Source organism: Diuraphis noxia, unplaced genomic scaffold (assembly GCF_037042655.1).
Source record: "Diuraphis noxia isolate RWA-SAM2 unplaced genomic scaffold, SU_Dnox_SAM2 contig0005, whole genome shotgun sequence".
NCBI classification, from domain to species: domain Eukaryota; kingdom Metazoa; phylum Arthropoda; class Insecta; order Hemiptera; family Aphididae; genus Diuraphis; species Diuraphis noxia.
This window is the reverse complement of record NW_028301715.1, coordinates 24177960-24466317: the sequence shown is the minus strand read 5'-3', so window position 1 is coordinate 24466317 and position 288358 is coordinate 24177960. Positions and strand designations below refer to the sequence as shown.

Genomic DNA, 288358 nt, shown 5'->3' with positions numbered 1-288358 from the left:
CGCATCGCATAGATATCGCTTGCATCACACGGTACACCTGTATTGTAACCTGTAGATTAGAGGTTACCAAACTGTGGTTCGTGATCCAAAAGTGATTCACATTTTTGATGGGTCGCAGTGGCGCCAAAGTCCAAAATTTTACCTATGACATCAGACACCTTCACATAATTTTTGACACCCACCTATTTCTTATAATTACCTTACCTTATAGTTTTTATGAAATATTATCAACTTTTAGTTTACAATTGACAGTAATATCTAATACATGCAATTATCCATATCGTAATATATTTAAAATGACAAACGTAACCCTCCTACCTACTAAAATCATCTATGACAGCTGTCATAGGTAAATATATATTTTGGCGCCACTGATGGGTCGCATTGAGTTTTGGAATATTTATATATTTCGAAAATGTTAAATATTTAATATTAGATTATTTGAGAAAGACGTTATGTACTATAATAATATGGATAAATTAAAATAAATGTAATGCAGTATTTTGCATGTAACTCAATCTTATAGAATATGTACATCGATGTTTGAATTTGGTTTTATCATATTTATCATTATCCATGACGATTACTTATGTACCAGTACCAGAGACATATGTCACCATTACGCTGGTGGACTAAATCTCATCACAATAGACAATAGTTAGGGATGATCAATAAAAAAAAAAAATGCCATTAGGTCTATCAGGAGGTTGTGGGTCGTCAAAATTTGAACATTTCCCAAAATGGTTCGTATACCTTGAAAAGTGTGGGAACCTATAGTGTAGAGTGTTGGTGAACAAGTAGTCGTCTTTAACGGCTCTTAAGCAAACGTCCACCGAAAACACAGAAAACAAATAATAAATACGATCCCCTTAGGTCCGCCATACCGAGGTTAACGCTTTTTTTCACGAGTTCTCCGAGATTCTCAGACGATTCGAAAGGGAGTCCTGCAGGAGTCATGAGACTGTGCAGAGAGTTGACTTTCGCACACTTTGCGGATTTGACCCAATGACGCTGTACCTACGTGCATAGTAATTCGAGTTCGGCGTGGCTCGGGTGGGTGGGTGTTTGTCGTTGGTGTCGCAAGACCTGCTGTTTTATAGGTACGTACGTCTCGGGGGAACAACGCACTTTCTAAACGACCGATAAGAGCCTACGCACCCGACCGTATGTCTACAAACAGTGTGTATACGTATACGCTTATATTTATATTGTAATGTACTTGCACCGTACTTGGGTAAAACTGTGTTTCGAGGTAATATTATTTATTTCGGCGGAAAGAAAAAAATTACAATAATCGTAAATCCGTCTCGGGTCCGGTCGGCGTCCGTACACCCACGTAATCGCGTTTGCGTGTATACGCATATATATATTTATAATATAGGTATGTATATAAAGGCGTAATACACGTCGCTGCGTTATTCCCTACGTACACATACATATACCCACACTCACCCACCACCCACCCTTATGTACATTACCACCGCCAACCCGCCGCAATGTCCATCCGCGTACCGCGAAAATGCAGCTGGTGCCCCCCTACCACCGTCGAATCCCTATCACGTCTCTCCTACCTATATAATATGTGTACTATGTGGATGCTGCGGCAGCTGTGGAACCGATGGTTGCCATGGCAAGAACGGCGTTCGGCCGGATGACGTCACGAGCTTGCGCCTAACCCGAAATCCAATCGAAATCTACGGTCGCCGAGTCCTTCGCCGCCCCGCAAATGTATAAGGGCACATATTAAAAATTCAGCACACACACACACACACACACACACACACACACACACACACACACACACACACACACACACACACACACACACACACACACACACACACACACACACACACACACACACACACACACACACACACACACACACACACACACACACACACACACACACACACACACACACACACACACACACACACACACACACACACACACACACACACACACACACACACACACACACACACACACACACACACACACACACACACACACACACACACACACACACACACACACACACACACACACACACACACACACACACACACACGCGCGCGCGCGCGCACACACACACACACACACACACACACACACACACACACACACACACACACACACACACACACACACACACACACACACACACACACACACACACACACACACACACACACACACACACCAGTGCACTGGCGTTTATTCGTATTTATAGCAACACCTCCCCCCTTCCAAACGGCGCTAAAAAAAATATAGTTACTGTAATATCATTATTATTATTATTATGTCGTCGTTTAATGGCGTAGTGTTGCATAATATATACGTTGATTTTAGACCGTGATCCAGACTGGTCATAGGTCATCCGAAGTCCACCGCGGCTCCCTCGACCGTGGACTTTGACTGCAACAACGCCGGGAGGGGGGCTTAGGTAGATTATGGACGCTTATCGTCCCGGTTTCATTAGCTTGCAGCTACTATATACACGTAATACTTCGTAATAAACGGCATTGGTTATACGAGTCAATGGCGTGCACTTCGAGACAGAATTGTATTACAGGGATTAGGAAATCCGTTTGGGCAGGACCCGTTTGGACCAATTTTCCTAACACACAACTCGTTTGGAACAATTTTGAAGACCCGTTTGGACTAAAAAATATTAGTTTTATACAACTCGTTTGGACCAGCATTTTCCTTCCCATTTTATAGTGGACTATATGTACTAACCAAAATACTAATACTAACCTAGTAAGGTTAAGGTATAGGAACTGGGCTTCGATGTCACCACTGCGCATACGTAGAATATAGTGTTGCCGATAGGGCCGTGTCGTAACAGATATAATTTATATTATATTAATTGTATAAACGTATAATGTAACTGTGGGTTTTTGGTCAGCCATCAATATTATAAATAATTTTGTTCTCTACACAATCTACAAATTAGTTTACACAGTTTAACGGAACATCTAAGCGGGCTTTTTAGTAATTATTTAGAAGTAAAATATACGAATAAAAAATTGGTCCAAACGGGTTCACAAAATCCTGGTCCAAACGAGTTGCATTTTTATTAGTGTCCCTAACGTCCCTGGTCCAAACGTGCCTCGACCATCCGTTTTCGGTCCCCGCGGATACCCCTCCCCGTCACAACCGGAGGTTTAGTGATAGGTATTATATATTGTTTCACAAACTGCAATAGATTGTTAAAGTGCAGTCCATAAGTGCTTGACCGGCTTAATAAAATAAAAATAAAATTGTATTTTTATTCTTGAACCGTACCTACAATAATATATATTATTATCATAAGGGAAATTTCCAGTTGTTATTTTACTCACGCAGTAAATTTGACTTTTTTAGTGTATGTTATTCTACGAACCTATTATTTTTTTTTGCATTTATTAATCATATATTTTATTATATATTTGTTAGTTTCGATTGAAAGTCTTAATAGAGACGTATTAAATATTAATTTGAATGTGTTAACTACATTATAAATTTACTTAGTTAATATTTTAATAATAAAAAATCCAACTTATATTGAAGTAGAAACAAACAGTGGACACTCGGTAGTTAGATCTGAAAGTAAACAATTTATCATAGCGTGATAAGTAAGAAATGACTTTATTTGTAGCATAATCTATTAAAATACATAATATACGTACCTATATTCATATTTTTGAAAATTTTTCGTAGAATTTATCAACAAACCCGAAATCAAATAGCTATAAAAATGGAATAGAATGCATTTCAAGGATTCCCAGAAGCATAATTTTTCGATTATTGTACTGACCAACAAAAATAATTTTCAATTCAAATTTGTTCACGCTAATGAGGGGAAAACAATACTACCTACCTCTATAAAAACCTGAAATATCGTAAAAAAATAAAATACCTAACATAGATCTAACTGTAAATATAAGTTGTATAATGCAAATTTTGAGAGTATAAGTATTCACCGAAAACATTTAGTTGGATGTATCGCACTGTAATATTATTATTAAATAATTAGATAGAAATCAGGAAAATACACGCAAGATTGTATAGTTAAACCGGCTATCCAGGAAGCTGTGTGATCATAATTGTATAGTTGCAGTGCATAAAAAAATTATTACGTGGATAAGTTTTCGGATTAATGTTACTAACGGCTCCATCTAAAAAGAAAAATTTGTATCAAAAACTGGGTGAGCCCTTAAGTCAGTTTTTATAGGATTAAGTGCTTTAGAGACTAACTTTTTAGCCTTCTATCAAAATCCAGAATGTCGTCCTAAAAAACTTATATATATATATATATATATATCAGTTATAAATAGTGTCTCACTGATAAATGATAATATACGAGTAAACTTATTAAATTAAGTAGAAATCTAACCTGAGCAGTCTATTCAGCTAACATTCTGTCACTTGATTGTGCATAATCTTCAAAAAACATAAAATATGGTAAATATTAGATTTAATAAACAGTTATATTATAGTTTCACATGCAATAGATATTTTTTATTTACATTTATTATATATAAATAATATGGTCTAATTATTTCAATTAAATAAATAAAAACATTAATAAAAATTATTTTTAAATCATAAAATAATATTCACAAATTAAAATAAATTTCATAATTTTTGTTTATATTCACTGATTGTAAATTCACTTACAAAAGAAAATAAACTAAACAAGCCGTACATAGTTGGGTATAAAATTATTTTTTAATTTATTAATTAGTAGTAATTTTTAAATTTAGCAAAAACGTTTTTAAAAAGAAAAAATTCTATTTGAAAATGTATTTGTTTGCTCGTTTTATCGCAGACTATCAATACAATATCATTACACGCATAATGTAATATAATATTTTAATATCGTCGTTTCGCGCTTTGCCGTATATTATTACCATACGAAACAATAATAACAGTTTTGTGCATGTGTGTGTATGGATCATTGAAAATACGATCATTATTATAGTATTATTATACCGCAGAACGTCCGCCGGGAACCATATATAATATGTACAAATGTATAATATATAGGTATATATTGTCCAAATGCGCACAGGCTCGTTATATTTTAATTGGGTATCGCGCGCTAACTCTGGGAATGCACTATACATATATTATATACAATACATAATATAATATATGTTAGGTATACACGATATACGCACAGGACGGTACAGGATGATATTATATTGAATGCAGGACGATTGTCTTATCGTTGAACACTCGATGCTCTTAACTTGAAGTAATCGCATAACCTAAGCCAACAATGACCTGAACTTACGCAGCGTCCCTCTGTAGCCAGCCGAAAAATAAACGAATAACGAATCGTTCATCATTGCAGCGGTGCTCGTCACTGTCATATTTTTTTTGTCCATGAGCGGCAATATTAATTTGTATTAAGCATCGCGAAAATGTTGTCCATATATCCAGGTACCTGTTTGTACTGCAGCGTTGTACTTAAGTTCAAAATGTCTGGTCATAATTATTTGCATAAAAATTATCAGATAATACCACCAATGCATGGCACCTGTGTTAAACGTCTCAATCGAATATCGAATAATCGGTATTATATTTTTAGGTATGAACGAACACTTGGAATTGTAGACATTATATACATAGACTACTATAACTCTGCTCAGCATGAACGAAAACTTTGTTCGGTCACGATCGGACCTGAACACTGAGCTATGTACTTCTGCTTGTAGGTATTGTCATAATGTTCGTCATCAGTACACAAATTTAGATATCACATGATTATACAGTCGTACGTAGAAATTTGGTATGGGATGAGACAGAAATGAATAATGGGCCAAAACTCTATGAAAGTCTTAAAACTTTAAAAAATGAATAATTGATTGATTCGTGGATTGAGTTATTAGTCTTGCCTTATCCCCGTGGTGGGTTATCATATTTGTACTATTCATTCTGTACAGCTTTATCACAATAAACAGTCTCAGGATAAATAAAATTCGTGTAAATATCCACGAGCCATACAGGGCTGATCCTGGCACTCCTGCAGCAGGTACACCCTGTGCGTACGTCCAAGTGCAGAAGAAAGTAGAAACACTGGTTTTGCTTTATGATTAAATTATTGTTCAGATAGGAATGTTAGCGCCGGACCCAGGACATGCTTTTTTTGGCGGGGGGGGGGGGAGGGAGCTTAATCATTCATACTTAAATCCATAAGAAAATGGGAAATAATTTAAAACATATATATATATATATATATATACTCATGATATTTATTTTTTAATGTATTATGTATTTAATATATTTATGTAAATTATCACAATTTTAATTCTAAGCTCACCCGTCAACATTATTACTATGATATGAACCCATTACGTATTACTAAAAAAATATCTCACCTGAGATTTCTGGGGGGGGGGAGCTTAAGTTTATAATATAATGTACGTGTAAATATGAATAGAATAGTTAGTGTGATGGATGTGTAAAAAGATTTCAATCTAAAAGATTGCGACGTCGAGTTTTTTGTGACGTGTTTTATTGTAATATTATAGCAAATACGCGTGGACGTTTGAATGTTTGGATTGTTTGAATATAGCAATATAATAATATACAATTTTATGAATACATCGCACGAGACGATACATGCGATGTTAGTGGCATTACTGGCATTAAGTATTTATGTAAAGTACCTACGATAATATAATACATATCATTTTGCACGATGCGCTCAAGACGTAGGGGTTTAGTGTGTTTTGCGTGTTTTGCGTGTTCCAGACGTAAACAAAATGTTAACTGCACGCCCTGCAGACGATGACAGCTAGACGAAGACTAATATACTATATATGTATTACTGTACACCATTCATAGGTGTATAGTGATTGGGGGTTAGTAGGAAAATCCCACCTAAAATATTCTTTAGCCGCTTCAAAAAAATTATCAAAAACTTTACTTACTTTACGTAAATGTAAATACTAAGCATAAGAAAGATATATTTCATTGGATTTCATTAAAATAATATTCCTTCCCATTTAAATTTTAGAGACACTAGCTGCAGTTATTTATGCTTATGAGTTATGAACCTGTAACAATCAGAACACATAAGCACACACGTAGGTATAAAAGTATGGAGTGACTTGTCAATAAATTTTTTTTTTGTGGGGGAAAGGTCTACTTCGCTAAGTCGTAAATAGGAAGTTTTTGAAGCTCAAACCTGATTAGTATATTATTTACTGTTATTATACTATAAAAACTTATATAATCATCACATCCCATAGCTTTATACAAATTATGAAATATGTTACAACTAATATAATCTACACCTTATTAAAATCATCATACTCGTACATCGTTAATCTTTTTTTTTTACGATATTGTTATATTTTAAGCTCCGGGAACGTAATTTTTAATACAGGACTAAATGTATATATTTTTTTTTATAAATTTTCAATGTAATATACTATTATAGTTATAAAATAAAGTAAAAATACCTATAAAAAAAAAAAAAATCTTTATAAAATAGATAAACGGCATATTTGATTTCCTCTAACCATATGACACCTCCTAATACCTGTATGGCTGTATATGATAAATATTTGATAATAATAGTTCGATTATTTCGTGTGGTTACTAGAAAATAAATCCGCGTGTGTGTGTGTTTGTGTGTTCAAGCAAGCTCGTATGGAGTAAAACATATTTCATAGTTTTTAGTGATATCTCTTTTGAAAATGAACAATTTTGCAGCAAGGATGACTAATATGAATTGATAGGATTTTAGTTTTAAGTTCTTAATAAAAAAAAAAAAAATTAAATTGTTTGGTTCTATTAATTTTTTTAATTTTTTTTCACTTCATTACAGATTAATTGTTGACATTATTTTTTCAATAATTTCATGTTAAACCAAAATACTATTTGAACTACTTGTATTTAATGTATTACCTGTAAGCGTATTAAAAATTCAATAACATGATATATTATTATTATAACTCACTGCAATTGTATCGATATTTATAATAATTATTAATAATATACACAATATTATCATATAATTATTATAATTTTAATTAACTTATAGTATTTTTATGTATTAAAACGACGTTCCATATCTTTATTCCACCCTAATTATTACTATACATGTATGAATATATAAAAGTAATAATAATAGGATTTATATGATTTATATTTTATGTATTTTTCAGCGTTGTACCTACCCTTTGTGAAAAAGTTTCACTTAAGCTCTAATAAGTCCAATATAATGTACATTCATTATTATAAAACGTAGAAATACGTACTCACTAGAAAAGCGTATGTAGTTGGAATTTCGTCGGTACGAAATAACACGTTGAAAAGTGAAACAACCGCTGTACTCATAAACACTCGCTAATTAAATATAATGTATCAAAGGTATTAGCAACACGATATATGCATGCTCGTATGTCTCCCTTACATAGCTGCAAAAATATAATGTTATACCGTAGGTATAATTTCGAGTGCGCGTAGCTTTTCTGGCGTATTATTTGCCAGCGGAAAATTCGACGTCGTGATGAAATTGTTTCTTAATTTCTACTACTCGAAAAGCGATGAAATCGAACTTCGAAAGTCGTCTGTAAATGTTTGCACTACGAGTACCTATACACTGCATTGAGGCTTATTTAACTGTTTTATTGGCCGGGGGCTACGTATGTTTGTATTTATTTTTTATTTCCTATCACATTATGTTACTGTAGAAAACTCTTTCCGTTGTAATTCGTTTACTCTAGAAACCACATAGTTCCCTAGCAACCCTTATAAGCTTCTAGCAACGTCATCGCGAAAAATAATGCCGAGCCTTGGTTACCTACCTTTTTACGAATTATTAATATTTTATTATTCAATGACATTATAATAATGTGAGACAGCATAATTTTCCTTGAAGGATATAAGCATTTTTAATTAAAATTAATAATGAAAACTTTGGTTATACTTCGGATGGTTATATTATTACTTGTTATAATGAAATAAGATTTTTGTGGCGTTAAGATTTTAAAACGTTAAAGTTTGTCAATAATTGTATAAATAGTGTAAAGTATAAATTCAAATATTCAATCAAATTATTGTTACTATATATACATTACAATGAACCAATTATCTTTACACAAAAGGCAATAATAATAATTTAGCAATTTACTTCTTCGTGCATAGTGTTGTCCTTTTTTGATAGAATTATTTCTCAATCAAATATTTATAGTTTTTTATACTGTTAAGTGTAAAGAATATCGCCGAGTTTTAGACGTTCATCATATTTTGATATCATTAATATCGAGTAGTCCGTCAAAGGCCGTCAGACACGTTATCAAATAATTAATAATTTACGTATATTTATAATAGACGGGTCTGTATGGAATTCACGATTAATTTATGTGTTATAAATACCTAAAACTTTGCTCTAAATCTAATAATGTAATATTTGACTATATTATTTAACAAATGCTCATGATCTATAATCATTCGTACGTACATGTTTATGTATAACATAACGAATAATATGATGCTTTTTATAAACGATCAACGTCAAAGTATTTTAGATTCTGAACGAAGTGATGAATGTATTGATTTTACAATGATGTGTGTGTGTTTTTTTTTTTTTTTTGTGTCTGTGTGCAGCATAACTAGTCGAAATAATACTTCGATTTCAAACTTTAGGGGTGGTTTCCGATGTAAAGTGAATATCCTTGGTGCATTATGGAGGTCAAAAATAAACATTTTCCAACAGTTTTCAAAAAAATCAAGAAAAACAAAAAAAAATTACACAAAAATGGGAATTTTTACGCAAAACCATTTTACGACCAAATCGATTTTTTTATCTGGTTGTAATCCAAAAACTAATCACTTTAAATACTTGAAATTTTCACCAATTGTTTATGTTAGTGTTATCTATATAAAGTTTAATTTTCAAAAATTTTTGAGTTATTTATATACCACTGAAATTTTCAATTTTTTTCAGAATTTTTTTTTGAAGTGACGGTAAAAAAATTGTTGGACGACCAAAAATACTTGAAAATTTAATACAAGGTTCCTTATGAGTTGTTCTTATTGTAGCTAAAAAAAATTAAAAATGGTAAGTCACAATTTTTTTTATAATCGTTTATAGTTCAAATTTTTACGAAATCTGTCAAAAAAAAAGTTGAAAAATCATAAAATTTTTGTGTTTATAACTAAGGATTAAAAATACAACACTAAGTTTTCTATTAGTTTTCCTTCAAGTAGCTATAGAGAAAACTCGAAACATCATTATAGGAAAAATTTTAAGTGCGTTTGAATTTTAAATTTTTACGAAATAGCGTAACAATAACGATTTATCCTCAAACGATTTTAAATATTTGTAATTATTTAAAAAGTATAAGTCGTAGATACTTGAAAATTTCACAAGTTATTTAGATTGGCATTTTATTTATATGATTTAATTTCCAAAATATTTTGACTTTTTTTGAAATATTTATAGACAACTGAATTTTCAATTTTTCTGAAAATTTTTCTTTGAAGTGTGAATTTTTTTGGCCCTATCAAAATACTTGAAAATTTAATACGAAGTTTCTCATAAGTTCTTCTTATAGTGATTAAAAAATAATAAGAATACGTAGGCACAATTTTTTTTATTAGCATTTTAAGTTCAAATATTGACTTAATACGTAACAATTACGGCAAATTTCAAATTATCTTAGATAGAAATTCATAAAAGTTTTTCTTTTTAAATCTAAAATTTTAATATTTAATACTAGGTTCCTAAAATATTTTTACAATAGCAGTTGAAAAATAAAAGAAATGCATAGTCACATTTTTTTTTACAAGCATTTAAATTTTAATTTTGACAACATACGTAAAAATCACAAAAATTCGCAAGTTATTTTAAGCTAGAAATTCATAAAAAATTTACTTTTTAAATCTAAGATTTGAAAATTTTTGATAATCTATAATATGTATATACTATAGACAGATAAACCGTCTCCGTTCAGAATCGTTTTTCGTATACAATGATACCTATCATTGCATTCAAATTTAACCTACCCTAGTCAGAGTTCCGCCCCACCCCCAATGTACAGCAGAGCGATACCCACTTACCCGCTTTTTTAAAATTAAACATCAGACTACTATATATCATGGTATAACTAATTCCATTTTATATTTCCTTGAATAATTTGGTTTCATATTTCTTTTTGAACTTCATCATTCATTTCATGCTTGAAAGCATATTATTATAAGTTATAATAAACATTATTCACGGAACAAAAAAAAATACGTCATTTAACGCAAGACATGATTATATTTAATACTATGTTTCAATATTATGCTAATATTAATGGTACGAATGAACATGATAATTTGATTTAAATCTTTATTATTCTTTAAAAGTACACAATAAAGAAGCATTGTGTTTTCAAAAATAATGTATTAAACTATCTAGGAAAAAAGGTTTTATAAAATTTAAAACTATTAACCCAAAAAACTGATTGTTTGAATATTACGATTAAATAAAACTATAACTTTTATTTGCATTTCTTCTCGGAAATTATAATTTAAATATCAATATAAATATGGTAAAGTTTTACATAACGCTTAACAGATTCATAATTTGTTAGTTGTTGTATTGTATTTATTTATTTGTAATTATAAATTTTTAAGTGTGATAGTTAGATATAGTTGTTTATACATATTATATTATATATATAATTGATACGAAAACTAATTATTTGTGACTAACAACAAATCTTGGAAGTGTGTGACGATCGCGTATTGGTGCGGGTGTCGGGCAGCGTGGGAAGAAGTGTTGACAACAATTTACACGTTATTAAAATAATATTACACATTCGTACAATTCACGCTGTACTACACATACGACAGACATACCATATTATTATCTGTTGTCATCTCAATTTTAGATTTCGTCTCTTCCCGGTAGTGTTCATCCCATTCACGGTTCACTATCGTTGTTTCGGAATGATGAAGTATGCGTGTTCACGCCACGCGGGGTCGTGTTGTTCCCCAGGTAATATTATCAAATATAGTTTCTTTTATTAAATATATGTATGTTATTTGTACGGGGCCGTTGGGGCCAAAATACGATTGCATAATAGCATGAGATTCGGAATACAGTCGGTCGGCACTCTGACTGTCGATCGTCGCGAATAAACGCTGCAACGGCGGGCACGTTTGACGTCGGGAGGCGTACATGAGCTACCAACCTCCCGCCGACTGTACCGGCCGGACCTATATGTATTATGTAGAGCACGGGTCAGACTGGTCCACAGAGCACCGGTCGCAATAAGGTACACGATAGCTACAAACTTGCCCAATCGAACTATTCTTGGTGACCCGTGTGTATTCTGCGAAGAGTATTTATGTACAATGTCATAAATGCTCATTCCACTGGTAACAGTATGAGGGCTCACGGTGAGCAAAGACGAAGCGTTCGGCAACCCGCGCGCTCTAAAGGAGCCCGGGTCTGCACGCCGGCTACGGTGCCACAACATGCAAAACGGCCGGTCCCGTGTTCTGTAACGGAACGGACGCGCCAGCGCGCCTTAGCGAATCACAGGCCGGCGTTTGCATATCTTCAAGCGCTTTAACGAATCACAAGATCACGGTAGGCGTGGCTACGACAGCAACAACCAGCCACAGACCACCATTTAGGCAACTACAGCAACAACACCGTTATACACACAACGGCATTATAATCGGACTGCTGTGGGCGTGGTTTCGAAGGTGGCAACAACCAATGCATTGGCTAGCGCCGTCACGTGACCGTGCGCAATAACCAACCACAGACAATCATGGGCGGTTCATGTTAGTACACAGCGCCGCAGCAGGCGAGACCAAGATTATAAAAGGGAGTGCGGAGCACAAAATCAGTCAGTAGTCAGTCCTACCTCACCGTAGCAAGACCTACCCAGGCAGACTTGCGCGGTTCGGGACCTTCTGACCCGACACATCTACGCCGTAGCAAGACCCACCACGGGCAGACTTGCGTGGTATAGAACACTCACGACACATCTACGCCGTAGCAAGACCCACCACGGGCAGACTTGCGCGGTATAAAACACTCTCACGGTACAGATACTCCGTAACAATCCTCTAAACAACTGAACCAGCATCAATACAGTCCACTCAAACAATTCCTGTACGGAACAATGCGAGTATGCCTACCCACGCGTCTGGACACTGAACAAACATAATGTTACACGGCGTTAAAGTTTCAATTTTAGACACGTCGAAGAAAACACGGTGGTGATAATAATGATGGCGATACCGATCAATGCGTTTGTAATCCTCGAAACGATTTTCACCGTGTTACCTATACACCGAATATCAAAGACTTAAATTGATGGCCCACCCTACTTTTAGGTATATAATATAAGATATTATATATGACAGTAATTACTATAATACAGATGACAATATAATTATGATAATAATAGAGTATGACGTGACGTCGATATTTCGTCAACTGATACACATAATTATTATGCGAAATACATAATGCATAATATATATTACACCTACCGAGATTTCAGTATAAATTTACATAACATTATTTTAGCAATTGCCAACATTTAACCATTAATTTACAAGCGTTTGAATCCGGACATGTACCATAAGCGCAACTAGGCTAAGCCCCCCCCCCCAAAAAAAAAAAAATTAATCAATTGATTGTTAAAATATTAATAAACTTTTAAAAATTCAGCTGTATTTATTTATTTATTTTTTTTTTTTGGAAAGTTTTTAAAGTTTAAAATTATTTTATATTGCCCACCTTTCTATAAATAGTGGCTAATATACCAGAGTCCTATACTCGACATATTTCATCTTTCTATGATACAAGTTTTTATTGTTCGTATTATGTACGTACCTACTGGTTAATTGGCGATTATCACTGAAAATCTGTTACGACTTACGGGTACACTGTATATAGCGAATAAATACGTACTTAAGATCTACAATGGAGCAAGATAGATTTTGTAATTTATCGATATTAAATATTGAAAAAGATATAGAAATTGATTCCGAGGTCATTTTGGAACAATTCACAGCCATCAACAAAAGAAAAATGAATCTTATATAATATGTCAAATGTCAATAATTATTTCACGATGAATATAAAATATATAATTAAAAGTAAATGTTGGTATTAATGGTGTTTAAATTTTAAGATGGTGTTGGGGGGTGTGGGGGGCATTGCCCCACACGGCTTACTTTTGGTATAATATTGAGGCGGGGCTATAGCCCCCCCCCCCCCCCCCCCTAAGATTTTGTGCTAGTTGCGCCACTGACATGTACAATATTATTTTTTAAATATTTTTTGGATATTTTGCAATTATATATTAATAATACAATATAACACCTGTACGAGTTGTAACAGAATCATCATCTTACAAATGAAATATAAAAGTATGATATGTTATTTATCATTTCTTTTTGTTACACCTTTAAAATATATAATCATACATTAATCGGCGGTGTTTTGAGCTAGGACTCAAATTTCGCACAAGGATAAATATAATTTTATAACTTTATAAGTAGGCTATACTTAAGGCCAACCAAAACTCCTTAATTGAAATTGTTTTCGTTTACAATTGAAATTTGAATACCAAAAAGGTATAGATTTTATTTTTATTTTAAACAGAATAAAATGTGCTTACTGCTGAATATATTATAGAATTTTACAATATCTTAAATTATTCAACAATAATCTAATAATATAAGAATTATAAATAAAAATAGGTACTTAAGTAATACATATAATTAGTTACAACGGTTGTATAACAGATAAGTTTAAAAAAAGGAATTATTTTAACAAGGCGTACAAATTAATGAACTATTTTCTATTTGTTTCCAATAATTTAATTTTTTATTTACCTTTATTAAAATTACACGATATTGTATTTTTAGCAGGTGAACATAAAACAATTTGATATGGGCAGATGCCAACCATTTCGTACGCTAGGACCGTCACTACATGCATGTCAATGTATTTATTGTGTCTCCGTCGTATGCCAAACTGCAGCAATGCTCCGAGTGTACGTATCGGTTGGTGTTGCTAGCTTCCGGATGGGTGACCAACCGGATTTTAGCAACAAATCCTTTCCACACACATCACTTGTTTCAAACCAACTGTTTCTCCTATAAACAGCCAATGGCCATAGTTGCCGGACTTACGATCAATAAAAAATGCATACATCTGCATTTATTGTGTGTATTTAAATTTATTATACCTAAGTTTATTGTTTTTCTTATTCCTGTCAACTTACCCCAATATAAATATAAATTTAATCATAGGTTTAGCAATTTGACGTATTTTAAATTTAATGATAAGCTCTCCGATTCACTCTCGATAGAACTCAACCAGAACCCCAACTCAATTGTCGCCTCAATTTAATTTAATTTAAGTGTACTTCTTGTTTTATAACGATTTGTATATTTCAATAATTTTCACGCAATGACCGATGTTTCCGCATGCTTAATCAATTAAATAAATTTAATGTATTTTTAAAAGTGTAAACACTCTTAGAATTAAAATTAAAGTTTAGTATTAATTATTATACATTATCGTTACATGTGTACAAATATATTTTGAGCAAAGTTTCTGTTATAGTATTCATAAACAGTATTTAAAAAATAGCTAACTTTAAGTGTGTCAAATTTTCTTCTCTAACTTTATAATAAAAATTGAAAATTACAAATAAGGAGAAAACGTACATCAATTGAGATGGTGTACAAACATACATATATATATATATTTATATTTTTGAAAAAGTCGCCTTTATGGGATTAAGAAATAGTAGTAAATAAAACAAAAAGACATTTTCCTCTAATCCTATTCTCTGGCATATTATTGCGTCGTATTAGAGGGATTTCTGTATAGTTTTTAACAATTTTCTTAAAAACTGCTATGGCTTTTAAAGTACCTACTATCTACGTCAAATATCCGACGTGTATGGAAGCAAGTTATATAAGAAACTTTTGGAGCATTCATTCTTTTCGGAACAGAAACACAGAAACGCACACATACATATACCTATGTACTAACTACTAATACAAAAAAAGAAATATACGTCATTGTTAAAACGTATATATATATATGTATAGCTTCCGCAGGTTTCGCTCAGAGGACATTCGCGCTATATTATGGCCAGATGAATTAAGTGCTTCTCGTATTGATTGGCACAAAAGCTACCAGAAAATCCAAAAAAAATATACGCATTACATAAGTACCTAGAAAAACATTTTACTTCTATAGATTAAGGGATATTTTTTTTCTTCAGAGTTTAATTTCATAAACGGGCACCTAAATATTTATATATATTGATATACATGTATTTCTAAGAAAAAAAAAATTATCGACAGATATATTTTTTGCATTCTTTCTATATCATTACGACATTACGTCATTAATCACTTCCGGTGTCCTTTTCGCCGCTAAAGTTACTACTCTCCGCGGCCCGGTTGACAATAAAGCCGAGCTTTTACGGCTATATAGTATAAAATTGAATCAGTACTATACGTATAACTAGTCCAAGTACCGTAAGCAAGGTGATAAAAGATGATATATTACCGTCCGGGTGATCGTGTTTCCTAGAAAATGACTGATATGATATACCTAAATATATGTACGCGGATGGGGGTGAAAGGAAGGACCAGTCAATATTGATATTAATAATAATACTTTTCAGTGACGGTGTAGCCTAAATCGTGTGTGGGGGGGGGGCGTGTGTATGATATGGTGGGGAGTTGAGTGGCGAATGGGATGGTTGAGAGTACGAATTGCACGTATATTATATTTTATTAATACGTACATATTCGACTGTATAATATAATATGATCCATCGAACGGTCACATGCGGTACGGGCGGTATAATATTATTGCCGTCTTAGGCTCGGTATAAATTGTACGCGCTTGTCAAACGAAAGAATATTATAATATATCATGTGAAATGTGCAACTCAAAACGCCGACAGCCGTGGCAAAAAGGATGACGATAATTAATAGCAGCACGCGTTCGTGAATCTAAATATTGATTTTACGTCTGGAAAGGCTTGGGTAACATGGTGTATTTGAAGTGGTAAATATATAAGGTTTAATGGAGTTTGCCCAACCACTTCTGAAAAGTATACACACACATATATATATAATGGACATGGGTACCCACTATAGAATTTAACCACGCGGCCCTCGGCAGAATTGAGTTTTATCATTTTTAACGACCTGCTGCTGCAAGAAGATTGTGGTGTCTATGATACGTTTCGTATTAATTAATATTAAGTTTTTATATTATGTCGAGTTTGTATTTTTAAGTTATTATTATTTTTTGTTTGTGAATTCAGAGTAAGACTTTAAGCTCTAATTAATTATTTCAAAATGTATTTAAAAGTGTTGTGTTTTTTACACGGTTCATAACGGAACAAAATGAATCATTATAATATGTATACTCGTAAAAATTATGTTATCTAAATGAATACGTGTTTCATTAATTAATTCTCTAAAAGCAGAAATACATATAAATAAATCATATTCGTTGAGATTTCGTACGAACCAAACACATATTATAGTCGTAAACAATTTACTGTTGTGTTAGTGAACTAAAGTATTATTGTAGAACGCGTTTTCGAAAATATTTCAATTTGTTGTAACGTTTTAAACATTTTGATATTCAAGGAATTCTTAAATTAATCCTTTTCCTTTGCGCGTTTATATATTGTGTACGCTAATAACTATTTAAATTTACTCGAAAAGTTTAGTACGCCATAGCATAATATTTCCAAGAAACATTTGAACCATCTTGGCGTCTTGGCCAATATTTTAATATCTCATTTCATTTGACTGCATCATTATTTGATATTTATGCGACTAAAAAAGTTTTTTTCTGAATTAATTGTACAATGTATGCTGTAGGTATATGCATAGCCAACAGCGTAGCTGGCACACATATAAGTGTATATAATATAATATGTGTGTGTTGTACATATTAAGGCCATTGGCACAGCAGTGCTATTCGTGAACAAAACGAATTTTATATAGTCATGAATATATAACATGCGCTTAGAGACATCGACGCTCACCGTTGTGCCCTACTTTAACAATTATCTATATAATATGAGAACGGTCAACAGCGACCAATGTTTATACTGCAGTCATAATGTCCGATATAGTGTATAATCAGGTGTAAAAAACAAATAAATAAGGCAATTATAGTTGTAACGTGGTATAAGCGGTATACGCGGTAACTACGGTAACGTTGACCGTTTCTGCGCCGGTATTCTGTAAAAAAATATGAACAATTAGATACAAGGCTACAAGCTTGTATCTGTAGTCAATAATAGTATTTAAAAGCATTCTGTAATAATGGGATACAGACTGGTTACTATTTTGTATTCTTGTATCATTTACTGGGAGTTTATAGATATAATGTATCTTTTACTAGGAGTTTATAGAATTAATTGTGGTTGATAAGAACAATTTTTGAATATTGATAAGTGATAAGCTGCTATTTAAAAACTTTTCTGTTTTTTGAGATTCTAAATAATTTTGTAAAATCGTATTCACGCAAATCAAACGGATTGTATGTGTCTCTAAGTCTTCGAGGTTGGACTTTTAATGCATAAATGGCTTGATGTTGTTCTAATTCATTTAAAACCAATATATGTGCCACAAAAGCCATCATAAGATAAAAATAATATAACAAAAGAAGTCACAACACGAACAATAGCACTTCTAAAAATGACTTAATTAATACAAAAATCATCAATTTTAATAAAAATCTTTATCTGTATCCAAAAAACAATGATACAAAATATTTGTAACCATACCATTGAGTAAGCTACAAATAAAGATACACTGTTTTAGCCTTTGTATCTTAAAAATAGTTACAGAATACCCATCGGTTACAACGAGGGTTACAAGTATTTTGTAATTGTATCCAAAATAGTAGATACAACTTTGGCTACAAAAGTTACAGAATACCGGCGCTGGTAGGGTGTGTCTACTGCAGTGACGGATTAATATACGAGAGGATTTTGATTTTATAGGTATTACACACAAGACGTTTACCGAGCTCAGTATTTAACGTAGGTATATTGAAATAAAATATTATTATAATATTATATTTACCGATGCCCTGCAGGAAGCAATACATTTACGGAGCAAGCGATGGAACGAGACTGGTAGGCGCCTGCATATTATAATATGCCGAAGGTTAATTATTGTAATTAATGTTTTCAAGTAATAATCAATTGAATATTTATACTCATGTGGCTGAACTCCGTCAGTGTTATACCGACCAATAAAATATCCTATTTTTCTTCTATTAATATCCATCCACCCATGTATTATAAGCCGTTGCCCGAGCAACAATTGGATTCGATGTCACATGTCACTTGACTGAGTAATAATGCAGAATGAATGTATGAGACACCACGCTCATCTGGGAAATACGACGATGTAAATTATAAATTATAAAATATAAATACCATAAATGTGTGAAACACCATATTACATAGAAGTGGATGAAAACGTAACTTCCATCACTCCATCAACCATAGTATAATATATTATATTATTATGTTATGGAAAAAATGTAATAATTACAGGATGGATTTTTTTATAGCGTGGTAAATATCCCATTATGATTGCAGACGATAAATTATTATTTGACGAACAATAAAAATTAATTTTATGACGCGCAACTCGGGTAGTACAATGGTGCAATATTACAAGTGTACAACATAATATACTAAATATATTATTATATTATATAATAGCCGTAAATAAGCCGTAGCCCGCATATTGATACGAATACGGAATAACCACAATAATAATATTATTATTAGGTATGCATTTATCAGTTTTATCGCAGTCTAAAAATATCTTGTCATTTTTATATTATTGCGTCGTCGTCGTCTCATGTCATATACAATAATATTGTATACGCCATATTATACATTTATACGGTATACTGTATAGTACTATAGTGTATACCTACGTGCTAATAACATGGTGGTGCGACTGGACGGTGTTATTGGATTTAAAGATAATTTAAGATTTTTGCCCGATTTCGATTTTTGACCAACGATAGTCAATAAATAATCCCACAATACCTACATAATGTTCAATCAAACTATGAAGTATTCAGTATTGAATTATCAGACTATATAGACTAATAGAGTCCATGAATCATGAGTCAATATTTTGGCCACATACTTTAATATTTTATCCATAACTATCCATACGCTAACGTAAGTGTTATAATAATAATATAATAATGCAATACCTTATACCTACCTAGGTTACAGGTAAACAGGTAATATGTTGTAACTGGTAACTGCTTAACGCTTAAGTAGTTAAGTGCCTAGTACCTACTTAAATACTTTATACTTAGTATAGTAAAAGAATTAACTATCTTGGTTCAATATTTTTACTTACCTACCCAAGACCCACACAACCCACCCACCCACCCACCCACCCATAATTTTAGGTGGTTCAAATGCACCACCTTAAGTGCGTACTCGGCGCCACTGATTATATATAACACTTTTAATATTGTGCCATTATACTTTCCGAATATATATATATAGGTTTAGGTTATATTATAGGTTTATATACCTATATATATATATATATTTATAGGGAATAAGGAAAATGATCGTTTTATACAACTGCATTTCGATAATCGACTGGTGGCTAAGATTGTAATACTGCGTGCGCGTGCTATATATAGTGGAGACGTAAAGTATATATTATATGGAGGGATATTGTTTTTCCTTTTTATTTTTTGTGCTTTTTACAACAACGTAGTATGTTATTACTTTTTTTTTGTGATTAAATTTTAAAAGTTCTCAACAAAAACGTAACGTAACAACATTGTAGAACAATTTTTTAAACAATGTAATCGTAAAAAATTCTAACGATTTTGCAAGCTTATATTCCATAAAAGTAATCATTTAAAAATAATCTATAATAATTTTACAAATAATCAATAAATAACAATTAAGGAATGGCGTATACTGGTTAATTGTGTTCTCGGCTGGAATAAAATAGAATTTTGATAATAGTTTTAAAATATTCTGGCTATGGATGCCGGATTCTTGAGATGAATAAAAAGAAGTTCTATATTTTTATACTACTATTATAATATTTGCAGGTTTTACTTTATAAACATTATTTCAGTTTGCGGATATCATGTATGATTATCATTAAGTAATAAGTTTTTGGCGCTAATAATGAGTGGCTCAATAATAATGAAAAAATTGTTAACATGGCGCTGAGTATAAATAATATCATATTATACATACGTATATTAATTAATTGTTTTGAATTTATGATGATAATAAAACAAATTTCCTCAACACAGGTGAGCTGTGGCATATTCAAGGTAAAAAAAAGCACTATATCATAATATATTAGCTAGAGTTTTTAATCTAATCGGGATCGGACTAATGTATATATAATAGCGACCCCAAGTGTTTAAACGACGTAATGATATGGTAATATAGTATATGTGTAATCCGCCCGATAAAACGGCAATATAACCAATATATATCGTCCTGCAACACCAGTGACCGCATAGTGAATTATTACCAAAACTTTGCCGACCCGATACGTGTATATATATATGTGTGTATTATATACATGCACCGATTCCCAAACTATCGAAACGAAAATACACACATACATATATATAGATATATATATATATTTGGGCGTGTGTGTATCATTATATATATATATATATATATATATATATATATATATGTGCGTGCGAATTGAAAATACAATGCTCGGCATTAATACAAATGGCGTTTCTCCGTTATATATATATTGTCTCCTCTCGGGGTGGAATTCTATACTCATCCGAGATGCAGGTATATAAGGATACGATTTTCAAACGTCACCAACGAGATACGAGTACGATATATTATATTATTTGTATCGAAATACTTTAAAAACGTCCGTGTACGATGCGATGTATATATAAACTATATTCTATATATAAATAGAACGATAAAAATTGATCGTATTTTGTGTGTGTATAAAATTAAATAAATTTAAATGGTAATGTTCACGTTACGTACATGTTCGGGTTCCATTGTTATTATTACTTTTTGCATTATATGTTGCATCGAGTTTCCAATCGAACGGTTTCTTTACATTATTTTAGTTGGCATGTTCTAATTTGATCAAACTATGGTCTACTATGTCTACTCGTTAGACTGTTTCCTGTTATTTGTATAAATATAGATGTACCTATACTAATTATATAATATATATTTATAACCAATTTGTTCATAATATATTAATATAGAATATAGAAGATAGAACGCTTGTATAATCTTTGTTCTTTCAATCAACAGAATTTTTTCTTTTACAAAGCACATACCTTCCTTTTGTTTCGAATGGATGTGTTTTATAACTCGTCGAAAACCTAACGCGAAATGATATCGAAATTTTCGAGATGAGCCACGAGTATGATCGGTAGGAATTAAAACGTCTCATATAATATAGGTAAGCATTTCCTCTTTTAACACCTCAGTATGTTTTGTTTGTGTGTCAGATTACGCGTGCTTTTGAATAGAGCCCTTAAGGTGAAAAGTTTTTGGATACACTAGAATAGTATTTCTATGAACACTGCAATAGATATATGTATACCTGAACAGGCTAAATGTTTCTCAGTTATTACACGAAATTGTTTAAAAGCAGATTAAGCCACAAAAGCCATGGAAAGAGAACCATCGACGATGAACACGAAAAAATGAGTCCAAAACTTTTCCTCTAAAATTATTTAGTCGGTTATGATAAACATCTGTTATGGTTATCTCATGGTTATGTATTCGTAACGACACTAAAAAAATAAAAATAAAATGGAATGTCGAGGATTACAATATATTATATATAAGTACGTGCGTTTATTCGGGAAAATTGAATGTTTACATAAAATGTGAAATGGGCAGGTTTTGTATAGTGCCCGTTTAGAATAATAATATATTCAGTAGGTACCTACATCTCCGGAATACGGCTAAGGTCGTTTACAATAACTCATTGCATACGGTCTTGATCAATATTTTTCAATGCGGTCTTGTGCACAAAGAAAATATATGTAGATCCTCTTAATGGTTCGCGTTTTTATGTATTTCATTTTTTACGCTCGATTTGTTTTCTCGTAGACGTACACATACATGACTGCGAATCGAAGAATACTACGATGCAAGACACCGGCCGAAACGACGCATCCACGGTCAGAGCTGCGAGAGGTGTTGTCATAGTTTCAAGGTATACCTGAAAATATCGCAAGAGATTTAAAACATTTTTATTTTTATTTTTTAAATTATGTACAATGCATTAAGACGTATAATTATTTGGAAGATTGTGCGTATCGTATGATTTATTTATGATGACGTGTGCCACAGCGTGTGCGTAAAACACTCAACAGACCTGAGAATGGGTGATCACATATTTTGATTAAATCAAGAAAGTCGCACTCGGTGGTAGTTTATCATGCAATAAGTAGGTACATACAATTAACATTATGAGGCGTATGACTTTTGAGAGGAGAGAAAGATAAATGGAAACCCTGCCTGTAAATATAACAAAGACGTCTTAATAGTTAATAATAATATTATTTCGCTGAAAACAAAATAATTATTATTGACGCTTGTGAAGAGAACAAAGTGATAACTCGAGAAAACGTTTAATGTTTATAACGAATTAATATTAGCTTTTTTATGATACTATATAATTGTGTAACAACGGTAATATTATAGCATCTTATAATTTATATTGTATCATATTATAATATTTATTTATTTATAAAATTCTATGGGTAGGTATGTATATATATGTACCTAAATATATTATTATCACAAATGTTTACGATTTAAACTTATATTTTTAAAGTAAGTAAATTTATTTACAAGAATAAGAGTATGTTGTCTAAATTGTTATGTAGTTTATTATGACTGACAAGTGTTAATTTAATTTTTTTATTTGACTTTAACCTTTTGAATTCTATTCCAATAAGAGACATGCTTCAAAAAATGTTAGCGAAATTGCGAATAAATATATATCGTATAATTTAATAACAAATTTATACATTGATGGCAATACAAATACCATTTTCAAATTAAACTTCACAAACAATAAATGTAGGTCCAAAAGAGTATATTTGAACAGATGAAAGAGCTTTTGAAAAAATCAAAAGCATTATAATCAAATAAATGAATTACGTTTTAACGATATTCTGTCGTATAATATTTGTTGGTATGCTTTGTTTTCAAAAATATCAACTATAAATCTAAGTATTTTTTTTCGCTTGATTTAAAAATTGATTGTCACTGATAAATTATGCTTCATAGTTATTTCGTTTTTATTATAATTTTGAATATTTAATTTTTAGTTCACATTTACTACTACTACTACTACTACTACTAAAGAATCTATGTGAAAACTATACAATGTTTGTGCCTCAAGAAGTCAATTTTAAACCATTATGAATAATAAATACTGAGTCTATTACACAGTATGTGATCACTTACAAAGTTAGAAAACAAATAATAATTTTGAAATGATAACTAGGTTCTAAAGGAAACGTGTTGTGTGAAGTGCTAGATAGGTAATGTATAATGACTATCATGTATATATGATATAATGCTGTGATATTAAATGTTGCTCTTAAAGACAAAAAAATAAGTAAAAATGTAAATTGTAAAATAAAGAAAAAACATTGAACATTAGGTTACTCGGTTTATGCTCATATGCATTTAAATTGTGTTATTATTTAGTACGAGCGTAGATAAAATAATATGAAAGTGGAAGTATGAAATTAAAACCATATTCGTAATCTGGATGGATTATTATGATTTCGATAATAAGCGTAGAGCTGAGAATTGAGGTCGTAAAAAATTATGTGTCACATGTATTACTTTTTACATTATATTATGATTGAAAAATCAAGAAAAAAATATTTTTTTACAACTTAGTCCAGAGGCTTGGGCAATAGACCATCTATTATTTTCAAAAAAAAAACGTAGCCCACGCTTGTAATAAAAACAACTATATTATGATTATTAAAAATATATACGATTATTGTACATGCTATACATAAGAAATGTGTTAACATAAAATAAAGAATCTTTAAATAAAGACAAAGCGGTTTTTAAGACTTCTGCTGTGCAGTGGAACTGCAAAAGAAAACTGAGATTAATGATGATACAATTGTATTTATTGTGCATATGTATACATGTATAGCAGAGTTGCCGAAAGATAATATAATTAATAAACTCAAAATGATTTTATGGGAAATTAGATGGCCGTTTCGGGAAAACGATAACACGTACGTTTCATATTGTCATTTTCACAACTGTGGATTATAGATTAACCGATGACGGTTCATTGTGATATTATTACCTGCACTGACAGTAACAACATTTAAAAAAAAAAAACGTGTTGAATTTTATTATGTTTATCGTATTGTTTTTCTCATGTGAATAACTACTATATTCATTGATATAAATTTCACATGTTTCATCTGAACGTTGTTTGTTGAAAAATATACATTTTTTTCGGAATTAAAACAACGTTATTTAGGATATTATATGATACAAATAATTTTGTTCATGTTTTTAGTTTTTTGGATAAAATGGTAAAAGTATTTTTTTCAATCGAATATTTATTATAATATTAATTTGTTGATTTATATAGCTTAGACGTTCAAATTAATATTTAAGAGCATTGCGTTATATTTCATCTTTATAAACTAAATACTAATTAAGATCTATTTTTAATCAATATACTTTGTTTTTAATTTTCAAAGTTTTGGGCAATCTGCTGTTAAATTCCATTTTGTTTAATATTAATTTATATTTAATACTAATGAATCGTATAAATATAATTATTTTTTATATGTCTCGATGGTTTTATAAAAATATTGGATACATTTATATTTTGTAAGAAGAGTTTGAGCAGGTCATCAAACGATTGATTTTAATTTTTTGTTTGATAATTGAAATCAGAATAATTTTTTAACCAAATACGCATAATAAGAGCACGTCATTTATCCAATAAAAAAATAAATAGATTTATAATATTTGAAACCAAATTAGTAGCTGAATGTTTTTATTAAATTACGTGCGAAGTACCATCATGATTAATTCCATTCGTTTGCCACCGATTACAATCTAGTAACTAATAATAATTATATCGTTAGTTTAATTAATAATTCTAATAATAAAAACAAAAAATAATGAAAATCTGTTTTTTTTTTTGTTTGAAAAGTGTGGTTGATTAAAAACAACAATAACGCTTCGCCCTGCAGAGACCGTGCCTTTTAGCGCAGAAATTGCATGTTAGAAGAAATAAAAACCATTCGAGTGACAACTCGGTTTTATTTCAATGGCCGTCCACGGGACAGCATTAAACTTTTAATCATTGTACACATTTTCGTTCAAAACGAAACTTAACAACAATTTTTTTTCAGTTTTGTATTTAAATGAGTGCCGAATAAGTGCGGTATGGTAGATATGTTATGAGTTTTAATCAAAATAATACAGTAACGTATAATAATAATAACAATTAATACCTAGGTATTTATACTATCATAATTGTGTCCAGTAGATATGTCGCACCTTATAGTTATATAGTTAGATAGTTTATGTTTCATACGCACGAAGGTACTGAAATTGCATATTCAAGACGCCGTGTCGCGCTGCAACAATTATTATTATTTTACGGTCACGAGTTTTTTACAACATAAAACACAGCTACACACACCTCAATTCCTCGTCTTACATGGTTCTCAGTGTGTGTTATATTACAACAATACTTTCTCGTGCAAAACACACACACACACACTCTGCAAATGCCACAGAATGAGAATTATTACGATGTATTATTATAGTTTAAACAAACTCGTCGTATATTAATATACCCAAACACGTTTATATTTATTCTGAAACGCGAGCGTGATTTATACCGCGTACGCGAACGTTTTATGTAAATATCACGTAAACAATGTTATTTATTATTATAACGGAGAGAAACGAAAGAACTAAAACATACAAAAAGAAAAAAATCATAACCAACTTAGGTCGACCGTATTTATTTTTGCTGCTGTTGCTAAACGCCGCTGGGGTATGAATGTATATGGTGTTCGACTTCGCGGCACGTCCAATGACGGCTGTTTGGTACGAAAAAATAAAAACCCTGTAATATCTCTGATACATAATAATAATAATAATAATAATTTAACGTCCGTTTTAATAATGATTTATATGCAATGACGGCGAGTCCCGTTCGCCTTCTAGTGCGTAATCAACTGAGACATTCACATCCGCACATGACGTCACCGATACAAAATTATATACGTTGTGATTCTTTTAACAGCAAACACTCAAAAGTATTTAGAATTATTAAAAAATATTTTTTATATATTGCGTAAAAACTTATGAAAAAAATACATTGTATTTAAGAGGTTTTTTTTTTAAACGTTATCGTTTCTTTTAAAAATCTTTTTATTTCTTTTGAACGAAAAAATACATTTCAATACATTATATTTTATATTCTAAAGCATTATGTATTATTATTATTATTATTATTATTATTATTATTCTAATACATTATGTGTAACATAAGGTTTTTTTTCAAAAAATCAAAAAATTAAATAAATTGTAAATGTTTTTTTTCATTAAAATATGTTATGATATACATATATAAATTTATTTATTTTATTATTATTTATTTATTTACCTACGGGTAATAACCCAATTACATAAAGATTGTAATTTAGTACATATAGGTATGGTAAAACATTTGATAAATAACATTTGGAAAAATAAATTAATGAATAACTAAGATAGTATTACTTAATATTCTAATAATACAAAAAACACAATATAGTAAAAATAACAATTGGAGGAAATACTCAAAATACGAAAAACTCAATACAGTAGTGAAATTAATAACAAAAATAAATCTAATAAATTTTTTTTTCTTACAAAACTATTGAAAAAATCGATTGAATTTTGACTGAAATTTAAAAAATCAATTTGTTCATCTTTAGCGATAGCTATCATTCTATTTATAGGAGCGGATAACGCATAATTAGTTTTGTGATTATTTATATAGAAATTAGTTATGATTGATGATCTAGTTCTGACTTGAGGAACAGAAAAATTTAAAAAGCTTAATAGCTCCGGATAGAAAAAAAAAACCGTTTAGTAGTTTGAACAAAAATATTAGATCATTTACCTTTATTCTGTTTGCTAAGCTCTGGATGTTAAATGTGTTCAACAAAGGTTGATAAGACGAGTGAGGTACACGTAAAATATTACATTTATAGGACATAAAACGGAGAAAGCGATTTTGGACATTCTCAATGCATTGAATTTGCGTGTTTAAATAAGGAGCCCAAACTGTTAAATTATATTCAATCTTAGATCTAACTAAGGACATAAATAGAATTTTTAATGTGTTATGGTTACTGAAGTCTTTATAGTTTCTCTTAATAAAGCCTAATATCGAAGATGATTTATTGATAATATGTTGAATGTGGTGATTGAAGGTTAAATCAGACTCGAATATGACACCAAGATCACAAAATTCATTTACACGATGTAAATGGTGATTACGTAAACTATAAGTGTGAAGAATTGGGTTACGAGATCGCGTGAAAGACGTAACTTTGCAAGTTTAAAGGTAATTTATTAATATCACACCAATTAGCTAAAAAACTTAAATCATCTTGTAATAAAAATGTATCATTACTGTTTTTTATGAGACGGAACAATTTCATATCGTCGGCGAATAGTAATTTTCTAGAATAAAACAATTTTTTTTTTTTTATTATTTATTTTACACAATATATATACAATCTGTACAATTTTGCACAATTAGCATATTTGATAAGGGTTAAAAATATAATACATGAGTACTTGAGTAAGAAAACAATTTTAAATCATTTATAAATAACAGAAATAGAATTGGTGCAAGGTGAGAACCTTGAGGAACACCAGATGATACAGTAGTAAAAGGAGTCTATTTAAAGTTTTTACAGTTGACTATTTGTTTTCTATCGGAAATATAAGAATAAATGCAAGAAAAAAAGGGGTCATTAATACCAATAGTACGGAGTTTAGAGATAAGAATTTGATGATCGAATTTTTGAAAGGCTTTAGAGAAATCGGTAAAAATAACATAAACTTGAAAACCTTGAGAAAAGGCATCAAGTATAAATTTCTGAAAAATTAACTGATTAGTGGCTGTTGATCTATCTTTAATAAAACCATGTTGATCCAAACTTATTAAAGGTAAGAGAAGTGGTGTATTCTTTTTTGAAATCATTGACTCAAAAATCTTAGGTATAATTGAAATTAATGAGATAGACCTATAATTTATTATAGTAGTAACATCATTGCCTTTGAAAATAAGTGTAATAAAACTTGATTTCCAAGCGGATGGAAAACAACCCGTTGATAATGACAAGTTATATAGGTATAATAAAGGGACACTTAATACAAATCTACAATTTAAAAATAAAATACTCGGAATCATGTAAATGCCAGGATTTGTTTTTGAACTCAACGTATCTAACTCCTGGAGAACATCTGTAAGATTTAAGACACGCGCAAATAAATTAAGATTGGAGTAATTGGTGATAGAATCAGATGATGAGTGATTGATTAACGGTGGTGTAATTGAGTTGACATAAACACTAGAAAAACAGTCAACTATTTCATCACCTCCATTAATAGACTGATTAAAATAAAACATTGAGGTAGGAAAAGACTGAGAGGAGCGTTTAGATTTAATAAAACGCCAAAAGTTTTTGGGACAAGATAATAAAGAATTTTCAGTTTCTGGAATGTATTTATTATAATCAATTTTAGATTGGGACCTACATTTATATCTAAGTGCAGAGAATATATTATAATTTAATTGTGTTGGAAATGTTTTGTATAATTTATGTGCTATTTTTTTTTTTTTTTTTAAACCAAGTCCCTCAGTACAGAACTAAACCAAGTGGGATGTTTAGAAGTGAAAAGTTTTTTTTAAAGACAATTTTCATCAATTAATTTAAAAATAATTTTATAGAAAATATCAACTGCATTGTATATGTACAAATGATCAAAATCTTGAGATCAATCTATAATCGCTAATGATGAACGTATAATATTATAATTACAGTTGAAAAAATCGTATACAATTTCATTATAACTTAATGATTCTAGATTTACGTTGGTTGGGAATGTGACAGTTAATGCAAGGTGATACATATAATTAATCGGTAACAAAGAAAATGGCTCATTAACAACAGCTAAATTATAAGCGTTAGATAAAACTAAGTCGAGAATTGAATCTGATTGATTTTCAACAAGATTGAACTGATTAAGATTAAGGTAAGAGAAATTAGCCAGGTTATTGGAAATTAAATTATTAAACTGAGAAACATTAGGGACAATTTTATTGTTTAATAACGACCAGTGAATACCCAGTAGATTATAGTCACCCAATAAAATAACATTTGAGTAATGTGAAAGATTTAACAAATTGCTAACAGTATCAGTATAGTCATTATAAATATCAACACTTGAATTAGGAGGAATATATACCGATGCAATTAATAGAGTGAAAGAATCCATAGAAAGTTTGATAAATAATTGCTCGATGTTGTTGTTTTGAAGTGGAATACGATTACATATTAAATATTATAAATATAATATATATATACATATTTAAAATACATCAAAGTTCAAGCTATAAAATATTTTAAAAATTGTAAATAATTTTTCAGATAATAAGTTGGAACTGGATTGGGGAACCTATTATATTTAAATAATTCAGTGAGAGTTTTCAAAGCCTTTCGAATTATATTTTAACCAGAATTCGAGAACTTCAGGAAAGATAGACCAGATATTAGATTTTATAGTTGATTTGTTTTATGATTACACAATAAATTACAAGAATCTTAGTTACATATTAAATCTGATATGACGATATACTTACAAATAGTATGGTCATCCGGATTTCTTTAGTAGTAGATAGAAGTTCAATGTTTAAAAGCTATCAATGTATTGGTATTGAACAATGTTCAATATTATATAATAGTTATGAAGCATATTATATAGTTAAAACAAACATTATTCTAGATTTACAAAAAACCATTTTTTTTGATGAGAACATTAATATTTTTAACTACATTAAATTTAATGATGTATGTTTGTTCTCATTAATTCTTTTTTATGAATTGTTTTCTAATTTCATACATTTAAGAAACAAACACAACAATGTTAGTCACAGCTTTTCCAATCAAGCTTTTTAGGAGAAAAGATTTCCGTTGTTGTAATTTATACCTATTTGGTCGTACAAAAAAATAGTTTCATATCAAAAAATAGTTTGACAACTGAATCCCGAAGATTGAAACTCACAAACAACGGTTATTTCAAATAAATGTCTAACACATTTCCGTTGTTTATTCACCACTAAGTTGTATCGATGTTCTCGTGGAATTTAAACTAACCAACAATTATTCTGCCAATCCTAAAATTGAAAAACCTAATTTACACGCGTTTTCCAAACAACAAATATGATTTATATATTACGATAATTGATTATTGGCCGCCAGAATCAGAAAATCTACCATGACACATCAGTATAATATTCATTCTAGTGGCAAATGAGTATAATAAGTAATGATTGTGATGCGGTATTAATATTATATATATATATATATATATTACTTTCACCCAAAGCATATCTCCCGACCGCGTCGTTTTGGTGGGGTGGTCGAAAAAATATGAAACGAATATTAGAAACCGATGATGTACAGACGGGGCTCCGCGCGTACAATCAACCGCAAATACGTGATATAATTAACGTCCCAAGGTAGGTTGTATCCCGTAAACGTTCGCGATCTGGCGACCGTACACACGAATGTTTATTTGGAATAATCACAATGATATATTACCACCGTCCAAACATATACATAAACCACCCGAATTGGATCTATACGATTTCCACGCGAACATAAATACATTATTATTTCGATGAGTGTCCTATATATTTTGTATAAAACGCATTTCCGATCGAGTTATACTCCACACTGCACTGACGAAATATAAATATAAGTATTATTGCTATTACGGTCGGGCCCCTACATCATATTTTTGGCCCTGGTACAGAACTAAATCCGGGCCCCAAACATTTTTATTAATATATATTAAAGTAATTTTGAAATAATTATTTACATGTCCCTCGAAAGTCCAGGCTGCAGTATCATGAGTCTTTCTGACCCCCCCCCCCCCCACCCTCAAGGGGACTTGATTACGGTGTTTTGTTTTAGTCATCACCATAACTCGTAGTTTCATATTATTTTTAAATAAACGAATGTATAATAATATCGCATTTTTACATATTATAAATAACTAGCTGATCACTGTGCACTTCATTGCCCGTTAAAAATACCGACTGGTTCAAAATGTTTGGTTAATTCGTCGTTTATATCCGGCTAATCATGATCAAAACTTCCCGTGACAAATTCTTCTGGATTTACCCTAACTTAATCTTCATAAAATATTTTTAACACAGTTATTTAAAATACAGGAATAAAGGTATATTCAATCCTAATATTTTATCGCATTTTTAGTTTTGTAAAGGTGAAAAGATTTTTAATATTGGTACCTGATAAAAAATTGCTAATTTCTTATTCTTCCATACTAAATCGTATAATCAATAGTAACCATATAATACACAAAAAAATATTTAATATTATTATTATTTCTATAAAAAATTTCAAATTTGCAATAAAAAATAAGGAAACTTATCAAAATAAAATATAACTTATAGATTCGGAATGTGTAGCTTTATTAATTTTAAAATCAGTTAAATAATTCCAGAGATTAAACCAATCAAACGAACAATATTGTTCTTCTTTATATTTTAGAACCCTTTTAACCCCTGTAGAGGTTGAATTTTGAAAAATCCTGTCTCAGGGGGTTTTCGCATTATAAAATGAACTTACTGATACAATTCCATACTAGTATTTTCAGTGGTTCTGGATAGGTAATTTTTTTCATTTTAAATCCTTTAAGCCCGGCAGGGGTTGAATTTTGAAAAATCCTTTCTTAGTTGGGGTCTATTATTTACTATTACAAGTCTCAACTACTATAAGGGTATTGGTGCTTCAAAATATATATTACAATTAAAGTTTTATATAAGTACATATATATATATACATACTGTACCGCTGTGGCCGGGTGATATCTACACTCGGTTGCTTACACGCTCTGAGTGGATTGGTGACCATCTGTGATTTTAGCAACAAAATCTTTACCGCACATACAATACGTGTTGAAAATCAACCATTCCCCCCTACAAACAACCGATGACCCTAGTTGCCGAGCTTAGGATCAATAATAATAGGAAAAAAATAAAATTTTATACAAAGTGTTTGAATTATATTACATTTGAGTTTTTTTTTTATTGTTATTATTTGTGACAATTTATTTTACAATTTTTTATGTTACTATTTTAATATCATATTTTAGTTTACCTACTGTGTAAAATTTAGATACTTTTGTACTATATACGCAGTGGTCGGACGCTTGTTAATATAATATCGCACAGTGAAACAGAATTTATTCGATGTATACTATTGTTATTTCCACAATAGGAATGAATTCGTTCTGGAAATTTTAAGATATGTATAATGTATTATAACAATACTTTCAATTGTCTTGCATAATAATAATACTATCCTCGTATACAATTCGGGTGCACTTAAAAGCGATAAACTATTATTTGGAGACTTCCGTGCACAAAAACAGAGGAATTCATTCAGATTTATTTTCACAAGTCCCATTAAATGTCTGAGAAACTCTTGAAATACAACGGGGTTGCCGACTAACCGATTTATGCAGTATAAGCTCTTTCCACTGAAGTTTGAGGGACGGGGCTATTATAATATTAGTTTTTTCCCTTCAAACGACTTTTACATAAAAACGGTTACACGAAAATAAGGTCGTGTCGGCGGCGAATTGTTTTTCTCGTCTGATTGCTGGCACACTTAAACAGTATTTCATATATAGGACGGCTCATTTAACGTGTTACATTTATTATACCGGTAAATTTATGTGATTTTCCGAAAAAAGTGTATTATTTTGCACTTTATATTTATAAGTATGGTAAACGTACACAATATTATTACAATACTTATGTTTTTTATCGTAGCAATTTTAAATGATTTTTAGTTTGTTTTTAAATATTACATACCAAACTTTACATAACCAAAATTATTTGAGGTACGAAACGTCGAAACAGTTGGTTTAATATTAAATTACGAAAATATTTATTTAATAATTTAATGTTTTCTGAATAACATACGAAATTAAAAACTGTCATTATAGTAAATCTAAAAAAGTGAGTGTTTTTTGCACTTTGTAATTTAAATATAAAAACATTATTTTAAAATCACAAAAAAATTGTTAAAAGCGTAAGCTCTTTTAAATACGCGCAGGCATGCAAGACGATATTTACCTAAGACCTATAGATTTACATATGATATACTTATATACTTTACATAAATAAACGAAAAAACATTAAAACAACTGTTATTTGTTCAGTAATAAAACATTTTTTGAAACGCATGAAATGAAAATATAATCAAGTGTAAAAAAAAAAAAACGTTTACACACATGATATACTTTTTTCCGAATGATGCGCGTCCGGGAAACCCTTGCCCTCGTTACTACACTACTACCATCATCATCATCATCATCATCATCATCATCGTCGTCATGGTCATCAACGAATACCAAAACCCTTCTCGTTGTCCGTCGACGCGTATATCATTTAAACTACCTCGCGTTTATTTACGGCGACGGTTTCTTCGTCGTTTGATCGACACCGGAGGCTGCGTCCACGAATGGCTGTCGGGTTTAACATCGAGTTCCGAACGCAATATATATTTCAGCTCGAGATAACTGCTGATGTATCGTCGTCGACGTCTCGACCACCGTTAGACAAAGGGAAAAAAACGCGTTCCAAAAACTCTCGTTAAACTGTATATACATATATATATAGTTATTATACACGCTCACCGCCATCCCATCGCATTGTCCGTATTTTATTTGTTTCCTATTTTTCCGACCCAAAAGGACAATAATATATATATAATTTTATTACATACCCATCACGAAGTCGATCGAGTTTCCACACAACATACTACTATTATTATTTCTCGTCCATCGGTTCTCTTGTTTCGCGTCCGATATGATATCAATATATATTATATTTTACTCGGATATGACCGATGTTATATACAGGGTGTTTCACCATATTATTATGTTTGTCTTTCGGCTTACCTGCGTTATCCCTGCAATACCCGCCGTCTACTGATTGAATCTCAAAACGCAAGTACACAACTATATTTGATTACTTGATGAAAATCAAAAAATTGATTTTTAAAACACTTTACAATCGTATGAAATTAATTCAAATATAAATCCGTATTGGCTTTCTCGAACTGTCGAGAAACACGGACGATTTTTTAAATATCGACGCGCGTTGGTCTTCATCCTGTACAATAAAAACATAATTTTTCACAATCATAAAAATACACATATTTATTGCAAAAATATCAAATGAAAAAAAAAAATAGTTATTGACAGTTGGACGACTTTCCTAACACCCTGTGTTCAAGTCACTGTTGTCGCAAAGCTCGAGCGTTTGTGTGCGTTTTGATCACTGAAATCGTGTCCGATAGCGGCAACACACCCGCTCCCGCAACCCGTATACTCGTATAATATTGTTGAGTGATTTCACGGTTATATTGAATGTGTGTTACGGCCGAGTAGAGACGAAATGGATCAGTTACATAATAATAATTGTACACCATATTAAAGCTCCACGAAAAAATATCTTCTAATACGACAGAATTTTCCAAATCCTGCACATCGCAGTGTACACACAATATAATCAACTATATATTGTACAGCAGCGTAATTGTTTTTGGTCGATGCTACTGATGCTAGCATATTATTATACAATAATATGGGTTTATATTTAATACCAAGCATTTATCCTATTATCAAAGGTTCGTTCAACACTCGTTTAGTCTCTCTCTCTCTCTCTCTCCTCCCGCCATGCCCTTTCTGACTCACTCTTCCTCTTTTTCACTCTATGGCATGCGGTTTTTCTTCTGATGGTTATGGATGGTTGATTTTACAGGCGGTTTTGACTACCTCATGATCTACAGCAAACATGCTTAAGTATCCTCAAGTTTTTCTTTAATAAAGAAGCATTTTTTCGAATTCCGATTTTTCGAACTTTTGTCTTTTATAACATAATATATCAAACGACCAAATTTTTGATTTTTTTTTTGTTCTATTAAAAAAGTATCTTGTAAGATGTAACTAAACTCACTTCTTTTTTTTTTTCGAGAATCAAAACTTTTTACTCTAAATTGTTAAGCCAGTTGCGGGCTATGAAAATGCTCCCGTAATTTTGCCAATTGTCATTATTATTATTAGATCATAAAGTTAAATATGTAACTCAAAAGCACTTATTTTGGATTAAATGCATCATCATTAAAATATATATATATCTGGTTAATAGCTATTACACAAAGCAATCAAAATAATTTGCAAGAAAAGTAGTTGGGTTAATTTTTAATTCTAAATATAAGTAGTATTATATTATATAAATCTAAGAGTTTGTAAATATGATCTTAAAATTCCAAATATCAGATCGTTAATTGAAAAATTGGGGTGTATATTGTTGTAGGCATATTGTTAACCACACTAGACACATGTCCTTGTTTTAAACTAACATAATATTGGCCTTAACGCCTTTAAATATAACGAATTGTGTTCGAGTATTCGATAAATATTCTCTACATGATTTGAGGTGCATGGCCAATATTTTTTTGTATCCATGAGCTACTGAAGTACTGATTACAGTCAGTTGGTTATTTTCACAGGACGATATAGTGTAGCATGAACGCTACAAGTTGGGACTTGGCATCTGGAGACCTTGGTACTAATAAACCTTCTTAATAACGGTTCCTAGTAAGTACGTATCGAAATATGAAAAAAATAGATGAAATTATATTACCTATGTAATTATTGTGGTCAATCACTTACCCTAGAAAGGTTACAAATTTGTTTTTAATATATTTTAACATATAATCTTATTGACTTTAATCTTATGCAAAAATCAAACATAATATTGTATATATATTTTATTTAAAAAAAAAAATCTTTGTTGAAAATTATAAAACGAGTCCTGTTAGTAAAATTGTTTTTGAGCGCATTTTTGATTCAAGGCATTTAATGTAATAAGCAAGAAACATTAGAATATTTAATACTGTCCAACAGTATAATATTATTTATGATGATTTTGTTGTCTACAATTATTATGTGCATTAACGTGCAGACGTTCGGTATATTATAATATATTATTACTTATTACTATAATTAAACATTTGATGATTTATCACATTTGAGCTCACTATTTGTGAACATTTATGTTGTGCGTTTTATTTAAGTTATTATCCCGTAGTAAAAAAATAAACGTTTTTATGACGTAATATATTATTATTAGCCAATTAGCATATTTCAACCTTTAAGAGGTGTTCTTGAAATATTGTTCGTTCCTTTTTGACAGTTTACGCTAAATTACGGAACTGTTTTTAGCGTATCTATTATGATGAAAATGTCCAGTAACATAAAAGACTCATATCATATACTTTTGATTCATATTACAATTTTTTAGCACAAATAAATTACTAAAATAGTAAATAAAAAATAATTTATCCACTAGATTCATCATCAATATACATACCATTTAACATAAATATACAATAATAATTTTGCACAATTAATGTAAACAAAACTATGTGAACTCAAAAATGTATTTTAAAAGCGAATTTATTCATTGTTTTTCATATAGTAATATTCTATCAATTTTGTGATTTTATCCAAGTATAAACTTCATTATATTCATATCAGATGATAACTTTAAAAAGTTTAGTTTCTTATGATATCACAATTATGAATCGGAGCTCATATTTATCGTTTAAAAGTATGAAAATACGCTGACGACGATAAATAATTCTTATCGTGAAGATTTTAAATTACTGGAATTAACTATTATTGTTTGATAATTTTCCATTTTAATATACTTTCATCCATTATAAATTATACCTTACTTTATTACCTAATTATCTAAAATTAGCATCTTCGAAATTTAAGATTTTTATATTTTTTAAGCAAAACATAAATACAAAAAATTGTGTGGTATGTCATCAATTGTGACAATTTATAGTGTTTATATATATACCATATAAAAATAAAATTAAGAATTATTTTATGTATAGTATTTTTTTAACATATAGGTACATCTATAATTTTGGGCTAGATACAACTTATTTTCGCTTATCTCGTGTTATATTACCATAGAAATTCATATCAATAAAAAATATATAAAGTTATGTTAAAAAATCAATGCATAATATTATTAATTTTTTAAATTCTTAGTGAAATTTAGCATAATGCTAATAGATATTTTTCCACTACATCATACCCAAAAACATATTATTATAGATATTATCTATAATCCTCAATTTTTTTTTTTGCAGAGGAGAAATATTTTGTAGAAATGTAGCATATCATTTATTAATGGTACCTATATACTCGTATAATAGACATAACAAAAAAAAAAAAAATCAGGAACCCGGACCAATAAAATATATAAATACAACATAAATAATTTTTTGTCACTGAAAATAATGTTTCTTTAAAATCAAACCTTAACGTTAAATGGACTGTAAATGTTTACATTATCTATTTTTAACGACTTTTGTGATACCAAAAATGATTTATTTCATTTCAGTTATTCGACTTTTAGGGTGGTTTCTAATATAGTAAATTGTAACTAGTTGGTACTAGGTACTAATGGGTCAAAAATAAAACACCTAATGTATCCATCTACTTTTCACATTATAGTTTTTTGGTGTAAATAAAAAACAAATAACTAAATACATTTGAGATGTTTACCAAATGTTTTTAAAGATTTTCTATATTTATGATACTATATTGACTCTTTTTGAACTATATGAGGATAGACATTTGAAATCGTGGATTTATATTATAAATGCTAAAAAAATGTCCATAGTGTAGTATCCTTCAAGTTTCGTGAAACTTATAATGTTCGTTATATTGAAAAGTAAGACACTCTTCCCTTTACTCTTAGGTAACTTAGTTTTTTCTTTTTAGATTCTACTCAAAGCAAAGATTAAAAAATGATGTTTGCTTCTTTTTACAAAATTCTTCGAAATAATCTAAAAGCTGAAAAAGTTAGATACATCACTTGCCACCACTTGTATATATATTTTTTTTAATTGAATATATTTCATACTTGAAATGCTATTTATTGAATTTATCAGTATAGTTTTCGAGGAAATCATGTAAGATAACAACAAAATTATTTTTATGAATAGGTACAATTAATTACAATAACCGATTAATTTATTATTCTACCAAGTATTAGGTCACTCGTCTAAGTACTTAAACTTATACTTGTATCCAATGTTTTTTCATTGTTTAATACTCACTTATTATTAATTAATTTAAAATACATTTTTTGTGAAGAATTTTTAAATCTTACGTTATTAATTACATACAAAAATTGATGACAATTTCGAATTTATGCTTTGACACAAAAATTATAAAATTACGTTTTCATAGATTAGTGTAATAATATTCGTTAGTTTCTCATTTATTTTAATTTAGAAATTAAAAATAACGTTAAAAAATATTTTAGTTTTAAATGTATATGTGTCATCAAAATGTTGAACAATTTTAAAAAATTTTATCATATAATACATAATGTTCAACCTTGAAATTGTTCTAAAACTGTAATCGGGCAATAATGCGCTAGCTGTAAAATACTTACATATTAAATAAAGTATTGAGATTTGTATATAATGACAAATATACCAAATTTCTAACAACCCGGTTATTTCTAAATTTAATTAAGTGTAATAATTTATCATTTTCAAAATGGTACGACAATTATTAAATCAAAACTTCAATTTATCTTTACAAAACTGAACTTGTGCCATCGATTTGTGCATGAATCATGGTTATAAAGCTCATTAGACTGTTCCAAAAACGATTATTCACAGTATCGGCGTCTGTAAGGGAATTGGATTCCGGTATAATATTAATGACTTTTATAACTTTCTTTTATCACTACAAGGCAATTTAGTTGTATATAATATATATTGTAGATACTTACGTAAATTTAAATTTATTTCGTCACGCTAACGTTATAAATTAGTTTTGATAAAAAGGGTTAAGTTTTAAACACATGCTCTATATATGTATATTGTATATATATGTGCATGAGCATAATAAGACAAATAAGTAATATCTGACAATAAAGAGTATTAACCAAAAGAAATCACCAAAAATGCATCATCTTATGTGACTAATTTAGTATACACCAACTAGAGTAAAATATATTTTAAATCCCAGTGGCATAGCAATAACTTCGAAATAGATTATATTGGAAGAAGCAAAGAAAAAATTTCTCATTAGGATATACACCTAGATACATTGGAGCTGCGAGTAATGAAACAGCGTCAGAATAAGTGGAGAAATTATTCATGCTTTCATCATTCCTAGAATATTCATTAATTAATTATAAGTCATAAAGGTAATTCCAAGTATTTAATATTATAATGCGTAATAATTATAATATTCAATGTCAATGGTTTCTAATACTTATTATAATTACTACTGTGTTAACGGATACGTATGAGACGACGGGTAGGTAAATTTTCTAAAGCATCAAAATTCGTAAACTTTATAATAGGTATTAGGTAGGCGTTTCAAAGATGATGGATGTACCACGGTCGGTAAAGTATTTCCCATTCAATGTCATGACGTTTCAGAATTCAATGAATGATTAAATAATAGTAATAATAATAATAATAATAATAATATGTGATAGGCACCGAATGCTGAGTGAAACAAAGTAACAAAGATGCAAGTACCTACTCTCAAAAGTCAAGACGCATCATATAATTAATGAATGGCGCATAACGTAATAATATTATTGGTGGACATAGGTCAGTGGTAGACTATAATAGGCGCTGCAAGAATTTAAGGTCCGCAAATATTCTAAAACTATAACCATTGCTGTTGGCTTCAGTGAAACGAAATGTTATGAGTAGATAGGTACCTATAATCGAGTGATACGTTGTAATAGTTTTAATTACGCATTAGGCACGTGTACGAAAATCATAAATGGCGGCGGACACGCACGATTTGTCGTTTTCGAGCGGATTTTGCCACCGCCGTGAGAAATGTAAATTTTTAATTTAGTCCGTTTCGAAATGAATAATAATATGTAAATCGCGTCGTTAATTTCGAATCGTTTTTGAGCGTTTTGAGCGTCGCCGTGCTTTCGCGACGCATAAAATCCCAATTTAAACATCGTTTTTAGTACCACGTATTATACCCGGAAAATGACGTTACACTCAGTGCGTTTTTAGTTCTATAAAAGTGCACCTTCTATATCCATAGAATTTTAATTATTATAATATACAGAGAAATTTTTGCACTGCACGCAGCACAATATACATATACGATAACAATAATGATTATGTCCCTGTGAAATTGAATCTGCCACGTGAAACACTCCAACGACACCGTTATAATTGTAATGATGATATATACTTATTCATGATCTCGTCATGGTTTTTGTGGCGCCGTTTAAACCAAAAGCTCTGAGTCAATTGTCAAACGAACATAACCAGTGTTAATATTATACCATAGGCCGTTTGTTTTTGCATTTTACTCGATCGTATTATCACATTATGTCGTCAAAGTTGTTAGATATTGGTGAAAATATAACACTGCGATAACCTACTTTGAGCTCTATCGAAAACGCATTTTACGTTGAATCCGTTTTGAACATTTTTTGCTCGGAAAAGTATTAATCGTTAACTGCTTGGTAACTTACATAACATTATGCAATTCACAAAAAATATTCTCTTCGTAATAATTACCTTATACATACTTAATATATAAGTTGTTTAAATGATGCAAAGCAAGCTGGACCAGTTAAATATATTTATGTTGAACAATAATTTAACTCGTTGTAATTAATATATTATAAGTTTTTTTTTATAAAAAAAAAATTAATTTACAAAATTATATTACAATCTATAATATGTATATATCTTCTCATTATTTTTTATAATCTTTCAAATAATTTTTTTTTACATGCACACCGTGTGGTTTAATGGTAATACTTTTTAATATTTTATGAATTTTTCGATTAAAACCTGCATTATTAAATTCTTAATCTAAAGTTAAATTTTTTTTGGAATACTTCGATGTAGGAAATTTAAATTTTGGTCGATTAAGTAGTTAATGATTTATAAAGATTTTAAGTTTTATTGGGTGGAGCGGAATGGTAAAGAATTATTCTGTAAAATGTTGGTCGACTACTAACTTCATCTAAACTTTTTTTTATTAACTACTTGTCCAAAAATTAATTTTTAGGAGTCAAAATATATTAGTGGAAACAAATTTTAAAAATTATAATAAAAAATCTAGTTATTTCCACATATATTATTTTTGGTGACGACTTAAACCTTAAATATAGAACGATTAATGATTAATCTTTATTTTTTAAGGTATTGGAGCAAACTCTGCGATTGTCCGATTATATCATGTAGTATTATATATACTGTTGGTATTACTTTATTTCGACAGAATTCGTACATAAACAAACTATCTCAGCAGAGAAGTAGTATTTTATTATCACTCAGAGCCTCTACTGATGTAGGTTATACAAGAATAATAATAAAAAAAAAATACATTACCCTATATAGATAATGGAAATGGGAAAGGTATTCAATGAAATAATATGATTATATTATATACAGTTTTTCGCTAATAATATTGCTGTTTACGTCTTTAAACTTTCATGAATTATGAATAAAATAATATATTATTTCCATTTTTGACTACCGATATTTTAAATAATAATATTACTTTAGATATTTTTGTAGAATTTAAGTAAGTACCAACCTATAATGATCTCGAAAGTATAAAATTATAAGAATATTGGTATCATGTTTAAAAAAAATTATTTTTTAACATTGCCGTGATACAACAAGAAAAAAATCGGTGAATAAAAAAATAAGATTAATTTCATAAATATATTTGAATTTTAAGGAATATTATAACACTGACTTAGAAAATGAGTTAGGCTATTTATCAACAATTTGAACAGACTATATTTGTTCCGAGTCGTTGATCATAATCTTCATCTTCCCTTTCAATCACTGACCATTAACACACTGCCAACAATCGCTAGGTCAACGAGAGAACATTTTCCGAGTCAAAGGAATTCGTCAAAGGAAAACGGTACAAAAGGGCTAATATGGCGGATGGCAGTTATGGTAATATATTGCTGTGCAATTACATTCGATTACGTAGTTTAATAGTGAATAAATAGTATTACAAATTTACAGCATATTAATAGTAAACACCATCTACATCGTATAATAGACTTCCTTACCTCAGCGTGAACCTTGGCGACTTAAATCAGTTTCATCGCGAAGGACTTTTGACGGCCAAATTAAATGTCGTTTCGAATGTTTCCCGTAAAAATAATACAGTGGTTGAATAATATGATGATAGGTAGTATTGAAATAGGTAGCCATATTAAATAAAAATTATACTCTAAAATGCTTTAAAACTACGCTTTAAAATATTAAAATTATTTTATAGATGATAATATATGTTCAAATATCGAAGCGTTTAATTTTAAGACATTTTCATACCTATAACTTAAAAATTAACAAAATATTTAAAAATAATAAATCACTGTTTTCATTATTTTGAAATAATTTTTTTTGACAAACAATACAATAATACAAATGAAAACATTTATTTAAACCGAAAATTGTTTAAAAAAATGAACGTCGACTGTTCAGATACGTAATGAAAATCGAGTGAAAAATGAAAACATGCAAAAGAATACATAAATATTAATATACAAACTCAACCAAACAGTAGTAAAATACGAAAAAAAATTGCAGTTATATTAGCATCGTCAAGTATGGGATGTTCGTAGAGCAAAACAAAAAAATACAAAAGTCATAATTAACATTTCTATCCTATACACAGCTTATAATCGTTACACGCCCAGTAATCTCGGTCACTTGTTTTGTGAAGACTTGTTGTTCAAAAATTATATAATATAATATTTCTCTGCGAGTGTTTCTTCTAACAGCCGACGGGTCATTGGAGCGTATAATATTACGAAATAGTGGAAAATCACGAACAGCGTATAACATAATAGAGCCTCCCCCAGAATTAAAGTAATAAATATTTATACAAATTTGGAAAACCCACTTTAATGATTAATATTTGATAATTAATCTGTGTATATACTGTGTATATATTATTACAATGCAGGAGTTACGAATTTACCGAATTGTTTTAGCCACATTATAGTTGAGAACATCGATACTACACACGTGGATTATAAACTTTTTTTTAAACACACTAACAAATTTGGGTTTTAGCCTTCAATTTTTTTGAACTTCTTTTTACTCTAGCCAACTTCACAAGACGTATAAATTACGTGACTGTTGGAAGAACGAATCTTGTTGAGTTCGAGCTGTTGGTCTGTATAAAGTACGTCGATGGAATCATGACGGGAAAACATTATCATGCTTGAATATACGTAATAATTCAAACAATATATTTGTTTAGACTTATCTTCGGCTGCAGGTATTATATACACGAATAATATTGCATACATTGTAATAAAATGTTTATCGTTATATTTTATCAATTATTGAGATAATTTAAATTAGTTAAATATTAGTCTGAGACCAAGATTTCCGTATTATTTCAGATCTCCATTTCGCCCATCATCTATTTCCCGTTTACATATTTTAATCTAAACATAATATTATACAATTATATTTATATACGGTGATGTATTAAACATAAGTTACTCTTTATTTAAAACAGAACATTACTCGGAGTATTAAGATCTAAAAAAATAAAATTTCAGACTAGTATAATTAATCAGCTACATATATAAGTATTTCAAGTTTAGATGAGATGAATAGTGGACGAATATTTTAGGGGGTACTTCTGTACCACACTATCATCTCATCTAAACTTTACATAGGTTCTTAAAAGGTTATAAATCATAAACTACTCATCCAGAATTCGATTTTAATGTACACCAAAAAATATAGGAATTAAGAATGCATGCTATCGTTCGAAAAATTAAAAAATAGTAAATATATATATATATTGGTTTTAACGACTTAAAATTATGCGAAAAATAATGATGGTCTTAGAAACAATGAGTATTGTATGTTAAATGGATCACTCGGTGATTTGTAGACACTGAGGTTTTTTAATATCCCATAGTCCTATCATTCGTCGTATAATTTGTACCTAAATGGACTACTATTATATTGTATACTACTTACATTACATTTGTTTCAAAGATACATAATATTAAGTATGTATATAGACTATAGGTATGTAACTGACTTTTGTAATAGGCAGTAAGCTGACTGTTCGTGGAGTCCATTTTGTCAGTCAGTGAACTCTTTTCTTCAAAACATGTGCAACAAATCGCTGCTTGTGCGAAAATAAAAAATAAAATATTTTGTTTCGAAATCATGCTAGTTTTCCAGCCAAAACAAATGATAAAGTAGTTCAGTTATTTATTCTAAAAATTAACACGTTTTCTATTAATTATTTAAATGGGTACTTATTTCCAGTTTTCCCTTGTTAAAATTGGTTTTAATTTGTTTACAATATAAAAATTATAACTTTTGAACATTGATTTTCACAAGATAACTATAGTGCTATTTTTTAACATTTTATATTTTCAGGCACAACTAGTTCTAACTTAGAGAAAAATAAGTTAAGTCTAGTCCCAACATTAAGAGTCCTGGTTAGTGTTTTAACCAGCCAAGATCAGTTTGGATGTTTAGTGATTGTTCATGTATAAACGAAAAATATTTACAAGGCGTTTTTTTCTAATCTGTGATTTATGTGATCATAATACTTATTCTAAGTGAAAAAGTGTATATAGATACAAAGATCTCCTGTTCATAATGAGGTCAGTACCAGGAGGCGAAGTTATGCGCAGTGGTGTGTCTTCGTTTTGAAGTTTTCGCCTGGTGATCGACTTGGTGGGGGAGAATCTGGTTGACGTAATCTGATCGTCGTCAATGGAAACTCGTCACTGTCCTTTATTGATTTAAATTTGAATATTACAGACGATGCTGATTCACATGAGATTTTTAAGTTCAAACTTTGGACACTGCATGCCTGCACATAATTTGTGATTTATAAGACAGGAAGGCGACCGCACTTGACTTTCTTTGGCTTAGAAATCCTGTCGGGAATAAATAACTGTGGCAAACAATAATTGGAAAATACAAAGTTCAATATATTATCTCTACACCAATAATGATTTTAGTTTTCGAATCATGTTGAGAATACACGCCACAATTAATACACATACGTCTATATTATTATAATGTTATTTTAATACTGTCGAGTGAAATTAAATTCAAAACTGTTGTTATAACGGTCAAGCACGAGATGTCCTTCATGAAATGTTTAAGTAGGTCTAATTTGTAGAGTTTAATCAATATATTTAGCGGATGAGCTTGGTGGAATATATATGATACATTAATAAGGGTATGAAAATACTGTCAGCTCGATGTCATCCACCAAAAAACTTTTTAGATAAATACAGTGTACATAATACATTAAATATACCATATTGGTACTCATAATTAACAATTATTATGTACTTGTGTACATAATTGTAAAATAAAACATTAAATTAAGTACAATTTTTATTTTTGATACTGAATTAATGTTTGGTGATATATGTACAACCAAACAAATTACCTTATTTATTGTAACTACATTGTTGTATATCATGCATGTACGAACGTGTTGATTCGCTGCAATTACCCTGCACCGCAACACTGTTTTTTTTCATGAATTGGTTCTTCTTTTAGTAGTTTTATCTAACACTTTTCACTCTTCATAATTATCACATTTAAAAAGAATTGTTGCCTGATAATTTATAAACATTTTTTTAAATATTAACTGTCATTACAAATTATTCAACTCGATATGTTATTACGCGATATCCATCATCATATTATATATGATGATATATTTATATGCACAGGCGACAGGTGTTGTATCTCAATAATTAGTGCCGCTATATTTTTATTTTTTTTATGTCACATTAAGTTTAGTCAAAAATGTTATTTCAAATAATTTTGATGAATCGTGTAATCAAATATTTATTTTTGTCTTTTTGAAATGTGTTTATGAATCATTCATAAAAGTGATGTTATAAGTATATCAAAATTGTAATACCAAGTTAATGAACTATGACTGTATGTGATCTCTCTACAGTTAATGTTTTTAAAAAATATAGATTAGAGTTTGTACATTATTAGTTTTGCCAGAGAGATAGATTTACTTTTTTGGAATATTTTTCTTACAATATTATATTCAAAACAACCATACTATAGATTTTTTGCTAAAAAAAAAAAAATTGTTTCCTTTAATGGACAGTTTTATGCACAATAAAAGACGGTTTAATTATTTGTTTCTTTTATTTTGTAAACAATATATTTTATGTACAATGGACCATTGTTAACAAATAAATATATGCATGACGTATACATGAATTGTGTTTGTTTAAGTATAACATACTAAATGTTGTATTACGTAAGAATGTTGATTCGGACCTTTGCATTGTTTATAATTTATTTGTATGCTATGCCTTGTTATAAAAGTTGTATATATATATATATTATACATTAAGGTTGAAAAAATTCGTTTATTTACCACTATATTGTATGTAAAGTTTCGACGATTTGAATATATTGTAAGTTGTACAACTTTGAATCTGCTCTTCGGTGTACTTTGGGAACTCTACAGTTTCGTTTTTAAACTAATCGATATATCGGACAATAAATCAATATGCATATAAATGTTCAACCATTTGTTGTTGAAAGTTATGAAAAAAAAAATCGGTTTCAGTAAATCAGTATGGCTTGTGGTCCACAAATATAAATATGGGGTTGGTATTGGGCGGGGTCGCACCATTTATTCCCTATATAGGAAAAAAAATAACACAAAGCAACAAGAATAATAGCTAGTGTATCAACTTATAATTTATGTTTAACACAAAACGCACGCACTAATACTTACGAATATAAATAATTTAAACCCTAAAAAATATTTCTATCTACGTCCTTATAATATCATATAAAAATACTTTAAATCTCAATGAATGATTTATTGTTATATATTTGGGAAAAAATGGTTTATCTCATCATCCCTTCGTACGCTTGCCAATTTATGTATAATAACAATAGTGTAGGTATATCTGCATTATTTATAAGACAATTGGTGGATACCGCCTACTCATTTTTTCATCAGCATAATGTTTGGATATCCATTTATTCAAACGTGGAAATATAAATCACGTGTGATATTGTATCAGATTCTGACAAAATTTATAGTAGGTATGCGCCAAAAATTTGAAAGATACAAAGCGTGGCTACAATAAGCGTCAAAGATATAAAAAAAATATTTAAAATTTGCGGGATTTTGTAGCCAGAGGGTAAAAAATATATAATTTGTAAAATTTTAATATTTTATATTCATCAAAATAATGAAAATTTTAAATAATCTAGTATACACATTATAATATCACAAAAATCCATGTTTAAGTTCATTAAACAAAATACATAAAACTTCTTTAAATACGCAATTTAATTTGAATTAAGAAATAATTTCAAATAACATAAGACCACTACTATAAATATTAGTACCTATACACAAAATGTGCGAAACGATTTGCAATTTTTTTTTTGTAAAATCAACGGTCATCGTGGTGTTGATCACTAAGTAACTACTAACAATATTTTGTCATGTAAAACAAAAATTCTGACATTCTATAGTAATCAGACAATATCAATTACTCGTAATTGTCAATTATGATGTGTTTGGCGTTTTTGAACGATGTATCGGTACTTAGATCTAAATTTAATACTTGGAACGGAGCTCACTTACTGCGAGGTACCTGGGACCTTTTTCATTAGTTTATAGCGCTTGTGTTTTCCACTGCGAAACGCGTAATCCAGTCGATTGCGGTTGAGTTGAAACACTGAAGCACTGAATCCATGATGAGTACAATAATAACTATTAAAAATAAAATTCATATATTAACAATTTAATGCGATATAGTAGGTATAATTTATATTTATATTGAAATAGTATAGAACGAGGAGTGAATTAAATTTGGGCAATCAATGTGAGAGCAATTTGATGGAGTGAATGTATAAGTAAAAAAAGCAGAAAAAAAAGATTCGAAAAGAAAAAACTCTCTGTGCTTTGCTTACTTGCGTTCCAGATTGTAGTGTGTGTTGAAATTATAATTTTTACCTGTAAGGCTGTAAAACAATGTTTTATTACATTTATATATTATATATTATATTTGTACGTATTATGTATATTCTAGTTTCTGTCATAATTTATAAAAATCATTATTTCGACCATATTATTATGATATATCGATGCTTCTACCACAACAATTAGCGTTTTTGTCTCAAACCTCTTACCACATATGCATCAGCCGATGACTATGCTGACATTTTCACCTTGATTTTTTTAAGTATGAGTGCTAAATTTTTAGTTACATGTTACATCCATTCGCTTCCGCTGCCATCTTAGATGTATCATATGACAACAAATGGATATTATCTTGTAGAATAAACAAAATTCTTTCTGAGTGAAAAACTTTATATTGTTAAGCATCGATAACTATGTATTGTCAAAATTAAAATTAAAAATTTGTATTGTCAAATTTAAAATTAAAATTTCTTTGAGTGTAGCTGGTTATAATAATACAATTATATGACAATATGACGTATATCCCTGTGTAACGGGGATCGCGTGCACCGACGACCTCCATTATCGAAAAATAAAAGTCGTTTCGCCTCTAATACCTCTCTCTATACATATTAATATATTAATGCATAACAACAATATTATAATCACGTGCATTCTGCCACTGCATATTATGTGCAGCTCAGCCATCGCGATGCATTATTAAATTAATTTTTTTTTTACTGCTATACATATTATTATACCCCGTGGCCCTAACACACGTTATACATAAAATATGTACATAAATATATTACATATTATTATGCACGTCATCATCGTTTTCGTAGTATTATATTATTATTATTATTATTAGCATCGCGTATAACAAAAAAACGATGCGAAATACGCCCACCGCGATGGCATTGACTGGGTGGCTGCGGATAGTCGCTTTTTTCCCTCTCTTTTCTTTAAATTGTATTATTTTATTTTTATATTTTTTGTCTCGGATACAGTGCAGATGATGTGTCCTGCGAGGATATAAAAGAATGGTCTCGGGGTCGTACGTATACGGAGTGCTCAAAGTTTTACGGTCTACTCAATCGCTGCAGAGTTCCCACTGGGACGTCATTAGCGATCCGTCTGGAAGGCCCGCGAGACTCGACGACAATGCGTTAGAGTTGACATGTCATACAGTCCTGCAGGTATGACCGCACATATACATGTATACATATAATGTCATCGTGATATTATGCGTTTGTTTGTGTACGTGGCAATTGACGTATTTTGTGTACTATCATCCTACACCTCTCACCGGCTGAAATAAGTTCACACGACATAGGTTATACGATTACAAACGTACAACGTGTATTGGACGATTAATCCACTGATTTCGGCTTTTGTATCTCATCAATCAGATCCTTTTGCCGATCGTAAATTTTAAAAAATGTACCCGGGTCGGCCGCTTTCCTAAAAAAAAAAAAAACGATTTGTGTTATCCGCGAGCGACGTGTGTATATAATAATAATAATAATCTACACACTTCAAAACCAGACGTCCTCTTCTCATACCCTCCACACCAGTAGCTCGAAATAACGACACCATTTCCAAAAAGTCGTAGTTATATATAAGCATATACCTACCGTCGCCGTCGAGCACTTAATTTATTTTCTTTAATTACGCCCACGAACCGTCGGATAATAGAGGCATAGACCGAATACCATACCTGCAATGTATACTAATACAATCTATATAAGTAAATAACACAATACAACGGAAAGCGGTCTTTGTTTTTAATCGATCGCTCTAAATAACAGTATGGTTATTATATGTATAATATAATAAACCTGGTGATAAATCGGAATTCTCGACAAGTGGATACCAACATTATATAATGTTCCAAGTCAAATTTACTCTCTTGAAAAACAAACAATTAATTTATACGGCTTGATGTATTTATAACTTATACTGACTTTCCATGAAAAACTACAAATATTTATTACCGATTTTTATAGTCGTATTCTAATTTCTAGCAGCACCGTAACCATTTAAATAATACATATTTTAATGGACCGTCATCACGATTGTTGCGGAGTGCCTATCTGGCCAAATTTATGTGCCCGTCTTAACAATAAGTCAATAGAATATGCTTATATATTTTATATATATTAAATTTATTTGTTAACATATCGGCCAAAATATATGAAATAAAATGTATGATACGAATTAGGTCGTTATTGAATAACTGAAAAATAAACAGTAGGTGAATGATTTAAAACATCGATGATTTTCTTTATCCCGTTATAAAATATTACATAATATTATGGACTTGAACGGTGTATTTATCAACAAAAAAAAAAAAACACATTTGAAATCGACTGAGAAAATAATAATTGTGATTAGTAATAAAAAATATGGATCACTCAATAATATAATTATTATACTGCGTATAACATACCTTGTTGGATATCTGGGCGTTAAAAAATGTTGTGTATGTGTGTGTAAATTGTCTAGTCATGCACCAGAGTATTAATAATAGGTACACGCGAACACATGATTTTTTTATATATATAATCGTATGTGGGTATGTATACGATATACGTCTGGAGCTAGCATGAAATATAGTTTTCGATTTGAATTATCGGTTCACCACCGCGTTTTTATTTAATTCGTTTTATTCTAGATGCGACTTTTTGTTCATCGCTTTATACACATTAATATGTATAATTCAATTCCCAATAACAGTTTATTACAGTATTCTGTATTATGAATACGTCTGTTGCAGTATGGTGGTTGTGTGTATATATTGTCATAATATTATGTCAATTTGCTTCTACGCGGCGTTATTGGCTGCTGAAAGACTTTTATGCGGTATACATATATTATATATATATATATACACAGAGTGTCCCGCGAGAATTTACCCATTGCGATATCTCACGAAATAATAGAAATATCAAAATTCTAGTTTTATAATTAGATTCACAGGGATAAGAACTAAAATTATTTCATACCTTCATTTATTTTAATGACTGGTAAAAATGTATTTTTTATTTATTTATTTCAAAAAAAAAAAAAAAATTAAAGAAGGCCATTTTGTATAGTTTATTTTTCTCAAAATATTGACGTTACAAAATGTTATTTTCATTAATTTCCTGGTTTTTAATATTTTCTCTAGTTTTGAAAAAATAAAATAAAATATGATTATAATTATAACTATTATATTATAAGAACACGGAAAGTAATCGGCCAGCCATATGGGAATGCAGTCACATGCTTGATAACATTACGGTGTTAAATAATTCGCATTTTTCTCGAAACTAAAAAAAAAAATTAAAAATCAGAAAATTAATGAAAATAAAATTTTGAAACGTCAATATTTTCAGAAAAATAAACTATACAAAATTGCTATGATCAATGTTTTTGGAAATAATTAAATAAAAAAATATATTTTTAACATTTTTACCAGTCATTAAAATAAATGAAGATATGAAATAATTTAAGTTCTTATCCCTGCGAGTCTTATTACAAAACTAGAATTTCGATATCACAATTATTTCGGAAGATATCGCAATGGGTAAATCCTCACGGGACACTCTGTATATAATATACGTATTATTGTATATTATATTTGTACAAAGAGTGATTTACAAATCATACTCACTCCCGTTTTTTCCTTTAACAATGAAATCATTCAAATTCTGATTTTTGGAATTTTCAAATGATATACCTACTTTAAAGACCACATTTTAAATGAATGCATTTTGTTTTTTTAGTACTCCAGTAGCTACGCTAACTGTATTGTACTCGAATAGATCATTTTTCTAAATATTTTAATATATTTAAAGTACATAGTAGTTTTTGAGTTATTTGATTTTGTGAATCTATTAAAGATATATGATAATATTATAAAAAATGTTACTAATTTATCAACATTAATAATTTGTAAAAAAATGGTCCAGTTATAATAAATACTAGACTCAATACTGCATCTGTTTTGTATTTTTGAAATACCACTTTTAAAGAATATTATCATTAGAATAAACATTTTAATAACTGAGAAACTACTCGTCTGAATTTTGAATTGTGTACATCAAAATTTTCATAAAAATATCCACTAATATTAATAATATTCTTGTCACTGGTTTTAGTTAGAAAAACTGAAGTTTGTATCACCACAGTACACTCCTCCTTAGTAAATATTAATAAAAATCAACAATTTAAAAAAAAGGTCTTTGTGTTTATTTAAATATTATTATGAAAATCAAAATTTCATTATGAAAGAAAAAAATTAGGACGATCATGCTTGGTGAATCACCCTGTATATAATTTTCAGCTGCAAATTTTTTTCATAAAATATTTCCTTATATGAAATATTTGAATAAAATTATAAATGATTCAACAATTGTCTCCAAAATCATACAAATCCATTGGTCTTGGATTTTAATGAGCATTTTATAACATTTCTGGTAGTCTCTTTATCATCAATTCGACTGGTGTGAAGACCTTTTGAGTCAGTTTAACTTATAAAATGAATAACTGTGTAAACCAACTTTAAAACTTTAATCCCGTTAACCGACGGTTACTCTCCGCTTGTGCACGTATACCATGTAAATTAATTAATCGCATATTATACTTATTAGAATTTACAATTTATGGTTAGGAAATGGTTTCAAAAAATTCAAACAATGTTTTGTTTTCGCATATCACATTAGCACAGTACAGTAAATAAGTTATGTATATAAAAATATAATATAGAATTCTAAACGGTCTTCAAGTTGATTTTTTATTATTTAACTAAACCAATAACAGCTTTTTGTTTTTGTTTACAATGAAAATGCGATTTCAGGAGTTTTATTTTATCATATTTTTTTTCCTGGTAATGTGTGTTATTTACAAAGATTTTGTGGTCTAATCTCCATTGTTTGAAAATCCGTTTTAAAACGAACGCAATACACTGAGAAAAACATACAATTAAAAAGGGGATTGTTGTTGTTTAACGAAATACAAGTTTTGAAAACCGAATTCATTAATCTATTGATTTCGGCAATGGCACGATGAGCGTGTTACAGCCGCACTCGAGGGTAAACCCGTGAACTCGCAATCGACTGATTATTCCGATACAGTTAATAAAATTCTCTGCGATGCAGGTAGCTACATGCGTTTAATATATAATATTATACGTGCGCGTGAAGAGGGGTGGGAACGGCTGATCTACGTTGCGATTGCATACTCTGGTCATCATAAATCGAAAAAGAGACTCAACATGAATAGTATACAAATACCGTGTACACGACTCGACTGACGGAAGTAACGTAAACCCTACACCGCGGAGAGGCAATCGATCCGACGATAGGACATCGTGAATTGTTAATCGTCGGGGGAAAAAAAAGTAGGAATCAAAAGGAGAAACGTGAGCAACATGACGGTATAGGTATACAATGTATACTATATGAGGTTATAAATAACGTACGGGTTTCAGTAGTAGTTATGTATACATACGTAGCTGTAGTTTGTAGACTCGGTGGCGGTGCGAACTTTTTTTCCAACGATACGGGAACATTTTAGTCAAACCATCATCCACATATTTTATTCGCTCAGTACCACGGGGAGTTTGCCGCCTACTCAACGTAATAAAATGATTTCATGGAAAATTAATGCTACTACAAATTCTTAGTAGACTTCAATGAGCATAACTAATAATAATTACTGTAAATGCAAAATACTTACTTTATCAAGACAAAGTAAGATGTTGATCGACAATACTGCCTAGATAGTGAGTGCTCTGCGTTGTTCGCAAGATTTGTTCATTTAAAATAATAGGTGGGCATATTCCCTTCCTAAGAATGAAAGTACAGTGTATAGATTTAGATTCATTTATTTTCACATCCCAATTCTCATACAATTTTTCGAGGAAGGATAGATGTTGTTGGATGTGCGAGGAAACAGTGGTTAGATCATGACTATTGACTATAATAGTTTTGTCATCAGCAAAATTAGCGATGAGGCTAATGGGTAGTGTAAGTTGATCAGTATGAAAATATTAAATAGCAGAGGAACCGTGACTGCGCTCTGGGGGATTCCTGCATTTATGGGCTTTGGTGAAGAGGTAAATGAACCTTAACGTACCGAGAAGAAACGATATTCTAAGTAGGACCTAAGTATAAGATAATAACTAGATAGTAGGATGAGTTTCAACTTGAATAGAAGCCCTGCGTGCCATATTCGATCAAACGCTTGTAAAACGTCTAAGAAGGCCCTAGTGCAATGTTATTTTACTTCTAGATAAAATTATATTTTATCTACTATACGGTGAATTTGATGTATCGCGTAATGCTTGCTGCGAAACCCAAACTGGGAGTCAGGTAGAATTTTTGATTCGGTGACAATGTTTAAGATTCCTTTTAATAATATTTTTTCAAACACTTTTGACAGTCTTGGGAGTAGGCTAATAGGTCTATATGATTATGGACAGTCGGGTGGTGTTTTTGATTTAAGAATGATTATAACAGTGGAAAACTTCCATAACATAGGAAAGTAAGATAATTGTAACATTGAGTTAAATATATTAGTGAGATACTACGATGACTTTTTTTTGGAAGCTGGTTGAGTATTTCTGAAGTTATTAGATCATGTTATGTAAAAATTACAGTTAATGAAACAAGTTTGTTAATCTCAGTAATAATTTAAAAAAATCTTTTTATGTTTTTTTAGATTTTGCACTGAGTAAATAATGCATTGATTTTACGATAATGCACTCGTGTGTTTTGTTTTAATTACTTTCTGGTGTTATTTTTTTTTTTTTATAACTTATGTCCCCTACTGTCGAGTTATATTTAATATTTTTAAAAAAATACCATAATTTTAAATATTAAAGTATTAAAATTTAATTATTTATTATTTATCAAAGTTATTTACGAGAAAGGATATCTTTTAAAATACGTTATAGAAGAGAGGAGGCTTGATCTTCAATAGTTCACCTATTGTGTTCATATCTCAATAATGTCTTCATCCACAGAGTGTACAAAATGTATGCATAATCTGGATTTTGCAACTACCAATTGCGAAAATTCTACCGTTTAATTTTAAGCCAGAGAATCGTTATTGGGAATATTTTCCACTGCTCAATGACATATTTTAAATTCCAGCACTTGCAGTGATTATAATTATTGTCGTCATGTTATTTCACCGAGTTAGTTAAAATATATTTCCGAAGGCGATCATATTCGCTTTCTCGTGAAATACCGATGGTCCTGAATATTATATTATATGTTTCACCCGTAATAATTGCAATCATAGATGTAATTTTACTTTTATAATAGATGCCGCCGCAATATCGTTGAGATCTAAATTATTTATCGTACTACGAGTAGTAGGTATTGTCAGAATAAAACTGACAGATAGGTATTTTAATGAAATGTTTCATTTTAAGTCTAGAGCACAATAAATTTGATTAAAACCAATCGCTCTAAAAAATGAGGACCACACCGCGTCGAACGATAAAACTGATACTGTACAAATTAAAGTTAAAATAAATTAACAATCGAATGAAAAATGATTATATATTAAGGATTTATAAGCACAAACAAAATTGTTTTTGTTTCCACGTATCTCGATTTTTCCATACGATATTTTTATACTTTGATTTTAACAAAGTTATTTCCGGAACAAAAATAGCTATCATACAATATTCATGTATAGATACGTTCTACATAATCGTTTGGACCAAAAAAATTCTTCTATATACCTATATGATAAGATTGCATGATTTTTCAGTAAAATGTTTATTTTAAAATATCTAATAACTGGCTCCACGGAACAATCCACATAAAATAAATATTTTATTTTATAAGTATCAAAAAAAAAGCATTTTATTTTATTTTTATATGCTAAAATACTATATCTATTTTATGAACATTATTTATTTGAGTGGAATGGTTAAATTTAGTTTCTATATTTTCTATATTATTATATGATTAGATGTTTACTGCTCGTTCAGCACTAAAATGTTCAAAGTACTCATTTCCAAATGTTATAGTCGCTAAAAATATATTTTATTAATATTAATATTTTATAGAAGGAGAATCTTCTATCGTTGGTTTTGTAAAATATTTTTATTTTTGTTTGAACAATAACTTTATGAATTTTGATAAAATGAAATACTACCACATGTTTCTAATTTATCTTATAATATATTTTAAGATATTAATTATTAATTATTATTCTATACAACCATACTTATTCGTAAATTTACAGTTGACAGTATTATTTTATAGCTTAATAAATATTTAACACTTTCAAGACATTTCCCAATGAATAGCAATTTTCTAGCCAATTCCAGAAATTTTAAACTGTGATTGTGAACTATATTTTTAGGAGATCATGAGTTTCAAGAATTGTTGTGTTTAATAAAGGGACTATAGGTATTTAAGTTGAAACAATGTTCCAAAAACTAAATTTTTCAGTGTTCACGTTACACCTTTTAAACTACCTATGCAATTTTGTCTAATGCAATTCATCAGTGCTCGATATTTTATTGTAATTCAGCAAATAATTATAATAAAAATGAATAATCTAATTAATGTAACAATAGAGTTTGATCTAATAAAATTAAATCAATAAACACTAAAATGATAATAATTTTCAAAATTCATGTACCACTAAATATCAGTAACAGCTAAAATATATAAGTTTCAACCCATATTAACTTTAAATTTTACTACAGTGTGCATTTTATATTACAAACAATTATAAAACACCATATCTTAGACCAGGTTGAGATAATCAGGACAACTAGTGGTTTCAGTTCCATGTTAGGGTTTATCTTTTAACAAAATATGTAGTAAGACGGCGTCTTGTATAGGCAATATAGCTACATTGTTGTTTTTATAATTGGTTTTGTATACACTTTATCGCTACTAAACTGACGGACAAACGAATAATAATAATTATTAATTTTAAGAACCCCATCAAACTTGTCTCAGTCATAATGTCGTATATAAATATTAAATATAATATATAAATGGATAGAATGAGTGAAGTTGTGATATTATATCTTAACTCTTCACAAGAGTATCTATGTATTAATATACTCGTAATATCTAGTAGGTCATCGTGAAGTACAACCGGAATAATATTATCTCTCGCACAAAAATATAATATATAATATACATTTATGTATATTTTATTTTCTGAAATATAATATACTGTATTTTAGAGATATTAGCTGCGATATTTACTAACTATATATTTATGAATTGTATCGCATCGGGCTTATATAGCTCTCGAGTATTGACTTATTATGTACGTGCATAACTACACAATCGTAAGCCACAGCAAAGATCACCATCTGGTCACGCGTATGCATTGAGAAATGATTCTAAATATTGCGAAATTCTATTTGGTAAAACTCTTGTCCGAATATGTGTATACGAATTAAGTCAAAAAATTAAAAATTAAATTTATAGACCCAAACTTCAAGGCGCTACGCGTGTTGCCGTAGATTATTAATTCATAATCAGTAACCAAAATTAAAAATGTCGGACACTAACCTGATCGATCGCATGAAAAACAATCCCCGAGTACGCATTTGCAGTAATATCATTATAAACTAATAAATAATAGCTGTTTGCAAGTCGTTGAAATATGACAATCAATATTATTATAAAATACAAGTATACAATGGTATGGGACGACGGGCCACCCCACATAATATTATCTTATCACGATACGATACGAGAATATATTTGATGGAAAAAAAAAGATTCAACACGTCCGACGTATATAATCTAACTACCCATATAAATTGTTAACTGTTAAGGACTTACTCTTTGTGTGTATGTGTTTTTTTTCCCTAAGGAATATGTCGTCCAAAGTCTGTGGGTATAATATATTACAGTTTTATAAGCTACCAACTGTAAGTGGACCACAGAGCATAAAAAAAGCCAAATCGTCCGAGTCATTCAATAGGTCCAATCCACTTGCCGGAAATCCGTGATCTAGGTAATCCCCAGACTGCTGGCTGACTGCGAACTGCGTGTTATTTGCGCTCAACCACCGTATCGCAGGAATTTATTGCATTTTTCTTCTTTGTCTTACACCGCATGCGACTTCCATTCCATTTGATATCACGAATTATTATTGTAAGTGCCGAAAAGTGTATTTTTCTGGACTACACACGTAAGTTTCTACCACAATATATATATGATACAAAATAATACAACACTTAAATACACTTTTTTATGGTCATTAGATATCAAAAAAAAAAAAAATGTACATTCGTAAAAATATATAATATTGTGTGGTTTAGAGTCTAAACCTAATCTTTACACGTTCAACAATTTTAATTGAAACCATCGATTAATGTACTAAACCTCGATGGGTTAGTGTGGTAGGTAAAGTAATGAACCAAAATAAACGGTTTGAGCACCAAACATGTTTGTAAAAAAAATCATTGTAATTTATTTATAATGATAGTCATCTGTAAGTAAATTGTGCAATATGTTTAAAATTGCATTATACATCTATTCATAAAGGTTATATAATTCAAGAAGCATTCGTGATATTTTTATTCCGTCAAAATTTTTATTTTTTTTTTAATCTTAACACAAGTATATATTATATTACTAATGTTCAAGTATTTAAACTTTTTTATATGATTGTAATATTATGTATAATTTAAAATTCTATATTTTTATTTAAATATTATAATATTGTGAATTTTTTATTTAATGTCTAAAAGATTAAAAATAATTTTCAATAATTTCATATTTGTTTCAAATTCAATATTATAAGTTAAAATATTAAATTGCTTTAAAATGTTTAAAATATATAAATGTATAAGTAATGTAATTACATTTCATCATATATATAATATATATATATAAATACCTACTATAAAACAAACTTCGTTGTTATGTAGTGCTTTTTTTCTCCATTATTAATGATTTATGTCCTTTATTGGAGATGTCAGAATGATTTTTACAATATTACCTATATTATTGCTATAATTAAGAAAAAAAATTATGTAGTTAGTATATGGCCGAAATCAAAAAATTGGAACAATTTTATTTCAATAAAATTAACAAAATTACTATAATTTTAATTTTAAATACAACTTTTGGAAAGAGAAAATTGTTTGATTGTTTATTTTTAAAGTACGAAGAAATATATTTACTGCTTAAGTAAATCGAAAATTTCACTTAGGTCGGTAAATATGAAGTGAATCCTTGAAAACTGTATTCTTATAATTTCTACTCGTAAAAATGTATGTTAATAACCAAAAACAAATTTTACTAAATAATTAGAAGAAAAGGTATTTACTACTAACGGAAATATTTTATTTTACAAATTATTTGAATTAGAATTTCTGAGAAAAATATTTTTTAATGGTAGTAAATTCTTTTTAATCCTAATATATCATTTTATTTTTTTGTACCTTTTCGGGGTCTTTTGGTAGTCTTTAACTTAAATTAAATAATACAATTTCTTTATTATTATTATTTGGAAATATGATGAACATTTTTTCAAAGATTTATTTTGTCACAAAATCCTTGTCTTATACTACAAAAATTCAGATATTTTGGTTAATAATATTACCTTTATAATTTATCTCTTTAATCAAAAAAATAATAATAATAATAATAATAACACGTATACAACAGATAAAATATATTCTGTCTGTATTGAAAGTGTGAATTTTTGAAAGCGCTTTATGCAACGCTTGCAAACTTTTTCAATAATTTACGTATATAATATATACTCCACAAACTATATAAGTCACTATTGATGTATAACTTTCAATACCTTGGGCAACAAAACAACTGCGAAGAATGGTGAACATGATATAACGATGTATACTTTTTTCGATTTTATGTTACTCTGAGCCCTTGGTCGTTTATAAACAAATATAATGTGATCCAATATGTAACTACAAAGATATAAACAAAGATACACGAAATTTTCAGAAAATCCTAAAAAACTTCTAGCCGATAAATTTGAACTAAAAAATAAATGATGACGATCAGACTTCTACGATCGTATCGACGAGACCGCGATTTCACCAAGGTAGTAGATTTTATTTTTTTCTCGAGGTTAAAACTCAAGTTGGCTATCATCGAAGGAAAAAAAACTTCCAAGAAAACAATCATTAAATCCTGAAAAAAACTGCCTATACACTCTCGCAGCCACATCGGTAATCTATCTCGCGGTGTTGTCTACTACTATCTGCATATTACTTATTCTCTACCGGTACCTATAATATCAAATATTATATTATGTATCTACCGTGTACTACAATGGAATTTATAATCGCTACGAGTGGTTGTAAGCCACGAAACCCTCGCAAACGTATTACACGAATTATACATATATTACTTATATGTGCCTATATGCACGTATTACGTATGCAACGAAATATAATAATGATAATAATAATAGTATATTCTTACAAAAACAACATGTGATACATTATATAAACGCTTAAATAAATTAGTTGCATCATCCCCTATAAGCAAAAACGTGTGCTGGGACAGCAGTTATTCTTATCAATTAAAAATATTACATACAATAAAATATTATATCAGTAGTAGCAGCTGAATTTAAAAGTAGCAAGCATAGTTATACAATATTATAAAAATAGAATAAAAGATAAAATTATGAATAAAAAATAAAGTATATTATATACTTAAAATATATTATTTAAGTTAAATAACTAATTATATAACAGATAATTCAAGACTCTTAATATAACTTTTGAAAGATTTCAAACTGAAAAAATGATGCATATTAATATTTAAAGTTTGACATTACTTAAACCGTCATATAAAATACTTATTATCAGTACACTAAAAATATCACTCCAAGTGTATTGTTCCTCGGTTCTCCGATTTTTATCAACGGCACTGAGTTTTTATAATAATTTATAATATATACGTATATTATATTATACGTATTCTATGCAATAGAAATAGGTGTGTGTGTGTGTGTGTGTGTGTGTGTGTGTGTGTGTGTGTGTGTGTGTGTGTGTGTGTGTGTGTGTGTGTGTGTGTGTGTGTGTGTGTGTGTGTGTGTGTGTGTGTGTGTGTGTGTGTGTGTGTGTGTGTGTGTGTGTGTGTGTGTGTGTGTGTGTGTGTGTGTGTGTGTGTGTGTGTGTGTGTGTGTGTGTGTGTGTGTGTGTGTGTGTGTGTGTGTGTGTGTGTGTGTGTGTGTGTGTGTGTACGTGCGACTTCTGCCATCGTCTACGCGTATATAATATTATAATTTAGTCTCGCGTAAATCATTAGTCACTATAATATTCGTGTAGGCGCAAATCATATACATATCATAATACCATTATTGTTATCGCACTTAAACAACGACTGACGGGTCTAATACTGCAGATACTGTCTTGCACGCGCAAATGTCTAAGTCGCACGGCCGATGAAATAATAATTTAAATCTCATGATATATATCTATATATATATACCCACTACAGACGACGATATTATTATAAACGTAATATTGTGACGACAATACGTGCGTTCGATGAGTTATGCGAAAACAACACTATCGGTGCAGGTGATTATTAATGACTGCAGTCGTGTACAGTCCAAATTATACAACGGACACTGCTTCTTGTTGTTTAATGAGGTTCCGTTATCCTAGAGAGAAAAAATAAAATGTTTGATTCGTTGGCCCGATTTCGGTTTAATCTTCTCGCAATGATTGTAGTGTAGGTATAAAATGCGGCAAGTTTTATGTGGCGTGAGTAAAATTCGTTCACTTGTTCAATTTTTGTGATTTTGCAAATGGTTTTGGTATGCAGATATGATTGTTTTTTTAAGTATGAATTTTCAAATAATCAATACTATCGTGAGTGTTTTTAAGTTGCTACTAGTTTTACTGTTTTAATTGACGACCCTTATTTTAAATTCGTTATTCCCTGGCAATATATTTCGACATAAATATAAATAAATAATTGAGTTTTACAATAGATTCGATGATCAATATTATTAAATATTCTGATGTAGAAAATTATGAAATAGAAAATAAAAGTAGCAATTAAAAGAAAAAATAACAATAAACACAAACGATGGAAATACTGACGTAAAAAAAATAATGCTCTGAATATTTGATGTATTTATTTCGTGTTACCATTATACATTGTTGGAGTATACATGATGATTTACCAATCATGCTCACTACCATTTTTTGCTCTGTATAATATATCTATTCAAATTTTGATTTTTGGAATTTTTAAATATGCTTAGAGATCACACATTCATATTCTTGATATTTCTTGTACTACATAATAAGTCTCCCGCAGTATTACAAATTTATGTTTTTAAAATAACACTCACCTCAATCTGTCTTGATGTAAATAATTCGGTGAATAATTTCTTTGAAAATGGTGATGAACCTAGCTTAATATTCGTAGAAATATTTTATCAATTGTTAAAATGTTTCTTTTTAGGAGAATATCCCTTGAAAATGGTTCTAACACAAAATATGTTATCTAATCAAACATATAGGATCTCTACTTTATAATAGTATAATCTATAGTTGTAATGAACTTTGATCATTTTAACAAATCTAAAATGTTGGTAGGTATTAATGTCACTAAAAATCTTCAAATTTCCTAAGTTCCTACGCCTTTCAAACCCATATTATCTTGGACATATTAATATATTATCCCTAATACAATATAATAAATATAATACAAATTTAAAAACCACTCGTACGGCAAACAGGAATTTTTATTCGCATCTACAGGACACTCCATAAATAGTACGAAAATTCTCAATGATTTGAAAATGTGATCTTCAAATATGTTTAAAAATTCCAAGAATCAGATTTTGAACGAATGCATTATTGAAGAAAAAAATGAGGTGAGTGTGCCTTGAGAATCGCCTTCTGTATTGCCTGGTTAAAATATGATTAGGTACATGGATATTTATGTAACTGGAAAATAAACCTTCCGTTTCACAAAAAAAAAAAATTATATTTTATATTAAACCTAAGATTATAATATTGTTGTGATATAAGTATTTGCGGGTTGTCTTTCCAATACGAGCTGGCTACATCTTCTGTATACATACGACGATATAATAACATTATACTCGAGATTTGTGTTTTAATCGAAAACCACGGGTACCGGCAGCATAACATATTATATTATTCATTATATACACGATGAGATGCACATGTGGCGAGGAAACTGAAACCGTTTAATTCGTCTCACACACGTGCATTACGTAACACATTATAATATACCTCTATGTGTAATAAATAATAATATAAACATATGCATCGGTTCCTCCACATATGTACCTACGCATATATATATACAAATGTGGGTAAGGGTGATTTAAGGATCCTGAGGAAATTCCTGCCGGGAAAACGTATTTACTCGGTGGTGTTTCAAGGGTGCAGTTTGATCGCAAATTACCGTCGACGAACGTGCGAATTCCGATGACAAAAAGCGTTCCCGGTTTAATGTCCCGGAATTGGATCGAATCGATATTATTCGTCGCGGTACGCGGCCGTTCATATAATATATAAGGATAGTATTATATCATTAAATATAGATATGCAAAATATATACATATTATAATAAAATATTAAAATACCTACGGGTCCATTGTTCTTTATCCCAGTCTACATACACACATTCCCACAAACGACAGTACTATTATAAATTCGAATTTATTATTACTTTTGTATCGAATAGGTAAATATTCTCATGGGCTTATACATGCGTCTAAACTGTGCGACATAATAGGCGTAACTAAAGACATTTTGTGGGGGGAGGGACTAAAATTGTATTAGCAGCACAAACCATGATGGTTAATATTTTAAATTAAAATATGATTAAAAAGCTGTGTGGAGGGGAGTAGGCAACTGGTTAGACTAAGCCTATCCCCCACTTTGCTGAGCTTATGTATACCTACACTTTCAATGGTTCACGGAGACGTAGTTATCTATATTATTATGTTATTGAAACGACAGCCATTTATGTCTGTACAGTGTCCTCATATCGTATCTATCTATATACATATTACTGTACTTCAAGACGACGACGGATTTCGGTGTTGAGATGCGGAAATCTGTATACGAGGTAATCGCTGAGTGATGTGTCACGTCAGCATAAATATACATAATATATGACATGATATTATAGGTACTTATTAAAATATAATTTACGGGCACAAAATATGATATGATATAATTAACGAATCGTACGGTATATTATGTTATTAAATACCTAACACATTGCGTGTTTGTCCGTTGAACCATTGCGACATATAATGTATGACACAAAATCATCATCGTTTGCAACAGCTGTCTGCATATTAATGGCCTATAGTTATAATATTCGCACGTTCAACATTAGCACAACGAACATTCAAATAAACGGATTATTATTATCGACATTAATAATTATGTATAGTATAAAGTCATATACGCGACATATAAGTACGCAACTTTAGCGTAGTTCAGCGTGTAAAACGACTAACAAGTTAGGTAAACATTATCAATAATGAATGCAGGTTACGTCGTATTGATATATTATTACTGTTATGTATAATATACATAATATATACATTGTATATACTATATAACATAAATATATATGATGTATATACATGTTACTATTATTACTATACACTGTTTAATACAAATTAAAAAACGTGACTATTCAAACGCACATAAAAAATAACGATAGTAATGATTAATGAATAATACGCATAATATTATGTAGTATCGACCGCAATGTTCAGTTTAATGAAACTAATAAATATAGTGGTACATAATACACACAATTTTCAATTCGCCATCTTGTCCGTCATATCCATGCAAATATTGATACCAACACAATAAGCTTATAGAGTATTTATTCAATATTTTCGGTAGGTAATGGAATCGTCAAATAATATATAGGTAACGTATATTACTTATAAATAACGTTGAGTTGTTATCGTTACTTAGATTCCTATACCTAATAGTCGCTATGTTTATATATGTCACCTCATATCCTCATCATTCCATATTCTTGTAAATCCCAAAACATAATATCTGTTAATACTGTAACGAATGATGATTTGTCTCCGTCACAGGAATGAATGCATTCGATTTCTTCTCTTTGTAATTATTTCACACAAACACTCAAATTTAATTTTCAACGTTTCGTGAAATAAATCAACACATTAGTGAAGAATAAATGTGTGATTTAAAAAAAAATATATAAATAAAAATGAAACGCACTCATCACTCATACAATAGGCATACTTGGACGGTTTAGATCTTGAAGTTTCATAAACATTCAGATGGAGGATCAATACAATATTTTTTATCCATGTCGATGAAAATCTATTATGCATGCAAAACACGTGCAAAATGACGGCGGTGGTTGTTCAATAATATGATATGATCTGTTGTAGTAATAATAATTTTAAGATAAGTTTTAAAATGTAGAATAATAAAATAACGTGACAACCACATTATTATATTACAAATGAAGCGGCCGATAAATGTTATGAATTTATGATATTTTGTTCGATCACGGACCAGGGTTCGATCAACGAGTGCGATTACCGATTTTATACTGTCACGGACGAGAAAGTCGATTTATCAAATTATATATATATATATACTTGAACAGTGCTATTAATTTATAGAAACGAAAAAACGCCAAAAAACAAACAAATTACATTATAATATAATTTAATTGCGTAACATTAACTGACGCCTTCTGGCCGCGCTATCGCTCGGGCCCAACGACGTTTCCCTCGAGTGATAAATCATCGAATCGGGTGAGCGAGAACTCTACATAAACACCCTTAATTACTATCCACTCACTTGTATATACTTTTTTCCTCACTTCACCACTGCGCTGTACAAACATTATACAAACTCGAATAAATTTATGTAAAACAAAACAACGGAATTGCCACACAAACGCACTAATCATCATCATCATCTTTCACAGATCAGGTCGTTTATCCACCGCGACATACTCGCTATTCAGTTGGGTAAACCTTACACTGGTTTCATTGAGATTTATTAGCAAGTAAATGGTGAAATAATCATCACGTTGTTATACATAAAAAATTGTTAAATACCTTGGTACTTACAATGATCTCTTCTCGTACGGCTGACCTTAGTATATATCATACAATAATCGCTAAAGCCATGACATATCAACAAACAACAACAATAACAAAAGTTAGGCAAGCGGAGATTGCTCTTCTGTAGGTACGCCAGTACAGTAGGCGTCGAGTAGATCACTGTAATGGATTAGTTAAATTTTAATTCAATAATAAATCGTTGCATGTAAGGAAAACAATTCTGTCAGCTAGTATTACTATATTTTATCATATTGTTGTAAATAAAGTAATTTATTTTATTATTAGTACCTAATACAGAAGGTAGATTGAATAATTTTTGCTGAAAACATTGTATTTGAAAATGTAATTGTGTCAATGAAAAATAATAATATTCTTAAAAGTTTCAAGTACCTACAAATAATATTTTTAAGTTACAATAAAATAACTGAATTGTTATGCTTTATTTAAATATCTACTATCGTCCAATTTAAATTTAAATTATCTATAAAAAAAAACTGTGTTCATAAATATTTTTTTGTTTTTTTGGTCATATACAACTTTTAAGATAGGTACCTTGTTTTAAACTATTACAGGCCTTAGCTATAAAAATTTAATATTTCATATATTTTTACTACATAATAACTTGCTAAATATCATTGAATTGATATAATAACAATTTATAAAGATTAAAGAACCCTGCATTGTTTTTTCAACGATTGAGCAAAAACTTTTTAATTGTTATTTAAAGAAAAAAATAAAATTTCAAACTTAAAATGTATATGAATAATTCAGAAACAGTCAAAATATTTTCAAAATATTATCATGCACTATAGATATTTTTCCTCTAAAAGGGAAACTGAGGAATACAAGATAAGTTTTCACGTATAGCGAAGTCACAAATAATATTTATTCCAAAGAATTAAGAAATTTGACAATCAATCAATAAAATACAAATGTCTAAAATGAATACGTTCAGTGGGTATATACATATTAATATAAAATATAACCCAATATAATGCACCTATATTTATATTATGATAAATAGGAGTACCTACCCAACACATTATTTGATAGTAATATGCTGGTTTGAAGAAAATTTCGTACGAAACGTATATAAAATTCAAAGTCGAATACCGCTAAACACATATTATGTATTTTATATTATAAGCATGTGCACAGTCGATCGATACATATACAAATATACTCTGTGTGCGGAAAACTTATTATTTTGTTTGAGTTTTGTAGTTGCTTCCGTTCGTAAAAATAAAAAAGCGATATCGCAAAAGTAATATTAAATAGATCAAAGACAAATAATTACAGTATTGGAATACCATCATGATATCCCCAAAAATGTAAATATTATACATTATAAACTATTCTACGAACGTATGAAATTATGGCAATGATTAAACGCCCATACGATGCGATATGTAAAATATATAAACATTTGTCTAATACCTTTATATAAAAATGTATATACATGGTAGGTAGGTCTTATTGCGTATAAATTGGAATGTGGTTATTTAAGTATAATACACGTCAATACGTATAAATATTATATGGTAAATATTATTATTTATGTTAATATAATATATATTATTATTTATTCCTACACATTGCAATATTTGTAATTTAAACGAATAAATCGATTTTTTTAGCGTACCGAAGATAATTTAAATAATAATAATGATAATACAGAAAATAAATACGTTTTTCAATATAGACTACGCGGCAACACAATTTTTATATGTATTTATTATTAAATTACTATACGACTTGCAGCGTTTTTCAAGCAACTACTATATCTTCGCCGATGGTCATTAGTCTCCATTCACATCATTGATTTATTTCGTGTTGTTTTTTTTATCTCTTTTTTACTTTTTTTGTTCGTCGTCTTCGGCATCGTTGTCGTTTTTGACCTTTTAAAAGTGGTTAGTAGTTACTATATATTATTGACTTTCATCTAGTTTATCATCTTTACGGAGATGATGACGCCACACGCTACGACGCGCGTGCCGGTGACGACGATGATGAAATAGCCTTTTTCGAACATCTATTGTATATTACTCGTACTTTAATAATACGAACTATAAACTATTGCATGGTGACCAAATAAAATATGTTTTTTTTTGTTCAGTAATTAAAGACGATAAAATACATACGAAAGTAATAGACCAATAGAACCGATCATGATGATTGCCAGTGGTCGAAGTTGAGTTTAACATAACTTACATTTCTATAAAAAAATTTACTGTAGATTATAGTTTTACTTCGGTGATATATTTTATTGTTTCCGTAATCGGTTTGTTGGTAACAATGATTCGATCGACTCATGTTTTCCTCTTTTCAATGAAAATATACTGTAGATATAGACTGTATATATTATAGAGAGGTATTTTTTCAATTTTTTTAATTTTTTCACTTTTCATGTAAGGAAAACCCTGTGAAAAATTACAAATTAACACTTCAATTTACGACACGTTCATTTTTCATGAAACCATTTTGTTTTGCTTAAAAAATGTTAAAGCTAGTGAATTCAAACTCCCGCCTATTATTTATAAATTTATAATACCGATGTCAAATTATAGGGTTACATTTTGATTGAGCGTTTTTGAGTGTTTTACGTGTATTTTACATAATTTAATAACGAAATATTTATTCCATTATTATTTTATGAAAATTATAATAATATACTTAATACTTAATATTATAGACCTAATAGGTTTAGAAAATACATATAAAAATATAGTGTTGTTGTCGGTTACCGTAGAGGTGCCAGTTTTAGTAGATATATATTAAAATATAATTTTTAAAAAAGGGTCCTATTCCTATCACTGGATAGCTTCCCTTATCGCGTTTTATTGATGTTTTTGTTTATGCTGTTTTGCAAATTTGCAAATTTGCTTATTGTACTAGTTTGCACAGATTTTAAATGTTATATTTTTCTAAATAAAAAAAATAAAGTAGATATTATAGTATATTAAATATGTCTTATATAGTTATATTCCCCACTTTGAACTTTTCTGGTTCCGTGAAAAGTTTATTTGTTTCTTGATTTTCCGGGAATACTGGCAGCTGGTCTCTGATTATATAAAGTAGCGTAACTAATCAATTATTATTTTTCTTTAAAATCACTTCAGTGAGTTTGTTTTGACATATTTTTTAATTGCATAAAATATAATTATATATATTTTTAGCGCCCAACACTACAGGCAAATTGATTAATAATATTCACTTAATTACGATGCTCATAAATTATTAAACTTATGTAACTAAAATATAGACTAAAGCTAGAAATATTATCACACTTATGTATAAATGTACAATATTATATTATAAATATGCTAAAAAAATACCGTGTTACTTACTGACGGGGTTTTGTGTTCGACAGTGATTAATAAAATTTATTCAAGCGAGCATGAAATAAGTGTTTGATTATACTCTCATCTTTTCTGATAATTTATATATTTATTTTATTTTATTTATAGTTGCTCGTCAAGACCCATTAGGAAAGCATTCGGCCACTGAAAATAACAGCTGTTATTTAATTTTTTTTAATGAACAAATAAAGTTAAAATGTAATGTTATTTCGGGCAACTTTCATAAACTATAACGACATTCATAACACTTTTTCGGGGAAATTCAATTAAACCAATATTTTTTTTTTTTTAAATTAACTTTTTTTGCGCACGATTCCCGAATATTTTAAATGTTTTTTACATGTATAAACAATTTAATTTTGAATTTCAAAAAGCGGCCATCGTATTCATTTCATATTGAAGTAAAATATATTTTCCAATAACATATTTAAGAGGCAATGATGAACATAAAATATGTAATACTGGAAAATAGGTTTATCGATTACAATCATATTAAACTTTGCAGATATCTCAATCGTAGCTTGGACGAGCAGAAGTTTCTTATCTCAATTTGGCATTAAACTCACTGTACTTTTATATAATATACAAACTTTGAAATATTTATAGATTTTAAACCACTCGTTCGATATAAGGTTTTTAATGTACATATATATTTTCCATTTGAACGTGATAGCACGAAATATCTGATAACTGATAAGTATATGAAAACCATGAAAGCGACAAGTAATAAATTAAGAAATATAAACTAATAAACTAAAACAATATGCACAAACACTCAACAGATTAATGCTATTAACATTAAACACGAAATGATATTTTATGGGTATCATCAAAATTTAAAACTCAAACGCTCAAAACATTTTTCCTATAATGACACTTCAAATTTTCTCTATAGCTATTTGAAGCAAAACTTATGGAAAACTTGGTGTTAAATTTTATAACCTTAGATATAAATACTAACAATATTATGAATTTTGAACTACAAAATAATTTGAAAAAAATTCATGGTTTTGACGAATTTTTGTCAATATTTGAAATTCAAATGCTAATAAAAATTTAATTTAAATTTCCGGTGGACAATTTTTTTGTGATAAAGATTGACAAACTTGTAAGGAATCTTGTATTAAATTTTCAATTCTTAGATTTAAAAAGAAAATTTTTTATGAATTTCTAGCTTAAAATAATTTTTGAATTTTCGTGATTTTTGCACAATATGTTGTCAAAACTCAAACTTTGAATGCTTAAAAAAAAATTGTGACTATGTATTCCTTTTATTTTTCAATCGCTATTGTAAAAATATATTATGAGCCTTGTATTAAATTTTCAAATCTTAGATATAAAAGGAACATTTTTTATGAATTTCTAGCATAAAATAATTTACGAATTTTCGTGATTTTTACATAATATGTTGTCAAAATTCAAACTTTGAAAGCTTATAAAAAAAAATTGTGACTATGTATTTCTTTTATTTTTCAACTGCAATTGTAAAAATATGTTAGAAGCTTTGTATTAAATTTTCAAATCTTAGAATTAAAAAGAAAAACTTATATGAATTTCTATCTAAGATAATTTGAACATTATTGCCGTAATTTTTACGTACTTAGTCAAAATTAGAACTTTAAATGCTTATAAAAAAAAATCGTACATACGTATTTTTAAAAATGTTTAACTGCTATTGTTACAATGTGTTAGAAACCTTGTATTAAATTTTCAAGCTTTTCTACCGAACAAATAATTTTTTATCGATATTTATAGAAAAAAAAACTAAAAAAGTTGAACAATTAAAATGTCAGTAAACAGCTCAAAACAAATCAAATATATAAAATGGCTATATAAATATTCAGTCAAAATTTCAAGTATCTGCGGTCATTTTTTCAGAGTTACACCAAAATAAGGAAATCGCTAAAAGTGAAAATCCAATGTTGTAAAAATTAAAATTTCAAATGCTCATAAAAATTTTATTTGAATTTCCGGTGGAATTTTTATTTGTGATAAAGATTTAAAAACTTGTAAGGAATCTTGTATTAAATTTTTAAATCTTAGATTTAAAAAGAAAATTTTTTATGAATTTCTAGCTTAAAATAATTTGTGAATTTTCATGATTTTTACGTATTTTGTCAAAATTCAAAATTCAAACTTTGAATGCTTATAAAAAAATTGTGACTATGAATTTATTTTATTTTTCAACTGCTATTGTAACAATATGTTAAGAGCCTTGTATTAAATTTTCAAGCTTTTCTGCCTAACAAATAAATTTTTATCGATATTAACTAAAAAAAAAAACTAATAATGATCGAAAATTTCAAATGCCTTTGAATAGTTCAACTTAAGTCGAAATTTCTTGAAAATTGCATGGTTGATAGAATATATTTATATAAACATTCGGTGAAAATTTCATGTATCTATGGTCATTCGTTTTAAGGTTACATCAAATACCAAAATCGATGAGTGTGCTTAAATTTTCCCGTTTTTCCCTTAATTTTTAGTTTGTTTTTCTCGATTATTTAGAAAAGTTTTAAGAATTTTTTACTTTTAACCACCCAAAGTACCAACTAGATTCACTTTCTGATCGAACGAGGTACTGAAGTCAAAAATCGAAGCATTTTTACTGTCCCAAAACGTGATGACAGAAACAAAAAAAAATAAAAATAAAAACACACATCATGGTAAAATCGCTCAGCTCAGAATCTAAAAATGCCATATTTTAAAATCACATTTTTAAAAAAAAAGTCATTAAATTAATTATACACCCTAGTACAGTAGTTCTCAAACTGACGTACAGTTACCTAAGTAACCTACCTGATAAATTTATCTATTTAAAAACCAATTTGATTACTTTCCGATCATGTCTAGTGAAATTAAAAAAAGAAAAAGATTTTATACCCGGCACACGTGCCATCTTTATATATAACATGTTAGGAATTTCTGAACGACCATATATATATATATATATGGTCGTATATATAATATATGCGGCTATATATTTGTATATGAACTTATCGATGTTATCTCGTAATTTCGTAATTTCCGAACGGATCCAATGTTTCGTAAGAATTAAATTTCTTTTTGGAATACATTTACGATCGTAATATTGTTATATTCATTACATTGGAATGGATTCATAGAAGTTGGTTTAGAGTTTTAACAGTGAACGAACACAAATCGAATCATAAAATACAATACTCGAGCGCAAAACTCGATTCCTTTGTATACCCGTGTGCATTGCAGTGTGTTCCATTCTGTTATATAACGACAATAATCATATTAAATGCGCTATGCGAACGGACCTATATGTGTGTATAGTTCACAAATAAAGTGAATGTTATGTTTTTGATTAATTGTGTTTAAAGACGGTTGAAATATCGAAATAAAAATAGCAATAAGCGCCTTATTTAAAATTTCAATAGCATTTGGTTCAGACTGTGAGATGAAATGTTTTTTTTTTTCAAAAACATAATGAATGGAGATAAATGCGCTTAGGTATATAATTAATTATATACGACTGAATTATAATTAATTGTATTCTACATAATAAACATAGTTAAATTATTAATATAACATAATAAACATAGTTAAATTATTAATATAACATAATAAATAATGTACCGTAAAAGATGGTTTTAATAGATATTGTGAATTTCAATCATTGCAGCAGCCGAGCGCAATATGACGCACATAACCTTACCTACCTTTTGACTCGCCATCGAATGTATATAATATATATATATATATATATAATTATGTATTTAATTTCTTTGAGATTTTTCTTTCTCATTGGTAAATGCGAATACACGCTCCGAAAATAGTAAATAATAATAATATCCATGTTGATGTTTACAACTGTTTATTTTCATTTTTTCGGACGGATTGTCTAAATAACAATAATATACATCTTTGATATTATTATTATATTATTTTAAATAAATTTCACTATGCAAACAAAAACTAAACCATATAATAGCCGCGTAAGTGAAATAAATTTATTGTACGATAGACATCGTCAAATCGATAATAACATAAATTTATCGCAACTATAAGTTATAATGATTGTATGCTACTTAGTCTGAAGTTTCATTTACTTTGGATTTGTCTAGCGTTGAAATAAGGAACATTAATAATCCAATTAATTTAAATAAGAGATCTCTTAGTTCCTTTAAAAGATGTGGTTTTTGTATTTCACAGATATTTGGTGGGTTTCCAAATATTGTTGGGTTCGATAGCTTCATAGGTAAAAAAAGTTCACACTTCCACTGATCATGATACTCGTTTTAAATTTAGGATCTATAAATTTACATAACTTGGTTATAACTATTATAAGATTATAACACCAAATAACAATACGTAATAACAATTTTTTTTTTTTTACTATAATAACCAGTGTAGGAACCTATGCTCTAAGGTTTATTGACACTCACCAAAGTGTTTGTTATATTAAAGTGACAAGACTAAATACCGAACTAAAATTTTAGCCATTTTTGAGCTATATTTTTTATTTTTTTTAGATTCTGAGCGGAACGAGGAATTTATCATGATGTGTGTTTTTTTAAAATTTTTTTTTTGTGTCTGTCATCACGTTTTTGGACAGTAAAAGTGCTTCGATTTTTGACTTCAGTACCTCGTAGTATCTAACAAATATTTTTCTTAATAATTGGGATAAACAAACTAAAAATTAAGGAAAAAACGGGAATTTTTACGTACAATCAATTTTTGACAATATCGATTTTTGTTTTTGATGTTTCATTAAAACAAATGACCATAGAGACATGCAATTTTCACCGAATGTTTTTATAAGTATATTCTATCTACCACGCAATTTTCAAACAATTTCGAATTAAGTTGAACTATTTATAGGCATTTGAAATTTTCGATCATTATTAGTTTTTTTAAAATTAATATCGATAAAACTTTATTTGTTGGTATAAAAACTTGAAAATGTAATACAAGGCACCTAAAATATTGTTACAATAGCAGTTGAAAACTAAAAGAAATACATTTTCACAATTTTTTTTATAAGCATTCAAAGTTCAAATTTTTACTAAATACGTGAAAATTACGGCTATAAGTTCAAATAGTCATAGATAGAAATTCATAAAAAGTTTTATTTTTAAATCTAAGATTTGAAAATTTAATTCAAGATTCTTTATAAGTTTGTCTACCTTTATTAAAAAAAATAAAAAAATGTCCACCAGAAAGTCAAATATTTTAATAAGTATTAATAATAAGTAATAATAATCTATAATATATCCTAGACAGATAAACCGTCTCCGCTCAGAATCGTTTTTTGTATACAATGGTACAATATCATTGGATTCAAATTTAATTCTTTCCATTACAGTAACCTAGCTACTTGACTATTGTACAACAGAGCGATATCCACTTTTCCGCTTTATTTTTATTTTTTATTCTATTCAAAGTAAATTCATGTTATGCAATATATTTTATATAATTATGAAAAATCAAAATATATAAGAATGAGTGTATTACCATAGATTCATACTAGTCAATATTAAAATTTGTAGGGTACAAAAATAAAAGGTGTTAAATTATGTCTGGAATTTTAGTTTATTGCGTTGTATAATATTAAAATATAGGAATGTCTTAGAAATCGGGAATTTACCATACTTTCCAAGTGAGCTTTCTATTCGTACGTGAATTATTCGAATGTATCACGAAAATAGTATTTTGTGCATCATCCTTAAAAAAAAAACCTTTCGTTTATAGTTATTTTGTAAAAATTCGTACGACGAAATTTTTCGTAAATACAACTGATTGTAATATAATTGCAACGTATTACGTATGGTAGTGGTAGGATTTGTGAAAGCCAGTGTTCACGCCACACGGGGTCGTGTTGTTCTCCAGGTAATATTATCAAATATAGTTTCTTTTATTAAATATATGTATGTTATTTGTACGGGGCCGTTGGGGCCAAAATACGATTGCATAATAGCATGAGATTCGGAATACAGTCGGTCGGCACTCTGACTGTCGATCGTCGCGAATAAACGCTGCAACGTTTGACGTCGGGAGGCGTACATGAGCTACCAACCTCCCGCCGACTGTACCGGCCGGACCTATGTATTATGTAGAGCACGGGTCAGACTGGTCCACAGAGCACCGGTCGCAATAAGGTACACGATAGCTACAAACTTGCCCAATCGAACTATTCTTGGTGACCCGTGTGTATTCTGCGAAGAGTATTTATGTATAATGTCATAAATGCTCATTCCACTGGTAACAGTATGAGGGCTCACGGTGAGCAAAGACGAAGCGTTCGGCAACCCGCGCGCTCTAAAGGAGCCCGGGTCTGCACGCCGGCTACGGTGCCACAACATGCAAAACGGCCGGTGTTCTGTAACGGAACGGACGCGCCAGCGCGCCTTAGCGAATCACAGGCCGGCGTTTGCATATCTTCAAGCGCTTTAACGAATCACAAGATCACGGTAGGCGTGGCTACGACAGCAACAACCAGCCACAGACCACCATTTAGGCAACTACAGCAACTACACCGTTATACACACAACGGCATTATAATCGGACTGCTGTGGGCGTGGTTTCGAAGGTGGCAACAACCAATGCATTGGCCAACGCCGTCACGTAACCGTACGCAATAACCAACCACAGACAATCATGGGCGGTTCATGTTAGTACACAGCGCCGCAGCAGGCCAGACCAAGATTATAAAAGGGAGTGCGGAGCACAAAATCAGTCAGTAGTCAGTCCTACCTCACCGTAGCAAGACCTACCCAGGCAGACTTGCGCGGTTCGGGACCTTCTGACACGACACATCTACGCCGTAGCAAGACCCACCACGGGCAGACTTGCGCGGTATAGAACACTCACGACACATCTACGCCGTAGCAAGACCCACCACGGGCAGACTTGCGCGGTATAAAATACTCACCCGGTACAGATACTCCGTAACAATCCTCTAAACAACTGAACCAGCATCAATACAGTCCACTCAAACAATTCCTGTACGGAACAGCCAGTTTCCGTATATACTACAACAAAATAAATACTTTTATCTCAAATCCATTTATAGCTGAGTAATCATTCATATGTATATACGTTCAAAAATGGATGATTTTGACTACCTAGTTTGAAAATCTTGGACTAAGAAGCATTAAAAATAAATAAATTAAAAATATGGTACCGATGCCCAAACCAATAGAAAATAATATTCTGATAGAAATTCTGAAGATAATTTTTAAAATACATAATTTATTTTTAAGTATCACAAATATTTTATTTTAAATCGTAGGTATGGAAAATGCAAGCTTCATTAAAAAATTTAAAAACCAAAAAGAATTTTCGAAAATACGTTTTCTTTGACGTATCAAAACATTTAATGAAACAGGTGGTTATTGGTTAGGTAATATCTAATTTTGTTTAAATTTAATTTGACTATCAGGTAATTTTGTTTTTGTATAAGAAGACAAACGTATGAGCTACTTTGTATTAAATTTTGAAATCTTTGATACAAAAAGAAACATTTTTATACATTTTTAACTCAAAATAACTTGCAAATCTTAATGATATTCGTGAATTTCGTTAAAATTATTACTGCATATGCTCGTAAAATGTATTGTAAATTAACGCTCAACTTTTTATTTATTTTAGTTACCATAGGAACAAAATTAATATCATATCTTAATATTGATCTTAATTAATAAAATAATAATAGTTAAAAAAAGTTATGATAGTAACAATAATAATAAAAAATAATAAAATAATGATGATAATAATAATAATATAATAATTTAATAATATAATATAATTAAATTTAAATTTAAAAATGTACTATAGACAATATTGTAACTAATGGCCTTCGCTGCCGATGTTAATAAGATCAATTAAAAAAAAAAAAAAAATTTAATAATAATAGACAAACATTTAAATTGCCAAGTTGTTTTTGGCCCTATTAAGTTTAAGTTAATCAGAAAATAAATTTAAATTAAATTCAAAAAGCTTAAAAACTACCTAGTTTATGATCATACTCGTTCATACTATATAATATGTAGGTATACACTACACGTCTACACACACACCTGCACTTGTTGTATACGTATATGATAAAATACTAATTAACGTTTTCACACGTGTAAAGTATTATTATATTTTAACTCATTACGCACAGATACATATAAAAATAATTTACATATTTTTACTTTAGTCACAATATATCACCTATTTTGGAATCCAGATGTCGACAGCAAGAGATATTCTTGTTCAATTTTTTTCAATACAAAATAGTCAAACTTTGCTCTTCTGCTCGTATAACAGGTATAACATCCATACAACTAGCAGCAATACCAGCTTACGTATCATAAACATCAAATTATTAAAAACAATTATAAATGGACATCGATCGAAGTATCATTGATGAAAACGAAATGTGACTGGGGAATGTTCCTCTCGCAGCCTCGTGCCATCTTTTGTGAGCGTAATGATAATATATAACAATAATGTCATAAATAAATAAATTCGAATTCACTCAAATTCTTTTAGTTTAAATTAGGTTATTTAAAATAGGTAGCATAAGCCTTATGAAATATACACTACAGTTCGAGATATAAATGTAAAATAATGTTCAGTACAGATGCCGTATATAATACAATATATAGAATCGTGTTTATAAAATAACACATGAAACAGGCAAACCGGAAAGGCCAAAAGTCCATTTTTTTTTCGCGGAAATTACTCTTTAAACAGATGGGTATTATGTTATAATATTGTTATTTCTCTTGATGTATAAACCTATTGCAGCGCGCTCTGTATAAGAACTGCAGGGAGAAGGCATATTTCAGACATTTAAATAATATATATTTTATTAACGATTACTTTAAATTGCTACGAGTCCTGTAGTAGAAGCAGCCACACAATTTTTATTTTTTATTTAGTTTTTATCATTTTTGTTCAGAGTTGTAGAGCGCAATCTTCACCTGAAAAATTATAATGCAATGAGAGACACTTTTAAGTGTGCGTTTAATTTAAAACTCTGCTTAAATACGTATAATAGAATATCATATAAATTACGTGATATTACGTTATTTGTGTGAGTTTTTACTCGATCTCTATGTTTATCTTTATTGCTTAATACATACAATATCCTGCATCCATTTCATGACTTGACGAATGAAATACCAAAGTACTGAATGCATATTTTATCATTTTACCTCAAATTTGGTTATCAACACAAATAATAATAATATGCATGCACGCATGCATGATAAAAAATTCTTCATAAATAAAAAATAAAGATTTGGGATTTTAAACTTGTGGCCGCAGCATAATTATTTCATTGCTTACAATATTAACGCTAGTATCCATTTTTCTGTACTATACACAAATTTGTAGATGTGAAAAGTGGCTGCGAACTATGATTTTAATATTTCGAATAGATAAGTGGTTTAAAATGTATCTCATTACCATGAACTTACTGTGTTAGAACGGATGCAAATTTAACACTATAAAATTATTAATAATATTTTTATTTTTTTTTTTAAGCACATGGTTATTTTAAATTTTCAAAAAGCAACGTGCACATGTTTTATATTAAGTTAATTTTTAGAACATCAAAGTTCGGTTCATAATCATGAAAAAATTCCTATTGATAATTGAAATTATATACAATTAATACAAGTAAATAATCACTTGTTAACACATCGCCCTCGTGATATCGGACAGGTACCTATAAATAAATAATAATAATTAATATTTGACGTAAAGTGCGAAGTAGATGTACATTATATTATTTTTCGAGCTGCACACTTTGAAACTATTGAGACGGGATGCTGTTTTTCTTCATAACTATTGACTTTCCACCGAATACAAATCTTAAATGGGACGACCCTTGGTTCATTTCATCGTTGGCTTTGAGGTATCTACTACAGATACACTCCACACATGACATATTATAAAACAATGTATGATATTATTTTTATTATTAAATAATACCTGCGTCAGCATAGAGGTCATCGTTATTCTAGTTATATTGCATAAATTTGTCTTAAATTTTGGTATTACATAGTTGTTTACTGTATTATATATCTGTGTGCTTATTTTGTTTCGAATAAAATATGTGAAGTTGGCAAAAGCTGTCGTGCGATCGGAACATATGCTGTTGGTATATAAACGAAAATAATAAAAAACAAAACTTCATAGTAACATTCGAAATCGAAACGCAGCACGGCAAATATATCACATATTTTACCAACAAAATTTAAAATTAAATATCCAGACGGCCAAAAACAACCAATATTTAAGAGCCTTTTTAAAACATTTTAAAGTTTAACGGTAAAAGTAATAATATATTATTCTAAACTTTGTATTGACGATTAGTTTCAATAATTAAAATATCGGTTTACACACGATTAAAGGATTAAAGGTAATTTTGAATACATGCAATACATTCAAAAATAAAATAAAATTATTGAACTGTTTATTACGGTTAAAAAAGTGATATTATGTGGAATATAATATTTTTTAGGGACATGCGAATATATTTTAGATACCAATTGTTGGGAGGATTTAAAATTTAAATAGGGACAATAGGTGGGCGAGTCATGGTAGAAATTTGGGTCAAGTACTAATTATAGAGTGTTAATTTTATTTAATATTATATAGAAAAACGTTGGTAATTGAGTATCACTATCAGTATCATTATTTAATATTATGCCATCTAGTTAAAAAAATGTCTTATTAATTGGATATATTATGAGGCAGTCACGCTATTCACACCCCTCCGTACAACTTTACAAAAGACCACTAAAACAATTTAACCATGGATATACCTAACTATATTAGCTTGACAATATTCTCATAATAAATATTAACTCAGAGAATAATCTTGTGTAAATATTTGTTTATGAAATAAAAATAAATAAATAATAATTTGCGATGGGTAATTTTTTATTTAAATTGATTATAGGCTTGTGATGTTGACAGCTTGCGTTTTACCGAACTAACTGGTATTTGATAACTAACTAGCCTGTTAACTATGTATTAAATATGTATATAGTACTCAACGTATGACCATAACCTTGTAACAGTGCAGCATATTTTGTAAATATTCTCGCTATTGAATGTTTATTATGTATTTATAAATTGTTATTATTAGTTCATTACTTATGATATGTTAAAATGTCGTAACGATAAACAATAATGTCTATTGAAATGAAAAAAAAAAAAATAAATAAATAATATCCAATTCGAAGAATATTTTACCAAATATATATTTTTAAATTTTACTTCATTAAAACATAAACCCATATTATTATATAATAGATATACGGGGTAATTCGCTTCTCACATGTAGCGACATTTTCAAGAATCGCGAATCAAAAACTTGATATTATTTTTGATGATTCAAATGACGTTTGAAAGCCCCAGTAGGTACATGACATATTGGCATATTATTATATGAAACTCAGTACCTACGTCACGCATGTTGAAAGTTTGGCCAAAAGTATATCATATTGAGCAAAATATATTTTTTAAGGTTTGGAGTAAGGACGTGCGCTCGTCGAAAACTGTAATGCGTTTATTATATTTAAATTATAGCAATATTATATTATACAGTGGTGTTCTTGGATGACTTGAAGCTAACAATGTGTGTATTAATAATTATGTATTTCATCGAAAAAAATTCTACATCATCGTACAGTAGGTGTGGACGATTTTATAGAAAATTTACGTATACCGTGTGTTAATATTATTAGGTCCGCGGTGTACAAGGAAAAATCGATTTATAAGTCGTTTGCTAATCAGAAAGATGACGTCCAGAAATATTCATCGTTACTCGTTAATATATTGCTAAGTACGAGTATAAAACAAATAATGCGCAAAAATAACAATTTATTAAACACAATAAGCAACTTTGATGTGTCATACCCGAAACGACAACAGCAATAATATTATTAACAACAGTAATATAACAAAACCAAGCGATCGAGTGGAGGTGTATAGTCGGTCACGTAGTGAGGGCGTGAGCACAGGTCGTCGTGGACAGAAGGTCTCCGTTGCGAATTTCGCATTTGACCGGATTTCCGGTCACCCGTCATGAACCGAATAGTACATTTCATAGAAGTATACCTAATAATATTATGGACGAAGACGGAATAATACTCGTTTTCGTGTTCGGCATGTCTAATATATAATCGGACGGGCGAAATACTGCGTAGGCGCACTACAAAATGAGAAACGTACCTATAGCCATTAACCCTCTCGCGTCGACCCTGTTCAATGTCATGAGTGGCCGAGGGGTGGTGGGTGAACGTGCGACTATAGAGGGTGTAGGTGTATGTGGGTGAACGGGTTGAAGGATGGTGTAACTCAGCCGTTAAAGAGGTTTTATTTTTCAGCCACGAGTGCAGCTGTATATACGACGTGTATACATAGTTAATGTTTCCTTTTTACTCACTGACTTTTATTCCTCATGGTTCAAAGAAGATGGCGAGCGAGTTTGTGGAAGAAAAAATGTATACTAATAGCGGGGAAACTTAATATACGCACTCTTTTTGTCTCGTCGATGTTGGCGGTGTAGAACAAAAAACCCAAAAAGGCTGACGACAGACTGAGACAGAATATTATTATTATATATATATATGATTATAATATTACCATATATTAAAATCTAAAGTGTTATATTATAATGCGTACGTTGAATTTATGAACGTGACTTACTCGTCGTTTTTGAATTTAATAATTTTTTAGCCCTAACTTTTTTTTTAAGCAAATATAATACATATATTTTGTCTACTGAAATGTTATCACGTTATAATTTAATACTTTTATCCATAAGCTCATATTATATTAAAAATTAAACGAACTAATAGAAAACATTTATTAAAAAAAAGCTAAATAGCTTCAAAATTAAAACCTGCATAATAATTATTCTTGAAAAAGTTGTAAGTGGATTTTAAAAAACAATAATTTGTGTTAAATGTTTAAAAAGGGATTTGTTTTTAATTAGATGACAATGCTAAATAAGATATGTTAATTTAAAAAATATTTATTATACCTACACAAATTTATTTCTGATTTTTATTATAATATTTTCATTTTATAAGATAATGAATACTTACCAAATTATTTTGTTCTTCACCGCGATAGTCATAATGGCACTTATGGTTATGTATGGATAAATCTTATGGTAAAACATTTTTTTTTTTTAACTGAACATCTTTTTTTTACAAAAGACATGGAAAAATATTCACGTGGCTGATATAAATTTAAAAGCCGAATAATCCATTTGAGCGCGCTATTCAAAAAATAACAAAATTAATCTAAATACAGCTGATCGACAAAACTTTATATAGTGTTTAAACTTTAATTATTATTATAAGTATAAGGTTGCCAAAAATACTTTATTAATCTTTATATATGCTCGCGGCCAAGACTACGATCATAATTCAGTGAAACTTCCATAATATTACGAAAGCAAAAAATCGTATTATATGCTAGAGAAATAAATACAATCTCTCGCCGAACGACGTGGTGGAAAGTGTGTGTTATACTCAACAGCTCAACTAATATATATATAATATATACTATATAGGTAATATATCGTATATATATATTATATACATTTATTTATACATACCTATGTTTAATATACTACGGCGAACACACACGCTCTCATATTCAGGACTTAAACGTGTAGTTTTTGGCTCGTTCGCGTCCTTTGAACAATTACCGCTTTAATGTGTCGCCGACGTTAATTTGTTTGGCAGGTGAATAAGCGTCGACTGCCGACACGAATAGTGTACGCGCCGGCTTAACGTAAATGAGTTTTCCGTACGACCGAGTGTGAAAAATGGCGAACGATAGTTTTTGCTGTAACGCGAGAAAATAAACTGTCGCCGGGAGCGTGCGCCGATGATGTATTATATTATCATAGCGTCTCGGTATCACGACTATACCACTAAACAATAACGCTACATAACTAGTTTGTAAATGTATACTTACTGCAGATAAAACAATTATTAATATTGTAATAAAATATATAACTGGGATAAGACAGTACAATTTTTTGCCACGCTTGCACCGAAAGTTTAGTTTACGACGACTATTAAAATGTTGAAGAGCGACTCTTTTCTTTCTAACGGGCGGTAAAGTGAGAATCACAAAATTGCCTGGTGGTAAAGTGACAAAGGTCGTAAACTCAAAGGTGGTAGCGTATCACTGGTATCACGCCTGCAGCACAACCACGCACTGAAGACTAAAATCTATACTATTTATTAACAAAACACAAACTTTTGCAGGTATCTTAAATTCATATTATAACCTCCTTGCATGACGCGTAATTATTGAAAAGTATTTAATTTTTACTGTTCTTATACAATAAGACATTGAACGTTAGTACGTTACCAATAAGTTTATAAATCTGATTATAACTTAAGGTTATTATACCAAAATAGAACAACATTTCTTCCAAGAAATTGTTTTCGTAGAATTTTCAGGTTGTTGCACAGTCTCGTAGACATCTACATTATCTTTCTGTCAATTTACGCGATCGATGAACGCAGAGTCGGCATGACAAAAAATAGTATGTGAAGCTCATGCTGGATTATTATGAATTTTCGTGTAAGTATAATTAGGTATAAGTATCATAATAAATTATACTCGAATGTTTACTTAAATTCCCTGTTATATTGTATCTACGAGTATATTAGCAGGGGCATATCTATAGGTAGTGTCTTGAGACGGCACGGTCACAACGGACCGGCGTCAGAAATAATAACACCTGAGTTTTCGATATTTACGTATTGTTCTGTATTTTCATATTATACAATTTAGGGGCAGCGAGGATCACGGGTGCGACGACGGTCGGTCTATGAAGACGGTCCGTGGCGGTGAGAGCTCGGCACGGCCCGCAGTCGCCAGGCCCTAGTTACAAAATATGTGGAACGTTTATCGGGAAAACGTGGACGGTTACGGCCGCCGTGTGGACGAGGTCAGTAGGTATACCGCGGCGCGTGACTCGCAAGAAGCGGTTACTGCGGTATACGAGACCCGGGTTTCGACACAACTTGATTAAGTGGCCGTGGGGGGACGAGGGGTATCGTGTCAGTCTCCGAATGATGGAGTTGGCGGCGGCTGTGGAAACCAGCGTCTTGATTGTCCGACGGAGCGCGGCGACTGCTTGGCCTAGGGTGCTTCGTGCGGCCGGTGCTCGTAGTCGGGATGACGTGTACGCGGCCGATTCCCCGTGCACAACGCCGGGAGCTGCTTCTTTCGGTTCTGCGCTGGTTGATGGCTTCGTGGGAAGCGCGGATCGTCAAATCTTCTATAGTATTCGTTCCTTCAAGTATTTATGTTGTTGAAGGTTTGTTGAAAGAAGACTGATTATCGGTGCGGTGAAAATGTCCGGAATATAATAGCTAGGTCCCGTACCGACTGGTTAACGCTTGTGTTGCCGCCGTCGCTGTTGTGTTTACGTTTTGTACGGGAAGTAGTGTTGTCCGCACAGTTTTGGGGCTATAGGTATGGGGATGGTATTGTTCGACGCGTCTCGGTTACCCCTTTGTAGCCCTTGTTGTTCAGAGTGTAAAATAACTTTGGGGCTCTGTAATGAGGGCGCAAAGTTATTCTACCTGGTCGTGTTGTTATGCTGAGCTGTGATTGGTGATGCTGAAAAGGACCGTTTATGTGTTCGACGATGTACTGTTACAGGCTATGGGCTCCGGTGCCAGGGATGGCACACGCATTTTAAAAAATTTATAGCAATAGAAAATTTTTATTTTGTAAGTTACACCTTGCATAATATATTTCCAGCAAATAGATACGCCTCTTTTTCTTTTTCGTCATTAGAAAAACAGCTAGAAATATTTTTTATAACATCTCTTAAACCTACATTAAGATAGGTTTTAATAAATGATAATAACAAAAGGAGAGGAAACATTACAAAAAATGTGTTACTCTTATTCAGAAATGTCTAACTACGCCACTGAGTATTGCTCAATCTTGTATGTAGATTCTATATTTGCTGTAGTGTATCGCGATAGAGGTCTTGGAATAAAAACTTATAATAATATGCTAGTCCCCTCCCACCATCGCAATCAATATCACTATATATTACACGCGTAGGTACCCGACATCTATAAAATATTTATGATGTTGGATCTCAGATATATTCTGTTTTTGATGAATTAACTTGTCCGATGCATTAATTATTAATGACTTAGAAAGAGTTTTAATTTTGAGAGGCTGAAATATTGAAACTTTTGATAACATATTATAATTCAACAACGCTCTATTTTCCTTGCAACCGTTTACCCAATATTTATAATAATAATTATTAAAGCAGTATTTACTTGAACAGCGAGTGTAAGCTTTCCTGCAACTCCAGTCAGCCATTGCGAAAGATACCAGTATTATTATTATAATTTATAATAACCCCAAGTGTAATATCACTAATCACATTTGTCGTTTATAATATGGTCACCGCCACTGCCGTATATTAAAATGAAATTTGTTCAAAATATACATTTTTTTTCCACAAAAAGTAAGAAAAATTATATTTTCCACCCTTTGTTTTAAAACTGAACGGCATTGTAAGGACTCCAACGGGCTTTCAATGTAGTAATAATTTAAGATTACAAAAAACTTTTCCAACATTTCATCGCCGCATCCCCTTCTCTGTAGGTCGTGGTTTCATTAAAAGAAAAAAAATTACCAAGGCGGTTTTACGTGACCAAAATATTATTAAGATTAGGGATAAAACTCCCCCCCCCCCCCCCATTGTCGTGCGATCGAAGCGATAACTTTTTTCGAAGAACCGCTACAAACAAACAACTGAAATGCGAGATTTAATTATTATAATAACATCCCCGAGTAGTTTTTTTTTGTTTTATTCAATTACCACTAACCTCGCTTAATTATTTCGTTGGAACAAAACTACAACCGTATAGTCACTCCATTGTATTAATGAATATATTTTGTTTCGGTAGATTCCTAATATATTGTTCCGAAATCGAAACTCAAATCTTAAAGAATCATACGAATTAAAACCACAGCTACTAAGTTAGTAGCACACAGTAGTGTGTTATCGTAAACGATGTACGATTAGAATCAAATATGGGCTTATAAAATGTTAAATAATATTTTAAAGCTCAATATAATATTACGCGCACGCCGACCCTCTAGGTAGGCTCGAAGGATTTACATGAAATATTGTAAATACTTACATGATGTACATATAACTACCACCATACTATATTGTTATGTGATGTCATAATATAGGGTATCACATTTCACATATCCCATATCACATATAGGGTATTAACGGTTTCGTTATTAAAGTGCATCGTGCTTATAAGAGGACGCCACCACCCGTGTGTGTTGCCTCCGTCTCACAAACGTATAATATATGGTAAAAACTGTTTAGTGCGTGAAAAAACCGAAAAGGCTACAGTATAACAACTGAGTAACGAAATGTTCACACGATATAAAGAGTAGAGAACATTTTTTTTTTTTTTATTGTATTAAATAAAAGATTACTTGTACAGTATAAATACCTATACATCAATACAATATATCTTAAATATTTATACCTACCTTCTTTAAGCGTAGCTTGTGATGAAGTTAGGGAGTTAATATTACTTATCAATAATATACAGGTTGCTTATGACTGTGTGAATTCGTTTTTTATTATTCGATATCACAAATCCTGTCGAAAAAAAACGATGTTGCGCAGTTAATGTTTTTTCGACCTCTTTATAGAGTATTAAAATGTCGTTTCTTAGTTATGAGTGTAGCCTTTTCGATTTTTTACCTCTCAAAACAATTTTTGAACGTTTTTAAGACAGAGACAACACATACAAGAATGGTGGCTTCCTCTTAACGATAATAATTATACGCGTAGAATCAATGTTTATATAATATCGACGAGATACGTGTACTCATATTATGATGGGATCTGGGTTGACTTGACCACTACAGGAAAAAAAATACAAACTGAAATATTTCGTACACAATAATATTACACATATAATATTATAATATGTTTATTATTTGGCACAACTAGGGACAATTTTCTAGGGAGGGTGCTAGGATTATATCAGCAGCACAACCCCTTATAATTTTTATTCTAAATTTAAATTAAAATATGATTGAAAAAACTAGGTGAATTATATCTCCCTCCTCATTGCAGTAATGTTTATATTATATATTATATATTATATTATATAATAATATATTTGTGCACCAATTATTATGAACGAAGAACAGATACCAATGTGATAGCTCGTTTAAAATGTAACTGAACTTAAGTCGTATACGTTTTTTAAATTTTGTTTTTTATTTTATCTTTTGTTTTTAATTATTATTAATAATAAATTAAACATTAATTTTACATAGCATGGTTTAATATCGACGTATTATATAGTATATTATTATAATATTATATATTAATTATATGATGATAATTTAATAACGAATATAGTCAGTATACCTTATATGTGTATAATATATAATATTTTAGAGCAACTATATATTATAATATTATAATAATTAATAATATATAAATGTAATGAAATTTACAACATCATATTATATCATTTTGTAACACGATGAATATGTTTAATGTATAATACCTATATAAATTTCTACCATTTTCTAGAAAAAAAAAACAATACAAATATATATTATATTATAATTGTATAACCACGAAACCAATTTATAATGCGGCACAAAATAAGGATATAATCAAATTGGTCCTAAAATATAATAGTAATATTACGAGTTATATTATTTAAAAGGTATTACATACGATTAATAAAATTAGGCCAAAATTTAAAATTTGATTTTATAAAATTATGGTATTTTAATGATAAGTTTTTTAAGGGGTCGGGGAGAGGGTTAGGTTTATAAATTATTATATGATAATTATATATATTTTAATATTTATATATATATTATATTATTATATATTATTCGAACGTAATATTCCTATGTCTAGACCCTAGTAATATTTTCATAATCATAACATTAAAAATAATAATGATATATTATAAATGGTATAATCACTAATAATCATTATAATTTATATATATATTATAATATATAAACGTTACGTATATTAATAATAATTAAAGGAATGAAAAAAAAATTTTAGAAACGTAAACGAAAAACGAAAATAGAATAATAATAATAATTTTATCTACAAAATAGTATTACGATAATAATAATAATAATATGTTTGGTCTGAGATGTCATAAATTATGAATGATATGACGACAGGCGCTTGTTACCCTCGTCATCTCGTTTCGTGTCGGTGCAGACGGAGTAGGTGGTCGAAATTCATGATTCTCTGACGAACACAAACTCGTTGTAATGATTCCAGCGGCTTTCTTCTGAGTCCACGCCCGGTTTGAGCTCGGCGGCAGACGTGCCACCGGCCGTGCCCGATCCACAACTTCCGGCCATGTAGAACCCTTGTTCCTGGAGCATGTCGAATGCCTGTTCGATAGACGTATGTTTCAGAAAGAACCTGCGCAACAACATTATTGTCAATGTTTAATATTATTTTAATTATTGTTGTTGTTGTTTGTGAGATAACAAAAAATAAAATATTTTACAAATCTTTATTCGAGGATCGTTTTGACCGTAAACGGCGTAAACAATATTTCTATTTTTACGTGCCATTATTATAGGAAAGTATGATAATAATATAATACCATTATGATCGATTATTATGATGATTTTACTGTGAGCTTTTATTATAAGTCAACACACTGCAGCTACATGATAATAATAATAACATATAGGTATCAGGTTGATTGGGTACACAAAATAGAGATATAATAAATCTTAATGAGTTGTTACTTATTAGTGTATTACTTATTAACAGTTAATAATTTACTATTATTAATGAGAATATGAGACATAAGTTAAAGATTAGTAATAAAATGATAAAATCGGTAATGTTATGTATTGTTATGAAGGTACGTGTAAATATGTGATATAAGATGTATTGTTTATGTAGTTAATTTTTGACTCTTTTTCCCATCTACAATAAGTGAAGTTCGACCTAAGTAAATCCAAACAATTCACTTTAGGCTATGAAATCCCGATACGAGCCCACAGGATCTCATCGCTGTTATACAGATAAAGCGAATGTGATTTTTTTTTTGTATTTTTAAATAGCACTATAAGTTGCTTTTAATTAACAATTAAAAGTCAATACTTAAAGGCAGCCAATTTGTAGGATTTATATCTTCATATATTTTAAAAGTCAAACTACCTTGTTAAATTATGCTATTTCCATTTCACTAATTCACCCCCCTATTATTAAGCTAAATTTTAAAATATTATAATAAAGAATAATAACATATTTTAGGCTTATCATTCGATGTTTGTATACGTTTTGTCGACTTCGGCAAGAAAATATTCTATCACGGAATATCCGAATATGAAATTAAAAATTACATTTTTACAAATTATACAATATTTGTAAATATCTACATAGTGTTACTATCACGTCGATCAAAACAAATTTAATAAGTAGGTACGGAGCTAACCGCAACAAAATATATATCAAGTAACTACTTTAATATTTTGTGCTTAAAAAAAACCACCCCGAAATACATTATGGATGCTTATAAAATTATCCTTGCGACTTGTGTTCTATTGCGTGTCCGGAATTCTCTAGTGATGCAATACTGTTCAACGTATAACAATAAAAAAAAAAATATAGTTTAATAGCCGAACAACTTGTATAAAAAGAGGTCGCCGCCAAACAACTGTTAACAATGTCAAGAGTATAGTATAAATATAATATAATCGTCGCCTAACTCCAAGAAGAGCTCGAGAAACACTATCACGTACCTATGCTATATATGATGAACACAGTACGTACACTAGAACGCTACATTCCGCCGTGTATAAGTATAAGGGATATACCTATACTGAATGTTTTATACCACGTTTCGGCAAAAAATAAATGTTGATCTCGCAATAAAAAAAACACATAATTATTAGTTATTACCGATATATTATTATTATTGTCTCTGATCGCGGTCAAGACATATTCCAAATCCATACACGCGCGAGCCCGATAATTATTATTGCAGTATATTCGAACCCCCGTCTCAGCTATTATTTGAAGTAGGTGCTCAAGTTAGATTAGATCAGACTTCAATATTGGATCTAGATATACCATGATATGCCTAATGTTATTTTATTCGATCCGTGCGGTCAATGGACGTGCGCCCTCTTATCGTGCGATTGTAAATCATAGTCGTTTCACGATCGTTTTCGCTGAGTGTATGACGTGTTTTTTTCTCTATAGATTATCTATTTATAAACAAAATTTTTCTGAACACATGTGAGTTTTTCACCAATCACGTAAGTGCGTCACACGATGACATACGACCGATTGGTAATAACTATAATAATCATCGTGGATTTTGGATAAAATAATCATATTTCATTGTAATAAGATAAAACTCATAATTTCGTGATTTTGTAGTAGCGGGAAGGAGGGCGCTTTCAAAAACATAATATGGTGGTCAGGTCAAAGTCACCCAAAGGACAGATCTATCTATTCGGCTACTCGTTTAAATCAGGTCTTTGGACTATAATACTGATGCGAAAATATATTTTATGATTATATCTGTTTATTTAAATTATGATAATGATGGGTATAAGATAGAGCATAAGATGAGTATAATACAGTAAAATTATTGAACATTATAACAATTAATATCACTATTTTTGTGTTTCACATTCGGTGTTAACATTTTATTGTGGTTTTTTCCTACAGTTAGTAAGAACATTTTTAAAAAGTGTAGCAAAAAAGTAGCGCGCTACATTTATACAACAGTTTTAGAAGTAGTGCATTACATTTTTTTTTTTTAAGTAGCGATAGCGGTAGCGAGCTATTTTTTAGAGAGAATTATCTGTAGCGTTAGCGTGTTACAAAAAACCTGTAACGTCCCGTCCACTGATTATATCTAATGTTGTAACATCGTATGCAGTATGCAATGTAGTTGATGTCAGTATGTCACTCACCTACAACTGCTTCAAATGTACTTGTAGGTAAACGACGTGTGATACACTATAATTAATACACACCGCCTGCTGTTAAGAGAGTAATAGCTGTGTTAACGGAAACCCATTATAAAAGCAAATCATATTATTGATACCTACGGGTAATATAAACTTCCAAAATCGCTGTATGTTGCAGGGTGTTCAAAATGTCGTGTGACTAGAGTGGTGGAAATTATGTTAGTCCTTCAGCGATACCCTGTGATATGAATATTAAGCTTGAAATAATATATTTTTTCAATATTTAGGTACCTCGGAAAATGTAAGTATAGAATAGGACCTCATGGTCATCATGCAATCACCGCTCTACAAATAATTATAATACTGACCTGATTTTATAATGAGGCCACGGAAGAAGAATCGAACTCGAGGGAACCATATATATATATACCGCCATAATAATAATATATCGAGCCGAAATTGTTTAGCATGCAACAATGACGACGGTGGCGGCAACGGTGGCGATGCCGAAGACAGTCTGGTAAAGGCTTATAGTACAATTAGCGTACACAACCCTTCCTCGTTGTTTGGATAGACAATCGCTCGAACGACAACAATGGTGGATATTTGGGAACAAAGGGAACACTTTACAGACATTTTTAGGCTCATTAAGGACGCGCGTATCCGCAGAGGGAACTTTTACAGAGTCGAAAATAACAGAATAATGGGGAAACAAAACATTCGGACGAAAACAAACTTTTTAAAAATAACAATTGCCATTCGTTTTCTAGATAATTTCATCGTACATTTTCGAACAGAATAATATTATACAACAAAGTCGCAGTGAAAACAATTGGTAAAACTAATTATACATTTTTTTTTTTTGAACTACTTTATGCATATTTGATTCAATTTATTTTAAATTTGACGAATTCAAATATTTTTCATTAAACATTAACTTTACTTCGATTAAATAGTCAACCGAAAGAATAGAATTACCTATATACCCCTAAGGCCATGAATACGTTTTCACTTTTTATATTTATTTATTTTAAACTATTCTCGTATTTTATACTAGAAAACTTATTCATGATTTAATTATGCAACACTTCTCTTTATTATTCATGTTTGCCCTTCCATAACATAGTTGCTTCTATATTGATGATGAATAATATTTTGTTTAGTTTAGTTTTGCATTACATTGGGTATCGGTATTTAGTTGGTCTAGTAAATCCGTGAATTAAATCGATTTAGACGTACATATAAAGAATATAATAATGAAATATTTAAGCCATAATATATTACTATAAATAGTTATTATGATAATATGCACAATGCACATGGGATATTAATTTTGGATAATTTAATTCAAATATATATATATTATTATACAGGCATTGGCTTATTATTCGCTTACGCTGTATTATATACTAAATATATATGTACATGATAATCGATTTATGGTTTAGGGAAACCTATATTGAATATTAATGTATTATACGGCTAAATGGATCAAATATAATATAATATTGCAGATTTTCTGAATTAATGTTGAAAATAAATATTTTCTCATATGATTTATATTTTATAATATGTATTATTTTTAAGTGAAAGATGAAAAATAAACCACACGGAGTTATGGCTAGATATGTATGATATGTGTAATACATTTTCTGTAGCTTGTAAGTGTATAATAATCTATTATATATATATATTTATGTTTCCTATATACTTCCGGTTATTATAACACGTGTTCAACGTCACTGCTCTCCTATTTGGGCACCGAGGCAGGTTATTAATAGATGAATTCGAACATAAACGTTTCGGAAAGTACGTAGGACTCGTAGGAGTAAATATATAAAAACAAATTGACGACTAAATATACAGGTACCTATATACAATACACAGGTACATAAGGTATACATATATAATATTATTATATATGTGAAACACAGACATGCGTAATAATAATGAGCAATCATAGATTTAAAAATGACCAGAATAATGTTTTAATGTATTCTCATTTCATATAGAGGGTGAGGAGGGGTTAAATATATTACAAATAACTTCGTGTAATTTCGTAATTATTTTACGCCTTCGTCGTCGGGTGTACGCATCAGGCAGAGAAGAACGGAATTCTATTTCAAATTTCAGGGATATTCGGTAGATAAAACGGTCGCAGAGTTCTACTACGACGGTGTGGGGAGGTGTTGTAGTACAAGAATTTATGGCGTCATACCTACGTCATATATATTATATTACATGTATACGTCACAAAGCGTGTTCGCAACATGTACATTTCAGTCCGGAATACTTGAGCCGCGTTCACATATCATGACATGTTGCAAAGAAGTTATGAACGGTCCATTCCCGACGTGCACGTCCGTATTATATTAATTATAAATTTATAATGTATACTATGTAGTATGTTATGTACATTTTAATATATAATATGTATGTTAATGATCGTATAATAATAACTAATTAGGAAATCATCCAAGAACGAAATTGAATATCATTCAATGATTGAATTTCAATCGAATATTTGAATATTGTCAGACTTTTCTCGATAAAACAAATACAATTCCATAATAATAAGCTAAATTGAATATTGTTGAAACATTATTTTATTTTTATTTAAAGAAATAAACAGTCCGCGGCAACTGTGGCCATTAGACGTAATATTACATTTATATTATTATATATATACATTATATACATTACATTAACAGTTAAGTAATTGTAAATAAACAAACGAACAAAAAACAGAGACAAGGTTGAGCATACTGATTAAATTAGCTTGTCTAATTTGGTTTACTGGAGGAATGATATTATATTGGGAACTGGCAGGTTTGATCCAAGGCTCTCAAATATATCTTCAGATAGTTGGTTGCGGTCCCTTCGTAGTAAGATTATTACTTAGTATATTTTAACCCTTATCGATCTATTTATATAAAAGTATACTTCTAGAAAAATCACAGGAAACGAATTTAACACACAGTTTGAGACATAAAAGAAGTAAGATTTTTAACGGGCTACGAAGTGCACGTTAATTCAGTTGGTATTGAAATACACGTGACTGTGCAGCCTATACGTACACTGACTCATCGAATCTACAGCGTAGAAAAATTCAGAAAACGAAATAGCCATAAAGGTAAGCAAGAAGATATTGGTATCCTGCAGAGCCAAGTTGAGTCATTTGTAGACACTTGAGGATTTTTTGGTCCAATCCTTATTGAAGTAATCTAAAAAATTTTGCAACGAAAAATATTATTCGTACGACTGCAGTCCTCTCGGTCTCAAGTCATAAGTATATTATTGTAAATCCCCGACGGTATCCTACTTCTACGTTGATATAGGTAGGTATATACACGGATAGCTATCGTCCAAATACCACTCGCTTTATATAATGGAAAATCTACAAACATCCGTTTTTCAGTTCTCGTTTTACGAAGTATGTGTGTACGAAAGTTTTCATATTAAACAGAAATGTATTGTTATTAAAGGTCAAACGAACGACTTACGTCCGTAAACTTCTAAGACACTAAAAATTGAAAAGCAGACTTCACGTTGTTTTACTAATAATTTACAAAACGTACTTACTTATATACTTATCAATAAAAATAATAGCTATTACAATAACATTTCTACTGTTAACAATAATTTTATATAAAAAATACGGTCATTTGAGACATATGTTTTCGAAATCAAGTAGCATTTATCATCCATGACGAGACTTGGCAAATGGCAAATGGCTCGTGACCGGAACGGAATCTTAAACAGCGCGAAACCAGACCGGAATACTTTTAATGCTCTGTGGCAACTCGATGTTAGTGGTGACGGTTGGCGAGGATAAAGATAAAATGATGACCATAACTTTGGGCTAAATTACTATACACCACAATAATATAATAAAACTTGCTATCTATTACCTATGTCTTATATAGTATGCGAAAATGCGATTCTGATGCTATTATGATGTGATGTGCTATATTGACAACAGAGACTATACATTTTTTTCTGCAATGAGTGGTTGATATGTGTAAACATTTTTTATGGGTGAATGTTGTTATAAAAATGTAACTCAAAAGATTCCAATACAACTTTCCTACATCATTCTCCTGAAAGTAATTTTATTATCATAATTTATACAAACACAGATTATAACTGAATAAATATATGCCGCAGTTTCATATGGGAATTAAACAAATATATTCAGAAAAAATATTCTACTCTAAAGTATGAAACTTAAAAGGGTTTTCGTTTTAAAAAAATATAAAAAATATATATATATATTTACATAATATACATTTAACGGAAAACGTATCAAGTTTTTAACCTTTTTTGTACTGGAAAAAAAATGCAAATTAACGTTTGCAAATAAAATATATATTATAATAGAAGTAAATAATACATGAGACAGTCAAAAAATGAAAATCACTCAGTATAATGGTCGCTTTTGAAAAAATGTAGTATTCTGCAGTTATTGTAAAAATTTGTGGATTCGATCGAATAAATTATACATCACACTTTCTTTTAGAAGTTATGAGACACGAGAGTTCATAATTTATTATTGACCATTAAGTAACTGCGATTTGACACAAGTGCCAACCAAAACAAACTAGGCCAAGTATCACAAAAACAGCAACCTATAAAATAAACAACTATAAGTAAATATAATTTTTCTACAAACTGATGCCAATAAAAACTAATTAAAATGTTATTTTAGTGGTACGGTATTTCTGGTAAGTCATGATACTATACAAACGCAGAAGATAATATTTGACTCAATCAATGTAATATTTTACCACAAATGTGTGCCTGTCACCTAAATATTATAATTATTATGTGCTTACTGTATATAAAATAAATATCAAATATAAATTATTGTACCTAGTTCCTATATATTTATGTAGAGTACTATATAGTTGGAATTTTTTTTCAGGGCCCACCTGAAACAATTATGTAATTTGCATGTACGTTTATGAGTATTGTTACCTATATTATATATTTAATCGAATAAGTCATCGAGAATGTTGGATTTGTATTTACACACGTATTTGAGTTTGCATTTTCGGCATGCGTAATATTGGCAGTACGTATTAGTGTATTACTAAGGTAAGGGAGGTAGGTATTAGATAGTTAATATTTCGATAGAAGACAAAACTTAAACTTTACCCAAACGGTCAATTTTATATTGAAATTCAAAACGTTTTCGTTCTGTTGTTTTTCAAAAAATACAGAATAGAAAACAATGTAAAACAATGTAATATTATTCGATTATACGTAAAAACGAACGCGGTATTGTATCAATTTATTAATGGTAACTAACATAAAATGTATATATATTATCGCGTGTAGACCCTGTAGTATACGCGTCAATTGACTTTTATTATATTATACCATATAATATTATCATAATTTTACTTTTCTGAAAAATGATTATATTATGTACATATTTGGTGAAAAAAAAACTGTATACCTACCAAATATGATTTTGTACAACTTTCTAAAAGGTATTTTATCAAACCCTCTGAAAAAATGCTATTTCAGTGTTTTTGATGTTCATACTTACATACATGTATTAATATAATATGTTATAATCTGTTTCGTGTGTTAGATGCGGAGACTATATAAGAATGAGGGATTGAGAATAATGACCGTGGCCTATTGTGTTAAATTTAACAAAAGTTTGCTTGACGTATTAACGCAATAACATCCGTTTTCTTTTAAATCTAATATTTACTTTTGGGACTTGTATGGAAACTATACAAGAATTTCGCATCTATGATATCTTCAAATGATCAATAGCCGATGGGCTATCATAAACGAAATGTCCGAAATATATTTTTTTAAATGGTTATGGCTATGTAATTTTTACATACGTGGTTTATTCGCTATATGTGTATAACGATCATTGAAATACTTAACTAATACGGAACAAACCGACAATAATCGTCAAATGATAGTAATCTTACTGAAAGCTAAATTGTGGGGTTTTAGAATTTTTCATAAATCAATTCTCAATCCTAGTTTTAAAAAATCAAAATAATACATTTAGTTATACACACAGTTATAATACACTTTAAGTAATAATATTAATGGACATTTTTTATAATAACAAATATGTAAAATAAACTTGCTGCAAAAATAAACAGATATCAATAATATGTTAAAGATACTTGGTTTATAAAATGTAAATATCATGTGTAAAACAAATCAGAGTTTGTTAATTCATAACAGTACCTATCTGCAGACAACACGATCTGAAAGATTATTATAACCATATTATTAGAGAGATTTACCGATTTTCTTTTTTTAATTTTAATCAATAAACTGTATTTTACAAGTGTACAAATAAATGTCAATATGTTTAACTGCAATAATGGCACGAATATACCAATTATTATAGTCAGGAATATTTACATCTTACTTAAAAATGTTTTTCAAATGTTCTAATGGAATTATTTTCGTGCTGCTATTTAAAGTTAATAGACGAGGAGTAACGTAGTTTCATATGTACTATGTTGATTAATCAAGTTTTTTATGTTTCAATTCGTTTTTATATCGTATTATTTAAAAAAAAACATTCCACAGCGACTTTAATTATTGTTAAACATAGTTATTTGACAGATTCCATAGCGTCTATCGTTTTCCACCGTTTACGAAATTACATTTCATGTAATTTCATTAGTGGCCGGCGGCCGTTATAGTTATATGTATAGCTTCGTTCGTTCGTTCGTTCGTTCGTCCGTTTATATATAATATATAAATATATCGTAATTAGAGTGTTGCGTTTTGTTCATAATAGAGTTTATAATGTTTATTGCGTATATATACATTGGTAGGTACCAATATTAATAATTGTCGTTAACAAAAATCGATTTCACATATTTCACGCCGTCGTTATTGTTATAGAACTACGTTACCTACATTTAGGATAGGTATAAGTGTGTAAAAGCAAATTATAACGGAGCGTAAAATAAATAACACATTAACAAAATAATAACGAAAAATAAAAATAATACACCCAGGAAGTTTTATGAAAGGATCTTTTTTTATTTTTTTATGGTTAATGTCTGCCCGCGAGTCCTTAAACAAAAAAACAAAACAAAACAATGCTTTTTCGACCATTTTTATTTATCAATGTGTATATATTTATAATGATTAGTATATATACGAATGAAACATGTCAAACACGTGTTGCTTTGGAACTATTAAAATATTCATTTCACTCGCGTTCTCGTACAAAAGCGTCGTTCTTATAAGTTATAGGTGGTCAATTATTATAATAAAATAATAATATTATAATGTAATACTTATATCAGCATACAGCCGGTATTGTGACCGACTTCGTATCTAATTGATGTTATATTATTGTATACCCAGGTATACTGGAAATAATAACGTACGGTTACCAGCAGCTACATCCTATGTATAAATATATGTGTGTGTGTGTATTATGTATTAATATAAACTCTCTCTCTCTCACACACACACACACACTCACACACAAACACACACACACGTCGAACACCTGTATGAGATGGACTAAACGGGTACACAGATAAACTCGACCGCGGTTACTGGTATATAGAGTTAGGGTACGGCGGCGTTACCTTGTATTTACATAACCACAACGTGAAAATATATGTAACTGTCGGCATAGAATTATGTTGCAGGAAACAGAATAATAAAGTCGGTTACCTGATAACATCACAGTTAATGTTTCTATAAAAATAGGACAGTATAATATTTCTACAGCCTGCAGGAATTTTTTGTGATTTAATTTTCTCAGCGATACTGCTGGGGTAACGCGCTTAGTTTTAACAATTATATTATATTATTTACAATCGCGCGTTGTAATAATGATGATATGACAGTGATATTGCGGTAATGACGATGATGATAAATGACAATAGGTGACGCATAATGATAATAATATCGTAAGTATATAATATAGTGTGAGTATCGTCTAGACGATTCCAGCGTAATAAAAACATGAAGAACACCCACCTGGCGGTGTACCGGTCCGTGTCGCCGTGGTCCGGGTCCCTGCTCTCGTTGAGCGAGTCGCCAAACACGTCACGGCACAAGGCCACGCGGCCGCATATCAGTATCCGAGGAATCTTGCGGAAGTTGACGTCGGACAGCCCGTCCCGGCCGAACGCGAACGTGCCACGGTAGCCGACCGTTATGTAGCCGGGCCTCTGTTCGCGGAGCCGCTCGGTAAGGCCGTCCAACCGATAGTAGGCCGCCTCCAGCCGGAGCCGTTCCTTCTCCCGGAAGCTCTCGGGCAGCGACAACTTGCCGTCCCGTAGGAAGTCCAACACGTACCGGAACAGCACGCCGTCTCGGTCGATGAAGTACCGGCCCTTGCTGTCCTTGGGCAGCGGGTCCAACCGGCCGCTGAACCGGTCGGCCAGCAGAGACGGTTGTGTCTGCACCAGCGTGGACGCGGCCGTCGTGTAGAACACGCCGCCGACGTTCAGGTCGACCACCTGGTCCATCGCCGTGCAAGATCTGTAATAGGTCTCGGTGGTGACGACAACGACGACTTTCTAGCCGCAGATACGAGTGATGTCTACTCTGCTTTCGAGACACACTCACCAACACGCCCCGCGCAAATATTATTAATAATACAGCGATGTGGTATAATATTACAATGACGTGCAGTGATGGCGAAGACTGTCGCTATGGCGCAGTGCTGTTATTAATAATTAGCACGTCGTGCAATCTATAAGATTATATTGGCATGTAAACACAATATACGACACGGCGGTGATATTATAGAATGATAATAATATACGCACGTTCACGACGACGACACACCGACTGCAACCACCGCCGCCGCCGAAGCCGCCGCTACCACCGGTGGTATACGATGACTGACCGGAACGCAGAGTGCACGCCGCCGCTGCCGTCTCACTCTCGTGCCGCGGTGATATAAGTCTAACCGCCTCGCTCTCCTCGCCGACTCGTTCGGAAGCGCGCGCGGGTGGCAGCGCTCGTTGCGCGTAATCAATATACACCACCGCCGCCGCCGCCGCCGCCCCATCACATGTCGTCCCGTCACCGCCCCGCGATCACGACGCTTGCGCCACGGTAGCGCGCGTCGCATCCGTTGCTGTTGCCGCCGCCGCTACAGTCGACCGACGTAATCGCGCGAGCAACCCATCTTCACCCATCCTCCCCGCCGGAACGCGCGTCCGACGCAGCCGTCGCGTGCGACATATTTCGATTTAATTAAAAAGAATCACCGCGGGACGCGAATATAACCGCCTGTACATCCACATTCCACACTGCGGCGGTACAATAATATTGCATGATAACGCGGTTAGGCGCGGTTAGGCCCACATATACGCCACACCGCCACTGAATCGTTTCGAAAGAAGAGGAAAACAGATATTTTGACAATAGCGGTCATTATTGTTATAACTGTCAACCGTCGTGGTCTCGTGCGTCCCCAGACGATGTGCTGCAAGGTCGATGTGGTCCCGTGCAGAGCATATTATTATTATATTATACCGCGGTCGGAACTGTTGATGCAGCGGTATAATATGTTACGCCGTCGTCCGAGCGTGGTCAGATAATAATAATAGTGTGTGACCAGAATTACCGATCAGACGTTATACCGTACAAAATAATAATCCGAACAAAAACACGTCTTCCCGCCTTTTCAACACCCCTCCTCTGCCCAACACTCCCGACGTCGTATGATTCTGTTGATTGCACCCACAACGATATCGCATGTTTATGTGTACGTATAGTATAGTGACCAACAATATTCTAAAAACAAAACATTGTTGTCAAAATGCAGTATTTCCCATCTCATGTGAAACGCGACCTTCGTCAATCGATCCAACACATCATATACCTATACCTAAACAATGCGAATCCAACAATCCATATTATCCATCGTGTAAAATTGGACCATTAATATTATCAACATAACGTCATTATAATACATTATTATCGTATATTTGAACAGTGCAGTATACCTAAACGTCTTACAGCTAACAGACTTTGATGTTATAATTATATTATTATGTGTTTAATCACTTTGTAACAAAAATCATCCGAAATTGAATAATTAGCTATACATACCTACCTATTTTAATAATCTCATTTACTTTTAAATCAAATTATAATATTTCGGTAGGCAACATCAGCAACTATACCTATATAATAAACTTATCGCTGCAACTTTGAAACTTCCATTTCGGGCTAATTGATTAATCGATTCAAGCCACATTGAATATCTACATTAACTGATTTATACTTATTGTATTATATTTCAGCTTGTAAATATTCTCAAACATAAAAAGTAGCGGTGATGAACAGAAACAAAAAGAATAGAGCCTGCAGTATATAATAAATGATATAATACAGGCTTAGTGCAGCTCTTAATTTAATACAATGCTGAGGTGTCGTATTCGGTACCCGCGAGGAAGATAACTTTTCGAGTACCTACCCATTGATGGGGTAAGAAAATGTTCTTTTAAGTCAACATAGTGGGGCACCGAGAGCTACATGAGGGCTGTGGCATATATAATACGTTATATTTTTATTATTTTTTTTTTTTAAGATAAAGACTTCAACATCATGAGGTTATTAGCTTAAAATTGTAATAAATAAGAATAAAATATTTACGTTACGTAATACGAATTATATGAGAGTTTTATACAGTGATTTGATGCGATAATCAAACTGTTGAAGTCCGGCATGTCATCGCATCACAACACACATTATATATTATAACGAGTCCGTCGCTGATCATAATATAATATGGCTAGAGATAGTCTACACAGGGGTGGTTTCTGGGGAGGGGGAGGAGGACCTTCTCAAGCACTTCTTTTTCAAACGGTATTTCTATAAACAATTGCATATTGTGAAAAACAGCATAACAAAAAAAAATTTTTTCAATAGGTATCGAGAGTCTGGAAATGATGACTTAACCCGCCCACCACAAACTATGTCTCTGAAGCAACACCTGATACTATTATACAAGTCCTAGTGGTCGGGTGATAATTACTTTTATGCCATTACATATTCTAATCGTCCGAGTGGAGAAGCGGTAGTGAAACCCGTTCACGGCAGATCGACATCGTTATTATATATATTATTGCTACGATCCAGGTTTATACGTACCGATTTCTGGTCTGTACCACGACAAGCCTAGTCATTTAATTTCTACCCGACATGAGCTGTATATGCGTCTCGTGACTAACGACGATGCAGACCATTGAATTTTTTATATTAAACGACCTTTTCACCGTCATCGTGGACTTAAAAAGCTATACCGCGCACATTATACACATACACAACACGAAGACCTATATTTATAGCTATATATATATTTATTGTATATACTTATTAGTACTTACTCTCATTTGCCTGCAGTATATACATATATATATATATATATATATATATATATATATATTATATATATGTTCATATGACACATATAAACACATATATATAATATTTTTAATACCTAGGTACCTATATCGTAGCTGCGGTATTGCATAAATAAAATACGAACATGGACACGTACACTGTGCACCTTTCTGGCGGTGGCTTCTCTCGTTATACGTTTCCTCAAATCCGCACACGTGAACGCGAACGGGAAAATTTAATATTGTACGCCGTGAGCAGTCATTCAAAATGTAACTTCGGTGTTCCTATATACGCTCAGACCCTTCAAAGACGTCTCTTTCGCAGTAACTATTTCTCGCGTCGTACACACGTCATAATAATAATATACGTAATATGTACGTGTGCTTTGTATATGTGTATGTGTGTGTGAGCCTGCAAGCGTGACGTCTCGGTAAATAATTAGTCAAGACACGTTCATATCGTTTGAAACATTTTTTTTTAACATTTCAGCTTATATTCGTTCTCGGAATTAGAGGAAAACAAATTTCGAAAATGTCTTATATTTTTTTGAAATATTTCCTGCCAATTCGCGATAAAATTATGCTCTCCCTTTATAATGCTCTCTTATTTCTTTTCCAATTCACTCATTTTCCATAGATCCTCTAAAAAAAACAAAATTATTTTGACATGCGTTGAAGTTGAAATCGATCTTATTTGTATTTTTGGAATATACACGATATGTCGATATAACGTAATAATATACATATAATATAATTCTAACAGTACACGATATTATAGTATGAATACATTTATGTGTTAATATTATACAATAAAAATGTATTCGTCATATCAGTCTATTGCAGGCAGCAGGCATGTCCGACTCAAAGTATCAATTGATCCAAATATATTGAAAAGCTATTAATATGCGGGCTGAACATAAAAGTTTAACGAAAAAAAATATTTAAAAAATATCTTATTCGATTACAGTTTGTCAGAAGATAATTACATAGTATCATATTGTATACCACATAAACCCTTCTCTAAGAACCTAAGACACTTGTAAAACATCACTAATATTTTATGCTTTTTTTTTATTATTATTTAATGTTTTTGTTCATTAATATAGTAGGTAGTCACGGGCCACAAAAAATTGAGTCGCGGGCCTCGTGTTCGAGATGCCTGGTCTATTGCAATAAAACAAAATATCACAAATCTGGTTAAAATTCATACTTTTAGATTCTACACATGTTTTAAATATTATAGTTTTGAAAAGATTTAAAGCATTTTTAATGCGATTGGCCTTCTCAATTTATATATTCCATTTCCATAATATAAATATTTGTAGAAATAGTCTGATTCTAATATGTAAACCCACTATATACATAATAACAAATTTAACAGCCATTTCATATTTTATGGAAAATAAGTTATCAAAGAATATAATATTATCCTTAAGACATAAAAAAAAAAATTATTCTCTCAAATTTCAATTTAGATACATCGATATTTTCAGAAAAATCATCTGATAAACAATATACGTAATATGTGATAAATATAATAAGAAGGTTTGTTAAAGTAATAGTTTGTGTCACCGCGGAATACCCGCAGCTTACAATGTATGGAGACATACGAAACCCAAGTATAGGTACCGATTTGAAAATATTCCGGAAATCAGAATTTAAATTTAAAAGGATAAAATGGGGAGGAGAGCGAATATGAATATGCTCACCGCGTCCATAATAATATAACATAATCAAATATGATATTATATATCATACGTACGTTCTAAAGTAGGTCGCAGCTTACGGACAATACGCTTACAAACTCGTGCGATTTCTCACCACTCCGACCCCGAACAATCACGATCACACGCCACTGGAATTTTGCTGAAAAACATAATATTTATCAACGCATATATAGTTTATTTCCGATCGCTCTCTTATGCAGCAGTATAATATACGCGCAAATAACACGGGCGAGTCCTTTTATCCCATTTATTTCCGTTTGAATTTCGTTTCGGATCGCTCATTGACGTCGGCGAATCCGCTTCTCACGCCGCACACGTTTCAAACGGAATAATATACAGTGTCCCGCGAGGATTTTCCCATTACGATATCTACCAAAATAATGGAGATTTAAAAATTCTGGTTTTGTAATACTCACAGGGATACGAACTACAAATATTTCATATTTTAATGTTCTGGTAAAAAAGTTAAATCTGTATTTTTTTAATTTAATTATTTCCAAAAAAATTGACCATAGCTATATTCTAGTTTTTTTTTATGAAAATAATGACGTTTCAAAATGGCCATCTTAAATTTTTTGGAAATAATTAAATAAAAAATTTATTTTTTTATTTTTTTATTAATGTTATTGGTTTATTACAAAACCAAAATTTTGATATCTCCATTATTTAGTTATATATTTCAATGGGTAAATCCTCGTGGGACACCCTGTATATTATTGAAAATGATCTCCCCCTTTTCTCTCTCTCTCACGCACACTTTCTCGATACATAAATAATTAAGCTTTGCGAGCTATGCGTATAAGACTTTTTCACTTCCACGGAATTACGGAAACGATTTGCCCCGAAAACGTTCAAAGGCAGCTAGATGACGTTAATTACACGCCGATTTAAATAACATTTATTTCGAATTCTTTTCGAACTCATTCCCGTGTTTTACGACATGCAATAACCACTTGTTTGTTTTTGGGATCCCAAGACCATTCGATACGTGTTAAAGTTTTTATATAAATGTAATACGCTGTGTATGTGTGTGTGTATAATGTATAAACTACAATGATATGTACCTATTATAATATTCAATATACATATACTCGGTAGTGGTGAAATTTTCACAAAATGGTTACAATTAATAGTGGATTGTGCAATTCGTGTTTTTATCTTCTGTTTTTGTCGTTTTTGAACAAATGTATGTTTTTGCATTCTGTTATTTTTTTATTCAATTTCAATTTGGTAGCTAAGATAACATGAAAGAACGCGAAGAGAAAAACCTCTTAAAGTGTAGAATGACTTGGGGAACTATAGTGTTTTTATACTATCAAGACATACAGGGTGTCCCGTGAGGATTTACCCATTGCGATATCTCCCGAAATAATGGTGATACAGAAATTCTGGTTTTGTAACAGACTCACAGTGATAAGAACTACAATTATTTCATATTTTAGTTTATTTTAATGTTTTAGTAAAAAAGTTAAAAAATAATTTTTTTATTTTATTATTTCCAAAAAAATGACCATTGCAATTTTGTAGTGTTTATTTTTCTGAAAATATTGAAGTTTTAAAATTTTATTGTCATTAATTTCTTGATTTTAATTTTTGTTTTTATTTCAAGAAAGAATTGCAAATTATTTAACTCCGGTCCAGAGTGTTATCAAACATATTATGTGACCCACCGTGCCGCGTGCGTGCTCGTATACGGCCGGCCGAACGCTTTCAGTGCTATGTGCCTAGTTAGAATCATATTTTATTTCTTCAAAACTAGAAAAATTTTTAAAAATCAGGAAATTATCAACGTCAATATTTTCAGAAAAATAAACTCTACAAAATAGCTATCTTTAATTTTTTTGGAAATAATTAAATAAAAATGTTTTTTTAATTTTTTTATTAATGTTATTACAAAACCAGAATTTTTATACCTCCATTATTTCGTGGGATATCGAAATGAGTAAATCCTCGCGGGACACCCTGTATATTACTAGATCACGAATGTGTTCTGACTGCCAACACATTTTTCCGGATGGGTGACCTCCCGGGGTTTTAGTGGAAAATCTTTGCCACACGTACACGTGTTTAAACCAACCTTGTCAACTGCATCAATGGTTAACCATACTAATCATACCAACCATAACCACTACAATATAGCTAATGGCTATAGTTGCTAGGCTCTATAAATAGTATAAATCAATAAAAAAAAAAATCATTTACGCATTTACAATGCAAATTTCACTTTTAGAAATAAACTCAAAATTCAATTACATGTATCATACTATCGTTATAATATTATTAAATTGACTTATATTTCATCATTTACACCTATCTAACAATATTAACACATTGTTAAAATATGTAAAACACAAGTCATATTATTTCTATATATTATATCTATCTATTTTAAATTACAATACACTCAGAAACACGAAATAAGGGATAACAATATATAATTAGCAATAATAAAATACAATTTAAATCTTATACATTATTGTTTTAATAATATCATCGCATGTTTGATGTCAAATTAAAAACCAATTTGAAATAATTAATATTATACCTACATCAAGTGGAATTCCATGTAACTCTGAATGATATGCATATTTTGTGAGTAGAATATATTATATAAATTATAAATACTATACACTATTGTACTATAAACTTAAGTAATAATCAAACAACGAATATTATAAAAACGTAAACATTAATAATTATCGCCCTTGACAAAAACAAACGATTATTTATGTAACGAGGTTATAGGAAACGATCGAAATCTATACTGAAGTTTACTCGACACTGTCATGATGATACTCATGATAGTATAACAGTACTATATATATTATATCATGCATATTATATTCTAGTCAACTGTTGCTATGTATACATTCTTATAAGTTTATATCCTTGATACAACTAACATTTAAGTTATTGCGTTTAAGTTCGGGAATATAGTTCCATTTTCACGAATGTCCGGAGCCAACGATAACAATACATTTAAGAGTAACATAACATAATATAATAATAGCATAAAAAAGTTTATAATTGAAAAAACTTATCAATCATTTAGAAAATTGGACTTTTTACGCTTTTATCGTTATGCGCGGTAACCTGCATGGGATATAATTTTGAAAGTTTTGTTATTTTGTCGTTATTGTTATGACAGATGTATAGATAATTAGCGATATTAATAAAAACATTTTAAATTTGTTTTCCTTTTTTATTCGTATCAAAGAAAATTATTATTTTAATAATTGTAGTTTGGGTTTCAAACATGTCTATTCTAAATATATTTCGGGAGTACCACCATCGTAATAATATTATCTCAGTTCGTTATTATTTTGTTGACCCACACTTCGAGTTTTAATTCCCTCTTTTAAATAAAAAGTATATGAACTTTTTTGAATTTTCTAGAAATAATATTTTCAATTATACAAATCATTTAGGTACCACCAGTCAAGTTAGAGAAAGTGTTATCAATGAGTGGCTTCTTTCTACAAAACCTCATGACCTATTAACTTGTATCACATATTCTTATTGTGTCTAGTATAATTGATACAGATTATTGATCACTTGTAAAAATTAAAAATTAACCACCCATGTTAACTATTGGGCAATATAAAGCACTGTCCAAATGAAATCGGCGACGGCAATATATACTGATTCTTAATCCCAAAAAAAAATAATAACAATAAAGCAAAAGAAATTAATAATTAGTTTTTCTGATGTGACTTAAGGTTCGATGGAAAAATTATATATATACATTTATTTGATTAAAATAACATATGAAAAAAAAATGGAAAAACTCCGCATCAGGGCTAATTAATCTACATCTTTTGAAAATATCATTGTCTAATCATTTTGATATTTATAATTTTGATAATGCGTGATAATAAAAAATATCAACAAAGATTTATTATTTGAACTATATTTCCAAAGTTCCGTGACTACAATCGTAGAGTTAAAATAAAATGCGAATTGCCTAATGATCCTCTCTTATTTCTCCCTAAGATTACCTGTACTTATATTCAGCCATTTCTAATGTGAAACGCCTACTCAATTTGCTTTATTTTCATAACCTAATTTAGTATTCCACTCTTTTATTGATCGTATTCACATAATAGGTATAGATTGTACATTTTCATTTAATAAATAAATTTAAAAAAAAATTTTAATTCGAATGGTTCAGAAAATACCCTCTGAATTCTAGCTATACCTACATTACAGGTACCTAACGCCTAACGTCTATGACGAATCCGTTTCATTTAATATGATTTTATATTATATGATGTACACACTGTCAAAAAAAAATCATTTACCGATACATCACTGTCATTGACGCGATTGTGCACGAAAATATATAATAATACCTTACTATGCATACTTTGGGGTAAAGCGAAAGCGTTAAGGATTTTTATTGATTTTCTAGAATATAATATTATTATTATAACGAGAAAATAATAATAATAGGTTGATATGATACTATTCGTCTCGTTTCCCGCAAATATATTAATATATTATATTATAAACCTACCTACTAAAAGCGCGAGCCACAATAATAATGTTACATAATAATATTATTCTCGTTATTATTTTTATTACTATATATAAAGTGGAAAGCAATGATCAATCATCGAATTCGAAAAACGAATCTGAGAGCAGCTCGATTTGCTGTGTACATTGCGTACCTATATCAGTATTGTGTATTACAGTGCATAGGATATTTTTCAAAATTTAAGGGCTCGTAAAATAAATGTATGAATACAAATTCTCAAAATGTATTGAGTAATTTACAAACTTGTAATACCATAAGAGTAGATATTTTCATTAAAAAATAATAGACATGTACATGTTAAATTATAATAGGTACCTATAGACTAAATACAGCCTTAAAATAATAAAAACTAGAGTACACCTACACAGGTAATAAATATATGAAATAGGCAGTAGATATATTTTAATATTAAACATGAGAATGAGAATTTATTCGGGAAAAATAATACATTAAACAAAAATTACTATCAAATTAATTTGATTGAAATTTAAATAAAGTGAACAAGTTTTACAATTCAATAATACCTAGCTAATAATTTTGTATTGTGTGTACATTGCACGTGTCCTATATATATATAGGTATATACAGCTAGTAAATATAAACGAATAAGTACAGCATAATATTATTATAAATGATAGAAATATTATTTTATTCAAAATTTTGCGTTTTATGATGAATAATATATTCATCAAAATATTTGTTCGTTGTTGTTTTTATATGGAAAGAAAAAAATATAACCTGCGATTTATTTATACATTTTTTTATTAAAAAATATTCAGCAGAAAATTGATTTCGAAACTTTAATATAAAGTTATTTTGTATGTAATAATTTATTTTAACCGTGGCTAGAACTAGTCAACTTTAATAATTCATTTAAATATTAAATACACAATTTTTAATTTTTACACTTTTACACTTTCACGTTCATTAAATTTATTATCCGCGTAGTGTACATGTATACATTATTATTCTACCATACACACCATGTTAACTTTGCGTAGGTATAGTTGATAAAATCATAATATATAATGAAAGTTTGTTAGTCAGTGTTATTAATTGGAAATTTCACACTTCGCGGAGACGGAGCATGTTGAAACAACTTGAATGGCTTACTACGTATACGCATATAACTCTCAGAATATAATAAAAACTAAAATAATGTTAACCACTTAATTATAATTATTTTTTTTACACGAATCGTGACTCTTATGTCACAAATATGTATGATGTATACATTATTCATATACAAATAATCATGCCGTTAAAAAAGTAATTACATTTATATTTCTATACATGTTATAATATTATAATATGAACGTCACGAGAAATAAACGAGCCAACTTAAATTGCCTATAAAATAAACCTTAATTTATAATTTATGGCTCAAAGTTGGAAATGTGTCGCGTAAGTATAATAAATTTAACTAAATGTATAAATACGTATTTTGTTCGTCTTCATAACGGAGCAGACATCTGATGTGTTTATAAATACAATAGAAAATAAACTTTGAATATATATTTATTATAGGCGTGAAGAAGAATATATTTACACGGCGCTCATATATATATATATATATATATAATTATAAGTTATAACATTATTTATTCAATATAGCTCTTCAGTTATATTTAAAGGAGTTTAACAATTGCGCTCAGTCTTTTTTGGGTCGATAGACCGATTTCGCTCAGTAAAATAAAAAATATTCAATTAACGTAAATATTAACGATATTTGTAGATTATACATCTAAACCTATAATACACATACGTGTATATATTTAAAATGTAATAAATGCATATTATAATTAAGTTGTAAAACACTTTGTCTCGTAGAAGAAATTAAAACCGCGGATAGTTTATACTATTTCAGATAGTAATACAATATAATATGGCGGAAGGTTTGTAGCATTTCAGATAGAAAAAAATCTATTCTCTTTTGGTTCATAGTGTTTTTTAGAGTGTATAAAGTTATGTTCTACTGATCCAAAGTGTCACAAAACTGCACATACTGATTGCGATCATGATTCATGATCTAAAGTTTTGAGCAAATTGATTTGATCTTGTAAAATGTATTTCCCGATTTATTCATATTACCGTATACAAATAGTGTCCACGATAGATTTTTATAAATTTAATATCGCCGTACAAAGTGTCCGTGATCGATTTTCACCAATTTATTTTCACCATATACAAAGTGTCCACGGTATGCAACTCAAACAATAGACAAAACAAAGTGTCCGTTTACCATTATAATATTATTCTACATTATACCTAGTATATATTTTTATAAAAATTCGTATTAATAAAAAAAAAATGACCCAAAATTTAAGCAGCGCAATCGGTATAACACCAACCTATAATATAAGCACCGCAATTGATATAATGATCTAAAATTAATTAAGAAGCGCAATTGGTATTTTTACGTGAATAACGTAGTATGATTATAAAGGTGCATGTGTTTTGTACCTACTTGAAATAACATTTATTGTATATAGTGATAATTGGTAACATGTTATAATAAATGGACGATATATGTGAATATTGTAATTTATGACATATTGACAATTGACATGGTATTGTATCAAAATATTATATAGGTACATAAATGATGCAATTTACATTAATCAATTTGTTATTTATAGGTACCTACTACCTAATATTAAAGTTCCGATGCAGTGCGATAGAACTCTGTCGGTTTATGAATATTTGAAAATGCGCAAGAGATAATACATTGTACTGTTATCTCACATATTCATGGGAACGGCGTGTTTAATATTCACAGGAATAATTAAAAATTATAGAGAAAATGTAATTTTTTTATTATATCAAGGGACAAGGAGGCTTCAAGACCTGTTGCTGGCCATAGTCATGTATTTTATGTTTTTTTGATTTTTCGGGGTTAAATGTCATCGAGCGAATTTCAAAACTCGGTTTAAAAAATTACGAGCAAAACGCGTGATAAGTTAGATATTCACATAAAAAGATTTTGCAAATGTTATTTCACTGAATAATAAATAAAAATACATATTTTTGGCACCCTCCGTATGAATTTTAAATCTTGAATTGCATATATTCATGCGTACAATATCACAAAAAATAATTTCAATAATTATAATTTTTAATTGTCGATGTCAACCCGATTCAAATCCTTAGCCACGACGATAAAAAAAAAAATGAATACATTTATTTCAGTTTAAAGTACATACCAGTGTTTAAGTGAATTTATAATATTATATGTATACCCATTACCAACGTTTAAGTTTAAACCGTGGTTATTTAGGAACGCGCGGATTACAAAGGTAAGACTATATAAACTCGCACGTATAGGTATAGGATAATTAGAACCAGTAAAAATGACTTGATACTGTTATAATTTATGCAATTTGGGGGACGAGGTGGCCGAGCGGTCTAACGCGTCAGCTGTAGCTCAGCCGGACCGGGTTCGATCCTCGACCATCGGGCGACATTTTTCTCCGGGCAAGTCACGGTGTCCGGAGAACAAGTGCCGCCATCCCCCACTCTGGGGCATGGCAGAAACCTACGGGTGCCCCAATAAAAATTCTGCCAAAACTCAACCACGTGTAACACACCTTACCGTTCCATAAACCTACAGTACCACCCCCTTCCCAATGGCCTAAGTTGCCGCGGGATAATTGTTTAAAAAAAAAAAAATTATGCAATTAGAATAATTAATTGAATATTTATATTATTGTAGTTGAGCTATAAAAACATGGGTTTATTTTTTTATATATTATATAACAACATAATTTATTGTACGACTTATGAACCACTTGACACTTGTGCATCTGAACATTACGCATACACCCAAATACAAATTTACAATTAAATCACATTTTTTTGTTCCGATTTCATGATGTAATATAGGTACATAATATTATGGTATTCGTAATATTATTAACTTTATAATAAAGAATATATGAAATCAATAAAATTCATCCAGTGTAACTGTACAGAGAGATGAAGGTCGAAAATACTTGAACATAATCCATTTTTAGTATTTAGGTAAGTACTAAGTACCACTTTTTTTTTTTTTAATAATACATATTTTTTTGGAAAAAAAAAACATAGACAGTAGGTACGGTTTTATTTTTTTCCTGAAATATTAAAATTCAATACTTATTAATGCTATTTAATTTCGCATGTACCTATACACACATTCTTACACATTTATTTACTCATATTAAATAAAATAAGTTTATTAAACTGGATGTTTATTTTTTATCCCAGGAAAATTGAAAAAAGTTAGATACGACCTTTTTTTATGAGTGCATATTATTCTGATTTATTAATTATTTTGATGTAATACAATGGTTAAGATAAAACGCATAAGTCATTATACCGATGAATGGACAGTTTGAACTAAAGTATTCTTGCTCTTATCGTGAATTTGAATAAATTGTTAAGATGGCGTGTGATGAACAAATAATGATAATAGAAAAGAGAGCCTTTTCTGCCGTTATTTTCCGAGTAACTAACTGTGAATATATTATATACTACAGTCTATACTCTATATTGTATGACAATTGACAGCAGGTATTTAAAGAATAGAAGTCCGACGGAATGCAAATCAGAATAAATAATAATAAAAAGAAGCGATGAACAAGAAGAAAATATACAAAAGACTGAAATAGTTATTTACACTGTTGGAAAAAAAACTGAAGAATAACTGAAAGACTATATCAAAACGTCGTTGCTGAATATTGAACTTTTAGCAGTATAATATATACACTCCTCTACACAAAAGGCCAAACAATATTAATATAACGTATGCAAAGCTTTTCGTATACTATTGTCGGGTAAATATTAGAAATGGAATGATATTACTCACACACACATTTTGATATATATTTTTTTTGTTGATCAAATAAAAATTGTCAGCAATGGCCATTAGTTACAATTTAAGTATGGTAGGTATTTACAGTTTTAATAAATATTTTGTTTTCTTTTTTAGAATACAAAATTAAAGATAAAAAAACGGTACATTGTATGTAAAGATAATTAATATATTTTTAAATTAAATTGTAGAGGCCTGTTGCTTTTAAAAATTGCATCATCTTCCGATTCTCCACGGTGTTGAATCTCAGTGCAACGTCTATGCTACTATATATTTAGTCCGATGATTTGTCGATATTGTTCGTGTTTGAGACATTCAGTTATTATGTGTTTTATAGTTAGTTGGACACCTCAGACATTAAAAATATGTGCAACATTTCAAATTGAATTTAAAATTAATACAATATGATATTATAATTTGATATTTGGACTATATAGATGCACATTATACATGATATGAAGTACAGAAACAAAGCGGATAGAATAAATCTGATGATTATGCTGTTTGACGAAAACAATATAATATATATATATATATATATATAATAACATATTATGTCACAGTGTATACGCGTACGGAGCCCTGACTACTCGAAAATTGGGTCAAGTATATATGTATATTATTATAATATTTTCTACGATGGATAATACAAATGGCGTATCACAGCTGTGCGGCGAGAGAGCAAATGCGTATATTGCTGAATGTTGTACCATCCGTTACATTTAATAATATTTATAATCTGCAACAAGGTAAACACATCAAAAGCTAAAGGGCTTATAAATTTCAAAACTGTAGGTAGGGTACCATGAAATCAAGTAACGGCCAAGAGAATTAAGAATCATTTCAATATTTAATTAAAAACCTGAAAATGTGACATTAGTTAAATAATTAAGCATTGTTATTTATACTATAGTATACTACCGACTTGGTCTCTCTATATATTTCTTATTATTTACATAATATAAAATGGTTATTCATCACACAGTGCTTATAATATAACTAATGAGTTGTTTATATAATATATACAGGGTAGTTCTTTTTATAGAAGTACACTAATTATTTTAGACTATTTAAAGAGATTACAAAACTTAAGTTGACCGTCACAGTTATTTTTGGAAAAAAAAGGAATTATTTTAACTTTTAACCTTATAAGTGATACATTCCAAATTTTCAAAGGGCCCAAGTCGACGGACTTCGTGTCCGTGATGCGTGCGTGAGCATATACTGTTTTGAGTTTTGAGTCTTAAACCCACTTACCCTGCAGGTATTATGTACCTGTTATATAAATCATTATCGTGATTATGCTGCTTGCAAGACGATGAAGAAACGACTACGACGATGACGACGACGAGAAGGGACAGTGGAGTGATGGGGGTGACTGGGGTGAGCTAGTGTGGTTATTTCATATCGCGAAAACACCCGTTGTAACATTTTACGGTCTGCGAACCGAAATAACTATCAAAGTCTGCATTTGTGATCGTCATCCCGCATAAATTTACACCGAATATATCGTGTACGAATTCTGTCGTGCAGTGTACAGTATATTATTATATACGCTGTTGCATTGGATTATTGGATGATAATAACAATAAATATACATGAAATAATATGAGATATAACACGAGTGCATAACATGATTTCAATAATATACATCTATATAAATATGTGCAAAACACCAACCTTTTATATTTATAAATACATATATACAGCGTGATCCATTTAACGTGTATAGACTCCCGAATAGGTTCAAAAACTATTACATTTTTTGAAAATATTTTATTTTTTTGCATTATCTTAAAACCCTAATACGGAACGATTAGCTTATATGTGTCTTTACTTTTAAGTATATAGGTATTTAAGGTTTCGACGAGTGAAGTAGTGTAATAGAAATCCTTCTTAATGTAAGTCCACATACATCAAAAACTTTTAACTAATAAGTTAACTGTCTGAAATTTGATTTCTATAAATCAAAATAGGTACTTGGAATATAGAATCAAAAATTGCATACATGTTCAAACTGTTCAAAGTACCTATCTATATCTTTTACATAATTGTAGAACGTTACAAAAAAATATTTTCGACATTTTTTTATATTTTTTATCGTTCTAATGTTCTTACATTTTTACTCTTTTAAATAATAATAAACAATTTTAAAAAATTTCGAAAATGTTGCTTTTTAACATCTTAAAATAAATAGGTACTTAGAATTGCTTCGGTGTTTACTGAAATAATGACTTGGTATTTGGTAATGAGTATCTTATACCTTCTCTATCACATTGGATGGATCACCCTGGCGAATTTATTATACTATGTAGTATGTACCTACTCTATATTATAATAAAATAATACCTACCAAATATTCCATTATAGAAATATAGAATTATGTACATTTATTATTACGCTCGTGGTCCTCAACGTATAGATACATTATATTATTACTTTATATAAACTATTTTCGAATATGTGTGTACAAGACATTTTATTGTGTAGGTACTGCAGAAAGCACCCGGGTAGTGTGTTTAAGCGTTGTGCGCCAGTTGTCGGTAGACCTCTTAAAAAATACGAGCACAGACTTGCGAACAATCTGCAGCGTATATTATATAGACTGATGAAATAATTATTTTTTTTGTACCTAAACGTCTACCCCGAGTCATCGAGCTTGTTTGCTCAAAATTATTTCGATCACGTGTTTGTATCATATAAGTTTATCGTTTTACACAATATGTATAATAATATAATATATACATCTTAAACAATTTGTGACCCGTATCCTGTGCGTATAACGAATCTGTGAATCCATCTGCATAATATATAATTTATATTATTATAGTGCCTATAAATATTAATAATATCCGAAAGCAAAGGGAATAAGTTTATGTACTTTAGTTCACATTCATAAGAGGTATACGTATAATATGTATATTTTATCATGTATATGTGTGTGTGTAGATGTGAGGTTTCGTACATCAGCGAACATCGTAAAATTTAACTAATGTAATCCTTGTTTCGTATTGTACAACAAATAATATACAGAAAAAAGCATATTACAATGTAGTGTCCTATTGTCCCATAACATAACAACGCATTATATATCAGAATGTTCTATGTACCTATATGATCGTTATGATTATTATTAAAACTAAATCTTTTAGTAATAAATTATTAATGCAGATCGATTATTAGCTAAATGCGTATGATTAAATCACGAACCGTGTACAACACAACAACACCGTCTGTTTTACATATTTAGGACATTAATAAATAAATAATTGTATTCGTGTATTTTACAGAACACTTGTATGTTAAAAGTAGAATATTTAAGCTATTTTATCGTAGGTACAAGGTGATTTGCCAAACACTTTCGTATCCATTTTTCTCATTTAATAATACATTAATTATTTTGGTATTGATTTTTGGAAATGTTGAAGTATAGTGTAGAGAGCCCCATATTTTAAAATGCATACTTTATAGTTTTGGTTAAAAAAAAATTCAATCAATGAAATGAATAAGAACTATGCACTATACATAATATTAAAATTGTGTTGAACAACACGAACTCCACACGTCAAAATCGTAAGCGAGAAAATATTCTATTCTGACCAACAGTAGGTATAATATTATATGCTTTAAACATTATTATAATAGATTCATCATACGTAAAAGCATAGTGTGTGCAAGCGAAGAACAAAACAATAACGATGAGACAAGGTTTCTATACGTCATAACATTATCTAACTATTCCTTAAAACTGTATCATATATTATATATATATATATTTATATGTATATATATACAGTACTATATACACACGAAGGCAGACAACCTGAACACAGTTGGACGACATAATTATTACGTTTAATTAAAATAACTTTACTATAAATAACTAACGACGGATATCCGAGACAAACGTAATGTGTAAGTAAAAAAAAATATAATATGTCCGAGACGAAAACCGAATGGTTATTGAACAACCGTTTCCTATGACAAACAGATGCTACATCGTAGAAAACTAAAAAGTCGATGTCACCGCCGTGGATGTTTGACGGAGATAAATTGATGAAAAAATTAAGTCGAAATTCATTAATATTGTCTTATTATTATATGTATACACTGCAGCAGCGTGTCCAATTAGTGTATCCATAATGATATACTGACGGTACTCTAACGCTATTCAAATTTAATTTAATTTGCAAATAGAAAAATAACATAATTCGCATTGCTCCATCTGTATAATAATAACAATATAGGTAATTAAATAAGCATGAAAATAATAATAATATAAAGTGCTGTGCAGTGCGATAAAATTCAAGCAAAACGAGTTTTGCATGTGTTTGAGAACTTTATTATTACAGTTCAGACGACCATAGTCCAAAGACATATTATATGATATAAAAATATTAAAAATATCTATAAATGTCCATGGCCATAGCCAGAATAGCCAGAAAAATATCTGTAGGGGTGGACGAGAGTATAAATATGTTTTTTGACTACCACATTAGAAAATGTTCAAATGTGGTTGTTAATATTTCGAAGGGAGGTATCAGTTATAAGCACTATAAACCTTAACCCCCTGCAGGCTACACGCAGCTTTGGATGTGTCCATAAGTGCGACTCATCGCGTTTCTCATATCCGAAAGATTACTATAGCAAAGGATGGCAAAGTGTGAGACGCATTTCACTCCCACAGTCACACTTACACGGTTATACCAGTTCAAGGGCTGAAAACAGTGAAAACATGAATTCACCCAAAATATTTCGAATTCCTTTAAATATATGTTTAATGGCTGTAAACTCCGCTAAAAGGTAATACTTTTTTTGTAAGGAGAACCCACGGCAACATAGGCCATTGGGTGTGGGGTGGTACGGTAGGGGTTATTTTTGTATGTTTGTTTGTAGGTTTTTAAGTGGGTAGGGTTGTAACACGTGTTTGTGTATGTGTGGCAAGGATATGTTGCTAAAAATCCCGGGTGTTCACCCATCCGGGAGTTAGCAACTGCGGCCGGTACGTACGCTCAGTGCATTTCCGTAGATTGAGCGTACAACCGCGCTTCACCAAGCCACAAAAGGTAATATTATCAAGATTATAATATGCTATAGTATTGATTTTGTAAGCTATAACAACAGCGACCATAATAAATCAACGCCATTGGTCATTACTCATTATAGTTATCTCTATGACATAGTTCGTGTCACGATTTATAACTTCAGGCTATAATTTAAATTTAATTACATGTGGTTTTTTTTTTTTACCCATTGGTAGGCATATCAAAAATGCAGTACTAGTGAACGCGGCATTATTAGTATTCGTCCATTATAGTCTTGTTATATTTTATACGATTGATTAAAATAGTATGTAGTTACAGGGTATGTTTTATTTTGATGGAAAACAAACGAACTAAACGGTTTAAGACAAACAGATGAAAGCAAACAATGAAAATCATAACCAAGAACTTCACAGTGGACCAAGTACAAACAATTTTTAAAATTTTTAAAATCAAAACAATTTCGAGAAAAGCAACTGAAAATCCGCACGATATTCGAAACACCAAATAATGGTAAACAGTTTAGAAGGTCAGTCTACTAAATCACTGATTTGAATCATGCTATAATAAATGTTTATAATGTCACAGTATTTAAAACCCTTAACTAACAAGTATAAACTGCAGTTCACATCACAAAGCTATAAAATAGCATTATATAGAAAATAACAATAACCATAAATAGTTTCTAAAATAATAAAGTAAAATGACAACAGTTAACTTATAGAAAATTATGCAATTATTGTGACGGTTTACGAAATTATTTATATGATTTTGAAAATTAACAAAAATAATATTTTAACTATCTAATAATGTACAGTAGTATTAATTAATGTAAGTTATGTCATTCCACTGGCCATAGCTGCCGCAGACTTTGTTTAGTAAAAAAAATAATGATATGATGAAAAATAAAATCAACTTGATTTTTATGTTATGAAAAATAAAAAATACAAATTTAAATAGAAAAATAAATTAAATAGGGAACAAAAGGACGGTCTCCTAGAGGTGTCCTCTGAAAGGTAACACAAAATGGTTTTATAATATATTATTATAAGTACCTATACCTATGCATATGAATGTTTTTTATGTAAAATGCATTATAGAAAAATTCACTATTTTAGATTCTTAGGGTGGTTTTCTGCAATTTTAGGCAGCTGTTGCCTGTTGTATTAATAGTTATTCATGCCATGTTTATATATCATACGCTTATATGGCCGATATTAATGATGAGAATTATAATGTAAGCTAGGATCATAATAAGGGTTATAAATTACAATATAATATCTTCCTAAATATATGTACCAAATAGATATTGTATATAATTTATTTTAGTAATTATATGAACGCAAGTATATGATGTACATCTGAAGCGAATGACTCCCCTAACCCGCAAAATAAAAACAAATCCTCTCTAAATATGTCTCTGGAATCATACCTTAAGTTAGTTAAAAAAACGTGTTCCATAATAATTGTATCTAATAACGGCATCATAGTAAGACTTTACATATTAAATTTACTGTTTAATTACTTTGGAAAACTTTACGGTAGTGGACGACGCACGTCGGAAGTGTTTAATTAATTCACGAAGTAAGAAAGAGAATCCCCAACCAAACCACTAACAATTAGTTAAGTTGGTAAATGTTGGCTCACAAAACATAGTTTGGAGAGTTGAAGTAAATACTATAAAGGATAATAATGGAATAATAATTAGAACCACGCTGTAAGAGAAAATCAGTTCGGACGCGAATAATAATAGACTTCCGTCAATACATATATAATATTGTAAATCGTAAATTTATAATATACAGCAACTATTTAAAGATTTCAAAGCTCAGGCAAAAGTGTAAAACTTACGATAAGTTAACCAAAACAGTTCGGCCGGGTACAGCCCTCGTATAACAATATTTTAACGAACAACGAAACGTCTACACAATTATTGTGATTCGAGTTGCACTTTTATTTTAAGTCGTTTCGGCACGTATACCGTTCACCGGACGGAAATGTAGTAGTTGTTCTGCGAAAGCGTCGGTGTTTTGCACGTCGGATTGTCTTAGTCTCTTAGATGATGGATAAATAATTTGTATAATGTTTATTATTATTTAATAGTTATTTGAAAAAAACTGCTTTTTATTCACATTTATTTCTTTTAAACTAATAATAACCAACAATTTTATATGTCAACGAATAGCTCTCGAAAAAATTCAAAATATTTTGAAAATATTACGATGTATAGAAAATGCTATTATATAAACATCGAATATTTTCAAATGAGATAATATTATTATGATTGTAATTTATTGCGTCATCGTCGTCTACAATAGGTACACCCACAATTAGTGTGTGCGCGTATATATTGCGAATAATTTTATTTAGTACCTAAATGGCTAAATATAACTTTTGATGAAGTTGCAATTAGTATTTTTTTATTATTATTTTTAGTTTAAGACCCTCAGCAACATAGGCCATTGGGTTTCTCAGAAAATTAAACTATTGTAGAATATAACGTGAACTTATTTCTAAATTTTTTGGCTAGTTAGTCTTCTGATGAGGGCATGCTTTGAAAAATTAGGTTAACTTATTTGGTGTAATTTAGCTTTTATGTTGCGATCAAAAATTGGTAATATTACCTATATGGCTATATTGAATTGTTCTGGACGCATAAATAGTAAAATATAAATACTCAAAACACGAATGTTCGTACATGTTATATGTTATAATAAGCTAAATAGAACTTTAACTTGACTTTCATACTTTTAACTTTAATCAACAATTATCCTTTATGATTGTATAATAAAGTAAGTTGAAGCTCCCTTCACTAATTAATACATTGATGATGATATACTTAGGTCTATTAGGTTTACAGGTACCTAAAAGACTGATCATTTCAAAATTGAATTTGGTTGGAGTTATTTTCAAAACTTTCAACTTTTAAGGTAGGTATATAGTTGTTGTAGTTACTTTATTCAAAAATCCGAACCAATTAGCTTAAACCTAGTGGCTTTTCACAAAAATGTATAACAGTAGATGTACTTACGAATTATTTTTCAACATAATTAAATTAATCACTAAAGTTTATACTGTATTATGGTTTGTTTTTTTTCGGTAGGTAGGATAACATTTTATTTTGAAATTTGAAATACGTTTCGCATGTAATTTTACTGTTATTCTTAACATAAATATAAAATATTTGGCTGGTTGGCTTTATGCCAATTGTCCATTGGCAATGATATTATAGATAAACTTTAGATAATAATAATATATACATATCTAAATAATATTTTTATAATATATATATAACTTAAATACATGTTTCCAATAATAATACACATTTGTAATTCTTATGCGGTAATAAATTAAAGATTTTTTGTCTATGTTTTATAGACTTTTATTGAAAAATTTAGTTATATTGCGCAAACGCTGAACAGCTGAACATACACATTATAGCAACGATTTCAATACTATAAAAACCTAATATACATATTATGACATATCCATTTTAATTTTTTTTAATCATCTAATTAACAATTTATTTGAAAAAAAGGTTTTGTATCACTTCATGATATTCATTTTTTTTTTTTTGTTATTTATTATAATCATAAAATATTTCAGCACACATGGTGTTATTACAAGTAATTATTTTTAACAATGGATTCAATTATACTAGATACATAAATTTTTTACATTGATACAGTTGAGTAAATTATAATTATATATAGCATGATACCTATTCATTAGATTATATGAAAAATGTAAATAAATTGATAATAAATGCGGGCCTTAAGTAGGTATACTTAGAAAATCCAAAACTCAGAATTTGAATACATATAACATATTATAAAAGAAAAGCATAATTTATCGGCGCTTGTTAAGTCCACCTTGTATACAAGGTAAGTAGGTACTTATGTAAATTCAATATTGCAATAATTCCGCACACGTCTTCCGTATATACTATTATTATGTCGTAGTCGGACTACGTAAACTATAAAATAAAATATATAAACTAACACTAGAATAAGTATCTCACTTTCTCAGTCCCACCGGATATAAACCCCGCGACGGACGTTATAAGCACTTTTGCAGGTGTTGGTGCGTAAAAAATAAACCAAAATAATTTGTTCAGTGCTCATATATATTAACCAACAAATATAGGTTCCTGAGTTTTTATGTATATTATATATTAAATATTTATTAAGTGTATCAATAATATTATATTTGTTGTGTCATTATTATTTAGGATGGTTTTTTTCTATGTTTGCGAAAACATAATTGATAATATTATAATAACACTATTACAGAACGGACGAGGAATTTAAACATTTAAACATTTTTACCTGTGAGTAAATCCAGAAAAAACCAGCAGGTGAATCATTCCGTATAGATTAATAAATAATATTATATTATCATATTATACTTAACGAGCAAGATAATTGACCATACCACAGAGCATAAAATCTACAAAATAAATGTAATTTCAATTTTGAAATTAGGTAGGTATACCGCTTTTCTTGCAAATAATTTATAATGAAAATTGAAAATTATCTTACAAAAAAAAAAAAATATGCATACATACACATACAGTAGGTAGGTACATGCTCTGAGAATGAACATTTTTGGTCAGGTTTTAAATCGAATTAAATAAACAACAATATCATGAATTAAGTTTACGTTCGTTATTTTCCGACGTCCTATTATGTGAGTAGGAAAATACCAACCCATATTGATTTTATTAATTTTAAAAATCCGAAAGACGTTTTCGTGAAGCAGGTTTAATATTAAATAAGTTCTTATACCACGCTTTCCGTTATTTTATTCGATATTCGGTTTTCAGTACCTACAAGCAATTTTATTCGGAAAATGTAATACCGAAAATAATGATAAAAACGCGACCACGAGGCTATATTTTCTGATACCATAATTCTCTCCCGACCATATTTGTTATACAGTCACGTACCTACCTATAAAAAAAAAATTATTCTTTCAAAATTCCAAGAACACAGTAACGTAATAATGAAATAAATGTACATTTCATTTTTTATTTTTAAAGCGTAGAATCATACGAATAAATAAGCACAACATCCAATTAAATGTAATGTTTATTATTTAAATAAAAATATCGTTTGACAAAATTATTTTTAGAGACCCACAAATATTTATATAACCATAACAACTATTGCTATAAATTCTGAGCACATCTCGACACGCCTATTTCGTGAATACATTTTACATGTATGCTGTGGTACCTAGTACCTATACTATACCTACCAACATCTACCAGCAACTCGTAAATAACAATTACCTACGTTATTAAATAAAATATAATATTTATACAACATTTTTTATTTGCGTTAATCTTCAAAAAGAATTAAAACATTTTTTTTAGGTTTTTATATTCGTAAGGTTATAGGTTGATAGTATTTGGTAGGTAGGTACTCTACATTATAAGTAATACACGGTTTAAGAACTATCGAATATTTAAATGTGAATTTTGTAAAAAAAAAAAATATACGTTACTCAGTTGAATAATGGGCGCCTATAGGCTATAATATACCTACTACTTACATGTAGTGATTTTAGGTGCCATGTTAACAACATTTTATCATGTAAATTAAATTATTCGACATGTTACACCTATTTTAGTATAATTTCGCATGACGGTAACCTATTACCTATTTTATATAGGTGCACGATACACCTACTTCACAACTTTAATCAAACAATTAACTTTTTTTATTTTTGTCACAACTATATTAGGCACGAAGGCAACTATAGACAACCTACCTACATATTATATTATGGGTTATAGTATGTGTATAATTAAATAATAACGAATTTATGATTTATCTTAAATCCACGAAGACCAGATGTATCTAGTTTATAGGTTTATTAAATAATAGGTAATTACTTTATTTATTATCATAATTGAGTCAACTTCATAACAATTTCCATATAGCAGCTTAAATGTTTATACTGGAGGCAATTTTTCCATGGTGTATTTATGTCAGGAAATTTAGAAATGTCTGTTTATAGTGCTATAGTTCTATATAGTGCATTAGAGCTATTAAGTAGAATCCGTAAACCTCTAGCTGTTTCACATCGTACCTATATGGCAGTCATATATGTTGAACGAATTTGAAGGGGGGTGGGTCAAGTCAGAACCTCAGAACTAGGTACCCCTCGTAAAAACGAATCAGGCGCAGACTTACTTAGCATTATATTTTATATTTATACATAAATGGTTTGTATTTATATGTACTTATATGCTTTTATTTTTTCAAGAAATATACAATCTATATAATTAAGCACAATAAGTATAGGTATGTGAGATTAGGGTAACAAAACATTACGTGAATTAGAAGCCACCCATCAATAGTAGGTATTATTAGCTTGTTTATTATGTGATTCTTACAACTTATTAAGATTAAGTTAGATGATCCCTAGTCCCTACACCATTTCCTTTTCAGCCTGCGACGGGGATTTCTAGGAAGTGACAGGATATGAAAGCTTTTTATTAGAGGATTTTCATGATTTCATTTCATTTTTTTTTTTTTTTATAGTATGTAACATATTAATTTAATTTATTTTATTTGTACCACAAATATTAAATGTATAGGTATCTGCACATACATCTTTCAAATTGTGACAAAAACGATGGGTGTCGCCGTATCGGTAGTATCTAATACTAACGTATAATTCCTTCGTATTTCACAAGAAATTATACAGTTTGATTTGCCCAGTAGTCTATGCATAATTTATTCTTGAACCTCTATACCAAACACCTAGGCCGGTGTCACACTTGCGGAATATCCGCAGCGGACGTTCCGCGGCAGAATTTCCGCGGTGTATAGGCTGGTGTCACACTTGCGTTTTTTCCGTAGCGGAATTGGCGCAAAAATGTAAACTTGATACTACAGCTCAGTAGTAGCTTTAATAGTTCAGTTTGATTTCATTTGTCATACAGAATAAGCCGTTTGTCGTGTTAAAATAATATAATATGGAACTATTAGAACTTTTAGACGACGTCGAGTTGGTATGTGTTGCGCTTGCTGCTGACACAGTTGAGCGACAACGTCTTCATTGGGTCCACCCACTCAATGCTCAGAGAATAACTTTGGGTGAGTTCCACTGCTTATACTCTGACTTGAGGAAATATCCGGATCGTTTTTTTAATTACTATCGTATGTCGATTAAATCATTTGACGAGTTGGTGATTTTATTGAGAGCACATATATCTGAAACGAGCTCCACCTTCAGAGAAACTATTGGCATTGAAGAACGGCTGACAGTTACATTAAGGTAATATAATGATTTTTATTTAAAAAAGTTTGCAAGTAATTTTATTTCTATTTATAGACAAAAAAATTAATTAATTAATTAAAAATTAAGAATGTCCGTATAAAGTTCAAAACGAGTCAAAATATTTAAACATTTTATCAAGTACAGGAATTGATAAAATAAACACACTACGAATTTTTCATTATAGACTTTGTAGAGCTAGAAGAAATGTTGAGTGCGCTTTTGGAATTCTATGTAGAAAATTTGAAATTTTTTATGGGTGTATTGCAGTAAATCCTGATTTCGTAAGTATTATAGTTCAAGCAGCCACAGTTCTCCATAATTATATACGACGGAGAGACGGTTTTGAGTTTGAAGACACTTTAAATGCTGATAACATGTTACCTATTGAACCACGAGGAACTGCATCTAGAAGTTTAGTTGGACAACAGGTTAGAGATCAATTCGCCCAATACTTCTTAAGTGATGCCGGAAGTGTTCCGTGGCAAAATAACAGAATTTAATTATTTTTAAATTGGGAAGCATCCTACCAATACTTATAAGTTAATACAATATATAATTTAATAATATCATAGTATTATAATTATAATATTTATAGCTGTTAAAAGTTAAAACTTATATATTATTATTTAGAGTAAAGATTTATTGTGAATTGTGATGGTGTTAAAAATTTGACTAATAAATTAGGTACTAATTCCATGTTTATAAATAGTATATTTCATATGATATTTCAAAATAAAATGATTTAAGTACTTACGTTTTTCTTTTCGTTCACCGATATGTATTGTTTCCCAATCGGAAAATATATTTTTTGCTATTTGGTATTTTCCATGTTTTTTTTTTTTACTTCCCGATTACTGTATTCCTTGTCGCTTAAATCCCATAAACATGGATTTAACTGCACTTCAGAAATTAATAATTCAACGTCTAACATGATGATGGTGCTCGTTGAAGAATTAATAATCAAATGATGAATAAAATAAAATATTATGATTCCGCTAGGAATATCCGCTACAAATATGACATGGGTAACCCAAAAGAACATGTTTGGATTTATTTTGGTATCCGTCACGGAAATAAATCCCGCGGAATAATCGACGTGTAGCGGTTTTTTTTTGCCGTGCGGAAATTCCGCTGTAATGTGTGCAGTAGTAATTAAATATATGAATTTCGATATTGCGGAAATTCCTCCGCGGAACGTCCGCTGCGGATATTCCACAAGTGTGACACCGGCCTTAAAGTTTTTGCATTTTGCACCCACTGACCAAATAATATTATCCTGTATTCCTGTGAATGCCACGGATCGATCATATTATTCATATTGTAATGTACGCGATTATGATTATGTATATTGTGTAATATATTATATATATAGGTATAGCGTATAATATAGGTAATTATTTAAAATATAACACAATCTGCAATGACAAATTATAATACTCTAATGAAAAGAAAGCTCTATCGATTACAGAGCATTTGCTTTTCCCTAAAATCAAAAACGACTGAAAATATGTCATTGGCATGTGTTGCGCAGAATAACCTACTTTTAAAAACACATATTTTATATCAATTTAATATTCTACCCCTGCCCAACATGCAATGAAGACTACTCCATCAAACACATTATCGTCCACTGCCCAAACTTCAATGAAGCTAGGAAACATTTCGACATCCCCGACAGCCTGTAAGAAGCAATTGGTCCATATTCCAACTACCATAATATAATCTTATACATTTAAAAAAATATTGATTTGTATAACAAAATGTAAATTGTAAATATGTAAAATTTTTGTAAAAAGCTAATAACCTGTGTAGTTGATGCTTAACTAATAAAAAAAAATAAAAATATTCTACCCATCATCCATTAAGGCATCAAATATCAACACTTATTTATGTAAGCATCCATAAATAATGTAACATTTTTTTGAAACAAAACAATTTTTTTTAAAAGGTTACAAGGTTCAGAAAATATTAATATGCTTAGGGCTATATTTATTTATGGCACAAACATCATTCTTACAACTGCATAATCAGAGCAGTTTTAGGTTTTTTTCACTTAACCAGTTTGTTAACAAACATTCATTTAGAAAGACTTGATTTTGAAGGAGGATAGTCTATAGTTTAAAATGCAAATAAAAAATAGGTAAAATATGAACATTTACTGATTTATATCTTCAGTTACAGACATAATATTAAAGTTTTTACATTAATTTAATCAATATATAGCATATATTTAATGTAAATACACATTATTAGATATTAGTAGCCAGTAGGTATATTAAATCATACAACTATAACTATACCCAATATTCCAATAGATTCACTTATACAATGATAAGAGTATGTTTACATTATGAATATAAGTTTGTGATACCAGACCTGCTAGGACAACTAGGGCTAAAATGTTGGGGGATGTAGCCCCCACCTGATATTACATAAAAAGTAATGGGGCATTTCCCCCACACTTCCAATTACATTCACTTATAAATATATGTAAAAAAATTATACAAAAACAAGAAAAAATATTTATTTACTCAAGTTACATTTCTCACAATAATAATATGCATTCTGTATATTATAGTTCAGTGCATAAACAATACAATTATTATACATAATAACATGTAATAGTACTAATATGTACCGTCATCAATTGTTTACTTAAAAACAAAAACAGACATAATATAACTAATGATATTTACCATATTTATCATAAAAAAAATATATATAATTATTAACTTTAAATAAAAATTTAATTACTTAATATTTTCCAAAACATAAATTAGTAAAGGAATTTTAAAAAGTTTATTGATATTATAGAAAACAGTTAAATAATATAATTTGGAGGGCTATTTCAAGTTTTAGGATGACTAAGCGGGTCAACCCTCCCTAATAGCACTAATGCCTGCTATATATGAATTTTAGCAAATAAAAAGTTGAAAAATATAATATATTCAGATAAAATAATCAATATTTAATATATGCATATAATATATATATATTTTATATTATGCAATATTAGTGTTTAGAATGATTGCACATTATTGTGTTTCATGTTCATATTTAGAGAACAAAATGTGAATGACGTTTATGTTTTTAATGAATTCAAACGATTCTTGATAAATTCAAATTTATTTATAAATTAATAAATATCGATTAATAATATCATCATAATACTATATAATAACATTTTTCTGTTATATTTATTTGGTAACGAATTATTATAAAAACAAAATGTGTGTAATTCCGCAGGGCACAGCTTAACATAAAACATCAATATTATGATTTACACAATTTTGAATTAGTATTTAAATGAACACATTCATTTTTTAGAAAACATATTAATTTAAAAAAAAAATGAATGTGAACGAATTCAAAAATTATCAAATTTAATTAAAAATGTGTAAGAATTGAGCAAATATTTTGATAGAGGTATTTAAAATTTTCTCTACCTGGGCAAAATGACTAATTATGATTTAACATGAGGAGGGAGGATAGATAATTTTTTATATAGACAACAGAAGCTTTGTTCTCCTGCCAAAACAAAAACATAAAACTATTTGTTTGATATCTACATCACTACACACAGAAAAATAATATATATTAAATATTTCAAACAGATTATTTAATAACACCCTTTTCTAATCTATAATATGTATAAAAGCCAAATACCACTCACCCATCAATATTTCTTAAAAACGACAAAACATAAGAACCTGAAAATTGGAATAGTGATTCTTATGCTCTAGATTGCAACAAAAAATCATTTTAAAAAATTGACACTTTAAAAACATTTAAGAAGTTATTTGGAAAAACCTTCATCTTGATAGTTTATCAATAGTACTATTAACTTTTTCGGTTATATTTATGTAAACAGCTAACAAAACGATTTGTATATTATAAAATAAAAAAGGTTCAAGTGGCAAGACGCAAGTGGTTATCACTCTGTTGTATAGTAAAACTAATTTCGTCCTAATTTTAATTTGAAATATTTATAAAAAAAAAGACGAAACAGTACCTATGTATTTACTATTTTTCAACTGCTATCATAGCAACTAAGAGAAAATTTGTGTTTAATTTTAAAGCTTTATGACCCAACAAACATTTTTTTTTTTTTTCATTAATACAGAATAAAATTCAAATTTCTATAATTAGCTCAAAACGTGTCAAAATATTTTGAGAATTATAATATCATGTATAGAAAATGATAAAATGAACAATATTGGTGAAAATTTAAATATCTACAGATATAAGTTTTTGAGTTACATCAAAATACAAAATTAGTTTTGTGTATATTCATGTTTTTCCTTAATTTTTTTTGTTGCTTTCCTAATTATTTAAAAAATTTCTGAAAATTTACAAATACCTATATTCGTATATAGCTATATATATTATCAGAAACCATCCTCAAAGTAGAAAATCGTATAAAGTAGTATGATCTGTGGACATACAAAGAAAAAAATTTCAAAGTCACATCATTGTAACAATGTATTCATAGCTTGGTTCAGAAAATAAAAAATCTGGTGGGGAGGGATCTATACCCATACCACTGCTCGAGCTATATCTGTGACTAGTTGGATAGTTTCTGGTCATTTATAGTTCATGGATGTCAAATATGATTATAATGATTTACAGCTAATTAGTTAAAAACAAATTATCAAACAAAAAGCCATTAAAAATTAATTCTCATATTGGAGGGATAGAATACTCTTAGCAGGCTTTTGAGATCATCAGCTTTGGATATATTTTTATTAGTTTAATAATTACTTTAAAATGTGTCATAAGCAAAACTTTACTTTGATAAAAATCTTAAATTTTTATTTGCGTTTTTTTCGCTCATGTATTATCACATGTGTTTGTAAGTGTCCAGTTGTTCGAAATGCATCTCCGCATACAGGACATTTAAATGGTTTTTCACCTAAAATATTAAAATAAACTCAGTATAAAAATGATACTTACAATGTCATACAACATTGTTTTAAAAATATATGAGCATACAAACTCAATAGGTAAATACTTTGTTAATTATAAAACTATAACTAATTACCTGTGTGTTGACGCATGTGAACTTTTAAAGTTGATGTTGTAGCAAATAGTCCATAACACTGGGGGCACTCGGCTCGTTTCATCTGACCTGAATGAGTGATTTTATGATATTCAAGTGAACTCTTAGTGGCAAATGCTTTGTTACAATCCTGTTCATCGCATTTATATGGTTTGTCACCAGTGTGAGTTCTTTCATGTCTTTCGAGATCAGCATTCTTTTTAAATATTTTCTCACAGAACTGACAAACTTTTGGAAATGGTTTTTGCGTCTTCATATTTAAAATAAAATGTTTAAAATAGTTCTTAAAATTGAAATGAGTTTACAACTTACAATACTAATGGTTCTTTCTTCTGAATTGATAGCTATATTTGGTACATAAACAACTTTTGGCTCAGTTTTACTACTTGCTTGTTTTATATTTCTGTTAACTTCATAAGTGATACTATTCCTCTTTTTCAAATTTAATGAACACATGTTTTGTTTTTTTGATCTACAATTAAAGTTTATTTTTAAATGAAACTTTAATAATATCATTACTTATACACTTACACAATCTTTTTTGCATCCGATTTAGATATTTTATTCCCACATTTTTTTTTTCTTGAAGGAAACTATTTAAACATGACACAATATAAAGTATATATGAGATTAAGTAAATCCCATATGTACAATTAATATACTACCTTTTTAGTGGTTTTTTCTGCAACGCTTAATGATATTGATTCATTTTTAGTAGCAGTTGTTACAGATTCTATTCCCTATAACATAACAAATACATACAATTAATGATTACAAATAACGTTTTATTATTATCGATTAAATAAATATTCAAGCAGGTAAGGTGTTAGTTTTTTAATTTCTGACGAACTGAAAAAATATTTATACTTATTATAGTTATTAATTATTACAGAGAAGGTAGTAGGAAATCATTGAAGGAATTTTAGTTCAGTAACTGAGAGATGGTTTCAATAATTTTACAACACTTTTGAATTTCCTACAACCCTAGACTTTTATTGTTACTAATAAGCCAATGGAAACCCTCCTTCTAAAATGATGACAGTATATTGCAGATAATATCAGTATTTCATCTACCGACACTAATTTTTTTTAATAGTATGTATAATAGACAGTGCTTAACAACTTAAATTTAGCATTAACTTATCTAATTAATTTAATACCTCTTTAATGGTATTGGTTACTAAAATTAATGAATGAATTGATTCATTTTCAATTGAAGTTGTTGCAGGTTCTGTTCTCAGTAACATAAAAATACACAATATTACATAAAAATCTAGAATAGTTATACGAATATCAGGTAAAAATATACTACCACAGGTAAGGTAAAATAATCTATACTCTATTTCAGAAGAAAATAATCATCCAATCAATCGTTGTCAGTTCTGCGCTCTCCTACCAATGACATGGTAATAATGTGATGGTCAAAGTGCCAATTGCATGATTTACAATGCTCAAAAATTATATTTTTTTCATTTGGGACAATTTATTTATACTTATTTCACAAAATGAGGAATTTATATTTGAGTTCAAAAACAAGGATTCAACAAAGACTCAACATTTCTAAAATATACCTAATTTTTCTATACCACACCCTTTTATTAAGGGCTGATTAGCCAGTAGAAACTATCACCCACTTTCCAAAACATAACATTCAGTAAAATATAAATAATTCATTCATCATTAGTATTATTATAAGATTATTAATTTAATTGTACTATGTCAATTGGCCAGTGCTTAGCAACTTAAATTTATATTTTATACATAAAATTATATATCACCTTTTTAGCGGTTTCTTTTAAAACATTTAGAGACATTGATTCATTTTCAGTAACAGTTGTTACTAGTTCCTTTTCCTGTGACATAAAAGAATATTAATATTAATATAGCTAATAGAAACTGCAACTCATTTTCTAAATTATGACTGTATACTGTATAGTGTATACATTCAATGTAAATCAGTAATTTACAGTAGACATTATTCATTAAATAATATGTATGTGTATGAGCTTTTTTTAACAATATTGCTGTTCTATTTTATTTTCTAATAAAACATTTTAATAATTAATTTAAATGTTTCAATTACATCCAAATTAAACATCAATATTATCAATCTAGATATATTTTTCAACTTATATTAGTATCAACCAACTATACTTTGTTCAAAATAAGAAACGACTGCGGCTGCAACCAGTTTTCGTTGGGCAGCTGTTAGGAAACACCCGCTTATCATCCCGCCCAGTCAACTATCTGTATATCTAGCTGTTATACTGCCACGCCCATGCGCAGTAGCTGGCCGCCGCAGTCAATTCTTATTTTGAACAGAGTATAGGAATAAATAAATTAGTGATCAGTAACTCATTTAATTAGAACAAAGTATGATTGATTGAAGTTTCTAATAAACTTATTTTTTTAAATGAAACCTAAATTTTTAATAGAATAGTTAAATTATATTTAACAGCCTCTTGAAAATGTTAATAATTCTGAATCAAACTGTTTTAGCTAAAAAAAAATACATATTATATAAATGATGTAATATTATCAGTAAAAAGCAAAAATTATAATATATTTTCAAAATATGTGAATATTAATAATAATTAAATACATGCCTAATGAATACACAACTTTACCATACTCTTCTAAATTATTGTAGTAGTTATCATTTATCAATTATCCCTAAAACCCCAAATTACATGGTCTATTTTTAATGAATTCTATAAGATTCTTTAAATTAAGCGATGAGTAAAGAATACTAGTATACAATTAATTAATAATTAGGCCTATCCAAATTGATTTATTTTGAGAATTTATTTAATTGTTAATCAAACCAAACAATCATAAAATATTAAATAATTAATATTTAATAAATAATATTTGAATTAATATTCAAATATTTCATTATACTCTAAAGTTAGGAACATTCTAAGTGCCCACTACAGACTTATCATATATTATAAAATTAATTTTACAAATATTTAAAATAAATACCTGGTTTTGGACAACAGCATGTTTGATTGATGGTTGATCTTGTTTCTTCTTTAAAACAATATAGCTATCACCTACAAAATTTAGATTATAATGAATTAATATCTTTAGCTATCATGGGATAAACAACAATATACTTCTTGTAAGCACTTGTAAACACAATTAAAAATTAAAAATTGAAATAATTTACAAATTTATTGGATCTAATTAATGAGAAAAATAGTTAATAAAGAGGAAATTTACTTATTGTCTTATTTGCAGAGACGAATATTTTAATACGCTCTAATATTAATAATAAATAATCTAAAATAGAAATCCGGGATGTAGATATACTATATCGCTAAAATGTTATGTTATCTATTTGTTAAACAAAGATAACATATACATATGAGTACAACATCCTCTTAAAAGGATGTTAACCTGCATGTGTAAATCCATTCTTACTAAAGCATAAGTCAGCATAACATCACAATTTTACATTTACAGAAATATATTTACCCTTAAATTAAAATATTAGAATGAATCAAACATAATGAAATTTAAAAGTCAGAATACTATATTAATATTATCCATAGCCTTAGACAGTTTTTAACTTTTATATTTTCATGTTGACGCAATGAGCATTTAAATATTTCTTAAATATTTACAATTTAAAATGCATAATAATATAAAATTCTTACCTTTAGATCTTATAGTATATCAATTCATTCTAATATTAAAGATTATAATATAATACATTTTCTCTACAAAAAATGTATCATACTATGGGTTAGTATGGCAGCGATAATACATAAAGAAACTAGGTTTTACTATCAAATATTTTATTCATTAGTTTGTTATTTCTATTGTTTCTAGCTTAAAGGTAAAATTTACCAAACAAATCACAATATTTTTGACTAAATTCATTTTCACTTGAGAGATTGTATAATATATATGCATAATACAGAGTGTCCCACAAGGATATCTCCTGAGATAATAAATAAATCAAAAATCTGTTTTTTTTTATTAAACATACATAGACAAAGGCTACATGTTTTTATATAAAAATTTTATTAAATATTTAGGTAAAAAACTTTAAAAATTCTTTTTTAATTTAAATTTTCATTAATCTCATGATTTTTTATACTTTTTTTTTGGTTTAAAGATAAAATAACAAAAAAACTGGATTTTTTCTAGGCTGTGAGTCCTCCTCTACGGTAAATCCTCACGGGACACTCTGACTCTGTATATGTAAAATATAATAAATATATAATACCATCTGCAAGAGAATATGTCAAGTTTTCAATTTCTGTGTGATCACTAGCTATATTAGAAATTGGACTTAAAATATGATCATAGTGTTCACTTTCAATCAAATTTAATCCAAATTCACATTGAGTAGTAATTGGATCATTGCAATCCCTATAAAATATAATATATATGTATTGAAATACTTTTTAATTAAACTATTTATTATATTAATTACTTTAACTCTGTATTATTATCACCACTTTGCAATTCATAAGCTACTTCTTCAAGCCATTGTTCTAACTTTGAGGAATCTAAAAATAAATAAATTGTATAAACAATTTATTAAAATATAAAAAAGTTAAACATAGTACAAATACAGATTATTAGATTACTGCATCATAATTTGTATGAATAAAACCCAATCACCCAAATCTACACACTTCATTCTATCTGATACAAGTATTGTGAATTACAGATTATGTTTTAACCTAAGACTTCTAGGTATAGATCAAACGGATATTTTAGAAGAAATGCTTGGATAAAAAATAGTAATATTGTATTAATTCAACATTTTAAAACTATTTATTGAATCAATTGTATTTAAAAATATTGTATGGAGCATTTTTTCTTACAATGTTGATTTATCTATTAAAAAAGTGTAGTAGTTAATTTTCAAATATTCAAATAGAATATTATTTTACACATAGTCACAATTTCTTTAAAATGTCAACAAAGAACTCTTTAAACATAACAGTCTGGGATCTATGTTAAATATCCAAGAATACAACATGCCAAAAGCATTTAAAAGCTCCTTTTCTTACCAAACACATTTGTTTACCTTTAATTAAATGTATAGTTTCATCAACTGTTTCTCCACACTTTGTTACTTGATTTTGAACATTTGCATGTACATTTTTAGTTTTCACTCCATGGAAAACATTTAAATGTTTATTAAGAGCATTGATACTATTGTAAACACATGAACACATAGAGCATTTATGAATTCTTGTTGGCTCTTTTTTAACAGCATGACATTTTTTCATATGATTTATTAAATGACCTGTAATAATTTCAATCATAATTTTTATTTCTAATCCATACAATAATATGTTGAATCTAAGATGCATTAATACTGTTTAGTGACCTTTTTGACAAAAACTCATTTCACAGAATTCACATCTAAATGGCCGTATTCCTTTATGTTTCATCAGATGTCTATTTAATGAATTTTGTTGAGTAAAGTATACTGAACAATCTGTGCACTATATAAAAAAATAAAAATATTTAGCTCCTATGTACAGCACATATGTATAATAATCTGATTGTATTAAATTTACAAATAACTAACTTCAAATGGTTTTTCTCCAGTATGTGTTCTCATGTGTCGGCGTAAAAGATTTGACTTATTAAATGACCAGTCGCAATGATCACATTTAAATTTTTTTATTTTATTACTTGTTTTATGTAATTTTTTAAATTTTGTTGCAACTTTATGATATTTTTTCAATATTGAATCAAACTTAAATTAAAAAAAATATATATATGTTATTAAATTTCACTGTAGTGAATTAATCATCAATATTTAAATACCTTATTTTAAAAATTAGTTTATTAAAAATTGACAGTATTTTGAACTAAGATAATAAATATGAACTTTATTTTAAGAAGTATTAACTTTTTAAAATGGATCATAATTATTGGTATAACTACAAACTATTCCCTTTATAATCAATTAAATTATCATAAGTATATTATAAATTAGACTTACTTTTTTATGTTCTTTGATGTGCATTTTATACTCTGACACAGTTGTAAAAGACATATTACAACTTGTACAAGTTTTAATAGAAGCAATAGATGTTCCTTCACCAGGATTAATTAAGTTTTCTTGCATACAGTTTTCTTTATGAATGTCCAATCGATACTGAAATTTAAAAAAAAGTTTATAGAACCTTAAAAACATAAAATAAATAATATAATACATCATACAAAATATAAAGTATTTGCTTATTTATTATCTGTAATGTACAGTAATAACTGTGGTTTATAGAAAGCAATTATATAATATTTTCTTTTCAAACCACATTAATACTATTTTACTTTACACATTATAAATTTATAATTTATTTTTAATATTAAAACCAAAAATTCAGCAACATTTATTGTTTTAATTTTTAGTTAATAAATATTTATTCTTTTTTAATCATGGCTAAGAAATTATACATTAAACCTATAAAAATGCATGATAATAAATAGATAATAAAAATGAATGTAAGTATTACATTTTGTGATGAATTTTTAGAATTATTAAGTAGTAATTACTACAAGCTTATATCTAGGCTTTCTAAAAATGATTCATGATTATATTAAACAGAAATCACTAATTATTTAATATTTGATCTATAAACAATAATATATTATCTATTAATAGGTACCTGGTTGTCAAATATTTTATCACAAATATTACATGTAATCAATTCTTCAGTTTTATGAATTTTCAGGTGAGCTTTAAAGCTAGCAAAGCGTTTAAATTCTTTTTTACATTTTGGACATTTCAAATTACTTGTTGAATGAGAAGCAATGTGAAGTAAATAATTATTCTGTCAACATAAAATAATATAATATGTAAATATTTTAAATAATATGGAATAATTTAAGAGGTCATGCCCGCATGTGTTGTCTCCGTCTTACAAGTGCTTAACATAACATACCAAATTTTATGTTCAGCAGATCATGCTTAGCTTTGTTAGTTTAAAAATTAGAGTGAATTGACCTCTTATAAAATTTAAAGGTAAGATTTTTATTTAGACGATCTTATGGGCTTTTTACTATGTATTAATTTCAAAGCAAGTTATAAATATTTTAAGATGTACAAAAAATTTACAATTTTAAAACTTATAACTCACTTTAAAATTAAAATATAGTAAAAAGCCCATGAGGTCGTTTTGAATAATACTCTTACCTTTAAATTTGATAATAGGTCAATTCACTCTAATTCTTACACTAACGGAGCTAAACTTGATATGCAGAGTAAAATTTAGTATGTTACGCACTTGTAAGATGGTGACAACACATGGGGGTATCATGTCCTCTTTAAGGAAAGCTTTTATCACTTACATTGTAATTAAATGATTTTAAACATTTCAAACATTTAAATGGCTTATCATTCAAATGTTCTAATTTATGTTTCTTATAATATTTCCAGTTATAAAATTCGTGTAAACATAAATCACAAACAAAATGACCCTAGATAAAATATAAAAATTATTCATCAGACTAAAATTATTCATCAAAAGCTAACTTACATTAGTATCAACAGGACTCTTAGCAACATCATCTAAAATTTTAATAGCAGTTGAATAACTGTAGTTTCCACTAGTAATATCAGTGTTGATCTTAACTTGTAAATGTTCTGTCAAATTATTACTTTCATTAGTGGTTTTCGTTGTATCCAATTCAGATTTATTAACTGTAAAGATATAAATTGATGTAAAATTGCATTTCAAATAAATAAAAATGATTAGCTATTATAAAGTATAAACTAATTACAATCTGTATAAATGTTTTGGAAGTGATCATCAGAGTTCGTAGTAAAATTAATATTTTCAATTGTAGATTTATCAGATTCAATATTATTTGAAATAGTCTGGATATCACTTATTTGTCCGTTAGAATCGACATTTTCAAACGTAATTAGCTGTAAAATAAAAAAATAAATCAATATCAAATAATAGAGGAATTGTAACAATGTTCTTTACCTGTTCACCATTTACAAATAATGGTTGTTCATTAGTCTCTATAAGGAATGTTTGCTCCAACAACAAATCATTTAATGGAGCCATGGCACTCATATCGTGACAATTATCCTGGTCTAAAACTAAATAATAATAGATAATAAATAACAAACTAAATATAAACACTTTTAAAATTAAGCATTTAACAACATAATATGGTTGATCATACGTTTACATTGATTATTGAACAATCAAAATATAAGTCTTGAGGAAGCCTATAACATGAATATATTGAACACACGAGCAAATATTGTTGTTTAATAAACAATTTTTTTTATAGACTGTATCAGTCTCTTTTTTAAAATTTTTTTTTTCATTAAGTGCAATAATTTTTTGTCAACATTATGATTATAACTATAAACAATTATTAATTTCGCTTGATAAATTATAGACTAGGTAGGTAATACAAATTAGCAATCTTAATCTTTAAAATATACTTAACAGTCAAATCAAAGTAACATAAATGTGATCCTAAAAACTCAAATTATTTGATAAAAAATATGATAATGTTTGTTGCACTGATATTATAAAATATAAGAGTACATTAGAATGCATTAGATAAAAAGGGTTTTTATTGTTTTTAATAATATCATAATAGTAAAATGTTAATCTTTTGTTTTTTGACTTTCTTTCAAGTATAGATTATTGTTATTGGTACATTCTTTTACTTTCAAGCATCAACGCTCCACACAAATGTTTGGCTACTTACTCATGTCTGCACATTCGTCAGATAATTGTTCAGGATGAGAGATCAGTGAATGATCAGCATACGATAAGGTAATAAATTCTGAATTGGTATTTTTCAACATAATATCTAGTTGATCATCCATGTTTAAATGTCTGTTAAAAATAATAATGTATGGTAGGTACATATTGAATTAAGAAAAGCAAAAAGTAGGTAGGAATAAATCAAATTAAGGGTACACTTACTTGCTGGATGTTCTTTACAATTGCTTTATCTTATAAAATGGATTACAGACATGAGCAACCAATATCAAATATCCTATCCAACTAATATGAAATACTTTTTAAATGCTACGTAACTTGACATCGTGTTAACTCACTATTGGGGACTAAATAAATCACAACTGTTGTACGCTCATCATTTATTGGCAAACTTAAATATTGCAAAATGCATTACGAAGAATTTAAAACCAATAAATACTCAACATGCAGGTATTCTCTTCAGATTCTATACAATGGGTAGGTATGTCGTTTGTGTGGCACATCACATACACGAAAGGGTGAATGTACCCCGAGAGCCGATTGTTGTGTTGAATCATAATGTCAAACGTACGAAGTACTAAAGTACTAGACTTTGAAGGTATATAGATAGATGGTAGAAAAATAGAAAATAGGTAAGAAATTTAAAAAAATCACATTATTACGTTTTTACTTTTATTGTTTATCTAATATTCTAATACGTCATTGTTGTATTATTGTCTAGTTTGGTTATCAAAGTCCAGTGTGGAGTCTAGACGCTTTGATAAAGAAACGCGACTGCGCGAATTCGCAAATCAAACGGTGGATAGATAGCGCGGAAAACAGAAATCAATCATTATAATATCGTCAATATCCATACGCTCGTAATAATACATTTTATTATTTACGCCTTGTGGACAAGACGAAGATAAAATAGGTACGTAATGAAATAATGTTATTATCTATTATTAATACATGAAAAAATAGAAAACATTAAATTATTTTAATACAATTTAAATTACATTATATAAAATAGGAATGTAATAAAATAGAAAAATAAAAATATTTTTTATTTGTTATGAATACATTAAACGACTATGTTCGTTTTTCCACAGCTTAATTCGATATAATCGCTTCGATTGATCTTATCCACTCGATAACTCAGCATTTTTGGAAATTACAAGTGTAATACAGTTGAACACTAAATAATAATAATATACTATCAGTTTTTTCATGGTCATTCTCATTCATTAATGAAATATTCTTCGGACCGAAGTCTATACTTAGTTTTTTTCATCAAGCACAACATTTACGTTTATTAAACCTAGATGGCTAGATGTCGCAGCTTAATTCAATATTATTATTGAAAATTGGTATACTATCGTTTCACACGATTGGTGGCTCAATAGTTAATTATTTATCAAAAATCACACGTCTCTGTTGTGAATGAGAAAGACGACTTGTAATCGTTTTTCATGAACGAGTGAAAAACCAAAGAATAAAAATTGGAAACCTCTGCGGCTTTATGTTATTATGTCTTAGCTTGGTACCTAATAGGTTTAATGCCTACGAGTTTTGGTGAGCCGCACATAATGTTTAGCATTGGCGCAAATAGGTGGGGGTTTGGGGGGGACTTAGTCCCCCCAGTTCAAAAGTCAGTAATTAGTACTGAGCATATATAATTTTTAGAAAATATTATAGAAGGGGCTTTATTCCCCCCGAAATAATTTGTCTATTTGCGCTTATGATGTTTAGGGATAAAAGTTTTAAGCACGTAATAGTTCTTAATACAATAATAACCGTTTAGCGAATGCGGTCGGTGTTTCATCTCAGTTCAACTTAGTGACAGGTAATTCCAAAACAATCCACCAAGACTTATCTCCATTGATTTTAAAATGATGTGTGTTTTTTTTTTTTTTTTTTTTTTGTGTCTGTGTACAGCATAACTAGTCGAAATAATGCTTCGATTTCAAACTTTGGGGGTGGTTTCCGATGTAAAAGTGAAGATCCTTGGTGCATTATAGAGGTTAAAAGTAAACATTTTCCAACATTTTTCAAAAAAATCGAGAAAAACAAAAAAAAAATGACAGAAAAACAGGAATTTTTACGCAAAATCCGTTTTCGACCAAATCGATTTATTTATATGGTTGTAATTCAAAAACTAATCATTGTAAATACTTGAAATATTCACCAAATGTTTATGGTAGTGCTATCTATGTAGAGTTTAATTTAAAAAAATTTTTGACTTTTTTTGAGTTATTTATAGACCACTGAAATTTTAGACTTTTTTGAGAATTTTTTTTGAAGTGTCGGTAAAAAAATTTTGGACCACCAAAAAAACTTGAAAATTTAATACAAGGTTCCTTATGTGTTTTTCTTATTGTAAAAAAAATTAAAAATCGTAAGTCACGATTTTTTTTAATAAGCGTTTATAGTTCAAAATTTTACGAAATCTGTCGAAAACGCGAAAATTTGCAAGTAATTTTGAAGTTGAAAAATCATAAAATTTTTTGCATTTATAACTAAGGATTAAAAATACAACACTAAGTTTTCCATATGTTTTCCTTCAAGTAGCTATAGAGAAAACTCGAAGCATCATTATAGGAAAAATTTTAAGTGCGTTTGAATTTTAAATTTTTACGAAATAGCGTAACGATAACGATTTATCCTCAAACGAATTTAAATATTTGTTATTATTCAAAAAGTATAATCCTAGATACTTGAAAATTTTACCAGTTATTAGGATTGGCATTTTCTTTAGATGATTTAATTTTCAAAATATTTTGACTTTTTTTTGAGATATTTATAGACGACAAAAATTTTCAATTTGTCTGAAATTTTTTTTTTGAAGTGGCGATAAAAACTTTTTGGCCCTATCAAAATACTTGAAAATTGAATAAAAAGTTCCTCATAAGTTATTATTATAGTGATTAAAAAATTATAAGAATACATAGGCACAATTTTTTTTTATTAGTATTTGAAGTTCAAATATTGACTTAATACGTAAAAATTACGGCAATTTTCAAATTATCTTAGATAGAAATTCATAAAAGTTTTTCTTTTTAATTCTAAGATTTGAAAATTTAATACAAGGCTCATAATATATTTTTACAATAGCAGTTGAAAAATAAAATAAATGTATAGCCTCAATTTTTTTTTTACATGTATTCAAATTTTAATTTTGACAACATACGTAAAAATCACAAAAATTCGTAAATTATTTTATCCTAGAAATTCATAAAAAATTTTCCTTTTATACCTAAGATTTGAAAATTTAATAGAAAGCTCCTAAAATATTTTTACAATAGCAGTTGAAAAATACAAGAAATGTATAGTCACATTTTTTTTTACAAGCATTTAAATTTAAATTTTGACAACATACTTAAAAATCACGAAAATTCGCATATTATTATAAGCTAGAAATTCATAAAAAAATTTCTTTTTAAATCTAAGATTTGAGAATTTAATACAAGATTCCTTACAAATTTGTCAGTCTTTATCACAAAAAAAATGTCCACCGGAAATTCAAATTAAATTTTTATTAGCATTTGAATTTCAAATATTGACAAACATTTGTCAAAACCATGAATATTTGCAAATTATTATTTTAATTCATAATATTGTTTGTATTTATATCTAAGGTTATAAAATTTAACACCAAGTTTTCCACAAGTTTTGCTTCAAATAGCTATAGAGAAAATTTGAAGCGTCATTATAGGAAAAATGTTTTGAGCGTTTGAGTTTTAAATTTTTATGAAATCGCGTAATGATAACGATTTATCCTCAAACCAGGTATTCGTATATATAAGGTATTATGAATTATGATAACTACACTAATTGATTAACCATGCCTTATGAAAAATGCGTCTTAATTAAAAAATAAAATATTTGTTTCAAAATAGAATATATGACAATATTTAAATATAATATATCCTAGACTGACAAATCATCTCCGTTCAGAATCGTTTTTCGTATACAATGATACCTATCATTGCATTCAAATTTAATACCATCCATTACAGTAACCTACTGTATAGCAGAGCGACATCCACGACTTACCCCCTTTTTTTAGTTTCATTAGTCTTTTTAATTGAAAACTGAAAAAAATCATCATATTGTAAAAAACGTTTATTTAAGTTCTTAAACTGTAATAAATTCCTAATTTTTTAAATGCATTTTCTTTGCGATGTTTGAGAGGAAATAATCCCAGCTCTACAATGGTTGATGATATTACACTAAATACTGTTAGAACGACATTTTAGTTATTTCGTAAAATGTATTGCTACAATATTTTCAAATATGTATTGATGTAACATTTGAGATGTACTTTGCTTTTTACTAATCTCACATTTTATATTTCAATTTTAATATACTATACATTAATTGTTTCTCCCTTGTGCGTGAGTATTTTATATTAACTATTGATCTTTAAATGACCAGCTACACTTATTATTTTTAAAACCAAGACAAAATACTTTTTTTAAAGTGCTGATGAAATAAATACCACATATAACTAATATCAAATGCAGGTATAAAACTTGTGTTTTTTTTTTCTTTAATTAACAATTAAAGTTAAAATGAGTGGAATAGCACATTTTATAGAAAAAATTCGGCTTATGCGACTAACCTAACATTTTATATCGAAAATAATTTTTTTTTACTTTTTTCAATTTCTCTTATACCTATAGATTATTTTAAACGAAGTTGCAATATTTTGGAAATGTTATGGTGCATAGAATATGCTTAGGTATATATAAACATTCAGTGAATGTTACATATTATTATACGCATGGTTATTAAACGTTACTCTAAAACTGGTTATGTGTAAAAATATTAGTTGTTCCTTAATTTATTATTTGTTTTTCCTGCCGCTTTTGAAAACCATTGTAAATTGTTACTGTTGACCCTCTCAATTAAGTATCAGCTAAGTTCAATTTATTACCAAAAAAGATGCTGTTGAAGAAAATCGAAACCGTCTTAACTTATAAAATATACCATATTATTCAAAAATGTAAACCACTGTAAAAGGTAACTCGACTGCTAGCGAATCTTCCTTCAATTCATTCAAAGCTTTAAGTATTTTATATTATCCTTACTACTTTATATTTACTTATGGAATGAATTGTACAGATAACAGATTGAAAATTCTCAATAAACGCCAAATAAAAATTAAAAATATTATTAGGTTAAAATATTTTGAAAATAAAGATAGTACATTAGTACAACATGTCAGAATCACATATTATGTATACCTGTGTCTTAAATTTTCCAAAAACAATATTTCCATACCAGCATACCTATACCTACTTTTCAAAATAATGATAGATTTTATCGGTAAAAGAATAACTGCTTGTACTATAATACATAAGGTTTGCACTCAACGCGATTGTATATAACTGTATTACCTTATTGAAGGCATTTTCTAAAGGTATTACCTAACCTAACCTAACCTTACTATAGGTACGTTATTGGAGTTCCAAACTTATATAGAACGCCGTGTTCTTTTGTCGACACTAATGGTCAATGACCATATTGTATAGCACATCTTGAAGTTATTTTTATTCCACACTCTCCAGTATTATATTTACGGCGGAAAAACCTAATGTTAGATCCCTATAATATAAGTAAACAGTAGGTACTTAATACCTATACAGAGAATATATATGTTGTTTATGAAATAGGTAGCTACTGGCTACTACCTATATACATAGAATATGTGCGGAGCCGGATGTTTTTCGAAAGCACTTCAAAACTATGTTTGAATGATAGGAAACTGTCTTTTGATGTGTACAAAACAAATAATTTGACTGAAACAATTATAGAATTATTTCACGATTTTTCAATACCAGTGAAACGCAACAACTGTTTATTATACCTATAATAGTTATTATAGGTACTTAATGGTCTCTACTTATTTATAGCAAACAACACGTGCCGTACAAGTTATAGTAAGTACTATCCATTTATGGGAGTGTGAATTAAGGATATTAAAATAGTATGTGGACGTATGGTACATCGTACATGTATGATATTGTACTTAAAATATGTTTAGGTCACGGCCGTTAGTAATTATTATCAGTTATCACATTGCAGCTCCGTAAAACTTAACCAACTCAAATATTTTCCATTTCTGCGTCAGGGCCGTTGGGTTATTGGAAACAAGTTGCATTTGTAGATTCTAAATTATTTTTATTTTTTACTTTTATTTGATTACTCGTTGGTACATTTTCATGAAGCACCTTTGAGCAAATCATAACTACTCAAGTTTTGATAGGTAAATATAATTATAATGGTACTTTTGGAAGAGACCTTTTTTTCGAAATTCTCAAAAAAAAAAAAAATTGATAAATCGTAGAAACTTACGAATAACTAACCATCAAAAGCCGTCGACAAATGTTTATAAATCCTCACTGTACATAATAATACCCACATAACTTTAGAAGGCTATAAAAAACATTTATTTATTGTTTTCTCCGAAAAAATGTTTAGAAAAAACCGGCGATGATCACTGTCAAGACAGCCACCCGGTATTTTATGTAAAATAATCAACTATAACTAACAGTAAATCCACAGAAATTTCTGTATCAAGTCAGTATACATATATATGATGATTTACTTTCTTATTATACACATTTATCTTGTAGTTCCATGAATTAATTTAAGTTATCGTAAAACAGCAGACTATTATACTATAAAGTATAAACTCGTACTATTGAACTCAATGTTTGTGCTCGGTAGGTACTGTTATTTATTTTAATTATTTATATACCCAGCCGCGATATGATTATACTTTTCAAAAGAGATGCAATTTTATTGGTATGTGGTCGTGATGGTAAGTCCTAAATTAAATCAAGAGTAGTTCTGGCCTCTGGGACAGCTAATAGGTTAGAAAATAATAGAAAATCGGCTAGTTTGCAGATTTCGTATTATAGGTACTAGGTACTCGTATGCTATACCGCCTATACCTGAAACTAAAGTTTGTGCACACCGCATGTATTATTATGAACTACTTATGTAGGTACCATATTAATATTCCTTAACAGTACTGAAAAAATATATTTCGTCAACTATAGTTCAACGTGCCAATGCACGTGACATACCCACCAGCAGCCAGCTGGTAACTATATACGAGTACCTATCTAAATACCTACTTAATAATAGTTAGCTGTTACTCAAATCATATATTATAAAATATAAAATAGATACAATTTTAAAATTACTAGTCTGCACTTAAAATGTAGGTACTGTATTGTGGGGTGCATTGATGTTACGCGAAGTTTATCGAATTTAAATTATAATAAAACTGCTTAAAATCTTAATAAAAATAATTACAAAAGTTTTTTAACAGTAAACAATAATTATTTTAAAATGTATAAACATGTTTTAATATATTTATTTTACACAATTCAAAGTTATTACAAAAACTATATTTTTTGAAAACAATTGAACTACAATATTTTGTAATTTTTTTAGCTTTTTTAAAGAACATATATTTTGTGTTTTAAATTCTAAAACAAAATATTTTTTGAGACTTTAAATGTATGAAAACGAACTTTGAACGACCAATTAACTAACTATAACTTATAAGTGCTCAGATATTAAAGCTTAAATAATCGATTAGGAGTAGCAACAGGGTTAAATAAGCCACTGAATTATTTCAAAAACCTTAATATTTCATTGGATAATAATCATTAAATAAATCATCCTGCAGTGTACAATATTATATTTTAAATATTATTATAGTAAACTTACTGTGACTGTATATAATTGATCTTATACATTATTATATATATATATATAATATATATGCAGTGGCGTTGTGACCGGTGTTCATCTAATGCAACTGAACCAGTCTTAGAAATTCATTAGCTAGAATTTTTGTTTTTGTTTTGTACTTCATAATATTACATGCGTTTCAGACTGTATCTCTAATAGTTCGTCAAAATTAAAAAAATATTGGGATAACATATGAAAACTGATACACAATACGACAGACGTAATGTGTATACGCATATAGCATCATCATTCATCACATAGCCGTATCTTAATAATTTATTAGACTTAATCAAAGTAATGACATTGAAATCGACGGTAAGAATAGACGGCTACGCACGCAGACACATACACACACACTATTATAATCATTATTATTTGTTTTTAATTTTTGTTTATCTAATGAGGCGTATCATTAATTAGTGTCCGGGAGTTGTGCCTACCTCTATAAGTACAATAATTATGCCCTCGAACCGAACAGGTAGGTAAATGGGGTGCGTTACGATTGCGTATGATACGATTCCGTATGGACCTTTTCATTATTACGATTGCGTACATTATACCTACCAATACTTAGTGCAACATTGCAGTTGTTCAAAATCGTGAAAATTTGTAATGTAACTTATTTTAGGAAACGATTGCTTATATTTGATACAATTTCATATACGTTACCGAGACTATTATTTCCAGGCTATGTATTAAATAATTATATACATCCAAATTGTAAATTTCCAACTAATATTTGGGCTGAAGAACCTTCAATAAATAAAAGGTATCATATTTTTATAAATTATAAGAAAAATTTGGAAGTATTCTTGTACAATATAACTTTAAAGTTTATGTTCTGATACATAAAAATAAAGTGTCATAAAATATTTAGATTATTATGAATTCTGTAATTTTTAAGTATTTTAATGTCAGAATAACAAATGGTCCAGAGAGTTTCCACAGAACTTTTAACGCTCAATTCTAGAACTCACATCCACCAATATACTTTGTGCTTGAGGCATTGAAAGAAATGCAGGCTGAAACCAATATAAAAATATCCACCATAAACAAAAATATATCCAAAGCTATTCCATCTAAAGATATGCAAAAAATTAACCATGTAATACAACTATACGACCAATTTAAAATATATGATAATATATTAAATTTTTTATCAGAGACTGGTTATCGATACCAAGGTTTTAATTTATAACTTATAATTTGTATTTTGTATAATTTAAGTTTTTAGTTGAATAGAAAATGGTTTTTTAAATTATATTATTATTATTTTTCATTTAATTTAATTTAATAGTACATGTTGGCAACGTTGCACTCATTTTCGTACGCAATCGTAATGTTTTTGAGGCCTAGGTAGAGAAATCGTACGCAATCGTAAAAACGTACGCAATCGTTTTACTAAAAGGGACAAACGTACGCAATCGTTTATCACCGGGTAAATGTTTTTTTTTAGCCGAGACCCAACTTACCTACTACTTTTTTTTACCCGGGACTCAACTTTCCGCTATCAAAATGTACCCAAATTATCGTGGACCCGATTTACCAACCCCTTTTATACTATACCTTTGTAGGTATAAGGACTAAAAAGACATTTTAATCTAATTTAAACACCAGTGGGTTCTGACCTGTTGATTAAATGTCAGATTAGACTCATTTGTTGTGTTGAGTTGGAAGGTTTTCATAGATTATATTATACATATTCAGAGGTGTTCCCATTAATTTTTGGAGAGTACACTATATCATCAAAATATAAATAATATGTAATGCTATAAAAATATTTTTCTTATGGTTTATAAAAGTAAAGCCGGTAAAGATCGTGTCAATAATATGGAAAAAATGTAAACTAAATTTTTTATACATCCTCTTTATATTACGAATATTTTATCAATCTTTACAAATATTGTATAATAATGGTATAACATCGTATATGATTGAAAGCATACGCAGAATATTACCCATAATATTGAAAAAAAAAAAATTTGAGAGTATACGGCGTATATCGTATATGGCATATATATACTATATGCAGTATACCCTATGGGAACACCCCTAATTATATTATATATTTATATACACATCAAAGGTACATTTATACTACTGTCCACTTATAATATAGTTAATAATAAATTACCCATAATATCCGTCTGTCTGACTACACGGTTGTTACTATATAATCCGCATTGCCACGTGATTTTCAATACCATTGTCTTATGTTAAAAAATTCCATTCCCTCAATTCCTATGGATATATTATTACAACGGATGTAAGTAACCGATTGTCTTTTAAACGTATTGTTTTATGCACAATAAATTGATTAATCGATAATCTATATAGGTACTAAATTATATAATATGGTAGACATATTATATATAGATACTATTTGTTAGTCAACTTCACATTTATTATGAGCCCAAGATATTTTTATATGCAATAAAGAAATAATAAAAATGCAATTAGATTGTACGAATATAAAAAACGAGTATAAGGCTTCACTCTAAAAGTACATAATATTTCATCATTAATTTTGGTCCTATTCCATTCCACCAGTCGTTTGACCGATTTGTAAAAAAAGCGTAAAGAACGAATAGTTCAATTTAAATAAAGCTGGCAATTATTTCATTAACCGAGGTATAATTATTATCGCATGTTGTTTTCAAATACTCTTTTTAATTCGAACTGCAGTTCGAAAAACATATTCGATTAGGTATTGTCGGACGGTATTGATAATAATATTACTTTAGCAAATTATGGGGTGTGATATGGGTTAGGGTATATTATTTTTAGTGTTTACTAGTTTTGAGTCTATAATATTTTAACATTAATTAGGATATATCATCCCGTAAGCTTTAGATCGTGGCATCGTGCGTTACTATTATAGGCAAACACATCATAAAGACTTTAGTATGTCGATTCTTCTGTTCGAGATTTCCTGGCGACCTCTGATAATAAGGTATATAATATAATATTTATGAAAAATGTTCGTGTATTATTATAACTATTATGAAAAATAAATGTTTGTTTGTTTTTCTTACTATTTGGGACAAATACACGAAACGTGTATATTAACCCCACAAAATGACTTATATATAATTACATCAACTAGACCTCTGAGATCAGTAGGTACTCACTCACAGCTATGCCACTAGTAAATAATTTCTTAATATCTAATTATACCCATCATAAACGATGTTTTATTATTCAACTTTAAGCTAACGCATAAAGTATGAAACACCAGAAATACCAGAAAGTCGCATCGGTCGCGCTCTCGTATATAATATGATATTGAAGATTGTTTTTTTGCACGTGTACTTTTTCTTTTTATCGCACCCTACGGCCTACACTACGAACCACAACCATAATCGATATATAAGCCATAATAGGTATAAAATAATGATATTATTTTATTTTTCATCACATGATGGGTAGGTACGAAATGACGAAAAACAACGGATAAATTGATATTGAAATGCTTACACGATATTAACGTGTGTATACAATACAATATTAAAAATGACCGTCGTTATATGTATACGTGCGCGCTCACCGAGTTCCTTGACCCACCGGTGAAGCGGGTCGGCGGCGGCGGGCCTGTTTTCTCGGGAGACGAGTCAGCAGCGGCACGTTGGTCTTCGATGTGTGCGCGTTTCTGTGTACGTGTGTGCGTGGGTGTGTGTGTGTGTGTTGTGTGCTCGGTCTCGTATAATATAATAATATGTATAATATAGTCAGTGGTTCGTCTGGCCGCAGGTTCAACGTCCGGAAACAGTGAAAGTGGTCCAGTTCAAACAAGCCGCTGGGTGTTCCGGGGGTCGTTGAACCGTAGCCACGCTCACGTCCGACGACGTATACAAACACGCGGGCGGCACACGTATTTTAGTGCACTAGGACACGACGACTCACACACGCCTATAATTTACCCTGTCCCCCGCCACGTTAAACCCTCTACTCGGAGACCGATAGCATAATAATATTATAACAACGCTGCAGTCATCGGTAAATGACGGCGTGTGTCACGTGTGTGTGTGATCTACATATTTAACTTGAATGTGTGTGTTTTTTAACTGTTTTTTTTTCGTTGTCGCCCCCCTCCCCCTTGCGTCCTACCATAAGGGCACTGAGTCAAGGTTCATCGCGTCTTTTATTATTATTATTACGTTACGCGCGTTTCCATCGCTCATTTTGGGATGTTTATTATATCCACTGTATTATACGACTATTATATTGTATAATTTATACTCTTAAATGTGTGTATTACCAGCAATGGCGTTATGTAATAGACATAGGACATTTCTCAATATAACGGATTAGGTTAGGTTAGGTTCTTATTTATTTTGTTTTGAAAATTATTAAAATTATTATTACATGCAAATTATTGAAAATTAGATTTCATTCTTATACGTCATACTATGACGGTCATAGTCTTATATATATATGTATTACGTTGGCTATTAATAATTTTAAGGTATAATTTATAAATCTATTTAATGTATTTTAATTATTTATTCACCAGATATATTAATTATTATACAACTTAGATTTTAGCTTCATTTCTATGTTTGATACAAATCTACAAACAGTGTAGTTAAAATGGGCATTTATATAAGATATCGTATATACGTTTAACCTAATTACCTCGCCTAAACATATTGTAACACTGTTTTCTATTAGTAGGAATGAAATAATAGTAATTAAATACAATATAACATAATACTATAACCATAATACATTTTAAAAGTTGAATTTTACAACATTAAAATTTCTAAATTAAATATGATTATTACGAGTCTTAGAAATGTACATATATAATATATATGTATATTTATTTATTTATTTACTCATTTATTCATTTATATATAACAGTAAAAACCTTACTGAATGATTTAAAAATAATATTATGTACCTAATTAAAAATAAACCACACACCTAATAATAAAATACATTTGCACATTTATCTCTACGATAAAACTGTTGATCTAATTTCACTATTTAAAACAATATATGTATATAAAAAAGTACCCATGTAGTAATATTATAATTTATAAATAAACAAATAATACTTCAAATGTGTAATAAAATGCTATAAATTAATATTTGTTTATAAATGTTGACACGTATTAAGTATAATTTTGTCTCGTTTCAAGGACCCCTTTCTCCTGTACTTTGTAGTTTGTAAATATATTCGAAGAAGAGGGGTCGAGTTTAAAAAATATAGGAAAAGATCTTGAATACTGTCCAAAAAGATCAATAAACTTTAAGCTATTATAAAGTTATTTAAACACCGTTGTACCCTGTATTGCCTATAGTGATAATGTGATATAAACAACAATTTCAAAAACGTTCGACCTTGCATCATGACATGTTATATAAGAATCGGTTGAATGTTTACTTGATTGGGTTATTATAATATACATAGTTCAATGTCAATCGCTCATATCAGAGGCGGATGTTTATGGGTTGTGGTCTTGTAATTCGCATAAGTGCACATGGATACATTTTATTACCTACGTGTTAAAAAAAATATTGTTTACGAACTACCTAAAAATGATCAACAAGCATGTCACGAGAATATTTTTTGCCTACTTTATAATAGGCTGATCAAATGTATTTATCGTCGCTCGTAATTAGATGTATCGATAAAATATATAAGTAAGTCGCATATGATGTATAAAGTTGTATGTGCAACTTAATTAATAATTATGAGTTGCTTACCTTCTCCTTACCTCGAAGCACAAATAAGCCTTCAAGACGTGCTGTCCCGTCGCCCCTTTTATAACACTGTTATTTTCAATGTGCCTCTTTATCCAAGAAGGCCTGAATAAACTAATGATTATAGGTAAGTACTTGTTTATCTATAAAAGTTCTTGAACATTTCTATATGCAACATAAATTATAATAATATACCTAGGTAGGTACTAGCCATATTTTAATTTACATGATAAATCTTTGTGACCTACATTGAATATAGTATGATATATCATTCGAATACTTTTCACAACTGTTGTGCTTGGTTCTTTCAGTGCTCTGAAATAGTCGTATAGCTAGATAGCTTAGCTAGCTATAGAGTCATGCGGAAACCTGGTATACTGTCAACCACTCGCCAATACTTCCTTTTAAGTCTTTTAAGACTTCGGATTGACAAGCATTTATGCGACGGTGATAGATTTGTTATAGTGTTTATTGATAACTTGTATAGACCTAATTAGTATATACCTATATATTAATTTTGAACATATTATTATATATCATTATATATTATATGTTTTTTGTTAAATTTTTAAATAATTGTTTCTTCATAAAATTGAATATTATTTATAATATTTTTTTTTTTTTACTATTGTCTTTAGCTTAAAGCGTCATTTTAACTTTTTGAAAGGTACGCTAACTGAACTACCCCAAAAAAAATTAGCAGGCAAATATATATTGTAGTACTACTGTTACTAATAGAGTTATTACAAAAAAAATAAATATTTTTCTTGCTACGCTCGAAAATCAGGATCTTTATATTTTCCATACAATAACCTAATATAATATTATGAATATTTTATATCTAATAATACTAATTTAGAAGGTACTTAAATTATTTAAATGTAAATATTTAGGCACACATATAATTTTATCTATAACATTGTATTTCAATACTTAAGACCAATTAAAAAAATTTTTGACTAGCGCAGAAAAATGATAGTTAGGTTAAAAAAACGATGGTAAAAAATACAATCACTTAGGTATGCGATGTATAAACATACCCTGCAACGCCTCAAAAACTTTTAAGCTCAAAAATGTTTTCCATAAGAAAATCAATTGTAAAACAACAGTGATTGATACAAGTAAATAGAACAGTTTCCTACAAAGTCAAATTCGAAATACAGAATATAATTTTAATTTAATTTATTGAATAAAAATAAATAATTTTTTTAATAATTCAAAAACTACACAAAGAGTCAATTATTTTATTTTATCTGTATAATATTTGTATTTCTTACATTATAAAACGAATTTATATGCAAATAAAAATACAATTGTATTGTAATATTATCATCAAAATGCAATATAAGTATATACAATATACATATACCAACACACACATATATATATATATATGTGTGTGTGTATATTACAAAATATCTAAACAAGTTATTAATAATACACATTTCAACATTTTTGTAACTTATAATGTTTTAAACGCAACAGGACCTTCTGCGTATCCATGAATGAGTAATGACTAATATTATTGTTATTGGGGTTGTAATTTTAACCATTATATTACAATAAGTAGGTACTGTTGTTATATACAATATATTCATGGTTATACGCACCAGGCTATTTATATAATTGTATATAGATTCTGATTTTAATTATATTCTTGCACGAGTTTTGTTTGGTAAGCTTAGATTAAGCTAAAAAGTAATTTTAACTTGATATCTCGAAGGAAGGGATAAATCACCCAATGATAATACCCCTGAGGCCCTGAATACTGCCAATATATAATAATAATATTTTTTTTTCAATGATTTTTAATTGTTAAAATAATATTATATAAATATATATTTATTTTTGGATCTTCATTTTTCATAGTTTCTTATAGTATGTCCACATCTTATACTTGTTTATAAATCGTTAAAATCGTTTGTTTAACACATTTATTTTCAAGATATATACTTACAATAATGATATGAGATTTATTATAAACATATAAATACCTGATTTATATATAAATTACTGATTTTTTAAATTCCAAGTCAAAGTTATATAACTTCAACTGCACAAAGAATAAATCACTGTTTTCCACTAAGTATGTACTTGCCAAAGTATATAATAGTATAAGTATATACTGTATATATTTTGAGGACCCCTTTCATTTGGAGGTTGTTGGCGTCCATCTTTCAAGGGAAATATGCTTCTGGATTTAAGAATCACAGTATAGACAACGTGGTTAAGTCAACGTCCACCCAAGGACAACTATAGCAGGTATATATATTATTTTTTTTTTTGAGTTCGTTATTCAAACCCTGTTCTTCTTTCGTTAATTTACATATTTCTCATCTTGGTGATTTGTAGACGCCAGACGGTCATCGGCCTTAGGTTCAGGGGTCAATGCATTTATGGATTGGAATCGTCATTGGATTTCATTGAAAAATTCTTGAAAGACTGAATAGGTTAATGATCTTATATAAAGTTTTATAATGTTTTATATCAACGGGACATTTTAATTTTTTAGACGTTCTTAATTACTAGCAGACGTCAATCTTGCTCGATATTAAAAAATACAATATTTATATATACCGTGTGTTCAGCAATCTAGGGAACACTGCATTTCTCAGCCGGATTATGTTGGGAAAAATCGAATTTGTTTTTAATGGTACATAGGTACACATTTTCAGATAAATTTAAATTTTTTAACCCTCTCGGTACGCGCATGCGCAATGCAACTTATTTTTTATAATAGCAACCGGTATTACCAAATTCGGATAGACTGAATTTTTTAAGTCATTTTGACAGATTAACCATGATGGCTCTAAAACCAAAATTGACTGAATGAGAGCCATTCAAATTTTAATAAATAATACATTTTTACAATTCATTATAAAATTCGTAAAACCATTTATAATTATTTATTATTGGTTACTTTTTAAATATGATGACGTATTTTTTTTTTATACGAGTTATAAATATGATTAATTTAATATGGATATAAAATTATTTAATTAAAATTGATTACAACTGTATACGTAAAAATATTCAAAAAGTAACCAATAATAAATACAGTGAAAACTCTCTATAATGAATCTGAAGGACCATGTGATTTCTTTCGTTATTTAAAGTTTTCGCAAGAGAGTAATTAATAGGTTTTAAATCAAACAACCATTATAAGTTAACTTAATGTTATTTACGTAATATAGAGTTTTTCTTTGTAACGAGTTTCGTTATAAAGAGTTTTCACTGTAATTGTAAATGGTTTTATACATTTCATAATGAGTTGTAAAAATTTATTATTTATTAAAATTTGAATGGCTCTCATTCAGTCAATTTTGGTTTTAGAGCCATGATGGAGCAATTGGTCAAAATGCTTTAGAAAAATTCAGTCTATCCGAATTTCGTATCAAAAATACCGGTTACTATTAAAAAAAAAATAAGTTGCGTTGCGCATATGCGCTTACCGAGAGGGTTAAAATTTTTTAATTTATCTGAAAATGTGTATTTATGTATCACTAGCTTGTAAAAAAAATTTCGATAAAATCGACTTATTCCAACATAAATTCAGTGTTCCCTATAAATTGGTAAACACACGGTATATATAGGTTTAAATTATTTGTAATTTGTAATTATTAGTAAAAATGTAAAGCCTGCAATATCTAAGCAAAATACCTTTCATGGCATACCCACGGGGTTGGTGATGAAAAATAAACCGAAGCACTGAAAATATTTTTCAAAATCTGGGGAAGTCGCTCTGCTGTATAGAAGGTGTGAGTGTACCCATCACAACAATCGACATTGTTTAGCTGTTAGGTCACTGTAATAAAATGGAAGTGTTAAATTTGAATTCAATGATCAATTACTGTACGAGTATACGATAATTAACGTTTCTGATTGGAGACAATTTGTCAGCCTATTTATTTCTTAGGATATTTTACTAAATATTTATAATTTATATTGATATTAGTAATTTAATAGGTTGAAATATTCGCATATTATATTATATATTTACATGAATACATGATATAACTATATAAGTATATATTATATTATTTCATATAAATAAATATTTATATAAAAATACTACTAAATGCAATAGACATTATTAGGTAATATTCAAGTAAATGTGCTATTGGAATATTAAAAGTCTAAAAATGAGTTATGCATATGTATTTTTAAGATTTATAAATCGATATGAACAACTTATGTGGGATCTCGTATTAAATTATAATGTTTCCATGTTAGAGAAGAAAACATCCATATTATCAAAAAATGTCATACAGAAGTACATTGTATTTTATAAAATACATTATTCGTAATGTCTACACTCGTTATATGATTGCATCTATCTGTGCAATATTGTTCCAAGACGGCTTATTTTTTACAATAAATATAAATTAATTATATAATGTTACATAACAATTTGACCATATAAATGTTTTTTGAGGTTTAAATACAATTATGTTAAATACCTATACATGTATATTAATTATGACAGGTCTGATAAGAAATATTGTAATTTTTGTAGTTATTAATTTATATATTTATAAATCATGTACGGAAACCAGGAACTTATGTGTTCCCGGAGTATTATTTTTTTTCAATTTCCACAGTAGATTTCCTTCAATTCAACAATTATTCAAATATTAATTCTCTGTTAAATTTTTATGCAGGTGGTCTATGATTCAGACATACATACTATATATAACTATAGTTTAAGGAAATAACTAATTTATTAAGAACTTTATGACTGTCAACATTTATACTTTTATATATATTGTATGTTGTACTAATGATTTAAGTATAATGTAAAATCACATCGTTTCTCAATAAAAAAATTTAAAAATATAATATTCTTATAACATAAAGGTATAATATCGTTAAAATTGTTTGACACCAACTCTTTTATAGTTGTATCAATTATTATATAACTATTTAATTCACTACAGATAATTATCATATATTGGCAGTGATGTCGGTGATGATCCATAATCCATGACAGTGGGCATGCATATTTGTAGCATATTCGGGTTGATATCCTACAATACCAATTTTTTTCTTGCATATTAATTTATTTCTATAAAACTATTTTTTAAATAATTTTCAGATTTAATTATATAATAATAAATATACCTTACTCAGACAAATTTAATACCGTGTGAATAATTTTTGTCATACCGTAGATGTGTAGGTACACAACTCATGTGTTTTTTTTTAGAAGTAATTTTGGCTCACAGCAATCAATTAGTTTTAATTTTTTGAAACAGTTTGATCTTATTAACAATTTCTGAGATTCTGGAATAAAATTTTCATTAGGCATTCATTAAGGCATTAAGAACTAATTTATCTGTGATACCTATACATCATACACATACTGTCATATCGGATATTTTTGAATTAGCTAGTTTTTTTTTTGTTTTCAGAAAATAATACCTGCAGTTCCTTTGATAGCCGTATTGTTTTCATAATAAATTTTAAAATTTATATTCGTATTAAATTTTCCTCAAAAATAGTCAAATTTTCACTTCGCATTAAGTATATAATTCACATGAAACATTCATCGTTTAATAAATGTTCAGCAGTTTACAATGTAAGTTTTAGGTGTCAAATATGGTATGTAATTCCATAGATATCGAAAATTTCTTTTTAAAATAAAATTATTGTTCAATGGATTTTAAGCATAAAAGTGTAAATATTTTTGAACATTGTACCTATATTTTGTAAATTTTTGTGCCAATACCAAAAATGTAGTTTAATGTATTCATATTTTATATCCTTTATTTTATCGTTTAGTATATATACGAGTAATATATATTATGTGTGGATATTGGATACCACCATAATATTAAGTTGTTTATTTAAATTATACAGTTTCTGTATTCATTAATATCTTAAGAAAATAGATTAACCTTTGGTAACTGAAATTATGTTTACCCAACACTTACATAACATAATATACGTAAAATACATATTTATTTCATACTTTTATGCTATATGTTAGTATCCCGCGTTTAATATACCTATTATAATAATGGAATACCGCCAAAGACCTGACGTCGGCAGTTTAATACACAAGTTTTTTTTTTTTTTTCGTTAAGTACCTGTTTGAGGCCCGAACGAGGGCAAACCTTCATAATATACATAATATATTTTATATATATATATATGTATATATATATATATATATAAAATGAAAATCTATCAGTGAGAAATGATTTATATATTATTAAACTGCGTATTGAAAATTGGCTACAATTTTATATTTTGATGCTATATATGTATAAAAAAAACTCGTTGGTATACATAATGTCGGATGATCAAAAGTACGCGACGTAATTAATGTGCCCAAGGTCTGAATGGGATTCCGTTCTACGTCTCGACTGTATATATCGTCCATGAACTGTACCTATATGCGTCTGATATTATTATCTCATAGGTAATGTATTATTCTGAATATGTTAAAATTATCAAAAAAATAATATATAATATCTGACCTTGAAAAGAATTCGTCTTACTTTCATTGAAAATAATTGTTTCGTGAAAAAAAAATTCAATATGCATACAATTTGTGCAAACTCGCTATCACTGTCTTTAGAAATTATAAGAAATATTGAATAAGAAAAAAAAAATTAAAATAAAAACGATTTAAAATTGATATTATAATATTTAATAAAATTAAAATGAATTAACAAAACATTTTTGACACGTCATTATATAGGGAATTTTTCATCCCCTATTGTGGTGTTCCTGGATGGTGTTCGTTTATTCTCAAAAATAAAAATTAACTTAGACCTAGCTTATAGGCATACTTAATTTTAAAAACCAGTGACAAATTAATACACACAACAATTACTATATTATATCTGCCTAAAATATCTGAGCAGAGTGTACAGTTGATGTTTGTACAAGAAGTTTTACGTTATTGGAAGCTGTATTTACAATCGCTCGTTTTAATCATCCCTTCGAAAAAAAATCTGATGCACCATTCACTGGTATACCTAGTATAAGTAATGGGAAAGTGTTTAGGTCTTTATATTCTAGTTGTACCTACGACCTACCTATTGTTGTGCGCTACAAATTTAATCTTTTTATTACATTTTTTAGTGAAATTTATTGAAAATAATATCACATACGCAATTTCAACAATTTAAAAAACTACACCTAGAATTAAGCGTTTATCCTGCAGCTACTTCTATACAAGCGTTTAAGTTACAAATAGTTATTACTTTTTTACCAGTGACTATTAAAATAGTAACATTTTTTATTTTATTCAAAATATTATATTAAAAAAATGTTTTTATGTTTTCTATTTTTCTCATAATTAAATAAGAACGTTACAAAAACGCCAGTATTATAATTATTTTTAAATCATAAATTCTTTTTACATTTTTCCTGATTTCAATAATATTATTGATATGTTTTGTGTGATAAATAATTTATTATATACCTTAGCCTATTTATTAATTTTTTGCATTTTAATAGATTTTTTCCAGAAATTCACAATAATTTAATCATTTACATCTCAATGATTTCCTATAAAAAAAGTCATTAAATATATCTACTTACGTAATATTATATCGATATACATTATATATACGGCTTAGAACGTTTTCGGTGATTATGTTTTCGACAAACAAATTTGCATGTATTTGAAATGTATGCTAATGGCTCTGTATTATTATTATTGAATTATAATTGTAACTAGGTAAAAGCAAAGATGAACGATTTACTTAGGTATCATGATAAAACACCTCTCAACACGTGGCCACGTGGGCCTCGGGATACTCGAATGTTCTATTTAGGTAGTATAAATTATTTGTGATACCATAATCAGATAGTTACCTCCTACCTATAAATTACTGAAATACCATAAATTAATCTATATATCTATATAGTGTGAATATTTACACGTGTTTATGTGTGTAACACTGTGGCGTTTAATCCATTAAAAAATACTACAATTAAATCGTTTGTAAATACCGTAAAGAAATGACCGGACTTGAACCAATGACCATGAATATGTTTACATTAGCATATTATATGATGATTAAACTATAGAGTATAAATTTAGAGACAAGGTTAAAAGTGACGTTTTACAAATTTGTTTATTTCATAAATGTTAATAACAATTAAAATAAGAGGTGAATTAATCGGTTTTCGGATGTTGTTATTTACACGATTTTGCACCACGTGATTCATAGTTATATCACCATCATTGCATGGCAAACACGTGGTTTTGATCATAAATGAATATCGAATGTTTGCAACACAGGAAATGATAAACACATTATACAGGTACATTTTGAAACTTTAGCTTACTACATCGGTATGTTAAAAGAGCATCTTTTTATGAAATTGAATAATTTAGTAACGGTTGGTAGGTATTACATATAAAGATTATTTATCTATTAAACGTAAGGTATAACACTATTAATATCGGTAAGTACAAGGTACTCTTTAAATGAGGTAGTCGGAGATCTTAGTTTACAGAATATAATATTTTTACATTTTATAGATTTACCAAATACTCATAAATATTTTACTAGTTATTTGAACTATTTGATTAATATTTACTGTAAATAATCAAATGTCAACACTCAACTATGACTTTTAATATCCTTTAAAATTTTTTTTCGTATTTTAAAAATAATTTCAGGCTCACTTAGCAATTCATTAAATATCCCCAAAAATCACGCAAATGCAAAAACTATAATATATATAGGATAAGATGCATACTGACATTACCACAGGTATGAGACGAACCACCGGTTTCACGTTACATCCGCATTCAAGCAATTACTATGAATAATATTATAATCTTATAATCTTATCTTATTAAATGTAGTATGTTATGTGTATGACTTGTATAGTTACTTTACCCATAATATTATATTTTTTTCGATGCAAGCGATGATGACTTGGCCATATGGAGGTAGTTTTAATATTAGATTGGTGTCACTACGTTTTCTAATTTTCGTTTTAAATACAAAATGTACGCGGTGTGCATGTTTTGCGGCCGAATAATATTATTTTATATAGTTATTATATATATCTTTATATACTATAATATGATTACTTTATATGGCGATCTTCAAACTGTTTTAGATGATATATTTTCAACACTATACAGGTGCACCGTGCCCGTATATAATATAATTACGTGCGTTATACATATTATATTACCCATATTATACAGTTGATGTTTAACTGAAGATACTCCAACGTTCCCAACTTGTTCTTTTATCTATCCCGAGTATGTGTAGCTACTGCAGAGCACTATTGCTGCTGCATAAGCGTATTCGCATATTACGATATATAATAGCATAGACATAATTATAATTTATTGTCTTGTGTTTCGACTTTTGCCGGTTCATGCGTGGAGTTATATACGCGTTGGGTATATACTTCTTTCAAATATTGTGATGTTGTAATGTGGTGAACGTCTGGATAGTTCAATGAACTGTTTTTATTGCATACAATACTTATAAGTATAGCTAATAATAATTGTCTTCATATGTTTCAAAACTTATATATTAAATATGTACTTATGTACATAATATTGTATATAATAAGTATACTGTATGTAGTATGTCTTATTTATAATTGAATTTGTCACCACAAACAAACACACTTTTGCTAAGTGATTTTTTAGGTTATTAGTATAGGAGTTTACATTTAATGATGATTCAGGTAAAAAGGTTATTCGTGAAGGAGTTTACATTTGGCCCACTGATTAACCTCTTTTTCCTTAATAATGAAGTTATTCAAAAGCTGATTTTGGAATCTTTAAATATTATATTATATTAAGGGCACGAGGCCTAAAGGTGCAATTGCATTTTACATAAAATTAAAGAATACAATATATGATAACAGAAAGAAATTAAAATTAATAATCTATAAAACTAAAAGAATACAACATTTCGAAGACATAATAATAATTAATAAAACACATAATATATATAAATTAATTATAGACAAATAAAAGTAAGGTGCTCATTAGCCAAACGCATCCTTCGGTCAATAGGATCATTTATATCATAGTTAGTATGATGAAAAGGAATTAAAAAAGTATACCGTGACTTAGTGAAACGAAGAGGAACTCTAAAGTTAACTAGGGATATTAAATATACCTATTCAAAGGCCATATTTTCAAATTCTTGAGATTTTTGTACCACTTAAGGAGTGTCCTGTGGCGTTACAAACTTTTATTTTTCAAATAAGAACCCCCTTTTTGTATACTGTAAATTATATAGCTGATCAGTTTTTTAAAAATGTTGATGTATTAAAATTTAAAATCAAATTCTAATGAGTAGTTTTTGAGTTATTAAACCTTCCATACTTGTTTTCTATTATATTTGAGTGTTTAATAATAATAATTTGATATCAATGAATTTTTTTTCGTGATAATTAATTTAAATATTTTTAAAAATTGTTCTTTTTTTCCGTGTTTTTTTTTTTTTGTTGTTCTTATTTTCCGTGTTCATTTTTTCCTTGGTATTTTTTACCTATTACCCTAAATATTATAATGCCTGTGAATCTTATGTATAATAGTAGGTATAGTATACTGTTAGTGTATCATAGTACCATATATAGTACCATCTATATCTATAAATATCAAATTGTTTAATATATTTATTCATTTTTCAATAAATTTACATTCTTACATGATATTATAATTGCATGAGGTATTTCGGGTATTCCAATGACTGGCCACGATAGTATCTAGAATCTTCTAGAAGAAATAAACAAATAGCAGTGATAATGCTGCTATTTTTTACATTCATGCGATAGCTTAGGCTAAAATACTACCGGACGTGGACAATAAACATTTACACGTGCTATCTACTGAATCGATGTATAGTGAAATGTAATATTGTAATAATAGTATAGATTTAAAATTAATATTAAAGTTTCTTTTATATCCTTGCCACACATTTACAACCCTTCCAACTTAAGAAACTCACAAAAATAATACACAAAAGTAACCCCTACCGTACTATCCCACATCCAATGGCTTATGTTGACGCGGGTTTTTCCTAATAAAAAAAATTCTTTTGATTATTTAAAAATTTAAAGAAGGATTATTTTTTGTATTTTCAATATGCCCAAAGCAAAAATAATAGTGGTAAGTAACTGAATGTCACTCTGCTGTACAGTAGGTTACAATAAGTGAGTTACTGTGTATAGTATTAAATTTGTATACGAAAAACGATTATGAGTGGATACGGTTTATCAATCTAGGATATGCTACACTATAATAATTTATTGCATTGTTGTAATTATTTAAAAAAAAAAATGTTGATACCTTTAAATTAAATTTAAAATTAATCAAATCAGATTCATTATGTACCCAACAACCCAACTCAATCATTCAATTTTATGAATACATAGGCACAATTTTTTTTATTAGCATTTGAAGTTCAAATATTGACAAAAATTCGTCAAACCAATGAATATTTGCAAATTAGAGTTTAAAAATCATAAATATGTTTGTGTTCATAACTAAGAATTAAAAATACAACACTAAGTTTTCCATAAGTTTTTCTACAAGTAGCTATAGAGAAAACTCAAAGCGTAATTATAGGAAAATGTTTTGAGTATTTGAGTTTTAAATTTTTATGAAATCAGGTATATGTATATATATGATAATATAAGGTATTATGAATTATGATAACTACATGCAATGTTTTTTGAAAAAATTGATTAACCATGCCTTATTCAAAATGCGTCCTAATTGCAAAATAAAATATTTGTTTCAAAATAGAATATATAATATGACAATATTTAAATATAATATATCCTAGACTGACAAATCATCTCCGTTCAGAATCGTTTTTCGTATACAATGATACCTATCATTGGATTCAAATCTAACCTACCCTAGTCAGAGGTCCACCCCACCATCTAATGTAGCTACAGCAGAGCGACATCCACTTACCCGCTTTTTTTTATCTATTAGAGCCGCAACAACTAAGGTTATTGACATATTGTACAATGTAAACATTAAATTAGGTGCTAAATAACATTATTAATATTAGTAATTTATTATGATATTAGAAAAACAACTAGCTATAAACTATTACATTTATTTACTTATATTTTATAATAATATATATTATTTAATTGTTTTTCAAGTACTTCAATAGCATGCATAATAATTGTTAGGTACTTAAATTAATTCAATACATTCACTAAGTAGAAATCAATGTCCTTAAATATTGTTGAATGTTGATTATTTGCAACTCATATCATCACGTCTTATTAATTATTCAAGTGTATGTATTTTTTTAGGTCAACATTTTAAAAATATTAGATATTTTTATCAAATATTTCATTAATATATTGAACGTGATGTGTTAGTCTCTTTTTACGATAAATACAAATTTTTAAATAGCGGATATAGAAATTGAAATATAATCATTATATTTGTATATTTTTTTATATTATAATAAAATATTTTATACGACGTATATTTAAGAAATAATTAAAATACGACCCTGAATATATAGAACATATAAGGACAATATTTCGGTGTAATGTTTAAATAAAAATGACTCACATACGTGTTGCTGAAGGAAAACGATAACCGTCCCGCGCCGAGAGCAGATGATGCACTGAGTATATAATACCTATAATAATTTATTATTATGTATTATTTTTGTGCAAAATTTAATTATAAGATATAACTTTTTTTTTGTATTATCGACGGCGTTACTGGAATTGCTTGCGCATAACGTTACAGCGTCGCCATCGTTTATTACAAAAAAAAAAAAATGAAAATGAAAATGATGTTATAAAATATAGCTAGGTCCACATGGAATAGACCTAGGCGTATAAGCCTATATGAGTGGCGTAGCCGAATTTTTCTTTGAAGAAAAGGAGAGAAGGATACTGTTATTTTTTTTTTAAGAAAATGAATGAAAATATTATAATCATATTATCATTCATATTAAATTGCAGATGAGCGAGTGTGACTTACCTAGCAGCAGTCTTGTAAAGTACTTGAGTAAAAGTATTCTAATACTTTTTAAATACATTTGAAAATAGTACTTGGACACGGTATTTGAATACATTTTTTAAAGTATCTGTATTTAAAATTAAATACTATTTTTAAATACTTTTTTTGTTTTACCACAGAGTATATGAAAATATAAAATATAATATTTTCATATAATCTGTGGTTTTACTTTTTGTACAGCCGTACCGGGACGCCAAATTTAAATAAAATAATACAAATTGTACAACATTTTTATTTATAGATCGTTCATCACTGTTGTGTATTGTTATATTGTAATATTTATAGAGGCATAAACTATATATTATTATGTATACATTTATTTAATTGGATGTATACAGTCCGTTGATTTCCTAATAAAATTGGAAATACCTTTAGTCGAATTATGTACATATAAAAATAAAACAACGAATGACGATTGGTAATATACAGGGTGATTCATGAGGCGTAAAACACTCATTATTTATAAAAACTATTTACTTTTTTCAAGTTTTCTTTTTCTTCAACATTTTAGATCTATGCTGTTCTAAAACTATATAAGTTTTTAATATTTTTCACCCTTATATTTATTAGGTAAACCACTATCAACTTTTGATTTTTAAATGGCAACCTATATTAAAAATATCATAAATGAATAAGGCTATTTTTTAAATGAATTTCACGTTTAAATTTTCATTTTTCGTTAATCCGTTGACGAGATATAGTCTCCCAAAGTTGGATGGTTTTGGGGTGGTGTTAGTGTATAAATGTGTTATACCATGTCAATACTTCCACACATGCCATAGTCTAGATTATATCTTCATCATAAAAATAATTGTGCACATCTACTCTACAAATCAAAGTGGTTATTATTTATGCCACTAACCCAAGGGTTAAATAACAATAACTAGTTTGCCACATTTATAAAATCAGTACTGAATGTTTAGTGTATAATATATAAAAGGTATTGTTGTCCAAGCTATAGGTAGTATTTGATGGTACTTACAACATCCACCAAGGACCAAAAGTGCTGCATTCTTATTCTAATTAGTTTAAGTAATACTAGATAGTGCTGAAATAAAAAATTAATTCAGTTTACTAATGATTAAGCTTATTTATAAGGTTAAGGTAAAAAACATTAAAACAAAAGTATTTGAAAGTATCTTTAAATACTTTTTAAAAGTATCTTTTACAAGACTGCCTAGCAGCCCAGCGCGCATGCATTATTGAAATAATCCTCGCGCAGAGTTGGTAAACGAGCTCATCGTTTCGTCTGGCCGACTACGTGATAGTGTAATAGGTGATGATCGTAAATAAATACACTTGTTATTAATCAATTGCTGACAATACTCGTTCCGCCGAAATTAAATCGTACTGCACGTTTGCAACTTTGCAATTCACTTTTAAATCATTCTAATTAAACAATAAGGGACTATCTATAAATGAAAATATTATTGACGCTTGTAACGTGAATCCGGGTACATAGTCAAGAATAAATCCTGGTTCAAGACAAGTTCACACTTCTTCATGAACCGTAAATCCGGTAAAAAAGTAGTCGGTGATTTTTCAAAATGTATTATTCTTTCTTTTTAAAGTAGGTAATTGTTGTGAACATAGTGGTAAGCGGTAACTGGATTCTTGTATCATAATGAAACAATCACCCATCAGTTCGAATTTGTTATTTAATAATTATTTTCATAACCAGTAACCACATAATCATAAACATACGACTTGTGTAGAAGCGATTTATACATTCTGGTTTCTGCAACATAACATGATATTTAATCATAAACATTATGGTTAACCGCTTAAGTAACCACAAGATTCAGCCAATCACAGCGTGCCTATAACTGAAGAAAAAATATCCCCAGCCTACAATATTACTCATATAGAATTTTATTCGCCTAATAAATAACCCCGGAAAAATTTGAAAAAAAATATGTATCTACAATATCAGTACCTATACCAATGTAATGTACAATAATATCTATACTGTCCGACATTATGTAAAGTTCTGACAATTATAAGGCTTTGATTCTCAACCAAGACTGACTCGCCACTCGCCTGTGTTAAAACACAGCGAGTCATGGCTGCACCGTCCGGCCGAAAGGGTTTGCTCAGCAAATTCCGTTTAGCTCGGCGGTGCTGTACAATATTACTACTACTAATACATACATTTTACATATAATGAGTAACCAGGGGTTCTTAGCATTCATAACAAGGCTATAACTTGGGTAACACATATACAAATTAAGAGAAAATTCTTAAACCTCTAACTATACAAAAATTTAGACATTTTCTAAGATCCAACATCTCACTCTTCAATAAATTAATAATATACAAAAAACAAATTATTCGCCCGCTTATGACTTATTGCATCTAACTTTAGGGCTCAGCCAAAAATTTCAGTCAAATAATCTTAAGATAATAATTAAAGCTGTGTGATATGTCAGTAACCTTACTTTACACAACGACCTTAACGTCTGCACTATACCAACTTTCGCCTGCATTTATAATTCTAACTTCCACGCGCATATTCGTAATCAACCTAACCCTCCAATTTCTAATCTTTCCTCTCCCACCATTCCCAATAATCCTCCCCACCGACTAAAACATAACAGTTATGGTGATTTATTTACCATCAGCCAAATAAGAAAAAACTAATTCATTAATAATAAAAAATCTAAAAATCTAAATATATATATATATGAATATAGATATTATAATTAATAAAATAAATTAAATTAAATTAAATTCCTAAAATAAAATATTAAGTTTCCTATAATATTTTCCTGATTTTTTAAATTCAATTATGATTGTTATTATTTGTATTAGGTACCTATTCGACGTATTGAATATTTTAAATACTATATTTAAATTTTTATTTGATAATTGTATTGTTTGTTTTATAATTTTTAAATGATATATATTTAAAATAGAACTTGTAAAAATGTTACATCTTATTTCAGGAATTGATTTTTTATAGAATTATACATAATATAGTAATATAAACAAAATAATTAAAAATATTTATAAAATAATTTTTATATGATTACGATTTGTGAATGATGTAGTCTTGGAATTCATTTTCTGAGTTTTTCGTATGGGGTTTCCCTGGAATTTTGATTCCGATTACCATTATTATTATTTATTATGATTAAAATTGAATATGTTTTTGAAACTAATTAGTTATAATACAAACACTAGTTGTTCCAAATTCTAATCCCCATGTTAATTATAAAATATTTTTGAAAACATTATTTAATCTGAAATTAACGTTTTACTGTTATTACTTTTTAATTTTTACCGTAATTAACAGAAAGTCGATTTTCAATTGTTTGGCTTAAGTAAGTATGATTCATACTCACTTTATTTAATAATACTTATTAGTTGTTTCGTGTTTTAAATATGTATTTTATGTATATATATTATACACTTAAACCTGAATAAAAGAAAATATGCCGATTTATTATTATTAACGAGTTTATATCAGTATATACCTGACATTGTCTTGTTGATGACTTTTAAAAACTAAGAAGCATGTATGTTATAGTAGTCGATACCTACCTAGAAGGAAAACATGATTTTATACTGCGTAATAAACTATTTTATAATATAATTAATTTTGTACAATCCAAAAGAATAATAAAGCCGTTCTCTTTAAATATCAACAGTACATATTTTTTATACATGTTTGTAGATATGATGGCTACAGTCAACCACTTGGAATGTACCCTTATAATTTATAAAATGGTTCTCGTGTCCGTTCGAAATATATTATTATTCTGTGGGTTCGACAATTAATAGTTATACAGGTGCATGTAATAATATATGACTCTTTGAAATCGTCGACATTCCAATAACACATTGGGGGAGCGAACCTTTTTTTTCGTCTTATAATACGTAGGAACAATACCGAATTCCTTATAGACTATTCACCCCAATGAGTGTAAACGTGTTTGCATCGGATTTCTTGGAATTGCAGACCCTTCGTACATAATATAGGACTTGTTTACATCAATGAAAGTAAAACCGGATCTCGTATGTGGTGGACGAGTCTACGTCTTGCAGACGACCTTATCGTCTCATTAATGTGTCTTCAAGGTTTTATTGTCCACGACGTCTGTGGTTCCCTAATCCCATTGAACAGTTTGGAGTCGGTTTAAAAGTTCAAAGAACTCTAAGGCGACTCCTCTGCTGGGTTTAAAAAAAAAAAATTACGATTTTTATTTTTAATTCAAAATAACAAATTACTAAACATAATTATACCATGCGAATTACGAAATATTTCTGCTATTGTACATTGTATAACAATATTATATCGATTAAATGATATAATAATGATATAATAAATTGTCAATGGAATAAACAATGTACCTATGGTAAATAATCCATTTCCAGATTTTTATTATTTGTACTGATACTGGAAATGACTATACATACACTTAATTATTTTTCTACCGAGGTAATAAATTTCAGAATGAACAAACATTGGCAGAATATCAAGTCTTCGTAATTTCAATAGGAACAGAAAATTAGCACTACAAACATTAAATTATTATCACGAATAGGCTTATTCTTAAATTTCGAGGTGAACTTCATGTCACAAAATGAATAATATGACTTGATGTTTATATATTTTGTCTATCGAGCAACTTATGAGTAAACAATTTAGGAGACTTATTTTTAGACCATTTTTTTATAGCAATATTGTAAGCAATTTTGTACGTATGTATAATATGTAACTATACGTAATAATTTTTTTATTCAATTCGACAAAAACCATTGTATTATACAAATCGCGATCATTCGATCATGTGCGCTTAACGCCGCCACAATCACAATGTACATTAAGTATTCATTCAAATGATATTGTACCTACAGAATGAGTATTATCTAATGTAGAATTTATGAATCTGATTTAGTAAAATAAACGCGTAAGACAATATTATTTATTGAATATATTTACTATTTTTTTTCCTACAACGACGAATATTTAAAAGTGAAATCTGCAGCATGCTTTGTACAAATACTTTGTACGTTATTTTCATTATGGTATTTTTATGTGGTTTGTACCGACAAATGATTTTGAAACAAATACCTACACAATAATTACCGATGTCGATATGAAATTACAATAATCCGTCGGCTACTCATGGATTTTCTGCTTTTTTTCACGCGTTCAAAATGTATTTTTTCTCTCGTAAAACCATTGTATTTTGACAATACACTATTATATTATATTATGGACGGCGGTACCAGACACAATACCGTCATAAATTCTGATAATTCAGATTAACATCAACACATCATCATATTTTCTACAGTCCGTATAATCGTCGTCAGCAAGAAGGTTTATGTTGTAGTTTAGTGCGTAATACGCATGTATACGCGTTATAATATTATATCGACTGCAATTAAAAAACACCGTTTATCCACTGGTAAGTTTTTAATGAATATGTCTTTTTTGTTCTATAGGTTTAACATTTAAATTGGGATTTTTCGAGTTTACTATAATTTACTCTTTCTAGTTAGCACATATTATACCGTCCTATCCATTTTAAAATATCAGCTGAGAAAAAAGATTAAAAACAACGAATTACCTGCATAATACGGAAAGTGTAGGTATTTTTAGGAAAATTGAATTTACAATTAAATGCATTTTTTTTGTCTATATCATCACGTTTTGAAGCAGACAAAAATAATTTAATCTTAAACTTGAAGGGATGTTTGAGTAGTCTATAGTTGAATCTAGTTAGTGCTTTTCGTCTTGCAAGGTAAATGGTGTTTAGTGTTTAGTGGTTTAGTTTCCGGAAACGTCGTATGTATTCCAACATTTCTTTACACTTATGACGCCTATATGGTTCGGTCGTTCGGTGATTTTTATACGAATTTAAACACGATTTGTTTATTCTCGCGTTGACGGATAAATGAATGATTTATAGTTTTAATATTGATGAAAAAATTTTGTTCTGAAATCTGCTGTAATAATAATAATAATAATAATAATAATAATAATAATGCACATACATGATTTTTGCTGGAAAAATCATCCCTGCCGTCGTTTTTGGTACATTTAATGGTGTGTTTTTCTTTAACGTAATTTTCTCCTTATCTAAGCTGAGAAATTTAATTAAAATTACAGTGATCTATTCGAAAAAATTTATACAAAATATTCCTGTGGCCCTGTGTCTCATATTTTTGTCCATTAATCACGCATTTAATCATATTCTGACATTTTAAGTTTTTAATAATAATATTTATTAAGACGTTGAGTATAGTTTTAAATCCAGCAAAAATAATTAAGTCGGAATAATGTTTAACTTATTAGTTATTACTATTATTAATAAGATTAATACTGCTATTTATTTAAAAATATATTATTATATGTATTTCATAAGGCAAACTGTTAGAAATATGGATTACGTTTTTGGCTTGGTCTGCACATTGCAATAATTACAAAATTATTTTCATTTAGCATTAAATTATTACTACGTATTTCAGTATTGCCTTATAAATTACATGATTTTGGTTTGAGCGTGAAATCAAAAATTAGATTCGACTGCAGTTGTATAGACATGATGTCCAACCAGTTCAACTCTCTCACCGCATATTAAAAATACTTATTTCAAAATATATCTGCGACCCAAGTGCCACAAATACATAAATATAGATTAAATTACCTATTTATATACAATTAAATTTATTTATACAGTTAAATTATTATTTATTAAACTAAATACCTTAAATATGTGTACCTTATTAATTTTTATTTATTTGCAATACAATATTTTAGTCATATATATTATATTAGGTATACTATAGGTATAACATGTGCTATAAATATTTTATGCTAACAACTTTTTTTGTTATTTTCTTAAGTCAGGTTTTGGAATAGTATATACGGAATGCTGACATTTGAATATTCCGGACTCCGGTGTTTAGTGTTAGCATTTATTTTCTTTATCCATACCTACCTATGATATTATGTCGTTTCGCAATCGCTCAGATATACCGTTCGAAAACTGTTTTTTTTTCTCCCGTACCGCACCGGCCGGACATATTCTACGCAATTTGTATACATTTTTTTTCGTTCACCCACATTTAGGACGCAATCGGATAATAATATAATAAAATATGCTCCACTTAGCAACCAGTTTTGAACGTGATCAAAACACGGGGAAGGTAAAAAACTATATAAATAAAAGGTCGAAATGTGTCGTGAACGGAATACGCTCGCGTTGTGTGCATTAAAATAAAATAAAAAGAAATAACCTGGTGTGACATACCGTCACACCAGGAGTGAGTTGGAGTTGCATGGGTGGGTAGCAGTATTTATATCTACTGTCCGGCAAGCATTACACTTGAGTTCGTATATATTATTAAATTATTCAATATTGCATTTAAAATCCATTATGATAAACATAAAATCATCGCATTCCCTGATAGACAGTGTATCGGTGAGATATCTCTTAACGGCCTGTAGTGATCGTGTTTTGACCGTTTTGGGTAACATCATCTATTCACAAATGTGCAGGTTATGACCGCGCTCATTTAAAGTAATTTTTTCGAAAACATATGATAGTTTATTTGCATAATATAACCACCTAAGGAAACCACTGAGAATAATAAAAAAAAAAAAAAAATACATTTGTAAAATTGAAATTAATACAATATAGTGACCACGTGTTTGCGAAACTGTCGGAGCCCAATCTAAAATGTGTAGATTTGGCTGTATAATATTATAGGTAGTTTGATAAATGTATGATTGTGTTTCTCAATATATACGTAATTGATTTGTCTTGCGAGATAAATGTAAAAAAAAACTTTTTTAGCATTTTATTCGTAGTATATTAATATACACACACTAATACGCACTTACAAACAAACGACTGCAGTCGTTAGCATATATTATGCAAAACAAAATATAGAGCGGTGCTTGATATTTTCCGTGTAAAGAATGAATTATAAATACATTTTTGAATGGAAGTTTGCCACCTACCATGGTTACAATATAAAAATGCCTTAAGCTTTTCGAAAATCGGTCGGAAAAAAATTTGATGCCAGCTCAAAAACATAACTACCAATTTTAAATTCTATAAAACTATAAGTCGTATCATTGGAAGTTGTCCTGTGATCTTTCCACACATCGTCCGCTTTTTGATGTATTAAACATCAAATGTATACCTATAACTTTTTTAATTTTACAGATTGTAAATATTCCACTTATTTATTTTAATAAATAAATACCATAATTAATGTTATAGTTTAATTACATCGCATATCACACCTAATAAACTGAAAATGTTTTACCAATCGTAAATAATAATTTTATAGGTACTATTTTATACTCGTACTTATAATATTGTCTTATAATAATCTATCTATATAACATTATTTTAAAGGAACTTAAATTATGTTTTGGATCATCGGTGTAATATTATTTGGTGTACTGTATGCTGGTTATCTATGGCGTTCCAACAGAAACTTGCCTCCAGGCCCTTGGGGTGTTCCAATTCTCGGCTATCTACCGTGGTTAAATCCTACCGAACCTTACAAAACATTAACGGCACTGACTTGTAAGTATGGGCCGATTTACAGCATTCAGATGGGGAAACATTTTGCAGTCGTTATGTCGGACCCAACACTGGTTAGAATGGCATTAGCACGAAACGAACTGGCAGATCGCACTAACTTCGAAGTTGTTAACGAAATAATGCAAGAACATGGTAGGTACTAACTACAAGGTATCTAAACTTCCTATACCACTTTCAATACGATTCAAGTATCAATATAGTTATTATATGGCTCTTATACCAATATTTTAAATTTTAATAATCTACCTATATAGGTTTAATATTTACACACGGGCCACTTTGGAAAGAACAGCGAAAATTTGTTTGCAATTGGCTTAAGGTGATCGGCGTGACCAAGTTCGGTGACAAGAAAAATAATTTACAACTACTAATTGCAGACGCTGTATCTACTACGATCTCGGTAATATTCGAGACAATTTTAGATAATTTAGAATCTATTGTAGATTTTTTTTTTAGAAATTACGACAGACAAATAATAGTCCGATTGACACGGGAAAGTTTTTTCTAGTAAACATAGGAGATTTCATAAATCTTATAGTGTTGGGTAAAGCGTGGCCAGAAGATGACCCTAATTGGATTTATTTACGAAATTTGGCTGAAGACGGATCTAAAAAATTTGCCATAGCTACTCCATTGAGTGTTTTGCCAATATTGAAGTTAGAAATTAATATATTAATTGTCGTGACATCCGTAAATAACGTATTCAAAAATATATTTTATTGTTGTATATGTAATTGTCCTAGGGTCATACCAAAGTATAGAAAAACTGTTATTGAAATAATCGAGGGAGTCAAAAATACGCATTTTATATATAAAAAATTGATGGAGAAACGAGGCAACGAAATTAATGAATGTGACGATTTGATGGCCATGTTCATGAAAGAAATGACAAAGAGAACAAATGAGAAAAGTTCTCATTATTTCACCGAAAAACAATGTTGTTTTCTTTTGTCTGATCTTTTTGGTGCTGGTGTTGAAACAACCGTGAATACCCTAAGATGGTTTCTTCTGTATATGGCTTTAAACCAAGAAATACAGGTAAAAAAAAAATATATTTTTTAAAATCATTGCTGAAATATATTATTATTATACACGCGTATTTTAGGAATATTTTATTTTGTAAATAAATTAAAATGTAAATCAAAGTGAATAATGATAATTATTATCCGTAGTACCTATCGAATTTCAATTTGATTACATTTTTTACATGATTATCATATGATCGTTTTGAATATTATATATTATGAACATTTAATGTAAGTATTCAGATAGACAGACTTTGTAAGTACAATAAAAAATAAAAACAAATATGTAGATTATAGGTAACAAAATGTCTTGAAACTAATAAAATAGTTACAAAGGTATAACTATTCTGATCTAAAAAAAAATTAAAAGAATTAACTAAAATTAGTGATAACGATTTATTAATATAATTTTAATAAAACAAAACATTTTTAGAACAACTTACAGACATTGCTGGATTCTGCGTGTACTGATGGTGGAATAATAGATTTAGAACACATAGAAAGTATTCCATTTCTAAAAGCTTGCGTGTTTGAAACGATGCGATTACGGCCGGTTGCTCCATCTGGAATACCTAGGTCAGTCAACAGCGAAATTACGATTTTGGGATACCGCATACCAAAGGGGACCATGGTTTTACCGCTGCAGTGGGCAATGCACCACGATGAAAAGTATTGGACGGACCCGCAGGCATTCCAACCGAAAAGATTTTTAGACGACGAAGGAAACGTGATAAGCAACAAAGCTTTCATGCCATTTCAAGCCGGTTAGTGATTGGAAGTGTCAATTTTTTTAAAAATAATTGAACTAAATAGTCAATGATATTTTCAGGTAAAAGAGCTTGTGTTGGAGATACGCTTTCCTACTGGATTCTCTATTTATTCGGTGCAAATATAATTCACAATTTCAATATTTCTACAGAACACGGTTTATCTGAAAAAGAAATAAACACCATCATGAATGGGGAGTTTGGCATAACGCTCAGTCCGGCTACGCATAACATTGTTTTTAAATCTCGAATTTAAGATTAATCGATTCTCAATTTGTTTTCGAATAATTAAAACTATCTTAAAATAAATATAAACGAACGTAAAATAATTTTTGTAAATATTAGATATTTAAAATATTACCTAATACCTATGATTGGGATGTACACCAAATTTATAGTTTTCCAAACCACCGACTACTGTACACGATATTTCGCAGCTTGTGTGTGTGCTCTTATACATGTATATAATACTATAATGCACTTATGGCGGGAAAATTATTCCATTAATGTAGGAAGTATAATGTCTAAGGAGATTGTAATACTACCTATAATTAATAAGTAAGTAATAAACTAATAACTAATAACGCAAATATGACCGGTCTGGTCAGTTATATAGGTTATATTGACAGTGTTTACTACACCTCATGATGTCTACCGGCGATTGTTTTTTATCATCACCATAATAATTCATAAAAATAATATTGTATTATTTTTTTAAATTACTTTTAATCATTGGTTCTTCTGTCGCGCGCTTTAAAGTGGCATCTAAAATCGTGAACATAATAATATTGTCTACAGGCGATGTAACTAATACCAATGTTATGTTATTATGATTTAAGGGATGTAAAAGAATATAATATATAGTGGCGATTTTAGATAGTATTGTTTATGTATTTTGTATGTTTATTTTCGAAATGTGCTGTAAATAAGATATATTCTTTATCATCCCGAAAACGACGATATAAAATAATCAATGGCCAAATTTAAATAACAGGTTTTTTTCGCCCAATAACCCATATGAGCATTAAAAAACAGAAATTTTTCGTTCATATTATATTCGGTAGGTAGGCCACTAAGGTTGTATTATGTGACGTGTGTTGTATATATATATATAATTACGATTTACGAGTACTATCATTGAAACGTAATAATAACATTTTGTTAATGTATTTCTTTCGAATGCTATAAACGATGTAGGAAGTCACTGTGCTATATCGGTTTAGCTAGGTGATAGGTACAGTGAATTGCGATGCGTGCCATTGCGTACCCTTTGTATTGTGTTAACTCGTTTCATTTTGGTGTGCTGTCGGAATAATAATGTAAAAATATTGAATTTGTTTTTGTTTTTTGTATTAAACCAATTATGATCATATACGAATTCAACTGTGTGCACCTTATATATTCATTTAGATAGCCTACTGTTGGCTAGGAATGTCTTAAAATAAAACTTTATATAAAAAAAAAAAAAACACCTTATATATAATATATTTATATTCTTATCGAAAACCGAAGGAGGAACTGCTGTTTACATTAGGTACTTCTCCTCTGGCCACTATTGTTTATTGTAGGAAACAAAACAAAAATATGTTACAACAATATGCGTGAAATAGTATGGCCTACAGCGTGGACTCTACACTCAAAGCTACAAGGTACATCAACGCTGTAGGTGCACCTAATGAGATAAACGTTAAATACGATATTATTATATTATATTACATTATGATTATTAATTAATTTATTAGATATAAACACTTTATACGGTGAATAATATTAAAAACAGTTTATAAATAATCTAAATTATATAAAAAATGTTCATTCAAATACAAATGCATTATTTACATTAGGTAGGTAAACCAGGCATGTGACTAGACATTTTTCTATAAGAGGGCCAATATTTTTTGGTCCCTTTCTGTTTTTTGTACCCAATACCACTCCTCTCCTTATCAGACAATATCTATAAAAAATAATACTACATTTCACAATGTATTGTCTGTATTAGTTAGGTATTAGCATTATATTTTTGTTATTTATTAATATAGGTATACAATATACATCTTAAAAAGCCATATTAGGACAAGTCGTCTATTTCTATGGTTTGCTGCTTAGTGCTAAGTCTCTAACTCGATAGATAATAATATTATATTGGGACATACAGAGGTGGAGTGGGAAAAAAATTCAGGCCAAGAAAATTAAGTTCCTCTAGGCCACCCAAAATGTTCATCTCCTGGTTAAAAATTGTATTTTATCTAATTTTGTAATATACGTATATAGGCAGGCAAACAACAAATAGGTACTTACTAAAATTATATATTATTATAGTGTATGTACTTTAAAGATAAAACAATTAACAAAACTATAAAACCGAAATAAAATTAGGTACACAAACCAAAATAATAATAAATCATAATATGTTCTAATGAAATTAAAATAAATATAGCAACTTACAAAGAATAAACTATTTTAGCTTTAGATATAATTATAATAATGGCTTTATCATAATTTAAAATATCAAAATAATAAAGAAATAATCAATTAAATTCGATTTCGTCTTCGTATATATAGATAGATACTCTTTCATTACTCTACATTATTTTTTTTCTATCTATACTTTAGGTGTAAACGGGCCATTTAGCTTCCAGGTCACCGGGAATTTTCAGTATCCTGGTGGGCCACTCCGCCCCTGGGGACTTATCATTTTGTTAGGCATATTTATTTTATTATACGATTACCGTATTGGTCCACTATTATATATAGTATTGTCTGTAGTTGTGTTTATCAAATGTGCGTTCGATACCCGTATTTGGCATTCCTAGATTTCAATTTATTAATAGACGTCTTATTGTCAATCTTGTATTATTGACGAATATTTTTAAAATTTCGGAATTTAATTTTTGTTATACGATTGTTACCTTACTATATTATGGAGTACCATATAATAATATAATATACAATTAGGATTTAACCGGCTAGGGACAATTATATTACACACCATAATATGAAAAATAAAAATCAAGGGGGCCAGTCCGGGGCCATTGACATTTCTCAGGGGGCCAGGCCCCCTAAGGCCCCCCCTTGGTGACGTGCCTGAGGTAAATAGTGATAAAAATACGGAGAGTTATATAATCAATAAGTAATTCTATGATGAGAACTGAGAAATAACTTCAAATTAACAAAAACTTGAAAAATGGTTCCATAATAATGTAAATGTGATTTGGTGTGTCCCGGTGACTACACTTAGTAGCATACGCGCTCTGAATGTACGCGCCGGCCGACGTTGCTAGCTCCCGGATGGGTGGCCATCCAAGATTTTTAGCAACAAAATCCTTGCCACATATAGGTACAATACGTGTTCCAAACAAATCATTCCCCCTTACAAACAGCTAATGGCCATAGTTTTTAGGCTTAGGATCAATAAAAAAAAATCATGTAAATACTTTCTATTGTTTGTATATTGTGTATTGATTTACCTTGAATAAAAAAAGCTTTTGAATTGTAACGATTTTTTCTAAGGATTTATATAGGTACCTATTAATTATTCTAGGTAACTTTTAGAAATCTAAGATATGCATTTGGATAATTTTTCAAGCGTATTTTTTCTAGCACTATTTAAAGTGAAATGGACATATTCAGGCTTTTATCCGACTTGAAAAAGTTCTCATCTTCCAGATATGATGTAATACACCGTATTAATTCCCTGAATTATGTGGAATTTATATTTAACGAATTTTTCAATATTATGAATTTTGTTCCCCATGCGACTTCGTTTTATAGAAGTTTCACTGTATTATGTTACCTATAATTATTATGTGTTGTTAAATTTCCATATTTTAAATGTTTAGTAGTAGATAATGATAAATTAATTTAGTTTAAAAACTGGTATAACACCTTCGTCTCCTACACAAATTTTGCTCTAGAAGACTAATTTCCAAGATTGTATTTAGGTCATATATATTATTTTGAAACGGGAAATAATTTAATTGTATTTTCGCACAAGTTAGGTTAGCCTGAAGTTTACGCGTTAATGCAGTGCGTTGAAGTTATGCAACATAAATTTATAAACAAATACCAACAAAAAACTTGAGATTATCATATACGACCAGATGTTGATTTAAAGGTGACGCGATTTGTTTCTAATAAGCGATTTTTCTTATTCTAATAAATTACACTCACAACGAGTTACCCATTTATGTATCGATCAACCACACGCTTTGTCGATTGGAAATATTTTATTTTATGAAAAGCTTTAGAAAAGTCGTAGAAAATTTTGCTGCTTATTTCCTTGAGCATGATGAGGACAATTTTTTGATAGAATATTGCGAACAAAACACTGAAATATTAAATTTCGATAACGGTTTCGATTTCGGTTGTCATGTCTCGTTTGTATTATTATAGAATTTGTATAGTATAATTTTACTAAGGCCTAGACATTTAATACAAGGTTAACTATTTATATATTATATATGTATATTTTATTATTATTATTTCAACTTAAGAAGCAAAATTCTAACTGTTCGTTAATTTTAATATTGCTGGTGAATGACGGCTAAAATTATAGTTATAGTAGGTAACGATGTTTCTGACATTATTCTCCGGACTTAATTGAATAATGTTTAATGATTTTTATTATTGAAGATTAACATTTATTATACGAACCCGTTTTCTTTAACCCGTATACCTATTTACTACTGTGCAAACAATAATTATAGTCCAATTAAAAATCTTTAATCATTTGTATATTGTTCATGTACTTAAGTGACTTAAAATTTTAAAAACCATTTATGTGAACCAAAATTATTAGCTCACGATCGCTTTTCAAACGCGACGGGTTCATCATTGCTTTCAAGTTTGTTTAGTAATAGTAATAATAATTTACACCTGTCTTAAATACCTGATCCATGCAGCAACCTTTCTGTTTTTTTTTTTATAACGTAAATATCCACTACCTGTTTTGTTTTTGACTGTATATGCATTATATATTTTTTACACACCCGTCAGCACTTTGTCGATAAACATAAGCAAATACATTTCATTTCACCATATCGACTTAGACACTCTTACATACAACTCGAATGACTGTAAGTATAATATTATTAACTCGATCGTATAGATTTTCACAGGGCCTAACATTTAACTACTTTATTTTTTCTCACAACGCATCATACAAAATCTAAATGTGAATGACTTAGAACCATTTGGTATTATGTTTAAAAAAACATTCCAAGTCTCGAATAGCTTTGATTTGAAACGTCTAAATGGTCCTAACCCTAAGTCAATTACATTGGCATTCGTGTCGTATTAGTTGCGTGAATAGTTCTCCTGAAGTAAATTAATATAACAAGTGGTTGATAAAAACATTCAACATTTAATTTTAATAGGTTGCTTGTACATTGGTAATATTAAAAAAAAAAAAAAACAACAAAAATCATGCAATAATAAGAAATAAAATAGATATATTTACATATGGTATGCACCATAAAATGTGCGTATAGTTCAGAACTGAAAACAATAACGGTTATTATGTATATAATACCAATAGTTACCTATCATATAACACTAAGCTCGTGTATTGGATATTGGTGTATTATACTACGTTCTCATTACATAAATATAATTGCAGATTAAAAAAAGTGAGTAAGTAAGTGGATGTCGCTCTGCAGTATAGTAGAGCGTACAAGAACATTACCTTCCAGAAAAAATGCTATACACTTGATACTTTTAAACAAGTTTAGAGGGAGAAAAAGTGTTTACAGAATAAAAGAGAAAAAAAAAATAAACATCATAGTAAAACCAATACATTCCTCGCTCCGCTCAGAATCTAAAACTACATAAAATAATTTACATAAAAAAAAAAAATGGTAAATATGGCACTAAGTACATAGTACATAAACATATCAATATAGGAAAGCATGCACTTGTAACTACTTAAAATAAACAAATACAATCGTTATTTTCTAAAACAGTATAAATTAAACTAAACTAGCTAATCAATAAATAGTATGGTCTTAAATGACATTTTAGATAATATATATAATTTATAGGGAACCATGTGTAATTGGTAAATAAATAATGAAACATTTCCAAACAATAATTATGGAATATTATTCTAATAAATACATAATATTCCATTAAAAATACATGAACAACCTAAATGAGAGGATCTGAGAATAATAATGAAATGAAATCTACTTTTTGCGCGCTTTCATGACGACCTTGAACGATTGTGGAGTCAGTGTGATACCGACTTGACCGTCCATGCTAGGTAATTCGTCACCATCCGGTAAACACACGTCGAACTCGTGTAACAAGGTCGAAAAGAACAAGTATAGTTCCATCTGAGCTAATGTCTCACCCAGGCATTTTCTCCGACCTTTAATGAAACAAATTAAAAATGGAAAAAAACAATTAATTACAATTTCATAAATAGTATCACATTCGAATCATTTAACACACAATTAATATATATATTTTGCGCATATAGTACGATATATTAAATTATATATGTTTAATAAAAAATATAATATTATCTTACCGACTCCAAAAGGTAAAAAACAATCGGGTTTTTTCACTTTGCCTTCGGCATTTATAAATCTCTCCGGCTTGAACGCCTCCGGTTCGTCCCATAAGTTCGGGTCGTTGTGCACAAAATGTTGTAAAGGTATGATCTGAGCGCCGGTCGGTATATGGTAACCATTGAGTGTTACATCACTGTTGAAACAATACAAAATTTGATGAAATGCTCGGACGGTATGTAATATTTAACAGCCAGCTGACACGTTACATATATTTATATGCGAAACGATGAGAGTAAACAATTTACCTGGTGGTTGCGTGTGTTGTGCCCAAAGGCGTGATACTCGATTTCCGCAGTACTTCGTATAAGGTAGCCTGTGTATAAGGTAAATTGGGGTAATCGTCGAGCACCGGTGATTTATATTGACCCACTACCGAATCGATCTCGTCTTGCACCTTGGTCATCACATCCGGATAATGGAGCATGTACACCATGGCCCATAAAATCGTATTCTTGATGGTCTCCATGCCGGCCGAGAACAAGTCGCCGAGAATTTGTTGTACCTGCCTGTTGGGGTCCAAACCCTGAAACAGTTGATCCACCGTGCCGGCTTCCTGGGAGCGATTTATCTCCAACAGATAGGCGTCGACCAGGTCTCGAATGCAATTCGGATCGAACGTGCTCTTGTGCTCCTCGATGATATTTTGAAAGTACCCGGCGATCTCGCGATGGTTGTTCTTGATTTTTTCCTGTATGCTCCGTTCGTCAGTAATGTGACGTCTCGGCAAAAACAAACTCACCGGCCTCAACATGCCGAAAAGCTTGAAACCTTCTTCGACCATGTGCATGTACCGCTCGAAACGCGGGTCGTTCGGTTCGAATCGAACACTCATCGTCAACGAACTAATCACGTTGGTGATGGCAAGGCACAACGAACCGGCATTTAGATCTATTGGTTTGGCGCAAGTGTTGTGAAACATTTCCATTAGCGTGGATACTTCGATCTGCATGAAAAAAAAAAAAAATACCCGAAAATTAGAGTTAAATCATTTATTATTATTGTTTTTTTATCTCGACTATATTATGTGATGTAAAACATTATATTATAATATATTTTTGAAAAATATTGGTCGTCGTGTTCGATATCGGCTATTTCGAGTTATATAAAATATACCTAATATTACGTGCGTCATCGACAATACGCGACGTTACTCACCATTATTCGATTTTCCATGTTCAACCTGTTGTGGCCCGTGAACGTCATCCCCATATTTCGAAGTACCAAGTGCAAAAACTTCCTTTGCGACTCCCATAACTTCCCAGTGCTGTTTACGGCTCCTATAAACACGCACAAAAAAAAAAAAAAAGGTAACGTTTACATATATAATAACAAGTCTGGTCAGTATGGAAATGACACACAGAGATTTTGTATTATTATTATTCTAGCCATTATTCGCGTGTCCCGAACACGTTGTGTAATGCAGTAGTAGTAGAAGTAGTAGTAGTCGACGTAGCTGTAGCAGTGGCAGTATAATAATATAGTTGTAATAGTTGCAGTATAGTAGTGGCAGTAGCAACGGTACGAGCCACGTGATTATTTAATAATAATTAATATTGTGCCGGCGTATAATAGTATGTCAAAAAAAAAAAAAAAAAAATTGCGACATAGTTTCAAAATATTATATTCAACGTACATGATAATATCTCGTCATCTCGAGGACACGCGAGCGCGCGTATATTTTATTTGAATGAAAAAAAAAAAACAAAAAAAAACTTTACAGAAAAAAATTTAATAACTTATAGGTGGTCGTGGTGCACAACACGTATAATGTTAATAATACGCTTTTAAGATGTCAATTTTTACGATGTGGCGATGACGAGAGAAAAAAAACCCCATGGTCAACGTAAAATCACTGACAATCTCAAACCTCTGATATAATAATATTATATTTTATATCGTATCATAACAAAATAATACCGCGGGGGAAAAAAAACGCCCGTCGATTTCTCATAATATAAGTTACATAAAACGTTTGATAATAATATTATAAATTATATTATATTCATCGCGCGCGTCAATAACATATATTATAAATATTATAAACGACTTACCGTATCCGCCGATGATGTCCATGTACCCGTCGTTGGGACGGCCGGTGATCTGCTTCATGTCGAACGCGGTCTTGATGAGCTTGTGGTCGCTGAGCAGTACGACCGTGTTGCCGCGTTGCGTGAACGAGCATATGGGCCCGTACCGGCGGGCCAGCTCGTTGTACTTGAGGTACGTGCAGTGGTTGGACAAGAACGGCGCGTACCCCAAGAACGGTACGCCCCACGGCCCGGGCGGCAGCGTCCTGGCGGCCCGGAGCTGCCGGTACGCCGAGTAGGTCAAACCCAGCGCCGCGGCCACCGCGTTCAGCCACAGTTCGCGGCTGTATCCATCGCTGTCCGACATGATCTCGGTCGTCATCTTACCACGCCGCCTCCACTGCGCGGAGATCCGATGTAATTACCCGACGCGAACGGGCGAATATGTATTTTTGGGCGACGTTTGTGACGGACGGTAAAAATATGTATCGTATTTTAATTAATTTTTTTTTTTCATATATATACCGACGAATAATACACACCCGAACGGTACGCAAAACAGATAATATAATAAAATATATTATATATTATTATAACAATTATAATTAGGAAAAATAATATAATATGTGTGTGTGTGTGTGTGCGCGCGTGTGTGATATAGCTGAATAGCTGCAGCGCGTATAAGTGTAATATACTCTTCAGCCAGTGTTTACGCAAGAGACGGTGTGTGGCGTCGGAATCGAAGAGTTGGGATCACTTTTGAAAATAATCGTGGGAGAGTACTTCTTTTGGTCTTTTATAATATATCGGGGTGTCGAAAGCCCATATAGTAGGGATAGGCGTGTTCGTGCGTGTGTGCGTGTGTGCGTGCGTGCGTGTGCGCCAGGTAGGTACCTCGTCTAATACATATTGTATTATATATACGCGGGTACAACAGGTGTAGGTATATACATATACGTAAATACGCGCGCGCGTGTGTGTATACGTATGTACAGCACGTGTGCGCGCATGTGTATGCGCGCGTGCGTGTGTGTGTTTTTTCTTTCTTTTTAAAACGTTTTGTTGTTGTTTTCTCTCTCTCTGACCAGCGCGCGCGGACCGTCCGCGTTACACACGTATGCATCGTTGTAGGGGGATAGGTACCCGCGACGCGCGATCCGGGGCGGCGGCGGAGGAGGAGCGCGAGAGCGTTCGAGATTTCCTTCCCTTTTTTTTTTTTTTCCCCATTTCTTGTATCTCACTTTTTTCTCTCCGCCACGCGCGACGGGCATACACGGCGCGTATACACCTACCTATAGCCGCACATCAGCTATACACTGCACCTAAATATACGTTATTCTTCTCGCTTCGTCTCACTCTCTCCTGCACCGCTGCTCACATCCGAATCGGTCCCTACTCCCGGCGGCGACGACTGCCCAAACGGCGAGTTTCGTCGGGTCCCGAGCAGACAGACGCGGCCGAGCATTGGGCCGGCGCACACCGCGACCACCGATCATCGTTATTATTTCACACATGTATTATACATATACACGCACACCTGTAGATCCTCCCAACGGCGAGCCGCGCCGCGCCCACAACACATGTTTCGAACGAACGTTATTTTTGATTTTTTTTTTTTTAGATTTTCCTCAATATTTCACGCGGTACACAATAATATTGTAAATATAATATAAATATAAAAAATATAATATTATAACAACGTATATTTTGTGGTTGTATATGTCGCGTGTGTGCGTGTACGTGCGTGTGTTTTATTCTTTCTAATTTCGATTTTTCGACGTATTCCCGAGGGTTCTGAAAATGATGTTCCAAGTCGTTTAAATAGTTTAAACCAAACATAGGGATATATAATAATAATAAATAACCAGAACATAGGACACCAGAATCGGCAAGTTGAGACTGGGAACTTTCGCTTTAGACATTTATATAATGTATATTAACGGTCATTTTCACAAAACGAGTCTATTATATTGTTTTGTTTGTGTTTTTTTTTTTTATATAGATACGTACATAATATATGGGCAAACAAACATTTCTGTCCGTAGAACTTTCGTATATTAGATAGGTACAAATAGTAATAAGCCTACACGTCTCCGTGCTCAGTTTGTTGTGTAGTTCAGTGTATATTTATCGAATAAGTACATTTTTTAATATTTGTCGAGTATTAAGTTTATAGATTTTATAGAGTTTATAGAAGAAAGAAATAATACTATTGATCATTTGGATTGGCTTATAAATTGTTGTTTAAAAGATTTATACTAACTATTATTGATCGATAGTGCACTTTCAATTTAATAGGGATATATCACTAAAATCATAGATATTATTTCATTATTAAAAATAAAAATAAATATAGTTGGTCAAGTTAATAAATACTATACAAAAATTTTAATAAGCGAATTTAGAAAAACAAACTAGTTTATAAGTATTTACCAATCGATTTTTAATAATTTGTTTTGTAAATATTGATAATTAATGAAATAACGGACATGCGCTAATATTATTGTAATCTCTATTATATTACTGTGACTAATCTGTCAGAGAAATTATTTAGTATCTTAATTGGTTCTTTGGACATTTTTATTTCATTTGTTTGCATTATACAATCAAAAATGGACTATATTCCTACAGTGTTAGCTGATAAGGTAATAGCGTATTTACACATCAATAATAAATATATATTATAGTTAATAATATTAAAATACACAGCATTGGCTCAGGCATAATAATTATGAATATATACATATATTATATGTATAGATAGATTGATACTAATTCTACAGGACGTAGAAATACTATTTTATCAGTGGCCAATAATGGGTGCAAACGTACAATTATTTTTAAATAATATTTTTTTTTCTACAGATTTTTTAATGGGAGTGATGAACCGTTCAACATGCGTTGAACTTTGAAACATATTTTTATGAAAATTCATGGGCTCTACAGACAATGGATTGGTATGAATCTAACTTAGATGCATACAATTTTCTTATAAAAACTGTTATACTCTGTGTACTTTGCAGAACAACAGGTTTACTTTTGAAACCTTTAATTAAAAAACAAATTACCCATAAGCTAACCACGACTCAAAAATCTCAAAAGTAATGAATATGAATTATGATTTTACGATATCCTGAAAATAAATGAGAAACATATGAGTATACAATGATCTCGCGCATTTCGAATCATATTTTATTTGTATTCGTATAGAAGGTAATTCGTGATATATTGACACTATGTGTTCTAACAGCGTTTAACTATATTTTTGAGCGTCTATCTTATACAACTTTTTTGGTAGATAAATAAGTGCATTTCGCCAACTTCCAAAATACATATTTTACATTATTTTTTTGGAGTTTCATTAGTCTGAATTTTTACGTTTTTTTACATTATCATTCTGAAAACATTTTTTTATTACACAGGCTATAGTATGTTATGAAGTGGTAGATATACGATATACTTTTATCGCTTTATCATATACTTTTGTATGACAAAAATAAGCCAAAATATCACCCTTAATCCCTCCTCTCGTGAGCACGCCACTGACAACCCCAATCAGAATTTTTTCCCTCATGTTTTCTTTATATGAACTGAAAACTGTTGAGTGATCAGTGAAATAAATAAATATATCAATGACTTAAGACATATCTGCAAAGAGTTGTAAAGAGTTAGACAGTTGTATACAATGTTTCTAAAAATAAAAGTAATATTAAATAAGAAATACTATTACAATAGAAGAACATTACTATTTCTTAGTTTCTTACTGAATCAAATGTTTTTACAAGTATAATATTTATTGCAATGCATAACTTATAGTAATAAATAATACTATAAAAAATAAGTAGGTACCTACCTAATATAAAAATTAATTTACAATTTATAACCTGCAGTCCTCTAATAATCATTAACTCGTAATTTATCCTCCATTAAGTCGTAAACTATTAAAAAAATAAATACTATTTGTAATATTTTTATCCTACATATTTAATATAAAGTTGTATTGCTATATTTTTCAAAAATAAATACTTTTGGATCTGATATAGTAATATGTACTATAATCAATAGGTACTCATAATATATCACTTTAACACTCATAACATGACATAAAATATAGTAGGCATAGGGAACCATATATGGCAACTATTAATATAGTTGTAATATGTTTATATTATATTGTATAATATTTTAATGTATATAATTATAAGTTATAGAGTAGCTGTTAATTGACAAGTGTCTGTCACATAGTTTTAAAATACACCGTAGTAATTAACAATACATTTGTCCGCATCAACATTGTACGTGTATTGTCTTGAACATAACACGATAATCAACGACGGCTTTTACTATAGGTAATTACTACCAATACTTAAAAAAAACCTCAAAAATCACGTTACTCAACATAATTTTATGATCTTCAATATTTGAATAGTTATTGTATACAACCTTCGATAGAGTAATATCTCCAACATTTTAAGGTACTATTCTTAAACAAAGTTTTTACTGTAAGATAGGTAAAGATAATGTATCTATTATATAATATGATCATTTATTTTATATCAAAATCTAATAAAGTGTATTACAAGATTAATACTTAGACAAAATTACAATTTTACGTTTAATTGATATTTAATAATATAGGTTATAACCCAACCTCTGGTATACCTACATAAATTCACTCTAATCTAATCTAATAATATCTGTTTACTCATTATAAGTATTTATGTCCTATATATTTAAATATTAAATAGTAAAACTATTGAATGCATTACGCATGTATACTTGCGCATACTATTGCATTCCATCATTACAGCTACGTTTAGTATATATAATTTGTGTAGGTATTCAACTTTTTTTTTATTCATTAAAAACAGATATTATTATTAAGATTCAATGAAAGTGTTTGATAAAATCAGAACTAATTAAATTATGTGTTTGTATAAACAGTAAATTGAAATCATGATAATAAGTAGAATTCCTAACTTCAATTTTGGGTTAGAAAATTCTTATTTAATAACTATTTTATTGTTTTTAAATAAAGCAAAATCTACGGCGTCAAAGGGCATTGGACGATACAATTGAACTTGTAAATATTTATAAATATTGAAGTTTGCATTCGGCTTAATTTGTTATTGTAGGTTTATTCCCAATTTATACAACATCATATTAAATTATTTAAAAATTTGTATTTTGTATTTTCTTGGAAATGTTCGATCTTCATAAAAATTCTAAAGTTGTTAGATTCTGAGTTGAGAGATTCTGATGTATATGATATCTGCACAGGGCATACTCTAATAACTGTTATAATATTATTGTAATATATTTTATTTTAAATGTCATTACTAGAAAATATTGAAAAATGTACATAGAATATTAATCACCATAGTACCTATTTTAAAATTGAACTTTAGTAACAAACATACATTATACATTTACGTCATTGAAAAATCTTCAAGTATCAATATTTGTAATTATAATTACTAAATTGAGAGAAAAAAGTGATTATAAAACCATAGTGATCAATGTTAGGTCGTGTTATAACACTAAATAATCAGCTTAATATAATTTATGTTTGAAGTACCTGAACCTAGAAATCGTTTTGTTTTTTATAATTACTAAAATAATAAATTTAATTTTCTTTCAAAATATTTACGAATAACTAACGTTTGACGTTAACATAATAATCTCTGGATTAAATGTTATAAAAATATATAAAAAAATAATAAATTGCATTCGTCTATGCATGACTATTTTTATTCGTATTCAAAGTACAGAGTACTATAATATAATAATAATTATTGAATACCTAGTATATAATAATGAACTACCTACAATAATATTTTCGAATTTTGGTTATTTAACGACATTCATATGACTTATAGACTTTAGTTTAAAATCAAGAATTTAAAACTAAAAGTTCAGTGACCTAATGTTAAATTATTACCTATTGATGTCTTTCAACCTCTGCCTGTCTGAGAATTATTAATTATTATTCACATACTGACTTACTCACTTACTTATTATAATATCTAATAACTTATAAAAAATATAGTGTTTAAAATTCTACCTAATTCAATAGTTGTATTATGAATTCTTGTCACTTGGTCACCTGGCCAGTGTTTTGTAATTCGATTATGAGTATTATGACCCTTCAATGATTTAGCAAAAAAAATGCATTTAGGTTTTCTTTCGAAATGTGGAACTTTTAAAGAATATTTAGATAAAACTATTTTTTTTAAAACCCTCTACAAAAACATGGAGTCCGAACTTAGCTGTGAGCATAATATTAAAATAATATACTGTTGTAGAACCTATTATACGCCTATTATAAAATAAATTTATGTACTATGGCACTCTGAAATTAATATCCATTAAAAATACCATGACCACTGACATATTGTGATATTAAATTAAGTATGCGTCAATGTCAAAAACAAATCTTTAGGTATCTGACGACTGACATTGAACTTGAAATCTTAATGATGAATGCCACAACAGAGACTCGAAGATGAGTAGGTTGGGAGCAAAAATATTATGAAAAAGTAACGATGACGACGACACCGACAACAACAACAACAACAACAACAGCCACAACAACTACAACAAAAACAAAAACAACAACATAAATATCATGTCACCACCGCAGCTGCAGTTGAGTAAGGTTGATGTACATACGTAGAGAAAAACAGTGACGTCATTATACGTCGGACGTACTCGATTTATTTGCTACGTCGTCGTCTGTTGGCCCCGTCGCAAATTGAGTACTTGTACCTTATAACCTACGTCATCATATAATGTATATAGAAATGAAAGTATATATTATTAATAATAATAATAAATACATGAGACGATTATCCCCGTTCGGATCACGTCTCTTCTACCGCTTCCAACGATTATACCGTTGTATCAATACCTAACAACAGAGGTCACGAAATCAGATGTTCATATTATTATACCACCTCTACTTATATGAAGAGTGTTATATGTCACGTGCCACATTTGACGTAATAATATAGCAAACACTCGAATCAGTCGAATCCCTACATTACACTATTAGTTTGGCAAAAAACGAAATCCGATGAATTTATAGCTGAATTATCAAAATTACTACCTAATTTATCTCTATAAAGGGTGATTTTTAAGCATTTTAACCCTATTTTATGCTTAGATTATACATGCATTCAAATTTAAATTTTCGGAATTTTTGAATACCTACATTTAAACTTGTAGACCATATTTTCGAATAATTGTGAATTTTCATAGCACTAAAGGATGAACCAGAATGATACAAATTTTATTAAAATTGGAACCCTCTTTTTCACTTTTAATTATTCAAAAAAATATTTTATGTATTTAAATTAAAATTCGAGTATGTAGTTTTTGAGTTATATCTGTTATATGAATGTATCTTCTAAGGATATAGATATTAATTTATGTCTATGATAATGGCTTTAGTATACGTATGGCTGGTATGAGAGTTTAAATGATTAATTTTGTTTGTCAAATCAAAATTTTCATGAAAATCATTCGCTTAAAAATAAATAGAAAAACAAATAAAATAAGAGAGGGGACTCCTCATTAAGAAAATAAAAGTTGAATTACTTCAAGACACTCCTTAAGTAGTATAAATAAAAATAAAAATAGGAAATCCAGGTAAAATCAATATTTGAATAAAACATGAACTATGAAAGGGAAACACAGAAGTGAACATGCTTAATGCTTAATACATCACCCTGTTTAATGAGATTTACAATTTAATATTATATAGAGTATAATGTTAATTAATATTTCATAACACGTTTACAACTTAATATTTATATAGTATAAATTAGTTATATCTAACTATAGAATTTAAACTGTCATAATTTATGGTATTTAATACTTTTATCAGTGCATATAATTTAATTAGATGTTTAGAAAATATTGATATGGAATAACGATCGTTTTAATCTTGTTCCGGTTTATACAATTAACATCATTATAAGTATAAGGTACTTAACACGCACTGTTTATATATAGCCTCATTAAAATTTTAGTTTTTGTACTCCAAAAATAGAGTACTTCTCTTTTAGTTATTGTTCGTTACAATTACAAACATTTCGGACTTAGTATATATATGTATATGTATATAGTATATAGTATATATATGTACAGGACATATGTACCTAACGGCTAACACACACACACACACACACACACACATATATATATATATAAAATATTTGGTCTCATCCCTCAAGGATAGTTGGAACTTGGATACCCTAAAAGCGGGATACCTATTGGATGTCGTGAAGAACATCTTGCGATACTAATATCAGTACAAGAAATAATAATTGTTAATATGTTATATGTATACCTATTTTAAATTAGAAAACAATAGTAAACCATATAATTTAAAAAATATTAATTTGGAGCTATAAATTATTTACATAATCTTTCTACCCACTAACAGCTAAAAACTAATATGATATGTGAAAATTTTAGAAGGCATTAAAATGTTTATCATAGACTTTTTATGATATATTTTTACTTGTTTTGTTTACTCTTATATTATACGTTGTTATTTTGTTATTTTACAATCGATACGTCATCAACTGCAACTAACAACCCAGTACCTATACTAATAATTCAATTTAAATGAACATATAATTTAAATGTATTATATAATTGTACTACGTGTTTTATTATTTCATGTACAATATACATATATACTAGGGTAAAATGTTGCAAATTTATTTAAATTTAAATCTGTGAACTTTATGAAATAATGATGTAAGTAGAGATAGTTCATTACACCTAGAATACTTTTTGACAAGACATGATAACAAATACTCAATATTATATTCTGTTATTACACATTATAGCATATTTATTTGTATGCATATTAAATAAAACATTGGTACGAATGTATAAAATTGTGTTAATAGATAATTATTTTTTGAGAACATGTTTGTTCAATTTTATTTTCAGATTAAATGCTTTTTTTTATTAAAGTTGAAAACAATTTCATATATTATGCGCAAACTGCAAACATACAGTTATCTGTAGCGTGTTATATTGTTATATTAACATTTGAAAATCTAACTATGAATGGCATTGACACACTTCTATCTCAACCAAGTACCGTGCCATAAGGAATACATAAAAAAAACCACTGCTACAAAAGTTGAGAGGAGAGGTGGTCTAGAGTAGGGTGAGTGATTTTATATTTTTAATTTTAATAAATTCAAATATTGTATATATATATTACCTATATAAATAATTATATAATCATAATAAATAAATATCCTTCTTAAATCATTTGAAGAACAATTTTGTCTATACGTGTACTCGTATGTAAAAAACTGTAAATTTAGTTAAAAATGAGTATCGACTTACATTTTTTTTCACCGCTATTTTAGTTTTCTGGAAAACTACCGACACATTTCAAAACCATGTTTAAATGTTTATTCAATTTCTAATCCAACATTGTTACATGGTTTTATAATTATTTTACTGTCTAAAAGTAAACAGAGTTTAAGGTGCAGAGTGCAAACGTAATACATTGTAAAATCAGTTTATATATATGCCACATGGCAGCTATATCTATATAGTATATACCTATCAAAAATATTCAAAAATATCTACTAGTCACTACTCACTAGATATACGTTGTAAAAATGTATCTAGGTAAATATAAATACAAAATATTCTAAAACTAAAATTGTTTAAATATGTTCTCAAATATGAAAACGCAAAAAGAAAACAATATTTACCAGAACATCTCTTAGAAATCCTAGAACCTCGCAAAAATGAACAACAAACTTAATGTTAATAACCAATATCGTTGAAATAAATGAATAATAAATTGAATTTATTGAATTTATTTTTGTACACCTAACTTTTAAGTGACAAGTGTTCACATTTCAATTTTTTTTCTGTTACCTTCCCTCATCTAATTTTAAAGTTTTTATACTTCACTGACAATATTGTTTACGTATATACCCTATTAGTTACTACAGGACGTGAATCTTTTATTAGTCAATGAGTACCTATTTAGTAGTTAAATATCACTTCCTATGTTAATTATTTTAAATATCTTCTTTGTGTGTACAACTTTAAAAAAGCGGGTAAGTGGATGTCGCTCTGCTGTACATTAGGGGGTGGGGTGGACATCTGACTAGGGTAGGTTAAATTTGAATGCAACGATAGGTATCATTGTTTACGAAAAACGATTCTGAACGGAGATGATTTGTCATATGCAGTCTAGGATAATATATTATATTTAAATAAATATTGTCATACATTCTATTTTGAAACAAATATTTTATTTTTCAATTAGGACGCATTTTGCATAAGGCATGGTTAATCAATTAGTGTAGTTATCATGTAGTTATCATAATTCATAATACCTTATATTATCATAGATATATATACCTGGTTTGAGGATAAATCGTTATCATTAGCGATTTCATAAAAATTTTAAACTCAAACGCTCAAAACATTTTTCCTATAATGACGCTTTAAATTTTCTCTATAGCTATTTGAAGCAAAACTTATGGAAAACTTAGTGTTGAATTTTATAACCTTAGATAAAAATACAAACAATATTATGAATTTTGAACTACAAAATAATTCGCAAATATTCATGGTTTTAACGAATTTTTGTCAATATTTGAAATTCAAATGCTTATAAAAATTTAATTTGCATTTCCGGTGGACATTTTTTTGTGATAAAGATTGAAATTATATTGTCGAAAACTGATTTTGCGTAAAACTTCCCGTTTTTCTGTCATTTTTTTTGTTTTTCTCGATTTTTTTGAAAACTGTTGGAAAATGTTTACTTTTGACCTCTATGACAAAAAAAAAGAAAAAAAAAAAAAAAAAACGCTTTTCATTGTAAAATCAATACATTCAACACTTCGTTCAGAATCTAAAAAGGGAAAATTCTTTCGATTTAATAAATAAATATCAACTATTAAATAATAATTTATGAGGTCAGGTAAAATTTGATATAATGCTTTTATACCTACACAATATATGGCTAAATTATGATCATTTGTGCCAAATTACAAATAACTATAAATATTATGTAATGGCTATTTTTGACAATGTTGAGAATGCCTTGAAGTTTCACTTGACCGTGTTCACTGACGGTCGACCACATTTCGTTTTAAAAGAACATTCCGCATCAGATTGCTGTTATTGGCACACCATTATATTCACATTGTATTCCATTAAATCCTTAGTACTTATTCCATTTTTTTTTTTTTTTTTTTTTAAATTATTTTACATTTTTATTTTGTGTTCATCAAAAAACGTTAATTTATGGTATCTATATTATAAAAGGACATAATAATATCAATCCCGTGATTCTAATCCAAATATCTCAATTTCTCAATACGAATTCGTGCTTATATATAGCCACTTCCATTATATAACACGAGGTATCCTATTGGATGGGCACTGCTACAGGACAGTTTAATTATGCAATTGACATTTCGTATTTTAACAACAGTAGTCACTAGTTAGTAATACAATCAATTTAAAACTGTATTCAATAGGTGTATTTATTTTGGTCTTTGCTCACTTTCATAAAAGTTATTATTTTGCTTGGCCATTTGCAATAATGGTACTTACTTCTGATAGATATATTGTAATTCTAATCACGGATACACAATTGTTTATTTATACGCTAACCAACCGTTAATTATAACTTATAACTCCGTGTTTTAACTGTACAAAGTAGAATAGTTTAATAAAATTATATAAAAATAAACACATTATTAAACATGAACACTGCAGAACACTATATACGCCAATATATTATTATATACTATGTTTCAAACATATTATACAATATTTTGTTATATTATTTATTAATATAAACTTATTTTTTATTTGTATTTATATGTTATATAATTTTTAAGTAATAATAACGTCATTGTCGTGGTAAGGTGTGATTATTAATTATTATACCTAATACTTTCAATATTTAATATTGAAACAGTTTCAAAGATAAATGTTCCGTTTTAAAAATAAATAAAATTCAGGTTTTAAAAAGATATTTTTAATACATGGTTAAAAAATCATTGCTAAAAATATCTTATGAACAATGACCAGTGGTCCGGTTTTGTAATTTTATACTTCAAACGTGTACCATTAAAGAATGCGGTCAAAAAGGAATGGATACATAGGGATTTAACACAAAATATTAGGTTAAAAAAATTGAGATAAAATTTCCAGTGTATCATCTTTAGTGCATCAATAAAACTAACCTAATAGATTAGTAAGGTGCATTATTTTTTTCCCTAATCAGTTATCAATAATAGCTTGCATGGCAATAACTTAACAATGTTTATTTTATGCGGTTAACCGGTCTTTAAAAAAAAAAAAAAATTGTAAACGACCCAATAAAACTCCTCCCTTGTATTCATTTATAATAAAGAACAACTCTTTTCAACATGAATTTCGCGCCAGTTGCGTTTAGCTTTGGATTAGAAATAGATTGCTGCACAATAATTACAGAATAATAGTAATATTAATCATAAAATAATAAATATACTATGGAAATTTATTGAAAATCAATTATATAATATTTATTGTTGATATTAAAATGTAGATATCTGCTAACAAATAAAAGAAACATTGATTAAAAAGGCAAATGTTTATAATCTTAATCAACAGTCATATGGTTAGCTTCCAAAATATTAAATTGTTTCTTTAATCATAAAGTTTTTTACAGACTGCTCATAGATAAACACAAACAAATATTAAATGTCTGTAGTAAAAATATTCTTTAAATTAATTGTTTAGACTAATCATGGATTTTTTTTATTGTTTTAAAAACATTTTAAAAGAAATATATAAATTAAATGAATACCATGATTAATTTCTAGTAAGTACTTATAATTATATTGCAAATAATAAAGGTAAATGTCTCCATGAAATACCTATTTAGGTTCTTACAATACCTGCTACAGCCTACATCAGTATTTCAAATTAAAATTGTATTGCTCATAGCTCATTTTATTAATTAAAATTTTTTTTTATCAGAATATTAATTAAAGTAAGTACTCTTAAGCAAAATATTTGTTTTATGTATTTCTTGTTAATATTATAAGAAATAGCATAAAATAATCAAAATATAGTTCTTGAATACTAGCTTCTGGTAGAATCCGCAACTGAGCGGTTTGCGTTATTTAAACGGGTCAAAGACCTGAGTAGTACCAGAGAGAGAAAGTGAATCGGTACCCATTTGACAAAGACACGCGTTCAATTTATTTACACACGTGCACGTGTGCTGACATACGTTAGGTACACCTATAGCCACCCCTAATCTAAAGTATATTATGGATAATCATTAAAATTTAAACAATCCATCCTTTAAAATAAAATATAAATTAACCAATCAGTCCAATATTTATATCTTAAAGGAGTTAAACGAATGTTGTTGGATTTTTTTTAACTCACAATACTTCCATAACCTTTCGTATATAAAGTCAACGAACTGTTAAAATATTATTTTGAAATATTTTTCAAGGTTTGAATTTAGACATATGTTTTAGAGATCGCATTAGTTCATTACAATAAATAAATTATTGATTCAGTACCCCAAACCTATATCTGACCTTAGATGTTTCTGAATTAAAAAAAATTACTTAATAATTTGTATATGTATAAAAAACAAATATAAGGTAATATATATTATATATAAATTATATATATATATATGTAATATTAATATAGAGAAGGTTAGTAACCTTTTTTATTAGGTATATAGTTACATTTTTTTAAATTAGCATGTTTTTGACAGCTAGTTTCAATGAACATCGTATTTGCGGAGAAAGTAATACTTCTAGCAAAAATCTGTTATATGTTGTGTGGGTCTGGTTTTCCCCTCCTGACTGAATTTACAATCCAAAATCTAGTATCAGTGGTTCCTTAAGCCGGTTTTCAAATATATATATTTTTTTTTTGTGAGCAAACTTATAGTTAACAATTTACGTAAAACTTAATGTAACTAATAATGGTATACAGGGTGATCCATTTAAGTGGGTACACTAATTATCTCGAAAAGTATTAACTTTTTTCAACCTTATATTTATTGGTGAAACCACTATCAACTTTTGATTTTAAAATGGTATCATATAATAAAAATATCATGAATATTAATAAAACTATTTTTAGTATGAATCTACAAGTTAACATTTTTATTTTTCGTTGATTGGTTTGCGAGATACAGCTCCTCGAATTATTGGTGGTTGAAGGAGGTTTTATAGTAAGTCGTTAAATACGGCATTGTTTATACAATTTATTCATTTGTAAAGTGTAGGAGCAATAACTGATCAATTCGATACTGTTCGACCTAATAAGTAACAATATTGATAACTGTTCTAGTCGATATGTTAATAAATGATTAGGTTCAAAGTACAATAGTAATTTTTAATTAATTGTTATTTATTTTGTTTACTTTGGATTCAACGATATCGAATTTATCACTAGCTCTTGGTCTTTAAAATTATTGGAAAAACAGTAAAAAATTTGAGGAGCTGTATCTTGCAAACCAATCAACGAAAAATAAAAATGTTAACATGTGAATTCATGAAAAAAAATGGTTTTATTAATTCGTGATATTTTAGTAAATCAAAAGTTGATAGTGGTTTCACTAATAAATATAAGGGTGAAAAAAATTAAAATATTATACGGTTTTAGAAAACATAAACCTAAAAGTTTAAAAAAAAAGTTAATACTTTTCGATATAATTAGTGCACCCACTTAAATGGATCATCCTGTATAGGTATGATATATGATACACATTATAAAATTAATATATTCTGAAATGAATTAACATTGATAAAGTATTTAATTCCCCAACTATCATAAACGAGATTATCATCTATAGATCCTTTAGAAGGGACTTGGTAGGTACTACCTGCTCATATTTTAACTCTCGACAAAATATCTTATGCTATATATAGGATTAAAATACTTAACATTCCGCATAATATATAATTACATAACTATAAGTAGCTTATATATTATATATACATAAAATTTAATATTTTGATAAATTAAATATTATTTAAATTATTTTTATTTAGTCTATTCATAATAATTCTATGTTATATAACTGTAAAAATTATTACACGACTATTTTTTTTTTACCTAAGTGTATTTATAAAAACGTTAACTTTATGAGATAGTTCCTAGAAAATATTTTAAAATGATCATGTTCAATCATAATATCTATATATAAACAAAATATCAATTATTGATTAATTTTGGTTACCATCGTGGTCAAGGTTAATTATATTTGTTTAGTAATGTGAAGCACCTACATAGTTTTTTCAATAGATCTAAGTTAATAATACAAATACCAATTATTAAGAACATTATTCCCATAACCTGCGCAACACATTGTGATCTTTAGATTATACCTAATCTTTCTGAACATTCCTTATTTAAACAAGATCTACATAACAAACAAGGTTTAGGTAATATCCGTATTTCCTCTGGACGATTATCAGATCCATAGGTATTGCGTGACAATCCAACCATCGTGCAGCAACTGTATGCAACCAAACTAATCGCATTACTATATGATTTTAGCATGTGACTAAAAACTTTTAATGTACTTATAGGAGGTTTTTTCTTTTTTGAAAATATCAAACGAATGATAATTTAAATAGCATTATAGTGGTCAAGTTGGATGTCTGGTTCCATTCAGTGTGTCACTGTGTCTAATGATGAACTGGTTTTTTTTTTTTTTACCAAGCGGTCAGTGACCTCAAACACTAGAGGCGATAGCACCTTTTCCTTGCTGAAAGACAGTCAATTTGAAGCGAACTCTACTACTACAGCACTGACAAGTACTACCTATAAGTTTAAAAAAATTAATTAAAATCAATATTTGCTTTGGCTTGATACCATAAAAAAATGATAACACATCGCTCGCATATAATTTACGTTTAATAAGGATACTAATATATTATTTTTTTTTTTTTTATTGGTCTTGAAATTTATACAATTTCTGCTTCGACTACTAGGCCATTAGCATATCACTATAAACATTAAACATAAATAAATTATACATATAATAAGGAACAGAGCAAAGAAATAAGATAAAAAACAAAAAAATAAAAAAAAGTACAAGAGAAATAATTAGAATTAATTTGTTTGGTATTTTATACATTGAAAGGTTGGCTAAAGTAGTTTGAGTAACTTGGTGGTTTTGAAGAATTCAATGGTGTTGGTTTCATCGTCAGGATTTGGGCCTAGGCTTGTTCCAATTTGATGGCTTATATTGAGATCCTTTCTTTGTTTGATGTACGTTCTGCATTATTCAAAAATGTGTTTAATTGTGATTATTGTGTCACATGATTGACAATTGGTGGGTCACTTTTTGTCATTAGGTACTCATGGGTTAGTCTGGTGTGTCCGATTCTGGCCCTGAATAATATACTATTTATTGTATCATTAAGAGGTATTTTGTTTTTTTTTTTTTAATATTTTTGGTATAATAAATGTCAATTGGCATTAATTAACACAAATATATAAAATAAAGGTATAGATAATATATAATACTTCATTAATTTAGTAATTAATATAATAACAATTCTATACAGAATAATACTTAAGACTAAACATGGGTTTTTAAACTTATAATATTTGTAGATATCTTAAAATATATTCATAATAAGTATTTATGTTAAATAAGTTTACAAAATTTGAATAAGAGAGAAGATCCCCCCATTTGTACAAGCTGTGGCACACAGCTCACAATCAAGCACATCATAACTGATTGCCTCTCATACGAAACGGATAGACGGGAAGCAGGCATCTCAAACATCCTGTCAGAAGCCCTCCACCCAGACAATATAAGACAAATAATAACCTTTATTACTAAGTCTTACCTTATCAATAGAATTTAATATGTAACTTATTGTAAATAATTTAGAGTTAAACCCATTATTGCCAATGGCCATAGTTGCCGAGGCTTAATTAAAATAAAAAAATTAAAAAAAGTGGGAAAGTGGGTATCGCTCTGCTGTACATTAGGTGGTGGGGTGGACCTCTGATTAGGGTAGGTTAGATTTGAATGCAATGATAGGTACCATTGTATACGAAAAACGATTCTGAACGAAGATGATTTGTCAAGATAGGATATATTATATTTAAATATTGTTAAATATTCTATTTTGAAACAAATATTTTATTTTTCAATTAAGACGCATTTTGCATAAGGCATGGTTAATCAATTTTTCCAAAAACATAGCATGACATAGTTATCATAATTCATAATAGTATACAGACTTATACAGTCGAGTCGCGATAACTCGAACCTCGATTAGTCGAAAAACTTGACAACTCGATTTTTTTTTTATTCCCCTAGAAAATTCTTCTTCTATTAATTAGTTAGATATCTCGAATAATATATCTCGAAGCGAAATTTTATCCCCTTTCAGCTTCGAGTTATCGCGACTCGACTGTATTATCATAGATATACATATACCTGGTTTGAGGATAAATCGTTATCATTACACGATTTCATAAAAATTTACAACTCAAACGCTCAAAACATTTTTCCTATAATAACGCTTCAAATTTTCTCTATAGCTATTTGAAGCAAAACTTATGGAGAACTTAGTGTTGAATTTTATAATCTTAAATATAAATACAAATAATATTATGAATTTTGAACTACAAAATAATTCGCAAATATTCATGGTTTTGACAATATTTGAAATTTAAATGCTAATAAAAATTTAATTTGAATTTCCGGTGGACATTTTTTTTGTGATAAAGATTGACAAATTTGTAAGGAATCTTGTATTCAATTTTCAAATCTTAGATTTAAAAAGAAAATTGTTCATGAATTTCTAGCTTAAAACAATTTGCGAATTTTAGTGATGTTTACGTATTTTGTCAAAATTCAAAATTTGAATGCTTAAAAAAAAATTTACGATTTTTATTTTTATTTTAGCTACAATATGAACAACTCATAAGGAATCTTGTATTAAATTTTAAAGTTTTTTGAATTTTGAAAATTAAACTGTATATAGATATCACTAACATAAACATTTGGTGAAAATTTCAAGTATTTATAGTGATTAGTTTTTGAATTACAACCATATAAAAAAATCGATTTGGTCAAAAACTGGTTTTGCGTAAAAATTCCCGTTTTTCTGTCATTTTTTTTTTTGTTTTTCTCGATTTTTTTGAAAACTGTTGGAAAATGTTTACTTTTGACCTTTATAATGCACCAAAGACATTCACTTTTACATCGGAAACCACCCCCAAAGTTTGAAATCGAAGCATTATTTCGTCTAGTTTTGCTGTACACAGACACAAAAAAAAATAAAAAACAAGACAAAAAAAAATTACACATCATTGTAAAATCAATACATTCATCACTTCGTTCAGAATCTAAAAAAAAATTGAATTATACAATAACAGTGGCTTTTAAATCTTATATTTTTATTATAAAAATTTTGTTCAAATTCAAACTTATACTGTTGACATTCATTTAGTACTTAGACTAAACTCTAAAAAAATAGTTATAATTTATATTTGTTTTATTCTGTATGCCACATTATCGCTGAATACTAAAAATGCTGCAGCATGTATTTCATCAAATATCTAAATATATTTATCCAGCCTATACTTGCTATTAATAAATACATTTTTTCAACAAAAGATAATTTTTGTACTTACAAGATTTAATTTAAATTAATAGTAACTATTGACTTTTGCATCATCGTATTACGTGATAAATTTTCAGATCAACTAGATTTCTTAATAGTTTTTTTTTTCTATGGTATCGCGGAGGACCGGAGAAGGAACTATGTTGCCAATACTTCTCCTATTTCTTAATAGTTTATAAAAATGTGAGACTGATAGTTAAATACATTTTCAAAATGTAGTATTAATAATAAAAATGTTATAACAATAAAAGTGAAAAATAACATATATTTTTCAAAATATTTGTATAATTCAACCGAAAAAAATATGGTCAAATATATGAAAGTATATTATGTGTTACGTGTAGGTATATATAATGTGTTTAGAGTTAGACACGTCGTAACATAGCTAGGAATATCATAGCAGTAAGTCGGGAAGTAGTTAATGGAATGAGAATCTTAGAGATATCGGATGGTACAGGTTTGAAATGGTTTGATACTTCGCTAGTGGCATTCAGTACCTACACCATAAAATAACATTCAATCCCAACTTAGATTTATGTAATACTGATTTTATATGAATTGAAAGTTTGAATTAATTTAATATAATGCGTAGCATGTAATATTGTCGGTTGTTAAGTTCTTTACATTTTGGATTAAAGTAAAAGTCCGAAATTAATCGTTTGGGAAGTATGATGTCTATATGTATATTATATTATTGTAATGCAAAATATTTAATATTTTTCTGTTGAAGTTTGGGGAAATGTTTGTTTCACTATTTCAAGTTTATTCTGTAGGGCTAATGACACTTAGTCCTAGATCCTTAAATAGCTCTATATGGCTATAAGTACCATCATAATATGCATCAAATCGGCATAAGCGGACTTAATGTATGTTTATAATTTTAAAATACTGATACTTTGATATACGTAAAATAGATCGAGAGAGAGGTCGTTTCCCAGCAATCTATCTGCTAAACTAGAGTAATATAAGAGGATCTGACTGGAATGTTACCATCATGCTATTACTATGAGTGTATATATAAATGATGCGCATTTATATAAATATAATTTAGGTGCAAATCTAAATTATTAGAATATTTAAAATTCTGAGCGGAGTAATTTTCATTATGGAAAACGGAGTTTTCAAATTATATGATTATATCATTTTAAAAATGAATAGCTTTTGAATAGTACTATAGAGACTTGAGCTTATCACTAAGTATATTTTTTATGTTAGGATTTTCTTAATATTTGGATCTTTTTGTGCTATTTATAAATTTAGTTCAATTACATTTACATACGTATAATTTTTTTTTTGAGACTAAAATATATGATTGAAATATGATCACAGTAAGGTTCCTCATAAGTTGTTCTTGCTAAAATAAGCTATATTAAAATTTTTTTTTAATAAGCTTAAAGTTCAAAATTTTACAAAATTCGTCAATAACATGAAAAGTTCAAAACTATTTTGTAGTAATGAATGTTTAAAACTTATAATTTTAATATCTAATAAGTATGAACAATTTAATACAAGAATGTTCATACATTTTTTTACTGTAGTTTAGAAAATAATAATTTTAAAGCCACGTCATTCTTTATAAGTGATTGAAGTTTAAATCTTGACGACATTGTATATCCAATCGGTCATAATAAATTAATAACGATTTGTCCTCAACCAATTTTTAATATTAGTCAAAAAGTAGGTACTTGTAGATATTGAAAGTCGAAACATTTCTCTATTCGTGATATTATTTAAATTATTATTTCACGTATAAAATTACTTTTGCAAAATTTTTAGAATTACTTTAAGCTATTTTCGGGCATTTAAAATGTTAATTTTCTTTCTTTAAATGGTAATCAATTACTCGACGACCAATCAATCGATCAATCGCTTGCAAATTTAAAACACGATTTTTTTTTAATTTTACTTATATAGCTATTCAAGACTATTGAAAATACATACTTTTTTTATAATCGTTTGAAGTTTAAAGTTAATATTTTGACAAAATTGGATATTCAAAATAGCTAATTATCTAGCTTATTTTTTTGTGCTTAAAAAAATAGTATATTCATAGGGCCTTGCAACACTTTCCATCACTAAGCAATTATTATGAATACACGATTAAATTTTCAAAATATTTTGATTAGTTTCAAACTATACTTATACAATAATACCACGAACCTTTTCACACCGTTCAAGTCATTCAACTGTACCTTTAACGGTATTGATTTATAAATTAATTAATAACACTAAAACAGATTTTAGAAATATAATAATAATAATTATTATTATTATATACGATTGTATTTTACTAAACATTAAAGTTAAATTAGTAGATTAGTCATTAAATTAGTTTAACCTGCTAGTCTCCTCTCAGATTAATTTTTCGTATGTAATTATTTATCATTGAATTAAAATATAAAATGTACACATTTATTACAGTGAACCTCTAAATGACGAGATATGATCGACAACTTCTATATAGCAGTAACTATTCCCCTGTCTAAAAAAAATATTTTTAACGTTTTTAGATAACGGTAACTTAGTACTACGTAGTTATATTATTTGTCATTATTCATGTAGCCTTTAGTAATAGAAATCTCAAAATTAGAGAATTATTTATTTAAAAAAATTAAATGATAATAATATAACACTGATAAAAATACGAATCCGTGATTTTTAGTTATTTGATAATTATTTTCATATTATGGAGCCTATTCAGGTACAAAATATGTACAACGTACAAAATTAATTATAATTATTATATTATTCATTATCATGTTAGTCTAGTTATTGTAGGGAGCTATAGAATACTTATACGACTATATTATGGTACTTTTAGTTGTAAAAATTATTTTTAATCGAGAACCAGTTAATGAAGAACTCCTTAAGTTGTTTTTTGTTAGTTTACTTTATTGCATCTTCAAGAAGAATCAACAACACTGGTTACATATACGATATACATATATTATTTGTATTACACCCGTGTATAATATGGTTGAATTACGTAGGTCTAGCCACATAACGCATTGGTATATATATATATAATAGGTACATTTTTGTAAGAGAATAAAATATTTTATAACAAAAAAATAAAAACATTAATTTGAATTGGTACAGATCTTTTGATATTTATATTTATATTAGTAATAGTAAAGGAAATATATTTTTTTAATATCCATCTTAGCTCGATTAAAAATAAGCATGAATAAATAAGTTCTTTATGCTATCATAATCCTATCCATAAATCGTATAGGTTTTAAAATATTTTCTTTAATAGATATGACCAAAAATAACCTAAAAAGTGTACCGCTAGTGTTCATGTGTGATAGAAAAGTATCTTAACTTATTTTAATATACCTATTACGCATGTGCAAGTCGTAAAATTAAATATTTGAGTGTTGCGTATTGCGTCCTCTTAAAATGAATATTGAATATTATGATATAAGCGACAACATGACATGATAATTTATTAGACATACCTACTCTGTATATAAATATTACAAATCATATTAATTTATATGATACAGCCGTAATAATAAAGCACTGGTTAGGCATACCTATTCTATAATATCATTGAAATCTAATAGACTATTTATTAATATTAATACCTTTATAAAAAATTAATATTATGTAATTTATAATATCATCTAATACTAATATAACATAACACAATGCCTAACCAAACAATTAAAAAATTAATTGAGTACACATTTTAACAATACTATGTATATGAAAAAATCTATTGTATTTTTCTTTTCATTGATTGTTGAAAATAAATATAAATATACTTAGTTACTCATTCATTTATTTGTGATGCACACTTTTCAAGGTGATAAATTACAAAACGTTACGTCAAACATCTTAACACCACACTTAGCTGCTTTATGATTTCTAAACGTCTACACAAAAAGAAAAAAAAAAGAAAATTACTTACTATTACTACGAATTACCAATTCGATTATTACCAAATTTGAAAATATTAAGTATAAGTATTTAATAAATGCTTTATTAATAAATTCAGCATATTATATTTATGCATTACAATTAATAATTATAAATACTTTTAACTAATAAAAGTGTTGATGTGTATCTAATTCATATGTATGTGTTCTATATTTGTTTTATTTTTATGATCTATATCTGATTTGTATGCTTTACGGCAGAGTGATTCATAAACTTTCATCTTTTATGTAAAAATATTAATAGGTTAAAAAGAGGGTAAGTCGTGGATGTCGCTCTGCTGTACAGTAGGTTACAAGTGGGTTACTGTAATGGATGGAATTAAATTTGAATCCAATGATATTATATCATTGTATACGAAAAACGATTCTGAGCGAAGACGGTTTATCTGTCTAGGATATATTATAGATAATTAAAAATTTTCAAATCTTAAATTTAAAAAGAAAATTTTTTATGAATTTCTAGTTTGAAATAATTTGCGAATTTTCGTGATTTTCGTAATTTTTACATATGTTGTCGAAGTTCAAACTTTGAATGATTGTAAAAAAAAAATTGTGACTACGCATTTTTTTTATTTTTTAATTGCTATTGTAAAAATATGATAGGAGCCATGTATTAAATTTTCAAATCTTAGATATAAAAGGAAATTTTTTATGAATTTCTAGCATAAAATAATTTATGAATTTTCGTGATTTTTACATATGTTGTCAAAATTTAAACTTTGAATGATTGTAAAAAAAAATTGTGGCTACGCATTTCTTTTATTTCTCAATTGCTATTGTAAAAATATGATAGCAGCCATGTATTAAATTTTCAAATTTTAGATATAAAAGGAAATTTTTTATGAATTTCTAGCATAAAATAATTTATGAATTTTCGTGATTTTCGTGATTTTTACGTATGTTGTCAAAATTCAAACTTTGAATGCTTGTAAAAAAATTGTAACAATGAATTTATTTTATTTTTCAACTGCTATTGTTAAAATGTGTAAGAAGCCTTTTATTAAATTTTCTAGCTTTTCTACTGAACAAACACATTTTTATCGATATTTATAAAAAAAAAAACTAAAAAAGTTGAAAAATTAAAATGTCAGTAAACAGCTCAAAAAAATCTAAATATTTTTAAAATTTTATCAAATATAGAAAATGCCTATATAAACATTTAGCGGAACTTTCAAGTATCTGCGGTCATTTGTTTTAGACTTTTAGAGTTACACCAAAATAAGAAAATCGTTAAATGTGAAATCCAGTGAAAATCCAATTTTGTAAAAATTTAAAAATCAAATAATCATAAAAATTTAATTTGAATTTTCAGTGGACTTTTTATTTGTGATAAAGATTGACAAACTTGTAAGGAACCTTGTATCAAATTTTCAAATCTTAGAATTAAAAAGAAAAACTTTTATGAATTTCTATCTAAGATAATTTGGACATTGCCGTAATTTTTACGTATTTAGTCAAAATTTGAACTTTAAATGCTTTTAAAAAAAAATCGTGCCTATGTATTTTTAATATTTTTTAACTGCTATTGTTAAAATGTGTTAGAAGCCTTGTATTAAATTTTCAAGCTTTTCTACACATCAAATAAATTTTTATCGATATTTATAGAAAAAAAAACTAAAAAAGTTAAAAAATTAAAATGTCAGTAAACAGTTCAAAACAAATCTAAATATTTTGAAAATTTTATCAAATCTATAAAATGCCTACATAAACATTCAGTCAAAATTTCAAGTATCTGTGGTCATTTGTTTTAGAGTTACACCAAAATAAGGAAATCGCTAAAAGTAAAAATCCAATGCTGTAAAAATTTAAATTTCAAATGCTCATAAAAATTTAATTTGAATTTCCGTTGGACTTTTTATTTGTGAGTAAGATTGAAAAACTTGTAAGGAATCTTGTATTAAATTTTTAAATCCTAGATTTTAATAATAAAATTTCTTATGAATTTCTAGCTTAAAATAATTTGTGAATTTACGTGATTTTTACGTATTTCGTCAAAATTCAAACTTTAAATGCTTGTAAAAAAAATTGTGAATATGTATTTCTTTTATTTTTCAACTGCTATTGTAAAAATATGTTAAGAGCCTTGTATTAAATTTTCAAGCTTTTCTGCCTAACAAATAAATTTTTATCAATATTAATTTTAAAAAAAACTAATAATTATCGAAAATTTCAAATGCCTATGAATAGTTCAACTTAAGTCAAAAATTGCATAGTGGATAAAGTGTACTTATATAAACAGTTGGTGAAAATGTCATGTATCTATGGTCATTTGTTTTAAAGTTACATCAAAAACCAAAATCGATTATGTCGAAAAATGAGTGTGCGTAAAATTTCCCGTTTTTCCCTAAATTTTTAGTTTGTTTTTATCGATTATGTTAAAAATTACAAGGAATATTTGGCTTTTGACAACACACAGAGTACCAACTATGATTCCATTTCCTACCAGGAAAGTTGCTCAAGTAAAAAATTAAAGCATTATACTGTCCCGAAAAGTAATGACAAACTTTTAAAAATAATATAAAAATATTCCAAAACGCAAAAAAAAAAGCGGGTACTTGGATGTCACTTTGCTGTTAGGTAGATTACAAATGGGTTAGGTACTGTAATGGATGGAATTAAATTTGAATCCAATGATATTATATCATTGTATACGAAAAACAATTCTGAGCGCAGACGGTTTATTTGTCTAGGATATATCATAGATTATTAAACATTTTCAAATCTTAGATTTAAAAAGAAAATTTTTTATGAATTTCTAGCTTAAAATAATTTGCAAATTTTCGTGATTTTTACATTTGTTGTCAAAATTAAAATTTGAATGCTTGTAAAAAAAAATTGTGACTATGTATTTCTTTTATTTTTCAACTGCTATGGTAAAAATGTTTTAGGAGCCTTGTATTAAATATTCAAATCATAGATATAAAAGGAAAAACTTTTATGAATTTCTATCTATAAGATAATTTGAACATTTTTACGTATTTAGTCAAACTTTGAACTTTAAATGCTCATTAAAAAAAATCGTGCCTATGTATTATTAATATTTTTCAACTGCTATCGTTACAATATGTTAGAAGCCTGGTATTAAATTTTCAAGCTTTTCTACCCAACAAATACATTTTTATCGATATTAATTTTAAAAAAAAACTAATAATGATCAAAAATTGCATATGCCTATAAATAGTTCAACATTAGTCGAAAATTTTTGAAAATTGCATAGTGGATAAAGTATACTTATATAAACAGTTGGTGAAAATGTCATGTATCTATGGTCATTTGTTTTAAAGTTACATCAAAAACCAAAATCGATTATGTCGAAAAATGAGTGTGCGTAAAATTTCCCGTTTTTCCCTAAATTTTTAGTTTGTTTTTATCGATTATTTAGTAAAGTATTAAGAATTTTTAACTTTTGACCCCCCAAAGTACCAAATAGATTCACTTTGTGATCGAACGAGGTACTGAAGTCAAAAATCGAAGCACTTTTACTGCCCGAAAATGTGATGACAGACACAAAAAAAAAACATCATGGTAAAATCAATACATTCATCGCTCCGCTCAGAATCTAAAATTTCATTGAATTATAATTTTTACGGTCACTTATCAAATGTACCAAAATCCATGTACCGAATCTCCCTAAAACTTAGGTTATGTTAGTAATCTCCTATTCCAGATTTTAATAAATATTTTCAGCGATATTTCAACCAAAGATACATAATGTGGGTATAAATATTTTCGTAAATATATTAAAGGTATTTTCTTATCTGTACCGAATGGCTAAAATACATTCTGTCCTATGCTTCAATAAGTATATTTAAATTGTGTTACTACTAACACGGCACAAAAATGTAGATCGGCGCCACTAATTCGGCATGGTAGGTTATTCTCATAAAAATAATAGATAAAAAAAGAATTGATTACTGATCACCACGCAAGTAGTCTCCTGGTCACAATAGTTTTATAAAATTAATAATTACAGTATATTTTATGAAACATATTAAAATATAAATTGAATATTTAAATAATACAATATCTTAAAATATATAAATTGATTATCTTTTTAAGTTGCAAAACATTGAAATAAATTCTTATGTAAGTCAGAAATCTGAAATGATTAATAAAAAGAACAACATTCAACCATAAGCCCAATGAAAAGTTTCTTGCATAAAACTTAATAACTTAATAATACAAACTAAATTTATCCTTTAAAACTTAATTAATGATTAATTTGTGTGGCTTTATCACCAGACATTGTTATTTAATTTAATCACATTTAACTGTGATTAAAAGCTAAATCAGTGAAGACAAACTGAAGAATAAAATATATCTAATCTATAAACACATGGTACCAAATACATAAAAATTACTCGTATTTATGTATATACTCTTACTGAAGGTATAATGTAATAAATGAACATGGCGTATAGAAATTAAATTAGAAAAAAATGAATAGCCTACGGGAAAGGCAATAAGTAGATACTGTTGAGAAAGCAGACAACCTAATCATGATTTTAAGACTGTAAACTATATATATCTGTAACAGCTATAGATAAAAAAGACCGAAAATATGTTTATGAATAATATTATTTAAACAACTATTTTATTATAGATGCCTAAATGTAAATTTACTTTATTTCACACTGACTTTTTTTATAAATACTCATCAAAACATCGTAATTAAATTTTCCTAAATGTCAACTATATTGTAGTATACCTAACACATTATTGAAAAGTAAATTACCAAATAGAAAATAAATAATTTAAACATAGGTATTATTATCTATATATCATAATATATCAGCCTTTTATGACTTTCCCTAAAATAATAAAATAGAAAATGTAATAAATTATACATTGTAGCAAACAATCTTATTACCTCATCTAGCTGTGTACCGTACCTGCAGTAAAGTATGGATCGGTAACATTAATTTACGGTGGAAAATTGACACTGAAATTGTATACAAAAATATTTGAAACTAGGCAATTCAAGATAAGTAAAATATACCTTTTTGTCCAGAATGTGTATATTGATGAAATTATTGTAAAATGTTTAAACTATCTTATTTTTAATTATTTATTTACATTTATACCTACCTATATTAGGTACTTTATATCCTCTCGAAGTAAATAAATAAAAATAAATAGATAAATAACAAATAATAAAAACTATTTTGATTTACAAAAAAAAAATCAAATTATAATATGTGATCCAACACTACTATTTAAAAAAATATTACTGGGATAAGATTTGTAGATTACTGCAGTAAAACAGTTTGATTTGCCTACCATGTTTAAAAAATAAATTCAGTATAAAAGACGAACTGAAAAAAAAATGTAGCTTGCACGTATAATTATGGTCGAAATCTCAAAAACTTACTTGACTAAATTTATCCAATGAAAAAAAAAATTCTTATATAAATAATTTTAAAATATTTTCCTTTTTTTAGACGAAGAAATTATAGACGTTTTTGATAATTTTTTAATAAACCCTGCTAACTTGTATTATCATTGTAATTGTAAAATTATTTTATAAACAAAATGTATATGACTAAAACCTAAGCACTATACAGTACTCTTCTCCGAGGACGTAAAAAAATTGCAAAATTTGCAATACATAGATTTTGTAAATAAACAAATTAAAAAAATACATTTAAACAAATTCATTATCAATTATTTAAAATACTGAACCCGCCTATACCAATCAACTCTTTATGAAATATAAAATCAAAAAAAATACTCAATATATTTTAAATTGTACCGCAAGGTGCAGTTACAGTTCCCCTCCTATTTAACATATATGCAACCTTCTTCCCTCCATAATCTTGTTGGTGACTTTGCCGATGATAAAACTATCTTGGCCTCTAGTTCTGATCCTCATATAGCCACCAACTATGTTCAGTACCACCTACACCTTCTCCAAGCATAGTATAAGGAATGGGGTGTTAAAATGAACGAATCTAAATCGATCTATTGTACTTTTACGCTCCGGCAAAGAGTATGACAGACCCTCCTCCTTATAACAAATAACCCCTTCCTTGGAGTCAACATTGACCGTCGACTTACCTGGTCAGCTCACATTAAAAATAAAGCTCGAACACTTAACGATCGTTTTCGACTTCTTCGACCGCTCCTAACTTCTAAAAATATTAAACTGCCTACTAAATTACTGCTGTATAAACTACTCATCAGACCCATTTTGGTCCTACGGTTTGCAACTTTAGGGCTCAGCCAAAGTATAAAATACAAACCGTATACAAAGGTTTCAATCCAAAGTCTTTCGCGTCATCTCTAAAGCTCTCTTCTATGTTTCAAATAATTCCCTCCATTCTGACTTCAATTCTACCTACCGTCATTGTCCACTGAGCTAGCCAAGCTCCACTATAAACGATTCAATAATAAGCTAACACATCATTTTAATCCTCTTATCGTCAAACCATCATCTGATCATCTGCAACTATTCCAAGAAATCCCCACAACAGACTATAAAAAGACAATAGTGTCGTGACCTGCTTAATATATAATAGTATAATACCTAAAAAAAAAAATTGTATCACTACAACTATGAACTTTGTTATCTACTTATAACTATTATGTATTATTAATTATTATGTATTCAATGTAATACCATTATTATTATTATTATTATTATTATTATTATTATTTTAGGATTGAAACCTTAAATTAATATTCATGTTGAAGTACCTCCGATGGGAGGCCTCTTCACTCAGTCTCTTCTGTCTGTTTTGTACTATTTAATCAATTAAGCTTATTGTTTAGCAATGTATAATAGATAGCATAATATAGAATTTTATTGAAAAAAAAATATATTTTTTAAATTTTCATGTATGTACGTCAATTCAACAGTAATAAGTAACTATATGCTCAAAAATTGAAAACATTTCTTTTTTAATATTGTAATATATATAAATAATATTTTTCATTCTTGAATCATCAATTTTAAGTAGTATTATTACTTATACCTATATGTACATTTCATCTCTTGTAAAGGGATTTTTTTTTTTAAATGTTTTATTCAATCTGTTACAAAAAAGAATAATAAGAACAATTAAAGAGATTTAAATTTTAAATAATATTAATCATTATAATAATGAATACTAATACTTTGAATAATGTAATTCTTATTTGTGCTCCTTATTATATATCAACTTTTAATTTAACAAAATGAACAGATCATAATTTAGAAAGAAACATAAATAGAGGTAATTTTCCAAATAATAAATTAAGAGTCTGTGAATAAAAAATAAAAATAGGCCCACCCTAATTTTTATACATTGATAATCCGGCCTTCAACAGAATTTATGTCAAGGCTACACATTGCCTGAATGTTATTAATATAATACTAATAATTTAGAATCCAATATGAAGTATGAACGCATTCAATTATTACAATAAAATAATTTTCCAAGGTTAGCTTGATTGATGAGGTGAGCTTTGTACTTAATATTGGGATTATTTGTAGATTTTATTATTAAAAATGTACTATAGTTATTCAAGATTTAAATTTTCAAACAATTTTTACTTAGGTGACCCAACTATAAAAATAATTAATTTAATAATTTTTCTCAATAAAAAAGTCTTTAGGAATATATTATTTCAATGTCAACATCGTCTTTTACTGATAGCCTAATCCCAATATTGAGATTGGTGTATAAACTATGAATACTTTTTATGTAACGACAACTGACAAGGGCGTAATATTGTACGTCTATTAATATTATATCATATTTTGAAACAAAATACGGGCCAGGGTCAGTGAATTTTAAAATCTAGGTCCGTTATTCAATATATATATACTATATAGGTATTCTATTATGTATAAGCCACAAATATTTATGTTAATATCAGTAAGTTATCAAATCTCAAACACTTATTTTACGTTAATTTTCTATAAAATATATACAAACATATATATATATATATTGAGGTACAACTGTTTCAAGTTAATTTACAATAATTTTCAGCATTGAAATTATTAATTATTATTAATCACTAATTAGTATAACTTTAGTTTTGACTTTTGTAACTAGATTTTACAGTACAAATAATGAATAATTTTAATCTTACTAGACTAAGTAGAAGTATATATATACAGGGCGATTTTTTTATCATGAACCACTCATTATTTCAAAAAGTATCAATGTTTTTGAAAATATTTTTTTACAAAGTTTCATGTTGTTAAAAAAACAACGTTTTTATAAAAAAATTATATTTTTTAATATTTTTTATCCTTATAATTTTTTAAGTTTTTTACTTTTTTGAATGGCAACCTAGAGTTTTAATTTCATATTCCAAAGCAGAATATTTTTCTAAGTATTTTGATACGTAAAAGTCGAATTTTGGACGAGTAGTTTATGAGTTATAAGTATTTAAAGTTTAGATTGGCGGAGTGGAGTGGTACGGGGTTACCCCGCAAAATGTTTGTCCACTACTCCGCTTGTCTAAACTTTAAATACTTATAACTCATGAACTACTCGTCCAAAATTCGATTTTTACGTATCAAAATACTTAGAAAAATATTCTGCTTTGGAATATGAAATTAAAACTGTAGGTTGCCATTCAAAAAAGTAAAAAACTTAAAAAATTATAAGGATAAAAAATATTAAAAAATATAATTTTTTCATAAAAACGTTGTTTTTTTAACAATATGAAACTTTGTAAAAAAATATTTTAAAAAACATTGATACTTTTTGAAATAATGAGTGGTTCATGATAAAAAAATCACCCTGTATATATATATATATATATATACAAGTTGTCCCGCCAAGATTTACCCATTGCGATATCTCACGAAATAATGGAGATATCAAAATTCTGGTTTTGTTAGACTCACAGGGATAAGAACAACAAATATTTCATATTTTAATGTTTGAGTAAAAGATTTAAAAATATATTTTTTGTTTAATTATTTATAAAAAAAAATAAAGATAGCCATTTTGTAGGGTTTATTTTTCTGAAAATATTGACGTTTCATAATTGTATTTTCATTAATTTCTTGACTTTTAATATTTTTTCTAGTTTTGAAGAAATAAAAGCGGGTAAGTCGTGGATGTCACTCTGCTGTACAGTAGGTTACAAGTGGGTTACTGTAATGGATGGAATTAAATTTGAATCCAATGAATTATTATCATTATATACGAAAAACGATTCTGAGCGGAGACGGTTTATCTGTCTAGGATATATTATACATTATTAAAAATTTTCAAATCTAGATTTAAAAAGAAAAAAGTCGTTCAAAAGTTTTGAAAATTTTACCATGTCTAGGTAAGGCTAATATAAGTAAACAACCCAAATTTAAAGTTTTCACGAATGTTTGTAATTAAAAAACTCACAAAATTATAATGTCTATAAATAGCTAAAAAATGGCTAAAATTTTCCGAACTTTAAACCGTAAGAAACAAAATCTAAAATACAACAAAAAAGAACTCTGGTCATTTTTCATTTGAAGCAATATTTCTGGTAGAAAACGTCGTCCGTAATTATTTAATACTATAAAATCATGAAATCGTACGTTTTTTCTCCTTTAACCGCTTTTATTTGAGTACCGTTTCGAAAATCAAAAAATCACCTCTCAAAAGTACCAGATTAATAACATTACCTTTTAGAAAAGATGCTAAACTTGATACTTTCTAGCAAGTTTAGAGGAAAAAAAAGTATTTACAGAATAAAAAAGAAAAAAAAAGTAATGAACATTATTCTTTATAAACCAATACATTCCTCGCTCCCCTCAGAATCTAAAACATTCATCGTTATTGTAAAATCAATACATTCCTAACTTCGTTGAGAATTTAAATGATATATTCAGGTAATAAATAATTAGATGTGATAGATATAAATAATAGTACGAGTATATTGTATAGTCTATATAGTCAGTATAGTGTATAGTACGAGTAGTGAGTACCTACTATATATTTTTATTAAATAAAAATAAAAGTTCCAATGGTTTTTACCTTGAAAAATTAACGTAGGTACTAGGTTGTATGAGAACATTATCTATATTGAGTACCGTGGGACAAATTATAATCTTATCGATTATAACGACAAAAATATGGCGTTATGGAAAAAGATACAGAACATGAGATTGAATTGTACAATAATTTAGTTTAGTACGTCTATTACGTTTAAATAAATAACTGATAGAAAATATATTTAAATTTTTTAAATAATACAACATTTTTTTTATTATTTGCCTGCCATGAAATAGGCATTTAACTAAATGTCTAGGCGGATAGTGAAATTGCATAAACATTAAATTCTTTGACTTTATGCCTAGGCATTTAATAAAATGCCTGATTTGACTATATGCCTACGACATATATATAGGACAAACATATATATATAGCTATATATCTATATAGCTATATTTCTATTTGTATGATGTCTGTTTATCCTTTATTTAAATGCTTTATAATATATGCATAATCTATACGTTCTTCCAATAATCACGCTTGGATGAATACTGCTATTATAATTATATCAAATTTCGTCACAATCGGTCCACCAATTGGAATTAGAATGCATACATTTGTTTTATTTTCATATGAATTGCCCATTAAACATACTAATGCTTGTGATTTATTAATTGGATTAATTTAATTAATTAATCAAATAGAACACTTTTAGCTAATCTTTACTTGAATTCGGCAACCGTGTAGATCAGATTACATCCATAATGTGATACAATTTAAAACAAATTTGTCTTAACTATGAACATTGAATTCTAATTGATAAAATAAAATAAAAACTACCTAATTTAAATGGTTTCCATTGATTACAAAAAAATATTATTATTATAATTGTTATTTAGCTCATTTTTGCTGATCAGATAGCGCCGCTTTAATTTCAACACCTCCTCGTCATATTCCTCTAATCCGGTAACTTTCTCAAATTTTTCATCCATAAGATCCAATTACGAATTCAACAAAAAAGAATGAGCCAAATCGGCCCAGCCGTTCTAAATTGATGAATTGTTATACATTTTTGGCTCCATTTTTATATAAATATTTAATATATATAATATAAGATTAATCGTTAATGATAATAATATGATTTAATATTATATCATAGTACCTACGTACGCAATTTTATTTGCAGTAAAGTCTGACGTAAATTAATAACAAAACTATTACATAAATGTAAGACGCGTATAAAATATAAATAAACAATGCACATACACAACAAGTTAAACTCTTTATACGCTTATAGATAAACAATTTAAAAAAATTAAAAGAAGTTATAATGAAGTGATTACTGATTTGCCAACTAAATAGTTTATAATGAGTAAATTTAATTTATTAATCAATCATTTGCATATTATTTTAATTATCGTTGTGTTTAATTCACTAATTCATTGTAATTGAATGTCCTTATAATTTATATATTATAAGGAATAATTGAATTCATTAAATATATTACTTGATATCGGGCTACACCCGTTTTCATAATAAATAAGTTTACCCTAATTAGTTACCTATACGTACTTATATTATATTAAAATAATAAAATAAAAGTATTGAAAGAAAATTATGATTCCTTAGAACTCTATTCTAATTTTCTTTAACCAAAAAAAAAAATCAAACTTAATACACAATTTTTGATTAATTATTAGAACAATAGTTCAGAACCTAATACATTGAAATAATGATCTAAAAATTAAAATTTAGGTTAATTAAACATATTTAAATGCCCTTAAAATTAATTTCAGCCATACAAATTTACGATAAATAATCCTTTTTATAATTGATTATTTATCATGCAATAATAAAATGTTTACCTACATTAATTAATGATAAAACACAAAGTTAATACTTATAGTATATTTATATTTGAATGAGAAAGTGTATGACGTATATATTTTATTTGTTGTGTTTAAAAAATACAAATACTTCGTTACATTAATAATTTTAAAATTATTTAGTTTAAAAAAAATCTCAATTGTGAAATTGATGGACGTAAGTAAATCAAAATCATCAATGAAAAAAGAACTTGTGAACTTTTTTTAATTGAGAGAATAAAAAATGGCCATATAATTATTATAAAATTCCAAAAAGAAACCTTAAATATCTTAAATTCTACGATCAGAAAAAAAATAGTAGTAAATTATGAAACATATATTATTGAAACAATTTTTAGCTTTGAAAGCACTATCTAAAACGTTACAAAGTAATTTTATTCTTTAATACATTTTAGTTTAGATTTTTAAAAAAATTTTAAATTTGATATTTAACCTTGAATTTTTTTATTTGCGGCATAAATTAGATTGTTTCTAATAAATAGAATAATTATTAGTTTCGTAGAAGCATTAATATGGCGTGCCATATTAATGCCATATACACGTGCCATTATTTTCACCTAGGTTAAGGCAGGACATTGACGGCAGTTGTTTTTCATAACTATCATTTGTATTACGTGCGCCAAAATCAAGGGAAACCGCATGTTTATATATACCTACTACCTACTTAATGTTTGCTATGCTGTTCGAAACTGATAGATATTAGATACTAGTAAAGTGAATTGTAAATAACATAAAAATATAAGGAGCTATTTTTTAATGATTCGAAAACATAATGAAAAATTTGAATTGTCCAATTTTTTACTGACTTATAGCAGATAACTTATCCGTAACTATATACTTGACAGATAAGCTTATTCGGACATTGAAAAACTGATTATTATCAATTTTTTCTTATCTATCAAATAATTCGAGTTATCTGTCGAATAAATGTGATTGAAAAACCGGGCCTTACTCTATTAGAAATTTTTTAATCAGTTAACCAAAAAACTAAGTTTGCTAAAAACGTACCTGAACTTTTTACTGAAAAGGTGGCAAGGTTAATTTGAGAAAACTAGGCGTTTGAGACTTATTAATTACGTAAAAAAAAAATAGGGACCTAAGTATAGTATTCTTTTGAAATGTTTTTGACTATAACATTTTTTGCGAAAAATAAGTCATATTATAATTTATATTTGTATAATAGAAAAGATTTTCTCGCTATGTTCACAACTCAAAATTATTTCCTATAATTTAGTTTATGATTGACCGGTATATTATAACCTTCAACTCAATGAATATTGTCTATGAAAGACAAATTTTCCCTGTTAGAATAAACTGACACCTAAAAGTACAATAACATTTTCATATGAACTGTTGCTGCAATGCAATAATAATGCAATATAATAATCTTGCAAGGTCATGAATCATCTAATTATTGCTGATTGCTCTACCCATTATAAATAGTTTTAGCTGAAGGTATTTTCCGCATGCCATTATGTGTTGAAACTTTTGTTAGCTATTGTAGTAAACAATAATTGCATTTTATAATAGAATGCACTTATGATTTTTTTTAAAGTTGTTCTATAATTGCATGTTGAGTAGGCCACTATTTTGGATGGGTCGTGGGGTATAGACTCTGTACAAGGACAAGGGCATATAAGTACGGATAGAATATAGGTATTCATTCCCAACTATATGGATACTGTTGTCATGTGGTACAACTTTGTTGGGCAAAACTTTGCTCACCTCTAAGTATGACTACACAACAATAGATCATTATGTTAAATACCATTAAATCATAACAACTAACAAGCAATGATAATGATAAATCATTCGAATAACAAAACTCGGTTTACTAATCAATAGTAAAGTTTTCAAGTTATTTTTCGAATTTTAAATGTTGGTCGAAACCAAAATATGTCAGTATTTTATTTGAAATTTTTCAAACATATATTTTAAGTTCACTTGAAATTAATTCTTTTTTACAGTTGTTACCAAAATAAATAAGTATTTCTAAATACTTTTTCTAAATATTTAAGAGGACGCAACCTAACCTAACCTAACCTATGACGTATTGTCTTCAACTTACAAACATAGTAGGTATCTCTACAAGCCACAACATACCAAATTCAAGTTCAGCAAAACCAATTTTGTGTTATTACTTATTATAATGCTATAATGTTGGAGTGAAAATATGACAGCCGACATTTGACATACACTATCAATTTTAAAGATACGGGTATTACTTGTGTCTGTATGTTCTGTAAATATCTGTAATTTTACATCTACCGGGAAGTCGAATTACATTTTTAAGAGTGTGAAGTTCAAATTTTTACAATATTTAACATTATTAACTCGATTTCTCATGGCACAATTTTTTTTAATAAACTATATTTATATATAGGTACTTCATTTGAATAAGGTATATCAAACTTTTAAAACATAGAATTCTGAAACGTGATCACAGATCAATAAATAAATGGTAATAAATTATATAGTACCTATATTCACTATTTTCCAGGTGTATTAAACTATATCATTATATAATATTAAAAAATAAAAACCACAAAAATGGTTTATTAAAGATATTTATATAATTGTATTGATAAATATTATAGGTATGGGTACTTACTTACTCATTATACTAGGTACCTAGTTCATTATACATTCATGTGAAATACTATATGATTGAAAATTAATAAGTAAAAAAAAAATTGTGTCTCTTATAAAACTATAAAGATCCATACTTTAAAGCAAGAGTATCCAAACCACGGGGAGTTTGTAATTTGCACCAAATTAAAGATATGTAATTTGCACCACTGCAGGTAGTCAAAAATAGTGATTGTAATTTGCACCAAAATAAGGGTATGTAATTTGCGCCACCCACAGGTAGTCGAAAATAGAATTTGTAATTTGCACCAAAATGATTATTTATTTGTTCGATTACGTTTATCAAATATTCGATTATTGCTCGGTATCTTCGTAGGCGTCGAGACTAGATGGACACGAATGACAGTAATAATTTTTTGGGATTTTTCGCCTTATCTAGTAATATTTTGACGTTTTACGTCCAATTAGCGGTCATAATCGCGTTATATATAATATTTATATAATGTATATCAGTTTATTATTTTGATCAAACACTAAGCTATCTATACGTTTAGTCTTGCCGTTTCATCGCAATACGTAAGTTAACGTAATATTTTTGTAGTGCAGTTTTTAATTTTTTTTTGCTTGAAAAATGTAAGTTAAGATAATTAAAAGTAATCGCGGGGAAGATATTTTAGAATATAATAATCATACTTTTTATTTTACTATCGAAAAAATAATCGATTTTAATTTTTTGGTGCAAATTACAATTCCTATTTCTTACTACCTGAGGATGGGGCAAATTACATATCTTTATTTTGGTGTAAATTACAAACGCATTTAAAAAAAATGGTGCAAATTACACTGTTGTAAATATTTTGGGTCTATTTTGGTGTAAATTGACTACAGCCAAACCACGACCCACGGTAGATTTTAATGCAGCCCTCGCACTTCAATTTCAATATAGGTAGTAGGTACCATCAATTTATTATATAAAATATAATAATAATTTATTTTAAGAGTGTAAAATTAAAAAATATTAAAAATTAAATGCACTAAATAAATTTAATAGTTTATAAGAGTGTTGTCTATATTAGAATCTGATAGCGATAGCCCGGGTGTCAGGCACACATTACTTATCGATACAGTTGATCAGATGTCAACTCGCAGAGATTTCAAGAAAATATCATATTATTTTATTATTGGAGACAATAATATGTTAACAGCATTGATCAGTTGTTTTTATTCGAATTTTATAAGTATTATATTTATATCTTATATCTACCCAAACAAACATATCCCATCCTCCACAACCACGCATTATTCATGTCCTAGCTCGATTTTCAACAGTACCTACCTATGATTGGGAAAAATATTGTTTTCAAAAAAGAAAAACGCCAATACTAAGAATTGGTCCACTATATTAGAAAAGCAGCTTGAATTCTGTTTAAGTTTAAAGTTTAAAACTTTAATATTTTATAATTCATAAAAAATGCTTTTACGCATCAATAATAAACAAGCAACGAACAACATTCATAGCAATTAGGAACAAATCATATCAATTGACAATATACTTTCCTATTACACAAAAATACTGTAATAGCACTATTTATTGTTACCGAAGCTGTAACGTATAAGCATGTTCAGTTAAATGATTATCAATATATTTTATTAATTACAATGATATTTAAAAAAATTACCTTTATATAACTATATAAGTTGAAAAAATCTTCAAACTCTTAAATGAATACCTAGGTACTATTAATAGTTAATACTACCTTCATAACTAAAGTTTTGGAAAATCATTTATTAACACAGAAATCTCAAAAATTAGGTTGAATTGATTTGAGTATCTTCTAAATTCAATTTGAAATCAGTTATAAATTAAATAGTTTAATCTGATATTCATTTAGGTAGGTCGTGTATGAGTCATAACTCATAACTCATAATATTTAAATAATAATATATATGATTTACTACAGCTATAATAATAAATATAATTACCTATAATTTATTTATGTATTTTCAGTATTGACTATAGTTGTACCAAAACATCAAGCTGTTAGAAAAAAATTGTGGTTTCCCTTGATTTTTGTGTACGTACTTAATAACAAACATCAAAATCAGTGGTGGAAGCAAGTACCTACCTACCTACCGCCCGTGTCCTGTAATAACCTAGGTGAAATTGGCACGTGCATTATTGACTTTTAATTATATAGGCAAATAAGGAAAAAATACATATTATGAGAATGCATGAAAGTTCCTTGTTTCTAATTTATATTTAATGTAATTTATGAGTATGAAAAAATGAAAGTATAACCGATTATCTATCTTATCAAATTTATATAGATATCTTAAAATTCTTAACCTTAACTTAAACTCTTAAATGTACATAACCATTTTGGTTATACCTACCATAAACAATAAATACTGTGTAGCTAGTTAAAATAAAATAACTGATTATTTTTTTTTTTTTAATTTGTCTTTTATTAAAAAATAATTATAGCAAAGCAATTATAAAAAATAACTGATTTAATATCAACAGTTTATCAGCTATATTTTTGATGAATTTAACGAGATATACTTATGGGCATAAAATAGCATTTTATATTGGGAGGGGGGATTGAAGTCATATATTAATATATTATTATAATACTATTGAATAATATTAAAATATTTAGAAAAAGTTTGGAGACTTAGACCTGAAAGCACTCAGTTCTCACCCCAATCAGTACTTATGGTGATACAATACATGTTATATAACACAAAAATATTTATATACCTATAGAAAAATTAAATTAAATTTGTAATGAGAGTCCAGAGTAAAGTGGCCCACGTCGGTTTCTTAGATTAAAATTTTTAAGCAACACTATATTATTTAATTTACAAATCATTTCTTTTATACCAAGTTTTTTTAAATTTGTTTCAATTTTTTCAGATATTATACAGTCGTAAAAAAAATACTTGTTTTAATACCTATCTATAATACGAGCCATTAGTACAAATAGTTGTTTTTTTAGATAGAATATAAAATATTTATTTTGATAACATTTCATTTCGTGAGATTTGGTCTTAGGAATTAATTAATTGTAATTGAAACATAATGTTAATCAAACTATTTTGTACACAACAAATATACATAATATATGCCTTATTAAATATATTATAAAAAATTAAATTGACAATTTTGATATTAATTTTTAACTATATGTCTATTTAATATGATAAAATTAATAGGTAAAGTTATTGAATATCATTAATCATAGTATACTTACTCAGGGGCGGACTGGGAGGTGAACGGCCCAGTATTCTACTGTCGGGGCCGGCACTACCCGTTTATACCATCCTCTATGAACAAGATATTTATAATACCTACATACTTTTTCGGGTATTTATTTATCAAATGTATTAGGCGGTACTGCCGTACTGGATTGTGCATAAACACCAAAAAGATAACTTGTTTACACACTACGAAATCAATTTTTGATTCGAAAGCTTCACTAATTTCTAAATCCATGTTTAGTACCTAATTATAGGCTAGAGTCATAACTAGAGACGAATTTTATGCATTTGCATGGTGATACTAAGCACATGCACTTATAAAATGGTTTGAAATGTCGGCGATTCAGACTTTATTGAATCCGTAGACCAATTTTAATTTTGCATATAAATGCATATTTGGTGGGTTGGTGCACTATAAACTTTGGGGTCATTTTTTAACAAAAAAAAAATAAATAAATAATAGGTACATATTTAACAATAAAAAGTTCAATCCATTTATTTAATTATAATAGACATTTTATTAGTTATTACTTATTAAAAATATCTTTTATTCATGGTAGCAAAGTATGGAATGGGAAGGGACCCTTTAAATTTGGAGGCCCTGTGCTAGTGCACCGCCTGCACATGCGTAAATCAGAGCCTGGATACAATGTACATTATATTATTATAAACTACCGCTAGTTCGACTACGAAAAATTAACTTATTAGTTATTACTGTATCGTTTTAATAGCCGGCAACCGATAGCAGTAGGTAGTCTTAAACTGTTTGGTATTTAAAATTTAAAAATATATTTATTATTAATATACTAATATTATCAATTGATGTTCATGAGCCCCTAGCGGCCCGACGGCACATATATTGAGCCGGCCCGGTGTGCTACAGCACACTAGCACACCTGGCCAGTCCGCCCCTGTACTTACTAAATAATTATTTGTACAATTTAATAGCGTCAAAATTTGAACTTAAATATCTATATAAAAAAAAAACTATGTTTATTTTTGACAATAGTAGGTACCTGCTTACAATAAACCTTGTTTCAAATTATCAATTCTAATCTACAAAATTTGAAAATTTTATACATATTTATACCTAGCTAAAAATTGATTAGCAAATTTTCAGTGATTTTTATGAAATTTGACAAAATATGAACTCAAATACCTTTAAAATAAAACCGTACCTATATTAGTTTTGAAATCATTTTAGATTCTGAACAAAGTGATGAATGTATTGATTTTACAATGATGTGTGTTTTTTTTTTTGTGTCTGTGTACAGCATAGGTTACTAGTCAAAATAATGCTTCAATTTCAAACTTTGGGGGTGGTTTCCGATGTAAAAGTGAAGATCCTTGGTGCATTATTGAGGTCAAAAGTAAACATTTTCCAACAGTTTTCAAAAAAATCGATTTTTTTATATGGTTGTAATTCAAAAACTAATCACTGTAAATACTTAAATTTTCACCAAATGTTTATGTTAATGTTATCTATATACAGTTTAATTTTCAAAAATTTTCGAATTTTTTTGATTTATTTATAGACCACTGAAATTTTCGATTTTTTTGAGAATTTTTTTTTGAAGTGTCGGTAAAATAGTTTTAAATGACCAAAAAAACTTGAAAATTTAATACAAGGTTCCTTAACAGTTGTTCTTATTGTAGCTAAAAAAAATTAAAAATCCTTAGTCACCATTTTTTTTTTTATAAGCGTTTATAGTTCAATTTTTTACGAAATCTGTCGAAAATGCGAAAATTTGCAAGTAATTTTGAAGTTTAAAAATCATAAAATTTTTTGTGTTTATAACTTAGGACTAAAAATACAACACTAAGTTTTCCATAAATTTTCCTTCAAGTAGCTATAGAGAAAACTCGAAGCGTCGTTATAGGAAAAATTTTAAGTGTGTTTGAATTTTAAATTTTTACGAAATAGCGTAACGATAACGATTTATCCTGAAACGATTTTTAATATTTGTTATTATTCAAAAAGTATGAGTCGTAGATACTTGAAAATTTTATCAGTTATTTAGATTGGTGTTTCCTTTACATGATTTAATTTTCAAAATATTTTGACTTTTTTCAAGATATTTATAGACAACTGAAATTTTCAATTTTTCAGAAAATTTTTTTTTGAAGTGTCGATAACATTTTTTGGCCCTGTCAAAATACTTGAAAATTTAGTAACAAGTTCCTCATAAGTTATTCTTACAGTAATTAAAAAATTATAAAAATACATAGGCACGATTTTTTTTTTATTAGCATTTGAAGTTCAAATATTGACTTAATACGTAGAAATTACGGTCATTTTCAAATTATCTTGGAAAGAAATTCATAAAAGATTTTCTTTTTAGATATAAGATTTGAAAATTTAATACAAGGCTCCTAACATATTTTTACAATAGCAATTGAAAAATAAAAGAAATATATATGCATAATTTTTTTTTTAAGAGCATTCAAAATTTGAATTTTTACAAAATACGTAAAAATCACGAAAATTCGTAAATTATTTTAAACTAGAAATTCATAAAGTATTTTCCTTTTATATCTAAGATTTGAAAATTTAATAGTAGGCTTCTAACATATTGTCACAATAGCAGTTGAAAAATAAAAGAAATATATATGCATAAATTTTTTTATAAGCATTTACAGTTCAAATTTTGACCAAATGCATAAAAATTACGGCAATGTTCATATTATCTTAGATAGAAATTCATAAAAGTTTTTCTTTTTAATTCTAAGATTTGAGAATTTAATACAATAGGCTCCTAACATATTTTAACAATAGCGGTTGAAAAATAAAAGAAATACATGGCCACATTTTTTTTACAAGCATTCAAAGTTTGAATTTTGACAACATATGTTGTATAAATTATTTTAAGCTAGAAATTCATAAAAAATTTTCTTTTAAACTCTAAGATTTGAAAATTTAATACAAGATTCCTTACAAGTTTGTCAATCTTTATCACAAATAAAAAGTCCACCGGAAATTCAAATATAATTTTTATGAGCATTTGAAATTTAAATTTTTACAACATTGGATTTTCACTGGATTTCACATTTAGTGATTTTCTTATATTTTGTTGTAATAACTCTAAAAGTCTACAACAAATGACCGCAGATACTTGCAATTTTCACTGAATGTTTATATAGGCATTTTCTATATTTGATAAAATTTTCAAATATTTAGATTTGTTTTGAGCTGTTTACTGACATTTTAATGTTTCAACTTTTTTAGTTTTTTTTTCTTTAAATATCGATAAAAATTTTTTTGTTCGGTAGAAAAGCTTGAAAATTTAGGCTTCTAACACATTTTAACAACAGCAGTTGAAAAATAAAAGAAATACTAGTCACAATTTTTTTTTTACAAGCATTCAAAGTTTGAATTTTGACAACACGTAAAAATCACGAAAATTCACAAATTATTTTAAACTAGAAATTCATAAAAAATTTTCTTTTTAAATCTATGATTTTAAAATTTTTAATAATCTATAATATATCCTAGACAGATAAACCGTTTTCGCTCAGCATCGTTTTTCGTATACAATGATATAATATCATTGGATTCAAATTTTATCCCATCCATTACAGTAACCCACTTGTAACCTACTGTACAGCAGATCGACATCCACGACTTACCCGCCTTTTTTAAGAATAAAATTAAGTTTTTGACATCCTTTGGGTTTGGTCTAAGTGCTTGACATATTTGTTCGGATATGTGAAATGATTTCGATACTGGTTGTATTTTTGACATTCAGTGATAATGTGGTTGACGGTTAAGAGTACGCTGCATGACTCACATAGTGGAGGATCGTCTTTACTCATCAAGTAGCTGTGTGTTAAGTGTGTGTGACCAATTCGGAGGCAGTTTATTATGGTTTCATTTAAATCATTTTTAATTGTTAATTAACAAAAATATTTTTATCTATAATAGATTTTTATATCAAATTTTGAAAATCTTATCATGTAAAGAAAATTTTCGTGCAAATATTTGATAGAAATTTCAAGTATCAACCATTTACTGTTATAAGTTTTTGAATTAAACTAAAAATACAAAATTTATTTTGTCAAAAATTGGTTTTCCCAATACTCTTAAAAATTACAAGGAATATTTGGCTTTTGACAACACACAGAGTACCAACTATGATTCCATTTCCTACCAGGAAAGTTGCTCAAGTAAAAAATTAAAGCATTATACTGTCCCGAAAAGTAATGACAAACACAAAACATAAAAAACACTAATAATAGACAGTTTTAAAAATAATATAAAAATATTCCAAAACGCAAAAAAAAAAGCGGGTACTTGGATGTCACTTTGCTGTTAGGTAGATTACAAATGGGTTAGGTACTGTAATGGATGGAATTAAATTTGAATCCAATGATATTATATCATTGTATACGAAAAACAATTCTGAGCGCAGACGGTTTATTTGTCTAGGATATATCATAGATTATTAAACATTTTCAAATCTTAGATTTAAAAAGAAAATTTTTTATGAATTTCTAGCTTAAAATAATTTGCAAATTTTCGTGATTTTTACATTTGTTGTCAAAATTAAAATTTGAATGCTTGTAAAAAAAAATTGTGACTATGTATTTCTTTTATTTTTCAACTGCTATGGTAAAAATGTTTTAGGAGCCTTGTATTAAATATTCAAATCATAGATATAAAAGGAAAAACTTTTATGAATTTCTATCTATAAGATAATTTGAACATTTTTACGTATTTAGTCAAACTTTGAACTTTAAATGCTCATTAAAAAAAATCGTGCCTATGTATTATTAATATTTTTCAACTGCTATCGTTACAATATGTTAGAAGCCTGGTATTAAATTTTCAAGCTTTTCTACCCAACAAATACATTTTTATCGATATTAATTTTTAAAAAAAACTAATAATGATCAAAAATTGCATATGCCTATAAATAGTTCAACATTAGTCGAAAATTTTTGAAAATTGCATAGTGGATAAAGTATACTTATATAAACAGTTGGTGAAAATGTCATGTATCTATGGTCATTTGTTTTAAAGTTACATCAAAAACCAAAATCGATTATGTCGAAAAATGAGTGTGCGTAAAATTTCCCGTTTTTCCCTAAATTTTTAGTTTGTTTTTATCGATTATTTAGTAAAGTATTAAGAATTTTTAACTTTTGACCCCCCAAAGTACCAAATAGATTCACTTTCTGATCGAACGAGGTACTGAAGTAAAATATCGAAGCACTTTTACTGCCCCAAAACGTGATGACAGACACAAAAAAAAAAAACATAATGGTAAAATCAATACATTCATCGCTCCGCTCAGAATCTAAAATTTCATTGAATTATAATTTTTACGGTCACTTATCAAATGTACCAAAATCCATGTACCGAATCTCCCTAAAACTTAGGTTATGTTAGTAATCTCCTATTCCAGATTTTAATAAATATTTTCAGCGATATTTCAACCAAATATACATTAATTTGGGTATAAATATTTTCGTAAATATATTAAAGGTATTTTCGTATCTATACCGAATGGCTAAAATACATTCTGTCCTATGCTTCAATAATTATATTTACATTGTGTTACTACTAACACGGTCGTTACACAAAAATGTAGATCGGCGCCACTAATTCGGCATGGTAGGTTATTCTCATAAAAATAATAGATAAAAAAAGAATTGATTACTGATCACCACGCAAGTAGTCTCCTGGTCACAATAGTTTTATAAAATTAATAATTACAGTATATTTTATGAAACATATTAAAATATAAATTGAATATTTAAATAATACAATATATTAAAATATATAAATTGATTATCTTTTTAAGTTGCAAAACATTGAAATAAATTCTTATGTAAGTCAGAAATCTGAAATGATTAATAAAAAGAACAACATTCAACCATAAGCCCAATGAAAAGTTTCTTGCATAAAACCTAATAACTTAATAATACAAACTAAATTTATCCTTTAAAACTTAATTAATGATTTATTTGTGTGGCTTTATCACCAGACATTGTTATTTCATTTAATCATATTTAACTGTGATTAAAAACTAAATCAGTGAAGACAAACTGAAAAATAAAATATATCTAATCTATAAACACATGGTACCAAATACATAAAAATTACTCGTATTTATATACTCTTACTGAAGGTATAATGTAATAAATGAACATGGCGTATAGAAATTAAATTAGAAAAAAATGAATAGCCTACGGGAAAGGCAATAAGTAGATACCAACTGTTGAGAAAGCAGACAACCTAATCATGATTTTAAGACTGTAAACTATATATATCTGTAACAGCTATAGATAAAAAAGACCGAAAATATGTTTATGAATAATATTATTTAAACAACTATTTTATTATAGATGCCTAAATGTAAATTTACTTTATTTCACACTGGCTTTTTTTATAAATACTCATCAAAATATCGTAATTAAGTTTTCGTAAATGTCAACTATATTGTAGTATACCTAACATATTATTGAAAAGTAAATTACCAAATAGAAAATAAATAATTTAAACATAGGTATTATTATCTATATATCATAATATATCATATTATTTGTTGATTTTGGTATTAATATTAGTTCTAGGTATTATATTTTTTTTGAAATTTTAAAATATTTATATTTATTGGTTAAAAATATCAAATAAAACTCTAATTTAAAATTGTATTATTTTACTTCAGTATTATTATTGCTTATAAATAAATAATTGGTATTAATGCATAATATTTTTTTATGGTATTTTGAAATATTTAAATATAATTAATATTATGTGACTTACAATATTAATTATTATGCATACAATAACTTCTTAGAACTTTCCGTCTATATATAAATTATTATACCTACCTAATAAGTAATAGGTATATCATTGATCAATTACTACGAATTTTCATGAGAATCTGTATACCGTAGTTGGTAAATTGCATCCCGCAAAAAAGGTCATAGTTATATACTGTGTAAATTGCGGCCCCGAGTATATTTTATACATACGTAAATTACAGCCCGGGTATATTTGAAATGTACGTAAATTGCGGCCCTGGAGATTCCAATTTCCGGTCGGCTGGTTATATTATCTTTAATATTGATCGATAAGGATATCTCTTGATGCTCACTTATATAATATTACTAGCCGCCAGTGTGCCGTAGGACCTACGGCGTAGGTACTGCCCTGTGCATTTGATCGAAATATTTTGCACGAGTTTTTACATTAGTCTACAGTATTTACAGTATTTGGTAAATCAGTGGCGTACGCAGGATTTTTCAATGGGGGGGGGGGGAGGGGCTTGAAAATTAATTACTATTTTATTTTTATTTTGTCCATTCTAATAATTGTAGACGTTTAGGTGAGGTATTTGAAAATGTTTGTACAACTTCAACTTCTCAACTTTTCCAGTGGAAAATATGTTCTAATCATAAACCTAGATAGTGGTTTTTGGAAGCAAATTGGATTTAGTTTGAAATTTGAGAGGTCAAAATTGAAAATTCTCAGTATTTTTTAAAACAATCGGGAAAACAAGAATAAATGAAAAATTGTTTAGTAACCTTAGTTTTTTTCTAAAAATGTCAATAAAAAATTATTCGTTCGGTAAAAAGCTTTAAAATGTAATATAAGGTTTTATTATACCTAGTTATCTAAAAATATTAACGACACATATAGGCACGATTAGTTTTTATAAGCATTTATAGTTCAATTTTTGACAAAACCAGAAAAATTAATTAATTGTAGATTAAAATTTATTAAATATTAAATTTGTACAGCTAAGGTTTGAAAATTCAATACAGGTCATTCATACAAGTAGTTCATACTTTTACCAAAAAATTACTAATTTTTTTAGGAAAATTGGTATGCAAATCAATGTTTTTTTTAAATGAATTTATTTTGGTAAGACGTTTATTAATTTTCGTCTTGCTTACTATAGGTGACGACAGTTGAAGTTTGATACATTTTTTTTAAGTAATACTTATGAGGGCAATGGAGGGGGGCTTCAGTTCGTTAGCCCCCCTCTGCGGACGCCACTGTGGTAAATTAGAATTTGTATTTTTTTTAAATTTAATAACAGTGGAAGTTATGAAAAGTGAAAAAAATAAAACGTTGAAAATAGTTGATGGTTTCAAATTTCGTTTTCAAAAACTTCTGAACGATGATATTCAACGTAGGTGTTGTACAGTCAAAACTTGTAAGTGTTTTTTAAAATTTAATAATAATAGTATATGTATAGATAGCTTTAAAGATCATAACCATCTACAACTTTCGGAACAAATTATAAATTTAAAAATCTTATAAGTTTTTACCAGTATATTAATTCGAATTTTTTTCACTCTACACATTTTTACTAATATATTTTTTAATTATAAACAAAACAGCAAAACCAATATTTTTAACCATACCAATATGAATACAATTATATTGCCAGTCCTAAGTCTGAAAAATGGGAAGGAAAATATTGATTTCGTAACCCTTAATGCAATTTACATAACAATGACAAATATTTAAGTAGGCAAATATATTAAAATATACCGGGGCCGCAATTTACATAAAAAAATTGAAACGGGACGCAATTTACAGCGACCCCTACAAGGTGTCCCACAGAGATCTGACATTTTGACAAATGAAATAACTTTTGTTCTAATCAATATATTTTAAAAATTTCTTTTAAATATAATCCATAGACACTTGCGCTACATTTTTTATTTTTTAATACTGAAAATAAAAACTTAAAAATTGACAAATTTTTTTTCGAAATATTCAATATAGCCAATTTATAAATTTGATGTTTAGAAAAATGTATAAGGTAAAAACACTTTATTTAGGTCAAAAGTCTGATTTTTTACAATTTTTTTAAATATCAATATTTTCGTTAGGTAAATTATAGTATTTTATAGTTTATACATCACATATCATTAAAATAAATACAATAAAAAAAATAATTAGATTTTAGCATGCACTAATTTAAAAATGTTCTTATAAAATATTTTTAAAAAACTTTATTATTATTTGAGATTACAAGGTTTCTAACATAAACTAGATCTTAATTTACTTAACGAAAATATTGATCTTTAAAAAAATTGTAAAAAATCAGCCATTTGACTTAAATAAGTGTTTTTACCATATAATTTTTTTTTAAATTAGATTTACAAATTGGCTATATTAAATATTTCGAAAACATTTTTATCAACTTTTAAGTTTTTTATTTTCAGTATTAAAAAATAAAAAATGTATTCCTAATTGTAGCGCAATTGTCTATGAATTATATTTAAAAGACATTTTTTAAAAATATTGATTAGAACAAAAGTTATTTCATTTGTCAGAATGTCAGATCTCTGTGGGACACCCTGTTTATCAATATAATACCTATATGATATATTTATATAGTATATTATAGGTAAATAGCCAATAGATAATAGGTACCAAGTTGATATACACACTTCGGGGCGGTGTATGTACGTAGGTATGTTTAAACAAGTCGATCTTAAATGTGGGTAGGCAACTGAATTATTATACATACCTGATACCTATTATATTATTATACACATTCATTTTTATACAATATTGAACAATTTTTCGCAAAATGTCGTTCCGAAAAAAATCATACATTGTTTCATAATACCATATTTTTATAGTGAATTTCCACTGTATGGCATCCAGGATTTAGATAAATTAAATCCGAAAAACCGGCTTAATTGTTATTAGTGGCGTATTTTTTTTTTTTTTTTTTTTTTGGGAGGGGAGTGTCTTCCATGCCTGGGCACCTAAAACGCCTTAATATTGGTATTATCATTTATTTTATAGTTTACATTTTTATTTTAATATATTATATACCTATATTCCTTACATGTTGGACACCTCGCGAGTATAATCACCCAAAATACGCCACTGATTGTTATTGTTTTTTGAAAATATTTTTCATTCATTGATAAATACATTTTAATAAACCTCTAGTATCTACAATATTGTATATCAAATATCATGGTTAGATAATGTTTAAAGATTTAACTACTTACTCAAACGTTGCATTCATTTTTGGTAACGGGAAACGTGTACCCACTACCCATCATCTTTCTTCCAATTGTCAGCTAAAGATAGGTAGGTAACACAAAAACCGTTTTAATTTAAAATTCAAAGCACTTTAAAATATAGCATTTTTTCACACACAGTTTTATATCACCTTAGACGTTATACGAATTAGAACATAATACTGTTTGTGTTATCGACCTTCGGCCATATTATTTTGAAATTAAAAACTATTTTCTCCATATCGGACATCGTCCATCAACTATTGGCGCTTTCGTGATTCTTCCATAGGTAGGTAGATAATAAAATCTTCTGCTGTTATTCATATGAACATTTTATATTGGATTGCAGCAATAGTTACCTGGTTAATCAAAATATATTAGTTTTTACGTTTTGAGTCTATAATAACCACACGGCACACACATTCCTTTTGATATACCTATACATTTGAGTATTTTATTTTATTACTGCCTCATTGGTTATGTACCTATTTCTGGTTTTTTTTTGTTTTTGATTTTTGAACATATTTGACATCAGCACTCAGCAGCAAAGGCCTGCAACACAGTTAGTACTCAATAAATGTTCAGTTGGGACGCTGTTTTTTGAATTTCTACTTGATTTATCTTTCTTTCAATTTCCCAATTCGAGCACTGCATACACCAATTATATAAGTTGTAAAAACTGAGAACTGAGAAAAAAGCTTTGTTTTAGGCTTTTCAATGAAAGTACCTACCTATTTAGGTATGTAAGCTCGGGCAAATATAAACAGGTAGAGTGGCGTGCTCAGATTTTATGAAAGGGAGGGATATGAACTTTTAACTATTCTCGGACCACTTTGTATAGTACCTAATAAATATACATTCTTTGCGATTGTAAACTTTCCCGATTGTAATGGCATGTAAACTCTCCCGATGGTAAACACTCCCGGGTCTAGTCCAATACTACCTGACGGGAACATGCTACATGCAAACTCTCCCGGGTCTACTTCAGTACTAGGTACTAAGTTAGCTGGGGAGCATGGGGTATTATTCGTTTTACGCAGTTAGAATTGGTTGAGCCATTATAGTCGATATCGTTTTAAATATTTAAATTAAAAATACTCTAACGGTAATTAAATATTTAAATGACAAATACAGGTTAACACAAGATAAATACAGATTAAATACGGTAATACAATTCATAATAAAAATTATAATCACAATATCTGCAGTGTAGCTAATTCATAGAGTAGCAATAACATTTAAAATAACTCGGAAGAGTTTGCACATTTCTTTCAGGTAAACATAATATTTACCCGGGAGAGTTTACTTTTACTAGTTTTAAAAATCGGGAGATTTTACCACCGCCCAAGTTCGTTATTTACCGACTATTATAATATATTATAGGTAGTAGGCACCCTATACATATTAATTAGTAAATATGGAATACGCGTGATCTGCTGAGCGTAAAATTTGATATGTTACGCACTTGTAAGATGGAAACAACACATGCGGGTATAACGTCCTCTTAATATTTATTAACAAATAATACTAATAAAAGTAGGAAGCGAAATATTAATAAACGTTTAACTAACCTATCCTACCTGTATAGTACTTGTGTACGTATACCTTAAACTAGGTACGTAATACCTACCTGAAAGTATTATAATGATTATAGCTACCTAAAACTTGTGTTTTTAAAAACAAAACACAATTTATAATACCTATACAACATTTAATCATAAGTTGTTATGTCAGGCCAAACTATCAGCTATAAAATCGGGTTGCTTACACTCCTAATTAAATTCTTTCTACTTAGAAGCACCCAAATACCCAATATGGATGATAAAGGAAAATGTCTAAAACTAGTAAAACTATAAAATCAAATTGTCAGAGACAGCTCAATACTATAAGCACTAACATTTACATTAGGTACCAATGTAATAAAAATCTTGGGCACACCTAAGTCTTTTTCACGCAGGTAGTGAGAATGGTAAAAATAAATTTTTCACTTCTCTCAAATTGATACAATATTTATGTAATAAATTTTGTGTAAATCAAATATCTTAGGTATAGTAGATATTTTTTAATGAGGCATTAAATAGACTACATTAATCGATAGGTTTAACAAAAATACACAAAAAATAGAGAAATTTCAACAGGCCACCAAGACTTCAGATTTTGTAAATGCTAACCAACGAAGTTGTTACTTACAATTTCTGCTGTAATTTATGGTACACAGAAGTTTTTGGATGATTTTCATAGTACTTTTTTTTAAAGAATGTTATGAAAATTGTAAGTTACAAGACCAATTTAAATTATCTGATATTAAGAAATGTATTTTGAAACATTTACTTATTATAAGAGAATTACCATAATATTATAACAGTATACCAAGGTTTATCTATACATAGGACCCACACAAATAGGTATACATATTAATATATTACTACATATTACAAGAATAACAAATCAAAAATACATCAAATATGGGGTATTTCTGTTGGCAAGTTGGTCTTTGGCTATCAAATTATTTTTTTATCTTCTAAGTGCCATCTGAAAATTGAAGATTCCAGAGAGTTATAGAATATTTTGTTTACATCACTGAAAATTATAATAGATATACATGTCCAATGTCCATACTATAGTATAATTGTAAATTTATTACGTAAATATGATATAAAAAAAACTAGAGAAGTGAGTATATTATTCTATATAGATATCCCACATCAATGGGTACAGAACAGTTAAGGATAGGTATGTAAGTGTGTACAATATTAACAATAGAGTAACCTAAAACCAATGATACAGATTTGTGAAAAATCGTGTAATCTGGACATAAACATTCATCATTTAATATTTATATTATAAATATTATATTATGAGGTATATAATATAATATAATTTAACATTAATTAAGTCCAACAGTAATAATTGGTATGCCACCAGTTAATCTAACAAAAAGAAACAATATCAATAACGACATATATTAATACATTATTACGAGTTTATTACCAATTTGATATTACTTTATAATGAGTTATTATCAGATAAAATTAAAAATTAGATACAATATCATGACTTCTGACAATGGTCAATAAAAAAAATGTATCTATGACCAGATATCAACATTTTTTTTTTAGAAAAAAAATCTACAATTATTATAATACTTTACTTTTAAACTATATAGATCATACAAAAAATATAATATGTATAGCAAAAAATTTAAATACTTCAAGTAAAACAGAAAAACATCTTAAAATGTTGCTAAAACAGCTACAATTAAATAGGTAGTATGATTTTGTTTAAAAATATGATTGACAATGTGTCAAAACAAAGTACACAAAATAGATGTGATAAGTACAAGTTATATTGACAAAAGAAAAATGACATTGGAATATATTAAGTGCCCAATGGGTTAATGGTGATTAGAACACTAACATTTTTTTTCTTTCAAATATCATATTTCGTTGTTCAATTGATTTTATTGTTAAGCTAAGTGTGCAAAAAAAAAATCTATTTGTCATGGCCCTATTAAAGATACTTATTAATTAAAAACAAAATTGACGTACTAAATTTATAACTTAGGCTGTAAGAATTTTAAAAAGAAAAAAATATTATTGATGATTTTCTGTATCATTTAATAAAATGCTCTCTTAATAACTAATCAAAACAAATTGTTTTATTAAAAAGACTTAAATTGCACTATTTTTACAATATTAACACTTAACATTAAAAAAAATTTATATCTTCACTACAATTATAGGCAAAGATCAACAAATTTAACAAGAAACAATTTTTTCACTGTACAATTTTTATATTTTAGATTCATAATTTAATATTCTATAATTTAAAAAAAAAATAGTCCTCTAATCTATAAAATTGTGTATTCTGATTGAAAATGTAAAATACATTTTTATCATTAACAAATAATAATAATAAAATAAAATAAAAACATAAATTAATAAAGAGAACAATAATCATGAAATATATAATAAATAATCTATTTTTTCTAAAAATGGTATTAATTATTAATTATTAATTATTAATATTGTAATTTGATTAGAACACAATAACAGCAATATGGCAAAACATGTAGTATAATTAAATGTATTTACAATAAAATTGTATGTATTTGTATATTTTTCTAATTTAAATTACATTGTAAAAAAGTCTGTAAATACGAATACTGTGACTAAAAAACATAGAATATTAAGAAAAAAAGCATAGTACCAAATATCTTTAAAATTACATTATAATTGTTAAATTAGTTTAAAAAAAATTAATTATGAAAATACTAGTAGTAGTTAAAAATAAAAATAGGTAACACTTTTACACAGGATAAATAAAAAATAATTGATTAAGACATAATGTTGTAAAACGAGATGTGTGAATAAATAATCAAAAAAGTAAAATAAAATCTTCTCAGAAATAAATAATATATCTTGAGCGAATTCCACTTTTATGTTAGAAATTTAATAATAAGTAAGCACATTTTTGAAATTTTTAATGGCTATAAATTCCTAACAGTTTTGTTATTTATTGTTACCATTATTTTAATAAAAAGGTGAAAGAGAATGAAATTTTCAATTTGAAACAATAATATAATTTAAAAATAAATAAATAAATGTTAATTTAGAATTACAACAATAATAATACATAGATAATGTACATTAATATTGATAATAATACGCATTTTTCAATATTAATAAGCATTTATGTCTAAATTACTGTTGGTATTTGATGACTATATACTCCAAGGCACTTTTACTTAATTAAACTATTATGGGACTTACTAAAACTAATATAAAAAATAATAATCTCGAAAGAAAATCAATATAAATACATTACATTAGTCCTTCTAAAGCATATTATACTGATGAATAATACTTAAGTAGAACAAAACAACTATTTTTTTTTTTTATTTAAAAATTGACATTATTTCCAATTCACCTACGCATCGCACTGCAGAAATTATAAAACGAGGAAGCCAAAATGTTTTGAATCTCTTAACGAATTATCACATGAATGTCTATATTATAATATATAGTTAAAATTATTATATATAGATATATAAATTGGTTTTAAAAATCTAATAATTTTATCAATAACAATATAACTATAATAATTAAGAAAAATGTTTTTAAAAACAATAAATAGTATTATATAGTTACTTTTAAAACAGGACAGACAGCGTTAATAAATAAATCACATGGACTTTTTTTACTCTTTTTTTTTTAGGCAGGAAAAGGAAATAAAATTAAATAAATTAAACGAATAAAATGTCGTTTTTCGTACACTATTCCAGTCTTTACAAGCCGAAGAACTAGTATGTATTGAGTGACTGCTCTGCCGGATGTACCCGTCAAAAAATTGCTCTGTAAATTATGCAAATAAAATATTTTAATATACATATATATATAAATGTACTAATTTTGTAATACTCAATATTATGCTAAATATTATCATTTTCTAATTTTATTTTTGATTTAAAATTATTATTTTATGTAAATATGAATATTTGTTTAGAATGTATTTTGAGATATTTTATTTTATAATAGAACTGAAGTTAGTGTACAACAAATGATGATAAATTTGATACTGAAGAAATTATATACCAAAATAAACAAAGTTAATTTCATTTTATTTGTATCACTGATCATAAATATATGTAAATGTACGCTTTCATATGTGCATCGAATGTCAGGAACACCACATGAGTGATATGCTGTGTTAGCGATATACCCTCCGGCAATCATGACCATTGTCTGGATGCACCTAAGAAAGAGTATTTTATGAACATAATACCCATGTCTGTTAGATAACGATGGAGGATTATTGAGTGGTTTTTACCTATATCTTACACGTTTATTTCAGGTAGAGAATTTAAGCTGACAATTAATGAGGGATGCCTGTAAACAAAGATTTGGTATTTACACAATTTTAAAATACCCCAAAAAAAATGTAATACTTTATAGAATATTAATTTTAATATAGTTTATAAATTAGTAATAATTACATGAGACTGTGCTATATGTTAATAAAAGTTAAAAGGTATATTAATTTGCAATAATGACAATTCTGATAATATTCATTTTTGTTATGAGGTAAAAGTAAAACTTGTATAATTATACACTTATAACGTTAGAACACATACACATTAGAGATAAAAACAATTAAATATTTAATAGCGGCCTTATAATCAATCATTAATATAAATAATTATACAAAAATCCTTAAAAATATATATTGTATATAGTATTACACTATACATAAATATTCTTTCTACAGTGTAAATACATTTCAAAATTAGTAATTAACATAAAAAATTAACAAAAATAAATTAGAGGTAACATTTTAAATTCAGTTTAAACTCATACAGGCATAATGTTTAAAACCATATTACAATATTAAATTTTTAAATTAAATGAATAATTCAATCCAATTAAAAATATAAATGGAAGGTAATAGGAACTTTTTCCATTTGAATATAATGTACCTAGTTAAAGTTTATTCTTATCCTCAAAAATATATATTGTATTTACTTTAAGTTTTCATATTTGATTTATTTATATTATATTTAATAATCAAAAACTAAACAGTTAAAAACTAAAAATCTATGTTTTTTTTATTTTTACAATAATTGGCATTAGAATAAAAATTAATAAATATAATTTATAACATTTTAGTTTTTACTATAGTACAGAGATCAGATATTTTATATAATTTATTTTACATAAAATTATTAAATCCTAAAAACTTTAGTTTACCTATGCTTACTTATTTTCACGAAGATGTATTATGGGAACTTGGGAAGAAAACTCATCACGAATCCTCCCAGAATAACAATGAGAATTGTCAAGCATATCAGGATCATGATTTTCTTCTAATTATTAAAAAAACAATAATTATGTATTAGTAAAAAAAAAATAATAATAAAAATATGAACAAAAATATGGTCTAAATAAAAACAATAACGGGAAAGCTAATAGCATAAGCAAAAGAAAACAGTGTTTTCACAAACAAAAAGTGCACTATTTAATACTCAATGGTACTGCAAACTTAACTAAAACTAATAAAAATCAATAGCTACATTTCTCCTTATAATTATTGAAATCAATTCAATTTTATTTTATTATAAAATAAAAGTATTATATGAACACAATTGACTTGCCTTTTACTTAACTGTAACTTGGTGTTAATTTTGTTTAAGATAATCAACAAAATAATGTAATAAAAAAATTATATATTTTATAGTTATATATATATATATTTTATATAATATAATATTCAGAATTCAGAATTCAGTAATCAATCATATTATTTTAAGTATAGGATAAGTAAATGTATGTTTTCTTTGTTGTAATAATAAATTACTTACTTTTTGGGAGCTTTTATGATAGTCTTCAGCAACATCCAGTTCTTTTTTGCCTTCAGCAACTTTTTCAACAGTGAATGATACATGGTATTCTATTCTATCAATAAGTTCACCCTATATGATTTTTATTTTTTTTGGATAACATTTTCAGTTGGAACAAGATTGGGATAAGGAATTATTAGATGAAAATCCCAAAATTATTTATATAATAAAAACAATAAAAACAAAAGTAAGCGAAAAATGTTGAAAAGGAAAAAAAACAAAACAAAACAATAATTTTTAGTAATCATAAATCAATTGCAATCAGTTTAAATTACATCAACTAAAAACTATTAAATAGTATTTAATTTTTCTAAATACAAACAAATATCAAATAAGAAATAAAACCTACAAAAACAAACAAATGCAATCAGCAAAGCGAGTGGGACCATTGCAAACTTCTACGCCTTTTGACTTACTCTTCTCGCTTTGCTTTGATATTTTAATGCTTTCTTAGTATCTTGAGTTGCCGTCTGTACATAATCCACGGCGTGTTCAACATGATACTCAATTCGATCAATCATTTCTCCCTAATTTTGTTTTTAATTAATAAATTAATAGGAAACTAATTTTATCTCACATTATAATGAAACATGGTTATATCAAAAAACCATATAAATAAAAATAATAACTCGATCGTAACTATTTATTTTATGAACGCTTGTTTTAAATTTAAATTTTATTAGTACATTACCAACAATTTTAAAATTAAATCATTCAAATAAGTTAAATTAAATTTATAGTTGTTGGTTTTTAAAAAATAATAAAACAAATTAAATTAATGAATTTAAAGGATAAAAATAATAATATTTAAAATAAATGTAATGCAATATTCAGTTTTTAACTAGTGGTATAGGGTATGAGCAATTCAAACAAAAACTAACATTATTAATTTGGTAATTATTAGTAAAATTAAGTACCTACAAACATCACTATTACTAGTTTATATAATCGTTTATTTTTAAATACTCAATACATATATATATATACTATCCACAGAGAGAGCACCTAATTATTTAGAGATGTATACTATTTACTACTATTTATATATACCTAAGAATTATTATTTATCAAAAATCCACATCTCTATTTTATAAAATAGAAATTATAAGATTAAGTACTAAAATACCTAAATGTAATAAAATTATTGTTTTATTAATAATAACTATTAATAATTATAATAAATAAAGATTTAATTTGTTAAAAATTTCAATGTAATTTCAAAAGACAGATGTTTTACAAGTTATCTCTTTAAACTTTAAAGCAACATGTGTTTATTGGCACCAAACAGTGTAAAAGATGCGCATTAAATAAAATTTGTTGGTTAACGCCCTCGCACACCTCACACAGACTAACAGACTATATTACCCAATTACTCTATTCACCAAATAAATTTTTTTTCCAGAAATACAAAATTAAAACATGTAATATTTAATAGATTTAACTACCAGCGTAACATAATAAATAACCAACAATTCACTATCACATCATAAGGTTAGCACCTTTGGTATGTGAAATTATGTATAATAGATTGCCAATGTATAGAAATTATTGTATACAATTTTATAACACTAACTTTAGCCATACAATTGTTAACAGACAACAAACCACACATTTTAAATCCAACAGCTCTTTGCTCTATTCAATATTGTTTTAAAAAATTAGAATGTAAATCTTTAAGCAATATATAAAATACGTACCTGATTTTCTACCAACATTGCCATATCCATGAACATATCATGAAGTTCTCTGATGGAGTTTTCCAGCTTTATAATATCAGCATGTCTGGCTTCAATATCAGCCAATGTTTGCCTAGCTTGTTGTGTTTCCATAATTATCTATAAAAAAAAAACATATTAAAACTAAAAAAAAAATTGTATTTTTATAATTACGCCTTGCGTGAACACAGCCGGGTTCCCTTGCTCTAACATTTCTTCAAGTTCATCATTGGTAGTTGTTCTTCCCGCTAAAGTATTAAAACATTGAATTAATACAAATTAAATTGATAACAATATTTATGAAAGAATTCAAATCAATAAAATTATAAAACTGTGTATGTATCTCCTATACAGTAAACTTGTTACTGAGTAGGTCAATGTAATACATGAGTTAAATTTGAATTTAATAATTTATCATTTTATATGAAAAATGATTCTGAGCAGAAATTGCCTGTCAACCTATAAAATGTTAAATTATAATAAACAAGTTTATTCCAAAACTGAAAAAATTTAGCATACGTAACAATAACTACAAAATATCAAACAATTTTACATGGTTTTATAAAAATTTAAACTTCAAACATTGGTTATATAAAGAAATTATGACTGTATACTTTTAAATTTTAACTTTCAACCACTGTAAGAATGTATGAGGAATCTTATATTAAATCATCAGGGTTTTTTGCTCAAAAAGAAAACGTTTTGAAACAAAAATATAAAAATTCAAACATTTTAAATATCTATAAATAAAACAAAAAGAGCCAAAATATTTTGAAAAATATATCATGTCAAGAAAATATATACAAATATTTGTTATCTAATAAGTAATTATATAAAATAAAAATCTATTTTATTGAAATTTGGTTTTACTCAATAATTTCAAATATTTTTTTTCTATTTTCATTCTAAATTATTACATTTTTTAGTTCTAATTTCTTCAAAATACCAATTAAAAGAAATTTTATACAAGAAACCACCCAAAAGTTACAGATTGAAACATTTTTACTGATCTAAAATGTAATGACTGATGATCAATACAAAAAATAGTTTTAAAACCACACTTAGATATTTTTTAAAACTGTAACAATACTCGGCTCAGAATTTAAAATTAAGTATATTCTTACTTATTTCTAATTGCCTTTGAATTCGCCCTTTACAACGTTCTCTGTAATCTGTCTGTGTACGGTTATATTCTGTCATCACTTCAACAAATTTACGTGACAATGTTGAATGTTGTGTTTTGCGTATTCTTAAATCTGCAGATGATTTGTTCGATTGCTCTTCTGCTTCTATATTCTGTTCAATTTCTAATAACAATAACAATTTTACTTATAATTAAATTAAAACAAAAAACTATTATTTAACAAATGAAAGTTAACCTTTGAGTTTGGCACGGACTCTATTAGCAGTTTTTTTTATATCCACCATAAGATCTTCCAGTTCTTGTTTCACCTCTAAAAAAACAATTTTTATTAATAATATTATTCATATGTATGCATAAATAGTATATTAAATAAAATAGGTAAATTTTTTATTTTATTTTATTTTTTTATAGTGTTAGAACTAAATCATAGCTTAAAATGTTTGGGTAATTAATAAGATAGAGTTTTAGATTATGAACAATCAAACATGATTGTAAATGGTGAACAATGAAAATAATACTTAAGAGAATATCAGTACACCAATTGTTTTCTTTCTTTGACTCTCTCTATTTTTTATGATTGATTCTTTTAAAATGATATTTAAAATAATATCAGTGACGTATTTATGGGAGGCTTAGCCTCTGGCGGTAACATTTTAGGGGCGCTAAATTTTTGAGTGCATTTTGATATAATACAGTATTTAGGTAATGAAAAAAGTAATGACACCCAGATACTAATTAACTATCAGGTTTTTTTTTACAAGTGCGCTATTGATAAAGTAATTTTGATTGGAAGGAGGCGTTTTTTTTATATCTGGAGCGCAAAATTTTTAAATACGTCTCTGAATAATATAATACTGTTTTAAAAATAATATACTACTTTACTTTATACATTAGAGGCCCTAAATCTCTACATTATCCTAGACATTGTAAACTTAAATCTAACATTGTTGACAACTGTAAAGAAATGTCGACTTCTGTGATTATAATTTATAGAAGACAAACAAATTCCTGAAACATTTTTTTGTGAGAATATTTTAAGTGCCTAACCTTTGAAAAAATCCAGAAAAACATTCAAAACGTAAATAATATAGTTTTCTGCAAGGTTTTAACCTATTTTTAAACATACATATCATTGCATGACGTATAAATATAAAATCAAACGTATTATAATTTATCATAAGTAGATATAGTTATGAATCTCGAACTTAGAATTATATGAGACTGATGTGAGTATAGATTTCATGCCCCACTGACGCCACCACTGTCTTTCATATTAATTTAAATTATTTACATATTTTACTCCTCGATCACAGGTCATTGTGATATACCTACAGGGTGTCCCAAAGAGATCTGACATTCTGACAAATGAAATAACTTTTGTTCTAATCAATATTTTTTAAAAATTTCTTTTAAATATAATCCATAGACACTTGCGCTACATTTTAAGAATACATTTTTTAATTTTTAACTCTGAGAATAAAAAACTTAAAAATTGATAAAAATTGTTTTAGAAATATTCAATATAGCTAATTTGTAAATTTGATTTTCAGAAAAAATTATATGGTAAAAACACTTATTTAAGTCAAAAGGCTGATTTTTAAAAAAAATTTTAAACATCAATGTTTTCGTTAGGTAAATTATAGTAATTTATACATCACATGTTATTAAAATAAATACAATAAAAAAATAATTAGATTTTAACATGCACTTATTTAAAAATGTTCTTATAAAATATTTTTAAAAAACTTTATTATTATTTGAAATTACAAGGTTTCTAACATGAACTAGATTGTAATTTATTTAACGAAAATATTGATATTTAAAAAAATTGTAAAATATCAGCCATTTGACTTAAATAAGTGTTTTTACTATATACATTTTTGTAAAAATCATATTTACAAATTGGCTATATTGAATATTTCGAATATTTCGAAAAATTTTTATCAATTTTTAAGTTTTTTATTCTGTGTTAAAAAATAAAAAATGTAGCGCAAGTGTCTATGGATTATATTTAAAAGAAATTTTGATTAGAACTAAAGTTATTTCATTTATCAGAATGTCAGATCTCTTTGGGACACCCTGTATAGTAGGCAACGAGCGTGCGGACAGGGTTGCCAAACTTGCTCACTTGTCCAATAAGTAATAACCCCTTTACACTCTAGATTTTTTGTATCAGGACACAAAAAGAATTATGACCAAAGACATTCACTACCAATGGGAAAATAAATAAGAAAAATTATCAGTTAAACTACATGCGATTTAAAGAACTACATTCCCTTGGCCTTTTCCCGAAAATATCATAAGGAAACAGGAGACCACCATAACCCATTTCAGGATAGAACACACCCACATCATCCATCAACACCTCATGAAGAGAGAAGATTCTCCAGCTTATAACCAGTTGTTGCGGTACGTTTCTAACCTTTTAACACATCCTTTTGGCTCTTAACTCGTTCAAAAAGAGAAGACACCAGGCGATTTTGCTACGTAAATCTGGTGTCTTCTTATTGGGAACAAAATATAGAATTCCGGAGTTAAGAAAAGGACAGAAGAGAATATGTAGACTTGTCAGATCAGCTCTCCTAGTCACTACTCACTAAAACCAGACCCACGCAACGTCAAATGTATCTTAGAATTTATTAATAGCTCAAAACTAATAAGTAAATTTAACTATTTCTAACATGTAAAAATGTATTGCACTATGTATTAGAATGTTTAATAATTAACCAATAATGCTCATAATTATTAATTAATGTAAATAATGTCAGTTTAATGACAGAGCTGCAGCGGACCTTGTTTAATAAGAACAAAAATAAAATATTTAACTCCAAACGAAATCTATAAAAAGATTAGATATTTATATGGGGGTTAACGATAATAAACGATTAATAAAAAGAGTAATAAAATGATAAAGGTAGACGGAAAATCTAAAACAAGCAAAGACACGATTATTGTCACTACAAAACAATGTATTAGTTGTTATTCTGTTTTTTCTACGTGATTACGTTTTTGATAGTTAATTTTAATGAAAGTTTTTCTTTAACGTCTAAATATAATAATATTAAATAAAATTATTTAATAATGCATAATGTAGTACTTAATATTACATTCTGCATAATTTTTTTTTCATTATATGATAATTTAAAACAACACACCATTATTCTGTAGGGAAGAGTGTGAATGTAAATATCACAGAATTCCTTTTAAGTTTTTTTATTAATTTACAAATACAATCCCAATTTCATTAAAAAATATCGTAACTAAAAGAACAAAAAAAAACACGATAATGTTAACTGTTAATTAGTATAATAATATTAATATATTAGTAGTATACTGTAGTTTGTATACATTGAAATCACAAATCAATACGCTCATAACGTAAATTAAAAACACAGACATTAAAACTGTATTAAACGAGAACGGGCAGCATAGGTTAGCACCTATAGGTACAATAAATCACTTCAAAATAAAAAATATTTCAATCTAAAATGTATAGGTTGCCAAGCTAATAAACAGTGGTAATATTTAATCACATTTTTATAATTTTAAATATATTTTAATCACTTATATATATAATATTATTATATTGTAGAACCAACATTTTTCATTTATAATACAAATGTGGGTACCACCCCCGGCGACCCTAATACTTTATAAATTTTTAGTAAATACATTTTAACTAAAATTAATATTCTATGATCACATAACAGAAAGTTTTCAACTATAATCAAACACAATATCAAAACGAACCAAGCCAAATTTTATGTTTAAAAAATCATAGCGTCTTAAACATATGCACACAGGCTAAACTTAAAATAAGGGGATTTTTAAATTATGGGTGGAAATAAAAAATAACAAAATAGTATGCAAGTTATTTGACAACATTCATCGAGTTGTCAAGGTGACTAGACTGTATTAGAAGGAGGGTAGTGTAACGGTAGAACGAGAGGAAGTTCAGAGTTTTGGGGTTGGGTATATCGATTAAAATCCCAGTAAAGGCGAAGAGAAGCATTATATTGCAACGAATATCAAATATTATCACCAGAGTATACGATAGCTGCAATTAATATTTTAAGTTTAATTTTATTTTAGAAATAAAATAATAATTTTACAGTCAATTTTAATATAATTAAAAAAACAAATTTAACTGAAAATTTTGATAGTTGAATAATAAATTGTTGACACATTACTTTATTAACTCAGGTTCCATTATGGAAAACAAAAGCTGATCAGTGACGTAAGATAAACTCCTCTGTGCTCTATATAGTGTATCATTTTATCTAATATGACATTAAAAATGAATAAAAACTTTAACCAAATTTATAAGATTAATAGTACATAGGAAGATAAACCGACATCGGAATAACCATCAAAAAGTATTATACGGCGCAATATTTGTTTTCTCTCTCAAATACTCAAACCCACACCCAAAATAGATAAAACGCATTCATGTAAAATCGTTTTTAAGGTTTTGGAGTAATCTTAGTATAAAATCACTCGTTACAAAAATTATATAAAATAATAAATAATTTTGTCCTAATTTTAACTTCCAACACTCGTAAAAAATTAATTTGACTTTCCGATTAACTTTTTTTTTGTTAAATGTAGGAAAACATAAGGATTATATAGTATTAAAAATTAAAAATTTGATATTAATAGGACTATTTTTAGGAATCCCAATAAATAATAATTAGCCAATTTTCCCGATTTTAATGAATTTCGTCAGCATTTTAACTTCAGACTTTTTTCCAATACAATTTAGGAGGAACGTTGTATTACACTTTTAAGTTTTTTGACCTAGTCAAAAAAATTTTATCGACAATATTTTGAAAAAAAACTAGGTAATTCAATATTTTCTTATGCTAAAAGTCGAAAAAAAATATACGGTTCAAAGCTATTTTTAACATAAACATTGAGTTAAAATTATACGTATATTTATGTATGGTTATTATATTTTTAGAGTTACACTAAAAATTCTTTCTGACACTTTTGAAAACTATTGGAGACTTTTTTTTTTAACTTTCGGGAGGGGAAGAGGCTCCAAATACGAACTAGATTCACTTTCATTTCAGAAAAGATGCTGTTGAAGAAAATCTGAGCATGTTTTCTGACCCATAAAATGTTAAATGGTACATAAAAGACGCATACATCATTTTAAAATTAATATATTCATTACTCCGCTCAGAATCTAAAATTAAAAAAATTGTTTATATTAATGGATATGCATTTGTTTATAGAGACAATATTTAGACGAATGGAAGTCATACTTTCAAAAATATTATTCTTTATACCTAATTTTTGTAATGGGTGATTTTACTCTGAGGTACCTAACTCTGAATATAAAAAAAAATTATTTTACGTGAATACGTTTCGTCTGCGTTGCACGCGAATCAGAGGGATCACGAATAGAGCACTGATATCCTCATAAGAAAAATTTCTTTGGATTTTCAGATTAATCTGAACTTTAAACAAAGAAATATCATATATTCTGATAATATTCTTCTTTCAAACAAATTGTATTAAGAATCTATAAAACTTATTTTAAACCAGTCATAATAGGACTTCCAAATAAATTAATTTATAGAACATGACATGCGATTAATCATTGAATTTAAAAAAAAAAAACAATTCTAAGCGGAGCTAAATGTATTATAGTTATTATAGATAATAAGACAATAAACAAATTGATCATACAAAAAACTAACGGAAAAATATGTTGAAAATTAATGAATATTATGAGTAAAAAATGTCTAATATTCTATGGTAAACTTAGTGTACAATTTGTATATACAAGAAATAAAAAAGGAAATTTGATATCAATCAAAATTGAAAAAAAAACATCAAATTATCAAAATATATATTTTAATATCTTGCTCAAATTGTTCAAATTTTGCCAACCACATAACTAGCTCTCAAGACTAAATATAAAATAATTTTTAAATATTCGTAATGTTTAATGGACGTCACAATAATACCTATAACTAAGAAAATTTTTGTTTATAAAATAGCAAAATTCCTTTTGATAAATAATGTTTGTATTTCATTACAAAACCAACCAAAATGTTTGGTAGATATACACATCTATATGTAATGGAAAATAAATATTGATTACTCAAGTTTATCTAAAAAAAATAACTTAGAGGACATTCTGTGAAAAACTGCAAAACTAGCTCCATTCAGAATTATTTTTAAGCTGCGTATCAAAGTTGATAATTTCTTTAGAATAAAATAAAACCCCTTCTACGTGTTAAGTATATCATATTTTTTTGTTAGATGAGACTAATGAAAATAATTATTATAGTACCTACATTAAAATTTATTATAAAATCAACGTTTTTTTAAAATCAATAACGCAATAAAAAAAAATTAAATGAAAAACCAAAGAGAACTCTGTTATTCATTTTAACGTCAGTATTTAACTCTTTTAAACATAAAAGTTGCACTTAATAAATCAAAAATTGTATTGCTTTTTATTTTTTGCTAAAAATGCTTTTTTTCTAATATTAATTCAACATATAGTATATACATTATCGGATTAACTACATTTGAACTTTGAAGAGTAGAATATGAATTTTAAAATTTTTTGAATAGTAATTAAAATAACTATTATAGTAAGCTATAGTTAGTGTAGCATCCTTGAGTTCAACCCACAATGACTTTACCACATTGGTGTCATCATATTATCTATTCAAAAAGCGCTTACTATAGTTGAAACGTATAAAAACTTTGATCCACAGAATACACGATTACAAGTTATGTTTTTTTTCATCAATATATGTATATACTATATACCCAAATATATAATATATTACCTCCAAAACTAACTTTCTAATGCATAAAAATAAATCGTTTTTTTAAATTTAAATTCAAATTCAAATAGAAAATAATTTCTGAAAAAATTTTATAAACATTAGTTAAATAAAGACCACACGCTTTACAATTTATTTATTACATCAAAATGAGTAAATTGTATAATTCAAATTAAATCTTCATCTTTCTAGTTTATTTTATTCAACAAAAGTGTATAACTTCTTATATTATTTTAACCCGGTAAGGATAATAAATTACGTAATTTGAGACATCTCAGTAACAGCGATATGTAATTTTGTATGATCCCAATAAATTAGTCTTCTATAGGTTTAATACAAAAGTTTCACTATAGTAAGAACTTAGATCGTTATACGAATTCCATTAATTTATGTGGGAGCTAATAGTTAAATTATTAGCTATTATATTATAATATTATTTTTGCCATTGATATGCATATTATAATTTTGGACTTCATGTCCTGTTACTGACTCTCGCAGTAAGAAGAGCTGTTTTTTATAATACGTTCCGTTTTTTCTACGATGAAATTAGAAAATTTCAGTCATCATATACCAACTCCTGAGTAACTGAGCTATAGATTTAATCAATATTTGTATTTCAATTCCATTTATTAGTGAATAAACATTGTAGTCGGCATTGTAAATATACCACTATCCGATATGTAATACATTCAAATATTACTGTTCAGCTGTAAATAACTAAATATTTATTTTTAACGTGGTTTAAGGTAATATGATTGCAAATCATAAACCATAATATATGATTACCTACGCATGAAAAGGATTCTGACACAGCATAACGACATTTTAGGATCTTTTAATTTTTTGCTAAATACTTAATTAACTTGTATAGGTAAATGAAAATGGAATGTTTTGTTAATTCGTAAGTATAAAATTTAATGATAGCGGAAGACCATATTTTGTTCATAAAAAACATTATAGAAATTTAAAAAAATGGGTTACTTTATATTAGGTTACCTTCGGAATAAAAAATGTATTTGTCTGTTTTGAAAATAAATTTGATATATCTTTGTGATACGCACATAATCACATATACATTAGTTACTATAAATATATTAAGCTATTAAGTTTACATAGTTGTATACCGTATGTCTTATAATATTCCTCATTCAATCATTAATTATCTTGGACAGTACAAAATTAACAATTTCTGGAATTTCATAATAGATATAAATCTAAAATATCATAATTACAAATAATAATACAGATTATAAATAACTAGGTATGTAATATTATAAATTATAAATACAAAATAATAAAGACTTAATAAATTATATTTAGCCTAAGACTATTGTCGGGAAAATTAATTACAATTTTCAATAAATATTATTGAATGTTGTTGGTAAGTATGGTACCTGACGTCTGGTTAGGACATTTAATATTATTATTGCTATTAGTAAGGTAATTATTACGTTGAACTAATTTTTGACGAAAACATATCACACATTTTTATAAAATTTTCATTTTTTTGTGTTTAAATACCCAATTTCATTGAAAGTTGAACTTGAAATATATAATATACATAAAAAGTATAGTTATTTTCAACATTGTAATAAATAGGCGTCCCTAGGAAAATATTTCTGAGGGAAAGGGGACTAACTAAAATAGTATCAATAGCACAGACCATGATGGATACTTTTTTAAGCTAAAATCTGATTAAAAACTAAGGGGCTACGCCCCACATGTACATATATTGCAATACATAATTTTCGATCACTAACTGTTAAAAATGAATGTATTATTTTAGTTCAGACAGTTTTTAAATGTTAAAAATGACTTTCTGTATATTTAACAGACCAAATAAGATAAATGAAGATTTCATATCACAATTTACAAGCAAACTTTACATATGTATACAAGCTTAAAGTTATTGATTACATGTATTTTTAATTAAGCTGGACAATCATGCTAATAACAATATTTAAAAAAATTATGATTACAATATTACGATCGCCGTTCATCAATAATTTAAATATATAAAATTCAAAAATAATTATAGCATACCTGATACCTATATTAAATACTTATACATTTTATTTTATTTGTATACATACTTCATAATTAATTATTATGAAGAGTGAACTTAAATGGTTAGGTTTAATGGTACATTATAAAAAGTACCCATTCAAATACATCCTAACTTATGTTACCTACTTGAAAATTATATTAGCACATGGCAATTAAAACATGTTGATATTTTATTTACAACTATGATACAAAATATATCATAATACCATAATAATAATTGTTATGCTTTCACTACGTGTTAAATTAGTATTTGTTCATTATAACCCAGGGGGTTATAAATTAATATTTTTGTAAGGCCAGTTTAGGAATTTAGGAAGCTTCTACCATCCATTAAAATGTAATGTTAAGTTGACCCAAAGAAAGTAAAGGATAAACAAAAAATAATATATACATATATGAAAACTTCAGTTTATTTAGATAGCATCAAAAAAATAATTTAAAAACTAAAAATTCATTTTTTGTATGTAGACCAAATAAAGTTTGTCAACGTCTACAATTTTTAGACCCCTTGCTAACCTAACCTTGTTGTTAATATACCAATAAGCAAGACATGGATCATTTTGACATAATATACATGTACTGAAAAAGTAGAAGTATATAATCATTATATTACGCACCTTGCTGATTAAAATCCATCAAAATAGGTACATTTTTATGAACATATAAAAATTGCTTTTAATACAGCAGTTCACAACCCATTTTTCACTGACACCTTAAATTACATTTTAAACGGCAACGCGTTTAAATTAATTAATAAATTTAAAAAAAAAAAAAGTAAACTTACAAAAATTATTTAACTATCATTTCATGAACCTTTAAATTTTTTATGGGCTTGGGATTAAAAAGTAAAGCCCCACAGTAAGGCTTTAGCTCAGTTCTCATTTATCCAATTTTATCAACATTAACCAATACATTTGCATACTTTTATTGGAAGTCACAACTTACAAGTCACTAAAATGTAAACTTTAGATACATCAATAGAATGCCATTTTTAAATCATACATTGAATATTTTATAAATAAAATCAAAAAACTAACTTAAATTTAATAAATAATAAAATTACATAGGTATTTTAATAAACACTGATTTGTTGATTGAAAAAATATATAAATTATTTGAAAGCTGCTACCTCATCAAAATATTCAAATACCTACTCAAAATCTAAAATGAAATTTGAAAATACCTATGTATTTTATAACATACTATGTAGGTAACTAGTTAAGCAGTAGCTTAATAGAAGTAAATCATTTTTATTTTATAATATAAAATAAAAACTTTGAAATATATGTAGAGCTTCTTGTTTAGTTGGTCGGAAGATGAGGTGATATTATAAATTCCTAACCAAGAAATTATCACTATCAATAATTGATCCAAAATTGTAATATTCAAAACAATGCACATTCTGATAAAAAAAACAAATAGCATCTGTAAATTAATGTTCAGAACACTTTATGCATCTCATTAATTGTATTTTCTATATTAATAATAAAAGAAATAGTAGTAATAAATAATTAACAATAGTCATAAGTAAAATCAACACTATTAGGTATTTCAATTTTAATTTTTAGTTTTTAAAAAAATATAAAAATGTGTAATAAAAGAATTTTTAAGTAACTTTGTTAAATATAATTAAAATATTATTTCAATTCGCATTTATTTTACAACAGTTTGGTTGGTTTATTCAGGTTTATTCTTTGTTTAAACCAGACAGAAGGATGATCTCTTTAACAAGACAATCATATACTTAGAGAAAGAAGTCACAAACGTCTGGGTTTGAATTAGTGATGTTGCATATATTGCACTGTCCCCTTATTCTGCTCGGCCAAATTTAGTTATAATAATATTAATATTAAAAAAATTAGATTAAGTTAAATTATAAACATTTTTGTTTTAATTAACTGCCACAAATATTAACTTTAAATTAATTTTATATTTAAGTTTTAGTACTAAAACTTTTAATAAGTAATTTATTGTTTATATATCTTTAAGACTTGTACGTTTGAAACTTATTATAGTTTAATAAATATTTATTAATATATAATATCCTGTGTGGTGTCATACTTTTATACACATAACTTTGAATACCTATCAAAATGCATTGGCCACCATAGGCTATATTATAGCCTTAAATTAATCCGCACTTACCACTTTAAAAAGTTATAACTCAGATTTGATTTTTCTATTAAATATCAAATTTGAGTTTTACGATTAATATTTACAACATAACATAATTTATTTTTAGTGAATTTTATTTTCTAAAGGATGTTAAAAATGTTAACTTCGTAATTCAGTATATTAACTATCAAAATTTATTTCAACACTAATATTAAATAATTGCTAGACATTAAAAGAATGTCAATATTTAAATTATTAATTGTAAATAAAATTATATTACTTTCATCAGTCTGAGGTGCAGATAAAATTGCACTATGTTTTTTCTTAACTTCTTCCACATTTGCTTGAATCTTATCTATCATCCCTCGGATACCTTCCACCTATAACATAAATAGTTTGAAATTTTCTTATTGATGTACACTAAATAGCATAAAAATACTTTTAAACTAAAAAAAATTAAAAAAATATTTTAAAAATAACCTCAAGCTTAAAATCAGACAATAAGGGTTTGTAAATTGATTTCATTATGGTAAAAATTTTATTTTTATCGTAGAAAAATGAACATTTTCTGGGCAAGATATATAACAAACTGATATAATTATTTATACTAGTAGAAGAAGTTTTATCTGTAATTAGGTTTATCTTTTATTTGACTAACTAATATTATCATCAAGTACATATATATAACTTATAGTTTTTAAGATTTTATTTATGTAATAACAATCAAGAATACTCGTTTTTACCTTTGAAATAATTATTTTTTTTATTAATTTTGTCAAAATAGTGAAAAATAAATAAATTACTAATGTATTTTAACACTTAAATTTGTTAATTATCAACTAATTATTATAAATTTACTGTAATATAAGTTACACTGCATAATACAAGTAAGCACATATATTAAATGATATAATATTATATTATAATACATTTTATAATATAATATAGTTTCCATAGTATATTATAGAAGTCATTTCCAAAAAGAAATATAATAGAAATATGGTCGAATTGATTTAAAAACATCAGTAAAAGTCTATAAGTTGCAATAGATTCATACCTTTAAGTTAGATAATAGGTCAATCGATTTTAATATTAGTTAACGACCATAGAGCTATAAACTAGAGGATAGAGCTTACCACATTACCTAGTCTAATCTTCATGGGGACAAGATACAGTGAGAGAGACTACACTCAAACATCTCAAATGCATAACTATTTATTTTTAGTCTGTTGTTCCTCTATCTAACCACTATCCATTAGTTTAACATAAATTTGGTACATTGAACAAGGGTCAGATAGAAAAAAGAAACATTTTACTGAATGACATTTTTAATAGATAATGCCGATTATAATAGGAAGATCTGAAAAATGAAATAACTTTTGTTCTAACCAACATTTTTTTAAATTTTATGTATTGTACTACATGACCATATAACATTTAAATTTTTTTGAAAAATTCAAATTAGCCAATTTGTTGATCTAGTTTATAGAAAAATGTCGGAAAAAATGTTGACCATAAAAATATTTTTTTCAGGTACCTAATTTATTTTTCTAAACTTTTTTAAATCTTTAATTTACTATTTAAAATTGAACATCATAAAAAAACATTTTTAATTTAAAAAGTAGAAACCTTTTTTAAACATTTAATTAGAATTTTTGAAAAAATGTATTACATTTTAAATGATAAATGATGAACTTTAATTTTTGAAAATTGCATATTTTTGTTTTTATTTTCTAAAAACAAATATTTACCTCCTCAAAAAATTTATCCATAAATCCAGCTCCTGATCCATCTTGCCGGCCTTCCAAATTGACAGCAACATCATCGGCACCTCCTTCTTCATCATCACTTTGAGCCTAAAATAAGAAAACATATGAACCATAATTTATATGCAGTATTAAAAAATATAAAGTTGTAAAATTTTAAAAAAATTGTAGCTATTAATTAAATTGAAATGTCAGTAGGTACGATAACAATAAATACAAATTGGTAAAATCTAACACATAACTATACCAATGGTATGAACATTTGTAGTTCAGTTAATTTTATAGCAGTTAAAGATACTGTAGATATAATATCTTAATAAAATATAGAGTAAAAATAGAATGTTCATAAAACAAACGCATACATATAAGAATGAATGTTATGGATAATAATTGTTGTTTTCATTCATGATTATTATTTACTACAAATACTATATAGGTAGTCTGGAATAATGTTTTATTAATTGTATAGCGCCAACGAATAAGTAAATAGAATACAATTATACCCTTTATGGATTGATGATAATGGTTGACAATAGGTAGGTATATTGATAATATTATAATTTTCAATATCTAATTTTAAAATAGTTAAATCATTTCCCAAAGCTTCATTAAGCGTGGATACATTTTTATTATTGAGTTAATGTTTACAAATTTTCTGTTAATTTTAATTATCTGATTAAAATTGTGACGGATTTTCAGTTTTTAGTTGATTATCAAAGGACTAGTACTAAAATTAATCATCATAGAAAATCATATATACAGCAATACAAAAATTCCAATATAATAAATACATATTACCTACAGATAATTCTAGGTATGATCTCAAACCTAATTACCAAATTATTATATGATTAAATCTTTGTAGAAAAAATAATATAATTAGGTACTCAATGGTTATAAAAATGATTAATAAGTACTTGACAACCACATTATTTATCTTTAGTCATAATTTATCAAGTTATTAATGTCTCTTAGTAATCATTATGTATTGTCTACATGTTACAATTTTATAAAAATTAAATTAAAAAAATTGTTTTATTTTTATTTTTTATTTAAATGTTTCATTTTAGAGAAACTTAACAGAAATAATAATAATAGTTCAAATAATTTAATAGATGGTAGGTACTTAATTAGCCACACAAGAAATGTGTATATCAGTGACAACATAAAAACTATGTACTCTTTACTAAGTAATCACTAATAATTATTAATTTCACATAGGTACATATATATAATATAGTATACCTAAGTTCATTCACTCATTAGTTTTATCTATCTACCTAATAAAAATGTTTATTCTTTATATTTATAATATGCATCTATGATAAAATAATTAAGTATACATCAATTGTGAGTATAGTCAGTGTAAAAATTGAGTACTTCAGTTGGACATCAGAGTTTTAACAATTTGATAACCATAGTTAGTAGGTATGTTAAGTGGGCAGTCGATATTAGATCTTAAATTGTTGCTTATGATAAAACACTTGTACTATAACTACACGTACTTATACATGATTAAGAATGTTTACAATGTAATGTTGTCAACAATATCATAAATATTACAAAAAAAAAAATCATACCGCTTTCAAAGCCGCTAGCCTGTCTTTAGCCATTATTTACAGTATGGAAACTCGAAGTAGATACACAGACTAGCCGAAAACGATTGGGTCTCATAAACGCGTCATTTGGCAATAACGGAGACACAGACACAAGAACAAATAACACTACAATAAAAATTTAAAAAAAAAAAACCGAGGAAACGATAAAAAATTTAATTTTTATAATATTAAACTCCAAACGTGCGGAAAACTCGAAAAAGGGACGAGATAAAAATCAATACATACTTCCTAACTACAGCACTGTCAGCGGCAGACCTGCGAGTGAAATATTGCGCGGCTGCGCGCACCGTGGACCAAAAAACGAATCTATACCAGTCTAGCCAACGCAAAAATTTAGCGCCTTTCTATAATATTGATTAACATTTTCAATTTAATATTTTGTTATTTTTGTTTATTTAGGTATTTACTATTTATTTTATATTATTTTATTATTACTCATAAATCATAATATTTTTTTTTTTTATCAATTATAATATTTAAATTTTAAGTAATTTAAATTATTGTTTCAAAATAAATTAATATATTTATTAGCTTATTGCACATAACTAATTATTAATTAATATAGATATTAGATATATAAATTTATGTTGCTTTAATACAAAACACGCGGCAACATATTAAAGTCAACCGTATGTATTATATTACAACTTTGGGCTTCTGCCGGTATTTTAAAATCTATGAATAAAAATACCGTTTCTCTTCTTACTTTATATGTGTCTATAACTTCTATAAACGTACAACACTATAATAGGTGTAGGTACATTTTAAAATTTATAAATTAATACTTAAATACATTTAAGATATCATAGATAGTAAAAAGGTCTTCGATAAATACCTATCACTCGATTAGGCCAAAATATAAACTATTAATTTAGGAAATAACAAGATATAACTCCAAAGTAAAGACGAATTTAATAAAATAATACTAATTATCAAAGCTCAAAAGCATTCCGCATTTAATAATTTATTTCATGCCTACTTATATTACTTGTACAGTTGTACACATTTAAGTACCTTTTTTTCCGTTTTAACCGACGACGCCGCGGGATCTGCTTTCGCATTGCTTCCGCGGCGCCGCCATCGTTTATTGACAGTACACATTTAAGTACCTAGGTGATATTAAATATACCTACAGAATTGCATGCTATACAGTCATACAGACTACAGAGACAAGGCAATGACAGTTATAACTTATAAGAATAAAAGCATATATTTGCAGCTAATTTAAAAATTATATTTATGTTTCAAAGATATTTCCAATGTTTAAAAAAAAGTATATAGGTGATAAGTATGTAATTATTATTAACTACTTGAATAATCAATATACATTATAAAAATATAAATAAATTATGGTGCTCTGCAGTATGTATGAGCAGAAACCAGTTCTCTGGTAGAACCAATAACACAGCTAGGATCTATTTTCAGGGTGGAGGGGAAGGTTAGACATAAAAAAAATTAAACAAAAAAGGTCTCTACTTTGAAATTTAACTTTTGAAATCATCTCTGATGGGAGGGGGGGTTGATTAAATAATACCAATTGCAGTCTTCAGACGTTAACAGTAACTCTTGAAATCACCTGTTTATTGGATGATCAATTTTATACTATCCGGAGGCGTAGCAATAACAAATGTCAAATAATATAGTAGGAACACTCTATTAGTGCTGAGTCTATACACTATTATTTGGTAAAGGGGAGGCGCGAGGAGGGCAATCGGGGCAGTTGCCCCGGCCCCCGCGATAGTTTGGTATCATCGCAGTTTTTAACATCGAAAAGAGCTGCAGGCTAAAACTCAAATAAATTGTGTGTTTTTTTAACATTCGTTCAATTCAGTGATATCATACTATATGTTATTGTGATTTTCGACCATTATAATGATATATTTAACCACAAGTTCAATTTTTTGTTCTTGATTTTCAATTTTATATATTTGCGTGATAAATATAATATTAAGTATTTTTTCTTTAATTTACATAAATTTATTAAAAATATAATTGTAAAATTATACAAATAAACTACAATGTATGGATTTAAGGGGGTATACCTACCTATGGCCGATTTGCCTAATAAATAACCCCGGAAAAAATATCCCCGGAAAAAAAACCCCCGAAAAAATAACCACGCGAAAAAATAACCACGGAAAAAATAACCCTATAATAAAAATGATTTGTAAGTAATAAAGTATAAATTTGTAAAACAATGTCAATAATATATAAATAAAAAATTCTCATTATAAAGGTGGAATACAATACAATTTGTCAATTTGTCAATTTATATAATATAATAATTTGGTAGTAAAGTATAAATTTGTAAAATAATGTCAATAATATATAAATAAAAAATTCTCATTATAAACGTGGAATACAATACAATTTATCAATTTGTCAATTTATTTAATATAATAATTTGGTTTTAAATTACTGAATTACCACATTACATTAAATTTAAGATAAAGTTTTAAGTTAGTAGTACCTTCCTTATCCGTTATAATATGTCACTGTACCTAGCTATTGTAGGTATATCTGATCGATATGACAGACAGACCGTGCTTTTAATCGTTTTTATCGTAGGTATACAATAATTTATCATTAAATCCAAAATTAATATTATTTGTGGGAACATAACAATTGTACGTAGGTAATAGGTATGTTATACATTTAGATTTGAGATTAATTTGAAAACTTATATTAACTTATATTATGGGGTTATTTTTTCCGTGGTTATTTTTTCGCGTGGTTATTTTTTCGGGGGTTTTTTTTTCGGGGTCTAAATTTCCGGGGTTATTTTTTCCGTGGTTATTTTTTCGCGGTACCCCTATGGCCATATGGGTCAGACCTCCCATGACCAATCAGGTATGTTAGCATAATATAATGTTGAGTGTGTTGTAAACTTACTTATGAAGTTATGAAGTAATAAAATGTCATGATAAAAACATATTTGCCTCTCTTTCATGTCGACTTTGAGAAATGCATCAACCTCTGCAGTCTGCACAGTTAGGTCCTAATAAAAATATAATTTCAAATATAGTATACTATATTATTTAAATAAAGCTTAACGTTTAAATATTATATTTATACATAATATAGGATGTATTTCAAATACGAGTACATATATTTAAATGTTTACTTATGTTTGTTTTACCGATAGGCCATGACTCATGAGGTATGAGCTTACAAGTATGTTTAAATAATTATAATATTTTACATGCCAATTTATATTAGTAAAATAGTAAGTAATGACTCATTTTAAAATTAAAGTATCATAAAAACACTTCCACTAAACCACAAAATAGTATATGTTGTTACTCGTTACCTTCATTAATAGTTTCCATTCTAATATTAAAACAACAACTATCGAAATTGAACGAGAATTTGAGTTTGAGAACTGCTGAACATAAAATTTGGCATGTTCTGTATTTGTAAGGCGGAGACAACCAGACAACACAAAATACATGCGGGTGAGACATTGTAAACGTGCTCTCAAGAGGACGCCACACCCGCATATTGTGTTGTCTTCGTCGTACAATTATATTGTATATTATTTTATGAGAAGGTATGCGAGAGGTTTGATACCGTGCTCTGGCTTTCCTTTTTTCAGCTATTAGCGAGCGTATGTGTTGTGGGAGAAAAGGGTTTTCGGGAGTTCGAGAACTATTTGAACTTGACTGTGACTCCTACACCGCTGTTTGGATGATAGAAGTGAATTTATCCACTGCATTGTCAATATCGTCATATGTTTTTAATTTGAAATTAAGATTTATCTATTGTTCTAATAGGTTATGGAATTTGATACGGTCTGTTATTGGAGAGAAAAGTTTAGGAGGTGTCATTTAAACTACTAGCTGCTGGAGAAGCACTGACCGTTAATAGAACTGATGAATGGTCGGAATTTAGATCTAAGATATTTTCCGGGGTGCAGTATAAATTACTTGGCACTGTACTAACAAATATGTCTAGTATATCAGGTTTTCTACGTATAGAAGATGGCCAGTACGTGGGACCCGATGTAGCCAATAATCAATACCCTGTATTTTTTAGCATTGGTAAAATTGTAGAGTACATTACCACGCGAGTTGGTAGCGCGACACCCCCAGCTTTGGTGTTTCACATTTATGTCACCACCAATTATGAAATTGGAGTTAATTGTTGAGAAGTAGTCATTAAACTGAGGAGTTGAGATGTTGTGTTTCGGAGCACAATAGATTGAGGCAATAGTGATCGGTATGTTATTTAGCTTAATTGTGACAGCACAAGATTGTAGGTATAATCACGGGTAAACTTTGGTAGTGGTGAGAAAGACAGGGTAGATTTTATGATGATAGCAACACCACCATGAGCCGTGTTGTCTGGATACTCGTAATTTGACTTGTATGTAATATAACCTGGAATATGTACCTGGAAATATTTGGTGAAATGTGTCTCGGTTATTAACGCAATATCGATAGGCTTTTCGTATAAAACAGTTTGCATTTCGTTGAAGTGGTTTTTTAAGCTGTTTGTATTAAAAAGGAGAATGATTAGAGACGTTTTTGTGGATGAGTTATTTATCATTTTTATTATTTAAAAGTGATGAAATAACTTGTGTTAAGAGGGAAATTAAGGGATTAATATTAGTAATTTAAAGTTGTCAAAAAAATCTGATATTGTTTTGTTAATGTCTAACGTTGAAGAAGGATGATTGCTGTGACCTGTATTAGTATTGTTTCATTATATTTAGCTTGGGTATATGTTTTAGGAGGAAAGTGAGTGTTGGGATTATTATTTGTCGGTAATGGGTGATTTTCTTTTACATTGATATTATTATAAAATTATAACTTATAATTAATAATTAACGACGGTTTTAATTTCAATTGTCAATAATATAATCATGTTACGAATGTTACGATTATTTTTAAATTTTATAACAATATTTCTGGATTAAATATCATTGATTAAGGTTAGGTATAACGAATTTATCTTTACGAAACATACTGCAATTACTTATTGTCTGAATTTTTCCATAAATTACATTTGATTAGTCGTCCTAGAATGTAATGAACTATTAACTATTAAATTATAAAAAACGTGTCAGTCAAACAATAGCATCGAATCGAGAAAGCGGGTACTTCAATAAATCTTCTTAACCCAATGGATTATAATATTATAATACCATTAAGGAAAGCGAGTAAAATTTACAACAGGATATTGGAGTTGCGCTATTTACCTATAATTGAACTGCACTCGGGTTCGAAAAAGAGTGTTGAACAAAAATCTTTAGTAATAAAGTTAATTTATATGTTTGTAAAATATCCCTTTATACAATATTATGTTATAAGTATAATATATTATTAATTAAAATTGTTTTTTATAAATTAATTATTATTAATAAATGATGACACATTTATATTATAAAATATATTTTAAATTATATTAAAATTTTAAACACACAAAAATTAATTTTTAACTACGGCAATGATTAAAATCATTGTAAGTCCTAAGCCGAAACTTTTTGAACTCGAATGCAGTTTAACCATAATTTTTTTTTCTAACCCAGGAGCAATTTCGACCTTACGGAATACGGAGCTATTTAATAGTGTTCTGTTTATGATATTTCATAAAATGTATATTCTCATAGGTAAACGTAAAAAACGTTTGAATTAGTGTGTCCGAGTGTGTGGGTTGGGATAAAGTGCAATTCAATTAAAAAAAAAAAAACAGTATTCAATGTTTTAAATTCAAACAATGGCGCGTAAACATACAAACACCATTTGCGACTACGCTTAATCTTGGCAACACTGTATGTCTTTACAGTTCCTGTGGCGGGTCGTGACGTGATAGCGGCATCGGAGGCGGTCTCCTACTCTCCTGACGCCATCATTCCTTGTTTGCAATCACAATTTACGAGCGGGTTTTTCACGACTCCGACGAAGCCGTTGGAATCCGTTACAGTCGTACTGTACGGTAGTATTTCATAACTCCATTTGCATTAAAGATGGGAATTACGGGTCAAATGAACGATTCGGTTCGTTTGGATAGGGTCATTGAAAAGACCCGTTCATATTATTCGTTCATTTCGTTCGTTGAACGATGCCCCGGAGGGGGGGGGATGGTGGCACTTGTTCTCCGGACACCGTGACTTGCCCGGAGAAAAATGCCGCCCGATGGTCGAGGATCGAACCCGGTCCGGCTGAGCCACAGCCGACGCGGTAGACCACTCGGCCACCTCGTCCCCCGACGAACGTATTATAAACTTAGCGACTATTGCATTAAACAAAGATCCAATCTTATACGATTTTCGTTCATGAATGATGAACGTATTATAAACATAACGACTATTGTGTAAAATAAAGATCTAGTCATATCAGTCATAATGTCATAGGTATCATCGCGTTCATTTAGTAAACTTGAACGAATTGGAATATTTTATTGATTTTAAATGTTTCGTGATAATAGTCATAACTCATAATCAAATTTTGAAATGGTTATTGAATTAATTTAATATTATCTAGTTATGAGAATAAAGAGGTTCAAATGTTTTTTAACTGCTCACTAGAAGTCTTTTTATTAAATAATAAATTATGCTTTCTCGTGTTGTTTTTTTGTGGGATTACATTGTTTAGCTGAATAAAGAATTTTGTAAAAAGTTATGTCAATAAATCTATAATTATTTTTATATTGTTGTGTTACCCGGAAAATAAGTACTGTAGTACACTCATACTAATATAAGTAATTAATATACAAATCCATACTTGAATATTAATTTAAGTATGTTTGCATATAAAAATTAAATATAGGTACCTACACAGTAAAAAAAATTAAAAATAAGTTATCTATCAAAAATGTAATATATATATAGTCAACTCCAATTATTGTTGTAATACGTTGAATTAATGTTAGTATTTAAATTCAAAAAAAGGTAAAATAAGTGAAAAATTACTATAATTATTGATTATAAATACAATTGACTTTAAAAAAATAGAATTGTACAATAGCATATAATCATTTAATGTAGAAATAACACATGTAAGCTAATAACCTATGTAGTTGATGCTTAACCAATAAAAAAAAAATACAATTGATTTATAATATTTACAATCAATGGTATAATGTAAGAACTTGGATGTTGGTATATTGATCATTAAAATGATGCTGAGTTAACCAACTAAATATTTAAAATACTAAGATTGACATAGATCAAATTAAATATACTTCATTTGATATATAATCAATTATCATTATTGTTTTTGTGATCACCACGATGTAGAGAAGATATCTTCTCTACATCGTGGTGATCACGGACAAGACTATAGATAAACTAAATCGCGGTTTGAAAATATCATAGAGTGAAATGTGATTACCGATTACCTAATGAGTAAATAATGAGTTCGGATGGATCACTACCTTTTGTTCCACAATTTTTTGTTCCTAGTCAACTTATTCCAATCATATTAATTTCCAAATTTTACTTTTGTTCCAATACCTATTTATCGAAAGACATTTGTTCCATATAAATTTCATCCAATTATATATTTTCACATTTACATTTAATTTGTTCCGATGAACTTTTGAGTTGTGGGCAGTAAGTTGTCCGAAAAATGATAAGGAAGAATATACCACTAGACGTCCAGACCAATTACTATTACTATTACAATTATATGTTCGTGGTCCAGACCAACTATTTACATATACCAGAGATCCAGCAGTGACACCAATACGAAATAATTTAGAGTGATGCATGTCAGTGATGACATGCTAGCGGCACTCGTCGCTACCATTGTTCTGTGTCGCTACGCTCCTCGGCGCCATTGCTACGCCCGCAAATCGAAAATATCCCTCGACTTGCTGTGCAACTCCATCTCAAGTTGGTCACACTGTAACCAAAAGGTAACCATCGTACCTAACCACTCTTATTAACTTTCGGACAACTTTACTGCTTATCACTCTGAATTTTTTTGCAAACCATTTACCATAATATCAGCTGCAGCAGCTGTTCTTATATATTTAGTTGAATTAATCCTATAACCAATTATTCCAATGATATTTGTTCCATAGGATATTATATGCTACAAAAACATTTGTTCCAATATTCTCTTTATCAAATTAAATTTGTTCCAATAAGTTTTTGGGACAAAAGTTTTTGGAACAAATGTCTATTGGAACGAAATATTGTTGAACATGTAACGGTCATTATTAAGAATTTTGAGTTGGTAGCAATGCAATCCGAACGAGAACGAAATTGAACGAATGAACGAAAGAACGGCTTTTTATTATTTCACGATCCGGATTGTTTCGTTCACAGGTTTGACCCGTTCGTTTTGATCCGTTCGGCGTTCGTTCGCGTATGACACATCTCTAATTTGCATTCGCTGAAATCGCTTACACAAATCTAACACGTAAGTAGTCACATTATTTTGCTATTTCTAGTGTTTAAGGAGTAAACAATTATCATCGCGTCTGTCATATGGTGGAACATTATACTGAGTAGCATCTTCTAAAGTTTGGTTCATAAAATCTTAGGTTATAATCTATGGTTTTCCTTGGACGAAATGCTATTTTCAATTGTTCAAAGTCTAATTTAATTCGTTTAATTTGTTTTGATTTGTGTACTTCAATTACGTGCAGTCGTACAACATTCATTCAAAATATTTTTCCTTGAACCATGTGATTTGTTATAGGCACGTAGAAGAGTTGAGTACCTTCTGTAAGTTAAAACAGACTATTGTAATACCATCATTGATTTTTTTTTGTGCGTGTCACAGATAAAATAAATACACTAGAACCTTTTATTTTTATTACATTGGTTTTATTTACATTTATACTAACTTCTGAGTATTTGATTATTAGGTTAGGTGTCCTTATCAAAACAAAAAATCACTTTTCTAGTCACGGAATAAAATAGTTATTGAACTTACAGCATTATGTATTATGGAATAGTATATTCTTTTTGATTTTAAGAAATTTTAACTATTTTAATGTATGCACAATTATAAGTGTTATTTTATTGCATGCAGAAAATTCAAAAAAAAATATATCTAGTACTTTTTTAAATATCTTTTCCTAATTTAACACATCAAATAATTATCTATATATCTATATTTTATAAATAATAAAAAACAATTCTTTTTCTAAATTAAAAATGTATATTTCTTTTTGTTTTTATTTACTTCATAATATGTATATTGATATTATATAGAAAAAAAGCAATAATGAATGTACCTGATGATGTACCTACGTTCAAATGTGTATTGGTTGGTGATGGAGGTACTGGCAAGACAACATTCGTCAAGCGTCATTTAACGGGTGAATTTGAAAAAAAATATGTTGCCACATTAGGAGTAGAAGTACATCCATTGGTATTCCATACAACTCGTGGGGTTATTCGATTCAATGTTTGGGATACTGCTGGCCAAGAGAAATTTGGAGGTCTCAGAGATGGATACTATATTCAAGTAATTATGTATATTGGTAATTAAAAAAATAAACAAATGATTTGTATGTTTCTTTATAAGTGTACAAACAAATTTAACTTGCAGTATATATATAATATTCATATAAAAAAAAAATTAATCATAATACATGAAGTATTATATTTTTTATTTAAAACCGGTATTTTAATTATAATTACTATAATTCAAATCATTGTACAGTTTCTAGGTATGAAACTGTTTATCTCAAATTAAAAAAGTTCGATATTTTTTGGTTTGTATTTATTTATACATACCTATACAGTCAAATACATTATTGTAGTGAGGTAAAATATGATATTATGTAATTTTTTATCATCTTTTAAGTTGAATCTGTTTAAATTTGAATTAAATTAATAAAAATAAATATGTATCTAATGTATAAAACTTAAATAGATTGTCATATAGTATTGAGTACTACATATATCATTAATTAAAAATAAAAAACATCTCATATTATAAAGTTTTAAAATCATGCTAAGTTTCCAAATTAAATGTTTTTTAGGGTCAATGTGCTATCATCATGTTTGATGTTACCAGCCGTATCACTTACAAAAATGTACCCAATTGGCATCGAGATTTGGTGAGAGTATGTGAAGGCATTCCGATTGTGCTTTGTGGAAACAAAGTGGATATCAAGGATAGAAAAGTAAAAGCTAAAACAATTGTTTTCCACCGCAAGAAGAATCTACAGGTAAGCAATTAATTTTGAAAATTAAATATAAATTGAAAACAATATTTAAAAACTTTTATTTTTATAGTATTACGATATTAGTGCTAAGAGTAATTACAATTTCGAAAAACCATTCCTGTGGATGGCCAGAAAATTAATCGGCGATCCCAACCTTGAATTTGTTGCTATGCCTGCTCTTGTACCCCCAGAAATTAAGATGGACCCTCAATGGCAAGATCAAATTGAACAAGACCTCAAGGTAAAAATTAAATTATGTTATTTTGGCAACAAGCACTTACTTTTTTAAAATTATTTCTAGGAGGCTCAAGAAACAGCATTGCCTGACGAGGATGAAGACTTGTAATTTATTAGTCCCCCATAATTCAATGATTTGTCTGTTAACTGTCTCAATTAATCAATTATCTTGCACATTAAGTTGAATCTTTTTTTTATATACATACTTATTAATAATAAACTGCCTATATTTTCCAACAAACAGAAACAAAAATAGTTAATTATTATTTAATTTAAAAAATCAAATTTTCCATACAATGTACAGTTAATTTATTTTATTATTTTTATTTTGTAATTTATATGTCATAGTATACATGGCTTATTATGAACATTTAACTACATTCAGAAATAACCGATTATTATGTTTATACTTTTTCATTGAAATTGAAAACTATGTTTTCATAAATTCAACCATTTTGTAGAAGGCCAAACCAAAAATAAATATTTTTAATTAAAGTTAGTAATTAATTCCTATTTTTTTTTATTTTACATTAAAATCAAATATCAAATTATTAATGTACATTTATTGTTTTGTTTTATCTAATTTAATACTATTTAAAATTTAAATCTACCTAATTCCTTTATTAGAGAGTAAATGAATTGTACGATTTATAAAAAAAATTTCAACCCCATCCAACTTATTTCTCATACATACTTAATATAAATTTAGATCTATTTTATATCAAAAATAAACTCTTAAAGTATCTATAATACGAAGATACGTTGAATTTGAAAACCATATAACATGAAGTCTTAGTTAAAGAATGTTGCTCCTTTACTATTAAAATGTATTTGTATTAAACTATGATGTTTTAACTTTCTATTAAAATTAAATCTTACCATAAATTTCTGAAGCATTCAATTTATTATAGCTTTTGACTTTCAAATTCCAATCTCATAGGTCTTCTTTCTTTTTTTAAATTGGTGTTTTTCTGGATTTACAATGTAATTGATTGAAACATCAATCCTAATCATCCAAATACGTTCTATAAAATATGAGAATGAGTTGCAGTTACTACTATATTTGTCGGAAGTTCAGAAAAAAGAGTAACAATTAATTGAAAGTAAGGCTATCTTGTCGTATGCGCTCTACTGGCAACATTACGACTGCAGTATGCCCTCTACCGTTTTTACCAATCTAATAAGTAATATAAGTAATAATTATTTTTAATACATATTAACAATTAACATACTTACACAGGTGATAGTTACAAGTATTATTTTTATATACAGATAAGTCGAACTATAGGAAAATTTGGAAACCGTATTTTTAGATTTATTTTATTCCGACAAACATCGCATTTTAGATAATTTTGAAGATAATTATATTTTCTAGGCCGGCACGGATTACGATTACAATTTAGAGATTGAAAAATAAAATTATTATATTAATTAAATCATAAAGTAAAAAATAATAATATACACATAAACCATAGTCAATAAAAGAAGTAAAAAAAAAAATTAAATAACACGTAAAATTAAATAAATAATTAACCTATGAGTCAAGTGTTATACCATATCAAATGTTGCGAACAATTATAAATTATAATGTATTGTATAAAATGCTATAAAATATTTATATAAGACCATTTGTCATCGTCTCGTCCTTTTTGAAAAATAAAATAAAATAAACAATAATTATAGGTAGTTAAAAAACTTGTGCCATGTCTCTCAGAAACGCGTCAAATGTGCCAATCAAATACACATGCCAAATAAAAACCGTGTAAACCCACGAACTGTCGGTCAATGACTAATACACAATCAAAAATTATATCATGCAGTAAAAGATAGTAATAATCTTTATTAGCATTTAAGTCACGATAGTAAAGATAAATTAGGTAGTAGAGTGCATATGACAAGCGTGCCGTGATTGCAGGTAGAGCACATACTACAAGATAGCCAAAAGTAAAAAAGTTTTTTAAGTGAGTTTGTTGAGTGCTTTTTTTGTTGTGTATGTTAGATTAATATTTGTAGTCCTTTGCATAATTGTTAATGTTTTCAGCATTCAAGGAATGTATTAAATACTAAATAGGGGTTAAACACATATATCTAAATTGTATGAAGGTTGTTGCTAAAGTATAAAAATGTAATGTTATGTCCCACATCCTCAGCTTACTGAACTGAGGGATCCTGCACAAAGCACAACCTTACCAAATAGAGCTTCTCTTAAATAACAAAGTTATCAGCTATCCCCCTTCTCCAACCCATAATGACATTGGACTTGTTAAAGGACAAACTAATTGTCTAACTTTTCAATATATATTATTCCAAGACATTAATTACTGCAGCATCATCATTATAACACACATCACCTGCCTCAACCATTATATTCTGTAGATTGTTATGATAATATGAATAATCACTTCTCTGTTAAACTTTGAAGGAACATAGAGGAAAATATGACTGAGACAGAAGATGCATAATTTGTTAATTTACATTTATATTTATTTAAAATTATGAATGATAATTAAACACGTTTCATTGAACATAAAAAAATAATATAGAGATCATAAAAATATCAAAGAGTTATTACACATCAGATATGATTAATAATATAAAATTTAAAAAAACATATATATATATTCATATAAAAACACTATTTTCCCATAAATAATTGACAAAGAAGTCACTAGGATAGTCTGCTAATTCTGTAAAAGTAGAAAAGAAAACATTTATTAATATTAAAGTATAATAAATTAGGATACTCTCAATTTTAAAATATATTTTTTTTCATGTTGAGAAACAATATGCAATATTGCTTATTATATATTACAATATGCAAGGTGTTAATTAGTTACGATTTGATGTTGTTGCATCAATTATAGTTGCAAAGTAAAAATAACTTAATAAATATTTTAATATCAATAAAAACATAATATGCTTCAAACTAATTTAACATTCGCCTAATGTATATTTGATTTTGAATTGAGTACATTTAGATATAATATAGTATCTAAAATTATATACTATACTATCATTAAAAAATAAAAATGATAACGTATAATATTCATTAAATATATTTTAGAATATTATGTAACTTACACAGTTGTCTCTAGTTCACTAAAAACTGTTGTTGTATCACATAATAATGACTCTAAATTACTTGTTTCCATCAAAATTACAACATGATCTTCACTTATATCCATTTTCCATAATTTTGGTAATGATTTCTAAAAACAAACATAAGGTTAAGGTTCTTTTTAGATCATAATGTATGAATATGCGAGTGTCTTTTGTTTGGAAATGATCAGTAAAGCTAAGCTAAGGAATTTTTAATAAATTATATTATTATTGTTGTTAATTTCAGAAAAATATTGGAGAATGTATGAGCATTAAATTAATAAGTTTTTATTACACCAAGATCCAAGGCCTACTAAAATTGTTTGATAAACATAATAAAGTTATATATCTTGAAAAACAATTTATAGAAGAAAAAATTTAATTAAAATTAATTGAATTACATGTCTAAATCTTAATTTATTATTTAAATAAAATGATAACACATAATAAATGACAAAGGCGAGATTATCAATAATATCAGTATGAAGTAAATTAGGTCATCTAAAAATATATTTAATATTAAATTTAGAAGGTTTAATTTGTGATTTTTTAACAAAATATTGTTTTTGTGCTTTGAGGAATTTCCACATTACTTACATAAACATTCTTTTTTTTTTTTTGAAGTAACATTTTAAATGAGTATTGATTAATAAATATTTTTTTTAATTTACCTCGGTATCTTCAAGATGGTCCACATTTACAAGACTAACAGCATTGAACATATTTGATATTTCATCTAAACGTTGTTGATTAAGGTAGACAATTTTTTTTTTATCTTTATTTTTTTTCCAGAGTCTAAAAATGTATATTCTTATTATTACCTAAATAAATATTTCAAAGTTGAAAAACATATATTTGTTAATATTAACATTACTTCATCATATCTCATTGTACAACCCTCAGGTCTCCGTAGTTACAACAAACACAATTATAGATCATTTATATGAAACTAAAGCTAGTTTCCATTCGTACACCCTTCCAGTTATCGCACATTCAAAGTCGTCATAAGGAATTTACTGAATTCCACCTCACAAATCAAAATTAGTTCTGCTTTTGCCGAACTAGGACACTCAGCTAAAAATATTTACAATGTCAGAAACAAAAAACCAATTGCCCACTCCTGGATATTCTTTGTGAACATTAGTCGGAAAGAAAATGATATTGATATCAAAAACATAACATCTCTTCTCAATACTAAAGTTATAATAGAAAAACCATACAAAAAAATAACGAGGCCCACCACAATGTTACAACTACCAAGCCTGCGGACATTCAAAAAATTACTGCAATCATGAAGGTTATCGATACGTCAAATGTGGTGAAAACCATCAGACGAGCGAGTGTACCAAAGACCGAAATAGTCCCGCTAAATGCGCGCACTATATGTACCTTAGACCACACCGCAAACTTCAAGCAATGTCCAACATTCAATACAATATTTAAAAAGACTACCTTAAAAATTCAACCAGTCAAAGCTCTCGAATTCGACATTCAACCCAGAAACAAATCATATGCAGAAGTCAACAACAGTCAAAATATGAATATATACCAAATTTATAATACCTTTTCAAACTTCATAACAACTCAATTCATTGATTATTCCATTAATTTCCCTTCTTCCTTTAAAATTGTAAATTTTTTATACATTTTAAAATACTTATATCTTGTTTCAGAATTAAAATATAGTAAAAAGCTCATGAGATGGTCTAAGTAATATTCTTAGGTTTAAATTTTATAAATTTCAACTCACTCTAACTTTTAAACTAATGGAGCTAAGCCGTGATCTACTAAGCGGAAAATGTACCAGGTAAGACAGACAACACATGCGGGTATCACATCCTCTAAAATATAAAATCTTTAACCACATTAACTCAAATTGGAATTTTTAAACTGTATTCATTAGCTCGCATTTTTATCTTAATTGTCAAAATTATCAATATTACCTAATATGTTATAGAAATTATTATTAATAATATTAACGTTATAAAAATTGTACAAAAGCAAATACTTGTAATAGCACCTAGTGTGCAGAAACATTTTAATTTACTATATATAAAAAAAAATAATATATACATATTAATAACATGAATTAGATAAACTGTATACATTCATTTTAGTTTTCTAAAAATGATAAAAAAATGTTTTTGAAATTTCAATTCAATATCATAAAACCTGTGTGATTATAATCTCTTCCATGTCATACACCTAGATGCGTTAAATGCGGTGAAAATCACCTCACGGAAGACTGTTCCAAAGACTGCAACAGTCCCGCAAAATGCGCCCTATGCAGTGGGGACTACACTGCCAACTTTAAGGTATGTCTAGTACATAAGGCAGCTTCCCAAAAACCTGCTCCAAAAATTCCTCCAACTAAGCGCCCTGAATTCAAAGCTCACTCCGCAGCAAAATCTTACGCAGAAGCCACCAAACATCAAAACAAACATACAGAAAAATTCACAGACACCTGTTCCATGTTTATATCTAATTTAAGCTCATTAATAAATCCTCTTATCTCCCTTATCTCCACAGTACTAAATACTCTCATTGTCAAAGACAATATTTCCCCATAATTACATTTGTCCGGATACCCGATTAAACCTATACATTAAATCACATATACCATAGTCAGATAAGCAAATAGCTAATATTTATATAAAATATATTATACATTATGTTAATTTAAGCTACATTGTAATAATACTAAGTGTATTGAAACAATTAATTTGAATAAATGAAAAAAAAAAATTATAGATTTTTATACTTAACATGTAATATTTTAGGGTATATTTTAGTATACTTATAAAGAAATTAATGAGCAAGTCTACCAATAATAATTTTTAAGAAAGCAATTAAAAGTATTTTTTTGACACAGATTAAAATTATTTTGTATAGAACATGTACTGATCAATGTTAAGACCAATTTTATGATTTAACTATATTTACTAATGATTATTTTAATACTATACTGAAACAATTCAATTCACATTTCATCATCATTAATAAAATTATTCATAGGTAAGATCGTTAAAATTATGATACATGTTTTATACTTTTGTAGAATTTATTAATACTTTTAATCAATAAGTGATAGTTACTCAATGAATTATGATATACTAACCTTGATATGCGCATTCTAGATGCTTCATCACCATAAATCAATGATAATTTATTTATAGTAATAACTTTTGAGCTACAATTTTGCCCAATTAACATTTCTAATCGTTCAGGACTCATAACTATTGTAATTTCAACAGTAGCAGTTACTCCTTTTTGTATTATAAGCTCATCAGGTTGAATTATATCTTCTGATGAGTTTTCTAAAACATAAATTTTGTTTTTCGAGGAAGTAATTAAATAAGACAAAATAATTTAAATAAAATGATACCTTGAATAATCTTCACAAATGCAGCAGTATTTCCAGAATTTGTTATGAACAATTGAGATGTCATAAGTTGGGGGTTTGGATACAGCCACATGTTACCAAAGTTGTCCTCAAATGGACCACGAATTACAATAACTGAATGACCACAGTAACCATATAAAGAAATCTGAGATTAAAAAAAATGAATTAAACGTTACAAAGTTAAACAGTTTTAAAACTTAAACCACAGAGAAAAAACATTTAAATAGTGGACAACAATGAGATGGAGAAAATTATAATTCAACTAATCTTCTTCTTGTTGTGTCTGAATATAAAAATTACAATTACAATTATATTAATAATTAAAAGTAAAGTAAAATAAAATACAGGTAAACACTTAGATAACAAAATAAATCAATTTGGTATATCTAATAAAATTACATTTTTTGGTTACGTTCTATATGTTGTGTTGCAACCAGTAAGCAGCAACCTTCAGTGCATTTGTGTTAATCAAAATCGATCTTCTTTGGTGCATTGTGCTAGACTCAGAAACTAATAAAAATCTGTTCCTATATGAAACAATTTTATCATTCACTTAATCTCACACTTTTCTACCATATAAAGATTGACTGTTAATCTCCTATGTATTTTTTTTTTTAATAAGCATGGATTTGAAGAAAAAAAGATTATTAGTATAGAAATTTCCAAAACCGATAAATTCATTATTAGTAAATATTATATTCTATATACCATTTTAAAAATATAAATAAACACAAATAAAGTAAAAACTATGAAATAAATCAGCAGATTTAAAGGAAAACTCTGAACTAACTTACCTAATCATAAATAACATAGATATTTTTTAATGAATTAAGTGATTAAATATATAAAAAACAATATAATAAACTAACCACACGTTTTTCATCGCTATGTTGTCTTTGCAAAATTATGTGACCATAAGCCTCGCCTTCATTTGACGTAGATATAAGTGCTACACTTAATTTTTGACTTTCCATTGGTTCTAGTAACAATTTCATTTCTGACACTTGATTTTCGCCAGAAGATATCAGCTTAAAAGTAAACACAATTGAAATTATTAAATATATATATATATTTTTTAAATTACATACTTTAAAACAATTCTTATTATCTTTTATTCTTAAATGCAATTTTTCCTTATGTGAACCACGGTTACGTAAGGTAAATATTTGAATTGATTTAGTATTTGAAGGTACACTTCCCCATATAAGACTCGAACATGTAGATTCCAATTCCAATCGTCCAACTTTTAACAGATTCAAATAAAATCAATTAGAAAATATAAGCTTAATAATTAAATATAAATTAAACAAACCTGCACTGGATGAACTTGTACTCCAAGGAGATATAGGCCGTGAAGATGGTGAACTCATTTGTTGAAATTCAACTAAAATAAAGTAAAATAACTTGGAATAAACTTTTGATTTTAGGTTATATACATAGTATAAAAAAATAAATTATTACAATTAGATTCAATATAGTTAACTTTAAAAAAAAATTGTTTCTTTGAAGACGCAACTTGTAAACAAATACTTGCTTCACTAAAAATAGAATAAATATAATTCAAAATAAATCATCAATAAGGTATTCAAATGTTTAAGTATTATAAAATATTACTTGAAATATTTAGTTGGCTTGGATGGGGAAAACACAACATTCATTTTAATTTTTTCATTTACAGTTAATTGGAATTTATCAGGCTGAATAGTAAATTCAGCACATTGTTTGCTATTTTGTTGTACAACTAAACTAATTGGAATTTCACTATTGTTGGTTATTTCTATAGTACCATTCAATGAATACTGTCCAAATTTTTGTAATAATAAAGGATTCTGATCAAAAGATATAGATGTAAAACCAACACGCCCTATTAAATTGGAACAGTACAACAATGGCGAATAATTGGTGGCCAATTGTTCAACAGAATCTAAAACTACTTGAAGACGACCACTAAGTTTGCAATTAGTTTTTGAAAAATGATTTGTTAACATATTCACATTACATTGCCACAATTCAGATGGATTTAGAATAGCTTTGGCTTGAATAATTTCATCACAGTTATCCTGAAACAGTTATAAAAAGATTTATCAATTTAGATACTATGTTATTTAATTATTAACTATAAGATTATTTATGAAGTAGTTATCAGGATTTTGGTGAAAAGGTTAAAATACATTTCATTCTGTAATGTTCTTAAACTTTATTAAAAAACAATAAGCTGTAATATAATTATATTTATTTGTATACAATTATATGATATATAAGTAAGCAATTAGACATATTATATGGCTTATTATTTAATTCAAACAAACCTGGTTCAAAATAAATTTAATAGGAACTTGGTATGTTCCTTTGTTCATTAACTTGATTGGTAAAGACTTTTGTGATAACTCTGGTAATAAACCAAAATCTATAGAGCCAAAAGAGTTATTTATCCATGTAACCTAAAAATAAAAATAAATTTATTTTATTATTTTTCTAGAACTTTAATGTAATAATAAAATACCTGTGGCTCCATAGAATGAATTTGAATGTTACGATAAATTTCTTGAGATATATCATCACTTTTAAGTTTTATATAAATATTTATACTTCCAGAAATTAAAGGAATAATCCCAATCTAGAAAAAAATACACATTAATATACATTTAAATGTATTAATTTTTCTAGTATCCATACAGTAAATGAAGCTTCAGATAATGGAGGTATGATGCAAGTTTTTTCTGAACAAAATAGAGTTGCTATATTTGATCCAATTTCTTTATTTTCATCAAATTTAAAATCATTAATATGATTATGTGACGTTTCCAATAAATTTAATGTATATTTAGCTTCAATGGTTAATTGATTTTCCAATGTAATTACAGCTTGAGAGTAGGTTCCAATACATATATCACCAATTTCAAGTGTTTTACTTATTTTTTCTAAGAATTAAAAAAAAGATTTTATTATATAAAACATTATAAGCACCAATAGTCTAAAGATGAATATTCTATAAAAAAAAGTTAATGTTTTTTTTTTTGGTGAAATTCAGATCAAGGAAATTTAAGATTATTATGTTAGAGTTTAAAATACACAAAATAAAAATAATTATTAAGTGTTAATACATTGATTTATGAATTAAACTCCTACTGCTTATCATTTACAAATATAATGATTTATAATTGTAAAAAATTTTCAAATCACAATACAGTTAAATAAGAAAAAACTAACTGTAATCTTGAGCATTAGACTTATTTAATTGATCTTGACTTATAGCTTCATTACAATAGACGATTTTAGAAATATTAGTAGATTTATCTAAAGACATTTCATTCAGAACTTCATGATTATTAGTTAAGATAGAAAAATTTGAAAGATCAATATTATTATCCAATATCTCTGATGTTCCCAATGTGCAATCTTGAAAATATCCACTTTTAGAAGTCAAAAAAAAATGACAACCATTATTTATTTGCGTTTGTGTTTGTCTCCTGAAACATTTAAATATATGAATAATAATTAGGTATTGCATTTAAAATGTTATTTATTTGTATAATATAATTACTTGTTAAAATTATTAGATAAATTATACTTGTTTGTTGTATACTGATTTGAAGTATTTAAAAATTCTTTATTTTTACACATTTCACTTTTATTTTCCAAGTTAATACTTTTATTCAATTCTAATGTTGTTTCGTGGATACTTGGAATATTTTTTTGGGGAGAAATAAAACTATAATTTTCTAAGGATTGAAAACCTAAAAAAAATAAAATATGATCTATGTTATATATAAAAAAAATACACAACAGAGAAAAATAAATAGAAATTTACATAGTTCTGCATGCTCAAGATTTTGCGAAGCATAAGAGAATCTAGTGGAAGTAGATAATCGTCTTTGAGGAAACTTATAAGATTCATTCAAGTATCTGTCATCAGACAAATCTAAATTTAGAAGAAATGAGATACTAAGTTAATTTAAACAAATAAAATTTTTTAAAAATGAATTATATTCATATATAATACATTTCATGAGTACATAAAATATAAATATAATATGTTACCTCCAAAACTCTATCATTTTTTAAACTAAAGTTTTATTAGTAAATGGAATGATAAACTATTTTTATCAACTCAAAAATAAAAAATAATAGTAATTTTTGGGAATTTACAAAAATATTTTGTATTATATTTTTAAACTAACTATTAACTTTTTTGTATACAAGCTTAATTGATATAATACAATTATCATATAATTTAAATTAAAAAAGAAATGTTGTTTAATATGTAAACTAATTACTTTTATTCAGTCAATGAATATCAATATTGTTAAATTATGAACAGGAAAGCTTTGGTTTAAAGACTGTCCACAAATAAATATGTCAATAACCACTGTTAAGTGTAAGTGTAAATTAATTTTTTTTTTTACAAAATTAGAGCATTAAATATACTTGATGCTTGAACATTGAACTTTTAAAAACAGTGAAATGAATATGTTGTATTTTTATGATATTCACATTTTATTCAATCAAGTATGTAAATAAAATCGTGTCATAAAAACATATAAAATTATTAATTACAATGAAGTCATAATATAATATTATTCATTATTATTCAACCAAAACTTTCTTCCTACAACTAAATAAAAACATTTTAAAATTGCTAAGCATTGAAAATTAAAATATAAAAGCATGACATCAATCTTTTACAATCTACAGAAAAATAAATAGTAAGCAAGCAATATTACTAAAATAAACACTACTTATTATAGCAATTTTCAAACCTCCTGATAGCAATACTTTGGTCAATTCTTTTGGGTTAGCTGAATTAGTTTTAGATGTTAATACATCAGAAATATCAGACAAACTTGTTAAGTTTAACAAATTATTGGATACATGGCTGTCGGTCCAAGATGTGATTGAAGACATTGTCTTGTAACCTATATGTGCTTGTTGATCTGAAAAGTCAATTAATACATAATTATATGTTGATTACAAAATGTAGTTATAAATCACCTTCTGAATTTTTTTTAGTATCATTTGGGACTAAAAAGGAGCAATGACTTTCTTTTAATTCTTTTGTAAATGTTTCATTACAGTTTTTTCTTTTAGGAAAAATTGCAGATAAGTCTTCCACGGGAATACTTTTAGCAGCAAAGTAATTAGCAGCAAATGATGCATTTTCATTGGATTGTCTATAATTATAAAGTCTTTTAATAAACATTCTCACAATAATAGGTTGCTAAAATGTTAACAAGAGAAATCCAATTTAATAATTATAAATACTCATTACTTTTCTCCTTCCAAAGAAAAATCAAAACGACTCTCAGATAATGACCCAAATTCTTTTCGGTTAATTTCTTCAGTTTCTGCTAATTTTTCCTTAAAGTCACTACCACATATAAAATCATCACTAGAATATGAACTGCTAGAATCATTAAAATTGTTTTTCAACCTAAATAAATAAATTTAATATATATTTAGTAGGTAAAATTAAAATTGGGATCAAAATTATTAATGTCTAATTTATAACTAACATATCATTGAAAGAATTGGTTACATTTGCTAAAGATGACTTGACGTTCTGCTCATTAGCTTCGTTTTCTTTATGTAAAAAAATAATAAATTACAATGCTATTTAAACTAGGAAAAATAAATATTTACTATTAACAATATTTTTTATAGAACTTGCTCTAGCAAGAGTATTTCTAGCTTGAGTAGCTTGACTTAAACGACGTTGCAGAACAGGTTGGTTACTATGAATATTGTATTGTAATGATTCTCTTTTGTATATGTTACCTATATCTAAAATTACAGAAATATTAATAAATGTCAAAATATTTATAGTTTGTAGGTACTTTAATTATTATTACCAGACATGTTTTCTAATTCAAAAATTCCCAAAGAAGATTGCCCACCAAATGATGAATACATACTATCCATTTGTACATTTTTTCTATTGTTTGACATTTCTGATAAGGTATTTGATCCTAAATTGCAATCAGTTAATTCATCAGAGTATGTTGAACCAAATGTTTGATTATTTCTAGAATTCTTAAGATAATTTCTTAAGGACCTAGAAAATAAAAGTTATAACTATTTTCATTTGTTATTAAAATTAAATTAAATTTTTTTTCCTCATGTTCCTAAATGTTTAACTTTGACTTTAATGGCTATAAGTTTATTCAGAGCCATTCAGATTATTAGTAAGGTTAACATTAAAATAATAAATAAATTAACTGACATCAAAATAAATACATATATACTGTAGTTAAAAGTGAATACTAGTTAAAAATAATGAAAATAAAAAACTTAACATTTTTATGCCCATACTTATTGCATTAGAAGAATGATTTAAAATAATAAATTAGTAATTGCAAATTCCATTTTGTTCAAAGCTGGTATGGTATAACATAGTCAAGTAATAATTAACTTATTAACTTAAAGACTGAAATGTTATGAATGAATCATGTTCTTAACATCAAGTTTCATAATAAGTCGATTCACTCTAATTTTTAAACTAACGGAGCTAAGTTATCTGCTGAGTGTAAATTTGTTATGATGTACATTTGTAAGACGGAGACAACAAATGGCTGTGTAGTATACTCTTAAAAAAATGTTAATACTTATTGATCTTCTGCATCAACAACTGTGGCTACAAGAATTTTTGTAGGAGAGTTACGATTGGTAGAGTTAAATGTGTATGTGGGACAAAGATTTGTCATTAAACCCCCAGGTGGTCAACCATTCAGGAACTAGCGAAGTAACGACACTGGTTAATACATGACTTCAAACAGGATAGTGACTAAAGTGAATCACTGAACCACACCAGGCACCACAAAGGAATATATTATTTTATTTGAATTTCCAAACAAGAGATAATTTTAAAGACATTGTATTGTCAAACTTTGTGTGAATTTGAAATGCTGAACAGATTTAAATGGTCAAATCATTTGCAATGAAGACTAACAATATAAAACGGATTAAGTACATTTGTCGAACAGAGACAAAACATACAGGAATTTCATCCTTTTAAGAATAAGATTTTGTTATATATATTTAAAGTCTGAATTTGGATAATAAAAGTAGGTATTATAATTAGATATTTATAATTTGCAACATACCGTTGATCTTGAGATTTAACAGCCGTAGACGAAGCTTTAGGTTCTATGCCTGTTTTGGACATGACTAATGATTATGGACTCGAAATAAACTCAATAAATAGTAGGTATTAATGAAACATGATAATCAAACACAAAAATAATAAAAACGAATACCGGACCACTAATGAGTATTATGATACTTAAACCACTGTAATCGACAAAATATCATTTCAGTTAATAAATAAGTGAAACGTTTAACGGAGTCATCTACACCTTAATAAGATTATCTTTTTTTTTATATATAGTCCAGATAAGTGTCGGATGATTTTTGAATTACAAACGGGGAACGGCCAAGTATTCAAAACAAACAAAGATCGTTATAACCACGGGGCACGGAATGAGATAACAATATAGTAACTTCTATGATACGTCGAACAAGGTTGATGATTGAGAGGGAAGTAGAGGACTGTTAACGTTATCAATATGAAACGCGGGTGGCCACTGGCCGGGAACCGTACTGCAATAAACATTGTACCATTCTGCCCTCCCATTCAGAGCCCCCGATCAAAAATTGGGGTCTTGCTTCCGTCTATTTGTAGTTTATTTCACAAACTGTACGACACAGAATCATGGACCGTAAACAAAACCTTATCATTGTGACTTTTAAGGTATAAACAGGCTTGTACGGGGAGGGGAGGATGGATATATGCGCAAATCTAGCTTCACCTGGCACCTGACCACAAACCTAGTGTACCTATATTCATCGTCTAGAATGGATCCCCGTCACTCACCCAAGTCACCCTCATACTATTATGCGATACTATGCAAATTAGCTGAATTTATAAAATTAATATAAAAATTAAATAATTTTCTTAAAGGTTATCTATACAGATATCTCGGCAACTGATTTATAATACATTTTTTTTTTAGGGGAACTTGCGGCAACAGGCCATTGGGTGTCGGATGGTACGGTAGGAGTTATTTTTGTATATATTTTGTTTGTAGGTTTTTAAGTAAGTAAGATTGAATAATATATTAAATATAATACATTTTTATATAACCACCTCCTGTAGTTGTACCACGTTTTTGTGAATGTGTGGCAAGGAGATTGTTGCTACAAATCTCGGGTGGTCACCCATCTGGGAGCCAGCAATTGCGGCCGGTACGTACGCTCAGTGCGTCTCCACAGATTGCGCTTACGACTGTGCCTCACCAATCCACAATATTTACATTTTAATTTTAATTCAAACCTTAATTGTAAGCTAAAAACCTTGTTGTTGTTGATGTAATAATAATAATATTTAAATATAATTTATTGTTCTTCTCGACTTCCTCTTAATTGAGGGCATAGGCGTAACTAGACCTTAAAGTTAGAGGGGGCTGAAGCCCTAACATATTTAATATATATAACAAATGTGGGGGGCTCTGCCCCCCACACCCCCCTATTCTTATTCCTTAAATCATAACATTATTTTATTATTATAATTTTTATAGTGTGTATCGTGTATGGCATGTATAAAACAAATTATAAAAATGTGGTATTGAGGTAGGTTAACATTAAAATAGTAACATATTATTATTATAACATTTTTTTACGAATAATCGTACGTCTTTTACGTCAATTTTTGTGTTTAGTTTATTGACAACTTCTAAGTAGTATTTATATAGTTAAAAATACACGAAATGATACGTAACCTACCTATCGCTTTCAGAACTAAGTCAGTAAGATATTATAGACCTTTTGTTTATGTGTTAAAATAATATTTCCATCGTTATAGGTACATAATATATTATATTAATTATTACGATATTTATTTTGTTATGTGTACATACCTACCTCTACCTCATTACCTGGTATTTGGTAAACGGAATAAAAGTATCCAAAAAAACCCCTGACGAATAACCGCAAAAAATAAATTCACGACCATGTAAAAGAAAATATTACGTTTCCTAAAATGTTGACAATAATGTTTAAGATATTATAAGAACTTCAATTAATGTTATCTACCTAAATTGTCGCGTACACGTGTGGTGTATTCTTATTGGTAATATCACAGATTATATAATATAATAATATAATATATAATATATAATAATAATATATATAATATATTATTTTTTTATATAATCTGTGGTAATATTACTAATATTTAACAAAATTCAATTTAATTTTTATGGAATTATACATATTATCAATGTTTTTTTTTTTTTTTAATTATAATTATAATTATTATAATGTAACGTACCAATGAATTATTCCAAATATTTCATGAAAACTATATTATTATTTTTATTATTTTTTATCTTTTGAGTATCTATTAAACTATTTGAATATTTATTACTATTAATAAAAAACAACTTAATTTAGTTATTTACAGAATTAGACATCAAATCAGGGCTTGAAACCGGTATTTGATACCGTTTTTGAATACCGTTTAAAACCGTTAAAAAACGAAATCGATATCAAAACCGAAATCAAAAACAAAAAA

At 28.3% G+C, this 288358-nt stretch overlaps 8 protein-coding genes, 3 long non-coding RNA genes and 1 pseudogene across 22 annotated transcripts; 4 read left to right on the top strand and 8 right to left on the bottom strand.

The window, feature by feature from the left end:
* Positions 1-27926: 27926 nt before the first annotated feature.
* LOC149055110 (uncharacterized) lies at positions 27927-28780 on the bottom strand (annotated as a pseudogene).
* Positions 28781-89802: 61022 nt separating this feature from the next.
* Positions 89803-101881, bottom strand: Ktl (BTB/POZ domain-containing protein Ktl). 2 transcript variants are annotated; one of them, XM_015511185.2, is made up of 3 exons: positions 101740-101881; positions 100943-101663; positions 89803-90428 (listed from the first exon to the last, which is right to left on the bottom strand). In XM_015511185.2, exons 2-3 carry the CDS (start codon positions 101434-101436, stop codon positions 90239-90241), a joined length of 684 nt encoding a protein of 227 aa, XP_015366671.1. In that variant the 5' UTR covers positions 101437-101663; positions 101740-101881; the 3' UTR covers positions 89803-90238. The 2 variants fall into 2 exon arrangements, with proteins under 2 accessions (XP_015366671.1, XP_015366670.1); XM_015511184.2 differs by having other exon boundaries at positions 100943-101870.
* Positions 101882-127411: 25530 nt separating this feature from the next.
* Positions 127412-128300, top strand: LOC149055109 (uncharacterized). The gene is made up of 2 exons (XM_089229387.1): positions 127412-127776; positions 127964-128300. Exons 1-2 carry the CDS (start codon positions 127475-127477, stop codon positions 128277-128279), a joined length of 618 nt encoding a protein of 205 aa, XP_089085513.1. The 5' UTR covers positions 127412-127474; the 3' UTR covers positions 128280-128300.
* A 1616-nt stretch (positions 128301-129916) lies between these two features.
* Positions 129917-141997, bottom strand: LOC107163647 (uncharacterized). Its single transcript, XM_089228508.1, has 20 exons — positions 141775-141997; positions 141554-141684; positions 140809-140927; positions 140600-140747; positions 140356-140519; positions 140168-140296; positions 139486-139650; positions 138819-138974; positions 138399-138569; positions 138195-138312; positions 137889-138110; positions 137286-137361; positions 137076-137221; positions 135824-135894; positions 134617-134691; positions 133504-133578; positions 133370-133431; positions 133151-133310; positions 132821-133088; positions 129917-132691 (listed from the first exon to the last, which is right to left on the bottom strand). Exons 2-20 carry the CDS (start codon positions 141672-141674, stop codon positions 132591-132593), a joined length of 2547 nt encoding a protein of 848 aa, XP_089084634.1. The 5' UTR covers positions 141675-141684; positions 141775-141997; the 3' UTR covers positions 129917-132590.
* On the top strand, positions 141418-178731 carry LOC107163666 (cytochrome P450 306a1-like). Of its 3 annotated transcripts, XM_015511198.2 has the most exons (8): positions 141418-141621; positions 142292-142483; positions 176419-176742; positions 176865-177010; positions 177067-177266; positions 177354-177648; positions 178069-178399; positions 178465-178731. In XM_015511198.2, exons 3-8 carry the CDS (start codon positions 176430-176432, stop codon positions 178656-178658), a joined length of 1479 nt encoding a protein of 492 aa, XP_015366684.2. In that variant the 5' UTR covers positions 141418-141621; positions 142292-142483; positions 176419-176429; the 3' UTR covers positions 178659-178731. The 3 variants fall into 3 exon arrangements, with proteins under 3 accessions (XP_015366684.2, XP_015366686.2, XP_015366685.2); XM_015511200.2 differs by lacking the exons at positions 141418-141621; positions 142292-142483 and adding an exon at positions 163191-163314; XM_015511199.2 differs by lacking the exons at positions 141418-141621; positions 142292-142483 and adding an exon at positions 173302-173454.
* On the bottom strand, positions 159775-162793 carry LOC107163667 (uncharacterized). The gene is made up of 3 exons (XR_001506026.2): positions 162586-162793; positions 160153-160314; positions 159775-160058 (listed from the first exon to the last, which is right to left on the bottom strand). It is a non-coding gene; the product is annotated as an uncharacterized LOC107163667 (long non-coding RNA).
* A 5013-nt stretch (positions 178732-183744) lies between the features above and the next one.
* Positions 183745-187772, bottom strand: Cyp18a1 (Cytochrome P450 18a1). The gene is made up of 5 exons (XM_015511206.2): positions 187026-187772; positions 186130-186251; positions 185220-185917; positions 184932-185107; positions 183745-184769 (listed from the first exon to the last, which is right to left on the bottom strand). Exons 1-5 carry the CDS (start codon positions 187381-187383, stop codon positions 184585-184587), a joined length of 1539 nt encoding a protein of 512 aa, XP_015366692.1. The 5' UTR covers positions 187384-187772; the 3' UTR covers positions 183745-184584.
* Positions 187773-202966: 15194 nt separating this feature from the next.
* LOC149055108 (uncharacterized) lies at positions 202967-237838 on the bottom strand. The gene is made up of 4 exons (XR_016192094.1): positions 237711-237838; positions 237442-237648; positions 237278-237349; positions 202967-203429 (listed from the first exon to the last, which is right to left on the bottom strand). It is a non-coding gene; the product is annotated as an uncharacterized LOC149055108 (long non-coding RNA).
* Positions 237839-239691: 1853 nt separating this feature from the next.
* Syx1A (Syntaxin 1A) lies at positions 239692-262172 on the bottom strand. Of its 5 annotated transcripts, none has more exons than XM_089229016.1 (10): positions 261882-262172; positions 260287-260391; positions 258816-258915; positions 247780-247854; positions 247525-247707; positions 246575-246648; positions 246383-246520; positions 245102-245212; positions 244036-244151; positions 239692-242643 (listed from the first exon to the last, which is right to left on the bottom strand). In XM_089229016.1, the coding sequence occupies exons 1-9, from the start codon at positions 261912-261914 to the stop codon at positions 244065-244067; spliced, it is 906 nt and encodes a 301-aa protein (XP_089085142.1). In that variant the 5' UTR covers positions 261915-262172; the 3' UTR covers positions 239692-242643; positions 244036-244064. The 5 variants fall into 5 exon arrangements, with proteins under 5 accessions (XP_089085142.1, XP_089085141.1, XP_089085144.1 ...); XM_089229015.1 differs by having other exon boundaries at positions 244046-244151; XM_089229018.1 differs by lacking the exon at positions 245102-245212 and adding an exon at positions 244647-244757.
* Positions 262173-269519: 7347 nt separating this feature from the next.
* LOC149055107 (uncharacterized) lies at positions 269520-270289 on the top strand. The gene is made up of 2 exons (XR_016192158.1): positions 269520-269780; positions 269949-270289. It is a non-coding gene; the product is annotated as an uncharacterized LOC149055107 (long non-coding RNA).
* Positions 270144-272847, top strand: Ran (RAN, member RAS oncogene family). 2 transcript variants are annotated; one of them, XM_089229707.1, is made up of 5 exons: positions 270144-270289; positions 271090-271345; positions 271866-272054; positions 272122-272292; positions 272353-272847. In XM_089229707.1, exons 2-5 carry the CDS (start codon positions 271103-271105, stop codon positions 272395-272397), a joined length of 648 nt encoding a protein of 215 aa, XP_089085833.1. In that variant the 5' UTR covers positions 270144-270289; positions 271090-271102; the 3' UTR covers positions 272398-272847. The 2 variants fall into 2 exon arrangements, with proteins under 2 accessions (XP_089085833.1, XP_089085834.1); XM_089229708.1 differs by lacking the exon at positions 270144-270289 and adding an exon at positions 270449-270597.
* A 1903-nt stretch (positions 272848-274750) lies between these two features.
* On the bottom strand, positions 274751-286300 carry LOC107163648 (uncharacterized). 4 transcript variants are annotated; one of them, XM_089229700.1, is made up of 23 exons: positions 285891-286281; positions 284640-284842; positions 284431-284571; positions 284304-284370; positions 284060-284221; positions 283783-283961; positions 283551-283724; positions 282602-282712; positions 282335-282527; positions 282001-282260; positions 281467-281711; positions 281294-281407; positions 281100-281231; positions 280405-280850; positions 280252-280328; positions 280103-280174; positions 279879-280033; positions 279660-279818; positions 278773-278935; positions 278506-278704; positions 276059-276182; positions 275370-275497; positions 274751-274975 (listed from the first exon to the last, which is right to left on the bottom strand). In XM_089229700.1, the coding sequence occupies exons 1-23, from the start codon at positions 285950-285952 to the stop codon at positions 274957-274959; spliced, it is 3585 nt and encodes a 1194-aa protein (XP_089085826.1). In that variant the 5' UTR covers positions 285953-286281; the 3' UTR covers positions 274751-274956. The 4 variants fall into 4 exon arrangements, with proteins under 4 accessions (XP_089085826.1, XP_089085828.1, XP_089085827.1 ...); XM_089229702.1 differs by having other exon boundaries at positions 284640-284756; positions 285891-286278; XM_089229701.1 differs by lacking the exon at positions 282602-282712 and having other exon boundaries at positions 285891-286278.
* Between the last annotated feature and the right edge of the window lie 2058 nt (positions 286301-288358).

Coding starts and splice junctions, on each gene's coding strand:
- LOC149055109 (XM_089229387.1), top strand. CDS start 127,475: ATGGAACTATTAGAACTTTTAGACGACGTCGAGTTGGTATGTGTTGCG. Junction 127,777..127,963: donor CGGCTGACAGTTACATTAAG/GTAATATAATGA, acceptor TTTTCATTATAG/ACTTTGTAGAGCTAGAAGAA.
- Ran (XM_089229707.1), top strand. CDS start 271,103: ATGAATGTACCTGATGATGTACCTACGTTCAAATGTGTATTGGTTGGT. Junction 271,346..271,865: donor GAGATGGATACTATATTCAA/GTAATTATGTAT, acceptor AATGTTTTTTAG/GGTCAATGTGCTATCATCAT. Junction 272,293..272,352: donor AAATTGAACAAGACCTCAAG/GTAAAAATTAAA, acceptor AATTATTTCTAG/GAGGCTCAAGAAACAGCATT.
- LOC107163666 (XM_015511198.2), top strand. CDS start 176,430: ATGTTTTGGATCATCGGTGTAATATTATTTGGTGTACTGTATGCTGGT. Junction 176,743..176,864: donor CGAAATAATGCAAGAACATG/GTAGGTACTAAC, acceptor CTACCTATATAG/GTTTAATATTTACACACGGG. Junction 177,267..177,353: donor AGTGTTTTGCCAATATTGAA/GTTAGAAATTAA, acceptor TAATTGTCCTAG/GGTCATACCAAAGTATAGAA.
- LOC107163647 (XM_089228508.1), bottom strand. CDS start 141,674: ATGGATGATCAACTAGATATTATGTTGAAAAATACCAATTCAGAATTT. Junction 140,928..141,553: donor TGACGAATGTGCAGACATGA/GTAAGTAGCCAA, acceptor ATTATTATTTAG/TTTTAGACCAGGATAATTGT. Junction 138,313..138,398: donor CTGGAGAAAAACCATTTGAA/GTTAGTTATTTG, acceptor TTTTTTATATAG/TGCACAGATTGTTCAGTATA.
- LOC107163648 (XM_089229700.1), bottom strand. CDS start 285,952: ATGTCCAAAACAGGCATAGAACCTAAAGCTTCGTCTACGGCTGTTAAA. Junction 282,713..283,550: donor CAAAGTATTGCTATCAGGAG/GTTTGAAAATTG, acceptor TTCTAAATTTAG/ATTTGTCTGATGACAGATAC. Junction 280,175..280,251: donor TAACTATATTGAATCTAATT/GTAATAATTTAT, acceptor ACTTTATTTTAG/TTGAATTTCAACAAATGAGT.
- Syx1A (XM_089229016.1), bottom strand. CDS start 261,914: ATGGCTAAAGACAGGCTAGCGGCTTTGAAAGCG. Junction 258,916..260,286: donor TGGATAAATTTTTTGAGGAG/GTAAATATTTGT, acceptor TTTATGTTATAG/GTGGAAGGTATCCGAGGGAT. Junction 246,521..246,574: donor CGGCTGTGTTCACGCAAGGC/GTAATTATAAAA, acceptor TTTTTTTTATAG/ATAATTATGGAAACACAACA.
- Cyp18a1 (XM_015511206.2), bottom strand. CDS start 187,383: ATGACGACCGAGATCATGTCGGACAGCGATGGATACAGCCGCGAACTG. Junction 185,918..186,129: donor ACATGGAAAATCGAATAATG/GTGAGTAACGTC, acceptor TTTTTCATGCAG/ATCGAAGTATCCACGCTAAT. Junction 184,770..184,931: donor TTTTTTACCTTTTGGAGTCG/GTAAGATAATAT, acceptor GTTTCATTAAAG/GTCGGAGAAAATGCCTGGGT.
- Ktl (XM_015511185.2), bottom strand. CDS start 101,436: ATGGACCAGGTGGTCGACCTGAACGTCGGCGGCGTGTTCTACACGACG. Junction 90,429..100,942: donor ACGGACCGGTACACCGCCAG/GTGGGTGTTCTT, acceptor GTTGTTGCGCAG/GTTCTTTCTGAAACATACGT.